This window comes from Engystomops pustulosus, chromosome 5 (genome assembly GCF_040894005.1).
Source record: "Engystomops pustulosus chromosome 5, aEngPut4.maternal, whole genome shotgun sequence".
In the NCBI taxonomy this organism is placed as follows: Eukaryota; Metazoa; Chordata; class Amphibia; order Anura; family Leptodactylidae; genus Engystomops; species Engystomops pustulosus.
The window spans coordinates 179504601-179792958 of NC_092415.1; the positions used below are offsets into that span (position 1 = coordinate 179504601).

Genomic DNA, 288358 nt, shown 5'->3' on the forward strand with positions numbered 1-288358 from the left:
CCATCCCTTTCCTCTCCCTATAGGACAGTGATGGCTAACCTATGGCACTGGTGCCAGAGGTGGCACTCAGAGACCTTTCTGTGGGCACTCAGGCCATCACCGGTATCTTCCTGCAGTCCCAGACAGCCCAGGACTTAATGTGCACAGAGGTATTTTAAAGTGACAGCTCTACCTGGGACTATTTTCTGCTTTATTGGTGTCCTCAGAGTGCTGGTATCAATGAAAACTGTGAGTATAAATCACAAATTAAATTTCTGTGATGGCACTTTGTGATAAATAAGCGGGTCTTGGTTGTAGTTTGGGCACTCGGTCTCTAAAAGGTTTGCCATCACTGCTATAGGACATCCTGTCCCTCCCTCCTCAGCTGGTATTTCCAGCTATAGTTTTAAATGCTTCCTAGTGTAACCTGAATATAGAATGAAGCTGGCGGGCTTTGTGGCGGAAATATAATTAAAGTGGGTGAGAGATGTAAACGATGAAGAATAAGAATGACATCAGGCCAATTTCACACTTGGCACTCCAATGGTTGGGACCAAGCAGGGCTCTTGCCATGCAAGGCAGATCAAAGTGCACTGCCACTCCTAGAAAGGCAGAGGGGGAATTAAGTATGCTAATCCCCAGGACAAATATATTTTAATCTTGTTAAAATACAAGTTAATGCTGCAGCTCAGTGGCTGAACTTTGTCAGACTGTAGAGATCCAGTTGCACTGTTAACTCTGCATAAGGTAAGACATTCTCATTCACAAGATACCCAGATACAGAATCCTCTCTGCCATCTTCTTGTATCCATGCCGCCTGATTTTCCATAGGGGACATTAGTCTTACATATTTTAGTTAAGCAGAAAAAAAAGTGACAAGATAATTTGAGGCCCAGGGGTAAGTATTGTGTTCTGGGGGCAGATTATTGGGGATTATTTCTATTTTTTCACCATATTTATAGATTGTACAAATATTGGAACAGCACAATATAAAAGTATTAACGATTATTTGTGAAAATACAATCTCTATGTTAAAGACGTTCAACATTTACAAAAATATCTAAACTTTATACGAAACATAGGGATTTATATTTTTCTAAACTTTCCCCTTATTTGGGCCTTGATGAAAACAAAGACTTCTCAGCTTGAGGTTAGACATAGTGTAAAGTATATACAGTATATAGTGTATAGTTTGTACAGTGTACAGGCTGAAAATTGTGATGACTTATCCTGAAGATAGCGCAGACTGGGGAGGGGGTCTATCTAGAACCGCCACAGATGAGCTGTTCGCATTAGTTGATACAGGAAGTAGACAGCTCCGTTTTCCATGAAGTGGCTGATCTGAGTAACTGCAGCCAAGATTCCATTCAAATTAATGGGACCTGATTTGTAGTAACCCAGTCTGACCACTACACAGAAAATGGAGCTGTGTACAGTGGAGAAAAGCAGATCTATGGAGGTTTTAGATGTTGAACCCACAGAAAACTAACATTGAGGACCTTTGATTAACATTCAACATAATGGGTGTATTAGGCAAGGCTTATACTGGCGTAAAAGCATGGATAAAGTTGTAATTCCTGGTGAACGGCTCGTATTTGCAACTATTTTCCCCTTTACACCATTTCCACGCCATTGGCATGGAGGAGCGTGCAGTGTGTCATACTGGGCAATGGAGTGGTGCAGGATATAGCAGAATCTGGCATACAATTCAATTGTCCGGGCTCACAGAAAGGTGCCGGATATATACGGCCAGGGGGGCAGGGTTAACATCAAGTACTGGCCCACAATGCACCATTGCTTGATAAATCCCCCCATCAATAAGGAATAAAATATTGGGGGAGATTTATAAGGTAAAATTGTTCTAGTTTTCCCTGGAAACCAATCAGAACTCAGTTTAAATTTTATAAACAGCTGTGGGAAAATGAAAGCTGAGCTCTGATTGGTTGCCATGAGCAACTATAACAGTTCGGCCCTAAGACAAGTCTTATATATCTGCTTCATAGTAACATATAAAGCCCAGGAGCTAATTATTCTCGTTATTATCATAGGACCTATTTGTTCTATGCTAAACCACCAAAACTCTATTGTAGTTGGGGCCTTTAGTGAGTCAGGGGCCCACAGAGGAGCCTATAGTATGAGTACGTCACGTCATGTATGTTAGTGCTCATAAGACTTATATCTATAAATGTCTATAAATATCTGTAGATAATGGCTCTTAGTGTCTGGTTACACTATAGAGGTATCCATGCATGAACAACCCTCCATAAATCCAATTATTTACAATGCAGAAATTCTCTCCTCTTCATTGAACATGTAGAGCCCCCCCACTGATGTGATTCTGTATCATTCATATGTCAAAAATGTCAGATTTGGGAATTACTTTTAAAATATTTCTCTTTATGAATTGTATAAATGACATGTAATTGGCAAAAGCAAAAACCACTAAGACAATAAAACTTGCCCCAGGCTTTTTTTATAGTCAACTAGGGTCCTTGGGTAACTTCTAGGTCCTGGGGCATATCTAGGAGATTTCAGAATGGGGCCCTCCTACCCCCTCAAAAATATACATATTTGTATTCTCACACATGTATACACTTATATGCACACATTAATGCATTGACATATACATAGGGCTCCCAGGGGCCCCCTAACAATACGGGCCCAATAGCAGCTGCTTTGGCTGCCACCGCTGTCCAGACCCACTTTGTTTCTCTCTAGTTCTTTTAGGGTAATTAAGAGTCCAGTGGGTGGGCCCATTCTAGGTGACTTTACATAGTGGTACAGAGATAGGACTCTGCTTTATGGTATTATAGATCTCGTACTAATAGGTCACCTACACTATAGTTTATAGTTGGAATGAGTTACAGGAGTTACAATATTCATATTATTTTTATCATGTCCCAGCATAGTAAAACCATTGGACATAGGTCTGAAGGAGAATTGTTTGATTGTTGCCATCACTTCTATGTGTATTTCTATTCAGTCCCATACACTAGGGATGAACAGACCCATTAGGGTTCAGGTTACCGAACCCAAACACTCCCCCCACTTGGGGCATTTAAATAGTGCTACTATGGGTGCTACTGGCGAAGTCCGAAGTCCGCTCATCAATACCAATCACTCCTATCAGAAGACTTATTGTGAGATTTTTAGAAAAGTTTGTAAAGTTGAAAAATTTGCTATATAAACAGTTCAAAACATATTAAAACAACAATGAAACCTGAATGATAGGTATAGACTGTTATTACTAGAAAACCAATGGGAGAAGAATAGAATAGTCATAAAAAGAACTTTAAAAAAAATGGCGCAGTCTTCATTTCCATTAATTACAATGGATAAATATCTGTGCCCTATTCCTGGGAATGCAGTCTATGGGAATTACAGAAAAGGTGAGATCTGCTCTTTCCCTGTATTAATTCAGGAGTGTCTGAGAGAAGAACTGTTTTAAGTTGCCCATGCCAACCATTCAGAGTTCAGTTTTTATTTTCCCACAGCTGTTTATAAAATGAAAGCTGAGCTCTGATTGGTTTCCATGGTTCCAACAGTTTTACTTATGACACTTCTGATAAAACTCCCCCTTAGTTTCCATCGTGATCTGTGATCTCACAATATGAGGTTATAGATATTGATAACCTGCCCTTAGTAAAGATGGTGGTCCCAGATACAAGGCTTAAAAGTATACTATTTATTTGATATTTCCTAAGGTGCAAGCAGAATGTGCTTTAAAACCGTACGGGACTGAAGATTGGCGCATTATTCATGTAAACACAGCTAAAACCTCTTTTACTATGAATGGCCACACACTGTAGCTCCTGCCTGATCTGTTATACTGCAGAACAGTAGACTGATGCAGCCCATTTGCAGTTATGATACATTAATTAGTATCTCTAATGTCAAGTGGGTTGACCACAGGGGCGTAACTACAGGGGTAGCAGCCATAGCAGCTGCTATGGGGCCCACAGTGTCAGGGGGGCCCGACATCTGGGGTATTTGGTGTGAATATGCTATATGTATGTATGTGTGATGTGTATATGCTCTAAATGTGTTTGCATATGTGATGTGTATATGTATATGATGCATGGGTATATATGGTAGTGTATGTATGTGTGTATATATGGAGTGTATATACTGTATGTATATTTTTAAGTGGTAAGTGGGGCCCCATTCAGAAATCAGCTTTCCTAGTTACATCCCACTGGTTGACCATATGGTCTAGCACCACCCACCTGGCAGGACACAACCTATTTTGCATAACAGAAGCTTAAACTAACAGCACTGATTGCTCAGGAATGGAGGGAGGGGGGGCTAGAAAAAAGATTCCAACTGTGCTGAGATCAGTGCGGCTAAACCTTTTAAAGGATACAAAGAGTTAAAGTTGTTTGAGGTGGTGAAAGGTCCTCTTTAAACTATGATGCTTAATTTCGATCAAAGTGATCATATTTACATATATTTTTGTAAACCGGATGTGATGTAAAATATCCTTATCCTTTTTTGGAAGGGAACAAAAGAACAGATCCTTAACCCCTTAATGGCCAAGCCATTAAAAAAGTTTTTGTGTTTCCATTTTTCACTCCTCACCTTTAAAAATCAATAATTTTTTAAAACTTTTTTTCATGTAACGAGTTGTGTGTTTGGCTAATTTTTTAATTTAATAATTGCGCTTTGCAGTACCTGTATTTAATATTCCATCCCGTGTACTGGGAAGTTTAAAAAGAAATAATTCCAAATGCAGTGAAATTGGTGAAAAAATGAATTTGCGCCATTTTATTGTGGGCTTGGTTTTTATGGCTTTCACTGTGCGGCCCAAATGACATGTTTCATTTATTTTTTGGGTCAGTGCGATCACAGGCATACTAAATTTATGTAGGTTTTATCGTGCTGTAATACATTTAAAAAATTTGAATTTTTTGTACAAAAAAATGTCTTCATGTCGCCATCTTGTGTGAGGTGTCATTTTTTGTGGGATGAGCTGACTTCTTTTTGCTACCATTTTGGGGACTGTACAGCCTGTCGATCTCTTTTTTATTACATTTTTTATATGTTTCAAAATGGCTAAAAAGTGGCATTTCGGACATTTGGATGCTATTTTCCGTTACAGGGTTCAATGCTGGGAATAACCGCTAACCGCGATTTTGATAGATCAGATACTTTTGGAAGCAGAGGTACCATGACATACCATATCATAACATGTTTATGACTTATTTTAATATCAGGTTATTTAAAAAAATATATATATTTTTCCGACCTCCTGGGCTACTGATGGATTCCTATACTCCCATGGGTATTTTACATATGATCTGTTATAATGTTCCACTGGCACTGGTATTAAGTTGCACCAGTGCCCAAACTACAACAAAGACCTGCTTATTTATCGCAACGTGCCAACACAGAAATGTAATTTGTGATTTATACTCCCTTCTCTGACACAGTTTTCATTGATAGCAGCACTCTGAAGACACCAATAAAGCAGAAAATAGTCCTGTCACTTTAAAATAGCTCAGTGCACAGCAAGTCCTGGGCTGTCTGGGACTGCAGGAAGATACCTGGAGTCATCTCTGGTGATGGCCTGAGTGCCCACAGAAAGGGCTCTGAGTGCCACCTCTGGCACCAGTGCCATAGGTTAGCCATCACTGATATAAGTGCTTTGGGCAGTTGACCTTCTAAGGGCCCATGGCCACCCAAGCCATCCACCTCATACATCTGTTCCTCCTCTCAATACACATGTACACAAGAACCATTTCAGGACCTTTGAAGATTCTCCAAAGGTCCTGAAACCACAGATTGAAAGCAGGTAGAAGGGACACATCCTCCATTCCCCAAGAAACTGATTCCAGTACCATTTGTAAGATGTGATCTCCAGACTTGTAGGGGCTATGATATTCATACAGCCCAGGGCTCATGGTGGTCTTAATCTGTCCCTAGCCACACCTGACCACGGGAGGAGCAAGGTATTGCACCTAAGTTCCATTCATCTCAATACAACTTAGGCTCATTTCCCGTTCCTTATCTCCATTAAAAAAAGTAAAGAATGGAGGTTTAACATTTTATTAAAAGTCCCATTGACATCAATGTAAATTTTATGTCATTCGTTATGTTCCATTTAGACAGGGATCTGTTATCCATGCGTTTTTGGACAGAAAAAAAAGGCAGGTTGCAGTACTTTTTCCTAATTTGAAAAAAACACACGGATAAGGGATTCCTGCCAAAACGGAACATAACGGATGACATAAAACTTACATTGTTGTCAGTGGGATTTTTAACTGATACATTAAACCTCCATTCTTCACTTTTTTAACGATAGGAAATATCAGCACAAATCATGGTCAGGTGTGGCGCTATTTACAGAAGAAAGCAGCCGTGTTTTTCAACTTCCAGACAACCCCTTTAACTGCACTTTAATCACTAGTGAGATTATTATGTTACTGCATTACATAAGATGAGCTGAATGAAGAGGAACCCAAATCATAAACTAACTCATACCATACTAATGGGAAGTTTTCTGGACTCTGCGGGCCGGATTTATCAGGATTTGTGTGTATAGACAGACATGAAAAGATGAATTTAGCTGAAGTGTAAAGTAAAAGGGATAAATATTACTGGGGATTCACTAGCTCAGATAACCATATTCTGCTCTACAGGATCACAGCTAAAAAGCAACTAACACTGAACAAAATCTAAAAAAGACCCATAGGTCCCTATGTAAGTACCGTATCTACAATCTCCTCTGCTCTATAATGGTAACTATGAGCCCCCCTGATAGGAAGGGACCAATAGCCAGAGGGGGAGCTGAGCTTAATACCTGCCTTTCAAGTTAACAGAACTTCAAATGAGCATTGAAACTCCTTTTAGCATCAGAGCTCTCCCACCAAGGGTCTCCTAATGAAGCACAGTGTGAGCACACATTGATCCCAGTGCCTAAATGGTTGTGCTATTCACATGACCAGCGGTGAAGTGGTAAGTAAGACCCTTATGCAAAATAGCCCCATTATTAGAGAAAACACTGGATTCTGTAAGGAAAACCCACACAATTAAGTAGCAGGTTAAAGACCCCATGCATTGTAATGTACAGGTGCAGGAATACACATTGCACATGGGGTAACCATACTCCAACCTTACCCAAAGCAGTAGAAGTTGGCAATGATGGGTATATTGAGACATTGGTTTGGATGATATGTGTTATTTTCAGTGGTTACCACTATTGCCTTATAACAGGATTTGATTGGTTTGCAAAAAAACCAAACAAAAAACAAAAACAATCAACCTAAACTGAATACAACCGGTTCTAGAATGTGTGAGAGAGGAAAATTAGGTGATAAGTCAGAACTGGTGTCATTTATAAAGCTCAATGTACAGAACTTTAGAATATGTTGCTGTTATATAAGCAATGAAGTATATCGAATAAAATATGTATCAATATGAGTATTGCGTATTCTTTTGGTCAATAACTGACTTGGTCATTATGACCACTGAATCTGATGAACGTATAATTACTATAGGACAGTAGTGGCGAACCTATGGCACGGGTGCCAGAGGCGGCACTCAAAGCCTTTTTTGTGGGCACCCGGGCCATCGCCCCAGCACACCAGACAGGACTTCCTGTAGTTCCAAGCAACTTAAAAGATGCTGCGTTCAGTCATATTTTGATACTTCCTTCGCTACTTGGGACTGTAGGAAGATTGAGAATTAGACAGGGCAGAATTATTTTTGGAGGACCTCCTGCTGGCCCAACGATTCTCTGTGTACAGAGGGAAACTGGAAAGAAGCTAAAATGATGAAAATTTTCCATCTTTCTACTGTGTTGCTGTCCTGAGGAGTCCAATCTGATTGAAAGTTGTTGAACAGGGTAAAATAAGTCACTGCTTTAATTTTTGGTTGGCACCTCACAATAAATAAGGGGGGTTTGGGGTTGCAGTTTGGTCACTCGGCCTCTAAAAGGTTCCCCATCACTGCTATGTGTGGTAGGGGAGGAGTTATCATTTTTGATTGTTTTTTGGGAAGAAATGATCATTTATAATAGCCAGGGCAGAAGATTATTTTATATAAAAGACAGGGGAGGAGATTATTATTTATTATGGGTAGGGGAGGAGTTTATTATTTATAACAGACAGAGTAGGATATTGTTGTATGTAACAGACAGGGGAGGAGATTATTTTATATAACAGGTAGGGGAGGAGTTTATTATCAATAATAAGCAGGGGAGGAGTTTATGATTGATAACAGACGGGAGGAGATTATTCTTTATAAATCAAGGGAGGAGATTTTTGTATATTAACAGGTAGAGGAAGAGATTATTATTTATAGCAGACAGAACAGGATATTTTTGTATATAACAGACAGGGGAAGAGATTACTTTATATAACAGACAGGGGGGAGTTTATTATGTATTACAGACAGTGGAGGAGATTATTACTTATAACAAACAGAGGAGGAGTTTATTAATTATAGCAGACAGATTAGGATATTTTTGTATATAACAGACAGGGGAGTAGATTATTATTTATAATAGAGGGGGGAGAAGATTATTATATATAACATGCAGAGGAGTATGTCAGGAAGAGATAGCAATGTCAAGGAAATAGATCAATATTTATTACTATAAGGGTTGGAGTTTATGTATGGATGACAGAGAAGATTTACATTATATTTGCTATTTTGGAGGTCAATACTGAACAATTGATTATCCATAATTTGTCAATGAAGAAAATTGAGCAACAACAAAAAAAAACATACTAAAAAGTGCATTTCAGGAACAATGGCCCAGATATATGAAAACTTCCTAAGCTAAGTTTGCCTCAATCATGTGCAGATGACAATAGTGTCGCAGGCTCTTAGTAAATCTGGTCTGTTTTTAGGATGTGACACAGTTGCACCTTTTTTCTTGATGCACTTTGCTTCACGCTGTTGCAACACAATTGTGGCGAAGCACAGCAAATAAATGTTGCGCAAACTCCGACTAAGCTCCATCACGCCCCTAGGTGCACAGTTTTCGACCAAGTGCAAAGTGTCGGACAAAGTGCAAAGTGCAACTATATCCCTGGGCCAATGGATTTCAGTTAAATAATAGATATAACTATTAAATAATAGATTTTGTATGGATGAAGACATAAAAACAGATCCGAAGTCTATCACAAAAAAATCCTAAATGAATAAAATTAGTCATGCATTATTTTTTTGCAAAACTGCTTTCTAAAGAAAGAAATTTAAATCCTAATATTTATTTATTATAGTTATTTTGAGCTTATTAAGATCCTGTTCCCGCTGTTCCCGCGGGATCTGATATCATTAATCAGGATCAACTGTTTTGCCCTTTTCTCCAGTAAATGCCTAGGTCTTTCAGGTTTCCATATTGGTAATAACAACGCAGCAAAAATATAAACCCCAAGGACCACCGCGTGAGATGGTACTAGCCGACACCTGCGACCGTAATCTAAGTTCACCAGAGCCCGCCGCAAAGCAGGATGGTCTTGCTGCATGTTGGCAGCCAAGGTTGAAGTACAGAGTCAGCAGGCAGTTTCGGAGTCAGGCACAAGCAGGCAGTCAGGGCAGGCAGCAGAGATGCAGAGGTCAGAGGTCAGGTCCGGGGTCAACAACAGGAGATCAAGCGGAGCAAGAAGGGAAACAGGAAGAAGCTTTCTCTCATTGCGGGGTTTGATGGGAGCAGCCAGTCTTTATGGGAAACCCGGAAGTGCCAGGGCCAATCAGAGGTGCGCTGGCCCTTTAGATCTACGAGTGCCGGCACGCGCATGTCCTAGGGAGCCGGGACGCACACGTGGCCTACCCAGGATGATAGCAGTAGCATGGAGAGGTGATTGCGGGCCAGGGACTTGGCAGTGCCACAGAGAGGGGCATGGTTGTGTCACACCCTTGACAAAAAAAGTTTTACCAGGTAATTGACTGTTTAGAACATAATTATACTTTTTGTTTTCATGGTCCAAGTGCTTAACTTTACATTTATCTACATATTAAAAAGAAGTGGCCGCAATACTGCCCCCTGTGGCACTCCACTGGTAACATAAACCCAATCTGAGAATATGCCAATTACTTACCCAAATACACAGATTTTCTCCTAGTCCATGCAGTTTAATTTTATGTACCAACCTTTATGCTGCACTGTGTCAAATGCCTTTGTAAAGTCCAGATATATAACATTCACAGCGTCCCCCAGATCCAGTCTGGAACTTATTTCCTCATAGAAGCCAATCAGATTAGTCTCACAGGACCGATTTCTCATAAACCCGATGCTAATGCTGGGTTATAAGGTTATGTACAGTGAGATACTCGAGGATAGCATCTTTAACAAACCCCTCAAATATTTTCCCCAGCAACATAAGTTAGGCTCACAGGTCTGTAGTTTCCAGGATCGCTTTTTGATCCTTTTTGTATATTGGTACCACATTTGCTATGCGCCAGTGCTGTGGAACATAACTCAGGGAATCTTCAAATATTAAAAAAATTAGTCTGTCTATCACGGTACATAGTTCATGCAGAACTATGTAAAACATTGCTCTCTGTCTTTTCCATACTACATTTTTTTTCAAGGTTAATGTAATATTATTGGAGAAAGTATCATTGGATTAATAACTACTTGGTACAACTCTGGTGACCATAACCTAAGGCCCTTTCTTAAGCAAAATGATGGTGTGTATTTGGTCATCTTAGCATATACTCCAGAAGCGCTCCTGGTGTTACGCTGAGTATATACATAGATATCTACTGGCAAGTGCTGCCTCCACTGAGCGTATGCTCAAGGAGGTCCATATAAGAAGCATATAGTTTCTAAAGAGGCCTTAGATATCATATTTTAAATAGATAAGTATAGATTATTTAGCAAGCTACAAAGTCTAAAAATATATATATATACATTCACAGATGGTCCCCTACCTACGGACACCTCACTTATAGACACCCCCTAGTTAAAGACGGACCCCTCTGCCAATTGTGACCTCTGGTGAAGCTCTCTGGATGCTTTACTGTTGTCCCAGGCTGCAATGATCAGCTGTAAGGTGTCAATCCAATTGTCACAGGGGTAAAAAAAATTTTTGTCAGCAGCTACAATTATAAAATATACAGTTCCGACTTACATAAAAATTCAACTTAAGAGTAAAACTTTATTATACATAACATATACTGCCTGTATATATATATATATATATATATATATATATATATGATATTTCAGTTCTGAGACATCTAGAAGTATCTTCTCTTACTGGGCCCTGTCTCACTGAAGCTGCCCCAAAACTCCCCATTACCAGCTTTCTTGCAATACCTAACACTACTGTGTGAGCACCTATCCCGTTTGTAACTAGGGGTCGTCTGTAAATCGGGTGTTCTTAAGTAGAGGGCCGCCTGTACAAGGTAAGTTCCCAATGGAATTTAAAGAATGTCTTTAATGGATCCTGTGATAATATTACCACTCTACAGTTTGTTTGTTTGTTTTATTTTTCTTTTTGTTGTTTCAATCATGTCTTGTCCTGAGGCTCCATTTCGCCAGAGCACATTGCTGAAGGGGCACATTGTTTGGTATGGGGCAATGGGAATAAGGTACCTGGTTGATTGAAAGCACAATTGTGCCATCTTCCAATCAAAAGTTATGGGGTTTTAATAAAACCCCAGACCCAGGAAGTACCTCACTGATGGGAGGGGGATAGAAAAACTCCCCTCACAATGACATCACAGCCAGGGCTGGGGTTCAAAATTCCCCTAGGTTTAAATTGGTAAAGCAGCCACATGGCTTTGGTTCAGTTTGGGGGACTCTATCACAATAGAGACTAGATCGCTGTCTATGCCCTGTCCATGGGCCAAATAATTTCTTCCTATTTAAATAGCAAGAGTTTTTTGTTTCCTTTTTCCTTTTTTTTTAACCGTTTGTAAGTATCGTATGTGTATTGTTTTTAACTTTTTCATTTTATCTGACAATTTTATTCTTTGAGTGTACTGCATTTTTTATGTAAATTAAATTGTTCCTTTAATAAGTCTCTGCTTGTAGCCTTAAAGAATCTGAGTCTCCGAAGGGAACTACGTTACCAGAGGTCATTTTTAGCATAGTCTATGTAGTAAGCAATTGCATACTGAGGGGAGACCTCATTACAATGTACAAATACCTGAACGGACAGTACAAGGATCTCTCCAAAGATCTTTTTATACCTAGGCCTGTGACCAGGACAAGGGGGCATCCTCTACGCCTAGAGGAGAGGCGATTCTACCATCACCATAGACAAAGGTTCTTTACTGTAAGAGCAGTGAGACTGTGGAACTCTCTGCCGCAGGAGGTTGTTATGGCCGACTCTATGTACATGTTCAAGAGAGGCCTGGATGACTTTCTGGAGAGAAAAAATATCACGTGTTATGGGGATAAAACATTTATTTAATTCTTAAAGGTTGGACTTGATGGACTTGCGTCTTTTTCCAGCCTTATATACTATGATACTGTGATACTATGTTCTGTGTGAATTTATCATTGTAATATCGTATAAGCAGTGAGTGCATGTGCTGTGTAAATCATCAGTGTGCATTGTCTATGTGGTTGAGGTGCCTATGGCCTTCTTTGCGTAAGTAACTCGTGGGTGGTGGAAGTGGATTGACTGGGTGCTGAGATTGCGTGGAGTAAATTTTGCATTAGGGCGCCTTTTTGTGGAATTCTGGGACTCCATAGCCCGTGACAGATTTCTGAATCCACGCAAAATGGTTTGTTGATTTTTTTTAAAGCATGTGCTGTATTTTTCTACAAAATCTAAAACTAACCTATTGTCTGAAATTGGGAGGCGAGGTAGTGATTTGTTTTGTGATTCACCTTTTCACTTTTTATAGGACAATAAAATTACAATTTAAAGTGCCAGTCAGCAATCATTAGACAAAGGGCAAAGGCCTGGTTACTACTGACAATTGAAAATTGTGCTTTCACACAGTGGGGGTCATTTACTAAGGGCCCGATTCGCGTTTTCCCGACTTGTTACCCGAATATTTCCGATTTGCACCGATTTTCCCCGGAATTTTGGCGCACGCGATCGGATTGTGGCGCATCGGCGCTGGCATGCCCGCGACGGAAATTGGGGGGCGTGGCCGAACGAAAACCCGACGGATTCGGAAAAACCGCCACATTTAAGACAAAAAATGTGTTGCGAAAATTACACTTACCTTCACCAGGTATAGGCCGGTGAATTTCAGGGCATTCCAGCGCGCCTCCGGGGAACTTCAGCGCAGCAGTGCCACCTGGTGGACGGCGGAGGAGCTACCTTAGTGAATCCCGGCCGGACCCGAATCCAGCGCAGAGAACGAGCCGCTGGATCGCGAATGGACCGGGTAAGTAAATCTGCCCCAATAAGTTAGGTCGAATTTGCATGAAGCTTTACCTGGAAATATATTAGGAGAAAAAGTATTTTGTTAAAATTGTGAAAGTATTTACACCCCCAAAGAATGGAGAGGTGTGTTATTTATATCAAAGTTACACTTCATGCAATGAAATGCAAATTAATTATTTTAAAATCACACTGTAATGGGTACACTGGATGGACAGGATGAAAGACAGGACAGTGAAGCCTAAAACTCCAGCCCCTCCAACAGCCCTGCCTGCTTGCCTCTGCGTATGGGACAACCACAAATACAGTCCTGCGCCAAAGTGTGGAAATATAACAAGACAGAAAAACAAATAACACAAAGGGGAGGTCAACAATCCAGGCCATAATTAAGATAACATATAAAGAACAGAAAGATATACACTGGAGAATAGTCAAGAACGTAAGCCAAATATTGAAAGTCAGAAGTACAAACGGATAATAAGCAAAGCACAGACGAGAAAGTTAGAAAGACAATCTTTTAACCAGCAATGGAAGATAGCACACAGAGAGGTTTTATTAGGGTATGACATATGCACCAGGTGGTAGGGGCTGAGCTCAGAAGGTTTTAGAATGGTAACCCTTGCTAGTTCAGTGTAAGGATTGCAGAGATCCAGAAATCCAGCCACTAGATTACTGTTCAGCCTGTCAACAGAAAAACACCACATAATTTCAACATCTTCTCATCCTGAAAGTCGAAACTGCAGAAGACCAAGGCACAGATGTTACACATACAATGTGATTAAACAGTTTAAAGGACATACATCTACCACCAGATTACTGGTTGTAGAGTGTCCTTAATAGGCTCCTCGTTACGTCTAGGGGATGGGGGGGGGGCATGTTTTATTTGTATTTTGGCATCTTTATGTCTGAATTAATAACTCTTTAAACATGTAGGAGGCGCTCAGGCGGACGGCGCCCGAGCACCTCTCGGCTTCCTTAGATCTTAATTTATGCACGCCTCCTGCTGGAAGCCTCCTCCTGCCGCTGGCCGGAAATCGAGGATCTGGCCGGTGATGTCAGAGCTGGGGCGTGCAGAGAGCAGGGGGTGTCCTCGTTGCCCGACTGGTGGCAGGAGACGGCTTGCAGTGGAGGGGCGTGCATAAATTAAGCTCCATAAAAGCCGAGAGGCATTCGGGTGGCGTCAGCCTGGAGTGCCTCCGGAACTTTTACAAAGTTATTATTTTGGACATAAAGATGCCAAAATACAAGTAAAACATGGTTCCGCCTAGATGTAACGAGCAGTCTATTAAGAAGAATCTACCACTAGTAATATGGTGGTAGATTTCCTTTAAGTGTAACCAAGATAAAAATTACAGACCTGTCCATTCTTTGTTGGTGGAAAACTTGCAAAATCATCCATGTATCGAATACAGGCAGTCCCCGGGTTACATACAAGATAGGGTCTGGAGGTTTGTTCTTAAGTTGAATTTGTATGTAAGTCGAAACTGTATATTTTATAATGGAAGTTCTAGACAATTTTTTTTCTTTTGCCCCAGTGACAATTGGAGTTTCAAAATTTTTGGTGTAATTGGACCAAGAATTATCAATAAAGCTTCATTACAGACACCTTACAGCTGATCATTGCAGTCTGGGACTATAGTAAAGCATCCAGAGAGCTTCACCAGAGGTCACATGGGGCAGAGGGGTCCGTCTGTAACTATGGGTTGTCTGTAAGTCGGGTGTCCTTAAGTAGGGGACCGCCTGTATTTATTTTCCCCACTGTATTCTGCAGTAAATTTTGTTGTCACTATTTTCTGAGCCCTTATGGAATATGGAATGTGTTTACATCTATAAAGCATGTGTTAAAAAAACCCTGTCAATAAGAAGTCCTTGGCAAACATGAAAATCATGCAAGGTCCAGCACACAGTTCAGCATACTGGGAATAAGTTAATTAAATGACACCACAGGACAGTAACCCATGACAAGCAATGAGCCATTTACTACAGAGAGCAATGGCATCATATAACAACTAATAAACACAAGATAGAACTGTCTCAGTAATTCTTGTGTATTGGTATTATGTATGTACTGTTTTATGCAGTGTCTAATCTTGATGCAGTTTAGTATTTTTAGAGTTCTGGTTTCAGTAACAGGCACATGTGTAACTATGGACATAGGGGTCAAGTGGAGATGAGATTTTCCATGTATAGTCCATACTATTGAAAAGTCCTCAAAGTGCAATCATCCCTTTCAAGGTCCATAAAACCCAAACCAAAGATTTCAAAGAACCATGGTATTTACTGTTCAAGCATAAGAAAAGGCAGGCGAGCAGCACTCCGTGGAAGAAGGTGTCTTTATTTCACAAGTGGATACAGCGACGTTTCGGCTGGCTCTATGCAGCCATTCTTGAGAATGGCTGCATAGAGCCAGCCGAAACGTCGCTGTATCCACTTGTGAAATAAAGACACCTTCTTCCACGGAGTGCTGCTCGCCTGCCTTTTCTTCTGATACCTCTAGGGTCGTGAATCGGACCCTTCGAGCCTGCACCCACCCTTGGATCTTAATCCGCTATCTCACTGTGCCGCCCCTCTCTGACGTGTGTTCTACTGTTCAAGCATAAGTGCCAGGACCCAGAGGGTTTCATTTCCCAAATGAAAAGGGCAAAAGCCCTAATCTTCTGTAGGTTTGAAAGTTCCTGAATAGGAGAGACAACCCATAGAATGTTGCAGGCTCAAGAGGAGTTCACTGACAGCGCTTTGGGGTTCATTAGGAATATAACTCCTATAACCAAACCTTACAGGGAAGATTAAATTACACAAACATGCATGGAACTACCACCTGCAGCATGGCCCCGCATGGTGTGAAGCTTTTTTGAACATAATATCAGCATTTATGAGAAATCTTTCCAAGACCAGTCTCCAGCTCGGCACAGAATAATAGTATCTATGGTCGTCAACTTCCCCATAGCAATAGGTGAAAAAAAACATTTAGGGTTTAGCCAAGTTATCAGGCATTATTTTGTATTGTTTTGGTCATGGTATGACAGGATCCTTGTGGGTCTCCACAACTCTAGTCCAGAGTTACAGCCCTGGCCCCACTTTAGACCTATTTCCTTCCCATATCTCCATAGAATTTTTGTTCCTGCCTTAACAAGGGAAGTCCCTATATATCTGGCCCTCTCACTTGTGAGCCCTACACAATGTATCACCCATCTTACCTCTTAGTAGACTGTGCTATTTAGGGGGAATATTCGAGACTTCCTGTTTTGTCTGTTTTGGCTGCTTACATTGAAAAAGGACTAACCTTACAACCTATTAATCTAGGTCTAGGGATCCTTGCTAGTTGTCGGCGTTCCACACTCTATATTTGGTCTCTCGTGTCAATAGTATGCTATAGACCAGTGGTGGCGAACCTATGGCACGGGTGCCAGACGTGGCACTCAGAGCCATTTCTGTGGGTACTCAGACCATCGCCCCAGGACAGAGTTCACCAAATAGGACCAATTCTTCCTGCAGTCCCAGGCGGACTCTCCATTCTTTCTTTACAAAGAGATCCTGGGGAGAAGCTAAAACGAGAGTCTGATTTGCCCCCCTTCTTTCAACAGTGTTGGTGGCCTCAGGCAGCCGATTCGATTGAAAGATGTGGAAGAAAAGGTAGCAATAAGTTACTGCTTATATTGTCATGTTGGCACTTCACAGTAAATAAGTGGATTTTGGTTGTAGTTTGGGCACTCGGTCTCCAAAGGGTTTGCCATCACTGCTATAGACATAAGGACAGAAGCAATACAGAATCAATACATTTACATGGAAACCCCTGGAAAATTATAGCCATGGCTAGTTGTAAAGGTCATCAAAGTTGCCAGATTGGCTATTTGTCCACCAATCCGGCAATATGTCCTGGTCGGGTAGCCAAACCCTGAACTGGAACTTCAGGTCCGCTCATCTCTATCCAGGAGTCAATCCGGCAATACATTGGGCAGCTGAAACCAATCTGGAACGTCGGCTCCACTCATCTCTACTCCTGGACTACAGTTCTGGAGACCCACAAGGATTCCCTCATACATGTCATGTAATAAAATCTAAGGTTTGGTCTATCCTTCCAGTAATTTTTATGTCTCAACTGGAAATGGCTGATGACATTTTTAGCTACACAACATATCAGATATTGGAACTGATTCCATAGAAAAACATGTTCAGATTTTGGTTTACCTGAACTGGTGAATATCCAAGACAGTTTCCTCTAGAACAGTGGTCCCCAACCTTTTTTTGCCCAGGGACCGGCAGCGAGCATATATTTTTTCCAGGGACCGGTGGGTATGGGTAGGTGATCTGCTGTCTAGCCAAAACTGTATGGCTTATATTGTGCGAAGAAGGGCCCCCCCCACTTGTGGCCCGGAGTCAGGTGCTCCACGGCCCGGTCTTCGGTAGCAGCCCGGTAGTTGAGGAACACTGCTCTAGAAGACATCATGGAGAACTACGGAATATCCTCTAATTTTTTCACTCTGGACACAGTTGCCACCCTGCTATTCACAATTATTTTTCATCAGGTTCCCCAAAATTTGGCTGCATTTGCTTTGCTTCCAATGTGAATGGGTCAATAAGTTTCTAGGCAAAATCATTGTTCTTTATCTCTACTTTTGAGGACAAGGTAATGTGACACACACTAATGACTCTGGGACATAGGGATTATGTAAGGAAAAATATTGCCCTACTACGCAGCCTTACAGTCTGTCAAGACAAAAGCATCATGACTTATATTTAGCTATAAATTGTCAATGAATTTCCTACTCACAGGACCAATTTGCAGTCCAGATTCAGTTTCCGTAAGACTACATCATTTAGCCTATTAAGTAGCCCCCATCGAGGAGTGGTTCTCCATCCTGCAAGCCTCTTACGCTCTCCTGTCAGTAGTTACAAATGATACGAGGCTTTGCACTGCATGAACATTGTTATAGGCAGTAATCCCAGATTACTCATGAAAGCTCAGTGCAGTGTTTTATTATGCATGTGCAGTACCCAGCGAAAATTACAGGTTTCTCTAAACCATAAAATATATTATAGGAAGGAATGCTGGGAGCTTGGTGAGTTTTATGGATATGTGTTATTCTCCGGTAAGCACAAATCAGTATCCACAATATACTCAAACCAGCAGTTCTCATATGTTACATCCTCATTATCTAGTAATTTGTCAGTACCGCATCAGAGCTGCCCAATCCCATTGCTGATCTACCTTCAAACTCAAGAAGCGAGACAGTCCAGAACTATTTGATGACAACAATGTCTAATATATGGACATCCGAGGCGAACAACAGAAAGCACGGAGTCTCTTGTGCATCCACATCAGATTTAAAGGCACGGTCCAAAAAAAATCAAAAAGATTGATTTAAGAGCTCTAGGCATCACAAGGACTGCGGGCACAAAGAAGCAAGTAAATATGCTATATGACTTTAGGTTTTAGGTAAGAAGTTGTTCAGACAAAGCCAGTGATTGAGGAAAATAAGGTTGTATCCACATGGCTGTGCTAAAACTTATCCATGTTTTTTGGGACCAGCTTGAGTGTGGTCCACTTGTTACTGATCTACTCAAATCAATGGGAGAATGCGCTTAAGCTCAGCTCTCTTTCCTGTAATAGTGCAATTTGCCCACTCTGTTGTTCTGGCAATGTTCTGGTGTTAGAGCCTGCTGGAGTCAGCTGATAAGTGTGGTTCCTAAATTATATACAAATTGTGGGCACTATAGAGGTTCAGTCTCAGACCTATTTGTAAAACAAACAAAAATACATAAAAATGACTCAAGGAACAATTCTTACTATGCAAGTGATGTTCAACAAAGATATACTGTAGCATATCATGGGAAGTTACTATTGTGGACAGTCTCTTTCATTGATAGTTTTCGATGTTCCTAAATGTCTGACCTCTATGGACGTCGATGACCTAGCCTGCGGACAGTTCACAGCCACTATCGTCTTCTATTGTGATGGGTTGCGTTGCAGTGAGGCACATCATATCTAGCTACATCAGGAACATGCTGGGTGCCGCACCACAAAATATAGAGCAGGTCCTATTCTTGCCCAGCCAGGTATTTGGACACTATTAATAGATGTCCACTGGCTGAAACGGGACCCCGTCAAGGCCTCTTTGTGGCCCCTTTAGCTCACACATTCACGTTCAAGAGCAATTTTCCAAAATTAACACAAGCAAATTTTTTATATGCTCCTGTAGTAGCGTGCTGCACTCTTCACTTTCAACCCTTAAGGAGCTTCACAACAGTCCAGGACCGATTCAGAAAGTCCCCACATTAAAAACACATAAAAATATAGATAAAATCTTATATCTGACTCCGGAGCTCATTGTTTTCCAATGTTTTGTTTTCTTTCAAAGATATTTTAATAGCCGTCTTTGTTCATAATTCCTTTTTTTTACTGGCACAAATCCACAAATCTTAAGATATCTATTAAATGTTGGGAAAAAAACCTACTTAAGAGATTCCCAACATTTAATAGATATCTTTAGAGAATTAGATGTAGGAAGTGACGGCGATATCATATTGTGTTCCCGCGACGGCGGTCGTGTGAGGCTGGTGTCCCATTTATATTATATGCGCATTTTTATCCAAAGTTTGTGAGTAGAGCTTATTTTTTATTAAACTTTAGATCTGCAAGACGTAGTACACGATTGATGTGCGTGTTTCTTCTAGTGGTCCACTGTGGTGAACGGTGGAAACGTTGGAGGAACAAAACCGCATTCTTGTTGGTCTGAATGGTGGGCTGTTCTTATTGGAGGTTCTGCGGATTTGTGCCAGTATGAAAAAGGAATTATGAATAAAGAAGGCTATTAAAATATCTTTGAAAGAAAACAAAACAGTGGAAAACAATCGGAGCTCTGGTCAGATATAAGATTTTATCTATATTTTTATGTGTTTTTAATGTGGGGACTTTCTGAATCGGTCCTGGACTGTTGTGAAGCTCCTTAAGGGTTGAAAGCGAAGAGTGCAGCACGCTACTACAAGAGCATATAATAAATTTGCTTGTGTTAATTTTGGAAAATTGCTCATGAACGTGAATGTGTGAGCTAAAGGGGCCACAAAAAGGCCTTGACGGGGTCCCGTTTCAGCCAGTGGACATCCATTAATTGTGTCAAATACCTGGCTATGCTGGTGAGTGGTACACCACCGGTGTAAACTAGACAAACTTTTAGATAATGAAAAGTTAAAATAGTCAGCCTTAAACTACAACTACTGCGCTATGAATCCGTCCCAGATTAGACAAGAGCAGCTCTAGAGAAAAACACCCAATCCAGCGACAGAAAAATCTCCCCAACTGTTTACCAAGAGAATGCTTCATGCTTTATTGTGGACCGTGATACTTACAACAGCATACGGGACTGTAACAGCTTAAAAATTTCCAACGCATTTTAAACGCCATGAAGAAGGATTGCGTTGGCAATTTTAAGCTGTTACAGTCCTTTATTCTCTTGCGTTATCACGGTGCACAATTTTTTTGGTCTTTGAAAAAAATTGGTGAGATTGTCCAGTCGCAGGAATTCCAGTGGACCTCACTAAAATCCAAGGTAACTTTTGAGCTCTGTTGCTGCCTACTATTAAAGCACCCAACACTTCAGATTTTAGGTTATTGTACTTTTAGATAAGACACAGAGGTGAACCTAGCCTTGGGTGTTTTTAAATTTTTCAGATATATCTTTAGTCCTCCGAGCCCAAATATCATATCATAGTAAAGAGTCTGCTCGAGTTCTCCTTACTATGATATGATAGATAAAGAAAAGAATAAACCCTGTGCACACGTCGCCAGAAACTTGTAGAATCAGAAAAGTAACCACAGAATAATCAAATAAGGAAATCTACCATTTGTTTTTATGCATTATGAACCAAACATGCTATGAGAAAGCTGTAGCTACACTGGTACAGAAACATATCTTGTTTAATCCCTGATCCGAGTGGTTTTGCTCAAAAAACAATTAGAAAATTCAGGACCTTGTGAAAGCTGGGTTGCATGCTGGCTGCCTACATAAACACATTACACGGAGCTTCCTGAACTGTCCAGACAGGACTAATCAACCGGAGCTGGATGATTATACACAGTAGCTGTGGGATGGTACAGTGATTGATTACTTCTGCCTGTCAGGGACAGCACAGTGATTATATCATTCTCTGGAGCAGTGCATAATTAGGGTAAGAGAAGAAGCTTCGAGCCAGCTACAGGAGCCTCATTATCATATTTTTATAATTGTTTTTTCAGCAAAACCCCTCTGTTCAGGGATTAAACAAGATATGTTTCTGCATCAGTGTAGTTACAGTATTCTCAAGGTATATTTGGTTCATAATGCATCAAATCAAATGGTAGGTTTCCTTTAACATTTAATTATTTATATTTAAAAATTGACTCATAAACCAAAATACAATATGATCCTCAAACCTGGCAATAGTCAAAACTGCTGGAGCAGAAATAAACATTAAAAAATTGGGTTATCTTACCTAAATGTTGGAGTCAGATTGCTTGAGGGAATGCCATATGTTTGGTTCACACATGATGGGTGTCAGGATTCAGGATGCGTGGATCCACTGGACCACTATCGGAGGTGGTACTAGCCGACACCTGGGACTGATTCGAAGTGGCACCTGGTCTTCACCAGAGCCCGCCGCAAAGCGGGTTGAACTTGCTGCCGCAGGGTACCACCAGTTCGTTCCACTGGTGCGACTAGCCCACGGTGGCAGCTTAGGTCGAGATATCTTAGCAGGAGACAGTCTCGTGGTCAGGTCCAGGCACAAGGGCAGGCGGCAGAGATGCAACGTCGAGTGCAATCCGGGGTCAGCAACAGGAGGTCCAGGCAGATGGGGATGGAAACACAAGCACATGGGACACAGGACACGGCAACTCAGGAGCAGGAACACACGGGAGCAGGAACGCAGGAGACACAGGAACACACAGGAAAGCTGGAGACACAGGAACGCAGGAGAAATGCTAGGGAGCTTTTTCTGTGAGGCACATAGATCCTGCAGGGAAGACAGGAAGGGGCTGGAACTTTATAAAGAAGGACATCTGCGCAGCCCCAATTATCTGCGCGCTGGCCCTTTAAATCTGACAGAGCCAGAGCGCGGTGGGGACACGCGCAGTGAGCTGCGGGAGACACCACTGGATCCCAGCAGGGTGAGTTGCGCGGCAAACGTAGCGGCCCACAGGGAGGTACACAGGTGCCTGCGACCTGAGACAAGGGTCGAAGTGGCACCCATGACAATGGGAGAGACTGTTTTACATAGATGGAAAACTTTGTGAACCCCCAAAGGGGAAATTCTTTTTGCTTCAGCAACACATCATAACATACAACAACAGTACATACACAAAAATATAATTAAAACACCAAACACAAAATCCCTACCGCTTGACCAGCAAGCTCTTTTTTATATGGTGCAATTGCAAGGGGACAAAGGAACTTCTATAACGTTCTACACATATTTTTAATCTATATATAGCGCTCAGTAAAGTGACTTTTCCTAGTGATGAGTAGTACTAACAACGGGCAAATCGGGTTACTTATAATTTCCTAAAATTTCGCCATAACCCTCCTTTTCACTAATCTGTATTAGCATTCAAGTTTTCCACCGACCACGTCACTAGCCCAAAAATGTAGACCTTGACTCTTAACACTTGACTCTTTACCCTACAATTGAACTCTGACCCTTACAAGGGCAGTACCAGCAAGTTGCCCTAATAGTGCTGAGACCTTCCCTACATGAAGTATAGTAATCCTGTCAATGTAAATGTTGGTCTTGCAATACCTCTATGTCCTGCAACTAGTAAATCAGGAAAGGACAGGGTTTAGGAGCCAGCTGACTAAGAGAGCAGTGGCCTATCTACAACTTCTGAAGGGGTACAGCTAATAATACCACAGTAATGTATGGTGAAGAACCATTTCCTTTCTAAATGTCTAAGCCTTCCTTCATCAGTCTGCAATGTATATCCCATGGCTTCTCATAAAGAAAAAATCATATGCAACATCCTTGTAATGGGATCACATTGTAAAATTGACAGTCTAACACGTTTAAATAAATTAATCTTCTCCATCACTTTCTTGTTCTGCTCCTCTCCTGCTGTGGTAGTAATGTTCCTACATCAACACATTACTGCTGCAGCCAAATACTGTACAACAGCTTGTAATGACTTTCGTAGCTCCCTCTAGTGGAGACTGCAGGCAGAAAGAATTTTATACATTTACATTACTTACCACCAGTGATAGCCTAAACAATTATTTCCTATCTCAAGAGCCACGAGGATACGGAGACCAGCCAGCAACAGACAGCTAGAAACCAGCAGCGGGATTCATGAGTGTGTATACTATTTTTTACTTCAGGCCCCCCCCCGCTTGTAAGCGGTTCAGAATTATTTTATTTGCTGAAAACATTGGGTGGTATTCATTATACTGGTGATTAGAACCAGTAGACCAGATTGAAACTGGCTAAGTTTGCAGACGGAGCTGTCGCGGACCTGCCGCGAACATCAAGATAAAAGAGGAGCTGCCCGGGCAATTGGAATATTGAGTACTGAGTTTATTTTTTTTATATACCCAAGTATAAGCCGAGTGGGGAATTTTTCTTTACTCCGCTTATACTCGAGTATATATGGTATATAAAACACAAAAAAATACATATTTGGTATCACCGCATCTGTATCTGAAAAGAGGGCTAAAAAAAGGGGTAAAAATCCAAAAGAAAATGTATGTTTTTTCTTTGTGCCTACCTTAAAATAGTTAATAAAATCTCATGAATGAGCTATAGAGCCCCAAAATGTATCATCCATACAGTGTATCACATCCTGCAAATAATAAGCCCACATATGTTCGCATTACCAAAAAAAAAAAATGCATAGCCTGTACAATGTGACAATACAAATCTGCTGTGAATGGCGCCTCCTTCCCTTCTATGCCAGGCCGTCTGCCCATACAGCAGTTTACCACCACATATGGGGTATCGGTACACTTGGGAAAAATTGGGCATCAAACTTTGCAGAGCATTTCATCATTTAATTCATTGTGAAAGTGTAATTTTAAATAAATGTATATACAGGCAGTCCCCGGGTTACATACAAGATAGTGTCTGTAGGTTTGTTCTTAAGTTGAATTTGTATGTAAGTCGGAACTGTATATTTTATCATTGTAATCCCAGCCAGAACTTTTTTGGTCTCTATGACAATTGGATTTTAAAAATGTTGGGTTGTCATAAGAATCAATATTAACACTAAAGCTTCATTACAGACACCTGTGATAACTGTTATAGCTGTTTATTGTAACCTAGGACTAAAGTACAATAAATTACCAATATCCAGAGGTCCGTTTGTAACTAGGGGTTGTATGTAAGTCGAGTGTTCTTAAGTAGGGGACCGCCTGTATATATATATATATATATATATATATATATATATATATATGTAATAGATGGATATGGTGACCAGCCTGGCGGCTTCTATCACATGAAGGAGCAGGGAACATTTAATAAAGTAATAAACCAGTAAAGTAAACCAGTTATATGCAGACTATAGCCTGTGCTGTGTGAGCACTAAGGGTTAATAGCTTATCTACACAGACCTGATACTGCCAGGGCTGCAGCATGAGGAGAGAGACAGAGAAAGTTCTGTAGAATTACAGACTGGGGTGAGGGACTGATAGGGAATAGGGAGGTGTTGTACCTTACTTTTCTGCGCAGGAGACATCTGCATTCACACATCCAGCCCTGCTTCATACACTGTCACATGACCTCCTCCTCTGTGTGCCCGGAGAAGCAGCTCCTCCCCTCCCATAAAACCAACTGATAAACATCAGATAAACAAATCTGCGTAATCCAGGGCTTATCAGCACATGGAGAGGAGGCAGCTCCTGCAGCTCTGAGGTAACCTGATGGGGAGAGCATAGAAACTGCTGCATATAGGTAATAAATATAATAGGCAAAGTTGTTTTACATCCCAAGAGCTATTGATTTGTGAAAAAAAACCTTTACAGTTACAGAATTTTTCAGATTTTTTTTTTACAAATGTTCACTTTTTTCAGAATGAAACACAAAACTTATCACTTAAATTTTTCAACTAACATGAAGACCAATGTGTCACGAGAAAACAATTTCAAAATCACCTGGATATGTGAAAGCATTGCGAAGTAATTACCAATTATCGTGATACATGTCAGATTCTAAAAATAGAGTCTGGTCATTAAGCTGAAAAAAAAGGGGTTAAAGACCTTCAATAAAATTATATGTTTATAGAATTACAGGTTCAAATGAGAATTACAGAAGATGAGGTTGTGTGTTACTTTAAAGTTCAGAAGCCTAATGAGCCTACAAAGGAAATTCCCCATCTTTAAAAATGAAGATATAGTCAGATAGAAATTGTAGCATGTAAATGTTTCCCATATCCCATAATGGAGGCCTGAAGTGCAGCTTCTAATTAACTGCAGACTGTTACTGGACTACAACTCCCATGAAATAGGGGAATGATAGTGCTAATGGTAACATGGAACCTATAGCATACATAATAGTGCAATGTTAGCTCTGCAGAGCCTGTGACAGGCTTCTATGAAGATTAATGTAGAGCAGTTTTCCTATATTGCAATTAACCCTGACACTGACAATATATGAAATCTTATGGAACAAAGTGAAATAACAGTAAACTAAAAAACATAGCATGTAATCCCGAGGCATAGCTAGGGTTTCAGTATAGGGGGGGGGGGGGGGGGCAAAACACAGCGGGTTGGCCCCCAACCCCCGATATACCAATATAACCACCATAAAGTGATCATATAGTGGTAGATACGGGATCTCCTCAGCGCTTAATGCATCCTATACATAACATAATATAGAGATTTGCATGTGACAAATATAGGGTTGCACTGGCCCTGCAAAGTACCGGAGGATGCTCCAGTGGGCCCCAACACCTGGCTCTGTGAAAGGGGTCTTTGTCCCCATAGGAGGCCGAGACTGAATGCAGGAAGAAGGACAATAGAGTGGATAGGAATAGTGGGTAACGACCAGAACATGTCCAAAAAACACTCTCTAGACAAAAAACACAAACAAAGGGGAACAGACAGGAAAGTGGTGAATGAATACAAGAGAAAATACAAACTTCACAGAATCTCTCACCATAGTCAAAGAAACAAGCTATTTAGTAAGTAAAGATATTCCTACGGAACAGAGCCAGTGATAAACTGCAGATACTATAATACCTAGCAAATACTGAGTGACAACACCAGTCTTAAATGGAGCCTGGATAATACAAATGAACACAGCTGAGACTAAAAAACACCAGCAGGTAATGCAGAAACACCAGCAACAAAAGGACAGGTAAAATAATCAGGCTACATAGCACAGTGGTACAGAACCGACTAGTAAGGCCACAGGACGCCGGTTCAAATCCTGACACATCCCTGACCACAGCCCAGCCACCAGCAGGAAGCGCACAAAACCAGGGGGAACTCTTATAACGTCCCCCAACATTAATGCCCTGACATATGGTCACGGCAGCCTCATTTTACAATCAGAGGGGTAGTAGTACTGTGCCCATAAATATATAGGATAGGACTACTTGTACTGTGCTGTGGCAGACACAGAGACACACATAAAACTCTGTACTTACTGTTAACTTAACTTGGAGGTAAAAAACTTACGTCACTCATTTGCTCCATCTCGCCATCTTTCTGCTGACCAAAATGGACATTCAGAGGAGGACTGTCTCAGGTACTGGAAGGTTCTGTATAGGAATACATGTGTGTTGGGAAAAGGCACACATGTAATACCCCAGAAACTAGATCAGGACTGCACTTTTTATACCACTCCATCTGTGGTCCGTGGGACACAGATTGAGTTGACAGCTCATCACTGGGCCACCGCCCCCTTTGCCCCCTGGTAGCTAAGCCTCTGATGTAATCAATATCCTACGATTCATCTGTATGACGGTCCCTGTGCGATCTCCGATCCGGAATGTCCGACGAGGATGAACTCTGCTGTGATTCATGAAGATCATGCACCCGAGATCCTGCATGTGTCGCTTCCCTGATCAGGTCCGCCGGAGTTCACCTTCTTCTTCCTGGTGCATGTAAGTGCTCGGCTTGCAACACATATTTTAATGTTAAATCCCGCACGTTGCCCGAATCCGTCGGATCATACGACGGCCCGCCCCTGCCCCCCCAATTTGTGTTGCATGAAAGCCGGCGCGGTTGCGACACAAAACAATGACGTGCGTCACAATCAACGGCAATCCCCGAAAAGTCAGGAAAAATGCGGCCGAAAATGCGGCCGCTGGAACCTTAGTAAATAAGCCACAATGTTCCAAGTAGCTAAATGGCACATGAGCCAGTTATACTCCAACTCTTGGGGGGAAGGGATCATACTGTATATGATGGAGTAAAAACATCATATACAAAAAGCAGAGTAAAGGCACTGCTTACTGTACTGGGTAATTTACATGTAAAACTGAGCGATGAGGAAGGGGCAATGTGGTTCTTTAGTAACCGTATTTAGTAGTGAATGCGCTACAGAATTTTCATTTTCCCTAGACAACCCCTTTAAAGAGGTTGTTTGGGATTTAAGAAAATGTTAAGTATGACTTATGGTTATAAGAACAATTAACCACTGATACTCACCTCCTCCGGCGCTCCCATTCACCCGTGTTCATTGCCGGTCACTGTTTGTTTAAAGAGGCTGGAGGTGTCGCCCTGACCACATCCACATCTGCTACAGCAGGAGTTTCATGCTATAGAAGGCATGCAGCAGTGGTTGCGACTCCACAATTTGCCTCAGTAAACAAACAGGTGACTATAAGTGATTTATAGATTTTATAGCCCTCTAGACATATATAATGGGCCACATTTATCACTTTTGTGCGCCTAAGTGTAGTAGTTGCGCCTAAATTCGGGCGCACTGTTTTGCTAGAATTATCACAAGCTACAACCATCTGTGATAAGTATATTTTCTGCCTCTTATTAATCACTTTACTTTAACACAGTTTAGGCGCAGTTTAGGCGCAGTTTAGGCGTAATGTTAGATTCAGGCACTTACATGTGATCCTGCTACAAGCTCCTCTCTGCTTCTCCCACATCCCAGAATGAAGATAACACTCTCAGCAGCACCCAGGTGTGTGACACCCTGCACCCAGTGACCTCCTCAGCAGTGGCTTCTCCTGGAGGGGATCCCCCAGTGCTGGTCTCCTGCTGCACCCCTGTAATTCTGCACAATACCCCCCTCAGACACTGTGCAGAATTACATGGGGGACACTTGTTTGTAGTATCTGCTAAATTCTGCAAGCTTCTGCAAACTTGTGCAAACTTCTCTTGCTCTTGCTGTGAGCTCAACGTTTGCAGAATATTTTGTAAATAGAAGGTGATGAACTGTAAATAGTCTGCAGCTCCTGTCTGTAATGTATCTAATTGTATCTATTATCTGTTCCAGTGTCTGGCTGAGCTCTGCTGCTAGAAATGAGCTCTTCTGCAAAGGGGCTCAGTGCTTTCCTCTCAGATAACGCCACCTTCGGGCTGGAGTGTTTTTGCGCCCGTTTTTGCGCCTAAATGCAAAAGTCGCACGTGATGAATATCATTAGGCGCAGCAAAACATCTGGAATTGAACGATAGATGAGGGAAAGGTGGTTATTTTAGCTGCGCGGCTAATTTGACGTTTAATCGCAAAAATGGCGCAAAAACGGTGCGCCTGAACGAAAAGGCGCAAAAACAACAGAAAAAACAAGTGATAAATGTGGCCCAATATTTTTTTAAATCTTGGAAACCTTTTAATTTTTTTCCTTTTTCCTTTCAGAAGGTTCCAAACAACAAGTGCAGAATCAGTGTAGGAACTATCTAGCACCAAGAGATAAGATCTCAGTAAAAGTGAGGCTCATAAATGAAGGGGGGGCTTTGCAGATTTTCCCTAGCTGCCTCTGACGCCCTAATTACATGATTTCTCAATTAAATATGTAAGAGAAAAGGCTTGTGCAATTACACAGCAGAAGGGAATGTTGTATAAAAGGACAATTAGCGTAATTTAAATTAATTTGAAAAAGAAATATATGCGATAGGAAGCTGGATGACTTAACAGAGTCCTTGTTAGAAGACACCCAGGACATTCCCTTTATATGAAGTAGTGTTACATGTAGCAAAAATGACAACTCCGGAAATGTAATTACATATACAGGCCAGTCTTATGTCACATAGGCAGCCTATAAACCGAGCTTAATTACCTACAATATTAGTGCGTCACCGTCTTTTCTATATCTGTACAAAATGGTTGATATTAAAGATTTTAGTGCTTTCAGTTAAATACAAGGGCAAAAAGAAAGTACAGTAAAGGTAAAAGAAAATAATAAAAGTAGTAAAACCACATGCAATATTGTAGCATACCTCCTGTAAATAATGAATATGTAATGATGGAGCCAACAGATTCTGGCATCAGTACTTAGCTCTTTGGCTGCAGGCTCTGCTCTTAGGCTGCACATACTCAAACTACTTTTTAAAGAGACTTGTTCCTAGTGACCTGCAATGCTATAGTTGGTCCATGTCCCCTGTTTGACTTGGATTTTGCAATTTCAGATACCTGACCAGGATGACTGTACATGATCCCTGCCTGTGCCAACCTCAGCTTTTCCTCCAATTATGCCTCTGACTATCCACTTGGTGCCCTGTGCTTATCTCAACCCAGCTGTTTAAAGGACATCTACTACCAGGATGAAGGATTGCAAACCAAGCACACTGACATACTGGTGTGTGCCCCCTCTGGCAGGGTCTGCTCTTCTTTCATCTTCCTATTCCCTGGTTAAAAAAAAAAAGACTCTTAAAATTAAGGCGATAATGGAGCCTGGAACCCCCAAAGGCTCATTTGCATAATTTTTTTCTTAAAAACCAGGACATAAGAACATGAAAGAAGAACATATCCTGCCATAGGGGGCACACACCAGTATGTCAGTGTGCTTGGTTTGCAATCCTTCATCCTGGTGGTAGATATCCTTTAAAGAGACTACTCCAAGAGGGAAAAACCTGGTAGTGTATTTCAGATTACTGAATGGTGGTTCAAGCATGGAAACCAGGGAGCCTCTTATACACTATCCTCAGGAGTAGCCTAAAGTTAAGTACATTTAGCATCTCAGTTCCTAGCACAACTGTTCCTTGTACTGACCAGACACATGTAATATGGAGGGAGCTAGAGGCTAAAAATGAGAATACACAGTGAAAAAACACAGTTCTTTTGTCAGCTCACCTCTTTGCTGTCCCAGTGTCTCAGTGCATGGAAGACCAGAGTCGGAGTCCGTAGTGAAAATTATACAAGAAAAAAATCCAGCACTTGATTTATATCCATCCGAAGAAATGGATGGATTTTTTTTGGATGCATATGAATCAAGTGCTGGATTTTGTTTTATTATGTGTTGATAGGTGGAGGTAGCACCCTTTAACAATGCAACTTTTGGAATGCGGTGATACTTAAATTTAATATTATGTTTATTTGTTTATTTCACGGGTGACCCCGCGATCCGTGTCTCGGATCGCGGGTGCACACGTGCGCTGCTCGCTCCCAGTCCTCACCTATGGCACGGGTGCCCCCGCGATCCATGTTGCGGATCATGGGTACACCGGTGCTCCGCTGTGTGCCTGCCTCTGCCCCCCAAGAGTCACTCCAACCTGCGGTTTCTCAAGAGTCGCTCCGGGCTGCAGCTTCCCAAGAGTCGCTCCAGCCTGCAGCTTCCCAAGAGTCGCTCCAGCCTGCGGCTTTCCAAGAGTACTCCAGCCTCCAGCCTGCAGCTTCCCAAGAGTCACTCCAGCCTGCAGCCAAAAGACATTCAAGACGTCCTCAAGATGCCCTTGGCTGGTTCCATGCCAGGTCCAAGCGCCACACGGTTGATCCTGTCTTCACTGTTCCTGCTCTCCTCCTGAGGTTTTAAGTCACCGAGAAGAATTGGAGGAGGCATAGGAAGAAGAAGAGGCTGAAGAAGAAGAAAAGAGGGGCCCTGAGGGGGGGGGTACTGTCACGGGTGACCCCGGATCCATGTCTTGGATCGCGGGTGCACCCGTGCGCTGCTCGGTCCCGGTCCGGCCCTGTAGCAGTGGTCTAGGGAGTCCACAGACTCTGCCCATAGACTCTCTGATGGTTTCTTTTCTAGGGAAAGGGAGATGATTTTGTAACTGTTTTCATCTTTTGTTTACTATATTTTTAGGCTTCCTAGGGTATATGAGATCGAGGGGGTCTGATCACTTTTACTATACAAACTAATACTACCAAACAAAATTATAATAATGCTTCTAAACAATATCCACATAATGCTACCATACTGCCGGGTTAACACTACCTATTATTTTCCACACATTACTGCTTGTAAAGTAAATATATCTAAAGCAAATATCCATTCTCTCAAATAACATTAGGACATAATGCCTAGTGAAGGAGTTAAGGGGATTTTAAGAGAAGTAAAATAAAATTAATAAAATGGCCACCTGTCAGCAGTGTTTACCATACAAATCTGCAGACAGTGTTGGGAAGCAACCCCAGAGAGTAATCTCTGAGTTGTGTATGGCAGGGCCGGTCCCGGGTTTTAGTATGCCCCTGGGCCACAGAGTTTTAGGGGGCCCTCCAGTAGCCCCACGGTCCTATCCCACGTAGCCACAATGTATACCCTCTCCCCCTGTAGCCACACTGCCACCTCCCCCTGTAGCCACACTGCCACCTCCCCCTGTAGCCACACTGCCCCCCATCCTGTAGCCGCACTGCCACACCCTGTAGCCACATTGCCCCCCGTAGCCACACTGTATCTCCCTCTGTAGCCACACTTCCCCCTCTCCCCCTGTAGACACACTGCTCCTCCTCCACCTGTAGCCATACTGCCCCCTCCCCCTGTAGCCATAATGCCCCCCCTGGGAAAGAAAAAAACCCTCACCTTTCCTCATTCCCCCTGAAGCAGCGCCTGTAGCCGCCTTCTTTCTTCGGCATGTGCCTGCCGTGCAAGCCGGCTCTGAAGTCGGCACACAATCTGATGACATCATGATGTGTGCCGGCTTCAGAGCTGTCGCGTACAGTGCGAAGCGCCGCTATGGGGGAACACGGAAAGGTGAGTTTTGGATTCTGCCTCTATGCTGTACTCCCGATGAGCCTAGCATAGAGGCAGAAAAGTGCACAAGCCGGACCATTTGTACCAGTGTCTTAAAAGGAATCTGGGTAAGTATTTCAGCTAAAAGAGCTTTCTGATCTCTGCACTTTTCTGCTCCGCAGCCCCTCCCCTCTGCTATGAGTAAGAGCTGTCTCAAGATTTTGGTTGGATTATTAGAGAACTCACTCAGCAGAGGGGAGGGGCTGTGGAACAGCTCATTGTAAAGTGCAGAAAGCACCTCAGGATGAACAATCACTCCAAAGCACAGAAAGCTCTTTAGGATGAACAATTCATTGCAAAGAGCAGAAAGCTCTTCAGGATGGACAGTTCATTGCAAAGCACAAAAAGCTCTTCAGGGTGAACAGTTCATTGCAAAGAGCAGAAAGCTCTTCAGGCTGAAATACCCACCGAGTGCACTTGTTAAAGTTTCAAAATTAGCTTCAAAGTTAGTTTTTTCTCAGATCATCTGTTAGTTACTACACAAATAAAAGTATGGCTACTCAGCCTTCCGTGTTCTATGCATAGCACTGCTTGCAGTTTATTATTTCCAGTCAAGGTATTTATTATTTTTCAAGTACAAAAGAGAAAACTAAAGAAACAAAGAAAACATATGGGTAAAAAGCCACATCACAAACAGGACTGGTTAATCAGGAGGTGAAGAGAATAGTAAGGCGTATGGAGACCATTGAGCCATACCTGTGTCTTATATTGAAATGCACATTATGAAACAGCAGACACATATAATGTACAAACAACAACAAGAAGGGAGAAAGGGAAAAAGAATAAAAGGTATTAGGAAAGAAAAAAGGGAAGAAGAGAGAGGAAAGCCAAGGAGGAATTTGGGAATGGAAATTCAATCCAGCCGCTGGGGAGAATACTGGCATAAAAGGAGAGCCAACATTGATGTCAATATGGAAAAACCATGTAGGCAGACAAGGACATGTACCGGTACTTCCTTTCTATGGGTGAGGGGTGGCTTCAAACTGCTGACCGATTCCCTTTAACTATTTTAACAAAATGTTTATTCCCCTGGACAACCCTTTCCAGAGAAATATAGGTTTACATGCTCCATTGGGGGGGGGGGGCAATAGGTAAAAAGCTGAGTTTTTCACCCCATAAACTAGTCCTAATTAGGGTGCCTTCAATACTAAATTCATAAGCAAAAACCTAAAAAAATGTATCTATGCAGGTCGTACATTTCGTAGTTCAACATATTACTGAATTCTGACAAACATATTCTTACTCAGTCTATTTAATTCAATGTGAGGAATGAGCTATAAGATATTCCGCCTCTCGCACCTTCCACTTGTTTGTTTGTTTCCGTTCCCCGTAACTTGCTCTAATTACGTTGTTCACAACACTTCAGTGAACATGATCAACTCTTCTTGTCAGCGGTAGGCTTTACGTTTGTACTTTTATGCGTTACAATTGTTTCCTAGAGGCAGATGCAATTTTTTTCCCCTTTAAGGTCCATGTTACCTAGTTTAGAGTAGCCAAATAACAGCATTCACGTTGCATCAACAAAAGAGTAACCACGCACCAGAATTTTGTGCAGGAGGAAAAAAAAAAAAAAGAAATAATAATAAAAAAAAAAAATCACAAAAAGGATCCAATTTCCTACGAGTGTATGGAATCACTGGGGTGGTAAATATAATGATGGAGCCTCATGTATTTTGGATTACTGGCCATCCAGCTGCCCTTCCCTAGATAATCTTATTCAGCACATTACATGTGGATCTGTAGGTACAGCAGACGAACAAATCTATAACAAAAAGTGTTTGACGTCGGGGAAAAATTCTAGAAGAAACTTGATTTAAATAAAGTAAAAAAAAAAATAACAACAACAAAAAAAAATCCTAATGCTAATGATTGCGGCTAACGTGACTTGTCTGCGCTTTTAGAAAATATGACAAAATCCTAAATCCTAAGTAAAAGTAATTGCTAATGCCACTGGCACGGTTTTCTCATTTGGGAATACACCTCAAATTTTAGCCCTTAAGGTTGCATTGGCACAGAAAACACAACACAAAAAAACTGTTTCAGCTGTATTGGGAAAAAAAAAAGTAGAGAATAAAAGACTAAGGCCTTTTGTTAGAAACGGAGGGTTCGGCTTAGTTTAGAACCTTATCCATATTTTATTTGGAGGGTGCATTCAGCTAGGGAAGGAGAATCGATTGTGCCTCCTCAGAGCTAAGCTTCAGCCCAGCTCGGCATTAAACTGGAGAAAATCAAACAATGCAACAAGCTGTTATAATTAAATGCATTAGCCTCAGTCTAGTCTAGTACTTTCAGCTCATTGCTAAACCATAATACCACTGTATTCAGGACAGATTTATGAAATGTGTTTGTCAGATTTCATAGTCACATCTTTTAAGGGCATGCAATGTTCCGAAAGAAAAAAAATTTTTCCAATTTTTTTTTTATTTTGTTAAAGCTCCGTTTTCCATAAAGAAAAAAAATTGTTAAGTCTATATAAAGTTACAATATGGAATTAAAAGTCATCAAATAGAGCCTACAATTATTCCAATGTCATTTTTTTTTCCCTGCTTTTTCTCCCTCCCTTTCTCCATTTTCGGAAAGAAATTGTGTTTGAATAGTAAATGATACCAATGGAAGAACTTCTTAAAAAAAAAAAGAAAAAGATTTGGGGAATTGAATACAATAGATTCTGGAATGCCTAGATCTGCATAAGAAGACTATGTTACATTGAACCATGACATAGAAATGAGACCTTTCCGATCATTTGCATACAACTACCCAGAATTCCCATCTGCGGTTGAAAGTGGTAAACCCACCTTGGACAAAAAAAAAAAATTTTAACAAGAAAAATGTAGAGATGGAATATTTGAATATAAGTAAGGACGGGGTATTCCGAAGGCAGTCAGATGCCGAGGAGGATTTGAGATACTTTGTGTTTCTAGTCATCTGGTTGTTTTTGACAGTCACAGGCGAATTATACGAGTGCCTCTTTTTTGTGATGGGCATGTGGTCTGCTATTGTCATTAGGCAAATGTATGTAAACATAACTGCCATGCTTAAACCGATGTTGCCCAACAACTTTACACTCTAATACTTCACAAGACAATGCCTACAAGTAAGACGAGGTCTGTTCTTGGACAAATTTTTGAATCTTTGTTGTTGAACTATGTCCTGCATTCTGTATAATAACATACAAGTGGGTCTCTCTCCCTTTAAAGCGAATCTGTCACCAGGAAAGTCATTTGTAGCAAGTGACAGGTTCTAATATTCTATTCAATGATTTTAAAAATGCCTTTGTCAGCATTCTGAATATTGCCACTACTTTATAAAACTTTATTTCCCATTATCTGGCTCCCTGCCAGCAGTGTAGAGTGATTCCTGGAGGGCAGCTGCAGTCTGTGTTTCAGTCTTAGTGCTCAATGCACCTGATAGGAAGAGGGGAGGGGAGGGAGATTCATGAATGAAGAGCAAAGGAGACTGAGACACAGGAGGCTATAGTTGACCCCAGTCACGGGACTCACCACATGGTGCTGGCAGGGAGCCAGGTAATGTGAAATTAAGTTTTATTAAGTACTGAAATGATTCAGAATGCTGACAAAGGCATTTTAAAATCAGCATAACACAGGCTCTTGGAACCTGTCACCAGCTAAAAATGTAATTCCTGGTGACAGGTTCGCTTTAAGACTAGACTAGACTGGTCTGTGCTGGAATATTAATAAACAGAGTATGAGCCACAGAAAAATAACTAGCATCCAAGAATTGCTTGCAAATCAAAATCAGTTTCTCTAATTCTTATTTCAATAAACAAAAATGAGCTCATAAATATGGATATGGGGACAGGCAAAAGTTTAATTATTTCTCCTGTGAGGGGTAAATGATGTCTGTGAGAAGTCTATTTGAAATACACTGAGCAAGGATTAAACTATGTCCAACCGAGGCAACATTGTTCCGCAGACTTCAGAGATGGATTAGAGGGAGATATCAAAGCAATTTAGTGATAAACCTCATTATTTTATCTTCAGTCTATGTGGTTTCCTTTAGTGATTAATTAGGAGTTATTCTAAATATTACACTGACGGCGCAGAGCAGTGTGACGATATCATAAATATAGAGGCTCCGCGACACTTTTATTGTAGCCTTGTAGGGGTTATCCCTTGAATACAAATCTAATTAACACATCAGTGGCTCTCAATACAGGGAGACATAAGATTTAGGTTAGAGAATCCACCAATTTGTTTTCGTGCATTGTGAACCAAACATACCTTGAGAATGCTGTAGCTACACTGATGCAGAAATATATCTTGTTCAATCCCTGAATTTAGTAGTTTTGCTGAAAACACAATTATAAAATTACTGCTCTTGTGGCTGGCTCAGCACTTCTCCTCCTACCCTAATTATTCACTGCTCCAGAGAATGATGCAATCACTGTGTTGTGCCTGACAGACAGAAGTAATCAATCGCTGCCCCATCCCTAAGCTGCTGTGTATGAGTCATCCAGCTCAAATTGATTAGTTCTGTCTGGACAGTTCAGGAAGTTCCATGTAATGTGTTTATGCATGGCAGCTAGCATGCAACCCAGCTTTCCCAAAGTCCTGAATTTTCTAAAACCACTTGGATCAGGGATTAAACAAGATATGTTTTTGCATCAGGGTCGCTACAGCATTCTCAAGATATGTTTGATTCACAATGCATGAAAACAAATGGTAGATTTCCTTCAATGGTAATTTTACAAATTTGGTTGTATTAGGTGCAAATCTCAATCCCGGAGTGTTCCAGTCCAGTGGTGCTTTTACTTTGGAAGATCATAGATAGGGATATCACCGACCAACAAGGAACACATTGGGGGTCATTTACTAAGGGTCTGAATCACGTTTTTACGTTGGGTTACCCGAATTTTACCGTTTTGCACCGATTTTCCCTGAATTGCCCCAGGATTTTGACGCACGCGATCGGATTGTGGCACATCGGCGCCAGCATGCACGCGGGGTAGGGGGGGGAATGGTAGCGTGGCTGTCGGAAAACCCGTCGGATTCGTATTTTTTAAAAAAAATGTGTTGCTTGACACTCGCTTACCTGCGCCCGGCCAGGCTTGGTGAACTTCAGTGCACTGCGCAGCAGCAACACCTGGTGGACATCGGGCGCACTACCTTAGTGAATCGCCGGAAGACCCAAATCCTCCACAGAGAATGCGCCGCTGGATCACGAATGGACTGGGTAAGTAAATCTGCCCCATTGAATTGCATAGCAGGGTCTGATATTTTCCCTACATTTTGAGCTGTGAGGAGGTTATCCCAAGTTATAACTATCTAGAAAAGTCAGGATATTCAGCAAATCTTCTTCATTCAAAAGAAGCTTCATGTTAAGGCCACTCTGAAATGGCCAAGAAGGACCGGTTGGCCATATTACATTTAGGAGACATTTATCATAGGTCACCACATGTTAGGATAAATCAGGTATTTTATTGCAAAATTGTTGTAAGTGGAACCATTTTGGGTAGGGGATGTTACAGGGGAAACATCTATTGCCCAAACAACAGAGATCATCCACTAGGATCTGTTGGTAGGTGGAACTAACTATTCATTAGGTGGACCTTATATAAGAATAGGAATGAGTGGACCTAATATGGTTCAAGTTCAGCCAAACCAAAATGCTCAAAACCACTGGGAACACCAGGAGTGGTGATACCGTTTTCTCGAGGATCAATGGTTCCCCGATGACGGCTGTAGGCAGTAATAAAAGAGTTTAGAAATGTCCTTCAAAGTCCGAAGAGGAGTCAAGTTTAGAGGCTGCAGGGGGAGTGTCACTTCAGATGCCCCTATCTTCTGTTCTATATTACCTAGAAAAACATATAGTTAGAAATAGGAGCTGTAGATAAGGATTCAGTCCTCACATATTTCTTTATCTGCCGGTATCTCTGGTTCTGTAGCTCCCAGAGCCACAAGACCGAAATAGGGGAGTTTGAAGTGACACTCCTCTGAAGACTCATTTAAACCAAAATATGACTCTTCTCTACTCATTTGCATATAACTTTTGAAGATATTTTTTTATAGGTAAATGGATAAGAATTCACATAAAAGGGGGGCATTCTAGACAGGAATTTCATATCCTTCCTGACGGGGCTAGTAGTAGTAGAAGTTACAATACCTTTATACATGAACTTACACTAATCATATTTATATAAGAAAATCAGAAATTACAGCAATATCCATTATTATTTCTAAACCCTATTAGTATAAGTGGGAAGCATTTCTTTTAAAGAGTCAGCAGAACTTTTGTCACTGCACCCCACCACTTTTGTCTATCACATTGTGTACTTGTTTATGTAATTCCCATTTCCTTACAGTGCAGTTTCATTTTGACATGCTGAATTTGAGATTTTGGCTATTTTCTCTTCTGCTTTCATCCCATGATGCCTCAGCACAGCATTCTTGAGCATTTAGAGTCAGAGTATGTGAACATTATCAAAATCAGTAACTGTGATACAAGTTTCTGCTCTCGGTGGAGAGTCTGTTTGGAACGATCAACAGGTAATCCAGCTAGTCGACCGGAAATAATTTTGGGTGCATGGAGAAGCCCCCAAGAGCTAAGGTCACATCAAGGTTGAAGAAAATTCCCCATCAGTTCCAGCTAGTGCCTTCAAACTTCTTCCTTACTATGGGTGTTTAAGGACGTGGAACATAATGAATCCACATGGACAGCTTTGAGGACCTACCCTCATCGGCACATGGCCTAAGTCATGGTTTTGTCTTTTGGTTCCCTACTAATTCCATTCTGCATTGTCTCAATCTCTGTGTGAATTGGCCCAGCTACATCATCCCGCTCCCCCTTTAGGAATGAGGGAGAAGGGAATGAGAGAGTTAAAAAGCAATCAGCTCCCTCATTGCTCCCTCCCTCAGGAATTCTCTTCAGCCGGTCACACACAGCCAACGCCTCTCACAACTCCCTCATCCCCCCTCCCTCTCATATATAAGTGAGACGAGCTGTATCACTCAGTGACTAAGTTGAAAACTAAAAATGCCTTTTGAGACTCGGTGAGTCTCTTGGCAAGGTGTCAACAACATTTTTAAAAGTCATTTTAGCTAGACCTGAGCTATGGATCAAAAAAGTATACAAAGTAAGAGAAAAGAAGGCTGAATGGGTGCGCTTGTAACCAAGTAGTATGTGGAATCCTTATCAATGACCAAGATGTTTAAGAATCAACAAATTTTAATGGCGATTTACTTTGCATACTTTGGTTTACGGTGCCTTTGGTTACCATTTTTTTGGAAAGTTTGGGAGCTGCTGCAGTAACCATCAAGATTCACACCCATCGGTCAAAAGGGAATTGTCCCCGGAGTGGATAACTATTAATATCGCTTACACAAGTGGCCACCAGATGAGCACCCTTTAACTCACCACATTCGGTACCCACTTGTCTTTACTCGCGAGGCGCTGTCCTCTTCTGTTGTCGTGCTTTCTTCTTTTCAATGGATCAAAAAAGACTTCTGTGACAACCTGTCATTAGGTTTAATGGGGAGAACCTGGTGTCAGCTTCCCTTTACATATTAGCAAGGTGGTACCCAAGAAGTAAAAGCTGATAAAACATGATGCAGAATACTATGAGACTCTTCATTCGAGCCATTGCTGGAGATACCACCTCATTGACCACCATTAGCAGAGGGTCTACAGAAATACAATAAGCTATAGTAGATGTAGTTGCAATAGAAATGTCGAAACTGATATACCATCTTGACTACTTAGTGCCAGGTTAATTATAGAATTACAGTTAGATTATGGCGATAAATCAACATGGGAGAACGCAGTGTCCCGGCACCATCCGACCATGAACGGTTCCTTCTCCGGTGACGTCCGGTACGGGTCTTGGCAGGTGCGGTTAACCCCGTGGCACGGATGAGGGTGGTGGTGCTCGGCTGGAGCAATACATGTACGTCAATCAGATAAAAAAAGGAAGCAGCGGCTGATCTAGCGCATCATCTAGCGCTTGATGATGCGCTAGATCAGCGCGAAACGGCCCGTCGCCAGGCCCCGCTCTGCCTCTGTACACACCGCAATAAAGATTCATCTGCACGTTACTGGTGAGTGCCGCTGCTTCCTTTTTTTATCTTATGGCGATAAACATCACTTTTTTTCTCCCCTACGTAATGTCCTGTAAGCGGTGACCCTTATTCTCCCGTCGAAGTTCCTTTTTTTCCCCACTTTGTTGAAGCTAAAAGGCACTTTGGGGCCTGTGCTTCATGGAGAGTTCAGTGCTCGTACTAGCAAGTGACAGTGACTTCGAGGGAAGAAGTCAGGTTGGAATTTTTATGCCAGACATACGGTACATGACTGTGGGCAAGGAATTTCTCTCTTGCCTTTGGGCACTGAAACATTGACATTAATTTGTAGCCTGTCACTGCAGGGACTGAGCCTAAAATATTCCATACATAACACAAAGCCTATAGACCTTTATACCATGAGTTACTTTCTACTGGAATGAAATGATGGGGACAATAATAAACTTGATTCTGTGTTTCTGCTTTGTATGTAAAGTACGGAGGGAGGGGGGGGGGTCGTGATTAATTATATTACAATGAGAATATAGCAAAAAAAAAAAAAAAACGGCTCAGGTAAAAGCTTCATAAATATCTGCTGCTTCATCATCTCTGTAGAATAGAAAGTGCAATCTGAGGAATAAATTAATTTTCCTGGCATATCATTCGCTATATTAATTAGGCATTTTGTTGCCTAAGATTTACTAGTTAGAAAAATATGCTAATCGCAAGTCAAATAAATAACCGTCAGAATCTATAGGTTGGAGAGTGTTTTAAGATTATTTCCAAAAATGGTTTGTCGCTGGGCGGATCTGAATGTATTTACTACTTGGTAAACAGACGACCCCAGGTACGCTGGAAGAGAAATCAGGTGCATATTTAAAGGGACCATGTCACCAAATTTTCCCCCATTAAACTACCACCCCCCTTCAGTAGGGTATGAAATGTCTTTTCTAGAACTCCCTCTTCTATGTTAAATCTCAACTGTTTACCTATAAAAAAAATGCTCCAAAGTCATGTGAAAATGAGCAGAGAAGAGTCACATTTCGCCCAGGGCTGCAGTGGGAGTGTCACTTCAGACACCCATAGCATCAGGCTATGTTATCTACGAAGCCAGAGATAAAGACAATTAAAGACACAGTTAGAAATGTGAGATGCAGATAAAGATCTAGTTCCCGCCCGTATGTCCAGTTCTGTAGATAGCGGAACAACAAGCCTGATGCAAGCTGAAAGATGAGATTTTGATCTTTAATATGGCATGTTTCTAGGTACTGTGGAGCCAAAGTTAGGGGCGTCTCCCTCTGCAGCCTATAAACTTGACTCCTCTTATGTAAAACATGACTCCTCTCTGCTTAATGTCACATGACTTTGGAAGAGATTTTTTTTTTAGAGGTAAATGGATGAGATTGCACACAAAAAAGAGAATTCTAAAAAAGAATAGGGGGGCTGCTCATTTAATGGGGTCAAATCTGGTGACAGGTTCTCTTTAAAGGGGATCTTTGGGCACTAGAGAGTAATAAATATTCTCTCATTTACAAAATTATACCAAAAGTGTAGAGATCTATTTACTGTATGCTCATTTAAGCAAATATTCATATTTCTATTGAAAACAAAATAATTTAAGAGTTTTTACCACATTTGACACATATCACTTATTCATAGTGTGAGATCCCCACAGGTTATGTGCAAAGAAGTCCTGTATAAATGGGGCATCAGTGGTAATTTACCAATATACATCTATTAATAGTTCTGCTCCGTTCTCTTGATATGTAAAGTTCCTGTCCATAAAATGGCAGTAAATGGAGGGTCATGTGGTCTCTATCTGTCTCTGAATAATCGCCCTGTCAGGACCTTGATCTTATATTCATGAATACTATCATAAGGTCCTGGCAGGGCGATTGCTCATGGACAGTTAGAGATCACATAACCCTCCATCTGCGGCCATTTTATGGACAGGAATGTCTGACTGATGAGGTAAAAGACAGGAGGCTTCACTTTACATATCAAGAAAGTCGAGCTAAACTTTTAATAGATTAATATTGGTAAATTACTTAATATCCTGCCCCCCACACTTAAACACACATTAGAAAAACATGAAGTATAGTGGCCAACCCCTTTTAAACTATGACACGCTCTTCTGAATGACAAAACCCCTACACCCTCCTCACATCCTTGTGGCTATCTTTCCTTTAAATTATACATACCTGTTTATTTTGGGTTCTTGCTGCCCTTACCAGGTAGATAGTGTTCACCAGTTACATACCTGTTGGAAATATATATATTGGACCAGATAACATATGGACTAGTCCTATTCTCTGCTCAGATTCTTTACTCCAAATCATTTTGTCAAAATAATTCTTAAACCTGTGTTCAAAATAGTTAGTTCTGGTCACCACCCACTCTGCACGCCCAATAAAGCTATAAGAAGAGCACAGTGCAGACTTTTGGTCAGTCCTAATGTCAAATACTTACAGTGACATGTTCATCTGGTCCTCGGTCCAGAAGTGCAAAGACTGGCATTGGAGGTGACACCAGTAAAAGAGCCAAAATTCGATTTCATATTGCGTCACGTGACCATGAAGAGATTTTTTTTTAACTCTATCCCAATTGCAATTAGATAAGTGGAAGAATTTGGTGCCCTTTCGGGCCTCAAAGTGCATTGGGGTAAATCCAATATAATGCCCCTGGACAGGGAAGTTAACGATTGGGTGATTAAAAATGGAGATCTGCTGTGTGTAGATAACTTGAAATATCCGGGGATCGTAGTCTGAAACAAAATCAGTGAATTTTATGAACAAAATTTGGACCCCTAATTAAAATTCTGAAGAGCAGGATACAATGCTGGAACGGACTACTCCTCTCTAGGGCTGAAAGGATAGGATTAACCCCTTAACGACTTGGCCTTTTTTAGTTTTTTCACTTCCATTTTTCACTCACCACCTTCAAAAATCTATAACTTTTTTATTTTTCCTTGTAAAGAGCTGTGGGAGGGCTTATTTTCTGCGTAACTAATTGAAATTCCTAGTGACGGTATTTAATATTCCATGGTGTGTACTGGGAAGCGGGAAAAAAATTCCAAATGCAGCGAAAATGGTGAAAGAACACATTTGCGATGTATTCTTGTGGGCTTGGATTTTACAGCTTTCACTGTGCCCCCCAAATGACATGTCTAATTTATTCTTTGGGTCGGTACGATCACGTGTATACCAAATTTGTATAGTTTTTTTTAATGTTTTCTTACATTTTAAAAAATTAAAACCTCCTGTACAAATTTTTTTTTTGGATTTTACCATCTTCTGGTGCCAATAACTTTTTCATACTTTGGTGTACGGAGCTGTGGGTAGTGTCATTTTTTGCGAATTTTGATGGCGTTTTCATTGCTATAATTTTTGGGACTGTGCAACCTTTTGATTACTTTTTAATTTTTTAATATTTTTCAAAATGACAAATAGACGCTATTTTCCGTTACTGGGTTAAATGCAGTGAAAAACCGTTATTATATTTTGATAGAACGGACATTTTCGGATGCGGCGATACCTGATGTGTTTATGATTTTTACTGTTTATTTATATTTATATCAGTTCCAGGGAAAGGGGGGTGATTTGAATTTTTAGGGTTTTTTATTATAATTTTTTTTTTAAAACTTTTTTTTATTTTTACTTTTACTATTTTTCAGACTCCCTAGGGTACTTTAACCCTAGGTTGTCTGATCGATCCTACCATATACTGCCATACTGCAGTATGGCAGTATATGTGGTTTTTACTGCCCATGCATTACAATGTGCAATTAGCACATTGTAATAAATTGGTTAAAACGAAGTAGCCTCGGGTATTCGGAACACCCGAGGCTAGCATGGCGATGGATTGCTGCTCCCTGTGACGTCATCGGGGAGCGACGATCCGCGGCTAGCTGCTAGCACCGATCGCGTGTGTAACCGGTATGCCTTTGCTGCAATATGCAGCAAAGACTTACCAGCTATGAAGAGGGCTCGTCCTCCGAGCCCTCTCTATGCACCGGGACCCGGCGCGCCATAGTACTACAGCGCGCGTCGGGAAGGGGTTAATAAAGATGGTCCTCCTCCCCCAGATCCTCTATGTTTTATCAGCAGAACCTATTTGGATTGATATTTCCTTCTTTAGACTAGTAGAATCACTTCTCAACAAGTTGATTTGGGGAAGGAAAAGAGTCAGAATTAAGATGGAATTTCTGTATAGGCCTATCGGGGAGGGAGGATTAGAACTACCCTTTTTTCAGGGTTATTATTTAGCTGCACAGATAGGACAATTACTGAACTGGAGGGATAATGAATTCTGTGTAAAGCTGATACAGTTAGCAGGAGGGAAAGTGGAGACAATCTTGGAGCTGTTGGAAAGCTCCCTGCTGGAAAAAATGAACTTTGGGAAGTGGGCCTTATGAAACACATTGGTGAAGGCCTGGAAGGGTCTTAAAAAATCTTACAGCTACAAGGATACCTGCAAGAAACCTCACCTTCTGACGTCCCCCCGGCAGGTCCTCTTCCATACATCGTGGCTTTGCCGGAGGAGGCGGAATGGATAGAAGAGGATCTGCTGGAGGGGGGGAGGGGCGTCGGAAGGTGAGTACACTTTTTGTTTTTTCCTACAGGCAGGGGCTGGCAGGCTATAAACTCGAGGGGGCTGGCAGGCTATATACTCCAGGGGGATGGCAGGCTATATACTCCAGGGGGCTGGCAGGCTATATACTCCAGGGGACTGGCAGGCTATATACTCCAGGGGACTGGCAGACTATATACTCCAGGGGACTGGCAGACTATACACACCAGGGTATTGGCAGGCTATGAACTACAGGGGGTGGCAGGCTATATACTCCAGGGGGCTAGCAGGCTATATACTTCAGGGGCTGGCAGGCTATACACTACAGAGGGCTAGCTGGCTATATACTACTGGAGACTGGCTGGCTATATACTCCTGGGGGCTGGCTATATACTACACGGGGGTGGCAGTCTATATACTCCAGAGGGCTGGCAGGATATTTACTCCAAGGGGCTAGCAGGCTATATACTACAGGGGGCTGGCAGGCTATATACTGGGGGGGCTGGCAAACTTTATACTACAGGGGGCTGGCAGGCTATATACTGGGGGGGGGCTGTGACCAATGCATTTCCCGCCCTTGGCTTATACTCGAGTCAATAGGTTTTTCTATTTTTTTGTGTTAAGATGAGGGGTCTCGGCTTATACTCGAGTATATACGGTAGCGTTGGCTTTTGTGAATTATGAGCCAAACATAGCCTGAGAATACTGTAGCTACATTAATGCAGAAACATATATTGTTTAACCCCTGAACTGAGTGGTTTTGCTGAAAAAAACTATTATAAAATTACAATAATGAGGCTCTGTCACTCCTGTGGCTGCTAGGTGCTTCTTCTCTTACCCTAATTATGCACTGCTCCAGCCTTGTTCTGCCCAGCATAAGCCGAGAATATGTCATCATTGTGTTGTCCCTGACAGGCAGTTGTAATCAATTGCTACACCATTCCCGAGCTGCTGTGTATAAGTCATCCCGCTCATGTTGATTAGTCCTGTCTGGACGGTTCAGGAAGCTCTGTGTAATGTGTGTAATGTACAGAAGCCAGCCTGCAACCAGCTTCCATGATTCCATGATTAAGACGGCCAGTCTGTTCGAAACACATAGGAATTATGGATTAAAGGAATGACACTGTGGATTAATGAAGATGACACAATAAAAGTTTGAAAGATCATCGATGTTGGCTGGACCATTGAATTTTTTCTTCTGCTTTGCACCCAGCTTTCCCAAGGTCCTGAATTCTTTAATTTGATATAATTTTCAGCAAAACCACGTGGATCAGGGATTAAACAAGATATGTTTTTGCATCAGCATAGCTACAGCAATCTCAAGGTATGGTTTTTTTTCAATGCATACAAACAAATGTTAGATTTTGTTTAACATGGGGCATGCAACACACTTCCGTCGGATACTGCATGATAAATGTGGCCCACAGTCGGACTGTGCGTCAGAACACGCCTTTTACGCAGAATTTTGTGTTGGGTCAGGTATAGTGCAACATGCGACCATTCTTAAATACATGTTCAAGCAGTGTACCCTGAAAAGAATGTGCGAAGTCCGAAAGAAAACTGGCACAGCGGCTTGAATACATCTGGGGGTACGTTTCTACTTCTTACCTTTATTTGTAATGCCAACCAAAAGTCTACTCTGTGGTCACTCACCGATGGACACAATAGCAGTCGTGTTCACAATGGTCCTTCTTGATCGTTTGGTTTTGCATTTTTGAAAACATTCAATAAAATGTAATACGAGACACAACAAAGACTTTGACACCTTACAGTGTTGCAGGAGCCACAAGGTACATGATTTCCTTCCATAGTCCTGGCTCTAGACGCAGATTGCCCTAGACATGAGAGATTCCGCCAGTAAATGAATATTTGAGAGTACAATTCCATAATGTATTCTGAACCAGAACATTCCGCAGAACATTTCAATTTGGAATGTTGAATTTTCTATGTAAATTCCACGTATAAGATGAAGGCAACCATTATTAGGATGGTGCCACTTATGTCTATTTACACGTGACACGAGAAGCCGGGCATACAGGACCTACTAGACGCGTACAATGTGGGGTGAATAGATCAAATACAATAAAGTCTTCCGGGGCTACAGCCTATAACCAAGATGCATGTTTCCAGTTTTTAATACATTTCTAATCAATCTCCAAGCTTCACATCTATCCCCAGAACATTAGCCCGGACCACATGTGCAAAATTTATGTTTAGAAAAACTATTACTCTAAACAGCATGATGTCAGGGAAAGGAAATTGCAATATTTTACCTGTCAATTCCTATTTCTTAGTTTATTGGTTATTATGTGAACCCTTAATTTGATGAAATTTGCTTATTTGCATACCAAATTAGCCCACTGCATGGGATTCCTAGCGTAATACACTTCTGCATTATCTCCCAAATTGACTATGATGTGTTACCAAGTGGGAGGGGGTTGCAATTTTTACTTTGAAATATATTTAAAGCCATACTGGACCATTTTTTGGCTTAGGTTGACCTCATTATTTATATTTCGCAATGATATTCTCGGAAAAGCCTTTGACTTTCATTAAACCTGTATTTGACTATGTGGTAAATGGAACGGAGCAGAGCTCATTGTTTCTGTCTTGGATAATTAAATTAAGACAATACTTCACTTGTGTAAATGATTTTTACCATTCGGAAGTTGAGGATGGAAGTGAGCGCGCCAAGAGTAACCGGCAGATAGTCAGGTAATTGTAAATTACCTTTATTCACAGACCCGATTTCTATTTAAACACTTTAATGAAAATAAACATAATGTTAAATTGTGTTTGCCTCTTCTCATGGTCCACGGACCCTCTACTCAAGTGTTTCTGACTAATTAAGAAAATTATTATTTTTCCTTATGGTGCTTTAAAGATAACTTGTATTCCCGCCTGGTACTTGTAATTCTCATTGCTGGAACACTCGAGACCTCAACTCCTTCATGTGAAAAGTCAACACTGGAGAATTTAACATAGACAACAACTGGCAAATCGAATGTAAATTCGCAGAAATACGAGTTGGACAAGAGAACAATGACTAAACAAAGGGAGACAATCCAAGGTTTTGTTCTTTTGGCTAAGGCTACACACAAGAGCTGAATGTCCATGGTAAAGACCCTCCAGGTATTGTTTTTATTTGCAGTTTTTTCATGGATTTCAAATCTGCTGCTATAAAAATTCAATATTTCTAGAAAATCTTTTGTCAAGAGACAAAGTAACACCAAGTTATTAGGCTTTTCGTGAATTTTGAAGAGAAATAAGAAAGGGACAACCCATTGCACATCTATAAGAAATGCTGCTACGGAAAGCAGATTGACTCAATAGAGTAGAAAAGATGTGTTTATTGTCAATACTGAAGATAACTCAATTCCAAAAGTGAAAGTTTGAAACAGACTGCAATGAACAGGGGTATCCCACTTCATACCACCACTATATCACACTTAGGCTTCATGAACAAAAACGGGTGCAGAAATGGGCCACATCTAGGGGGAAGTTTGATGCCCATTTAAGTCAAATGGAAATGGAAGGAGTGGCTGCTCCTCACCCCTCCCATCTTCATAAGTGCCAGGGGGCTGCAACAGACCTCAATAGCGGCCATATGCTACGGTCACCGTATACGGTTGTGTGTATGAGCCCTTACCGGTGTCAAAGGAAGTTGAAATTTTCAGCTGTGTTAGAATGGGAGAATAGAACTAAGCAATCTATACCGACTAATATTGTATAAATATGGTATATTTTGAAGACTAAGGATTGTGAGAAACTTAAGTAAACACCATACACACTAAAAAGCTGGCTTCAACGGTTGAAATCAGTGACTTTAGTTGACATGCAACCAATGCTACCTTTAAGAGGATTCTTGCTTATAGATATGAAAGACTATCCTTAGGATAGGTAATTACATGGAGAACAGAGCTGGGTTCTAGTTCCATTCTGTAGCATGATCACAGCTGATCGGGTAGGTCATCAATATTTACAGCCTAGAAATTCCCTAAGAATTAAAATCTCTAAATTACTCTGTACTGCATTTAGGCCTGTAACTAGAAACAGAATTAAATTTTTAATAAAATAACACAAATCAATAGTTCAGATGATAAAAGTAAACTTTGAAATATATTTTAGTAAATAAATAAGTTTCTGTGTCCCTATTTTTCCCTGCCTTTCTTCCTTATTTAAGCTGCTTAGGTAAATCTGTTTTCTGTTCTGTATACCGCTGACAGCTGAGAAATATAGGAGGAGGACAGTCTAACCTCCTGAATCATCAATGTAAATATTCTCTATGGGAAAAGGTTAATATTTAGCCTTCTTTCCGAAAACCAATGCTGTGCAGGGATATTTAGATATACAGCTCACCACAGGAGAAAGAAGAAGCAGAAATAAAACACAGAGAAGCTGCTTTACTTACTGAAGTATATACAGTTTACTATTACCTCCTTAAATAAATAATTTCCGAAATAAAATGACTTCAAAGCTTTAGTTCCAATATTAAAATGATCATAAAAGTACAATAACAAAAAAAACTATTTAGACGTATTAGTGCATTCAAAAGGACATGTTATTTATTCTGTTTTTTATTTAGATTGCCTCCTTGGAGAATCATAGTCCTATGTACTTCTCCTATTTGTATCACCTTTCCTAAAATTACACATTTTGGTATTTCTCGTAGCCATTTGCTATTACTCATGAATATACAGTGTTCCCAGCCTAACAAATCTGGGGAACTTTTCCCAAATAAATTACAATAATATTAAGACTATGATTTGCAATACAAATGCAGTGTAACAGAAGGAAATATATGGAGACAAGATTAGATCTCTTGCTGTATTCATTAAGAATTTTATATGCAGAGATGTCATTAAAAAATCATGTACTTTCCTTGTCTGTGTTTTGTCTGACATGATTTGCTGAATTTTCTCCTTAGTAAATATTACCAGTATCACCAATAAATTGATTTAACGGCCCTGAAAAATGTAGTAACAGGAAGATAGAACATCACTTGGGACAGTTTGAGCACTTTGTACAGATGACTGTCACAAATGCCGATTTCTGTAAGTATTATACCTGTTAAGACAGTTTTTGTAAATAAGTGTAAAATATGAAATCATAAATCTAGATTATTTTCAATATTGTAAACTAGAATCTGACTTGTCAAAGCATTATCATGTTTTCCTAAGCTAATTCTGGTTTAATTTGCACCTAAAACGGGAAAGGGGTGTGGTTTAAACAAGGGGGCAGGGCTTAGGATTTAGGAATGTGGATTAGACCTGTGCTGAAACTGTAGTGTAAGCTAAGCAACTAATTGACCAAAGCAGCTAAGAATAAATTTTCTAAAACTGCAACCAAATTTATCATTCAGCATCAGCCACCATGCTAAACCTAACAAATATTTGGGCTACTATAATTAGGAATACATATACTTAATACATTGAAATCAAAGGTCCTGGAACCTCTGGATATCGAACTATAAACAACAGATGAGATGTCTAAAGTGAAAAGTGGACATTTTGTGAGACATTTTGAAGACAAAACTGATGTAACTGCAATGATCTATCCACTCCAGTATCTGTATACTGGACCGCCTGTATATAAAAATACACAAATGCATGTTTTTCTCACTCTGACATAAAATCAAAATAAACCATCCTGGTTTGTTGGTCAATTATGATTACCAAAATTTTTATGACTTTCCGAAAAGTCAGCAAAGATTACTATGCATTTAATCTATTTTTGGAAAGCCCATATGATGATATCATGTCAACCTTCTTCTAGCCTCTAATCTGAATTAGAGACACAACGTAGATGTATTTTAAGGTACACCTGAGGCACACTGCTTCTATGTGTAACATCAAGGGAAAGTCTAGAGAAATCAGCTAAGATATCAAAAAGAAAATTGTGGACTTGCACAAGTCTGGTTCATGCTTGGGTGCAATTTTCAGAAAGCGGAAGGTATCACATTCATCTGTATGTAAGTACACACAACATGGGAATGTCCAGCCAGGAAGGAGAAGAGTTCTGTATCCCAGAGATAAAGAGATAAACAGACTTTGGTCCAAAATGTGCATATCAAACCGGAAATGACCTTACAGAGATGCTGGCTGAAGCTGGTATAAGCTGGAGTATTAACATGGGCTGAAAGGCCATTCTGCCATGAGGAAGCCATTATTCCAAAAGACATATTAATGTTTGAAAATGCACATAGGAACAATTATCACATTTTTTTCTTTTTGGAAAAAAAGGAGAAGCTTGCAAGCCTGAGAACATCCTCCCAACTGTAACACAGGGGGGGGGGGCAGTATCATGTTTTAGGGTTGTTTTGCTGCAGGAGGGACTGGCGCACATCATAAAATAGATGAGGAAAGAACATTATGTAGTGATACTGAAGCAACATCTCAAGACATCAAATAAAAAAAATTAAAAGAAAAGAAAAAACTTGGGCCTTCCAATGGACAATTTCGACAATCGACACATCCCGCCAGATCCCTCAAGAGACCGGAGCATCAGCGTCCGTCCTCCACTACAGGTGAGCCTATCTACTATCTCCCCAAGCAGGCTATTCTCCTCCAACCCAACGATCCAACACCTAATATATTTATGCACTCTCAAGTTTTCAACCAATTCTATCTTCTATTTTTTAGAACTAATTTAAGTATTAACCGATTAATGAATGAATTATTTATTTATTTATTTATTAATGAATTATTCATTTATTCATTTATGTATGTATGAATCATTTGCCTATTGATTTATGTATGTATTTTTGTACTTCGATTCATTTATGTATTCATTGATGTACTCCATCTAATGTACTTATGCACACTTGCTTTTACCCTTGATGCTCTGTTGTATATGTATATACCTATATACCCACATATATATATATATTCATTTCCGGACATTTTTTGAACATCTTCCAGTCACTTCCTATCTGATCTGGATATCGTGAACAATGTACTTACGTAACCTTTTTTTCAGAAACTACAAAAATTTAATGTGTTCTTTTATATATTTTTTATCACCCTCCGTTACTCATATCTTTGTATCATCATCTATCTTAGTCTTTGTCACTTGATAAAGGGGTTATTCCAATCCCGAAACGCGTTGTGCTTTTAGACTTATTAAATTCCAATTTTTAATCCTACCTTGAGTGCGCCACTTTACTGGATCACAATTCCAAAACCACTTCCAATGGACAATGACCTACAGCTACTGCCAGACTGGTTACAAAGTGACTTAAGGATAACAAAGTCAATGTTTTGGAGCGGCCATTACAAAGTCTTGATGTCAGTCCTATTGAAAATTGATGGGCAAATCTGAAAAGACAGGTACGAGCAAATTGTGAAAGGATATCCAAATGTTTGACCCAAATCATAGTGCTTAAGGGCAATGGTACCAAATACTAATGAAAGGAATGGTATGCAAACTTTTGATTTTGTACAAAGTAATAAAAATGCCTTGAAAAATTCTCTCTTTCTCATTATTCCGTATATATATATATATATATATATATATATATATATAAATATATATACACTCAACGGCCACTTTATTAGGTACACCTGTCCAACTGCTCGTTAACACTTAATTTCTAATCAGCCATTCACATGGCAGCAACTCAGTACATTTAGGCATGTAGACATGGTCAAGACAATCTCCTGCAGTTCAAACCAAGCATCAGTATGGGGAAGAAAGGTGATTTGAGTGCCTTTGAACGTGGCATGGTTGTTGGTGACAGAAGGGCTGGTCTGAGTATTTCAGAAACTGCTGTTCTACTGGGATTTTCACGCACAACCATCTCTAGGGTTTACAGAGAATGGTCCGAAAAAGAAAAAACATCCAGTGAGCGGCAGTTCTGTGGGCGGAAATGCCTTGTTGATGCCAGAGGTCAGAGGAGAATGGGCAGACTGGTTCGAGCTGAGAGAAAGGGAACAGTGACTCAAATCGCCACCTGTTACAACCAAGGTAGGCAGAAGAGCATCTCTGAATGCACAGTACATCGAACTTTGAGGCAGATGGGCTACAGCAGCAGAAGACCACACCGGGTGCCACTCCTTTCAGCTAAGAACAGGAAACTGAGGCTACAATTTGCACAAGCTCATTGGACAGTAGAAGATTGGAAAAAACGTTGCCTGGTCTGATGAGTCTCGATTTCTGCTGCGACATTCGGATGGTAGGGTCAGAATTTGGCGTCAACAACATGAAAGCATGGATCCATCCTGCCTTGTATCAACGGTTCAGGCTGGTGGTGGTGGTGTCATGGTGTGGGGAATATTTTCTTGGCACTCTTTGGGCCCCTTGGTACCAATTGAGCATTGTTGCAACACCACAGCCTACCTGAGTATTGTTGCTGACCATGTCCATCCCTTTATGACCACAATGTACCCAACATCTGATGGCTACTTTCAGCAGGATAATGCGCCATGTCATAAAGCTGGAATCTTCTCAGACTGGTTTCTTGAACATGACAATGAGTTCACTGTACTCAAATGGCCTCCACAGTTACCAGATCTCAATCCAATAGAGCATCTTTGGGATGTGGTGGAACGGGAGATTCGCATCATGGAGGTGCAGCCGACAAATCTGCGGCAACTGTGTGATGCCATCATGTCAATATGGACCAAAATCTCTGAGGAATGCTTCCAGCACCTTGTTGAATCTATGCCACGAAGAATTGAGGCAGTTCTGAAGGCAAAAGGGGGTCCAACCCGTTACTAGCATGGTGTACCTAATAAAGTGGCCGGTGAGTGTATATATATATGTATGTATGTATAGCGGTGGCCAGATGTGGTACTCAGATCCCTCTCTGTGAGCACAAGGCCATTGCCCCACACATAAGACTATACTCTTCCTTCTGCAGTACCAGGCAATGATGGGTTCAGCGCTATTTTGAAGGAACACATAGTCGGTCTGAGACTGCAGAATGACCAAGAAGGTGGGAACATGGTATGATTATTGTTGGAGCTCCTGCTATGGGGCCCTGGCATACTGCCTGGAAGGAAGCTGCAACAATAATTCAAGTTTCCCTTTCTACATTTAATGGCATTGGAGTCCTTGGGATGCCAATTCCAGTGAAAGCCGTTTGCACTTTGTGATAAACAAGTGGGTTTTGGGTTGCAACTTGGGCATTTGGTGGATAAAAGGTTCGCAAAGACATTAGCAGCAGGTTCCTTCTTGGGAAACAGGTGATTCTGGACACTAAGCCACCCACAGGTCCTAATGAACTGGTGGTTAAGTGTCCCAAAATGCTCTTGTAGCCATATATAAAAAAAAAAATAAGAAAAAAACCAAACTTATTTACTTACCTCAGTGAGGAGCTCTCAACATATTTTGATCTAATAATTAATAATTGATCTCATGTTTCTCCAGCATATCCTAAAGATGCTCAATTAGATTGAGATCCGGGGAATTTGAAGACCCAGTCAACACCTTGAATGGTTTGTTATGTTAAAGAAGTTCTAATGTTGGATCCTCCAGGGCAACGTGATGCTGTTCTTTATTATTTCATTTATGAACTTTGTCTTAAAAAGAACTTTTTACAAATTTGCAGATTAACTGTAAGTGCTACACATTTGCAATGTCCTCTGAAACTGCACATGTGCAGTAGCTCCCATAGTACCACCTGTTTCAGGTGAGCTCGGCACAGTAGCTCTTTTTGCGCCACAGTTCATGCTCAGGCCTGTGACGCTGGCCTCAGAAGAACTTGAAGTATTTGCATATTTTACAAGTCTTTTTTTAGGAAAAAAAAATGAATAAAGAATAGATTTAGGTTTATGGTGTCCTGGGGAATCTGACATCGGAGCTACTTGGGCAAGTAGATTCCAGATAGTAGATTTCTTTTCAATTAAACTACAGGCAGTCCTCTGGCTACGTACATGATAGGGTCCGGAGGTTTGTTCTTAAGTTGAATTTGTATGTAAGTCGAAACTGTATATTTTATAATTGTCGATCCATACAAAAAAAATTTTGGCCCCAATGATAATTGGAGTTTAAACATTTTTTGCTGTAATGGGACAAAGGATAATCAATAAAGCTTCATTACAGACACTTTACAGCTGATTATTGCAGTCTGGGACTATAGTAAAGCATTCAGAAAGCTTCACCAGAGATCAGAGGGGTCTGTCTGTAACTATGGGTTGTCTGTAAGTCGGGTGTCCTTAAGTAGGGGACCGCCTGTATTGAAAAGGAGCAAATTAAATAAAATGTTGACCACCATTTATGAAACCTTTTATAAACTACAAAAAACCCCATTCAATCAATAGTGTCAACTATTCATTACATTCACTAAACAGCTATAAACTAAAGCTAAATAATCCTTCTAGTAGGCTTAATTAATGCAATCAATTACACCTACCACCTACCTCCACTGGATTTTGCAAGGCGATCAGTTTTTTCATTTCTACAGATTACTTTTTTTTTTTCCAATGTCCATATGATAAGACTGTCCTGCCCAGCAATAAAAAGCAACGTTATCTATGTTATCATTATGTCCACGGAGAGCAATGCAACTACATAAGTGATATATTGTATAGAAAGGTCAAAAAGCCCTCTGCAAATACAGTAACTGTCATGGGGGACACTTGGTAAAACAATATACACACATGTAATATAATACCCAGGCCACTGCCCATCTGACCTTTATATAGCAGGTGTTGTAGTTATTACATTTTGTTCTTTGATAATAATTCTACTTCAGCTACAATGCCTGACAAATCCGAATAGTGTAGCAAGAAGAAAACGAAAGTACATATGTACACGACTAAACATTTAGAATACAATAGTGATAGACACTCAAAAACAGAAATAATAGAACTTGAAAAAGATATTAATTCTCTATTCCGTTTGCATCCACCCCGCTCAGGAGTTGAAAATTGTAGTACATAAAGTTTGGATTGGAGATCCCAGATTTTAGAAAATCCCTGCTGCATTTTAGCGGATACGGTGTCACACCTGTCCACTGGGGTACTACAACTCAACCTTTTCACTCTTGAATGGGTAAAAGAAACCAGTCAGAGTGATTTGGTACACTAAACCAATCTACGGTCTATATGGTTTAGTTTCCCAAATCGCACTTTCAATTTCCCTTTGTGCCGTAGGTGAAGGTGGTTTGTACTACTCCTCCATTGTCGCCACTTGATGATGTCACGACATTTAAAAGAGACAGCATCCACCAGTGTTGGACTGGGTTTCCTTATCAGCGCCCTGACAGGTTCTCTTTAAGCTGTAGTGCCCCAACAGACTGATGTGTGCTGGTTTCTGGCAGTCATGTTTTCTCTGACTCGGTATAATTTTGTTAAAAGGTTTGGCCACTTTACCTCATGTTTTTGTAATTTATTTGAGTGTAGGGGGCAAGATATTAGGTAATTTAGCAATATACTTCTATTAAAAGTTCTGCTCGGCTTTCTTCATATGTACAGTGGAGCCTCGTCTCGTCCTCATCAGCCATAAAATGAATGGAGGGTCATGTGATCTCTATATGTCCATGAACAATTGCCCTGCCAGGACATTGATCTTGTATTCATGAATACTATCATAGGGCCATGGCAAGGGGGATAAATTACCAGAATTGTATATTGGTAAATTACCTAATACCCTGCCCTCCACACATTACAAAAAACATGAGTTAAAGTGGCCAAACCCTTTAATGGAAACCTGTTAGTGAACGGGTAGTTCTATCTATGGTTATTATGGGAATACCATAAAATGGACTCAGAAGAAGGTGTCCTATCTATACCCAGCATGAGGAGCTAAGCAGATTGTACATGGTGTCCTATCTGTGGCCATTATGGTATAAAGAAAATATGGATGGAGAAGATTATGCTTTTGCATATAAAGTCAGCACATTATCGAGAAACAGAAGCTGAGTAGATTGTAAAGTAATCTGCTCAGCTCCTCCTGCTCTATACCAACATGCCCACAGATAGGACTGAAGGTACAATATAACAGATTCCCTATTTCACCCTTGAGTTCATCCCTGGTAAGATCAGCTGTCCTATCGCTCTGAAAAGGGCAACCTATTGCAGAAGAATTTTCCTTTTCTAATTATATCTTTAGCCTTTACAGGATACAATAGGATTTGGATCAGACCTCTCAGGGGAATAAAACACAGAGAAGTCAAAAGGTGTTCTCTTTTCAGAGTGATCCACTGGCTTATCTTCTATATATGAGGACATCCTGCACCATTTAGGGAAGAATATAGACTTTGTTGGACTTTTTGGCTGATATTGTGACACCAACTGAAAAACTATGCTATAAAACAGATATTGAGTGTGGAGGCTCTTGCCCCTGGTCTGTATGTTGCATGATGCATGTGGATTATTGTGTATCTTAGTTTTTTTTAAGCATACAGTACTGTTTTGCCAAGGGTTGTCCTTAAAGGGGTATTCTCGTCTGGACACTCACATTTAGTTTCATTAATTTGCCATATATAAACATTTCTTCAATTAAATGTTATTAAAAAAAATGTTCCTGTGTGAAGATAATTTCTCATAAATGTAGTCATGTTGTCCCTTAGAAACGAGATGGCTTCCTCGGATACGGCCACCTCTGCTGGAGAGATTGCACAAAGAAACAAAAAGTTTTTGTATATGAAATGTCCGGGAGTTACTGCATGTCTCACAGCTGTCCTGTGGTAATGATCGCTGAATCCTGGTGGTCCGGCAGGACTCTATAGCGCATGTCTGGCCACCGCTGCCAGAGTGTGACGTGGTCGTGGTCGTATCCGAGGAAGCTATCTGGTTTCTAAGGGACAACATGGTGACATTTATAGGAAATTATATTCACACAGGAACATTTTTTTTAATAAAAAACAATTGAAGAAATGTTTACATATGGCAAATGAATTTAATTAAATGTAAATGCCCAGATGGGAAAACCCCTTTAATTTATAGATAACGGTTATGGTGATCCATTTTTTACCTTTAGTTTTTATGTATTAAATACTGATATATATTGATCTTCAAAATATTGAAATCTGTGTAATTTAACAGATAGCCTTGTATATAAAAGCTAGAAAACCTATCTATTATATCAGTAAGTTATCTATGCTGTTGACTTATGGTATCAATGGAAACCAGTTGAAGAAAAACTCAACAGTATTAAAGAATCATATCTATTTGCAAGAATTTGTAGTCAAAGAGGTTGTCTGTCCCTATCCATTTTTTATACCATTGAGATATCCTTAGGATAGACCATGAATAGAGATGAGTGGACCGAGAGTTTCCGTTCAGGTTCAGGGTTCGGTTGCACCTCGCAGGACCAGGATATATTGCCGGATTGGCTGCCAAACAGCCAACCTGGGGAAATTACGCCCTTAGCTACTACACATTGCTGTGATTAGTTAAGAGGACACTCTAGCCAATAATTGCCATGGCTAGTTTCATTAATTTGCTGAATTAGCTGTCCGGCAGCCAATCCGGCCATTTGTCTTGGTGGCGTAGGGCGCACCCAGACCCTGAACCCACATGGAAACTTTGGGTCCGCTTATTTCTATACATAAGCTTTTTGGAGGTCCAAAAAGACCTTCAGCTTCTAGTTTCAATCCATTGTGTCCAACCGTGAATGCAGCCAGGAACAGATGATCCGATGGGTCGGGATGTTAGACACCCCCCAATCTAATATTGATAATAAAGTGGATAGGTCATTAGTATATTTTGGTCATGAAACTATATAATCCCTTTACTGACTACTGTCCACTGTTTTCCACAAAAACAAAGAAAAATGTGTAATTGACAATTCTGACACCTGGATGGAAAAGGCATGGATTCTAAACATCATTGGATGAAGCCTCAACCATGTCCTCAAATGTCTTTGAAGGGTTACTATTAGTGATGAGAGTACCCAGACTTCTAATGAAGTTCGAAGTTGGGAACTGGCCTACTCTACACTAGTTACAGTTCCAACATCTACATAGGCCAAACGTTTCTAGAAAAATAGCTCAAGAATTTGGAAAGTACAGACAGTCCCCGGGTTACGTACAAGATAGGGTCCATAGGTTTGTACTTAAGTTGAATTTAAGTCAGAACTATATATTTTATAATTGCAGTTCCTAACAAAATTCTTTTTTTTTCTCCAGTGAAAAATGAAGTTTCAACATTTTTTACTGTAACCGGACCAGGGATTATCCATAAAGCTTCATTACAGACTGCTGATCATTGCAGCCTGGGACTATAATAAAGCATCCAGAGAGATTCACCAAAGGTCACATTATGCAGGGAGGTCCCTCTCTAAATAGGGGTCATCTGAAAGTCCGGTGTCCTTAAGTAGTGGACCACCTGTACTGAAACACTTTCTATTGGACAAACGCTAAAGCACCATGTATGGAACCCACTCTCCAATACACAATGCACACAGCAGGTCAAATATGATTTACTATGCTCTCATTTTGGGGTAGAAACATTTTGGTCTGAACGTATGCTAAATAATTTTATCTTAAATTCATGAATTTAACAAATGTGAATACACTCCAAAAAGTTTTCAATTTGTTACCCAATTATCTAGTATTATAGTTGAGGAAAGATGGTGAAATATAGATTGGGTATTATGCAATAATATGAAATAGTCTTCCCTAGATGGTCCCCTTCAGTGTGTACTTATCAAACTTGCCCTTTTGCGTACAGTGATTGAATATGTCAACTCCCTGCCATGTAGATGGCCTGTCACAAACCGGTATGGAAGGAGTGCCATCACGCGACATCCGGCCCAAGGGGTAGCTTTGAAACAATTTACCGAAACTTTCTATGTTTCTCCTTTTGTTTAGGACAGAAGGGTATCAAGATAAGACATAATGAATACAGGGAATATCTTCTTACATAGAGATATAACATAACTGTAGAGTTGATGTAAGATAAAAAGGCCCCACTGGTTAATGAGAACAATTGTTATTTTTCTAGAACTTTGCAAACATGTTCCTGAGAACAAAAGAGTAATAAATGAATTACAGAATATTATATAAATAACAATAATTATATTTATTTATAAAATACAAAAAAAGTTATATGATTGTTTAATTCTACAATTTGCTAACGACTCAAGGATATAACCCGACTAAATAAAAATGGAGGTTGTATAATATCAAAATTTTCCGGTAACATCGGTTCTATACATTACATCAAGGTTAGTTGGTTACCTATTAAATTGTTACTTTAAGGTTGGAAATGGTCACTTCCGCATAAAGCCAGAAGAAGTAGTAAATGTTTAGGCATAAAGCATAAGCCAACTTTATGTCCTAAGCTTCTGTAGATCACAACTATATACCATATTTTAGGTTTAAAGGATCTAAAAGTAATTGGGAAAGTGTAGCGCTCTCATTGACATCACTATCCCCAAGTATTAAACCATGTAGGAGACGGGACCATTACGGCAGCAAAGTTTACTATAAAAGGAATGTTTACAAAAACATGATGGTTCCAACAGCAAAAGGTTGAAGCTTACCCCCATACTAGATTATTTTAGGAGTTACAATCTACAACTCATAGGACTTATTTGATATTTTTTGACTATGTCTTATAGTTTTAGTACCGATAGAGCTCCATCTAGACCACAGGATATTACTAGATTCATTCCCTGCTGTGTAAGAGGTGAGCAAGGCACGGCCACACGCTAAAATATATTAGTGGTTGAGTTAATTAATTAAATGCGGTTGTTTAAGGGCACGCTCAGATGCATTGCTAATTTGACTGCTGCAATGCTCTCCGCTATGTAAAAACATGTTTATATTGGGAAGGTACCATAGCCGGTTTTGTTTAACAGCTCTAAATCAGATACCGTCCACGCTACATATTTGTCTCCCATCATATTAAGTTTAACATTCGTCCTATGTCCAATCTAAAAATAAAAAAAACCATGACACGATAATACATGGAATACGTGCATCTAATATCTCTTGGTATTTTAATTGGGCGGTTAGGCATTGCCAAGCATATCGTATGGCACACTATAGGGTGTTTATTTACTTGGAAATTTATGCATTTTTGACCAATCGTGAAACTTAAGTATCATAGAGGCACAAATTTGACAATGACAAGGCCTTAATGGATTTCCGTGGATTAACTCACGTTGTAGCAATTACTGACCATTTCTACGGATATGTGCTGAAACCACTGTAACATAAGAGGTCATAGAAATGAGCAGGGCACGGTTAATTTCTGTGTGCTCTAGTTAAGGAGGATGGTGCTGGCAGCCAAGAGATAGGAAGATGTGCATCAAGGTCAAACAAGGTTGCAGCGATGCCACAGCACAATATCCCTACATTGGAGCGATGAATCTGCAAGTTTCCTAGGTGTAAATTAAAACTGCTATCATATAAAATGCACCCACAAAGTAATAATGCAATGTAGAGGTTAATTTTACTTGTGACAGTGTTTCTCCATGTTTGGAGGGGCAATGCCAATATCTGAATAACTCACGATAATACCCCCCCCCCCTCAATATTTGTCACCCCCACATATCACATTGTGTCTTGTATATGCAATTAACAATACAAGATTTCATAAAATATAGTTTATTGATAGACAATTACAAAAAAAAAATCCTAAATACAGTAGGTGAACATTACAAAGGTGGGACTGTATTGAATTCTTGGGTCTTAAATGTAATTATTCAAGATTGCAAAGTTCAAACCCATTGCGTTCTCGGTGTAGTATATGTTGATAACACGACCAAATACAGACTGTATCAGTCTGGCAGTAAGAAGATGCCCTAGTTTGTGCTGTAGGGTTAGAAAATCTATAAAACACAAGCAAGACTCTGTTTTTGGGTCTTCTTATAATTCAGTGTGTGGAATGTCCTTACAAAAACCTAAAATAAAAACAGAAAAGAGTCAAATAAAACAAAGCATACAAAACTTTATTACATCATTATGTCAGACACAAAGAACAACCGGTCATTGTTGCGTTCAACTTATATCCATAGCTTGGCGTTACGTTGCTATGGATAATCTTTTGTTAACAGGAAGCTGGTTGATTCTGTAAATGCTATGCTCCTAGAGACATTTACATGTTTGTGTTATATATATATATATATATGTCAAATATCGGGATATTAAATATAAAAATTAATGATCGTGAATGATGGAAACCATATTGGGAGTAGCTGCTTCCAGGACAAAGTCCTAGATCCATAAACCATATACTTTTTACAGAACAATGAAAGAGATATCCATTGATTGAGCTAATATAGGATCAAAGTAGATTACATGAGCAGCCTTCTTCAGGTCAAATAGAATTTCCAAGTGAAACTTTTCTCCAGTTTTAATGGAGAACGATGACAGTGAAAATGTGATTATAAATATTAAAATGCTACGTATCCTAAAAGAAAATGCCATCTAATTTCCCTCCCATGAGATCTGAGATTTTTATTTTAAGTCATTAGATTCAATGTGACATAAGTAAAGTTCCTGAGCACATAGCATAGGAGTGTTTGGATTTGGCCTAAGTATGTGTATAGAACTGTATTACAGGGAATCCCAGGCATTGTAATATACACACCTGACAATTCACCTACATACCGAAGCCAAGGATAACTGGGATTTTCCGAAATGTAAAACATTATTGGTATCTGTACATACAGATGCCCACACATCCTTTCTAAGTAATACTGAACTCTCGACATTCTCACAATAGAAGACGGACAAACATTTCCAACTATTCCGTCAGTAGATCTCACCTTCTTTTTTTTTTTTTTTAAGTCACATGGTGAAATATTTTCAATCAATGTTTGGAAATTCTAAATGTTTTTGCGTTGGGTGGAAATATATATGATATTTCTAAACCCGTTAAAAATACTTAAAATTAATTTTGTAAATAATAATTTTTACAGTTAAATATTCTATTTTACATTCTAAAAAGAAACATTTTTAATTACATCAAATATTAGGCAGGTGCTTTTACACTTGTTTTTTATTACGTAGAGTAGGTATATAAAAAAAAATTCAATTAAAAAAAAAAAACAATGCTCGCTTTTTGAAAATGTATCCTTTTAGCCTTTTGACCAAAGTGACAAAATTAAAAACATGTTCTATCCATGTTCTCAAATATAAAAACATTTAGGATTGTGCCCCAAATTTTACCGTCAGTGATTTTACAACACAAATTTAGGAGAAATTTACAGCGAATAGTACTGAAATTTTAACTTATGATAAAAAGTGTAAAATAAAACGACTTAATTGTGTCTAAACATAATGGAAAATGTACATATGAACGAAAGAACTACAAGTCCTACAATGCCTTATGAAAGACCGGTAGGTGTTCCAGCCTGATGAGTTGCGATGCAATCTAAAGTTCCTAACTAGTATTTTCTTCATACATTGTAACCAGGTAGAAGAGATATCTTCGTCATCATTTTCTACCTCATATTCACTGAGTTAAATTTTTTAAACTGGACAAAGCAAAAATGATTTAAACTAAATAAAAATTAAGTAAAATTTTGTAGCCCGTCCCGAAATGTGTGCATTATGTTACGTAAGCCTCAAATTAAAAAAAACCTGTAGAAAATCCTCCAGCATATAATCGTCTGCGTGACTGAATCACAAGCCACAGATCTTATTTCTCAATGTGTTAAACCATTTGTCATTTATTCCAAAAACAAAAATGTCTGACTTGCGGGTTTTGTGCAACTTGTTTGTAGCTTGCCAATTATTTCAATTTATTTGATTCTACAGCAATATTAAAGATGATCAATAGATTTGTTGGTTCTAGATCATAAAACCGGCGGCTAAACTATTCAAACATGTATTAGATAACTCAAATATGTGTTTCTGGATGATATTAACGCGTAGTAGATTGCGAATTCTTGGCGTTTTAAAGAGAAGTTTGACCGTACGTTGAATGTCCCTACTCTAATCTAGCTCAGGCTTTTGGGCCTACACCTTTTAGGGCAGGAAGATAATAAATAAAACATAACACTAATCTAAATGCTTTGCTACTTTAAATGGTCTTGGAAAGTGGATGCAGTCTGGATGTCATAATAATTGCCATATAGAAGATTAAAGGCGGCAAATGTGACTTCTTGTGGAAGATTTGACGTCTTATTAATATGCATGGCAAATACACTTTGTCTGAGTCGATCTGTACATCCGTATTGGGAAGTGTGCTCGTTTACCTGCAAGCTTCCATAGATGCAGCACTGTATAGAAAAATGTCAAAACTCCTATCAACTTCATTTACAACTCGAGCTGCGTGAGAGGAGATCTATAAGCACATACTGTTTGGATTAAATATTTATTTAAAACCTCAGGGTTTTTTCTTTTACATACCAAGATCTCAAGCCTTCATTTTAAGATGTCATTGGTTCTAAAATCAATATTTTATCTTGGATACATAATGCATTTTCCCCCCCTAAAACAGACCGGCACTACGTGGTGAAGCTAAAACTACACTGCCTGACTGCTGAACACTGGCAAAGTATCGCTTGTTATTCATTACAAAAAAGACCAAATTGTCTGGAGTGCATTGCGTTCTGTTATTCTTCTGGTCATTAATATTTCAGGCCATGCCACTTATTTAATACACAAATTATCCTGGGCAAAGAGAAGGAAAGATGCTATGGCGGGCATGGAGCAATCTAAAAATAAGCAATATGGTGGAATTTTTAAAATTTTTTATTTATTTTTTTTAAAGACAATGCAGTTTTACATTGAACGTGCATACGCCAGGATATCTTTACTATGATAATATATTATAACCAGAACTTAAGACTGCTGTAAAATATATATATATATATTTTCATAGATTAAAATTGCTATACGATTCATGAATGGAATGTAAATTTGCAGATTTTAATGGCAGAGGCCTACCGTGAATGATGCCACTACATTTTACCAAAAGCAATGAATTTAAAACAGAAAAAGAAATTTGCCAGCAGAACAAACCCTCCCCAATTTTACAAAATTTTCCTACAAATTTTACATTTTTTTTTATCTAGGAATGATAAGATTTGGCTTTCGGTAGGAAAATGGTAGCCCAGCTATAGTCCCAGGGTGCAGTGATAAACAATGGAAAGGTATAAGCCAAGTCATAAACTTACCTACTACTTCATTACACAACTTCTCAGCAAAATCTTTGGTATCTTTGGTAACAAGTGAAATTATTTCCTCATCATTTTCCTCCACCACACGCTCACACTACAAGAGATAAATAATCGGAATTCAGAATCCAACGTTCAACGCTGATCTTATAATTCAAAATATGTAAAAAATTTATATTTCTATACATACGCACACAAATTGTATAATACAAATTTATAATTAAAAAATGCACACTGTGCAGCAAGATTTTTTTTTTTTTACCCTAATTTTGGTACTCAAGGTCCCTTTAATATTTTACTATAAGCAAATATTACATTCACTCAACATAAAAATAAAAAAAATTACGTAAGCCATCATAACAAACGTATTAAAATATGTCAAAATAAATTATATAATCATTCTACCCCATAAAATTTTCTCAGTAACACAGACATTAAATAAATGATGCATATTAAAGTACTTTTTAACTATTACAAAACTAAACAAAGTACATGTATTGAAAATATTCATTAATTTTAAAAAAATGAACAAATATCATAAAAAGTGCCGAAACATGACAAAGTATAAACATGCTATATGTAAATGAATAGAAATATAAATACATGTTTTATTAAATGCTATTTTATTACACAATGTACTACATTGCAATGCAAAATCTAAAGTCTCACTGCTTTGGTCTTCAAAGTAGTCCAAACAAATGCAGGTATAGTAGTAAAAATGTCTTACCGCGTACTTTAGAGGATTGCTATCCGAAGGATTGAACTGGAAATTGTTAAAGTCGTCTGTAATAAACGGATCATTATCTCTGGGAGCAAATCTTTTGAAAGTCTTCTCCTTGGTATTAGGGTCTATGTAGAGGCTGTAGTCATCCATTTTCTCGCATATTCCTTCTAAAACCTCTGTCAGATACACCTCAGATTTGACTAATGGAACCTGTAAAGAAAAAAAAAATTAAAAAAAAAAAAGAAGATAAGCAGCTTAGGACAGATTATTACTACACCAGGCATAAAGTACTTCTATATTTTAGCGATAACGTCAAGAGATAGGGAAACACAAGCCATCTAGAAGTGAAGAAGTCAAAAGACACAGATCCATAGTTTCCATACTACTTGCATGTGTAAGAGTTGTGGAAAACCTGAGCTCAGATTAGTTGTTGTGCGCCATCTCCAATGCAGCTGTTATATTGCTTCCCAGGGGCTTTGTGTCGAAAATAATAGCTTACAAAATGTAACTTCTCCCAGGTTCTACTGTTTCAGCTTTATTTCATAACAGCTGGTCCATGTCTTTGTCTCATTCGCTTTCCTCCTGAATTAAGTAAGAGTTCAAGAAGCTTTTACAAACTACCTACATACTTAGCGAGTGTCTCCACAGCAAATACTCAAAGGGTCAAAGAGCACCCAGTACTCTTGGTAACTGGGACAAAAAAAAGCCCACTCCCCAGTCTAGACAGGTCAAGGTGCAAGATGGTCCTATCTCTGTTGCTTCTTCCGGAATGGGGGTGTGAAGTGAAGCCAAGTGCACAGTAAACAATACTGATGCATCTTTGGGCCTTTCCAAAGGCTTTCTCTCCACCCTCTGCTGATCAAAGTAGGAAGTTTTCATGACAACCACAGTCAAAGGGGTTGAATCACAAATGAACTAGATTTCTGCAATGTTGATATATCCAGTCTCTATTGTCTCCTTTCAGACACAGTATGAACCCTTCCGGTCTCAATGACTACATTATAGAGGCACTTTCACATGTGTGCTTCATTTACACAAAGGGTTTTCCTTGCTTCACCACCATCTGGACACAAATCAAATAAATACAGGCTGGAGAATTAAAATTTTGTGGCTAGCTTTTATTGTTTCATTCATGCTCCATTTAAAATTCAGCCTTCTGGATGTGACATTTGTTTCTCAGAGTGGAAAAAAAAACACAAAAGGAAAACAATATTTTTTTTTTCCTAGCATATTCCTTCGTATTGTAAGACAGGTTACAAAAAAAAGCCCCCAAAATATATTAAAAAACGAAAAGTTAAAATAAAGCAAACAAAGTTTATACATATTATAATAAATGTAACAATCTTTATTCATAATACACTTTTATGTCATCAGTATAACAGTGGATTCTTAGATTGTAACTAGTGTTGAACTTCTAATAAACGTTGATGAGGTTTCCAAAATAAAAATATTACACTATGTAATCACAAAATGTGACCTTATGGATGTTAACCTTTACATAAAACCAGTTTGAATTTTCAGTGTCATAAGATCGATGCATACATTTAAATCCATTTAAGGAAACTACTATTAAAATCAAACATGGATAAGTTAGGGACACTTACTCATAGATCCAGGCACCGTGACTGGTAATTTTCTTTTATTTGTTATCCATGGACTCTTTCCTTCTAAACGGTTAAATTATGCTAATTAGCTAAAAAAAAGGGCTTTGGGGGTGTGTCCAGAGCCCCTCCATGATGTAGCGTACATCATGTAGAGGGATGGAGAAAGTGCTGGGAGAGCAGGAGGGAGGTGGAGGCAGTGTAAAGATCTGTAAAAGACACAGCAAGAAGGGGGTCTGGTGACACCCCCAGAGCCCTTCTGGCTCATTAGCATAATTTTAAATGGTGATTTTAGAAGGAAGGAGGCTATGGATAACAAATATAAGAAGATTACCACAGCCACAGTCTCTGGATCTATGAGGAGCTGAAATCTTTATTGTAAGATTTCCTTTCAGGAGGATTGTGTGCCAGTCAGGATACTACCTTCCCTCCCCCAGTGCACAATGCACCCAATATACTAAGAGGCTCCAGCCTCTTGATATACCATGTGCAAGGGGTATGGGACTGAGTGCACAAGAATTCTGCTATACCTTGTGCCATGCCAGGGCACCTGGTCTACGCCCTAAAAATATTGCATGGATGTGAAGTTGGGGGGGGGGAGATTTTTTTCATGGCTTGTGCACCATATAAAAGCGTTCAAACCATGAAAAAGTTATAATTTACCTAGATGGAGTTGGAGTCGTCCAATTGATCCAATTTAGCAAAAATTAAGAAATATAATCACCATAGTCTACTTTCAGTTGGTTTCATTGTTCAAAAACTGCCTAAATAACAACTTAAAGGTTCTGTCCAAAAAAATTGCATCTTCTATCCACAGTATAAGCGATAAACTTCTGACCATTTGGTGGCCCATGCCTGAGCCCATTAGCATTGGCACTCAGTGATCAGTCACCCCATAGATTTATGCAGCAGGGCACATGTGAACCCAATGTTCCATTCAATTCCCCCTCTGCGGCCAGAAAGTGACGAGGGACAGGGTTCCAGATGCATGGTCTAGTTATGTGGCCCATAGATGATCAATGTACATTGGCTGACAACACTATTAAGTAAATTGGTTACATTATAAATTTAAATTAATAATTAGTAAATCTATTGTTATTTCTGACAAAAAAAAAGTTTCTGGTATTTTATCCTGAGCTGTTGATCAGGTGAATGCATAACGGCACCAGAAAGAAATGTGGCATAAAGAACCCCTTGGCACAACATAACTTAACATTTTGATGCTAAATGTAAGAATGTGTTTGCACAATTTTCCAATTCTCTAGAGGCCTTCTGTGTACATAATATTATAAATTCTTTCACTCAAACTATAGTTCAAAAAATATGATTCCAAGGGGACTACGGATTCAAATATTCCTATCATTTTGTCTGGAAGACCTCTAAATTCTATACAAAGTTTATATACAAGTACCTGGACATTGTCAAAGGAACAGGAACAACAAATGTAATTGTTCTATTGGTGTCATTTTAAGAATTGGTTTTGGTTTGGGGATTTTGATATCCTATCATATTTGATGAGAAAGATAGTACAACATCTTAAGGCTATTTTCAGAGTGACCAATCCTTGCCCCGGCCATAGCCCGGCCAAGCACAAAGCCGCGCGCCAGAGGGGCAGAAGGATGAGCGCTGATCACCTCCCCTCTACATAGCAGGATATGTTGCCCAGCTGTACCATGGGGAAAAATAGAGCTTGCTCTATCTTTTTCCCAAAGACGTTTCGGTGGCACACCTGTGTCTATGGGGACATATGTCCTGCCACAACACTTCCCCAGGTCGTTCCTGTTAAGGGGGCCTAAAATGTGATAAATGTTTATATCTTGTCTTAGTCCAGTTTCAGTCATGTCCTGTTGGCCATTCAAATGCTTGTTCCACCATGTGATTAACCAAGGTGCCAAGTCCTCCAGATTGGGAGAAGGCCTATGCCCTTGGCTTCAAGCTCTGGCTCAAAGATAATTGTTCTATAGTGGTTTTCATATGTTCTTATCGGCCACTTGGGCAAGGATAGATAAAAGGGGACTAATTTGACAGATCGTCAATAAATTTAGGTGGAAAAATGTCCAAACATTGAAGTGATGATAGAAGAAAGATGATATTATATAGCTGCATATAATGAATAATAGGGCAGCACAGTGGCTTAGTGGTTAGCAGCCTTGCAGTGCTGAGGACCTGTGTTCAAGTCCCAGGGTCAACATTTGTTTGTATGTTCTCTCCGTGTTTGCGTGGGTCTCCTCTGGGTCCTCTGGTTTCCTCCTATACTCCTTAACATACTGGTAGGTTGATTAGATTGTGAGCCCCAATGGGGACAGGGACCGATTTGGTGAGCTCTGTGTGTAATCTGTGTGCACTATATAAAAAATTATAATTATTATTTTTATAATAATAGAGTATAAAACTATTAAACTATCAAAGACTGACTAAGGAATAAACGTATAGACCAAACCTTAGTATTGTCCCCAAAACATTACCAATTCCATGTTTCCATTACCAATGTTAGATGAAAGGAATGCAATATATACTGGTACAATACCAAGCTTACACAACGCAAACATTTTGTTAGTCCTCCATTGATTTGGTCCGTCTGCTGTGTGTCCCTTGAGATGAGATATTGTGTACTTGTACAACACAGAGATATTTCACCTTGATATTTGGTGTACACTCAATCCCAAATCTTAGTCGGTATATAAAACATTAGACTATTCTTTCTAAGGCTCAAAAACAAACAAAAACGGACTGATTAATAATGATGAATCTTCCTTTGTTAGGCTTGGCGAAATGTTCTGAGGGGAACAATCTTTTTACCTTCTGACTATTATGCTGCCTTAGGCACTCAATGCAATGCAAATGATGACAGGAGGAGCCACAGGGAGGAAGGAGATACTTCCTGGATTCATGTACATGTAGATAAATGGTTGGCCAATTCCAAAGTGTTTAAGACCAGTTTGGACTGTTTTAGATTTTTAGAAAACCATAAATTCCAAAACACTTAAGCTCTAAAAAAATATACGGTAATAGAAAAATACCTGGACGACTCAATCGGAACAGGTGAAAAGAAAACCCTGCACGGGAGGGTTCAGGGTCTATGTCATTTATGAGATTCAACTTTGATTTGAACGTCCTATCCTAGATAAGAGCATTTAGCAATATTTTAGCACAAGAGTAAGCCAACTGAGAATAATGTACTAAATTTAAGGGTAGTGCCCCATAACACACCAGTATTTGATGTAAAAAAAACAAAAACAAAACCACTAACCCTAATAATCTATTCCCAATGCTGCTATTCTCTGGCATTCACAGGGACACATCACTACTGTGGCCAAGAATTAACTAAAACAGTGATCCACAACAATTCCATGTGTAGGGGCATCATCACCGTACCTGGAAGTGCTACAGCTTTTACTCATAGCTGAGGGGAGGAGCAAAGTGTATCTCTGATCTCATGTTTCTTATTGTTCATAAAACTTACCAATAAAATATAATTTCATTTTGAATATTTCAGATGGGCCTTTCACCCCATGTAAAAGTGTGCTCCCAGGAGTGGAGCTTCCCCTGCTCCAATGGCAAGGAGTGCAGTGGTCTTGCTTTCTCATCAGATTGTGAGCTTAAAGAGGTATTCTCTCATCTGGACATTCACATTTAATTTAATTAAATCTGCCATAACAGCCAAGGCTGGGCTAATAGCCGAAACGTTGCTGGAAGTGGAATAAACACTTTATTTGTTTGTTCACAACATTGGAGTGCTGCCGTATTTCATATATAATTATATATATATTCACCTACTTACCCCTATCTCCTTTGTATTCCATGTATGGGACAATTTTTGTACTGTGCAGTGTTCTGTAAACTCACACAGTGGGAGGGGGGATTGTTCCTGCACAGGGTAACAGCCTGTGAAGCTGCAGAATAAAGGAGCTCTGGTAACAGCACCCACTGCCCTTCAGGCTCATGAGTGAGTAAGTGTTCCTGATAGAACACCTACCGTCACGGATCTACCTACTAAGGTAATAAGGCAGCTGACGAAGAAGTTGGAGCAAAAAGTACCTCAAGGTGTGTTTTATGACCCCCTGTATCTATCATCAACCCTCTAATATGTCTATTGGTGAATACTTGCAGTTACTGAATGTGCATACCAACCGGAAGGTACCTCTGACGGGGAGCTATGTATACATAATATATAGACACAAACTTAACATTAATTTTATATTGAGGAGACCATTTGGTGTATACCATGCTATGGTAAGGGTTTTTGGATATTAGAGGCGGTTTGCGTATAGCCCATTTCTACTGTGGGCTCCTACGTCCCCAATATTAATTGTCGAACTATTAACGAGTTTTTTTGATGCATTGTATTGCAATATTGGATCTGTGTATTGAATAAAATTTGGTCATTTTTTTTTTTTATTAAGATAGACTCCCATGTTTGTCTTTTGGCATGTTACTCCATGCCCCAGTAGCCTGAGTTGATCCCTCCTCCCATCATGTCTTCAGTGCACTCCCTTCTTCAGCCGGCGATATGTGCATGTGCACTAGAAGAGAATGAATCTGGTGCATGCACATATCACCGTCTTCGGGACAAGGCCGCACAGTTGAATGAGGGAACACGCTGAAGACGTGCTGGTAGGTGGAATTGACTCGGGCTACTTGGGCGTGGAGTAGCCTTTACTCCTGCTCCACGGGAAGGCTACTCCACATGCAGTAGCCTCTGCCGTTTAATTTACATACTGTATATACTCGAGTATAAGCCGACCCAAGTGTAAGCCGAGGCCCCTAATTTTACCACAAAAACCTGGTAAAACCTATATTTTTTTTACTCAAGTATAAGCAGAGTTTGGGTTTTCAACACATTTTTTTGTGCTGAAAAATGAGGCTTATACATTAGGCTTTATATATGGGTATATGAAATATAAGCATTTTATGTAAAAATACTGATTATAATGGTTATACAAAAACACTATGGGGGGTGAGAATTATAGCAGGGACCTACCATCAGATCTTATTACCTTATAAGGTAGATCCGTGATGGTAGGTGTCCTTTAATCATGGATCATGCAGAGGATAAAAAGGGAGATCAGTATGTAAAATGTAACCTTATTCGCCCATCAACAAATTTGATGAAAATAAGTTTATAAGCAAAAACAAGAGTATATTTTAAGTCCTTATTTTGTTACATGAATAAAATAAAAAACCCAATCATTTCAGAGGTTAAATCTTAAGCACAAACAAGTATATATCATTTTGATTATTATTTTTAAGAGTTCACAATACAGCTGTCAGGAAGTGCGGTGTTATTGACCCACAAAATCCAAAAAGAAAAATGATACAAATTTATAATTGCTCTTTTTTGAAAAATAGTTATTATTGTTATCCGTTCTCCAAGGTAACAGACAGCACACTCATTATGTGGAGTGTAATCCTGCGGTTTCATACTTTTCCTTCCCTACTGGATCCCTTCCTGTGCTAACTTGCATTTTTTAGGTTGGTTGTAAGTAAAGGTCAGATACAAGAGAATATAACTGAGGGATTAGACTAAACACAATCTGTTTACTTAGTCTTTATGGTCTGTTACTATGGAGATCCATAATCTGCACAGGAGCTGTTACAGCCAAATGATGGCGAGTCTACCACCTCCCGACTCGCCCTCAAGAAAATCCAGCATTGTGTAGGACAATTTACAAGCTTTACAGACATACGTTTCCTGTTTGCCTGGAAACTTTGGAGAAAATTCAGTTTTTACCTTTATGCAGACCAGCTTCTCTGTGCACCAGGGTCAGGACCTTGCTTCTCTGTGCACCAGGGTCAGGACCTTGCCTCTCGTGCACCAGTTTTCTTCTTTCTATGGCTTATTTCTGCAAAGTATATTGGTCCTTGCTCAGTAGGGTTCTGCTGTTTATTTCTGGGTGGCATAAAATGAAGAAACGGGGCGCACCAGCAGTAGTGACCCCACTCTTGGTGCACCTAAAAGCTAATTTGCATAAAGATAAAAAAAAATGTATTTTCTTTAAAAAGGTAGATCAATAGGAAACTGAAAGTATCGGCCTTTAGAAATTGTACAGTGCTCTACACAATGCTATATTGACTCTTGGGTGAGTTAGAGGGGTGGAAGACTCCCTTTAAGTGTCCGGTCATCATGAAAATTCATATCAAACTGCAGCAGGTTGCTAAACAGCTTCATATATAGTTTAGTAAGAAATGTTTAGAATAATTAGTCATTTATATTTTTCTTTATACCTGGAAGCAGCTGTCCATTATTCGACTTGCTTTATACTTTCCAGTAGAGGCGAGCAGTGACCTCATGTGTCTCCTCCACTTCATTTCCATTCATTTTCCATGCTTATATTAAAACTCCTGAAATTTACAGAAAGTTCTAAGCTACTCCCTACTACTCTAGACTTGCTCTTCACCTTCAACTTTCCCTTCCTTTTCAAGGACAATGGTACCAAGTCTACAATGCCAGAAAACTTTCACTCCTCCTACCACTTGGCTCCAAGTTGTTGTCACAGGAGAACAGAGACGGGAAAATTGAAAAAATGTTACATGGAAAAATAATGGAGAAAATTATTCTTTATAATTTTCTTTTTAATTGATCATGACTTATCTACAAAGTCATGTCATAAAAGCACTTAGGAGGTTGCGTAAACCGGGGATAACTACAGTGGTAGCATCCATAGCAGCTGCTATGGGGCCTACATTGTTAGGGGGCCCCTGCATCTGAATCGACACACTAAAGAATGGTAAATGAGCACCTTTATATACATATTATGCTGCATATCATACATCATATCATATACATAACAGGGAAATCTTCTACAGTACACAGCTGAGTTGGGAGCTGTTGGGGGAGGGGATGGCATCTCCAGCTTCCTGCTGTCTATTTCCCATTGTGGTCTGCAGTTAGTGGAAAATATATGTGGCCTCAACCACCCAGGGAAAAGACGACTCCCTGGCAAGAAGTCTGTTATGGGGCCCAGCCTCTCCTAGTTATGCCTGTGGGTGTAAAGGGTGGTGGAGTGGGTAGGTAAGTTCCTATAGCTAGCAAACTTTCAAGCCTGAATGGTCACTGGATATAGATCAGTTATACAACACTCAGTCCCGGGCATATAATTATATGCCAGCACAGCTGGCTGCCAAAACCATCGGGAGGGCGGTGCCTCCTTATGTATATAGCGGTGTCGGAGGAGAGGGGTTTCATCATGATAAATCGCATTGAATCTAAGATTAAAATTATATTTTGAGGCAATGTCTTATAGGCTTCATTGAAAGGCAAAAAATTATATTTTTAGCAAATAACTATGTCGAAGAAGACTAAATTCATAAACATAACTTTTTAGAATTCATATGGTGTAAATTACCTTTCACAAAGTATTCAATTTTATTGTAGATATTAATAATAAGATTTTATGTTGTGAAAATTTCTGCAAATGTGAACAAACTCAAAAAGAATCACCTTGAGTCACTTTACTAGTTTCATTCTCCTGCACCGAAGGAATGAAGAGCCCATATATCTGACAGACACGGATCCACTATCTGTTACTTTAGTGACACGACAACGTCTATTTTGGTAAAGAGGAAACTAATAAGTTCTTTTTTGCTTCTAGAAGTGTGATGATTTTCAATGGCCCTTGTCAATGAACAATTTCCTTTTGTAATTATGCCGGAGACAAGGCTTTCCACCCGGCACAGGCTCGGAGAGATACCAGACTCATTAAAATATCAATGCAGAAGGCACCATCATTGTAGCGCTAGAAATCCCTTTGACCAAAGTCAAAACTATTATCTGTATTTAGAGGATAAGACACTGCACATTTCTCGCGGATACATTACACATTGCCTCTGTATATATTAAACATTACGCTTAATTGCTGTTATTCTTGGCTACTTGAGCAAGAAACAGGATAAAAGGTCAAGATTTTCATAACAGGTTTTTAGAGTTCACAGATATTTTAATAGTTAAACATATCTAGGAACCGATAGATAAAGTACCATATATAATAATATAAAGCCTTATATACCATAATACAGGGAAACACATTTGCATAAATCTTCTATGTCATTCTGAGGATACAGTAAATGCCCACCTGGATTGTCCATGGAATAACTATTCCGGAACTTCACTTCCTATAACTCTATTCCTGTTACTCTAACTAGAAATGTATAAATCAATTAACTACTAGGCCCCATTCCTCTTGTCAATGGGGCAAGTCTACTACTTTGCCTGGCAGTTTTTTGGACGGAATTACAATGAACTAGGAATTAATTAGGGGGGGGGGATTTTGTAATATATATTTTTTAAAGGAAAATAAAATAGTGAAAATATAACAGGAAAGATGAGCTGTGTAAGGGAGGCAAAAACAATTGAAAAATATATACAGACTGTCTCCTACTTAAGGACACCCGACTTACACAAGACCCCTAGTTACAAACGGTCCTATGGATTTTGGTAATTTTCTGTACTTTAGCCGTAGTCAATAATAATCAGCTGTAACAGTTATCAGAGGTGTCTGCAATTAAGCTTTAGTGTTTATCCTATTTCTTATGACAATCCAACATTTTAAAAATCCAATTTTCACAGAGACCAAAAAAATTCTGGCTTGGCTTACAATTATAAAATATACAGTTCCAACTTACATACAAACTCAACTTAAGAACAAACCTAGAGAACCTATCTTGTACGTAACGCGGGGGCTGCCTGTAATGGGGAAAAAAAATCCAAGCAAGTTTCTTATATAAGTTCTGTAATATGGACACATTGGGGGTCATTTACTAAGGGCCCGATTCCGACGTGTTACCCGAATATTTCCGATTTGCGCCGATTTCATCTGTATTGCCCCAGGATTTTGGCGCACGTGATCGGATTGTGGCGCATCGGCGCCGGCATGCACGCGACGGAAATCGGGGGGAGTGGCCGAGCGAAAACACGACGGATTCGGAAAAACCGCCGCATTTAAAAAAAGAAATGTGTCGCTTGGGACGCGCTTACCTTCACTCAGCCCGAGCCGGTGAACTCCAGCGCGTTCAGATGCTTTTCAGCGCAGCACCGCCACCTGGTGGACGGCGGAGGAACTGCCTTAATGAATCCTGGCAAGACCCGAATCCAACGCAGAGAAAGCGCAGCTGGATCGCGAACGGACCAGGTAAGTAAATCTGCCCCATTATAGTCATGCCAGACAATAAAAATAATCCCCAGTGTTGTGGTTGGGATCGCATAAATTCTTTTCCTACAATCTTTTTTTAAATTAATAAATTTATTTACATTTTTTTATCACAAGTCCTCCCGGCCCAGTATCTGAAGGAAGCAAGAGAACTTGAAATGTGACAAACCAACATTCCTCCTCGTGTAGATCGCAGATAATAAATATCCTGTTGGCCACTTAACACAAGTGGCAACAAGTGAGTTTGTTCTGAAAAAGTAGCTCAGTGTGCATGAAAGGTACAAACATAGAATCACTAAGCACAAAATGTTGAGTTCAGTACAGTGTTTCTAGGGTCAGTTCGATAAATCCGGCACATGCACAATGCTAGACTGTCAGATCAAACTTGCTGGTGGGTAACCAGCCTTAGAAGTGTTCTGCATACAAAGGATTACCGGGTAGACAAAGATTCTGTCCTCCCAGCATGCTCCTCTTCTTCCTGCTGGAAGCCTGTGACATCATTGAGCAGTCAAAGGTTTCCATGGCAACCACTAAAGGTGGTGTCCTGCAATCAGGTCGGATTGTTAAATGAAGAACTCCCCTTTTGGCGCTGTGTACACTGTCTTGTGTACCACCAAATATGGTGGTCAAAGTATAGCCAACTTTTTGGGTCTATAGCCCCTATACAGGCCAAAGCGTCGTCAAAGTTAGAAAAAAAAACCCTGTGTAGCCTAATACTTTAGTCACCCTGCCTATTTCTTGGTAACATACATATGGTACATATGGTAAGGCTTGATAAAGCCTTCATACAGAGGGTGAAACGTCGCTTTTTTTATCATGGTGGAATAAAGAAATACTCTTTTAAGGAGTGCTGCTACGCTACTGTATTTTTCTCGTAAGTCAGCTAGGTGTAAGGATCAGTTGGGAGACAGTAGCACAAGACTGCAGGATTAGGCAAAATATGGGCAGTTTGCGGTCTGTAACCATGGAAATACATAGGTCTACACAGCATAGATTGGAATAGTAAATAATGGGGTTGCAACAATGATCGCGGGTGTTACCTATGAATGGTGCTGGTGGCAGAGGGGTTGAGCCCAAATGCCAGATACAAAACTGGACTTCATGCTGCAGTTCCTTGACCCGAACCCGAAACCCTGGTTATGAATTTGGCCAACAACTATCTAACCCCTGACAAAGCCCAAATTGAAACATATTGGCTACTGCTAGCTGTTTGCCAGTATATTTTGATTTGCCTCTCCGTTGTTTTTTTTATGGCTGCATAGGCTTTTATAAATCGGGAAAATTGGATTTTAATTATGCTTTTATTTGATTTTTTTAATACTTAAAAAAATTATTTGAGTCAATCCCAGGGTCTTGTCCCTGCTTTCTGTGCTAAAAATGTTATAATGGGATATGTATTTGGTTGATTTTTAGCTGTGTTTTTTCCCCAATTTTTTAGTAAAATTTTTTAGAATGCTGGTCCTCTGTAGACACACATCCTGCGCAGATTCCCATAACTTGTTAAACAAAGACAAATAAAGAAAACCAAGTCCCCACCGTGGAGTAAACCCTCAATAGAGGGGGTGCAGAGCCTCCATAGATCCTGGCAAGATCCTTGAGTAGTAACGTTGAAAAAAGCATAAGCAGCACTCCAAACTTCCAAAACTCCAAAGGGTGAAGTTTATGTTAGACATAGAGATGAAGCGAATTCTAGAACTCCCCAATTCCTAGAACTTTCCAATTCTGCCATACCAATGTGCAAATGCACCACCATAGAGGTCCTTTAGGAAAGTGGCATTTAAACGGTGCCATAAGGAAAGTGGAAGTCATAAACACGTTAAAAGTTCACCAATAAACTCATCGAAAAGCTCTCATGCCCTTCTTGCATGACTTCACCTTAAAAAAAAACCCTTTCACTGATCCACTTTCCGATATAATTTCCTAGCTACAATGTTTTAATATGAAGTTATCAGAAGAAATTGTGCACTCAGCAACTTTCAATGAAAAATGGCAATTAACCGCCCGTTTTGGTTGCATAAAGATGTTCACTTCCTAATTAAACATAGTTAAAAGTCAATATTTAGGAGATGCAATTCAAACCTTAGTCGCTGTAGGCAAGAACAGGAGGAAGATGAATACACAGTAACACTAAAGGGATGATGAGTACCATAATTAGCTATTATGTTAATTGAATCCACAGCGATTTTGTTGGGTGAGATTTCTTCATATAATATGCAAATAGCTTTGAAAGGTTTGGTTTATTAGATAATATAATTAGAAATCGTCCAATGCCGTGAATTTTAATGAGGCATAATAAAAGGTTTGATGTGAGTAATAGAGAATGAGAAAAAACATCTGGGTTCAATCAATAAGTGGCTTTTTATACACTGCGTAGGTAGACTGTTTGATACATGTATAGATGTGTGAATATAGAGCAGGTGCTTCCTATCCAGAGTACAAACACCAAGCTTAAAAGCCTTGAAAATGCCCTCCGATTCCGACCGTTCAAGACGCTTATTGATCAGTTTGGGGGGGTGGGGGGAGGAACCGGCTGCGAGTCAAAACGATAAACTCTGCTCAGCTTTCCCGAACTACAAGATCCCCTGAGCATCCAGTTTGATCACCGCATCGCAAAAATTACTAAATTAATTAAAAACTAGCACCGGAGATCATTAAGAATGTGAATATTTGGGGAAAAGGGAGACAAATACGGTTACGGTTTAACCCCTATTCTGCCAGTCGACATCTATAAGTCTACTGGATTTTCCCGGTCTCCCATCGAGGCAGAGGAGGGCAATGGGGTTAATCAGGAAGCTCTCAGACCTATCTGCAGTACACTCTGTATTCTGAAGATCCCTCTGGCTGGAAAATGATTAAGAAAATGTTCAATTAAAAGAAGTAATATATTTATGTCTGCCAGATAAATGCTTGCATCGCTTCTTATTTTGTAATCGACTCACCCATGAACCCAGTAAGAGTCTTAACATTTTAATTTTAAAGTCACATCCAATTAGAGAATTACAGGCATACAACCTCTCCAGAATATTACAGATGAAATTCCGCAGGAATATTTGATTAAGTGCAAAGAAAACCAAAGTACGCTTATAATTTAGTTATCATGAAGTTGTCATGAAAAGCACTTTACTTATTTAATTAACGGGATTAAAATATCCTAAAAGTTCCGAACGTAAACGGTTTCTATAGCCGTCATCTCTCCAAGGTACCTTGTTACGAGAACTTTATTACTTACTAGTGATAGGCTGAAATGCAGGAAACCGATATGGATACAGGAACTTAAAGTGAGGCTATTTCAAAATCTAAAATGGACAAAACATAACACTTTTTGGGGTGACATTGTCAACCTTTTCTTTCTTGGGGCATTGATCCCATGGAGATTTGCTTGCCAAAATTTGAAAGCAATGCCAGTATTTTTCCGTCTGATCTTGTGTTTGGGAAAATAAAAGAAAAGGTGAAGTCTTCGGCTCTTATGGTCGAGAAAATCAGACATCCAGACACATAGAATATTAAGAAAAGGAGTCAGTACTAAAAGTCACACGGAGGAGCCAATAGGATTACTCTATAGTAATTACCAAATGTTTTTGCACTCGGAGAAGATTTTCCTAAACAATTTAATTTTAAAATTTAAGGGCGATGTCAAGAGCCGTATGAGATGAGGACCATTTCGAAATGCGTTTGGTGGATTTTAGGTTCATGACACATAACTATTTTTAGAAATCAAAGGAAAAATTTGTATTTATGCCAAGTATTATGGTTACATATTTTAAACCCTTAGAAAACATTTCTCAAAGTACAAAATGCTGAATCGCCACTGTGCCCTTGATAAATTTTGTGGGGGTATTTTTTTTTAAAATCCATCCATCGGTTTAAAGAAATGACCCCTGGAAGTTTATACATGAAATAGCTCATACTAGCCAAAGTATAAGCTTTTATTTTTCGATATAGTATACAAAGAAAAGTTACTGCCCCATTGACTAATATCAGGTAACTGGCATACAAACTGCCGGGGCCATAGCTGAGTTCACGAACCACACAATGATCTCTTTATATATTTTTCATATATTACGGTAACCAGCGATAAAATATCAGGAAAAAGAGAAGCTAAGAGTTAAAAAATATTTTTATTATTTGTTATTTGCTTTTTTGTCATTTTGTTTTTTATTATTTACCTTTTCAATCTAACTGTGTAATGTTGGGTGTGATAACAGAACTAATCCAGTAAATTTTTAACACTAAAGGACTCCAAACTTTTAATATTTTCTGTACATTAGTGCATCCAAAGAACATTTTTCTTAAGGCTGAAAGTGGGAAGTAGCTTTCAGGAGTTCCGTCATTAACATTTTTTTAAAAGTTTTAAGTCCAAACTAAAGGTTAGACATATGACACGAAACTATTTCTTATAAATAGAGATGAGTGAACCCGAACTTTGAGTTTTGGGTGGGTCTCGAGGGACCTGTACTTATTGCTGGATTAGCGGCCTTGCAGCCACTACCTACTAGCCACAGAGACCCCTGGCCAATCACAGCCCTGGCTAGTAGATAGGGGTGTTAGTTTTCTGGATTGGCAGCACCTGAACATACAAAGCAACACTGTTCTTATTTACTTATAAATCAAAGCTTGTTTAGCACTAATACTTACATTTGTTAGGCATTTTGAGCTAAAAAAAACTCCAACTGGGGTTCATTTAAAAAAATAGTTTAAGCCTTTTTTGTTCAACTTGAAAAGGAGAGAGCAGAGCTAGGGAACAAGCCATCAGACGGGGTTTGCTAATAAATGCTATTTTACATTATATGATAACTGCAGATAATGTCTAAAAGAGGTGAAAGTTGTCATGTTATAATTCTTCTCATAAAGCTAAACATTTTAACAGTTGTTTTCATCTCTACTGCACTGACGATGATTGCCGTGTACAGCACGTGGCTCTCTTCGTCAGAATGTGTGACTGGCTCCTTTGGTCATATTTAGTACAACAGGAGTACAACAGTCCACCGTTCTCGAGATCCATGGGGATCTCATCACTGAGACTCTCACCGATCAGCAAGTTAGGCCCTATCCTGTGGACCTGACTTGCTAAGACTGGAGAACCCCTTAAAAAGGCTGAGATGACCAAATACAGAAAGTATTAGCTCCACTGACTAGCTCCCCATGCTGTTACCTCTTAGGAGTCTTGACATATCCATGTAGTAAGGCTGATACAGGTTCAACATGTGGAGGAAAGCTCACTGTTCACCATATGTGTTGTGAGGCGGTCTCTTCATCTAGGATTTATTACTGCTCTGACAGATCATTAAAACCAAATACTGTATAAATATTGTGTATAAGCCGAGTTTTTCAGCACAAAAATGTGCTGAAAAACCTCACCTCGGCTTATAAATGAGTCAATAAAAAAATAAACTTAGATACTCACCCTCCAGCAGCCCGATGCTCAGCGCGGCTCCTCCTCTGTCTTCTCTATGCTGTATTGGCTGGCAGAGACGCATCCATGCGCCGGCCAGCAGATCGCGTAGCCAGGTCTCTGCCGGCTGTTACATCACAGAGAAGAAAAAACAGGTGCCGCGGGGACCGGGGCATCAGTACCATCCGAAGGTGAGTATGCAAGTTTGTGTTTTTATGTGCTTGGCAAACTGTGGACTGGCAGGCCGTATACTACTGGAGGCTGGCAGGCCGTATACTACTGGAGGCTGGCATGTCGTATACTACTGGAGGCTGGCATGTCATATACTACTGGAGGCTGGCAGGCTGTATACTACTGGGGGCTGGCAGGCTGTATACTACTGGGGGCTGGCAGGCTGTATACGACTGGGGGCTGGCAGCCTGTATACTACTGGGGGCTGGCAGCCTGTATACTACTGGGGGCTGGCAGCCTGTATACTACTGGGGGCTGGCAGGCTGTATACTACTGGAGGCTGGCAGGCTGTATACTACTGGAGGCTGCCAGGCTGTATACTATTGGGGGCTGCCAGGCTGTATACTATTGGGGGCTGGCAGGCTGTATACTACTGGGGTCTGGCAAGCTGTATACTACTGGGGGCTGGCTGGCTGTATACTACAGGGGGCAGGCTGTGCTGTATACTACTGGGGGCTGGCAGGCTGTATACTACTGGGGGCTGGCAGGCTGTATACTACTGGGAGCTGGCTGGCTGTATACTACTGGGGGCTGGCTGGCTGTATACTACTGGGGGCTGGCAGGCTGTATACTACTGGGGGCTGGCAGGCTGTATACTACTGGGGGCTGGCAGGCTGCATATTACTGGGGGCTGGCAGGCTGCATACTACTGGGGGCTGGCAGACTGTATACTACTGGGGGCTGGCTGTCTGTATACTACTGGGGGCTGGCTGGCTGTATACTACTGGGGGCTGGCTGGCTGTATACTACTGGGGGCTGGCTGGCTATATACTACAGGGGCTGGCAGGCTATATACTGGGAGGCTGTGACCAATGGATTTCCCCATTTTTTGGTGGTAAAATTAGAGAAAGCACCCCTTTTCACCCACACCGCTGATTACCGTGCATATAACAGTCTATGATTAAGAGTCAAATAACAATGGTTTAAAAATGTAGCTATGCTTTAATGGATTTAGATGTGATTGGGCTGTAGAAATGGTAAGCGGCTAAGTGACTGGTTCCAGCTCTGGCAGACTCAACCTACCTTTGTCTTGATCGGCTGATCATCACTGTAGCTACATTCTTACAGGGAACCTGTCATCAGGAGCCCTTTTTCTAGCTCCCCATTGTCCCCATAGAAAATAGTGTACACATTGCCAAAAAATTTTTTGTAGTAAAACTGACTTTTTACGAAAAAAATATAAGATAACTTAGATCAAATTTTACCTCTCTGTATACTGGGACAATCATGTATGACATCCTGAGGGGGGAAGTGATGGGGGGGGGGGGGGTCAGATGGGGGACATAGGAGTTTTTTTTTTTAATTTGAAAACGATGCCTGATGGAGCTGTTACCCAAGGGTGATGGTGGGTGAGAAACCACTCCTCAGTGGTCACTCCCATGGGACTAGAGACACAGCTCTGCATACAGAAAGGTAAACTTTGATCTAACTTATCTTTTTTTCTGAAAATCCAGTTTTATTGTAAATACTCTTTGGCAATTTATACACTATTCTCTATTGCGACATGGAGGAGCCAGAAAAAAAAAGTGCTCCTGATGACAGGTCCCCTTTAAAGGGGTTTTCATTTAAACATTGTAAGTAAACAAAATAAGCCACGTAAACAGAATTTAATCGGTAAAAACAGTTTGGTCCACCACAATCCCTAGTCTACTATGAATGTAAAGAAGAGTGCAGTTTCTTAAATGCAATATAATATCCTTCCTCTAAAATTAACTACTAAAAACTACTAAAAAAATTAGTGACAAATTCAACTGCAACTTTATCCTATACCAAATGACAATAATATAGTAAATTGAATTGTATTTCATCAGCATCTACCCATCTAAAACATTGACTTGGCATCTTGGTTTGGTAGTTAAGCACCTGCTGATTTTAGCTTGACATGAAATGCACATAGTGGGAAAATAAAAACATAAAAAATAATATTGTCTGTGATGATCAACTGAAAGGAAAAGAGCAGAAAGCTTTCTTTTTGTTTACAGTAAAATAAAATAGTATACTAATAGATACTTGCTGGCAGATGCCAGATACTAGTCATCCACTGGGCCTATAGAGATTTCGAGATACATTTAGCCTTTGACTGTGAACATTCCCTGGCGCATGTGCCAAATCCACTACCCTCTCTGAAATGTAATTCATTTAAGACTGATATCTTGATCAAAGTCTAGAATCTATCACTTCAAAATCATTTTGATAATTTTTCAATGGATGACGGAGAGGTAGTATCATACATCTATCCATGATTTTTCATTTTATTAAATTTCAAAAAAAAAAAAAATCTAAGACAGTACAAACGCTTCATGTACTTGGTAATTTTAATCAAAGAAAGATAATGTAAAGTGTTTGAAATATTTTGTTAAACTGCACCGAAATAATTTAGCCTCGAAGTGTACTGCACTTCCTAGTGGCACCGTTAATATTCTAAGCAATGTACTACTTAGTTTTTACAGTTTTCACTGTGCAATCCAAATGGCCCTTCCTTTATTCTTTAGGTCAGTACGAGATATAATTTTGTTAAGTCTTAAAAATACCTTAAAAAATTAAAACATTGCAAAAAAAAAAAAAGTCTTTGCTTCCCAATGTTATGACATCCATAACTTTTTTTATTAACAGGCTAACAGAGCTAGCTAAAGTGTCATTTTTAAGTACACCCAACTTACAGATGAACCCTAGTTACAAACAGACCTCTGTGGCTAATTTGACCTCTGCTGAAACTCTCTGGATGCTGGTAATTTACTGAACTTTGGCCCCGAACTGCAATCTTCAACATTACAGTTATCAAATGTGTCTGCAATTAAGTTTTATTGTTAATATTTGTTGCCATGAGAGCCCAAAATTCTGAACATATTATTGTTTCGGGATTGAAAAATATACTTTGTATGGTGGACCTGGTATATTTTGAAAGCGTAACTGCAGACAATTTCAATTTAAGCACAAACCTACAGAACCTATCTTTTACATAACCCTTGGACTACCCATTTCTAGTATAGGTATAATATAGACCAAAAGTCTGGACACACCTTCTTATTTAAATCGATTTCTGTATTTTCATGACTATAAAAATTGTAGATTCACACTCAAGTAATCAAAACTATGAATTAACACATGTGGAATTATATACTTAACAAAAAAGAAACAACTGAAAATATGTCTTGTGTTCTAGGTCCTTCAAAGTAGCCACCTTTTGCTTTGATTATTGCTTTTCACACTCTTGGCATTCTCTTGATGATCTTCAAGAGGTAGTCACCTGAAATGGTCTTCCAACAGTCTTGAAGGAGTTCCCAGAGATGATTAGCACTTGTTGGCCCTTTTGCCTCCAATCTGCAGTCTAGCTCACCCCAAACCATCTCTATTGGGTTCAGGTCTGGTGATTTTGGAGGCCAGGTCATCTGGCGTAGCACCCCATCACTCTCCTTCTTGGTCAAACAGCCCTTACATAGCCTGGAGGTGTGTTTGGGGTCATTGTCCTGTTGAAAAATAAATGATGGTCCAACTAAACGCACACCAGATGGAAAAGTATGCCGCTGCAAGATGCTGTGGTAACCATGCTGGTTCAGTATACCTTCTATTTTGAATAAATCCCCAACAGTGTCACCAGCAAAGCGCCACCACATCATTACATCTCCTCCTCCATGCTTCACGGTGGGAACGAGGCATGTAGAGTCCATTCTTTCAACTATTCTGCGTCACACAAAGACATGGTGGCTGGAACCAAAGATCTCAAGTTTGGACTCATCAGACCAAAGCACTGATTCCCACTGGTCTAATGTCCATTCCTTATGTTCTTTAGCCCAAACAAGTCTCCTGTGCTTGTTGCCTATCCTTAGCAGTGGTTTCCTAGCAGCTATTTTTCCATGAAGTCTGCTGCACACAGTCTCCTCTTACCAGTTGTTGTAGAGATATGTCTGCTGCTAGAACTCTGTGTGGCATTGACCTGGTCTCTAATCTGAGCTGCTGTTAACCTGTGATTTCTGAGGCTGTTGACTCGGATGAACTTATCGTCCACAGAAGAGGTGACTCTTGGTGTCCCTTTCCTGGGGTGGTCCTCATGTGAGCCAATTTCTTTGTAGCGCTTGGTGGTTTTTACAACTGCATTTGGGGGCACTTTCAAAGTTTTCCCAATTTTTTGGACAGACTGACCTTAATTTCTTAAAGTAATGATGGCCACACATTTTTCTTTACTAAGTTGCCTTTTTTTTAGCCATAATACAAATTCTAACAGTCTATTCAGTAGGACTATCAGCTGTGTATCCACCTGACTTCTGCACAACACAAGTGATGGTCCCAACCCCATTTATAAGGCAAGAAATCCCACTTATTAAACCTGACAAGGCACACCGATGTGAAAATCTTTTCAGGTGACTACCTCTTGAAGCTCATCAAAAGAATGAATGCCAAGAGTGTGCAAAGCAGTAATCAAAGCAAAAGGTGGCTACGTTAAAGAACATAGAATCTAAGATATATTTTCAATTTTTTTGTTAAGTATATAATTACACATGTGCTAATTCATAGTTTTGATGCCTTCAGTGTCTACAATTTTTATAGTCATGCAAATCCAGAAGGTGTGTCCAAAATGTACTGTACTATATACATACATGTATACAAACATATATATATGTGTGTGTATTAAAGGGGGGGGGGGTAACCCTAGGGGGTCTGATCGCTTACACAATATACTGCAATGTATTTCAATGTATTGTGAATATACTACTTTTCTATTACAGTCTGCCTCTGGCAAGCTAAAACAGAAAATGCCTTATGACAAGCATGTGCTGCTACTATTTAGTTGCTATGCTCAGGTTTTGCCACAACGCCTCAAAATAGTGGGCACCGATCATGGCAGTAATGGCTATAATATAACTAACAACTCGCCGGAATGAAAAGTCCCCAGTCCTTTACTTTGGCCGGTCGCCAAAATGTTAATTAATGCATATTTGTAATAAACCATGACAGCACATGTAACTTCTCATTTTAATATGCTATTATAAACAAAATGGCTTCTAATTTAACTAAAATTTCCTGAATTTTAAACAACATTGATTTGTTTGGCATTCAACTCCTTCAAAGAAGCGGTAGGCGTTAGTGTAGTGCTTTACAATGGAGTAATATAGTAGTAGCAATTATAGGTATAAAAACATTGTAGTTATACTCACTTATATGCAGCCAATCCGGCAAAATTGTACCTTTAGCAACTAGCCATCTCTATGATTGGCCAGAATGTAGGATGCCAGAATGTAAACTCTTGTGATCAGGGCCCTCACTCCTATTGTGCCATATGACTGTTTGTACTCTGTAATATAATATTATATTCGTATATGTCCCCTATGATTTGTTAAGAGCTATGAAATTTGATGGTGTTGTAGAAATTTTAATACAAGATTATTAAGATTATTATTATAGGGGTGTCAGCGCCATGTGTCCTTCTTGCCAATCATAGCCATGGTTAGTTGCTACGGGCATCAATTTGCAATATACCTTGGTTTGCGAAGCCGAACCCTAAACACGAACATTGGATCTGGTCAACTCTACTGTAATCATCATATAATAAAAATGAAAGCAACTTTTATACTTTTGAATATCTCTGCTTTCTGTCAACGTACAAAATATTCTCGCCTACTGTGAATAAAAAAGGCATACTATATAGCAGACCTGCTCACAGGTAAGAAGTAGATCTGGTTTGATACATTGTTGTCATATGAAAGTTACTAATAGGTTCTTGTAACCCAGTAATAAGCAAGGAGAGCACAGCTCAGCCTCCCTGACTGTATACTTATGGTATAGAGAATACAGATGGAAAGAGTGAGTGCAGAGGAGAGACTGCACTGCATGAAAAATATCTATAAAAAAGTGCACAATGTGATATACAGTCAGGTGTGGGTGTAGGGATCAAAAGTTGATCTTTAAACAAAATAGGAGGAGGCTCTTAATTGAAGTGCTCAAGTTGTTTTTGCGCAGAAAAGTGACAAATAATGATGCAAACTAATAGACAGAAAAGTGAGCAGAGTTAATTGTGAGACTGTAGAAAAATTACACCTGCTAAATTTAATTTGCAGTTTTTGTGACAATTTATAATGAGACCGAAGTCTTTTAATAAACTCCAAACAATATTCTTCAACAAACTTTTGCTTCAGACCAGTGTGTGCAATGCTAGTCTTAATAAACCAAAATATATTAGAACACTTGCATCATTTTCAATAATACAATAATTAAGCTGGATTTACAGAAACAGAGAGTCAATAACTGCTTTGTTATTTCACTGCTTACCCAACAGCTATTACTCACTATATCAGGTTTGGGCAATTCATTTTCCCATAAAGCCATATGAGTAATAGGAAATCGCTTTAGAGGGCCGGAGTAATATAGGTAACTCAGTGCTACCCAATACCAGTGCTACCCAACACCTACATACTGTATACACTATATAACCCATCCCTACATAATAAAAAACAATAAATAAAACATGACAATGATTCAATGAAAATATAGAGGACCTAATTTCATCATTATTTCTTGACGGAGAGGGAAGCTCAAATTTTTCAGCAATCTCATACGCACCAGTCAGAGATAATTGGTAGGCCAGATGCCTAGATCTGCACTATATACACTATATAAAGGGTGCATCCACATCAAGTTACAGATGTATGACAACAGCTATCATCTCTGGGAACCCTCATCTTTGCGGCACCCACATACGTAGCACATTACACCCATATTTTCCATGCAGAAAATCATGAGCGTAATACAGTAGTAATGTAGTGTTTGGGATTTCTCCAATTCCTATAGACACACAGGGGAAACCATGTTTGCCGCAAAATCCGTTTTCTGCTGTGCATTTACTGTATGATCCGCATTATGACATTAATCTGCTGCGGAACACGTTGTGAAATGTAAGCTTTGTAGAGAAAAAGTAGAGCTACGCCCCACTGTGGCAACAAAATGATGGCATTAAAACCGAGAAGTCGATTTTGGCTGGTTTCTGATGCTTGCAAAATGGCAAGCATTTCATGGGATAAATTCTACAGGCATTACGCTACTTGTGCAGATAACCTTTACGTCTCGTGTTAAAAGTCTTCTACATTTCTGTATATTACCTCTTACTATACTTTTTTCTTTTTTTTGGCAGGGGGGGGGGGGCAAGTTTCTTCTACAAGCTGCTTTGCTATCCTCCAAAACGATTTATCAGCCAAAGATCAGTTTCTAATATTATTAACATTATACACCGTACTAAAAGTATGAATTTTCAAAACCAGTTGCAAAAATGCGATCTAAATGCAAACCTTAGTACTGTCTCTCTAGGGGGATCCTGCCATTATAAATGAACATCAAGGATACCACTAACATGACTAATACTTTTTAGTTGCCATCTCTCTATAAGGCAGGGCAGAATGTTGTATACTACCATTAAAGGTTTAAAATCTAAGCTGGAATTTCCTACGCTCCTCTCGCTGACCCCATAAACGTGCTAAATAGCAGAATCAGAGCACTCGATCAATAGCGCTTCTCTTCTTGGATGAACTGTAAGCAGTGTATGTTGCCTCTGTATAGCGGCAGGGGAAAGTTGATGGATATTGGATGTCCCTAGAGGAAAATGCAAGCGCAGTAATTACATTTTAATCAAGAGTGTTCACTTCTCAACACCGAGTGCATTACTGCATAATATTGTTTATCTTCTCTGTGTCCATAGCTTTGTCATCACTCACCACCATATTTCTTAATCTTATATCTGCTTACAGAGGTCTATGGAATGCCCATACCAAAGAAATAATGCAACATATCAAATATCCCTAATACGGGATCGATAGAGATTAGTGCAGCAGAAAACGGACATTGCCTCCCTTGTCGAAATAGAGATCCCCACAAATATGACTTTTTATGTCTACTAATAGGATATGCACTGCATGAGACTAGTCCCGAGTAGCATTTTAATTTAATGTTATTTTTATTATTTTTATTTAATAGCCTATATTTTAGATTTCTACCACAGGCAGTTTATTTTTCTGAAACATTGCACCTTACTGTATATACCGTATACCAGTATGTTCCTGTGTTTTAGTTACTTTGGATTCCTCAGATTGGCCCACAGGTATTAGCACGACCTTTATGCTTTTCTTATTTTATTTTTTCTTATTCAACATTATTCTGTGTACATTGTGAAACACCCCCCCCCCCCCCAAAAAAAAAAAAAATAAATTCATAACATAATTATAGATAAGAATATTTGTTAGCAGGTAATAAAAATCGTGACATTCTCTACTCCACATACATTTCATGGGCTTTTTTTCTTCACCCTGTGAGAGATATTAACCATGGATTAGATGACAGCTGCCAGGTTGAAAAACTAGAAACATTATCTAACAGAAATGCTGAAAGCTTTATGATTTTGTGAAATATTGCAGCAACTTTCCATAGCATGTCATCCGAAAATCTGTGATCTTGAGATTGTCTCTCAACTATGGACTGAAGCTTATTGCAGCACCGGCTGAAGAGCAACCCAAATGTTCTTGAAGAAGAATGAAAACAAGGCTTAAATAGTAGACATAATTTTACAAGATGATGAAGTAAGCGTCCACTAATGGAGCTCGCCAGTAAACCGGTAAAAGAGCCTAAGCAGTGTTACATGCTACCAACCAGGTGGCGTAGATCACATTTGTTAAAATCATGGCGAACACTAGCCGATGTTGGGTTGACCTTAGCGTCGCTCACTAGCCAACATTACTGTGTTTAACCGTTCTCTCACTTAATGTTTTTCAACAATCCTCTCTTTCTTCTTCGTATGTGGCCTCTGCCTTTTTTTTTCATGGCTTGGTGAAGCTGAACAGGCTTAGCTAGAGAAACTTGCATTTAGTGCTAATGATTGTCCCACCTTGAGAGGCCACCTGGTCCAAGATTCTAGTTGTTTTTGAGATTTTAGCACACACAAAAAAAAACTGCTTTATAAACAAGACTGTAAGCGAATCCAGTGTGAAGTCGATTTTCTTGTAAATAAAACATTAAGGAAGAAAAAAAAAAAAGAGACCGGACTAATTTCAGCAGTCCGGGTAGGCAGAGTACAGTGGTTGTTATTGCCCTCTAGTGCCACAGTGAAGATTCACTTTTAACCCTCTGGCTTTTACAAAATTCAGATTGAAAATTTAGGCCAATTTAAAAAGATTTTCATAAACTTTGAATCTTAATTAAACAAATTAGCAGTTTTTAGCATTAGCAATTTAAAACCATAATTCATAGATTTTTAAATTATTTTATTTTTTTTTAACCTTTTCATTTAGAATATCAGTTTAAATTCAGTTGAAATCTGAATTTGGTAAGTAAATAATTTATCAATGTCAATCTTAATTAATAAAAATTAACAGTGGGCAGGGCTGTGGAATAATTAAATAAAACTATTCACTTCTATATTATTTTTATACACTCCCACTCATATATGGCTTATGTATGCTAATTAGTTTGCAATGTTTTTGATAAAAAAGGGTTAAAAAAACCCATGACATATATTTTTACTGTGAATATCTAACAAGCTACGCATTTCAAAAATTATATGATAATTCTATAAAAATGTAAATAATAATTTTAAAAAAACATCATACCGAAAGAAGCAGAGAATCGAAATATCTGAAGATTTAAGGAATTAGAAAGTTCAGGACTAAACCCAGAAATGGGCCTGTAGTGGTCGGAGCCCTTGGTACCATAAAAAAAAAATTAGAAAATAATATTTAGCTTCCAGGTCATCACAGTGCCCAAGAGGTACAGAAGATAACACTCATGGTAACTGCACACATCTTTAGAAAATTATTGGGCTAAGGTGCTGGTTCCCTGGTCAGGACCATATATAAACCACTGCCATAAAGCAGCGACTTTTAAGGATGGTTATAATACTTTTTTTTTTTTAATTTTGAGTTGCACTGAGTCAGTACTTTTCTATGGACCCTGACCTTAGAGCCCGCTAAGTGGATGTTAATATTTAATGTGTATGAAAGAAAACCCCTACAGAAAGAAAACTTTTCCTTCTCGCACACCACTTGCAGAATTTCTTGTTTAGATATTGCACTTAGCCTACACTGCAAAAAAAAAGATCTTTTATAGTCTGCTCTATAAAAAACACTCAATTTAGAGATCATAGCTTTAGCATTTTGTTCATTTTGGGATTGCTGTAAATCCCATGATGTTTCAGAACAACATGACATGATTGTTAACAGACAAAAATCTCTCTACAAGGTTTTGTCAAGGAATCGCAACTTTTACCCTTGCTCTCCTTACACCACCTCCAAGCCAAGTCGCTAGAGAGGGGCAGAAACTATTAGTATATAGGACACATCATGTCCCATTGAGGGGGTGGTGTACCGCATAATAGCTCTACCTCACTAAGTATGTAATTCTAGGTGAAACATTCTTTGCTTCTGAATTATTGCCTTATTTAAAGTGAACCGATCACCAGGAATATTATTTTTAGCTGGTGACAGGTTCCAATAGCCTATTTTATGCTGTTTTTAAAAATGCCTCTGTCAGCATTCTCAATCCCTTCAGTACTTTATAAAATTTTATTTCAGATTATTGGCTCCCTGTCAGCAGTATATGGAGAGCCCCAGAGGTGGGAAGAAGGGAAAGGGGGTAAATTGCGACACCCTGTATGCCTGTGTCTCAGTCTCCTCATACGTTCTTCCAATGCATCCCCACAACCTCACCTGCCTGCTCAATGCACATGACAAGTGGGGAGGGAGATGGAGGAGTATGGAGGAGAGGAGACACAGGCGCACACAGACTGTAGCTTCCCCTCTCCATCCCCCGGCTCTTACCACATGCTGCTGGCAAGGAGCCAGGTAATGTGAAATAAAGCTTTAAAAAAAGTATATAAATTATTCACAATTCTGGCAAAGTAATTTTTAACATCAGCATAGCATAGACTATTGGAACTGTTCACCAGCTATAAATGACAATCTCGGGGACAGGTTTGCTTTAGATGGAATTTTCATTGATCAAATTTAAGTTAAAAAATCAATGTTAAAAAATTAAATTGCGGTTGTTAAAAACTTAATTTGTGAAGTATTATCAGCCAATCATTTTGTTGTTGTTTATGGCCCAAACATATATTTTTTTTCTTAAAGAGGTTATCCATGATAGGAACTTTTTCCTTCTTATGAGCCCCAAGTGGTGTTAATACACAATTTATACTTACTTCTGTGCTTAACACTGGTCCAGCAGGGCATCTCCCTTCATGCTGGCCTCTACTAGTATACAGATGCTCAGTGGCGATGTCACATATACAACAGGCACTTACTACTACAACATCACAATGCATGTCAGCACTGCCCGGCAGACACTGGGGGCGCCATGCTGCACTACTTGGGGCCCAAAAAAATTCTCATCCCTTACAGCCCTTATATATACTTAACAGGTGGTAATATTTATACAGATAATAAAATACATAACCGATCAGCCACATCATGGCCAATCATTAGCTCATTTATATTGATCCACCTACGACAATTTCTAAATACATTTTGAAAAATATATGAACCTATTTTCTTATAGATGAATAAAAGACAAATACTTTATATGTACAAACACGTTTTTAAGCAGAATGTATTGTGCTATACTTTTTTTGTCTTTATGTTTTATGTGTGTGTAAACATAAACATTCTTGACTATGTAGCTCTGCAAGCGAGTCCGCTCAGAGGAAACCTCCTGTACCTATATTGTGAGGGTAACAACTCCGCGTGAGAACTGTCCTTGTATCTTCTTAATTGGAGGTAAACATGACAATATTCCTTGTAGAACAGCGCAGTTTCTTTTATCTGAGTGGGCAGAAGTCAATTAACGTCTGTTTACCCTAAAGAAGACGTCTCAGATTACAAGCACCAAATACAACCACTGGTGGGAGCGTGAAGATGGGGCACGATGACATCCAAATATGTCAGCAGAATTTTATCCAGTTTTTAAATTAAATATATACTGTATTTTTAGTGGTTAGTCACTCACTAAATTTAACCTTCAGGACAGTCAATTTCTGGTTTATTGAGATTCTGGTTTTTACTTTGAGCATTTATTCCAAAAAGAATAACTTGAAGGCTTGTTATCTGAGGTGCGGTAGGCGCATACTTGGGAGACTTTGTTTGACTACAGCGTCTAACAATCCAGACCTGATCATGGCTGTTAATGGTGGGGGTCTGCTTTATAATAAAGCAGACACCCTTCCTGTATGGACTCACCACGGGATAGGAGGATAACAAGTTGAGTGGTGGGTGGAATTACTTCTGGCTCCTCCCCCAACATAAGAACGAACCACTGCTCAACATGAAGTGTTGGAAATTGCCTAGCTGAATACTTAGCCATCTCTGACTCTTCTGTTCACGTCTATGAGAGTGCCAGAAAGGCCTAGCACCATGAATGGCAATTTCCCACATATATAGTATAGAATGGAGTGATAGGATTCATGCTTGACCTACCTCTTGATTCAGTTATTGAGAGAGGGGTATGGATATCATGAACGGTGACCATTAAAGATAACCTGTTGTATGGGAGGTCATTTGTACCTGAAGACAGGTTCCAATAGCCCGTGTTCATTTAAAAATGCTTTTGAACAAATCCTGCTTTTTAAAAGATTTTTTTTTACATTACCTGGAAGTATAGTGAGTCTCAGGGGCTGAAGGCAGAGAGAGAATGAGTGAGGGGCATAAGTGAGGAGGGATTGAGAAAAAGATGACTTGTGTCGTTTGAACTGCCCCTCCTCGGGACTCACCGCACTCTGCTGGCATGGAACCTGGTAATGTAAAATAATCTTTTAAAAAGCTCTGGATTCATTCATATTGCTGACAAAGGCATTTTAAAGCAACATGCCATAGGCTATCACAAACCCTCTTCAGATAAAAAGCTGAAGGTTCCCTTTAATGACAACATAAAGTACCTGTACTTCACAACCACAGAATAGGGGATAGTTAAGGTGATCAAAGTGGGACTGAAAGCACGGACCCCTAGCAATGACGGGAACGGGATCTCGCTCTCACTAATGGGTGGCGCATCAGCCCGAGCATGTGCACTCCCACTCCATTCGCCGACTCTGTGTGGCCTCCTGGATATAACTACTGTATGGTTGAAGTCACTTGTGAAGTATTTAATTTCCTCTTAACAGAAGTTTATAGTACAGATAAAAAGATATGAATTTCCAAAGCTTATGGACAAGGTGTGGGCATTTGGAAAATACAGATAAACATGGTATCTAAAAATCTGGAGCATGCTCATCTTACCAATGATTTCACTAAAATTCTGAGCCGCAGGGGTAATAAGGTATGTTTTTTCAGGCCGCTAAAAACAGATGTGTTTTGAGCAGTCGTCTATGTGTACGAACCCATAGAAACATAATTGTCCTTGTGCTGTCCATTGATTCAACAGATGGTACATAGACAAAGACAATGTAGTTGTGCAAGTAGCCTTAACCTGGCGGTTAAGGTCAAGTCATTAGGTAAGATATTGCATTGGGCGCTCTATCCATTGTATTGTGAATCGCTGTGCAGGAGTGGCCCAAATAAAATTAAAATGTTGCTGTATTATTCAGAAAGACAGAAAATACAAATTGCACAGATGAAAAAAAAAATGAAAATAGCATTTTCCTACCATACGTCATAATTCCTATTCACGGGGAATAGTGTGCGTCAATCATATTAATGGACCATGTAATTCCAATTTTCTTATGCAAACTTCCAAAATAACATTTGGAAAAACATAGGCAAGCTGCGAGGAAATTTACGACAGATCCCTGTCTCGTAATACATTAAACCCCCAGCAAACAACAATATACCCACCGAGTACGAGCGAAAGATCTGCGCTGGTAGATTGTGCCGTCTCGGTGAGTGAGGGTATAGCAGATCATACGCATAACATTAATAAAAAAAAAAATAAGAATTTGACTTCAGTGGCCTTGAAAGATTCCCTAAAGGAATCCTAAAGGGCCTTCATTTGCAGATTTCAATTAGCCATTATTTCTATGCAATTATACATAAAACTCGTGTATTGTGCCGACTATCAGGATATCCCTTAATATGCATGAAAATCAAACAATGCAAAAAACAATAGTATTCAATACAATTCTGAAGGCTTCAGAGAGGCAAAGAAAAGGCAGATCAAAATGGTTACCAGAAACAGAAGAGTTACATAAGATATTAGAAAGGAAAGTTTAAGGTTATGTCAGCTCTCGGAGGGAATAAATCCAATCATGAAGGCTGAAGGATTACACCAAACCCCCGGCCTGTTAATATTAGCATCATCTTCAATTCAGTCACTCTTTTTTTTTCCTTACCTTATTCTGTACCTGCGTCCCATCCGGATTTATCCTGAATGACCCTACGTCAATTGTCTTGCTCGGGCTGACTTTCCTAATTTCATAGAGCAGCTCATCTACCATTGCCCTGCAGGCTACAGAGGAAGAAAAAAAAAATCTAAGATATGTTTTTTTTTTAAAAGTTTTATGTCAAAAGAAAAATTGAGTTACATTTATTGTAAGAAATGTTCTTTATATCTGTGCTGAGATCTGTAGGAATACAGGCAGTTCCCGGGTTACGTACAAGATAGGTTCTGTAGGTTTGTTCTTAATTTGAATTTGTATGTAAGTCGGAACTGTTTATTTTATAATTGTAACCCCAGGCAATTTGGATTTAGAAATGCTGGATTGTCATAAGAACCAGGATTAAAAATAAATCTTAACTGCAGACATCTTTGATAACTGGTATAGCTGTTTATTGTAGCCAAGGCTAAAGTACAGTAAATTACCAACATCCAGAGATCTGTTTGTAACTAGGGGTCGTCTGTAAGTCAGGTGTTCTTAAGTAGGGCACCGCCTGTCCTTGTCTGACTACATAATACACACTAGCAATGCCTATACCAAAGCCACTATAGTGGCTTCCCATGGTCCAGAAAGATCACATATAGGTTAATTGGCATCTAACTATATTGACCCCAATGTCTCAGGTAGGAAATTCACGCTGTAAGCTCCACAGGGAAATGACATGATAACAACATATCTCCTGTCTCGCAGTGTGTAATGTATTGTGATATACAGTAATAATAGGACTAAATTCATACCTATAAAATAATAGTAAATAAAATTATATTTACAACCTCTTTATGTTTCATCATCAATTATTCAACTTAAATTCCAAAAAAAATTTATAGAGTGTTTGCAACCCTCCTAATTTACTAAATACTTGGGTCTTGGGTAAGTACTTCTCATATCTTTGAGTTGTACTGTTCATCTGTTCCTCCTTCCCAGGTGTTTATAAATAAACAACTAATTGTCAAAAGGGTGTGTCCTATACTCTACTATTGATTGGTGGGGGTCCGACTACTGAGACCCCCAGATCAGGAAGACAGAGCCCTGCAGTTTGTGGACACAGGGGTCCCATTTTCAATAACTGAATGAAGCAGAAGGAGAAGCATGTGTCTTAATGCTCCATTCAATACTATGGTGTTGCATATTCCAAGCACAGTGTGGGGCTCTCATAAACAGTGAATGGGAGTGGTGAAGACCAAGTGCTGTGTCTGGCATATCCAATGCACATAGTGAGGTCATGGGACCCAATCAGTAGCCGCCTAGGATCAAGGGCTGTAACTTAATACATTGTACGGTCTGAGGAGGCCGTTAATTGGCTGAAGCTGGTACAGTGACCCCGGCACTTTGAGCCAATAAGTCTGTAGGGGAGACCAGAAAGCCAACACAGAATCATAGCAGGCCAAGTACAATTAGTTATTTTACATCCCGTCCCCCTTCGATGCGCAAGAGTTTTTTTAAATGATATATTATTTATGCAATTCATATTAATATTTGCATTCAAGACAAGAGGGGAACTTAAAATGGGTTGTTCAATCTAAAAATTCTGATTATATATCCATGGAACAGGTCCTCAACGTAAGATTGGTGGGGGTCTTATACCAAGCATCCCCATAGAAAATAAGCATACAATAAAACAGCAAGAAGAAAACTCCACTTGGTGTAGAGTGGTAAAACCTGGACACTTAATAGGAGTTAAGCAGAAGTGATTCCAGTAGACTGAGAAGTTGGAGCTGTCTACTTCCAGTTTCATCACGTTTATAATCCAAGAACAGCTGATCTGTGGGGGTTCTAGGTGTTAGACCCCACTAATCTTACATTAAGAACCTACGCATATCACAGTGAATCAATATTCTCACTATATAGGTCAATAAAAACAGTACATTGAATAACTGATAATGAGGGATCCCAAGGGATCCCCTTTCCTTTGACTATGATATGTCCATTTGGAATGGGGTGTATCACTCATTATTTTGCAGGGCATTTTCATCCACAATTATTGATGGACTCTGCAAGGGATGGTCCTAAAAGAGCCTCCAACACAGATGTGAATGTAGCCTAAGATGTATTGTATTGTATACCATTCTATTAATGAGTCCAAATACTTCATAATTTGTGCCAGGTTTTTCCAGGAAGATTCTAAAAACCTCAGATTTGTGAAGACAGGATGTGCATCAATACAACTGGACTCGGTATATACTTTTCAAGAAGAGTAAAGCAATTTGGTTATTTTTTATATCACTAATTAGGCAAAGACTGACTCTACTTATTAATACTACATATTGTAAGGTACAGTGGTACAGAAGGTACAGTGATCTTAAGAAGTTAACAAACTTGCAATTTGCTAAAATCAATCTAGAAGGTGGTAGAAGATAGAATAGATTTTAGAATAGATTTTTTGAATGAGAAGCTTTATATTTGGAGAGGAAACACTGCATATAAAAACCTATAAAACACTTTACTGTGAAACATGGTAGTATCATGAATTGGGCCTATTTTGCTGCATCTTGGTCGGACAGGCTTGCCATCATTGATCAGACTATAACTTATTCCGGCAAAGTCTAAAAGAAAATATCAGGACATCTGTCCATGAGCTGAATCTCAAGAGAACATGGGGCATGTGGCAAAACAATGACCCTAAGTACACAAGTCATTCATTCAAAAAATTGTCTAAAAACAAAGGACCTTAAAAAAGCAGTTCTTAGGAGGAAACCCAGCAACATAATAGAAGTACAGTATAGGTATTTTGTACATTAGATTGGGGTAATATTCCTCAAAGCTGATATGCAGGAGTAATCTACAATCAACAGGAACACACAGAGGCACAAGGGTAATTTTTTGGGACAATTTTTCACTTCCAGAAATTCCAATATGTTGTCCAATTTTTTTCTTCAATTTTTCTTTAGCTACATTTGGGGTTCGTATGAAGGAACTCTCATCTAATGTCTAATATCTATGCTTAAATATTGAAAATTTGGAAGAGTTCCTAAACTTGCAAGAAACACTATACCTGAAAAGTTCCTGAAATTTTTTTTTAATAGGTTGATTTATTTACGATTTACAATGAGCAGCCTTGGTGCAGTTTTTCGCAATTTTTTAAAAAGAAAAAAAATGTAGATTTTGAGGAAATCGGGTTGCTATCCTCAAAAGATAAAAAAAAAACAAAACTACATTTCCAAAATGCACAAGACTCAATCCAAACAAGGCAAGTAAAATTTGTATAGTGGGAAGGTCACACCGGTCCTGATCTCACAAATTCCTTTGCCTTGCGTCTTGCTCCGAGTGTTACATTTACTCGGTATGATATCATTACACAAATATAGCCTTCATTTTAATTTCATTCAGCACTTAAAGGAAAGGAAGTTCTATTGTTTATCCTTCTTCTTGTTATTGACCCGACAAAAGGCCATTACAAAGTGGTGCCCAGTTCTCAGTTTAGAAACAAGGGTAAGCGTAACCCTGCAACGTTGCATCCCATTCATACTTGTGATTGAGGTCAGAGGAGAGAAGAGAGACCACGGAGAAATCCCAAGAGATTTGTACTGACCTTTCCGGCTGTCGATGAGAAAGGCCATCTCACGCTATACTATTTTCCAGTTCTGCTCCAGTAATCTCTATATAATAACTGTCATGTGGAGACACCTTTATGTAATGTGCATGTTCTTGTTACCAGTGGAAAAAAAACCCAAAAACCTATGTATCATAAGGCTTGCAGAATACTGAAGACATAATATTCGCAGGTGAGCATAAACATTTTGGGGTGCATTTTTAATTTTTTTTATATTGTCCTTGAAACCTCTTAAAACAATAAAATAAAGATCTTTTGGGAGCCTAGGTCACATCACTGCTCAGCCACTTATTGGCTACAACATTCACTTCCTATCCACCCTTTCAACAGAGATCAGGAGGCAAAGTAACCTCTAGTTTAATGTATTCCTTATATATAATTTTTGGGATGATAGCATCTTTATGCAAGTCAGTCTTTCAACTTTGTTCAGCCCTTGTTAAGTCCCAGGTATCTTCATTTTTTTTTGGAGAGCCTTAACAACCGTTTAGATGTCGTTTACACATCAGATTTATAATTTTAAAAATATGGAGAAATAAAAGCTTGACACAGCTCATCCACTACTCTCCTTTGATGGTTCCTCTCTGAACATTTGTAATCCACTATGGAATAGGACAGTGAGTTGCTTGGACCGCATCAACAAAAGATTATCCTGGCATTGTGGTAAAAATGTTTGATTCTTTATCAATCCATGTCAATAATTCTACGACTAAGTGCATCATATTGCCCGAAACGAATTCCTGTATTTTAACAATGATTTTTTTTTTAACATGGATTAATAAAGTGTCAGATTGGCTTAAACAGCTTGATGAACGTGGCGTATGAGGAGTAAATGTCTGGAGTGGATTTGTAACTTTTTTGACTAAAAAGTTGAAATTTTGGTGCAGCTAGTTTCCAAGCTAAATGACGACTTTTAGAAAAATCTCAATTTATAAATGTGTCGATCACATCTGGATTCTCATTATAAATCTGGAATAAAGTGGCTGAAGTTAACATTTCAGGCGTGTAGGAAAAATTAGTTGAAAATCTGGAAACACTCCTGCACAATTGTGTGTGTATATATATATATATATTATATATACACACACACATATTTTTAAGAACACAGCACCCTACTGTTTGGGAAGCTGAAAAATACCCAAATGCAGTGAAAATGATGAAGAAAGGGCAGGTGCGCCATTTTCTTATGGGTGTTGTGATATTTTCTTTACAACTTTGACAACTTTTGAGTCTGACTTGCTCCCAGATTTCTGGGAAGGGTGTCGTCTGGTGTACGCTCCCTGGGAACATCAGCTTTGGTTTTCTACCACTGAGGGGCACCTGATCCCCCAGCATAGTTCAGGGCTACAGGTGGGCAGCTACTTTTGGATAGCCTCCCGGTCTTGCCACATCTTCTGCCGTATCTGAGATAAAGGCCAAGCCAGAAAGGGCATAACGAGGTTGGTCACAGCTTTCATGATCTCACGGTCTCAGGACTTGTATGGTCAGGAAATTCTGATTGAATTCCGATTCCATTCTGTAAAGATTGATCATCTTCTTTAAAACAGTCAATGGTTACGAAGACCAAACTCACATCAGATGTTTTTTCTAGGCAGTGCCCAAAATAACAGAAAATAAATATGAAATATATTCCCTATCCCAAATATTGTATGATAATAAAATGGAAACAGTCATAGGTTATTTTTGCAAAAAGGATTCATCATTTTATGACTGAATAAACATATTACTTAAAATAAGCAGCAGATGAAAAAACCCATTGGAGCGTAATTTAATATACAGTGAATCAAAAGATAAAAAAAAAAACACTACATCAAGATAAAATACAAGAACTGACATGATAAAATCGATTCATTTTGAGAACATTGTATCAAAAGGTGAAGTGAGGAAATTAAGTTTGGGCAGCAATATGCTTCCAATAACCCCTAACATCAGGCGTGCGATGCTTAGATGATACCAACGGATATTTCCATTGGATCCTGAAGGCAGTATCAAAACTGAATAATGGGAAAATTGTTCCGAGCAACCTAAGAATGGCTGGCAATCATAGCTAGGACTCAACATGGATTCTAATTGCTGCTGGTGTCGGAGAATACTATTGTTATCCATGCTAATGGATAAATGACTGCATAGAATTAGAAGGTTATCGGCGAGAAGTGGCTTCAAATTCTTTACATAATTAGTCCGAAAATGAAAAATCCAACGACTTTGTAACGTATCCTTGTGACCTTTTTGGATGTTTTGTCTATTTTTTTAATGCAGTGTCTCTTCCCCAATGTGAGGAGGTACATTTTTATGGTTACACTAAATAAAGATCTACAATATATTAATGAAATCTTTCAGCTGTTTTTTTACAAAGCTGCAGATAGTAGGAGGTATCGTCCGACCTGAAGAGCGTTGTAAAATCATTGTGTGTGGTGTTAGTAGCAGCAGTACTGTAAAAAAATACAATGCTCCTCTCCCTGCTTCGAGTAACTTCTGTAGCAGGCTTCTGTTTGAATACTACAGTAATTTCACAAAGAGGAGGTTTGGTGGTGTATCCATTGCGCCGGCGTGCTCCAAGTCCAGCTACAGTCCTGGAATATTAATGCATTTGCCACATTCCTGCTGCTACTACCAACACAGACTGGTATGGTATGGTTACACATATCTTTAGGGCCAATAGCTACCAGTGTTTGCAGCTTTGTATATTCAAAACTTCTGGTAGGCTCGCTTTAAGACACCCATTATTACAATAGTATCTCACATCCTGAGACACAAGCATTTTTCTTATTACCTCTACCCTACTATGTACCTGATAACAAATACCTTTAAGGGGTTGTCCGGGTTGATCGATTTTGATACAGCCTATGACATTGTGTCGCCTACGGGTGTGGCCTGTACGTATATGGCCAGTGGTGATGGTCGGAGCTGCCCATGACCAAAGGTAAGGACTATGGTGAGTTTAAAGGGCTTGTTAAGTACCATCCCCTAAAGCATGCCAAGAACATCTACAAGGTCCTCCAGCCAGTGACATGGGAGCAGCAGAAGTGGAAAGGGAGAAGTACAATATGGTGGTGGCCGAAATAGGGGATATGCAATTAACCTGCTACACTTTCTTATTTCTGGCCAACCCCTTTAATGAATTTATTATTTTTTTCAAAACTTGGAGGGTCTTTATTAATAGTAGTGAACTCCATGACAAAATATTCTTACTCCTGTTCCATAGTTTCTTGCATGTACCCATTTTAATGGATTTAAATAAAGATGAATGGTTTTTCATGCGGGAATGTTTTTAAGCTAGAGCTCACTAATTTCAATAGACTTTGTACTCTAATAAGCTGGAGATCTGTGCTCACGTACCCCATGAATGTTTAAGGCTACATCCTAGTGGAGAGCTTACTATTCTGTTTTCCTTCTTCCAGTCACTTATCTTTAGTTTGGAAATTTGTGCCTCTTTTTTTTAGGGGGAGTATTTAGATTTATTCTAGATAATGATAAACCTGACATTTGAATCTAATTTCAATCTGCAACACAAAAGTCACAGATTTTTAAGCAGTCTTCCTTTTAATCATTTTCCTACACCAACAGGGGAGTGAAGGCCACAACTAAAAGGGAACCTGTCAGCAGAAATATACCTAATAAACCCCTACCAGTTTGTTGTCAAGCAGGTGAACACCTTCCAGATCATATTTCATTCATGGCCCAGGGTGGTGGAGTCATCCAGAAAATCAACATGAAGTGAGTGTAAAATCGTTGTATCAAGTCAAGAAGGTGGAGAGTTTAACACTGAATCCAGGCTTTCCCTGTCTCAGAAAGCCACCTTCACTGAAGTTGATGGTCCTACACCCAGAGACATCGCTAACCAGATCTCCTAAAGTCTAGTGCATGATGTAAGTCACGGGAGGTGTTCAGAGGCGGGGAGAGCTTGACTTCACTGTTAAACTCTCCACCTCTTGGACTTTCTACTACCAGTTTACATTTCACTTTAAAGTTGATTTTCTGGGTGATAGAACTATGCTGGACTATGAAAGAAACATGATCTGTAAGGTGTAAAGCTTCTAGACAACATACTGGTAGTAGTTTTTTAGGTCACTTTCCAGGTTCCCTTTAAGACTTCATGCAGCCTTGCGCAAAATGTGTGACTTTTTAAAATGTCTATATTTGGATTCCAAAGGCGAATGAAAAAGTTGCAGAACCTAATTACTCAAATTTTTATATGTGTCTGTAACTTCACACATTGGGGCACATTTACTTACCCGGTCCCGCAGAGATCACCCGAAGTTACCCGGTGTCGCATCTCACCAAGATCGTGCGCCCGATATCCTGCATGCGTTGCTTCCCTGCTCAGGTCCACCGGAGTTCACCTTCTTCTTCCTGGTGCATGTAAGTGCATTGTCTTGCGACACAATTTGAAAGTTAAATCCCGCACTTTGTCCGAATCAGTCGGTTCGTCCGATGGCCCGCCCCTCGATTTTTGTTACATGAAAGCCAGCGCAGCTGCGCCTCAATCCAATCGCGTGCGACACAATCCCCTTCTATATAACTGTCACAGCGGGGCAAATCTTGAAAACGCCAGAAAATCAGACGAAAGTGCGGCCGCAGACCCTATGTAAATAAGCCCCATTGTATTGTTTATTTGCACCTTTAACTTTATGTTTATATTGAGAACATACAAAGTGACTTGCGCAGTTGGGCTCCAATGTTGGCCGATCATTAACTATTTAAACTATCCTAAAGATGTCCGATACATGTATAGAAGTGAATGCAATGTCAGTAAACATGTAAGATGTTCTGTCTAAGATTGTCTTCTCTTTTGATGGAATACTAAATCAATGACAATTCTCAATCTACACAGAATTAAGGAAGAAAGCAACTTCCCAGCAAAGTACCTTAAGATACTAGAATGTATTGCAAATAAGATAATCTTTTATTTGCCTCAGGGCAGAGCCTCCAGCGAGTCTGACTCCGAAGAGCATAAATGATGCAAGCGGATCTCCGTTATACAGTGCTAGTGATTAGAGGGCTTCATGGTAAAGGCTACAGCTGCACGCAATGTACAGAGGGATAAGACTGGAAATCTTACAGTGTTAATGCACAGCTGCTAGATCGTCCTCCCCGAAAAAGCTTTAATAACAGGTCTGATCATACACTGCACACATAAAGCCTTCTTATCTGCAATGATATGGCCTCCAGATTCTAGACCGTAACAATGGGTCATCAGTCACCCCAGAAAATATATCATGTCATTTATGAATCCTCTTTTTCCTGCAGCTATTGGACAAATGTATTCATGCTAACAATCCACCTGCTGTTTTTTTTTGTTTTTTTTTTGCAGTGACATTTCTGATTCAGCGAACATAGATTGGCCATAACTGCAAAAAGAGAGGCATCCGCATAAATGTCTATCCGAGCCTGACTGTCACGCAGTCTCAGGACGAAGATGAAGCGGTAAGAGTAGGCGAGATCTTTTACCAACGTAAGAAGCATTACTTATACACTCCCGCATAAACAGACCTCAATTTTACAGCAGTAGGAAAATTTGTTATTTATGGAGGAGAAAGTGACTTGTCATTGTGCTAGATGAAGAGGTTGTCTCTTTGTTGGCAGTGTCCTAAGTGGTAGACAATTTCCATAATCTTTGAACTGTATGAGAAATCTTTTTATAAGACACATCTTTGATTCAGCCATCCAAAAAAAGGGAAAATGTATTTGACACATATTAAAAATTCCCTGTTGGTAACACACAAGCAAGACAAACAAGCCCTGCTACATCCATTCACTCACACACACAGCTCTGCTACATCCGTTCACTCACACATAGACAGCTCTGCTACATGCATTCACTCACACACAGCACTGCTACATCCATTCACTCACACACACAGCACTGCTACATCCATTCACTTTCACACACACAGGGGCCAGGGAATGATTGATTAAAACATTAGGAGTATGCGTTGAGCTTTTTTCTTAGGGACATGGCACTTTACATAGCTTTGTTTTGCCTTGTACTTTACATTTACTGCCAACATGTATTTTACCACTATGCTCGTATTTATTTGTACATTTTTGTGATTTTCGCATTCGTTGTATTGCATATGTTAATTGTATTATTATTATTGTCCCAACTATATTTATTATCATTCGACAGTCGTGATATTGTTGGATCCCTTCTCTTATAAGTTGTATTTGTTTTTAAAGGGCTTGGTAAGAACTACCCCTAAAGCATGCCATGAAAATCTACAAGCCCCTCCAGCCAGTGATGTGGGAACAGCCGGAAGTGGCATTTCAGACATTTAGATGCTATTTTCCATTTCGGGGTTCAACATCAGGAATAACTGTTCTATTTTGGTAGATCAGACATTTTGGTACACAGGGATACCTAACATATTTATCATTTTTACAATTTATTTATTTCATATCAGTTCTAGAGAAAAGGGGGCGATTTAAATATTTAGTTTTTTTTTAATTTAATTTCAAAAATTTTTTTTTAGACCCCAAGGGTACTTAAACCCTAGGTTGTCTGATTGTGCCAATGGCACATTGTAACAGATCTTCAGAAATCAGAACTGTTATAAGACTCAAGGCTGTCATGATGACAGATCGTCACTCCCCAACGACGTCATGGGGAGTGACGATCTAAGCCAGGAAAGGGGAGCCCACATGTCGCTGGTAGCAATCAAAGGGCGTTACTGCTGGGTGTTTGCTGCAGTATGCAGCAAACACCTACCTTGTATGGAGAGGGCTCAGCCTGTGAGCCGTCTCCATACACTTGCAGCTGACGTGAGACACATAGATATGTCACACGACGGTAGGGGGTAAAGGACCTTGCAGCGATACAGAAAGCATGTGACCAGTCACATTCCTCCGACACATACTAGTTACAATATTAATAAACTTTATTATATGCTGCAGAACCTCAACATACAACTATCACCAGCTGAAGAACCTCATCATACACATCTCAGCTGCTGGAAAACCTCGTCATATTCATGCACATGAAAGGAGTCAGAAGTAAGAAGGGTATCTCCAAATCTCCAAGTATTGACTATAGAATAAAAAGAAATAAATCCGTAATTATAATAACACAGTATACAAAAGTATATATTTCGCTAGCTTATATATGAAAATTCAACCTAGTTCTATTCATTCCCTGAACAGACAAAACGTGATGGAGTATTTTTATGTCCACATTTTCCAATGGCATTAGCGTGGTAACTACCTGGCCATAAGGTGGGAGGTTTGTGTCATTAAGATAAGAGACTATTATATCCCTTAGAACATTAGCAGTGGCATACATTAATTCTCTAATTAAGCTCAGTGTCTACTTTTCTCTTTAGATGCTTCTTATGGGAGTTTCATTTGGTTTCTAACAACCCTGGGATTTATGGGGTTGACATTGTGGGTATTGCCATTTCACACAGGACATCTGAGGTCTGTAATGTTTTAGTACAGTAAAATTTTTGCATCACAAATGTTCCTAATTTCATCCTAATGAATGGAAGCAGAATTTATAGCAAATCACAACGGGGTTCGAAACAAGCTCTGAGGAGGTGGCCTATGAGGACGTCTGGTTTCAGGCAATATGTCATGTCATGAGATGATCTATATTCCGAATAGTTAAATCTCGGCAGTGTTGAAAACCTTCTTTGTTAACTGTAAAGTGTTTCCATGTTTTGGTAAACTTTTTAATAACATGTTGGAAAAATGCTCATGGCCAGGACGATTTTCGGCCGTGATAAACTTATGTTAGTGTCTATCTATCTGTCCCTGTCGTTTTGTATCCATGCATCCGTTTTTAAGAGTTGCATCCATCTGGCGTTCTATTTTCACTTTTATTTGTGAACTTTTAGGGCTGATGAAAAAGCAACAATTCAGACAGTTCATATGGTCAGGGATAATTATTTTTATATTTTGATAGATTGGATATTTTGGGATGCAAGAATAGATAACATAGTACACATTCATCTTTCTTCACATCCTTTTGGAATGTAGCCTTATATAATCTTTTTGGAAAACAGCCTGTCAGGTGGAATCTCAATAATCATGTCAGACATTAGACCTTGATCATGTTTTACTTTCAAATCATCTTTCTACTGTCTTTGAAGGATTAGGAATATTCTATAATATGCCTTTGTTGGGCTCCAGGGGTAGTGGATCCTCTGTACCACCGTGGACGATGACGTAAGCAGACAACTGGGATCGGTGTCTAACTGGGACCCAGTTTTCACCAGAGCCTGCCACAAAGCGGGTAGGACTTGCTGCCGTGTGGTACCACCAGGTCGTTCCACAGGCGCGACTTTGTCTGCGGTGGCAGCAAAGGCGTAGTACAGAATCGTCAGACAAACCCGTGGTCGGGGACAGGCAGGAGGTCGAGACAGGCAGCATAGGGTCAACGTCAGGAACAAAGCAGGAGGTCAGGGCAGGCGGAACAGGATCAGAGACAAATGCAGAACCAGGGTCACAACAGGAAATCCAAACACGAGCGCAAGGCAGGTACAAAAGTTTTCTCAACGGCATGAGCATGAAGACCCGGCAGGGTGTGCAGGGAGAGGAAAGGTTAAATTAACAGCGCGCTGGCCCTTTAAATCTTCCGAAGCCGGTGCGTGAGCACCCTAGGAGACGTGGGACGCGTGCAGGGCCAAGGACCCGGAAGCAGGAGCGAGGACAGGTGAGTAGCTGTGACGCAGAGCGAGGGCACACTGAGGCACACAGGTGAGCCCGCAACCCGAGTTCGCGGGACCACCAGTGACAGCCATCTAATAAATACTACCATAGGTTGTAGCCCAGCAAATTGGAGAAACACTGATGCCAAGAATGGCTTTCTAGGGTGAAAGACACAAGGAAGCAAACCATGTGAGTTATTATCTCACTTGGTCTAGCTAGATACATTTCCAACAGTAAACAGAATACAGGGACCTCCATGCATTAAAGGGACGGCTGCTGGAGCCGGTTTGGTCTTTGGAAATCGGGTTAGGTAATTTTTTTCCCTTCCAAATCTCCATTCTTTTCCCTTTGGATGCTGGGGGTATCTGTGATGGGATAGGAGGGTCTTGGGGTTGTTCATATGGATTAAGTTTTACTGTAATTTTAAATTTGCAAACAAAAAAAAAAAAATACAGCAAAAAACTAAAAGCCACGTAATTAATATTCACTTAACGTTCCCTGGTCCATGGCTCATAGTGAAGTGGTAAAGCCATCCATTGAGCTGTCATAAACATAAAAAAAAAATAATCAAGGCCACTGAGATTGGAGCTCAGAAAAAAACTGCTTTTTGCAGACAATGACCAAACATACTTCCTACAAGCGAGCAGTCTGCACATTTCTTTATCCTCCCTGTCAGCCTAATCTTCTGGTACATCTAAGACTGGCTATGTCTGAGGTTTTGAAATTTGTCAATTTCTTGGTTTATTTTTTTTTAAAGACTTGCAAATCTTAAGGGACAATTTATTTCAAGATGTTGCTGAAAATATCTAGTGACTGACTGAGTGTCTCCGGTGGCTCATCTTGGTGCTATTGTGCACCGCCATCTGTTAAGAAATGTATCCTCTTGTCTTCTGGTTCGAGACCACAGATGGAAAGTTTCCTCTTGCCTGATAATGCTGACAATAACTGCCAGCAGCCGCTTATTCCTGGTCAATGGCGTTATAATCTCAAAGTACATATATTGAACCGTGAACTTTTCTAAAAAATGGAGAAAAAAAAAATATACACACACAAAAAAAAAGTCTCTAAACCAGAAAAGTCATTTGATGCCACAGGAAAATCTCTCTCGGAAAAAACCTTTGGAGTCAGGATTGTTACCTCCGCACTGTAACAAGAGCGGTCTACGGAGAGTTAATTAATGAAATCTCCAAAGGCAATCAAATATGTTGACTGCAAATAGATGGATTACTTTTACTCAAAATTAAAACTGACACATTTAGGTTTTTTTTTTTCTTCTTTTCTGCCTTGAATGACCCCGAAATCAACAGGAAGGAATTAGTTTAAGTTATTCTCATTTACGGAACATACTTATTTAACATTTAGGGTGCGTTTTAATTGTGCCCTATGATATTTGATAGGAACAATGTTTGGGCTTCGTATTATGTTCTTCTTGGTATTTGTGTTATGTAAACGTTTCAAAGAAAGTCAGTATTTAATGAAGCGCTGGTTCCAAAAAGAAACTTGTCCTATTTAAGACAAGGCAAACATTGCAAGAATTTACCATATTTTTTTTCTTCTTACATTTGCCATTAGCCTTTTATTTGCCTTCTTGTATCTTTCCAGCTGCTGTAAAACTACAACACCCAGCAGGCCCCGACAGCTATAGGGAGTTGCAGTGATATCAGGGCCGGCTCCAGGTTTCAGAAGGCCCTTGGGCGAGAGAGCCTCAGTGGGCCCATTAGATTAATTAATAAAAATTGCTCTATTTATACAGCGCCTACAGATTATGCAGCACTGCACAGAGCTTGCCAAATCAGTTCCTGTACCCATGGAGCTCACAGTCTAATCAACCTACCAGTATGTTTTGGAGTGTGGGAGGAAACCGGAGGACCCAACGGAAACCCACGCAAAAACAGAGAGAACATACGAACTCTTTGCAGATGTTGACCCTGGGACATGAACTCAGGTCCCCAGAGCTGCAAGGCTGTAATGCTAACCACTAAGCCTACTACTTTAGCAGCCCAAACAGCCCCACATAGTTATATTATATAGTGAGATTTGGCTATGCCCTCCCCCTCCCCTGCAGCTCTGGGCCCCTGCACTTTCCAGGTATGCCTGGTACTGGCGGCGGTCCGGGGTGATATAACAGCTGGAAAGGTACAGATTGGAAACTGCGGACTTGAAGGTTTTCTGTAGGGTCAAAGTAGAATTGTTGGATTCCATGAAGACTACAGATGTTTCCACATTAGATCACACAGTAAAAGGTTGTGGGGGTGAAATACAGCAAAGCAATTACCTGTCACTTTATGTAGATGAAATGGAAAGAGGTCAGCCTGCAATCTCTACCTACAGATGAAACATATTTCTCTACTATGTCTTTACGTAGTGATAATAGTCAAATATTTTTATGGAATTTTTTTTATTATGTTTTTTTCTTACACTTTAGTCATTGTTATGGGTTTCCATATTATACTAAATAGATTTAAGGCTTGACATTAGATACTGCCAGATGTTACTCCCTCCATACACACACACACACACAAATGAGTGTGCTATCTATAGGCAAGTGTAGTAAAAGCTACAGAACAAACTATCCAGTGTGAAATCAGCTTGTATCTAATGTGTATACTATACTAGCTAGCCATAGAGGTTACAGTAACATTAGCCAAATCCTTCCACTTAGGTGGGAATAGATGATCAACTAATGTTTGTGGGGGTTTCCTGAAATCCCCTAGGTAGTAAATGTTTAGGGAGAGTAAGATCAGGCAGCTAGATTTCAATATGCCCCATCTTTTTGTTCTCAAGGAAGATAAACCTCTGCCAGAAGCAAAACATCAGATTAGCACAAATATCCCTTTAAATTTGGTTTTATGGGATCAGGGGGTTTAAAATTTAGGACTGTGGGGGAATCAAACACCATATACTCACACCTCTCTGGTGCAGCTAGCCCAGGCTGTCAAAACCTCATCACTGTATACAGAGGGAGTGGTAAACAGACGCTGGAGAGAGGTGAGTATTTTATACCCCACCCTCCCCCAGGCTTTGTTTTTGAAAATCCTGATCCTGGAAACCCCTTTAAAGACGAAAGTATGCTTTTTTTGTTACTTGACTGCAAAATATGCTTAAATATTTAAAGCTTTTGAGGAGGATTATCCAAATCTTTTTGGGATTTCCGTTGTGTTACAGGACAGAGTTTGAGAAGAGGCACAACAAGACCCACCTGACAACAATAAGGGTTATGGGAGGGATAAATTCTGATTTCCATAGGATAGTTTGTTCTGTACTTTACTACACTCGCCCTATACTCATTTGTGTGTGTATTGAGGGAGTAACCGCTGGCAGCTACAGTCTCTAATGTCAAGCCTGAGATCTTTTTGGTATAATACTGAACCCTATGACTATAGTGACTAATGAGTATAGTGCAATATCCAACCTAGAACTGAAATCAGGCTTTGAGCAGCAATGATCTTTGCCTGCTTTGCACAGGTAAGAGCCTGGCCCATCTACAGTCAAAAAAAAATTTTTTTTCAAACTTTTGTATCCCAAAACAATTGATGTGTCAAGTATGCCGGCAAGGGTGCCCAGTAACATCACTAGTGTAGGTACAGGAAACAAAGAAGAGTGACAACGTTTCAACCTGTGACAGTCTGGTACCCACATGTTCAGATGTTCTCCCCAGAATTGTAAAAGTACAAAGACCCATCCAATAGCCTTTGGCGATGGACTGCGTCAGGACAGCTATTCCTTTGCGTAGATGAAGATGAATGAGAAGGTTCCCTGGTAGTAGATCGCTTGCATGACTTCCAGCTAGATAGAAAGACCAACATTAAAAACAATGGCCTCCCGGTGGAAATTGATTTAATCAAGAAAGTGACATGTTCGGGAAATTTCTTCTTATTCAGGGGGGAGGGGGCAAGGTGCAGAGCGAGCTGTCAAAATCTTCAATTATGTATTCCACCATTTCGAGATAGCAAATGTACGGTATTTAGTGACCAAAATTAAATAGTAAAAATGAAAACAAACAGAAACTTTGATAATAACGTCTGACACGGACATGTAACACCAGAGTCCTAAAAAAACCACAGGTACATGGTTTTACAGCCGGTTGAAATGCCTTGTGCCGGCTGCTGATTGTAAAGAGTCAGAGCTCATTCCCTCTCTGTTCTGATGCCAGGCACAAGGGAGGGGTGGCAAGCTTCCAAAATGACAGGTGGTGAGGGGGGGAGGGGAAAACAGTGCAGAAATCTTTTTATCCACCTGAAAACAGCAGAAATGTGCTACAAATGCCTCGGAATGGGCCTGTCTCCTTTACACTGCCTACAAGTGAGCACAAGGGTTCTGTAGAGGTAACATTTTACGTACTGCAATTATGGTAAAGTATTATTTACATCCGTTTCCCGTTCCGGAAAATGCATTTTCCATAAATGTAGATAAATTTCAGCTCAGTAGCAAAAACTTGCATATATAATAAGTACAACTACAGGAATGACTTTGGGTCTCTTAGTAAAATAAAAATAAATCACCATTGTGGATTTGTGAAAGAAATACATATAACTAGATAAATCTCTCCCTCTGAGCCGGGAAGGGATGGAAAAACTGACATGTCACATAAGCTGCACACGGCTTCTTATCCTGCAGGTGCCTGAATCGGAGATTATTTCAAGGCTTTTTCTAAGAGACAGATCTCGTAACACAATAAAAGAGGTGAAAAGAGTGTGCAGTGCCACGGAGTGACTGGGGGAAGGATGGAGTGGGAGACATCGGAGATTTCCAAACTGTTTTCTGACAGGAATATGTGTGAGGGGAACATTAAATGAACATGTCATGCCACCTAAATGAAGTATCTCCGGCACGGAAAAGTAAATAAAAACTAAGACGCTTCTTCATTTCTCGCACACACCTGTCTGCACCGCTCTCGCGCTCGGAGCACACGCCAGTCAAAATTAGAAGACGGAGTTAATCATTTTCTGAAGATGACAGAGTAATATCCCAGAGCTGAGACAACTGTGCCAGGGCTGCCACCCTCACTCCAGATGAATATAGTGATACATGTCAAGCACAGGGAAACAATATTGTCCTTTCAGACTAACTGGCACGGTATATCTAATCCAACAATTCTCCCGTCAGAGGGCACTTGACCTCTTTTAGGCCCATCTGCTAATACAAATCTGTAAGTGCGTTTTATGACTTACTTAGAGCCTGTCACGTGGAGGAAAATAATGACTAAATCTCTGGCGTTGGCTCATGTGACATCCATTGCTAACACGGTATGGCAAAATGTAGAGTATTTGTACAGATTGGCATTTTGGTTGGAGTCTCATGCCTAAGCGAAGGGTTTTTGTCACTTTTTTTGTGTGTTGTTTCTATTCTATCAGCAACTTTATGTCCTATTACTTTGTTTTTATGTCACTTACCTAGCGTTCATGAAGAGAAGGTACCCTATGGTCATGTGGACAAAAATCATTTGGGAGGTACCTTGTGACCATGTGACCTTACATCCCCCTTTTCACGTAATTTTAAAAATGTTGAATGTTGTAAAAGGTAGATCATGAATAAGATGCTACATGTCAAAACGCGTTGATCGTTTGAACATGTCTGTACCATGATTCTATGCAACTTTTTAATCAATAAAGGATGACTCTATCACCATACCCATGTAAGTGTCTATGTGCTGGACTCAAGTGGACTTTGGCTTAATGCGCATGTCTTGGCTTTGCAAGTGTTGTGAGCACCACTTACATTGGGAAGAGGAATTGGAGACGCAAGACACGTGAGTGAGCTGGTTTATGCATCTCAGAAGGGTTGGTATACAGAGTTCCTGCAGTTCCGTAATATGAAGCTGTAGACATGATTTGTGAAACTGTACGTATGGAAAAGGGTAACCATGCTATATTTCCCAGGAAGCAAAGCAGAATGGTGGCCCAGTGTCTTTTTTTAATCAATAAATAAAGAAATGTGTCCTTATGAGGACATATCTAGAGGTACATATGGTCCCAATTGTTAATAATGAAATATGGTGTCCCTTGTGTTGTATGGATTGGTGAATGATGGCTCAAAGAACACTACTATGGAAAACCAGCAGAGACTACAGTAGATTTCTTTCCGGAGGTACTCCCAAGTTCCATGCTAAGTGATTCAACTTGGGAATTGTGAGCAAGGCGAATTATACTTTATTTGATACAACCGTAAGTTGTTGTTCTATGTACGGTTCTTTTATTTTAAGCATAAACATTACCCAAGATACTGGAGAGGAATTTAATATCCAGCAGAGGAGTTTCCAGCCGTAACCTTCCTGAGACATAGCCTACCCTGCTTGCAGTATACATTGGGGCACATTTACTAAGGGTCCACACACCGCATTTCCTTCGGGTTTCGCGCAAACTTTCATGCAACACATATCAGTGGATGTGGGCAACCCAACTGATTCGGACTAAGCGCTGGATTTAAAATTCAATTTGTGTCGCAAGACATGCACTCATACCGGGAAGAAGATGGTGAACTCCGGCGGACCTGAGCGGGGAAGCAACACATGCAGGATATCGGTCGCACGATCTTGGTGAATCGCGCCGGACTTCATCCTCGTCAGACAGTCTGGATCAGGGATCGTGACTCCACCGGGTAAGTAAATGTGCCCCATTGTCTCTGAAGCTACATCAAGCAGGATATCTATCCAATGGAAGTTAAAGTATTACGGAAATGGATCGTTAATGGGAAACATAAATGGCTGAGATTCTGTTTTAGGGTTTACTAGCTCCTGGGACACAGAAGGCAATGAATGCATTTTCTGTTTATCATCTGCTGAGAAGAGTGGATCTGTGGGGGTGCTGAGTGTTGGCCATCACTTAGTGGATTAGTGAGCAATATTTTTAGACTGCAAAACCCTTAAAAAATACATAAAATTGGCTACCTTCTTTCATAAAGTGCCAGTTTTTATTTACATTCTGGGAAACCCCTTTTATCAAAGTGTTTGAAACCATGTTTAGAAGGATAACTATTTGGCAAGAACTCGATTGATAAGGTTTTGACGGCCAAGAAGTAGCGCACAATCTTGATATTACCATATGTCATCGCAGGTCTAGGGCAGTAGACAGCATGGAATGATAGAGTGGTGAATACTTGGATATGAACAACATAAGAAGAACCCCCGAGGGTGAAAAGTCCAGCTCACCCAAAAGGAAACAATCCCAGCTTCCCTTGTCTCGGCCTCGGTGCACGCAACCACATCCATGCCATAGGATCCACGCAATGCAAAAGGTAATCTCAGGAACATAACAGCTTTAGTGCCGCCAACAGCTAAGACGCGATGCGTTGAAACGCGTTAATCGTATGCACTAAAGCTGTTATGTTCCTGAGACTGGATTAAAAAGTGTAACTACATTTTATTTATCCTGGTGGCTTCTTCCGAGTGCCGAACCTTTTGCTTACCTTTTGCAATACTTGGATATGGGTTTTCAGAAAACGCCCTAAAAAATTATTTCTCAACTGAGAATATTTATGTGGGGAAGAAACAATAGAGTCTGCCGTGTATTGGGATGGACCCCTATGTTCGGGTAAATGACTATCTTGTAAGAGTCCAGGATTGGAAGAAAAAAAAAGACAAAGCTACACACAAAAAAATGTTATAACATTCACAGGATCGATCATAAATGTAAGAAAATGGATATCCAACTTCTGGGACTCTAATATGACTGATGGACCACTGCAAATGCTCTCAAAGTGTTGAAAATGTAAGTTCACTACTACTCTATTCAATCAAGAAAGTGTAATGCACCCTGCCTGATGGGAAACCCTGTGGTCTAATTTAGGGTAGGGGGAATGTCTACACCTGCGTTTGGCAGATTACGGGGCCCTTTCTTCATCCTGGGGATTTAAAAATGGGGAGAAACCATTTAAAACACAACTTTTCATTTATTCTAATAAAATTAGAGGAGGCCCCCCCCCCTCTAATGTAAAACGTATAAAGCCGGCAATAATGTAATGTCCATATATACCACTAATCACAAATTACAAACTGGCAAATCGCTTAGTGAATATAATCCAGGCTTAAACAGTAAGAAAATATGTCAGCTAAATGCAACAATATGGTAAAAAACTCATTAAAGTCTTCACATAATATCATCCTTTGATGTGCCCAGTCCAGGTAACCGAGAATTGTATCTTCCAAGAATTCTGGATATACCAAATGCAAAAATGCATAAGAAGTTAGAGGAAAAAAAATACAAAAATGGTAGAAAGAGACAGGTGAGGAAAACAAAAAGGGTTAGGGGAAAGGGATTGACAGATTGTGCTGTGATATGAACAGTCCTAATAAACTTATATACTGGGAAATGCCATAGTATCCCCTATAAGCCCCCCAACGGGAACCTGTTCATAAATAGGCACATTGAGGGAGATTTATGAGAAGTATCTGAGGTAAAACTGTTCTAGTTGCCCATAGAAACCAATCAGAGGTCAGCTTTCATTTTATAAACAGCTGGGGGAAAGTGAAATCTGAGCTCTGATTGGTTGCCATGGGCAACTAGAACACTTCTCCCAGACACCTCTTGTAAATCTCCCCCACTGTCCCTAATCATCTGTATCCTAATATCGTCTGGGATTGATGATGATGGATCAGCTCCTATCCCTCATAGAGAAAGATAAGTACAGAATAGTGCATTAGCCGATAGGTCCATATATCAGATTAGTTCATTAGCATATCCCAACATGGTATGTTTCGCCTTTGCAAGCAGGTTCATCAGGGGAAATAAATGACCAAATAGCTACTGCTTGGATAAAATAGACAATGGGCAGATATACGATAGTAATATAGTTGCTTGAAGGCAATAGCCAGATTTACAGAGTCAGTGGACATTTTATTTATCAACCAGCAGAAAAAATTGCAGAGTAAGGCTGCTTTCACACATACGTAAGGTCGCCCGGACTGCGCATATAGCCGCGTGCCGGACCAGCTGAGGGACCCCTTCACTTTATCATAGCAAGCCATGGTGCTCATACGTATGGGGAAAGATAAAACATGCTCTATCTTTTTGTTGGTGCCGGTACAGTAAGGTGGCACACGTCTATACCGGTGTCCATGTGGTCGTTAATCGTCTGTATATACGTCTCCAGGCATGTTGTCCCTTACAAGCAAGATTCCTTGGATACGACCACCTCATATTTTGGCAGTGGTGGCCAGACATACGCTATTGAGCCCTGCCTGACCATCTGGATTCAGCGTTTATTACCACAGGACGGCTCTAGGACATGCAGTAACTGCTGGAAATTTCATATACTAAAACCTTTGGTTTCTTTGTGCAATCCCTCCACCAGAGGTGGTCGTATCCAAGGACACAGTCTTCTAAGGGACCATATGACTACATTTATGGCAGATTAATGAAACTAAATGTGAATGCCCAGACGAGAATACCCCTTTAATAATGTAAAGGTAAAAGGAAGGTAACTGTCTGTACTTTGAAGTCAATGGGAAATGGAAGGTGAATGAAGGACCTCCCAATTTTTAATTTCCCTTACGCTCTCCTAATAAGAAGTGTGTGACACAAACCCAACGACCTGATCCTGGACTGCGCCTAAGCTGTAATATCAGCACAGTGATGACTGATGGAGATCTATAAGTTAGTATCATTATAAATGAAGCAAGCACATATAGATATCAGGGTTCACGTTCCTATATGTTGGGTTACTATAGAAGGTCCGCGTATTATGAGCACTGTTACAAAAGCGTTCTTAATACAAATGAACCAATTGCTTTTTTTTTTTAAAGAAAATACAATCCAGATTTTCGTTTCTTTACTTTTTACAATCTATAAAGTGCTGCCAATTCTGTGCCTCGAAAGCTCATGAAAAGTCAATTGTGACTATAGAAAGAAAAAATAAAAGTGAAACAAATATTTGTGCTCCAGTCTATTCCGGGGCCGCTGATTGCTCTGCGGAGACTCATTCTGGCTCTGAACGGTTTTGTTTCAGCAATTTCTCATGCTTCTCTTCATCCTATGCAGTGTACATTGCTGGCGGGGCACGCCAATGACCCCGGCTGCTGCATTTCTTTAGCATCAGAGTGACAGCTGTAACCGTGCCTATTTTGGGGGTCTCGGTCTGGAAAATGTGGTTTTTAAAGGTCTTACCCCCTTCATATATGTTTTGTTACAACTTCACCTTGAGTGAATTTCTATGCTAAACGTGACAGATATTCTTTCAAGATATGAAGATGTGAGATAAATATCTAATTTGTTCCACTTTAAATAATATTAGTTGGCAATGCGAAAAACAAAAGGCTTCTGACAAGTAGCAACTTACATCTTTTTTGAATTATTACTCGAAATTACATGCAGTCCCCGGGTTACATACAAGGTACTGTAGGTTTGTTCTTAAGTTGAATTTGTATGTAAGTCGGAACTGTATATGTTTATAATTGTAACCCCGGCCAAAATTTTTTGGTCTCTGTGAGTATTGGATTACAAAACTTTTGGATTGTCATATGAACCAGGATTAACAATAAATCTTAATTGCAGACTCCTCTGAGAATTGTTACACCTGATCAATGTAGCCTGGGACTAAAGTACAGTAAATTATCAAAATCCAGAGTGCCGTTTGTAACTAGGGGTCGTATGTAAGTCAAGTGCTCTTAAGTCGGATTTATTTTACTGGTCTGATGCTGGATAATAAATTTGGTGTACCTTAGGAATGTTAATTCTTACTTAAAGGGGTAGTCCAGAGGTTGAAAAACATGGCTGCTTTGTCACGACCATGGGTAGTGCGCTGTAAGGAAACCAAGTTCCATTTATTTCTATACAACTGAACCAATGTCAGGTGTGGCACTGCTTTTGGAAAAAAGCAGGCAGGTTTTTCACCCAGGTCGCTCCGGTACTTTCCGCTTCAGGTCAACAGGAAGTTCTGGGGACCACAGGACCCTGTTTATTCAAGGAGTGGCCTCATCAGACCATGAGATAACACAGGAAGTGAAGAAGAAAACGGAGGTAACTTCCTTTGATTAAGCAGAAATTCTGGTTGAGCCTAGGGCTAGAAGCATCAGAGAGTCTGGGGAACTTCTTTTGGCATTTCATCCCCCATCTGCCCACTGGCGAAATAAAAACACTGAATTTTCAACAGAGTGCTGCTTCCTTGTCACGTATTTTCTGCAACATATGGGATTTGGATCCGGATCCTTGTGAAGCCTGCACCCACCCCGAATTTTAAATTCGCTTTTCATTGTGCCGCTCCCCCCACTTTTTCTTTTGAAGTCCCCATGTGGTTGTTCATGCAAACCCACGTTAAGCTGGAAAAATGCCTCAACATTTTTAGTTTATTTGCATAATTTTTACAAAATGTATTTGCCCCTTTTCAGCGATGCCACAGCCTCTTTTGCTGTACACGTTAGAAAGAAAGTCCAGCCAGGGAGGATTGGGGTCTTATATCACTGACACAAGATACTCTTTTTTGTACAATGTATATTTTCCTTCATCACGCCTTAAACTGTAAGAACATGTTCCATACAGTATATACAAAAAATGTGCTGAAAAACTCAAACTCGGCTTATACTCAAGAAAAGACTATAGTCAAAACTAACCTTTCCAACGCCCCCACAGGTCTTCTTTTCTCTCGTTGGCCAGCATTATAGCGTGTGCCAGCCAGGAAGTGTGCACGGAGCTGAAGCAAGTAGAGGACCTCCCCGAGGCATCGGAAAGGTAATGGGTACTGCGTTTATTTTTTTTTTGTACTGGGCAAACTGGAGCCTGGCTAGCTATATACTACACGGGAGTTGGCTAGCTATATACTAAAGGGTACTGGCTGTATACCACAGGGGGCTGGCTATACACTACAGGGGGCTGGGTGGCTATATACTAAAGGGGACTGAATGGCTATATACTAAATGGGTTTAGCTATACAATAAAGGGGGCTGACTGGCTATATACTAAAGGGGGCTGGCTAGTTATGTACTAGAGGGGGATGACAATATACTAAAGGGGGGTGGGCTGGCTATATACTACAGGGGTCTGACAGGCTATACACTACAGGGGGCTGGCTGGCTATATACTACAATAGAATGGTTAGCTATACAGTTTTGGTGGTAAAATTAGGTGCCTCGGCTTATACTCGAGTATTTAGTATGTATTTTTATGAACCCCCCTTGGCAAATAAATAAAAAAGTCCAAAAACATTTGATATATGCGGTGCAATAAATGCACAACAATAGCAAATCTCAGTGGAGGGAAGGGTTATACATGTAGAATTTTACCTGCCTGATCCTTGTTCTGGGGAGATACATGTCCACCAAGGAGTATGGAAAAGGGACAAAACCAATGTTAAACTCCTCTAGCAGGGGCTTATATTCCCAAGAATAAAATTATCAGGCAGATGAAAGCCAACATGTTTGATCTTTCACTCCTCCTGATATCTGGTGTTTCGGGTATAATGAATGAGGCATTGAATTTCAAGAACCCAATAATGTTGTTCTCAGGTGTGAGATGCTACGAACAGAGGAGTCTGGCTGTTACTTTCTCCCCATTAGGAACATCTGCATATTTTTTAGATTTGTGCATCCAGGACAAAAAGCTGATGGGCAAGTGAGTATTCGGCTAGTGCTACCAAACATGTATCTGTGAAGGCAGCTGTTCCCTTGGCATTTGGTTTAAGCAGTAGAGATACCCATGCTGTAATTTGCCGGAGCTGTGGTCAGACAGCACTCATCCTGGGCAGTAAGGCTGCCGGAGAAGAATTTTATGCTTATTTATGCTTGACCACAGGGATCGGTCAGTAGGGATCTATGCACATATCAACTCCAAATAGACAAGATTTATGTAAACCAATAATCCCAGCCTGCTGTCTTGAGGCGTTATTATAAAAGAGAGTATAATAGAAAGTTAGAGGAAGACTAGTCCTCTCTTATTTGATATTTATATATTCCTGGAGAAACTATTTAATTTTTTATAAAGGCTGTAGACACATCTATGCATCACTTTAGGAGCATAAACCTGACTACGCAAGATGCTAAACGACAGGCTCAGCATTAGCGCACATTTTGTTTTGGCTGTATGGTTCTATACTCTGTTCTACGGTGTCGTGTACAATTTGATATCTTTGTATAACAACAATCGCTATGTTGGTGGGATGCAGAATAAAATTAAAAGTACATCAAAAATGTATGGGTTCTCTGCACTGATCTGCTCTCTCAGGTGTATGAAGATAAGCCCGTACGAGGAACCCCATTATCGGAGTGATGGTGGTATGATTTTTTTTTTTAAACAGAGCTATACGAGTTATATTAAAGAAGATGGCCCAAGAATAGTGATGACCAGAGAGAACCCGAACATCCACCCGTGATCTGTGCTGGCAGGTTAACTTGGCAAAGCCAATCAGCAGCATTTTAATCCTAGCGGTGCCGGGTGCCACCATTTTTGAGGGGACCGTTGTTCCCCGTGATGTCATATGGAAGGATTCTGCCCAAAATGGCGGCACACACATGGCACCGTCATATAAGTGGCGTCATGCATGCTCCACATTGATTTAAATGTCACGGTGTTGGATTCATCCATTACCTTTTAAAAAAAATAGATGGTTGCAGTAAAAAAAAATAAATTGTAAACTATTGCCAAATATTTCAAAAATATGTACCACATAAAGAACATGGGGGAGATTTATCAGCAGTTTTATGCTAGTTTCTGGTGTAGAGGAAGTGAAATAATCGCAATCTCTTGCACATTGCCAGGCATTGTGGATATATTTAATAATAATAACAACGCAGCACTGTACAAAGCTTACCAAATCAGTCCCTGTCCCCAATGGGGGTCACAATCTAATCAACCTACTAGTATGTTTTGGAGTGTGGGAGGAAACCAGAGCGGCTTTGCCACTTCCACGTTATGTGAGCATGTAGTGGTCGCGCTGGCGGAGTGGGTGGCCACATGGCGTTCTTGTTCCGTGCCTGTATACTTTCTAAAAACCTGTGAACTTTCAGACCTGGTGTAGTTTTGCCCGGCAGCGCGGCCGCCCATCAGATACTTCACAAGGCTTTAGCCTCTTGATGTATCCGGTAGGGGACGGGGAGGGGCATGGCCTTGTTCAATATTTCTCCCCTGTGGTTAGAAAAAAAAAAAACGGTTATTTTCTGGGGACTCTAAATCTCTGGAGTGACAAATCCCATCCATGGTGACTCAGTGCTTCTATAGATATCGTTGTCATGGACTTTAGCCCGGGTGCAAAGACAAGTGTGGAGGTGCATGGTGTTGTTGAAGGTTGTTGCAAACCACCATGTGCTTAAATCTACATTCAGTAGATGTGTTACCTATACAGGCGGTCCCCGACTTAAAGACACCAGGCTTCAAGGCGACCCCTAGTTACAGACCGGCCCCTCTGACCACTGTGACCTCTGGTGAAGCTCTCGGGATGTTACTATAGTCCCAGGCTGCAATGATCAGCTGTAAGGTGTCTGTAATGAAGCTTTATTGATAATCCTTGTTCTCATTAGAGAAACATTTTTTAAAAATCCAACTGTCACTGGGACAAAAAAAAAAATTTGTCTGGAGCTACAATTATAAAATATACAGTTTTGACTTACATACAAATGCAACCTAAGAACAAACCTACAGAACCTATCTTGTACGTAACCTGGGGACTGCCTGTAGTACAACCATCCGTGCGGTAGATGTAGGCTTACGATTATCACAAGAACTGATACTAACCTCCACAATACGTGATTGGATCTCTCTTCCCTTCCACACTGCAGTATAAAACAGCTGTAAAGAATATTCCAATTTGAAACGAAAGCAGCGTCATACTGAATACCTAAACAAAGATAGAAATATAAGAGCTCCGCAAATACAAAATTTACAATTTACATTAAAAGATTATTTAATTGTAAACCTACCAAAATACACTGGACAGCAAAATTAGAGAACAATACACAATTTCCTAAATGTCAAGGTCATTGTGTAGTCATATATATGAATATATCCTTACATGAGAAATATAGCAGTATTTTACGCTTATTTCATAAATTGTTTATATTCCAAAATACAGAATAAATATGTAAATGAGATAATGAGAGAACACTTACCTGCAAGTTATTGGTGGTAATCAGGCACCTGGTGCCAATTTTTTTCATTAACTGATAAACCCTTTTTAACTGGCAGCCTAAGGGTGAAGACACACTTGGCGTTTTTAGGCCGTTTTTGGGCCGTTTTTAGTTAATGCGTTTTCAGATCGTTAAAAACGCATGCGTTTTTGACAGGTTTGACCAATTATCTTAATCCAAACTGGTCAAAAACGCATGCGTTTTTCAAAAACACATGCGTTTTTTAACTAAAAACGGCCCAAAAACGGCCTAAAAACGCCAAGTGTGTCTTCACCCTAAAGGTGTGTTCACATGTTGCAGTTTAAAAAGGCACCATAATCAATTTTATGATGGTTTTTGGTGCAGATTCGTATTTTGATAGGCGAAAGACATTTGTTGAATAGGTTTCCCCTTCAATATCAAATTCACCCGTTCAATTCATGTCTTTCACCTGTTTAACAAAACCCCTTAACCCTTTTCTGACTGCCCGTTGACCTCCAAAGTGTGGAATTTGCAGCGACGTCAGCTTTCCTCTGCTCCGACGCTAGTCGCGGAAACAGGACCGGGTCACTGCTTCTGCTTTCTCCGTTCCTCACTGCCTAGCGCTGAAGTAGCGTGATGCATAGAAGTACAGAAGAGGCAGTGCCAGCTGTATAGACCCCGGGATCACGTGACTGCCAGGTCTAAAGGGGGTAATCAGATCTGCTGGGTTCACGGCACAGTTACTCAACACCCCGGTAGCCTCTTTGATCCTCCTACCAGATGTCTTTGGCGCGCAGCTCCGCGTAGCTGCGGCCCCTTGTCCGCAAAGCTACCAGGAGCTATGCGCCGGAGACATCTGGTAGGAGGATCAAAGAGGCTACCGGGGTGTATCCTCTTTACAAAATTTACATATTAGGCAAATAAAAGTTATTTAAAGATTGCGGGGACGTAAGGATTAGCCCTTAAAAGGGCTATCCTCACATCCTATAGATGCACCTACCACCCGGTCTACCTTTAAAGGTAGATCTGTGGTGGTAGGTTCCCTTTAATCAATGTAAAAACGCATTGGACTTGCATGTGTCTCAGAGTGCAATGTGTTTTTGATGCATCGCCATAGACTTGTATGCTGTGTTTTTCACGCACTTGACTTGCAAAAGTAGAGCATGCTGAGAGTTCAGCAGAGAGCAATGCAAGTTCTGTGTGTCAAAAGCACGCGCAGAACACGCACGTAAAAAACGTAAATGTGAAAGGGGCCTTATAATCGGGATGCTGTGTCGGATCCAAAGCATCCACTGCCAAGACTGAAAGTAAAGGAAATTGACTCGAATTTCATGGGTGCCACAAATTTTATAATGAGGCTATAGTTGACTTGTCTCCATAAAGCCTCAAAGCTAAAATGAGTTTACATATCAAACATATAGAGTTTAATCCCAGTTCTACCAATGTCCAAGCTGGAACAGTCATTTATGTTTCAGAGTTACCCGACTACGTTACACGAGTCCTGATAATGTATCCATTTGTTCATTTAAGACACAGAACTGACATCAGAATTCAGATATGAAAGGTCATTTATCAAACCACATCCAAAAACATCACAAGGGCTGTCAATTTTGATCTTTAATGATGGAAGATTTCCTTGAGTTCATGTTATTTCCATATTGGTGTAAAATGGTGACCTTTATGGAAAAGATGGTGGTGCCTGCGCCAATGCTAAAACATTTGGTTCTCGGAAATTAGGTACTGGAATAATATGAGGATTTAACCTGTCCCCATTTAACTACTACCCCCCTTAGGTTGGGTAAGAAATATCCTCGAATTCCCTCTTGAAATCTCAGCTTTAAAAAATTTGTCACGGTTTTGCGCACTCCAGCCTTCATATCCTTTGCCTTCTCGTTTGTACATGTTTTATCAAGAAGAGAAATAAAGCTGGATTTGTATTTTTATGATCCCATTTCCGAACTGGGGTTCTTTTTTCATTCCTCTATCATGACCTCCTGCAGCCCAGGTCCGCTCGTGCTAGTGAATCCATTAGGTGAGCTGACCTTAAACGTGTCTTGTGTTTTTTAAAAATCTCCTCCCAAGAGGAAATGAGCAGAGAAGAGTCCTATTTTGCTTGAGATCAGTCAAGTTTAGAGGCTGCAGTGGGAGTGTCCCCCTGTCTTCAGTTCTATAGGACCTAAAAACAATTAGTAGAGTTTCTAATATTTAAAGTGACACCAGTAGCGGGTTACCTGATGCTATAGAACGAAATATAGGGGGATCTAAAGTAACATTCCCCCTGTGGCCTCTAAACTAGATTCAACTCATGCAAAATATGACTCTTCTCTGCTCACTTGAACAAGACTTTGAATGAGATTTTTCATGGGGACCTGTGGTGCTGCAAGAACCAACGTGAATGTGTCTTGGCTTCATACATATGACCATAAATGACGGCTGTGAGCTGGCCACAAATAGGGCAGCTAGCTCATGGCCGCCATTGAGGTCTACTGTGCTCGATCATGATGCGGTGAGTACAATGTTTCTCACTCCCCCTTGACCGAGCCAGGTGGCTGTACCATAAAAGATAGAGCAAATCCTATTCCTGTCCTGATTTTCTTCCTATGGTGTTGGGAGGGGTGAGGAGCACTCCCTCCCCCCCATCTCCACCCGCCCGAAATGGGCCACAGTCTTCAGCCCGTTTGCAATTTGTTTGTGCATATGTGCTATATTGTACATCATTTTGTAGTGATGTCTTCCCCTCGTCATTACCACTTTGTACAACCAAGACTTCATACATGTGACTCTGTACACTATGGGGCTCATTTACTAAGGGTCGCGCTGCTCACTTTTGTCGGACTGTTCGCCTTTTTCGGGGATTGCACGGCAGTCTGCGCTGAGATTTTGGCGCACGCGACTGTTTTTTGGCGCAGCTGCACTGGCTTCCATGCGATATAAGTTGAAGGATGTGGCATTGGACGATTCGGACTGAGCGCAGGATTTAACATTCAAATTGTGTCGCAAGACAAAGCACTTACATGCACCACTAAAAAGATGGTGAACTCCGGTGGCGGGGAAGCGACACATGCAGGATATCGGGCGCACAATCTTAGTGAATCACGGCACAATGCAATCGGACAATGCACTTTCTGTGAACTCCAGCGGCCGGGTAAGTAAATGTGCCCCTCTGTGTATAACAATACGGACAATTGGGAAATGTGACTACAACAATGCCCCAATTATCTGACTACAAAATAGAATTCCCTGCAACAAATGAAATGTGCGACATAGGTCTGGACTTTTTCCTTTTAGTGCATTACAAATCCATTACTTTTGCAGAAATTGGCTCAATTCAACTATACAGCAGCAAAAACACTACAAAAATCCTCTAGACTTCAACCTCTGAACTTTAGTATCTGTTGTGTACACAGTGTACTCAGAACTTCCCACTTACCTGTGTCAGCAGCCGGAGAGTCACAATTAAAGGTAACCTTCAGGAAAGCTCTATCCGCTTGGATGTGCCTTTATAGCTTTCTGGCAGAGTAATACAGGAATAACAGGTGTTTCTGGAGTCTATTCATTATTCACGTGGTGTCTCCTACTGCTGCCACGATACATGTAGGAACCTGCTGGTTCAGATGATTGACAGGGGAGGAGGCCAATCAGATGGAACACAGGGAATCTAGTAGCAAATCATTCACTACGTCTCCTGTGTGAATGGCCCATCTGGAATTCCGGAGAGGAACCTTGAAATTCAATCATTCAGAGAAGAACAAACACATCCCTTGGCTTTAAATGAAGTCTCTTTGTGGCATTAATAAGGACACATTTTCGTAGGTTGTTCCAAAACTGAACAGTATTTTGATTGGAATAATTTTAAAGGGTTATTTCTGGGATTTGGTTATTGATTATCTATCCTCAGGATAGGGCATCATTATCAAGTATAGGTGGGTGGTCAGATAGTGGAACCTTCAAGGATCAGCTGTTCACAGACTGGGTGGAAATGGCGTTTTGTACGCCACTCTTAAAATCTACCCTCCCCCTTTGACGGTCTGGCGCCTATATCTACTAAGAGGCTTCAACCCTCTTAGTAAATATGGCTGCAACCTAAGACCAGGTCTGAACTGGCTGGGTTTTTTTGCTATCGTATTCGCTGGTGTGTAGTCTCTGCTACGCCCGACACAACTACATTGGGGTGCGGGTCAGAGAAGTCAGGAAAATGGTAGAGAAGGCATAATGGATCTCCCCCACTGTGTAGTAGCCATGACAAAGTACTGTAGCTCAGCTCCCAATCACATTTACTCCTGGCAGCCATCACTTTGAACAGCTGATCAGTGGGGTCATAGTATCCTGAACATAGGTCTACATCATCCCAGACAACCCCTTGTAATACCCTCCCATCCAGGGCTGCTATATGGTCATGGATGACAGGGAACAAATAAGATATGAATTATTATTATGGGTATCATCTCAAACTTGAGAGCAGCGCAGATAATTGTGCAGATCCCAGAGGAGATAATAACAATACTGGAGACCACATAGCAGGCTTAAAATACTGGAGACACCCCCCCCCTCCCACCTTCGAGTATAAAACTACTAATACTTGTAGACTAACAATACTGGAGACTACCCATATAAGACTGACAATAATGAAGACTCCCTATATCAGAGTAACAATACTAGAGACTCCCTATATCAGAGTAACAATACTGGAGACTCCCTATATAAGACTAACAATACTGGAGACTCCCTATATAAGACTAACAATAATGGAGACTCCCTATATCAGAGTAACAATACTAGAGACTCCCCATATAAGATGAACAATACTGGAGATCCCCAGAGCAGACAAATACTGGAGACCCCACAATAATACTGGAGACCCCCAGTGTAGACTAACAATACCGGAGATCCCATAGTACAATAGTAATACTGTAGACCCCCCAGGGTAGATTAACAATACTGGAGACCCCATAGTACACTAATAATACTGTAGACCCCCAGAGTAGACTAACAATACTGGAGACCCCACAGTACACTCATAATACTGTAGACCCTCAGGGTAGACTAACAATACTGGAGACCCCAAGAGCAGACAAATACTGATACTGAAGACCCCCAGAGTATAAAACTAATAATACTGGAGACCCCAGAGGAAACAAAAAAAAACAATAATCTCCTTCCCTGGCTCCTCTTCTCTATATTCCACTCTGCTCGGTGTCCTGTGCTGGATATATGGGGCAGCATCAGGACCTGCAGCAGAATCGGGAGCAATACAGTACAGCTGACAAGTGGTTACCACTCATGGGTCCTGACCTCAACGCATACAACAAGTGTCAGCACACAGAGTGGAACGGCAGGAGAGGACCCGGGAGCCGTGAGAAAATCTGAGTTGCAGTCACTGCTACCTGGCCTCCTGCAATACTGAATGCTCCTATCAGTTTTTGGGAGTATAATAAAGACGTTTAACATTTCTGGTGAAAAAACTTTATTACACTATTGTGGTTATTCTATTTATGGAGGAGGGAGTGATCTGTCGGTAGTAGGACTGATCAGAACCCGGTACCAGTTGTGTATTTAACTTTCTGTTGTTTCCTCTAGCGCAGTTGCTTTATTTAGTGTATGTTTAGCGTTGTGTGTGACTGATATTCCACAATTATTCCTGAGTCTATATTTGTAATGGAAAAAGTGGCCTACAAGGCATGATACATGCCCTAGATAGCTTTGTGCACCTTTAGATCAGAAATTCTGTATTATATGCCAGTGTTTATAATGTAAAACATAGAAAAATAATTGGATCAGCCCCAAGCCTGATCTAATTGGTAAGATAAGATCCTTAACTTTAATAGGATACCAAAAGGATGTGTCTAGGTGCTATAGAGATAGGGTAGTCTTAAGTCATGCTCCCGATTGTTCTCGGATCATTTGCATTGTCTTTGGAGCCAATTTTTTATATAGGTAAACATTACCTATATATTTACCTATATATTTCACAAAATATTTCACATAAAAGAGGAAATTCTAGAAATGTCTTAGTAGTTCAGTGGTATAAAAGCTGGCGACCAAGTAGGACACATCTTCTTTGTCACCCAGGGCTGGCGCTAACACTGGGCATAATTGTACCTAATGAATCCATAGGGGTGAGGGGGGCTGTTTATAAAATACCCATTAGGGGACTGTTTTCGTTTCTTAATTTTTAATGCTGCCACATGAGTTCACTGCAAAGAGGCCCACTGAGGCTCTGTCACCCAGGGGCCTACTGAAAGCTGCAGCTGACCCTGTTGTTACCCCACACCTTTAATTGTTGACCAAGACCAGTGTCTTGGTAAAATGCTTCTATGGAGTGCTGTGCACATGCTTTGCCAATGTGAAGTCTTTTTTCTTACCTTCCTAATCTCTTTTCATCACAACCAAACTTGTTGGTTTGTACTGCATCTTATTAAACTTATCACAAAAAGGAATATGGGAACTGACTTCCGGAACATATAAGTTAGGCCTCATGCACACCAAGCAGACTTTGCCCATTTATGCTGAACGGCCGTGCCGCAATACAGCTAATAATAAGACTTGCTCTCTAGTGCTGCACTTCTTTAAAGGGGTTGTTCACTTTTAGTACATTACAGCAAATAATTAATATTGTTTCTGTAATCAAAAAATATTACATTTTCAATTTACTTTTTGTATCAATTCCTCACAGTTTACAAGAACTCCGCTTGCTGTGATACTATGGGAAACATCTAAGTTTACTTCCTGTAGATAATCACCGCAGGTGTATGGCTCGTTAGCAGCACACAGCTTTGACTACACAGTGTTATAACGAGCCGTGCACCCGTGTGTCATCATATGACCGTGGATCGGTGTTTATCTACAGGACGTAAACATAAAGATTACCTGTTGCATGACAGCAAGCAGAGATCTTGAAAACCACGAAGAATTGATGCAGAAAGTGTATTGGAACACTTTTCATTACACAAAACAATATAAATTATCTGCTGGAATGTGCTTATGGTGGACAACCCCTTTAACTCTATCAATAATAATTGGTGCAACATATGAGGCTTCTTTTCACTAGCGCTACACACAATAGGTGGATGTTATGAAAGGGAATCAAAGGAACATCAGGGGGTGACATAACAAGTAACAACAATATCTAGACGCAGGGTGTACAGTCTTATAGGCAGTCTGTGGACCGAAATACTGCAGTATGTTACATGAGAGATCAGAGGATCGCTGCTTCAGGTCTCCTACTGAGACAAAATCAAAAAGTGATAAATAATTGGTACTGTTACATCCATAATGGACTGTAAGATAAATCCATTACAATATTTATCCAGGCAGTCAATATCTTAGAAAAATATAACTAAAAAAAACAAAAAAAATAGCAAAATAGCTTTTTCTTTACATCTAAACAAATGGATTTAAAATGTAGTCCCCCAAAAATGTGCCAACGAAAACCATATCAGGACACGTGGGGTTACGTAGTGAGGAAACAGCTGAAAAGCCACTAGTTGGAAATCATTGCTTATGTCTCATAAGGGGGGTGTTCCAGGAATTACTATTGATGGCTTTTCTAAAAGGGGGTTTTCCCATGAAAGAAAGTTCTCAAATTATAACCCCCTAGTGATGTTTACACAATAAAGATCATTTTAACCCCTTACTATATAATTTTAGTCAGTTTTATTGCTCTTTTTGGTCCTATCACTCCCTAGACAGGTCAGTGTAATATTCCAGTGTGTGTGGGCGGGAACTCTCTAAGCAGATACTTCATGATCCCCCTGTGCTGTGGGATGCTTAGATTGTCAGGGTACAGGGTTGTTTACATTTTATTTGGATTCTGGGGTGGGGCATTAACCAATATATAAAGCCTGGGGTGTCATTTCCGGCTTCCTCTTGGGATCACCTGCACAAATGAAGATGCTCCGCTGCCCTTGGGTTAAGGTGAAGACTTTGTCACGCAGCCTCTGAGGGGGATTTTATGGGAATATAATGGAATAGTTTACACTGAGTGCATAACCTACAGGGGGATGGTAGTTGATGGTGTGGTGTAGCCGGCCCACCAGGCAGTGGGTAGGACAAGGCTACCTGTGACATAAGCCGGCAGGTGCGGCAGGGGTAAGCAGCAGCCAATACCAAGTACCACCCCTCTTATGCCTTGTCAGTTTGGTCTGTTAATTATTTTATATTGTTAACGTTGATAATATTTTATTGTTAATATGTTATTTAATAAAACAGGTTGCTGTGGACTATTTATTCCAATGGGCACTCAGTTTCTGTGTCCAGTTTTTGGGGTGAGGGGTATTTTGGGGAGTAGGTGTTAAGAAAGTAGAGGTACTATGCACAGCCTGTCTGTCTTTATCCAATAGGTCAGTGACAAGGACTCAGCCAAACAAAACAATAGGATCAGGCATGACGAAAGACAAACCAGACAAGGCAAAGGTTCCTGAAATCACACGTTGAGGTAACATTGCTTATCCACCGCGTTTACTTAAGGCAATGTTGCAAAAACAGGTAATCGTGGGAGGAGACAGAAATCGGAAGAAAAAAACACATTTACTTACCCGGTCCAGCCGCGATCCCGTTGTCCGACGCTGATTGGGGTCTACCGGGATTCACTAAGGTTGTGCGCTCCATATCCAGCAGGTGTTGTTGCTGCGCCGAGGTCCGCTGCAGTTCACCTTCTTCTACCTGGTGCATGCAAATGCTTGTTCTTGTGACACATTTTGTTTTTTAAATTCCGTGGGTTTTCCGAAGGCCCCGTCCCCGATTTCTGTCACGTGAAACCCGGCACGATTGCGCCAAAATCCGTATGCGTGCGCCAAAATCCCGGTGGAATTTGGCGCGAAATGGGAAAATTCGGGAAACCCGACGAAAGCATGGCCGCGGAGCCCTTAGTAAATGAGCCCCAATTTTCACAAGTTGCTTTTTAGAAGGAAGGAGGACATGGATAACAAATATAAGAAGATTACCACAGTCATGGTGCCTATAAATGTTAATTTTTCTGTAAAAACAAAAATTTCAAAGACCTTTGAAATCCAGCTGCCGGATTCCGCAATTCCAGAGCACATTAGATGGATAGCTGTTTAAAACGAAATCATCAGATTTGGCCAACATCAGTGTATGTCCAGTTTCGGGTAACAATGCGCACCCACACTTGCCGATAAAATTAACAATAATAAAATAATCCCTGATTAAATTATGAGAGGAGTGCGATTTAATCAACAGGAGCGTTACGTGGCATGCGAAAAAAAAGTTCTGGTTGTACGCCGACACGTCTCTAAAATAAAACTTCACCTAAGGCTTTCTTCAGACTCCTTTGACCTCGGTTGTGTTCCCTCTATGAGGTCGGATCACCTTTATTCTTCCAGCTTTCATGCAGACTCCTTCCAGGCACAGCGCGGGGAGCGTGAATAGTCTGAGCGCATGCCGTGATCATAGCCGCGCTTCTCTCGCTGTCTGCACGGGAGCTGCGCTTGGCAGACGAACTTGCTGACAGAGAGGACTGTCAGAAGGATGTACTTGGCATCACATAAAGGCCACATATGTGCCCACAAATTGGGAACTAGTGTAAGAAGAAAGAAAAACTTCAAAATTAACACATTTATCTACCGAGAAAAAAACGGAAGAGGCGTCTGGAAACTAATTTTGATTCTTGTCTTAGGGAGAAATATCCGATATCTAAACCTTTACATTCACAGTTATCGAAGTAACTTATCTTTATAAAAGTTCAGATTTTACTGTTGATTCTGAATGAAAAAAAAAGTATCAGATCTGAGTGTAAATCATCCCAAAAAAAAGGGGAATTTTTGGTAGACTATTCCAAAGCAAAGCCGGAAACATAAATGAGTGGAGTTAAAGGGAATCAGGAAAAGCTTGTTGTGAATACATAGGTACTAGAGCTGCAGATCTGTTTGTGTGTGTGTGTTGTTAGTAGCAGCAGGACTGTGAAAAATGCATTTATAGTCCAGAAGTTTAGCTCCTGTGTGAGATCAATGCACCCAACACATTACATTACAGTGCTCTGAGTCACTGCTGTTGTAGGCTTTTGGTTTGATGTGACAGCAGGGGCTTAGGATCAGTATAATGCATATAATGTGTAATAAAAGAACAGAGCATTGTGAGGAAACTCCCCCAATACATTAAAGGGATTGGCCACTCTTTTACATGTGTTCCTCATGTGCCTTACTAATAATCCCTGAATGTTCCTCAAGTGATTCAGCACTTCTGCTACTTTAGTACTGTGTGCAGACTCTCCACAAATGTATAAATGTTAAATGTATAATAGGGAGCCTCAGTCCAGTCAGGCACCCCTCTCCAAATCACCTTTAATCGGATTTTATCAGGTTACTTGATTAGGGGCAGTGTTAAGTGAGACATCGTCTCTCTGCAGGGAGCCGACTCCCGTCGTTCACGTAAAAGAGCTGGGTCGTTCACATACGACACATCACTACGGTATGTACGCAGAGGGCAGCATGGTGAGAAGAGGGAAAGGCTGAAGCTCTCAAAGGAGGCAAAATCACAGGTACATGCAGAGACATGTCTAATGGAACATATTTATTGAAAAGTAGCCGACCACTTTAAATGCAGCTACAATCCTGAAATGTAAGTGTATTTTACACAGTCCTGCTGCTACTAACATCTGCACCCCTGCCCATTGCATTATATTGTATTACACACACTGGTATGGGTATACAGAACACCAGGACCAGTAACTTACACTGTCTACAGCTTTATACAGTAGCTGTATAAAGTACCTGTCACCCCCCCCCAAAAGATCCCCACCAAATATGCCCCCATAATCATTCCCCAGCTCATTTCTAATTATGCCATCTAAAAAAAAAAAAAATATGTTTGGGAAGTTAGTTATAATGGATCCTCGTATCCTGTGCGCCGAAGTCGGCCTTATTCGTGAGGGGCCGGCCGACACTCCCCCACCATGCCCCTGTCGCGGGGACCTGTAAGAATCGCCGACTGCAGCTCATATATTGCATATTATTGCATAATCATAGATCCTGGCACTGTGACTGTGTTAATCTTCTTCTATATGCTATTCATGGTCTCCTTCTAAAATCAATTTTTAAAATTAGGCTAATTATCCTGAAGAAGAGCTCCTGTGGGGTGTTACCAGAGCCCCTCAGTGCTGAAGCTTCGTAGGCTGTTGCAATGAGGCAAACATGTCTCACACATGCTCTCTCTTCCTATGCCTGTGTAATCTAGCAACAGGAAGTGCTGGGGGAGGGAGACCTTCTCTTTCCACTGTAACAGCCTATGAAGCTACAGCAATGAGGGGAACTCCCACCAAAGCCCTTCAGGCTCATTAGCATAATTATAAAAGTTGAGTTTAGAAGGAAGGAGGCCATGGATAACAAATATAAGAAGAGTAAGTCTACCTGGTTTATCATGCTGAATTTTGATTGTAGATTTCCTTTGAATAAAGCCGGGTGGAAATCTGAGAGGGACACTGAGGGTTAAAACACAAGAAATCCATTACAAAGGTTAGGCTCTCACATGTATCTGCTTTTGCTTTAATACTCTCCCAGTCCTTCCCCGAGAAAATAATCTTTTATGTTTTTATCAGCTGCCAAACAGTAAGACGGGGGATGAAGATTGACGCTTTTTCTAATCGGATTGTCTGCATTGCTTTATTTATATGAAACTGTCAGGGAGATTGACACCTACAGAAACAGTCAAGTGTCTCATTACCGGCATATAATAGTCATTATCGATTGCCCCGGACTTCTGTATGGTGTTCAACAATGTGCTATGGCTTTTGTACATCGGCTGCGGATCAATAAAACTGCAGCAACGTCAAACGTTACATCAATATTCATGACGGGCAGGGAAATGATCAGCTCTGACGCTGTTCACATTGTATGAAATGCAAACAAGGTTCTACTCAATCATACGACACGTTAGTGATGGTAAAGATATGTTCACATGTAGCCGATTTGTTTGCATTTTTGGCCGCCAGATATCACATTAGATCGCGGCGTGACCGGTTATTCGGCATTAAATAAATCAAATCAAAATGGTTTGCAATTCTAAATATCAAATCTATGTGATCTTCATTTATTTTAAGTTTGCATGTTATCCCCTATACACAACACTGGGGAGAACAAGCTGAGTGGAAAGGGTCCAACTGCTGGGACCCGAGCAATCCAAAGAACAGGGCTCCCATTATCACCAATGGGTGGAGAATGTATATTAAGGGAGTGTCGGAAATGCCAAGCACTGTGTCAATGTCAGACATTCCTATAGTAATGAATGGAGCAGCAGGACGCACCCATTGCTGGGGTTCCCGCTCTCATGATCGCTGAGGGTCCCAGTAGTTGCACCCTCAGCAATCACTTACTTATCCACAATCCTGAGAATATAGAAGAAGAGCATACGTCACTCCCACAATAGCTCGGGTGCGTCGAATTGGGTACAATCCCATATAGAATCAATTGTAGAAAAGTTGGCGCTCCGTTTTTGAAAAGTAAAATCTTTTATTTATGATAAACGTGTGACGTTACGATCCAACAATGGTTCTTCTTCAGACACGGATTGCAGGAGGAAGAGTGGAAAAATGAAGCAATAAGCGGATATACCGCATACCATAAATAAAAGATTTTCTTCAACTTTGCAAAAAACGGAGTGCCGAATATTTCGACAATTGTTGATAGAGAATAACTAACTGGTTGCTTTTTGTTCGGGGCGCCAACATGCTCACGGATACGGTGGAAAAAAACTTCTTTATTATGTAAAGTTGCAAAGCCATATACATTGGTGTCTAACAATCATTAGATGTGTATACGGTTTTGCAACTTTTATATAAAAAAGAAGATTTTTTCACCGTATCCGTGAGAGTGTTGGCGTCCCGAACAAAAAGCAACTGGTTTCGATAGGATATCCGAGAACTTACTTTCTACTTTTTTGTTTCTGAACTTGCTAACTAGGATTTTAGGCAAGGCTCTGCGAAAGGGGTTAAATATATATATATTTGTATGGCATCCCGTTGATCAACCGCCGTTACTATTCTGATGTGGCATAGGGCATCCACCAATCTCTGGTTCTTGCTCCACAAACAGAAAATAATCAATGGTAACAGGAGCTCATCAGTACCAAAAAACCTGACAGCACCTTTTTTTTTTTTTTAAGGGGTTTTATAGGTGCTATGGCCATCCCTGGATAAGCCATCAATGTGTTATGATTAATAGCCATTGTTATGTCTGCAGCTGCTTCAGTGTTTCTGATGACATCAGGACCCAGGACCCCGACGACACCCTTAACCATTACTTGCCAGTTACTATTTCAGGAGAAAGACAACTGTGAAATTCAATGGGAGTTTCCCAAAACCTATGAATATATCAGGAAAGTGATTTACATAACTGCAGCAGAAAGCAGACCCATTGTTTATGACATATGACAAATTCCCACTAATAATATTAGAAAAGTGGCATAAAGTGCACATGGCTTGAGGGGTTCGTCTACTTAGGCGTCCTCCCTATGTCCTAAACATAGAGGACACTCACAGAAGTTACACATAGGAATAGCGTTAACCACTGCACACACAGTGTAGTAGGTGCTATATACTAAACTTCATTTAAAGGGATATTCCCACAAAGACAAGATTCTTAGATATACTCAGGATAACAAAATATCACATTCTCTAATTCACTGTTTTTAACTAAAATACAGCATTTCACAGATATATTTCCAACCTGTCTCCATCATTTGCATCTCTTTGGTTTACTTTTTGGTTTCCCTTGGATACGACCATTAAGGGAAACCTACCACCATACATCTGCCATATATCGGGTGGTAGGTGCCTCTATTGTCTTAAAATGGCTATCCTCACGTCCCCTGTATCTTTTTATAACTTTTATTTCCCTAATATGCTAATTTTCTAAAAGGTCTACTGGGGCGTGGAGTAGCCGGGGTTAGGCTACACAGCATGGCTACTCCACACCTAAGCAGCCGCTTTGATCCCCCTACCTCCATATCTTCGGCGTGCAGCTGCACAGTCACTGCTCCAAAGCCGGAGCTACTGCGCATGTGCAGAACTCCGGCTTCGCAGACGAGGGCGTGCAGCTCCTCGTAGCTGCACTCCGAAGATATGAAGGTAGATATCTGGGGCATGCAGTAGCCACAACGTTTAGCCTCAGCTCCGGCTACTCCACGCCCCAGTAGCCTCTTTAGAAAATTAGAATATAAGGGGAATAAAAGTTATAAAAAGATACAGGGGACATGAGATTAGCCCTTAAAAGGGCTATCCTCACATATAATAGAGGCACCTACCACCCGATCTACATTAATAGGTTGATCCGTGGTGGTAGGTTCCTTTAACTCGTGACTATGATTGGGCATAGATGATGAGGCAGAGAGAAGTACAGACAGAGGCATCTCCTGTCCAGCGTGCAGAGGAGATAAGATAAGCTCTGGGTCCGAGGGGAGAGGGGCATAGCAGTGCTGACTGTGTGTTTTATAGGTTTTGGTAGCAGAGCGTGTCATTGGGTCTTATATCCATCTCATCACTCTGATCTGTCCCACCCCTCTTTTTCTGTGTGTCAGATACTAGTAGACTGTTCAAAAGCTAAATGAAAGTGTAGATAAGTGTGATAGGACCGAAAAAAGAAATGTGATGTAACTGTCATTATATGGATAGTTACATTACTGGGGATCTCCCAAACCATATAATAAGCAGAGGCTGGGGATGGATGCAATACTCTCTGTACAATGACCTCTATATAGATAACACTGACCCATCATTACATCACTACTGACAATAGATGATGTCACAGCTTATCTCTTCCTCCTCCCTGTACAATGACCTCTATATAGATAACACTGACCCATCATTACATCACTACTGACAATAGATGATGTCACAGCTTATCTCCTCCCCCTCCCTGTACAATGCCCTCTATATAGAGAACAATGACCCATCATTACATCACTACTGACAATAGATGATGTCACAGCTTATCTCCTCCCCTCCCTGTACAATGCCCTCTATATAGATAACAATGACCCATCATTACATCACTACTGACAATAGATGATGTCACAGCTTATCTCCTCCCCCTCCCTGTACAATGACCTCTATATAGATAACACTGACCCATCATTACATCACTACTGACAATAGATGATGTCACAGCTCTCCTATAAATCTCAATACTTATTGTCTAGACTGCTTAGGGCCATGAGGCTGCATTTCACGTAATGACAGAACAAGTAGAAAAAATTTGCTTTGACCTGCCATCTTTATGAGAAAAAAGACTAATGATACATACTGTAATCACAGTTCATATTGTGGTATAGACCTCTCTATAGGACAGTGGGGGTCCGGATCATGGCAAACCCACTGATCATATGACTGAATGGCTTGTGCGGCGTCTCCTTTACTATACACGAGGAACTTCTATATACCGTATGTTTATGTACGATGTACCAGGTATTGCAGCTTTATCCTATTCTTTCAATGGTAATGAGCTGCCATTTCTACTACAACATGCGCGGCACCATGCTGATAATCAATTAAGATGATGCTAAATCCAATCAGCTGATGACAGGGGGAAGGGTGTTGGGACCTGGACCCCCACCGATCTGATACGGATGTCCTATCCTGAACCAATAACAATATCCTAATACACAAACAATAGAAACGTCTTATCAGAACCGCTGCCGTGTCCTTGAGATGGAAGGGATTGGAGAAACTGATACAATGAAATAGAACAGTGAAGAATAATCTCTAATTCAATGTATACGGATACGAGCCGTGTATAAAAGACTCTTCCCATGTCTCTTTATATCCCTCCAAAGGCTTCTTTACTGTAAGGTTTCGGCTTGAACACAACAGATACAAATTATCCCATCACAGCCGAGCTCCGGCATTTGACACAGTCTCTTTGTAGAACATTTTCTAAGGGTCAACCTCAAATCAGTCTTTGAGTGATTAAGAATCCCCCACGGGGGTCGGTGTTTTCCTATCTTGTCAGTGTTTATATACTGTGTTGGTAGGAGATGACACTATATTATGGGATTTATATTAACGCTCCTGAGGCTCTTATCGCAAATTAAAATGCCTTATTGGACAGCAAAATCCAGCTGAGTTTTCTATGGAGTCAGAGGCAGCTCTACCTGTCATGCATTACAGCCCAAAAATAGGATCCCAGCAGGACAGAGACCTTTCTAAACAGGGTTTTATAATGCGGTGTCATAGCCTGCCTGCTGCTCCCTGTATACTCATCCCAAAGTTTACTTTATTAAAGGCAGTGACTTGTTGTCAGGCTTCAAGGAGCCAAGGAGAGCATTATCATGTTTCGTTTTCTCCACACTGTACTTGTCAGGATAGGATGTCCTCATAGACACTGCTACCAAAAACCTGCCAAAAATCTGTGGAAGAAAATAAACCAGTCCCATTCCCTTTGCATACATATTATACTATTCTATACAAAGAGAGAAATGTAACAAAAGCTAAAGGTGCTACTTTGTGTCACATTCATCAGACACATAAACATCGAAATGTATCAACATTGTTTTACTGTATAAAAAAACCATAAAATTATAACATCAACAAAAAAAGGATAAAAACACTTAAAGGAAACTTAACATCTCTGACCTACCTATTAAGGTATATCCGATGGTAGGTTCAACTATTGAATAACCTGGGAGCCATTTTTAGGGCTAATCCTTGAGTGGTCTGTAACATTATAAATCTTTTATCACCTAATATGCAAATATCTGAAAGAGGCTACTGGGGCGTGGAGTAGCCGGAGCTGCAGCTACACAGCATGACTACTCCACACCCAAGTAGCCTCTTTGGATCCTCCTAACCACGTGTTCTTCAGCGTGCATGAAGCCAGAGCTAATGCGCATGCTTAAAGGGGTATTCTCGCCTGGGCATTCACATTCAGTTTTGTTAATCTGCCATATATAAACATTTGTTCAATTAGATGGTATTAATTTTTTTTTTACCTTTGTGAAGATAACTTCTCATAAATGTAGTGATTTGGTCCCTTAGAAACAAGACTGTGTCCCTGGATACGACCACCTCTGCTGAGTGATTGCACAAAGAAACAAAAGGTTTTTGTATATGAAATGTCTGGGAGTTACTGTATATCCCACAGCCGTCCTGTGGTAATGATCGCTGAAGCCAGGCGGTCAGGCAGGACTCAACAGCCCATGTCTGGCCACTGCTGCCAAAATGTGAGGTGGTCGTAACCAAGGTTTCTAAGTAACAGCATGGCTACATTTATGAGAAATTATCTTCACACAGGAACTTTTTTTTAATAACATCAAATTGAAGAGATGTTTATGTGTGGCAAATGAATTAAATTAAATGTAATTGCCCAGATGGGAATACCCCTTTAATAGCTCCGCCTTCGGAGCCGAGTTCGCGTGAATTCTCAAGGATTAGCCTTAAAGAGGGTTCCCAGGTCATTCAATAGTTGAACCTGCCACCAGATCTACCCTAATATGTAGATCCCAGATGGTAGGTTTCCTTTAAAGGGAACCTGTCACCAGGAGACCCATTTTTAGCACTCCCCCAATCTCCACAGAGCATAGTACATACACTGCCAAAGTGTTATTGTATGAAAAAAATTGGTTTTACAAAAAAAAGATGTTATATTGTACCTTTCATTAGCATCTGCTGTGTGACTAGGCAGTTGCCTTTTGGGAGGAGCTGGAAATGAGCAGTTTCCCCCCCACCCTTGGGAAACATGTGACCTTTTCAAATATATGAATAACTCCCCACACTCGGGATTGGCTGTAGAGGAGCAGGGGGCGTCGTTAAGCCCAGTGATGGGTGTTTTCATATATTTGAAAAGGTCACATGGAGGAGCTGTTCCCCAAGGGTGGGGGGGGGGGGAACTGCTCCTTTCCAGCTCCTCCCAAAAGGCAACTGCCTAGTCACACAGCAGATGCTAATGAAAGGTACAATATAACATATCATTTTTTCTGTAAAACCAATTTTTAATAAAAAAACACTTTGGCAGTATATGTACTATGCTCTGTGGGGACTGGGGGAGTGCTAAAAATGGGTCTCCTGGTGACAGGTTCACTTTAAAGGGAACCTGTCACCAGGTTTTACCCCCACTAAACTATCCCTCAGGTTGGAAATGTCCTTTCTAGAATTTCCTCTTTTATGTGAGATATATATATATACATATAAAAAAAAAGTCTCCCCCAAAGTCAGGCGGATATGAATCTTCTAATCCCATTTTCACATGAGAGGAGTCAAGTCTCGTGGTTGCAGTGATAGAGTCCCTTCAGGTTCTCTTAAAAGGAAATCTAGCATCAAAATCCAGCATGATAAAACATGGACACTTGCTTCTAGATCCAGGCACCGCGACTGTGGCAATTTTCTAAATAAAATAAATCTTTTAACACGTTAGGTTCCAGGATGATTAAATTACAGATTAGGGCAGAGGCAGCAGGAGGAATCTACCATAAGATCTACTTCTCATGGTAGGTTTTCTTTAACCCTTTAACCCAGTGTTTTTTTGTTAATTTTTTGCTGCCCACCTTTCCATTTATTCTTGTACAGAGCTGTGTGAGGGCTTATTTTTTTGCATAACTAATTTGACTTCTCAGTGACATTATTTATTATTCCATGCCGTGTAGTGGGAAGCTGGAAAAAAAATCTAAATGTGGCGTAAGTGGCAAAAAAAAAATCACATTCTTGTGGGAAGCTAGCGCAGCTGCGCCACAAAAGGGTCCCATGCTCCACAATAGCGGCGCTATAGTTTTGCCATCTTCAGACCCTAATAACTTTTTCATACTTCGGTGTGATTTTTTGCAAGATGAGCTGACGTTTTCATTGCTACCATTTTGAGGACTGTACTCTTTATTACATTTTTTATGTTATTGTATATAGTTGAGTATAAGCCGACACGATTACAAGCCGAGGTACCAAATTTTACCACGAAAAACTGGGAAAACCTATTGACTCGAGTATAAACCGAGGGTGGAAAATGCAGCCGCTACTCTCTGATAAAATGTCTCCCCTTATAAATAACAATGTCCACAGCAGCCTCGCCAATTAATGTAACGTCCAGCATAATGCCCCCATTAATGTAACGTCCAGCATAATGCCCCCATTAATGTAACGTCCACCATAATACCCCCATTAATGTAACGTCCAGCATAATGCCCCCATTAATGTAACGTCCAGCATAATGCCCCCATTAATGTAACGTCCAGCATAATACCCCCATTAATGTAACGTCCAGCATAATTCCCCCATTAATGTAACGTCCAGCATAATTCCCCCATTAATGATACGTCCAGCATAATACCCCCATTAATGTAACGTCCAGCATAATACCCCCATTAATGTAACGTCCAGCATAATGCCCCCATTAATGATACGTCCAGCATAATGCCCCCATTAATGTAACGTCCAGCATAATGCCCCCATTAATGTAACGTCCAGCATAATGCCCCCATTAATGTAACGTCCAGCATAATACCCCCATTAATGATACGTCCAGCATAATACCCCCATTAATGATACGTCCAGCATAATACCCCCATTAATGTAACGTCCAGCATAATGCCCCCATTAATGTAACGTCCAGCATAATACCCCCATTAATGATACGTCCAGCATAATGCCCCCATTAAATGTAACGTGCAGCAGAGTGCCCCCATTAAATGTAACGTACAGCAGAGTGCCCCCATTAAATGTAACGTCCATGCACGTCTATGCAATCTGCCGGCACAAAACTTCAATCAAAACCCACTTATTTATTGTAAAGTTCCGACATGAAAATTTAAGCAGCAGCTTATATCTAACTTCTGTGCGTCAAAGGTTGGCAGCAGAAGGAAAACTTTGTATCATCCTTGACTGGAATAATAGTGTTACCAAATAAAACTAGCATAAGGCTGTATTGAGAAGAACGTATGCCAACACGGCTACAGCCCGGGCATACGGCCGCCGCAATGGAGTAGAGTAGTACCGTGCCGTACATGTGGGGGACATATGTACATCTACAAGCTTGCATACGTTTCCCATACGGTCGTGTGAATGTAGTATAAGGCCAACATAACAAACAATCGATCTACAAATTCCAAATGATCCCTCCAAACGGCGACCTACAGCATTACCTCAACCGAAAGAAAATACAGACATAAAGATAATGAAGACAAGACTAGTATTACCAATAATTTCACAAATATAAACTCCATTTATTGATGCTCTTTACCGCCATATTGTTATTAAATAAACTTCACCGTGCAAAGAACAACATCACTAATTATACCTCTGTATGAGGCCAAAATAATATCATTACATCATGACCACTACATAATGACTAAGTAATTATTTACTCTGGGTCCCCCTTCGTATAACATTAGGCAGGGTCCCACTTAGTAATCCATTTAGACACGCCTTCCCATAGAAATTCATCAGGCACCCTCTCCCCCCTTAGTAATTCATCAGGCAGGGCCCTCTTAGTGATCCCCCCCTTTAGTAATACATTAGGCAGGATCACCTAATACTTTATTAGGCAGCCCCTCTCCATCCACACCTTATTAATTCATCATTCAGGGCCCCCCTAAGTGATTTCCCACTCTCCCCCTTCAGTAATGCATTAGGAAGGTCCCCGCCCTAATACTTCATGAGGCATCCCCCCCATAATTCATCAGACACGATCCCCCTTAGTGATTTTTTAGAGGTCACAGAGGTGGCAAGGCAGATGTAAGTATGTATAATACCCCACTTCCATAGCTGGACACATAATCACTTACATGTGCAAGATGCGCCTCTAAGTCACTACAGGGCAGGAGCATCATTGGAGGGGGGGAGGGAGGGGGAGCTTTCCCAATATCCTGAACGGCAATGATGACATAACTGTTGGCTCTCAGCTTCCTGAAGGGATATGACACCCAATGGTTGTCACCCGGCTTTCCAACTTATCCTGAATGGCAATGACAGCATAACAGTTGCCTCTCAGCTTTCTGAATAGTAAAAAGCCATGATGGCTGCCACCGAGCTTTCCCAGAGACCTGAAAGGCAATTACACATAAGGATTGTCACCCAGCTTTTCCATTACGTTCAGTTGTACATTAAATGAGAACCAGACGACATCACAGAGCAGGACAACCACTGCTAGACCTACAATTGCTACCATAATAACTGTCACCCAACTTTCCAGATACAGATACACCATGATAAAGGCTACCTAGGGTGCCTATAGTTAATGGACATGTCCTATAACCGCTCAGAGAGGGGATAACACAAGATAAGAGGCCTGTGGCCTCATGTACCACTACATATATCACGATATGTCAGGACCGGACGCGCGCCTCCTCCCTCACTACTCACTTGTCGCTTCCTCCGGCTGTGCGCGCCCCCGGGCTCAGTAGCGGCCGCGAGCAATGCGCGCGCGTCTGTCCGCTGGCCCCGCCCCCTGCAGCCTGCGTGTGTTGACACCTTCCTCATTGTACCCACAATGCCCCGCGAGACCGGAGAGCGGCGGAGGACGGCGGCCATGTTGTGATGCGCTGCGCTCGCCGCTGGTTGCCCCGCTGTGCCCCGTCTACCGCCCAGAACGTGGAGAGCCGAGTCTATGTGAGAGGAGACGCTCCGCAGCAGCATGGCGGCTCTGCTGGAAGGTATCTGCCCGTACAATGCGCCTCAACCTCCCGCTCAGGCCGCGCATTGTAGTAACGTCCAGGCCTGGACATGACGCATCGGCCTAGCCCTCTGGTGTGGATGTGCGGGGACGTCCTCTCATCCGTCACCATGCGGAGGGATATTGTGCACTATTATAAAGGAAATCTACCATAAAAATCAATCCTGATAAACCAGGGACACTTACTCATAGCTCCAGGCACCGGGACTGTGGTAATCTCCTTATATTTATTATCCATGTCCTCCTTCCTTCTAAAATCACCTTTTACAATCATGCTAATGAGTCTGATGGGTGTTTCTCCAGCCCCTCCGTGCTGCAGCTTCACAGGCTGTTACAGTGAGCAGAGTACTTGCTCTTGTTTCTAGATTACACTCGGAGAGGTGAAACACGTTCTGCTCATAACAACAGCCTGTGAAGCTACAGCATGGAGGGGCTCTGGTAATGCCCCCACAGTGCCTCCTAGCTCATTAGAATAATTGAAAAGGTTGATTTTAGAAGGAAGGAGGCCATGGGTAACAAATACAAGAAGATACCACAGTCACGATGCCTGGATCTATGAGTAAGTGTCCCTGGTTTATCATAATGGATTTTAATGGTAGATTTCCTTTAATGGGGGGGGTTTCCGGATGTGAATAGTGTTTTGGTGGAAACAATTAAAAATGAATGAGTTGACCCAAAATCAGCTTTTGGATTAGGGCTGCTTTGTCTGATCACCATATGATGTGGCCTACAACGCGTCATCAATGGCCACAGCTGCCACATGCTGATTTTGGTCCCCATGGTTGTCATAGAACATGAAGTGCAGTCACTTGCGAGCCAGATCTGCGCCCGTACGCACCTCCCCGGCCAGTCCCTGGGGGCATTGATCATCTTTTAGTATAAATTTGAATTGCTGTGTAGAGTAGAAATATAACGTTGTAAGATATACAAATGAGCAAGTGTGCTCTGCAGACCACCTCTGTGATCCGATCAGTTGCTACATACAAGTGGTCCCTTGCTTAAGGACACCCAACTTACAGACTCACTGCCCACTGTGACCTCTGGTGAAGTCTCTGGATGTTACTTTAGTCCCAGGCTGGAATGATCAGCTGTAAGGTGTCTGTAATGAAGCTTTATCGATAATCCTTGTTCACATGACAGCACAAAATTTTAAAATTCAATTGTTGCTGGGGCAAAAAACATGTTTTGTCTGGGGTCACCGCCTACACAGTGACATCACCGGCTCTCGCTCTGCAATTCCGGTGCGTTTGTGTCGGGCAGCGCAGGCAACGTTGTTCTCGCATGCATGAGATTTGCAGCGAGACCAGCAATTTCCCAATGTTGTTTCATTATGCAAACAATAAGATTTCTTGTGTGGCATTGATCACGACACCAACCATAGAGCTTGATATCTGACAGCCTCATATTGTCTACTCTTGTATTATTGGAAAGAAAAAATACTTGAAGATCCCCTTTAAAGGGGTTGTCTAGGTTTAAACAAAAATATATAACCTGCCAAAAAAGAAGTTATACTGAGTTGCTGCTCCCGTTGTCTTGCACTCTTCTAATGTTTATATGTTTTCAATATATAATCTTTAAGGGGTTGTCAAAGGATTCCAAGGATACCCAGCTGAAGGTGACTGCTGGTACCTCCACTGATCACGAGAACCAGAGTCCTGCGCTCTCCAATTGATTTGGCTGCTCCATTCAACTGTATTGGAGTGCTAGAAATAGCCGGGCACAGCGCTCCATTATCTCCCACGTTCCCATAGACAGTGAATTGGAGATAGCTGAGCGTTGTGCTAGGCAATTTATGATATTCTCATAGTATTTAACCCTTACACGACCATCCAATGTAAATAATTGTCCGCCGGTTGTGGACGGTTATATGCAGAGGGCAAAAGGACCGAACCCTCTCTGTACTTGGTGGCAGCTGACACCTGGTCTGTGGTTTGTGCTGGTGCTGATAACGCCAGTTAACCTGTGAAGTGCCACGGTGTAACCCGACATTGGTAGCCGCTCTCCATGATATTGGAGGGTACTGATCGGGGTTCTGGGAGCCTGTTTAAGGCTCCCATAGCTGTCATTAGGATTTGTACATTAGTCTGTCTGAGACTATAATATAGAAATAGTATTTCTACATTATACTGCAGTACGCTTGTTCAAGTACCTCAGAGGGACTGAAATAAAAGTAAAAAAAAGTAATACAAGTTTTAAATATAAAAAAAAAAAAATTCAAAACATTCCCCCAGAAAACAGATAAATACCGTAAATAAAATCAGAAACATAATGGGTGTCCCCATGTTCCTTTTTTCATCTTTGCGTTTCCATTTTTTACTCCCGCTTTTAAAAATCTCTAACCTTTTTTATTTTTCCATGTACAGATCTGTATGAGAGCTTGTTTTCTGCATAACAAATTGCACTTCATAGTAATGTTATTTATTCTTCCATGCCGTGTACTGGGATGCGGGGAAAAAATTCCAAGTGCAGTAAAATTGGTGGGAAAAATGCATTTGCACCATTTTCTTGTGGGCTTGGATTTTACAACTTTTACTGTGCACCCCAAACGACGTGTCTGTTATTTTTTTGTGACGGTGCGATCACAGGGATACCACATTTGTATAGGTTTTATGTTTTTATACATTTACAAAAATTAAAACCTCCTGTACAAATAACTTTAACTTTTTTATACATCCGGTGTACGGAGCTTTGTGTGGTGTTATTTTTTTGATGTTTTTAATGTTATTCGAGTTTAAGATTCAACTTAGGGTTGGGGCGGGCTATTTAAAAAAAATAAATGTGTACTTGCCACCTCCGGTGCTGCGGATGTCCTGCGCCTTGGTCCGTCTTATCCCTGCCCCTGTTTGTTTACAGGGACACAGAAGTCGCGCACAGGGAGCTTCCGCCTGGCCACGCCCCCATCTCTCAGCATTGTAGGGCGATAGTGTCGGATGGGAGCTTACGACTGGAAGCTCCCTGTGCGCCCCTGTGAACAAAGCAGGGCACAGACCGTGCCGGAGGAGGTAAGTACACATTTATTTTTTTTAAATAGCCCGTCCCAGCCCGGCCCTTAATTATTTCTTAAACTCGAATAACCTTTTTAAGGACTATAGAGTTTTTTTTTTTAAATCACTTTTATCACCATATTTTTCAAAATGGCAGAGTGGCATTTTCTACTTTGGACGCTATTTTCCATTGTGGTAGTTAAACGACCGAAGTGACAGTTGTTATATTTTGATAGATTGGGCATTTTGTGACGCGGTGATACCTAACATGTTTGATTTTTTTTTTTGGATTCTTTTATACTATTTTTCAGACCCTCTACATTGTAATGAATGAGTTAAAACGAGACAGCTTTGGGTCTTCGTACGATAATTATGCTTTGTGATTTTCTTGTTGAAGCGCTGGCTGCCCTGGCCGCAACTTAGAGCAGCGCTGCCCGCAACTTAGAGCAGCGCTGCCCGCAACTTAGAGCAGCGCTGGCCGCAACTTAGAGCAGCGCTGGCCGCAACTTAGAGCAGCGCTGCCCGCACACAGCCATCAACAGGATCCAGCTGTCTATGTGACACCCTGATCCTGTACTGTGACAGGGGGCTGATATTATCCTATAGTCCTATCACAGCAGCCCCTGTATACAGTGAGAGGCTGCTGGGAGGATGCTATGTGCTGCAATGGGATGTTAAATTACTGTGACCATTAGATCACGGTTACCTATAATCTTTATATGAGATCAGCAGGGAACACGTTTGGTCCTATAAAAAAAAATGTAAGAATGTAATTAAAGAAACAAATAAAATGAAATTAAAAAATAAAAAGTTAAAAATACAAAAATTAGTATTGCACCCTCATTCCCCCTAAAATAAATGAAATTAAATTAGCGGTGTCAGCCCACTATATGGAGGTGTCTGGTGCTGACGTCAGCCACAGCCCACTATATGGGGGGGGGGGGGGGTCTGGTGCTGACGTCAGCCACAGCCCACTATATGGGGGGGGGGGGGGGGTCTGGTGCTGACTTCAGCCACAGCCCTCTATATATATGGGGGGGGGGGGTCTGGTGCTGACGTCAGCCACAGCCCACTATATGGAGGTGTCTGGTGCTGCCGTCAGCCACAGCCCACTATATGGAGGTGTCTGGTGCTGCCGTCAGCCACAGCCCACTATATGGAGGTGTCTGGTGCTGATGTCAGCCACAGCCCACTATATGGAGGTGTCTGGTGCTGCCGTCAGCCACAGCCCACTATATGGAGGTGTCTGGTGCTGCCGTCAGCCACAGCCCACTATATGGAGGTGTCTGGTGCTGACGTCAGCCACAGCCCACTATATGGAGGTGTCTGGTGCTGACGTCAGCCACAGCCCACTATATGGAGGTGTCTGGTGCTGACGTCAGCCACAGCCCACTATGTGGGGGGGGGGGGTCTGGTGCTGACGTCAGCCACAGCCCACTATATGGAGGTGTCTGGTGCTGACGTCAGCCACAGCCCACTATATGGAGGTGTCTGGTGCTGACGTCAGCCACAGCCCACTATATGGAGGTGTCTGGTGCTGACGTCAGCCACAGCCCACTATATGGGGGGGGGGGGGGGGGTCTGGTGCTGACTTCAGCCACAGCCCACTATATATATGGGGGGGGGGGGGGGTCTGGTGCTGACGTCAGCCACAGCCCACTATATGGAGGTGTCTGGTGCTGATGTCAGCCACAGCCCACTATATGGAGGTGTCTGGTGCTGCCGTCAGCCACAGCCCACTATATGGAGGTGTCTGGTGCTGACGTCAGCCACAGCCCACTATATGGAGGTGTCTGGTGCTGACGTCAGCCACAGCCCACTATATGGAGGTGTCTGGTGCTGACGTCAGCCACAGCCCACTATATGGAGGTGTCTGGTGCTGACGTCAGCCACAGCCCACTATATGGGGGAGGGGGGGTCTGGTGCTGACGTCAGCCACAGCCCACTATATGGGGGAGGGGGGGTCTGGTGCTGACGTCAGCCACAGCCCACTATGTGGGGGAGGGGGGGTCTGGTGCTGCCGTCAGCCACAGCCCACTATATGGGGGAGGGGGGGTCTGGTGCTGCCGTCAGCCACAGCCCGCTCTATGGGGGAGGGGGGGTCTGGTGCTGCCGTCACCCACAACCTGCTCTATGGGGGAGGGGGGGTCTGGTGCTGACGTCACCCACAACCTGCTCTATGGGGGAGGGGGGGTCTGGTGCTGACGTCACCCACAACCTGCTCTATGGGGGAGGGGGGGTCTGGTGCTGACGTCACCCACAACCTGCTCTATGGGGGAGGGGGGGTCTGGTGCTGACGTCACCCACAACCTGCTCTATGGGGGAGGGGGGGCTGGCGTCAGCCACGGCCATCCCTGTCGGTTCTGAGGAGAAAAGTACATGGTTGTGCAACGCTTGTTAAATACATGATGTAATATTACAAAAATTGTCTCAAGTGGCTAATTAAACACAAAAAAGCAGGAGCTATAATGATTTTCTTGTATAAATAGATGTCTATTAACACTATATAGGACGAGGAGTTATATATTTGTATTAATGAAAATTTCATACTCCTCCTCGGCTGCAAATACTCCTCAAAAACGGTGAGGGGAGTATTATTACCCTTCTGGAAAATGTACCTAATAAGGGAGCCCATATGGCTGACCTCAGGTGCTCAGTACCAGAACTTGTAACCTTTCAGGTATCAAAGTTTTGTGACGTGGTGTAACTCCAGTCCAGACAATTAATCAGGGGCTGCTCTGAAAGCCTTTCCAAACTTCTGGGGATTAGAAGTAGACATGTGTGTGACGTCGGGGAGGTATAAATACCTTTACTTGTAAATATCATGGTTTTCTCTCTGATTTGGAGATGTAAATATATTTTGTTCTGTGCCTTGTGGATAAGCTGAGAGTTTCCGCCATGAAAGATTGTGTCTGGAGCCGTTCACACTGACTCGTTTGTTTTTCCTGATGTCTCCGCTCTCTCACCCTGAGTTTGAAGTCAACCTTGCAGGGACGTTCTCTACAACTCAATCGAAAGTCTATTGTTTCATCTGCAATAGCTGCGACTTGATCAGCTCTTGTCAGGGTTCTGACTGCCTGCTGCCGTATCCCTATGGATTCGCTGTGAAAGGTCTACTTAAATGAGTATAAATCTCATTCCCCATCAGAAGAAATCTCCAAGGCATAAGATATAGGAAGTGTCATTGTACCACAAGTCAATCCACATGGAAATCCATGGGTTATTTGGTTGAGAGATTGATCTTCCATGATTCCCAACATAATCCAAATATTCACACTAAATTCAACACTATAGTTATTCACTGTGTAGTCATGAATGGAGAGTATGTGCTGGATGTAATTTCCCTATACATGTTGGATACGTGTGTGTATGTATAGATATATATGTCTCTTATGTATGCCTAAAATATCCAAAGGTCTTAAAGTGAACTTTTCATCAGCAATTGCCTTAATAAACTACTAGCAGTATATTATAGAGCAGTGTAACCCTTTATTTCATGGCCCAGCTTGGTGGCATCACCCAGAAAAACAGCTTTGAAGTGAGATGTAAATTGGTTGTATAAAGTCAGGCGGAGAGTTTAAAGGTTTATTCCTATCTCCCCTACTAAAGGTAGTTCAATCCCTAACCTCCCCAAAAAACATTTCTTGAATGGATTAAAAATTAGCTATATTTCCATAACATAATGTAAATGAGCTTACATCTCCCTAGTAACAGCCAGCCAGCCAGTGACTTTAGATACAGCCACCACTGCTCGTCAGTAGTGGCGCTTAGACTGAAGCTTCTCTGAACCTGCCGGGAATATGTGAATGCGCATAGCTAGCGCATGCACAGTTCACATATACCTCGCTCGCTAGATCAGGACGGCTGCCGGGCATGCGCAGTAGCTTCACTCCTGATCGATCAAACCTTACCACGGGACATCTGTGTACTGCAGCAAGCCAGCACTACTAGATGAAGAGAACTTACTAGTGCCGGCTTGCTACAGTAGCTGTCCCGCGGTAAGGCTCAAACAAACAAAACAGCTGTAAAGCTGTTGCACATGCCCTACTGCCATCCTGATCTAGCAAACGAGGAAGCAAGGAATACGTAAACTGCGCATGCGCTGGCACGTTTTCTCAGGGCAGTTAGAGCAGCCTCATTCTAAACGCCTGCATGGCCACCACTGCTGACGAGTGGCGGTGGCCGCATCTAGTGTCAGCAGAGGGCCGTTACTAGGGGGGAGGTATGTTATGGGAATATAAGCACATTTTTTTTAAATGACAATGCATTGAAGAAATGTTTTTTGAGGATTATGGATTAAATTAACTGTAGTAAGTGAGGTGGGAATAACCCTTTAACATTGAGAGAACTCTAAATGACTCCTCCTGTGTGATTGACATTGTGCATCGGACTTCAGGAGATCTGGTTAGTGGTGTCTCTGGATGGAAAATCATCAATTACAGTGATGGGGACTTCAGTGTTAAACTCCACCTCCTTGACTTTATACAACAAATTTACATCTTACTTCAAAGTTTATTTTCTGGATGATGCCACCGCACTGGGTCATGAAAAAAAACAAATACTAAAAGGTGTTCAGCTGTTTGGTAACCTACTGGTAGTGGTTTATTGGGTCAATTTATGATGACAGGTTCCCTTAAATGTACTTGGCTGAGGTATATAGATTTTTGGGAAAGAAAAGCAGTGTAATTATTCGAACTCCGTTGGACTATCCTTCATTTGAATACCAATGCGAAAACACAGTGTCTGCATACTCTAACGTCTGCCCCTCTGAACCGCTCCAAGTGGTAAGAATTTGGATTGATATTTGACATTGACTTGTTCCTATTGAAGAACTTGTCCCAATTATTTAAATAATCGGGGGAGGGAATAACTAGCTTGGAGAGATCCCAGTCTTAAAGAGAACCTACCACCACGATTCTACCTATAAAATTGAGGCTGGAGCTACTGCCCATGTGCAGTAGCCGGCTTGTCGGACGAGGGCCGCACGCAACAGGGTAAGAGGAGTAATGTGGCTACTGGGGCGTGGAGTAGCCGCGCTGTGTAGCCTTGTGAACGGCTACTCCACACCCCAGTAGCTGCATAACGAAATTTACATATTAGTTCAATAAAGTGTACCAAAAGTTAGCGGGGACGTGAGGATTAGCTCTAAAAAGAGCTCTCCTCACGTCCCTTACATCCACCTACCACCCGATCTACCTTTATAGGTAGAATCGTGGTGGTAGGTTCCCTTTAAGACCCTCACTGATGTGCTAGTTACCACCTACCTACCTACTGGTGGGCCCATGGTCTCTGATGCTTCCAGGCACATTTGACTTGAAGGCCTGGCATGATTCTCTACACATGACCACTGACCCAAGCTCCGCCATCAATTGGTTCATGCAGACTTCATGTTGAGGCAAGAAAAAACGAGGACATGAGCTAAATGAGCAGATCCTGTGGAGGGGACACACATTAGTATGTCCGGCGTGCTTGGTGTGAAGAGGCTGCTCTGTGCCCTTTATATGCTCCTCCTTTCTCCTGTAGTGAGCAGTGTATCTGATGTACACGGCATAGAGATAAGGAGGCTAAAGATTAGCTCTTCCTACCTAGATCATATTATCCCTTGATGATTTAGCACTATGCGGTGAAGATCTGTAAAGAGTTGATTTATTAGATACTTTATCGGGTTCCTTTATCTCTCAGCTGTCAGTGGACACAGGACACAAAACGGTTTTGCCCAAAAAACTATAAGGAAGAAAGGCAGAGGGAAAAGGACGACACAGGAACAGATTTCTATATTAAACTTCCTGACAATGTGCGGTATTGTTATACATTATATGTCCGCTATGTGTTTAGGATGAGTGTATCAGTACTAGACTGCTCATACCTCCTCCCCCTTTATGTTAAGACTTTTCCCATTACGCCGGTCTTGATAGAAATGCCGATGTGTCGGTGATTATATGCTAGGAGACGCCTGGGACCGTCTTAAGGCAGGGTGAATTTGTTCACAAATGCTTTTATATCAGTACAATCCTTTTACAAGATGCTCCCCGAGCCCCTCGTGACTCATATCAACAACCTATACCCTTCTGTGATCAATACATAAATGTATATGGGATGAATAATAATAGAGCGGTGGAGGTATGACTATTCATGATGGAGCTGTGCGTATACCTCAGATGCTATCATGATGCTCTGTCATTGATTATGCTAATGGCCGCCAGTGATTGACTGATCACATCCTGATTCCTCGCTTTGGATAATCCTCTGGGTTTTTGCTTTCATTTTTTCCCCCTTCCATTTTGCTGTTATCTTCTTTTACACCGAAACGGATGGTCTGGGAACATGGATCCCCCGGATTCACAGATGAAGGTCATGCGATAGGGGAAGAGCCATCTGCATAAAACTTATACAATTTGTATTGGCTCAGATCTGTATAATCGCGGCAACAGCTGATGCTTTGCTCTGTATCTTTCCTTACAGATACAACTCCTGTGTAATGTATGTGCTGCATTCGGCGTCTTGTGGTGTGCAGATGAGGGTTTGGCTGCATTCATCATTATTCACGTAAAAGGGAAACCTTGTACTGGTGTTTGGGAAACACAATTGCCAGCTGGTTATGTACAGACTCCCAAATCTGCCTATATTGCCAAACATGAGACCCATGAGAACATCTCTCCTGCATTGATGAGATGGACTCAAAGGAGTTGTAGGAGATCACTAAGGGACCCATAGGGTATAAAATTAACCCTTTTATACTTTCCTTTCTCTGCTACTCCAGTATACAGAGGCTTAGTAGTGGATTTCAGAACCATGTCATAGGAAGCCAATCATAGGGAAAAAAAAAAAAACCCTTACAAGGGTGTAGAGCAGTGATGGCAAACCTTTTCGAGACCAAGTGCCCAAATTACAACTAAACCCCTTTTATTTATTGCAAAGTGCCAACACAGCGATTTAAGCAGTAATCTATTGCTCTCTGTTCTACCATAAATTCAACAGAAGAAGGACCTCCATCGATAAACTGCCCGTCTGTACCTTCTCAGATGAATTCTTTAAGTTGTATCTGGTGAACTGGTTGGGGCAATGTGGCCTGGGTGCCCAAAGAGGGCTCTGAGTGCCACCTCTGGCACCCGTGCCATAGGTTCGCTACCACTGGTGTAGGGGTTTCTCACAAACCACAAGGAGTCAGTGTACCAGTCTCTAGATTCACAGGGTCTCCCTCCAAACACACACGCACAGGAGGGAATTTATTAATGCACTTGCGCAACTGGTGACAAAAAAAAACTTGTGAGAAAGGATTGTGGTATTCTGGGGGGGGGGAAAGGCCAGTGCGCCCAAAATTCTGGTGAGCAGTTTAGACCAACTTTAACTAGGCCTTACTTACCTTGGTCTGGAGCAGAGATTACAATGAAGCCATTGTAGTACACAGAGAATGTGATGAAGCTTAACCCTTTACCGCCGTGCGCCGTAATAGTATGGCACGTGTCGGGTGCGGGTACTTGGAGAGGGTTTGAGGGCTGAGCCCTCTCCATAACCGGTAAGTCTTTTGCTGCATAATGCAGCTAAGACTTAGCGGTAACACCCGAGATCACTGTTATCCTTCCGATCGCCACCAGCAAAGCTGCCGGCGTCTACAAAAAGATGGAGTGATGTCATAGAGGAGCGGTGATTGGTCACCATGATAGCCTCGGGTCTTCCTTTAATACTTGCCGTTTTTTAACCCATCAACGACACACTCCTTAACTTTTTGGCGCAGTCATTTAGGGTGTCCGGTGGGGGCAGAGTAGCTGAGCTCTCTCCTTGCATTGTGGGTGTCTGCTGTATTATACCATTTTATGCTGGCTCTTACATAGCAGGGCTGCATGGGTTCTGCCACATTGACATTGTTTGCCACTAATGTGTTTCTTGTCGTGTCAAGTACCTATGTGGATATTAGTGGAGATAAAAGAATCACAGCCGAATATCTTTGTGTGTTCAGCTTGCCAGCTACGTTGCTGTCTTATTACAGTATATAGCCGTCAGCAGAACGCATTCCCTTAATATTTCATGTGTGTCTGTGTAGAGTTTTTCTAAGTGTTACCAAATGATATATTTAATAGTTGACTTTCTCTTTGCAGACGACGACTTTGATCAGTTTGATAAGCCTGGCGCAGAAAGGTCTCGCAGACGGAGAACCAAGGATGATTGGGACAGGTAGTTACGTTCCCCGCTCTGATAAACCATTATACAGCTGCAGCGTTTTGTTTGTCAGTATAAATATAACTTTTGTAATGAAGATGTTGCCTGCACCGTCCCTGTCAGCTGGTAAAGCAGAAATGCATAGTCAAAATGCTTGTAGACAGAGTTTAAGAAGCTGCTCCGCGAACTAATTTTGTTCCTCAGGGAACATTTCCTCATAGTAAAACACTAAAGAAAAAATGATACCCTGGAAGGGTGTAGGAAATGGGGGCTCCTAATGGGTTAAGCCCTTTAAGGGTGATGCCACACATGGCTTTTTTTTGGTCCGTTTTTAGTTTGTTTTTCCCAATTATCTTAATAGATAAACAGGTTGTAAGCAGCTAAATGCATGGTACACTGAAAATGGACTGAAAAAGGATGTTTAAAAACGGACCAAAAACGACATGTGTGACATCACCCTAAGAGGTTATACGACTGATACAGAATGTATAAAGAGGTGAAACGCCTCTATGATCTGGAGTATGAATACTCCTGTAAAGGAAGCTCTGCAGTATTATAGTGCAATTGTATATTAAATACAAACTATACCTGGTTTTCTTTGGCTTTCAAGAAGTGGTGGATTACGTTCCCTCCCCTAGAAATTAAGGAGAAATGAGGGCTGTACATAGGTGTGCCTTCAGCAGGGCACCCTGTCTTATCTGTAGGCAGTATGAGCTGAGCAGAGTGTACTATATCCTATCTGCAGGCTGCATATTATAGAGCAGATGGGGACGAGCAGATTGTACAGTGTTCTGTCTGCAGGCAGCATGCTATAAGGAAGGAGGAGCTGAGCAGATGGGGCATAGTACAATTTGCAGGAAGAATGTTATAGAGCAGGAGAGGCTCAGCAGAGTATACACAATGTCCTTTCTGCAGGCACTATCTGATCAGCTCCTTCTGCTCTATAACATGCAGCTTGCAGATGGGACACTGTAAAATCTGTCCAGCTTCTCCTTTATGGTGTACATGCTGTTCAGGCAGAATGTTATAGAGCAGGAGCAGCTCAGCAGATTGTACATGGTCTCCTCTATCTTCAGGTGCAATGGTATATAGCACTATTGGCTAGATAATGATATATTTGTGTTGAAAAGATAGTTTATTTCTTTTCTTTGAAGACCCGCCCCATTAACGAGGTGGCAGCTTCTATGACTGTCTCCCTGTGTATGTTCACAGGGGGAGGCATTTTGGTCCCTGATAGAACTGTTTTGTGACTAAGGTTCATAAAATTGTTGTAAAATGATCAGGTATAGAGAAACATAAGCTTTATAACCTGCTTGAACTCCCTTTTGTCTCTGTCCCATTCTTCTACATACATCTGGTAGGGGAGCAACAATGATGATCACGTGCGTCAGTAAATTTTCCCTTTGGTGCGATGCTTTCTTACATATGCCAGTTTTTATATTTTTTACATATTGTCTAGTAGTAGAACTGGTCATGTGTTTTTCTTTTCCTTTCCTAAATTGCATTGTTTCCTCAGTGAGCTGGAAGACGATCTACTTGAGGAGGACGTCTTACCTGGGAAGAAGGTAAATGTCTTGGAAGTGTATTGTAGAATCAGTAATCCTAGATCTATGACATTAACATGACTGACTTGCTTTATTTGTTTGGTCTCCAGACTTCTCTAGATCTGTCAGATGAAGAACTTAATGATGATCTCCTCCAAAGTGATGAAGAGGAGCTGGACCTCAATAATTACAGGTATGGATTCCATCCTTTATCTCTTAAAATATGTAATACTGATATAATCTTTATACTGGTGGTTTCTTACCCTAAGGCCGGCTGTACATGTGTGCGCCTCTGTGTCTGTGGAATGTACTGAGAACCACTATACTGAACTCAGCATTTCTACGTTCAGGCCAGCAAATTCGTCCGACAATGGGTGCGAGTTTGTTAGAAACAGTCGTTCTTAAAAGACATCTATCACCAGATTTCTGATGATGGTGTCCTAATTAGACTGCTCGTTTGGTCTAGTGGATAGGGGGACAGTTTTTTTTGCATTTGTTAACGAAATATTAACCTTGTAAAAGTGCTGTAGGCGCCCAGGCTGATGGTGCCCGAGCATCTCTTAACTTCCTCGGCTTTTAATTTATGCATGCACCATCTGCAAGCCGCCTCCTGTTTCCATCTGTAAAAATTATGCAGGAGGCTTGCAGCGGGGGTGTGCATAAATTAAAAGCCGTCGAAGACGAGAGGCGCTCAGGTGCCATTGGCCTGAGCGCCTCTGCTACTTTTACAAAGTTAATGTTTCGTTAATAAAGATGCAAGAAAACGTCTTTAAAAAACTATTCATCCCGCCCCCATTCCCTAGACGGAACAAGCAGTCTAATTAGGACACCATTACGAGTAATCTGGACCACTTACACTGACATGTGTAACTGGAACGGTCCTAATTATAGCCTTGGATCCCCCTGTTCCAAAAAAAAAAAAAAAGCTTTTAAAAATATTCAAATGAGCCTGAAGGGGTCTGGGGGCAGGCGTGGAGCAGGAGTTTTTAGAAACCTCTTTTTACAGAAAAATGCGAATACAAGACTATAAGAAGGACCATTCCGCAGAAGGGCTAAAGAGATACACGTCAGTTTACATTGTCGTCATTGTGAAACTGATGGTAGATATCCCTTAAGAAACCCTTATCGCTTATCCAAAGTAGAGGTTATAAAGTCTTTGCTCTGACTCTAGTCATAAACATGGAGTACCTGTCCCCAGTTGAATGGCATGGCAGGGATGTGTACAAAGGGCTGCCCCATTCAGAATCTAAGAGACTGGGGGAGATTTGCTGTACGCCCTTACTACCCCCACCTATTTTATAGATACTAAATTGTTTGCCCACCGTTCTCGCCTAAGCTGCTTAAAAAGTCCTGTCAAATGGGGTAGCGCTAGGAGCTGCTTACTTTAGTGCTGTTTAATGCATAGGGGAGTGTTGGAAATTTCAGTGTACAGCGCTCAGGAATGGAATATTGGGTATTAAATGGAGCTGCAGGGAACATCATACAGCTGAACCCCTTTTTGAGAAAGGGACCCTGTTCTAGGGATTGGGGGGGTCAGACTGCTGGGACCACCTAACTTGTTGATTTGCTACCACCCTTCTATACAACTATAGCTGTAATTTTCCCTGTCATTGCAGTTCTCAAGGAGTAACAGTCAGTCTTAATGCTACCGCTGGTGGGATGTCATCTTTTGACCTTTCAAAAAGTGTTCATGAGGAAGGTTTGGCTGAAGAAGCAGAATTTGAAGAACAAGAAGCTGAAGAAATTTACGAGGAAACTGAGGAATTGGAACCCGGCGCTGAAGACCTGGTCTATGAGGAAAACTATGCTCAGTTAGCGGACGAACAGGTAGAATACGAGGAAGAAGAAACCACGGATGAAGTGCTGGACCTTGAGATCACTGAACCTCTAGATGAATTTCAAGTAAGTCGTCTTGTATCTCTGTCCGTCAAGGGTTTTCATGTGACTTGGGTTTGAGGACAATTTGAAATCTATTCCCTTTCATTTTGGGGGGGGGGGGGGAGAAAATTAGACCTATTATCAGCGTCTGCCAGTCTCTTTATCTAGATGGTGACAAACTTTGCGTTGACAGCTTGTTTGTCGTCAGGTAGCGGCTCCTTTGTCATGCTGGATGGCAGGAGAGAATCATGACCTTGAGGGTTGTATCCTCGCGGATGAAAACGGCTTTGTGTTCGGAGGTCCACTCACAATTGTTCACACTGTTTAATGCAAAAGCTATTATCCAGGCTTTTGAACAAGATCTGATAAAGTCATCTAAAGCTAAAAGATTATTGACTTCCTAAAGACATCTTTAAGGTGCTTACTCTCCGGAAATGATTGATTGCTTTCGCCAGTCATTTTTGTAACTAATAGCTGTCCGAGGCTGAATGAAGAGATTGAAGATCCATGTTTTACCCAAACAGATAATAGATTTATAAAAAGATTCTTTCTTTGTGCTTTGGCCACTTCTAATAAGAGTTCATCTTGTGTAATGTATGAATAAGGGCCTGTTCACATCACGGTTGGCACTAAGCTTGGTGTGTGCATCCCAAAATGTATCATTTATCTGCTTTATGTCACAGCGTGTCCTTGTGTCCTACAGTAGGCTTGTAAATTTTTTTTGGCTTTTTGTGATGTAGAATGACAGAATTTTTCCTACACAACTATGTATCTCCTTGCTAAGCTTTTCCTGCTCTATAACATGCTGCCTGCATGTACAAATGAACAGCTACTTTGAGCTTTCCTTGTTGGGCTACCAATGTTTTCGATCTGTTTTGGTCTTTTTAAACTGGAGTCTTATCCCTCTTTAGTCTTTGAGTTTTCTTTTATAGTCTGGTTTTCTCTCCAATGTTTTTCTAAAATTTACAGACCAATACCAAAATTCCAGAAAAAATGTTTGTGTTTACTGTATGTATGTTCTGAATTATAATACCGTATATACTTGAGTATAAGCCGACCCAAGTATAAGCCGAGGCCCCTAATTTTACCACAAAAACTTTATAAAACATAAAAAATTATTTTACCCAAGTATAAGCCGAGTTTGGGTTTTCAGCACATTTTTTTTGTGCGGAAAAACTAGGCTTATGCTCGAGTGTATATATGGTATATTCTATACATCTTGGATGTGGATTAGATCTCTTTAGTAGATATTTCTGTTGCTCAAGCCTCTTTAGGTCATAATTTACTCTTCAAGGACAGTCACAGCATTATTATTTTAAATAGGTCCATTTTTCCTCTACCACTCCCCAAATACTACACTTTAAAGGCTCATCAGATTCTACCCTATTTAACCAAAAGCGACCTCAGGCAGGTTATGAATTCCCTCTTTTATGTGAAATCTTGACCAGTTTACTTGTAAAAACAATAATCATAGTCATGTGAGAAAGAGCAGAGGATAAAGAGTCACTGCAGATGTCCCTATCTTTTGGTTTGTTAAACGCACAAACATGCTTTTGGTGAAATAAGAATCTCACTTTTCAGATCAGGCCTGTTGAGATGCATCCAGGTAAACACATGGGAAGGAACTTTTTATATGTAGTTTGCATTTTATCTATGTTTTGAATTGCCAGTTTCTCAAGTTCTGTAGCTCACAGAACCACAAGCCTGATGTGATTTGAAAGATGATATTATTATCTTTAATATGAGACCAGAATCATGGTTACTATAGAGCTAAAGATGGGGCAACTCTTTTCCTCTCAATTAAAGCTTTAAGAAATATTTTGGGTAAGCTCAGCAGCTCCCTCTGGTGGAGTCGGCAGACAGTCATGTGTTTTATAATATAATCTAAGAATATTATTATATACACTCACCAGCCACTTTATTAGGTACACCATGCTAGTAACGGGTTGGACCCCCTTTTGCCTTCAGAACTGCCTCAATTCTTCGTGGCATAGATTCAACAAGGTGCTGGAAGCATTCCTCAGAGATTTTGGTCCATATTGACATGATGGCATCACACAGTTGCCGCAGATTTGTCGGCTGCACATCCATGATGCGACTCTCCCGTTCCACCACATCCCAAAGATGCTCTATTGGATTGAGATCTGGTGACTGTGGAGGCCATTTGAGTACAGTGACCTCATTGTCATGTTCAAGAAACCAGTCTGAGATGATTCCAGCTTTATGACATGGCGCATAATCCTGCTGAAAGTAGCCATCAGATGTTGGGTACATTGTGGTCATAAAGGGATGGACATGGTCAGCAACAATACTCAGGTAGGCTGTGGCGTTGCAACGATGTTCAATTGGTACCAAGGGGCCCAAAGTGCCAAGTAAATATTCCCCACACCATGACACCACCACCACCAGCCTGAACCGTTGATACAAGGCAGGAGGGATCCATGCTTTCATGTTGTTGACGCCAAATTCTGACCCTACCATCTGAATGTCGCAGCAGAAATCGAGACTCGTCAGACCAGGCAACGTTTTTCCAATCTTCTACTGTCCAATTTCGATGAGCTTGTGCAAATTGTAGCCTCAGTTTCCTGTTCTTAGCTGAAAGGAGTGGCACCCGGTGTGGTCTTCTGCTGCTGTAGCCCATCTGCCTCAAAGTTCGACGTACTGTGCGTTCAGAGATGCTCTTCTGCCTACCTTGGTTGTAACGGGTGGCGATTTGAGTCACTGTTGCCTTTCTATCAACTCGAACCAGTCTGCCCATTCTCCTCTGGCATCAACAAGGCATTTCTGCCCACAGAACTGCCGCTCACTGGATGTTTTTTCTTTTTCGGACCATTCTCTGTAAACCCTAGAGATGGTTGTGCGTGAAAATCCCAGTAGATCAGCAGTTTCTGAAATACTCAGACCAGCCCTTCTGGCACCAACAACCATGCCACGTTCAAAGGCACTCAAATCCCCTTTCTTCCCCATACTGATGCTCGGTTTGAACTGCAGGAGATTGTCTTGACCATGTCTACATGCCTAAATGCACTGAGTTACCGCCATGTTATTGGCTGATTAGAAATTAAGTGTTAACGAGCAATTGGACAGGTGTACCTAATAAAGTGGCCGGTGAGTGTATAGCGCACACATGATTTGTATGTGAATGCTTTATAGTCCCTAGCTGCATCTTTAGCGAACGTTAGCAGAAAAGTGACTGGAAATTTTCTCCCACAAATCCAGATGGAAAATCCACAGGATATCTATTTCGTGGGGACAACCTTTACCGTTCAGCAGCAGAAGTGAAGACTTCTATGGATGACCATGAAAGTTTTCATCTGGCTTAGCTGAATTCTTACCCCATTGACTGAGACCCATCAGCTGTACTTGGGCAGAGACTTGTTCTAGCTCTTACAGACTTGTGTGACACCTCTGCAGAGTTGTGACCTTTTAAAGGGGTTGTCCATTCATAATAAGTTGGCTACTATTCACAGAATAGATAGGGGCTTACTTTCTGATTAGTGGAGGTCCCTGATTGGACCTCTGCAGATCACAAGAACGGGGGTACCTCACTCTCCAAAGAACAGAGCACCTGATCGCACACACGCGCTGCCTCTACATTTGCTATCTCTGGAACTAATAGGCAAGTACAATGCTTGGTAAATGGACCCTGTTCTTGTGATCAATTGAGGTCCCATCCATGAGACCCCCAGCAATCAGTAAGTTGGCTATTAGCTGACTGTGGATAGTAGCTTACTTGCTCTGACTGCACAACTCTTTAAAGGAAATGGGACCTTTTACTATATTGGTCAATTTGTCCACACCTGCTCTATACGTATACATCTCTGGGTCCAACCTGCCCTCCTGGCTGCTGGCTCCTGTGCACATATGTTACTGGCCCTTGTAGTCAATGTGAGCGGCTCCCAGGTGTACAGAAGGCCATGAGTTAGTATTCACAGGTCATGTCCGCTGCTGCTCGGACAACAAAACTGCCTTTTTGAAAACGTCCTTTTTTAATGTTTTACTGTTGTTACCTTTTAAGGATGAAGAATTCCCACAGAACTACAAGAGACAGAAAGTCGTTCAACAACAACAACAACACCGCCACCAACAATATGTAGAAGAAGCACTGGAAGATGTCCAGGAGGAACAAGAAGCACAGGAGCTTGTGGCTGAGCCTGAAGAGGTACTTGCCTCACCGGGGCATCTGTGACAGTCATGCTGCAGGATGTTGCATATCACATGTAATATCTTATGGCTTTAGACTTAGTGATATGTTTCATTTATCTATGTGCAGGTGCTCAATGAATCACAAGAACTCCCCTCACACACTAAAGAAGCTTTCGATGACGATGAAGACGAAGAGGAGGAAGACAGCGGGCGAATACGCTTTAAATCGGAACGTAAAGAAGGGACCATTATCCGTCTTTCTGACGCTCACCGAGAAAGGAGAAACATTCCAGAAACTTTAGGTAACTTTTCCAAAACGAGGGCTGCTTATGTTCTTCTTAGAGCGTTGGTTAAATAGTTTTTATCGTTTTAATCCATCTGCTGTGACTTCACACATGTCTGGCAATCAGCAGTCAGCCCCAATGGCAGCGCTGGGTGCAGTCCATCCAAGGTCTCTTTTGGTGCTCTATAGACTCACATGGGCATGGCGTCCACTCTACTTCACTCTAGTCCTCCACTTTCATGTGACCAGCAATAAGGCAACTCTGCAACTAAACCAGTGCCCTATGTGCACCGCAGCCAGTTGCAGTATGTTTACGGCTCCAAGAGTTATAGTTTTTGCCAGTAGTGACCATTTAGTTGGTGAAATCTTCCTATTTTCCTGCTGTTTATTGACGCTTGAGTTCTGATCTGGTCTCCTGTTCAGTACACGATTCAGTATCTTTTATAACTACAGGACCTGACCCATATTTCAGCAATTTATTTGCTCAGATAAATGCTATTTTTAGTGTTGTGTTTTTTTATTTAATGTGGTTTAGCAGTAACAAACATTGTCCCTAGATGCAGTTCCTTTCCTAACACATGAATAAGTGGGTTGGTCCTCCACTGATCATAGTGAAAGAATGCCATATTTTTTGAGCTATAAGGCCCCTTTCACACTTGCGTTTTTCACGCGCAGAACTTGCATTGCACTCTGACCCATTGTAACCAATGGGTCTTTTCAGACTTGCATTTTTTTTCACGCACACACGCGCGTTTTTTTTAACGCGCGTTTAAATCTCGACATGCTCTACTTTTGCAAGTCACGCGCGTGAAAAACGTACCATACAAGTCTATGGAGATGCATCAAAAACGCATTGCACTCTGAGACACTTGCAAGTGCAATGCAAGTGCAATGCGTTTTTCACGCATCAATTGCCATAGAAAAGATAGAGCTCAGTCCTGAATCCATTTCACGCGCATTTTCTTGAAATTGCATTGCAATTGCATCAAAAACGCGCGTGAAAAACTGAGACACTGAACAAACTCTGACTGAAAACTGATTGCACTCTGATGCAAAATGCGCGTTTTTCACTGACCAAACCCTGATCGCACCCTGATCAAACTCTGACGTGAAATGCAACGCGAGTGTGGAAGGGGCCTGAGACAAACCACAGTTTTATTCACATTCACTCACACACACGCTCGCAATGCTCTGCTACATTCACTCAAGTTCACACTGCTCTGCTACATTCACTCACTCGCACGCTTGCACTGCTCTGCTACATTCACTCACTTACTCGCACGCTTGCACTGCTCTGCTGCATTCACTCACTCACTCGCACGCTTGCACTGCTCTGCTACATTCACTCACTCACACGCACGCTTGCACTGCTCTGCTACATTCACTCACTCACACGCACGCTTGCACTGCTCTGCTACATTCACTCACTCACACGCACGCTTGCACTGCTCTGCTACATTCACTCACTCACACGCACACTTGCACTGCTCTGCTACATTCACTCACTCACACGCACACTTGCAGTGCTCTGCTACATTCACTCACTCACACGCACGCTTGCAGTGCTCTGCTACATTCACTCACTCACACGCACGCTTGCACTGCTCTGCTACATTCACTCACTCACACGCACGCTTGCACTGCTCTGCTACATTCACTCACTCACACGCACGCTTGCACTGCTCTGCTACATTCACTCACTCACACGCACGCTTGCACTGCTCTGCTACATTCACTCACTCACACGCACGCTCGCACTGCTCTGCTACATTCACTCACTCACTCACACGCACGCTCGCTCGCACTGCTCTGCTACATTCACTCACACGCACGCTCGCTCGCACTGCTCTGCTACATTCACTCACACGCACGCTCGCTCGCACTGCTCTGCTACATTCACTCACTTACATGCACAGCCCAGCTATGTACCTTTCCCTCCCCACATTGTGGCAAAATTTGGAAAACGGATAAAATAAGATGTTCAGGATATGGCATAAAGTTAGACAAGGTGGTAACAAGGTGGGTAATAGATACATCCTATAACATAGTTGTCTTCAAGTACAGGACAGTATAGTGACGACATCATGGTCTTTGCTCCTGTTATTTTATATATTTTTTTCCCTGTGTTAAATATGTTCATTACCCCTGTGCATCTTTTATAATATTCTATATGTGGTGACTTAGTTCTAGAAGTCTGAACTTTCCCATGTGGAATAATCTAAGGAAACACTTAAAGGATGAATTAACATTTCAGCTGAAGTAACAAACATAATTTCCATCCTGTCACATATTGGTGACCTTTTGTGACAGCTTGTCTCTATTGGAGGGAAGGATTTTTATGTGCTGATTAAAGATGTCATCTGAAAGCATTTTATTACTAGGGATGGTGAAATTAATCTTGACACTTGGAGCCAGATGAAAAATAATTGCTGATTCACGGCATTAACTGTGAATGGTGGTCCGGAGCGGGCAGGAGCACCAGGGATAGAAGGGGGTGGGTAATGGGGGTGAGGAGCGTGTCTCTCACGTTATGTGTGGGATTTCTCATTAACACTTTCCTGCAAAGCACGACTCGCGTAGGTGAAATCTCCAGAAATGTCCATGACCTTCCTTACTGCATGGAAAATCGGGCAACACTGCACTTTACTTGTTCTGTCTACAGCGATGGTGTCATCTTTACAACTATAGGGCGGCAGATTATCATAGTATATAAGTCCAAGTATAAAAATACGCAAGTCCAACCTTTAAGAATTCATTGCGGACGTTTCTAAATCTTTGTGATATTTTGCCAGGAAAAAAAAACAATATTCTAGAAATACAGAACAAATATTCAGTTACAGAAAATTTTCTTAACCCTTTCCCATCTCTAATCTGTAGATCTCCATCTTAATTGACTATGATCCTGGAAGCCAGAATGAAAATATACATTCCTCCTGTAAATAAAAATCCATTATGATAAACTTGTGGACACTTGCTCACAGACCCGGGCACGGTGACCGTGGTGATCTTATATTTGCTGTTCATGGCCTCCTTCTAAAATCAACTTTTTAACTTGTGCTAACAGAGTCCCTCTGATCTTCTGCTTCACAGCCTGTTATACTATCTCCCCCTTTTCCGTGCCTCACAGTTTACAGCCTGTGAAGCTACAACTACGGCTCTTGTATCACCCCCCAGAGCCTTTCTGGCTCATAAGTATAATTTTAAAAGTTGATATTGGAAGGAAGGAGGCCATGGATAGCAAATCACACAAAGTCACACCAAAAGGTGAAATTTAGCTCTCGTCATTCATGTATTAGACCTTGGTCCTGAAAGGGTTAAAGTCTGAAGCTTAACACTGGGCAATTTCTGATTCTGCCATAGTATTGAATGGTGGGGCATGACACACATGCTTGAGGTGCTTACAGGACCCCGCTCTCCAGATTGCAGGGGTCCGTTCTCTTTATTGGTGGAAGTCCCAGGAGATCCCTAACCGATCAGCTTACCTGTGCACAGGGAATAACCCCTTTAACATCAGTTTGAGTAGTTTGTAGGAAGCAGGCACAACCTCTGTGTGATGTACAGTGCTGTATGGAGAGCTGCCTGGTGACCAGTGTGTGGCTTGTCCTGCAGTGAGCTGTTACCTGATAAAGTCCATGAGTAGAGAAATCCCTTTTTGCAGTACAGGTTACTAGCTCACAGGTTTTTTTTAAAGCATCCCATTGTTCTTCTTGCACTAGATCCTACACAGCCATGTGATATCTGCAGTGTGAGGCCAGGGCCTTGTCCTCCATCGGTTGCTTTGTTCTTAGAAAGTTACAAGCACTTGGTAACCTGTTACTGCTTTTACATCGCAGAGCTCTCTGACGAAGCCAAGGCTTCCCTAATGGAGTTTGAGGCGATGTCACGTCACCGGAAACGACGCTTTGTGGGGGACAGAAGAGGTGGCAGGCGGGGTGGCAATCATGGCATGTCCCATGGAATGGGAGACCACAGACATGACACTGACAGACGCAACCTGAGAGATCATCATAACCAGGGGGTAAGTGTAGGTGTTATAGATTCTTGACATTGGTATCACAAAATCCTGACCAGTGTTGCAACAAAGCTGCAATACCAAGTTGCAATACCGGCACAAACCATGGGCAGGTGTGGTGCTGTTTTTGTAAGAAAACTGTTGTGTTTTTCCACTTTGTACAACCCCTTTAACATAATCCTGTGTCATGCTATTTTAGTATTGTGTGGATGGGAAACTGCATGGCAGCTCCTATTCAATAGGTTTGTCTGTAATTAAACAAACCCTATTTATTACCGTGTGTCCTTGTATAGGTATTTTATCTTTACCTTTTTATTGCTTTTCCTAGCAGCCTATTCGCAGCCTGTTCCAACAGCAGCAGCACATACAACCTCTGCTGCCACTGCCACGACCCAGGAATCCATCGTCATCCGATGGGCTGCGCTCACCACAACGTGAGAAGTCACGGATGGGGAACAACTCTCTTTTGGCAACACCTCCACAACCTAAAAATATTCATATTAATCCACATTTTAAGGGAAATGTGACACCAGCCCAAGGTATGTATGGTTTTTAATTGTATTTTCATCTCGCTATTAATGTATACACATAATGGATAGTGCATTGTTACTGATGTATTAGAGTTTTTTGATACAAGCGACATAAAAGCAGGTAAATATAGTCAAAATTTCCCCCTAAAGAATTGTACACAGTGTCCTATCTGCAGGCAGGGAATTTGGGAAAGGGGAACGCAGAGGCTAATGCGAATGATGGCTATTCTTGATCCGTATGCTGGATACATGTAATGTATTATAAAATGGGAATACGTTGCTTGTAGATGCTTCTGGCAGTGGCTTCTCTCCAAGAACATATTGATCATTCCACTCCAACAGCCTGATCTTTACTTTATTTTGAGGTAAAGTCTGTAGGAACCCATACACAAGACTGACCAGCAAATGTGCTTTGTGCAAAGCCATAATGAACAAATCTAATGGGTTGTGTAGAGATGGGTAAACCCATAAGATTACTGCATCAAGGGAACGGAACATAAACTTACATTAATGCAATCTCCAAAAATTGTAGTTGATGCTTTTCAGAAGGCATAAACCGCTAAGACAGATAGGGCTGATGAAGGGATAGAGGGTGATGGATTTTAGTAGGACCCATCTTTATTATGTGCAGTAAATGTGTTTGACACCTAAATTAGGATTTGCGTTTTTAGAAATGTATTTCTTTCCTCTTATATGAAAAAAAAAGAACAAAATGGATTTGGTTTTAATGAAACTGACCAATTAATTTATCTTGAGCCTCGGAGCCGGTTTAATTAGGCCATAGAGAATGGGGAACATTGAGTGACCATTATATTAAAGATGAAACTTCTGTGTCATTTATTTTTCATCCCTCTTACTGCAGTTCCTCTCCTGCCTGTTCCAAACCAGCCCCGTCCACCGATGGGACCGCCAAGATTTCCAGTGAGTATTTCGCTTATTAGTTGACTGGCATATATTTATTCTCTTCAAAATTTAGAAAAATGACAGGAGTTATATAGATTTATTGTGGATTTGCATCAGAATTGACCTTGTGGATTGCTAAGGTCAGAGGCCATGGTGCTAATCAACATAATATGAACTCAGCACTACAGATTAAGATTACATTCACACCACATGTTGTGGATTCGCTAAGCGTATGCGCCGTGAAAACTCCCAGTATATGCAATGTGTATTCATAGGTATATACTGATACACAGCCATCCACTTCACAGTATTCAATGGATCCTGCAGGAAGCACAGGATGACCAGATGTGGCAAGCTCCGTCTTTCCATTCTGCTCCTTCCCCCTGAATGACTTGTACGCACAGCGCCTGTAGGGGACAGATGCAAAGTATTGCATCCGCAGCCGACCTCTGTGGGAAATCCCCAGTGATGTCACTGCACGTAACACATTGAACACTAGTAGCCGCTAATCACTGACTGCTGCCAAAGTTTACTCCTGCTTTTAGGTGGAGGAGTGGAAGAAAACATATCCGACTGTACGAGCAAGTGGGGGGGATAGGTCCTAGCCCCTTGGCATTTTGCTCTACGTATTCCTACAACAGAGGGCTAAAATGTGGTGTGAATGTAGGCCCAGTTCACACTTATATCTGAACCTGCCGCTACACACTGTGAAAGGAGAGCATAATGGAAGCTGAAAGCAGAAACTGGATGGAAACACTTTGTTGGATCTTCTGTTATCTTCCTTTATGCATATATTAATAGTAGAAAAAAGACAGGCTGCTGCACTATTTTGTCTGCTATTAAAGGACCTCTACCACTAGTATGAAGGATTGTACACCCTCACAGGATCTGCTCTTCTTTTAGCTTCTTATCCCCCTGGTTTTTACAAAAAAAGCTTTTATAATTATGCAAATGAACCTGAGGGCTCTGGACTTCATAGATGTTAATGGAGCCTTAAGCTCCCTCAGTTGCATAATTTTTATAAAAAATTATTATTCTTAAAAACAAATACCCAGAAAGTTTAAGGAGCAGATGCTGCCAGAGGAGGCACACACCAGTATGTCAGTTTACTTGGTTTACAATCCTTCATCCTGGTGTTAGATGTCTTTTAATAACGGAATATGTAACTGAACCCGCTTGGCCTAATTATGCTCCTGAATTTTACTTGAAATGCCCATTACAGGTCACTTTCTGCCCATTTGTGGTAGATGTGTCTACCTGTTGGCAGCGTCTAGTGACTTTATGAAGTGTGAAATGTGGCATATCCTTATGCAGCCTGTGCTGAATAATCCCATGCCCTTCAGTGGCCTAGGCTCGTCTATTGAGAATTTACAGGTTTAACTTGCATATATTTCTGTGTAATTTATCTAATCCGCAACACCTTAATTTTCTGTTAACTGCATGCAAAATACGAAAAAAAAAACATTTTCCCCCTTTTTTTTTTATCTCATATATATATATAATTTTTTTTTTTTTTTTTTTTGGTTTGTGGCTTTTTAAGTGTGAATGCTGGCTAAGGCATAAAGTAGAGTTTTTCATCAATAAAACCTCTGTCCATATGTCCCATCCTGCCCCACTCGGCTCCAGATGCTGCAGGGTGAATGTATAGCTAAAGGCAGTTTTCCCTGTTACCATTTGCTGAACTTTTGGCAGCTTCTGCTTTCAGTGTTTTGTGTTCCTTTCTTTCCTGGCTGTGATCTAGATGAGGTGACTGCTGCAAAGAAAACTCCATTAGAATTGTCAGGCATCGGCCTATTATTTCATACGAGCGTGTTCAGGACGTGAGAGACTTGTAGAATGGTGGCCGCCCATGGATTAGCCAGACCGTACTGTAATGTTTCAGTATGGGCCATATATATATTGTTAATATATTACCCTGCTATAGCCTCCGCAGACCACATGATCTCACTTGTCCTGTTTTGGTTAGATTGGTGGGAGCAGCCTATTTTAAGGAAACCTACCACCACAGATCTACCTATAAAGGTAGATTGGGCGGTAGGGGCATCTATAGGACGTGAGGATAGCCCTTTTAAGGTATAATCCTCATGTTCCTGCAATCTTTTAATAACTTTTAATTCCCTAATATGTCGACTTTCGCAAGGGGCTACTTTGGTTTTGGAGCAGCGATCGCGCAGCCATGGGCCTACTGTTGTGCGCATGTGCAGGCGGCAGGCTTCGTGGACGCGCAGCTCCTTGTAGCTGCGCGCCGAAGATTTGTGGTAGGATGATCAAAGAGGCTACTGGGGTGTGGAGTAGCCGCACCAAGTAGCCTCAGCTCCGGCTTCTCCACGCCCCAGTAGCCGCTTTAGAAAATCAGCATATAAAGGAATTAAAAGCTATCTACCTTTTTATAGCTAGATCCGTGGTGGTAGGTTTCCTTTAACACCCAGCATGATTTTCGAGAAGCAAAGTCTCTGTATGGAGAACTCTTAGTTCCTGCCTGTATCTTCTTATACATGTTATCCATGGCCGCCTTCCTTCTAAAACATTTAAATTTATGCTAATGAGCTGTGCTGTTTGAGGGAGAGACAGTGTAATAGCCTTGCTACTGCACAGTGTAACAGCTATTCATGGAGGGGCTCTGGTAACACCCCCTGGAGCCCTACTTGCTCATGGATTTTTAGAAGGAGGCCATGGATATGATGATACTACAGTCACGGTGCCTGGATTTATGAGAAAGCGTCCCTGGTTTATCATGATGGATTTTGATGATAGATTTCCTATTCACAAAATGCGTGAGATAACTGATCAATGAAGGTGCCACTGTTGGGACCTCCTCCCTAGAAGTTCAGAGAATGGAGATGTTGTTCTCACTAGTGGGTGGAGTGGTAGTGGAGTTATGCTGAGCCCCACGCTCCCCTATTTCTGACCATTCTGATAGATGGTGAATGGGAATGGCCGGGTACATGCTCATGATTGGCAGTCCGAGCGGTTGAAACCTCACGATCAGCCAGTTGTCCATTTTCCCAAATTATTTGCACTTACGGTCAAGTTTTATAGTAACTTACTGTAAAGTTTTTTTTTTTTTGTTAATATTTTTTCTTTATCTTTTTCACATTTGCTATAATAACACTGTTCAGGGAGCTCTTTAGATGGCACTGAGCACGCCCACAACAAATTCACTTAGTCACAGATTTGGTGCAAAACGGCAGATGAAACAATTGTGAGACATTTTGATCCTCCCATCTGCCCAAATTTCCAGAATTCTGACCACTCTTTAAAGTCATTTGAGTGATGTAGATAAATCATCTCCTCAACCACATCCTTCTATCTATAATACACTTTTCCTTGGAATTATTTGTGTAAAAATGTAATTACTGCCATGTAGAAATGTGATACTGCACCAGAGGCACCCGAATCGCCTCTGGAGTCTAAGCTGGTATAGTTTTAGTGTTGGCATTGAGCAGGGGCCCTGGTATCAGGTGGCAGGGACTGACATTTCATGGTGTTTCATGGAAATTACGCTTGAACAGAGGTCGCATTAACGCCTCACCACGCGTCATAGACGCGTGATGAGGCGCCATTACCCCCCAAAATAATCGCCATGCGTAAAGTTACGCATGGCAATTATTCCATGTAGCGCGCAGGCTGAGCGGCCCGGCGCGCGCTGCAGAAGAGGGAAATGTCACTAGCCCGAACACAGCGCGCGCCGGGCCGCTCAGCGGGGCACGTGACTAAGGGGCGTGCCGGAGAGACCCGGAGTGAGAGCACCAGCCCTGGGGGAGACATGTGGACAGCGGGGCTGCTGCTCCCCGTCCTGCTCCATCTCTGCCTGCCCGCAGCTGCCTGCGTGTTAATGTTATGCCGACGGGACTTAAGAGCAGTGCCGTGTGAGTGTAGTGTTGTGAGTGTAGTGTTGTGCGTGCTGTGTGAGTGTAGTGTTGTGCGTGCTGTGTGAGTGGAGTGGAGTGTTGTGCGTGCTGTGTGAGTGGAGTGGAGTGTTGTGCGTGCTGTGTGAGTGGAGTGTTGTGCGTGCTGTGTGAGTGGAGTGTTGTGCGTGCTGTGTGAGTGGAGTGTTGTGCGTGCTGTGTGAGTGGAGTGTTGTGCGTGCTGTGTGAGTGGAGTGTTGTGCGTGCTGTGTGAGTGGAGTGGAGAATGTTGTGCGTGCTGTGGGAGTGGAGTGGAGAATGTTGTGCGTGCTGTGGGAGTGGAGTGGAGTGTTGTGCGTGCTGTGGGAGTGGAGTGGAGTGTAGTGCGTGCTGTGTGAGTGTAGTGTAGTGCGTGCTGTGTGAGTGTAGTGTAGTGTTGTGCGTGCTGTGTGAGTGTAGTGTAGTGTTGTGCGTGCTGTGTGAGTGTAGTGTTGTGCGTGCTGTGTGAGTGTAGTGTTGTGCGTGCTGTGTGAGTGTAGTGTTGTGTAGTGTTGTGCGTGCTGTGTGAGTGGAGTGTTGTGCGTGCTGTGTGAGTGGAGTGTTGTGCGTGCTGTGTGAGTGGAGTGTTGTGCGTGCTGTGTGAGTGTAGTGTTGTGCGTGCTGTGTGAGTGGAGTGTTGTGCGTGCTGTGTGAGTGGAGTGTTGTGCGTGCTGTGTGAGTGGAGTGTTGTGCGTGCTGTGTGAGTGTAGTGTTGTGCGTGCTGTGTGAGTGTAGTGTTGTGCGTGCTGTGTGAGTGTAGTGTTGTGCGTGCTGTGTGAGTGTAGTGTAGTGTTGTGCGTGCTGTGTGAGTGGAGTGCGTGCTGTGTGAGTGTAGTGTTGTGCGTGCTGTGTGAGTGGAGTGTAGTGTTGTGCGTGCTGTTTAGTGTAGTGTTGTGCGTGCTGTTTAGTGTAGTGTTGTGCGTGCTGTGTGAGTGTAGTGTTGTGCGTGCTGTGTGAGTGTAGTGTTGTGCGTGCTGTGTGAGTGTAGTGTTGTGCGTGCTGTGTGAGTGTAGTGTTGTGCGTGCTGTGTGAGTGTAGTGTTGTGCGTGCTGTGTGAGTGTAGTGTAGTGCGTGCTGTGGGAGTGGAGTGGAGTGTTGTGCGTGCTGTGGGAGTGGAGTGGAGTGTTGTGCGTGCTGTGGGAGTGGAGTGTTGTGCGTGCTGTGGGAGTGGAGTGTTGTGCGTGCTGTGGGAGTGGAGTGTTGTGCGTGCTGTGGGAGTGGAGTGTTGTGCGTGCTGTGGGAGTGGAGTGTTGTGCGTGCTGTGGGAGTGGAGTGTTGTGCGTGCTGTGTGAGTGGAGTGTTGTGCGTGCTGTGTGAGTGGAGTGTTGTGCGTGCTGTGTGAATGGAGTGGAGTGTTGTGCGTGCTATGGGAGTGGAGTGGAGTGTTGTGCGTGCTGTGGGAGTGGAGTGGAGTATTGTGCGTGCTGTGGGAGTGGAGTGTTGTGCGTGCTGTGGGAGTGGAGTGTTGTGCTGTGTGAGTGTAGTGTAGTGCGTGCTGTGGAGTGGAGTGTTGTGCGTGCTGTGGAGTGTTGTGCGTGCTGTGGAGTGTTGTGCGTGCTGTGGGAGTGGAGTGTTGTGCGTTCTGTGGGAGTGGAGTGGAGTGCTGGCCCCTAGACTAGGCGGTGGTGGACGTCACAGGCCTCAGACCAGGCAGTGGTGGACACCGCAGGCCCCTAGACCAGGCAGTGGTGGACGCCACAGGCCCCTAGACCAGGCAGTGGTGGAAACGCCGCAGACCCCCAGACCAGGCAGTGGTAGCAACAATGCAGGGGAGTGGAGTGTTGTGCGTGCTGTGTGAGTGTAGTGTTGTGCGTGCTGTGTGAGTGTAGTATAGTGTAGTGTTGTGCGTGCTGTGTGAGTGTAGTGTTGTGCGTGCTGTGTGAGTGTAGTGTTGTGCGTGCTGTGTGAGTGTAGTGTAGTGTAGTGTTGTGCGTGCTGTGTGAGTGTAGTGTTGTGCGTGCTGTGTGAGTGTAGTGTTGTGCGTGCTGTGTGAGTGTAGTGTTGTGCGTGCTGTGTGAGTGTAGTGTTGTGCGTGCTGTGTGAGTGTAGTGTTGTGCGTGCTGTGTGAGTGTAGTGTTGTGCGTGCTGTGTGAGTGTAGTGTAGTGTAGTGTTGTGCGTGCTGTGTAGTGTAGTGTTGTGCGTGCTGTGTAGTGTAGTGTTGTGCGTGCTGTGTGAGTGTAGTGTTGTGCGTGCTGTGTGAGTGTAGTGTAGTGTTGTGCGTGCTGTGTGAGTGGAGTGCGTGCTGTGTGAGTGTAGTGTTGTGCGTGCTGTGTGAGTGGAGTGGAGTGTTGTGCGTGCTGTGGGAGTGGAGTGGAGTATTGTGCGTGCTGTGTGAGTGTAGTGGAGTATTGTGCGTGCTGTGTGAGTGTAGTGGAGTATTGTGCGTGCTGTGTGAGTGGAGTGTTGTGCGTGCTGTGTGAGTGTAGTGGAGTGTTGTGCGTGCTGTGTGAGTGTAGTGGAGTATTGTGCGTGCTGTGTGAGTGTAGTGGAGTGTTGTGCGTGCTGTGGGAGTGGAGTGGAGTATTGTGCGTGCTGTGGGAGTGGAGTATTGTGCGTGCTGTGGGAGTGGAGTGTTGTGCGTGCTGTGGGAGTGGAGTGGAGTATTGTGCGTGCTGTGGGAGTGGAGTGGAGTATTGTGCGTGCTGTGGGAGTGGAGTGTTGTGCGTGCTGTGGGAGTGGAGTGGAGTATTGTGCGTGCTGTGGGAGTGGAGTGTTGTGCTGTGTGAGTGTAGTGTAGTGCGTGCTGTGGAGTGTTGTGCGTGCTGTGGGAGTGGAGTGGAGTGCTGGCCCCTAGACTAGGCGGTGGTGGACGTCACAGGCCTCAGACCAGGCAGTGGTGGACACAGCAGGCCCCTAGACCAGGCAGTGGTGGACGCCACAGGCCCCTAGACCAGGCAGTGGTGGAAACGCCGCAGACCCCCAGACCAGGCAGTGGTAGCAACAATGCAGGGGAGTGGAGTGTTGTGCGTGCTGTGGGAGTGGAGTGGAGTGTTGTGCGTGCGCTATGTGTGCGGTGTTTTACCGAAATTTTCATACTCCTCCTTGGGTAAAAATACTCCTCAAAAATGGTGAGAGGAGTATTTTTACCCTTCTGGACAAATGTTAGTGCGACCTCTGCGCTTGAATGAAGGCGCTGCCCCAGCTCGGGCTATGTGCAGAGCGATAAAGGACATCAGACACAAAGCCTTATTGGATTCAACATGAAGTCTTGACTTTGGACACCTACTGTCTTCACACGCACTGTAAGGCTTAATAATGACGCCACTTAGAGAAGTAACGCCGTAGTCATCTCTGATGTAGAAGCGCCGGAGAGCAGATGCAACGCCAGAACCCTCCAGCTGTCACATCTTGTCAGCCTCGTGCAGAAGAGATGCAGCTTACATAACATTGCTCATCCTCCATTTGCTGATTAATTACAATTACCATACATTATCATACCATCACATCTAATCATATCAATGAATTCCCTTCAGCTGTGGGCTCCTCGAGATGAGCCGGCTATGAAATCTTAGCTATACCTCCATTAAGCAACTCCTTCACCTAGGTATTTATTCTCCATGACGCGGTCTGAGAGCTACACGCAGGCGCCTGCAGATAAGATGGAAATGCTTTGTCAGTGACCTATACAAGCTTGTCCTGACTAGGCATATTATGGCTTATATAGGCTACATTGGCATGAAAGGAACACTGGCCATCATTATGACAGTCTGAGTTTGCCAATAGTTTTCCATCTTAAATATAATTATCAGGAGTAACATGGTGCCATGAAACAATATTAGGGCCCCGCTCATAAGAGCTTACAGGCTAAATATTAAGCAGATAAATGTGACCTTCATTTATTTCAAAAGGGATTAGGGATAGGGATTAAAGGGAAACTGTCCCCAGCGGGTTCCATGGTTCCCTGGAGTTAGAGCCACCGTTCTTTTTCTAAACAAAGCAACAAACAAATTAAAACTTTTATTGATGCTCTCTGTTACTAATCTTCCGTTCATGGTACAGGGGGAACTCCAGCATGCAGTCAAACTTCCCTGCCTCCTAACTGACACTTTTATCCTGGCCCCTCTTGGGGAATTAGGGAGTCAAGAGAAACATTAGCTGTGTGTGACTTGCTGAAGAGAATTCTGAGGGAGGGGGGTTCATAGAGACATTAGATGTGCGTGACTTGCAGAAGAGAATTCTTGAGGGAGGGGGGCTTGATAGAGGCATTGGCTGTGTGACTTGCTGCAGAGAATTCTGAGGTAGGGGGAATTTGTAGACATTGGCTATGTGTGGCTTGCTGAAGAGAATTCCTGAGGGAGGGGGTCTTGAAAGAGGCATTGGCTGTGTGTGACTTGCTAAAGAGAATTCTGAGAGACATTGGCTGTGTGTGACTTGCTGAAGAGAATTCCTGTTGGTGGGGTGAATGAGGGGACTCTAGTAATTTGCTGAAACAAATTCTGCTCCAATATCGCCCCTTCCATCAGGAATTCCCTACAGCGAGTCACTTTCCTGAGGGAACCCATGGTCCGTTGTTTACAGTTTGTGTGTCATCAGTGTATAAAGTCCACTCACACACCAATGATAGGAGAATAGGACCTGCTGTGAGTTTTGTGCAGGAGGTAATATATGTAGGACTGTGGAAACCACAGCTGTGTGTATGAGCCCATAGAAATACTTGGGGATGTGTCCTATACATTAAAACAACGCTTGTGTGCAGGGAGCCTTATACCCTCCGCTGCTAGCGTATGTCTCAACACTAGAACCCCGAAAAAGTATCATCTAGCCAATCGCCTCAAAATCTGTGGAATTGGTAAATTTCAGATGTGTATGTTGACTCCCAAAGATATATTCAGCTAAAAAAATATTTGATCAACTATCGGAAAGGATCTCTAAAAAATTGGCACAGTTTTGGTTTTTCTACGGAAAGGAACATTCCCATTATCTCATCTGTTTTCCCCGCTAATAGATCCCATAAGGGCTCCAGCCCCTTCGTTCACACAAAGTTAAAGAGCAAATACTTTTTTTTTTTTTTTTTTACCAAAGCGTTTTTAATTCTCGGAAGCGCAGAACTGGATGTGCGCGGCGGCGGCCTATATTGGTCATTAATCTCCAGGCGCCGCTCTCTCAATTGTCTACCTGACCCTGTTTAACCATCATTAGAATTCTAATGGAACGGCAAAAAAAAATTAATAAATGAAAACATGTTGTAGACGTTGGAAGTCATTTATTGAAAGATTCATTAAGTTACAAAGACTTTAACACATTTAATTAGTCCTATGAAAGTAGAAGTGACCCTTCCCGCACAAGCTGATAAGTCTCATAATAGCTGTTCAGATTTGCCTTCTTTTCTTTCTGCTTTTCTCTATAAGATTAGCCGTGTGCTAAGCAATTTATGCTAAGTTTCCATTCTTTTCAGCGCTAGGCCAAGTTATCTGCCGGCCCTGAATAGATCCGGGCTGATAGCATCATGTAATTAACAAGAGATGTGGAAATGTAAAGTCTAATTTGTGTCGTGATTGTGTGCGAGAGAATGTTAATTTCTTAACTAGATGGATATTTAAGGGGATAAAAGAGCCCGAAAAATAGAATATCATTCACTAAAGGGATTAGGGCTACCTTATCTCCTGTTATTAAGGTGGTGGGATGGTTGGGATATTATGGTGCCTAAAGCCACGCTTAATGAGGAATTTGTCGGTTTCTTAAGACTTGAATTTTTTTTTTTCTCATTTAAAGTAAATTATCCGGTTGTTGACGACTTTGAATGAAGTTGCGGGTTTTTGTCGTTTTTCAGAATTTTGCCATTTCGTCTACTTGTCCTCTGACCCTCATGTAATGTTGCTGCTTGTTTTAAAAGGGCATGCCGGAATTTCCACCCACTTCAAGCCCCGTGCCAGGGAACTTCAATCAGCCGCCAAGATTGCAGGAACCGTGGAGAAGTACTCCACCTCCCATGCCTCCACCGCAGCCTGAGCGCGAGCCGTTCTTCATGGGAGGTAAACAACTCAAAGACCGGGTTTTAGGAAACACTAGTATAAGGATGCAATAATGTTGACCCTTCTTGTTGACCAGTTTGTGATGACATCTATAGAACACTGGTACTTACGAGGGGAAAGTGTCTACTGCTCTGTTCCATCTTAGATTAGAGACCAAGTTTAGCCAAGTGGGCAAGATCAACACTCTCTTCACCCTGTTGAAGACTTTGCAAAAGTGAAAGCTAGTTGTCTTTTAGGATAAGTGAGGAGGGGAACAAGTCTGAGCTGAGAAGGGTACATTGACGCCAAGGTGCTCGTATGGACCTGGCAAACACATGGCCGGGGGGAGGAGGTGGTATGGGATGAGCGCCCTTCACCCTTCCCCTTTCCATAGGCAGACCAGTGGCCACTGACTTGGCCGCAAATCATACAATCAGATCACTGACTGCCCCCATACTGGCCGAGTGAACGAGCCTGAAGATTGTGTTTCTACTAGTTTTCTATGTAATATGAGACAACATTGGGCAAAGGAAATGAAAGAAGGAAGTGCTGGGATATTGATTTAATTTTTTGTTTGTCACAAGCCATGCACAGCCGCCTGAGACACATCAGCACGATGATGTAAATCACAGTACACCTTACAGTGGTTACATAGGATGTACCATATATAGGGATAGTTTCACATTTGGTACCTATCCACAATAATCACATTTGCACTACTAAGCTTCTTGCCAGTCTTGTTGTGCACAGTAGGGGTTACAGAAATATCACATTTTTACCTATCCTGTTGATGGGTCATGATTGTCAATTGGGGCAGTGTTCCTTTTTGTTAAGCTATAAACTGAAGAAAAAGTTACATTTTGGATTTATCAGTTTTGTTTTCTTTCTCCACGCAGATCCACGTTTTCCCAACCACCATATGTTTGATCAAAGAAATCCTCCTCCTGTGCCCCCTCCACCCCTCATGAATAACAACCACCCTCTTCCTAACCAAAATGTTCCTCCCTTCAATCCGCCTGGACAGGGATTTAACCAACCACCCCGCTTCAATCAGCCCCAGTCCACCTTCAATTCACCCGGTTCACAGCCAGGATTTACCCCTCCTGGGCCACAAGGAGGCTTTAACCAGCCAGGCTTTAACCAGCCTGGTCCCCCATCTGGCTTTAACCAACCAGGCCCTCAGTCTGGTTTTAACCCGCCTGGTCCTCAGCCCGTCTTTACTCCTTCAGGGAACCAACCAGGCTTTAGCCAGCCTAATTTTAACCAACCAGGACCTCAGTCGGGGTTTAATCAATCTGGACCTCAGCCTCCATTCAACCCACCAGGACTTAACCAGCCTGGCTTTAACCAGTTAAACCCTGGACCACAGCCTGGGTTTAACCAGCCAGGAACTGGTCATCAACCAAACTTCCCCCAGCCTGGCCATGGACCTCAGCCAGGATTCAACACCCCAGGATTTTCTCGTGAGCGCCCTGTTCGCATGAACTTGCCATCTCCAACTCCATTGGGAATGCCTCCTTTCAACCAACCTTCAGGCAACATAAGACCTTTTCCGCCACCAAGGCAGCAGTTTCCATCAGGCCCAGGACAACCATTTATGCCACATTCCCAGGCCAATATGCAGGTTTGTACAGATTTCCATGAACCCAAAATTCTTGAATTGGATATGTCTAATAGTTTTCTTTTCATAACAATGAGAGATATTGAGATTTATATGTACAATTTGTTTTCAGGGCCATATGCAACCTCCAATGCAGCAATTACATCAACCTCACCACCACGGGGGGCCACCAAAGCCTCCATCCTCAACCCAACAGCCACCTCCATTTAGAGGCCAAACTCCTCAGACACCTCTACATAGAATGCCAGGACAGCAAAGACACGGTCCTATAAAGCCAAGACAGGTGCGTGTTGTCCCCATTTATATGTTGTGTAATGTCTGAATGTTGAAAACCCTTCATCCTTATACTCTTAGTACATTTAAAAAGCATTAAATTGGGTGTATTTTTTTATTTTACAGAATGCTCCAGGTCAAAACATGACAAGGCCTCATAATCCACAGACACCGCATCAAAGAAATAGCAACTTGAGGGAGTTGCCTATTGCAACCACAAACTCTGCTGGAGAAGCGAACAGGAGGAGATCTGCTCAGGTTAAGCCTCTGGGAACCACAACACAGCAGATAAAGCTAGAAGCTCCGAGCAATACACAAGCAAACAAACCTCCGAGTGATGTGGGCCCAGTGAAGCAGGAGCCTAAGGCTGAAGAGCAGGTAACAATGGACTGTACAGAAACTCTGATCAGTATATAATAATTATTTAGGTTATAACTAAGCAGCCTCCCTGACTATGTATGGAGAATATAGATGCACTTCCAGCTAGCAGATTGGTGCTGTCTGCTAATGGTCATGTGAGGCTTCAGAGAAAGCATATCATGATAAACCAGGGGCACTTACTCATCCACTGCCTTGCAAAAGTATTCGGGTCCCCTTAAACTTTTCTCTCTTTTGCCACATTTCAGGCTTCAAACATAAATATATAAAATTGTAATTTTTGGGTTAAGATTTATCAAGTGGGGCACAATTGTGAAGTAAATTTATTGGATGTTTTAAACTTTTGTAAAAAATGATAAACTGATAAGTGGGTCCTGCAATATTATTTGTCCCCTTAAGTTAATACTTTGTAGCGTCACCTTTTGCTGTGATTTGGGGTGTCAGGTCTCTATCAGTTTTGCACATGGAGAGACTGAAATTCTCGCCCATTCTTCCTTTGTAAGCAACCGGAGCTCAGTGAGGTTGGATGAAGCGTTTGTGAACAGGAGTTTTCGGGTGCTTTCACATGTTCAGTTTTTCAGATACAGTTTTTGATGCCCAAACCTGAAGTGGAGTAAAAGTGGGAGGAGGAGGAGCACCATTTAATTATTTGTGTCACCCGTTATGATCCACACCTACTTTTGGCTTCAAAAACTGCATCTGAGAAACTGAACTTGTGACCCGCACCCTTCAGCTCTTTCCACAGATTCTCCATTGGATTCAGGTCTGGACTGTGACTTGGCCGTTCTAACACCTAGATATGGTTATTTGTGAACCTTCCATTTTAGATTTTGCTTTATGTTTGGGATCATTGTGTTGTTGGAAGATAAATCTCCATCCCAGTGTCAGGTCTTTTGCAGACTCCCACAGGTTTGCTTCCAGAATGGTCCTGTATTTGGCTCCATCCATCTTCCCATCAATTCCCTGTCCCTGCTCAAGAAAAGCCCAAACCCTGATGCTGCCCCCACCATGTGTAACAGTGGGGATGGGGTGTTCAGGGGGATGAGCTGTGTTGTTTTTATGCCAAACATATTGTTTGTTATTGTGGCCAAAAAGTTTGATTTTGGTTTGACCAGAGCACCTTCTTCCACATGTTTGGTGTCTCCCTGGTAGCTTGTGGCAAACTTTAAACAAGACTTTTTATGGATATTTTGGAGAAATGGCTTTCTTCTTACCACTCTTCTATAAAGGGCAGATTTGTGCAGTGTACGACTGATTGTTGTCCTATGGACAGACTCTTCCCCCCTCAGCTGTAGATCTCTGCAGATCATCCAGAGGGATCATGGGTCTCTTGGCTGCATCTTTGACCAGTCTTCTCCTTGTATGAGATGAAAGATTAGCGGGATGGCCAGGTCTTGGTAGATTTGCAGGATCTGATGCTCCTTCCATTACTACATGACACTTGCACACGGCTCCTTTACAGTTTGTGAAATCTTTTTGTATCCAAATCCGGCTTTAAACTTTTACACAAAAGTATTGCAGATCTTCCTGGTGTGTTCCTTGGTCTTCATGATGCAGAACCCTCAAGGTGTGATCACACGTGCCATTTTGGATGCATCAGAACGCATACGTTTTTAAATGTGACAATCCGTTTGGCTGCTCTGGAAGCGTTTTTCTTCATTGATGTAAGTGTAAGCAGCTATGTAAACATTTACACATCTGCCCACACTTACAGCAATGAAGAAAAGCGCTTCCAGAGTAGCAAAACATTTGAAAACGCATGCTTTCTGCCGCATGTGATTCGGAGCACACGTTTTGCCGCTTCCAAAATGCCACGTGTGAACGCACCCAGACACTCTGACAGAGCTGGTGGATTTATACAGGGACCTGATTACACACAGGTGGATTAGATTTATCATCATCAGTCATTTAGGACAACATTGGGACACATTTACCAAGGGTCCGAATCGCGGTTTTCCGCGGGGTTTTCTGATTTTTACCGTTTTCCGCCGGATTGCCCTGGATCGCGCACGTGATTGTATTGTGACGCATTGGCACCAGCTTGCATGCGATGAAAAACTGGGGGGCGTGGTGGTCGGAAAACCCAATGGATAAGGAAAAATCGTGCTATTTGAAAAAAAAGTGTCGCTTGACACACACTTGCATGCGCCCAGAATAGGATGGTGAACTCCGGCGGACCTCGGCGCAGCAGCGACACCTGGTGGACTTCGGGCGCACAACCTTAGTGAATCGCCAGAGAATGCGCCGCCGGATCGCGACAGGACCAGGTAAGTAAATGTGCTCCATTGGATTATTCAGAGATCCTCACTGAACTTCTGGAGGGAGTTTGCTGCACTGAAAGTAAAGGGGCCGAATAATATTGCACAACCCACTTTTCAAATTATTATTATTATTTTTTTTTTTTCTTTACAATACTTTAAAATAGCCAATGATATTAATATGTTTTTATATCTTGTATTTGAAGCTTGAAATGTGACAAAGGGTAGAAAAGTTCAAAGGGGCCAAATACTTCCGCAAGCCACTGTAGTTCCAGGAACTGTGACTGTGGTAATAATCTTATATTAATAAGATAAGATGATAATGACCCCGAAGAGCTATGAGGGCGTTACCTCTGTGCTGCTGTTTCACAGGCTCTTAGTGTGTAGAAGCATCCACACACACTCACTGTTGAAACTTCCTCTGGGGGAATGAGAATACATCAGGCAGAGGAAGGGGGAGGTGCTGAGGAAGCCGACGGGGAGACTTTTAAAAGTTGATTTTAGAAGGAAGGAGTCCATGTATAACAAATATAAGACTGTTACCACAGGCTCTGTGCCCAGATCTATGAGTAACTGTCCCTGGTTTATAATTTTTTTTTTTTTATTTTAATTATCGATTTCCTTTAGCTGGTGGATCTCGTCTACTGACTCTGCACTAGTCTGCTGATTCACAGGGCAACTTTTAATTCAGCTCTTTGATATTTGGATTGATCTTTAGAATAGCTCTGCATCAACCAATCGGGGGCCTTCTGGATTGGTTATCAGATTTGGACCCTGCTTCCACCTCTCAAGACAATGATGTCATGCGCACGGGTTACGTGACACATTTTAGCAGATTTTAATTAATAGGACTGAGTTGCAGTATAAAAGAAAACCGCTTTGCGTTGTACAACACTGTACTTAGTATGCAGAGATGCCAAGAACGGCCCGTCACTATCGTAGTCCCCCACAAGCCACTTTAAATGACTGCGGTGTCCAGTGATGTGTCCATTGCTTTGTCCTCTTATTCCTTAGAGACTATCAGAAGGGGCCTTGTGTCCTTTGCCGATTTCCGAGTAGGAGACCCCGTCCGCTTGTCCTCTAATAAACTCTCAGTGCATTCGGTTTCTTATTAGAGAGCACAGAGCGAGCAAAGGTTATTTACTGCTGATTATTTCCCTCCACAGGAGACATGGACACAGAATAATAAGTCTTTGCCGTATACCATTTAATATTCCAGCTTTGCAATCGACACGATTTTGCTTCTTGAGAAGGTTGCCCGAGTTCAAGGTCAACCTCTCGACTTGTGCTGTTCATTATAAGCAATTATTGTGTGACAAATGACTTGGAGATCATGCTGTAAAATTCTGTAAGGAAAAAATCAATAGTTCTAATGAAACCTTTTCAGGTCATTTACCTCACTACCTTTGTTAGTTTGTCAGGAGGGAAGGAGATAAAGCGATGTGACAGCAGGGCGCTCCGGTATCTCCATACTTGTTTCATCCCGTATTTCTAGACCATTTCTGTGCGTGTGTGAACTGACAAATGAGACTGATGATGGCGGCATATCTGAGGATGGGTGGCCATGTCCGTAATTATTATGTGTGTTTTATTTCCATAGTTCCCAGAAGAAGATGAAGAGACTAGGAAATACCGCTTAAAGATCGAAGAACAGAAGCGCTTAAGAGAAGAGATTTTAAGGCAAAAGGAGCTGCGGCGGCAACAGCAGGCTGGTGCCAGGAAGAAAGAACTGCTTGAGCGGCTTTCACAGCAGCAGCAACCACAAAGCACAGCACCACCACCACTGCAGCAGCAACAGGCCCCTGCGGAGGTTGAGAAACCTACAGTAAAAGTGGAAAATAACAGCAGTCCCATAATGACTCACGTGAGCGACCCCAACCGGCCGAACATTAAAAACAGACTGGTAGCAAAGAAGCCTGAATCGTTGGCAATTTTGACGCCGCAGAAAATCCCCCTTCTACAGAGTGCGGGACCCAGCGGATCGTCACAGGCGATGCAGAAGAAAGCAATAAAGCAGCAGAATCGGGCCGCAATGGAGAATCAGTTGGTTACAGTGCAAACGGTACACCCCGCCGGGTCTGCTCCCCCCTTTGGGCAACAACAGACTATGAAAGTAGCTCCGATTCAGGGGAGGCCACAGGAACAAAGAACCTTGGGTGCAAAGAGGACGGTCATGCAGAGGTCAAATAGCAGCGGTAGCGACCAAGGGCATCTGGCCCCAAAAGTTCGTGTAATTAAGTTAACTGGAGGGGTGAGTCCAAAAAGTTTATTTTATTTTTCTAAATAACTAGTATCGCATGCAAAATTCACAACTGGTTACAATTGGGTTTAGTATAAAGTAGGAGTTGTAAGTGGAAGGTAAGGTCTCTCTAAGGCCACATGCACACAAATAGAACCACGCCACTTCATCCCACATGTGCAGTCAGCTCAAACTAATGACCGAAATAAAGACCCAAGCCGCAAACACAGGCAGAAATGGGATCTGTTGTGACTCGGTCAGCTCACACACAGATTGCCATAGGTGAATGTGTCCGGCTGCTATCTGTTGAATTACCAGATAACTATGTTCTTGTGCATTAGGCCTAATGTTGTATACATGGTAAAGGAAATTAATATTACTAATGAGGATCAACTGTATTATCGATCTGCCAGGCTCTGATGAAGAACTTAAATTTAAATGTGACTTTTCATCTAACCTCTGCTGTGGTTCCTGTGATGCTTTATTTTTAGGTTTAGGCTGAAAAGGATGGACCTAAATGCTTAAAGGGCTTGTCCACTTTCAACTAATAATTGATGTTAATGTAAATTTGTACAATTTCCCTTCATGCATCAATCGCTTGCGGTTTCTAGATCTCTGCTTGCTGTCATTTTATAGGAAGCTTCGTTGTTTACTTCCTGTGGACAAAGATCAACCCCTATTACATCCCTGGTCATGTGATGTCACACTTTATATCACATGCCCCCCCCCTGCATCACATGACCCGCAATATAACTAGCCTTGCCCCTGTGTGACATCACATGACCCGCAATATAGCGACCCGTGCCACCGTGACACATGACCAGGGATATAATGAGCCGTGCATCTGTGTGATGTCACATGACCTGGGACTGGGTTTTATCTGCAAGGAAGTAAACAATTAAGCTTTCTATAGAATGACAGAAAGCATAGATCTAAATAACATTGGGGAATCAATGCATAAAGGAAAATTGTCTTTTCATTTCACAAATATCTGTTGAAAGTGGACAATCCCTTTAAGGATGTAGCATCCTTACTCTGCATCCTAGACTATATGGGCACTGCAGTGTACTATAGGACTATAGGATAAGATTAGTACGTGTGTGTGTGTGTGTGTGTAGGTACAAATTATATACCGTATTTTCCGGACTATAAGGCGCACTTAAAAGCCTTGGATTTCCTTGGAAATCCAAAGTGCGCCTTATAGTCCGGTGCGCCCTATATGAGGGCAGCGGACCCTACTTACATAGGTCCCCGCTACCGGAGACAGCAGATCTCCAGCGGGAACTGCAGACCACGCGGCACGAACAACTTCTGCCGCGTGGTCTGCAGTTCCTGCTGGAGATCTGCTGTCTCCGGTAGCGGGGACCTATGTAAGTATGCTATTCTCCCCCTCACCTTCCCCGCTCACCTTCCCCGCGTTCCGCGTCTCTTCTCGGCGTCGCGTCCCGTCGGGTCTCCGCTCCGCCCCCGACCCTGCGCCTTATAGTCCGATGCGCCTTATATATGGAATTATTACATAATATTACATATTACATCGGACTGTTGCGCCTTATATTCCGGTGCGCCTAATGGCCCGGAAAATACGGTATATTTATTATCCTTTTCTATAGCATTTTCAAAAATCTCCACTTTGTAGGACATTAATGAGACTAGACGCTCAGTATGAAGCTTCACATTGACTCCTCTTCTGGATATTCGTAGATACGTCTCTGTTTTCTACCATTTTAAGGGTTATCGGAAAATACAATCAATCTGCTTGTTACCGATACGGGAAACTCTTCCCCTTCTTTTTTTAGCGCTTTTCTGTAGACTTATCAGTAAAATATAAGCGCACAGATGCCCCCACACTTTGTGCATATCAGTGATGCTCCAAAAGCTCATCAGCCAATTGAATGTGAGGGAGAGTGACAGACGACAGCGGGGAGCGAGTAGGAAAGCCTTTTTGGCAGACGGATGGCGATTTAATTGTGCCCACCTCTCGAGGATGTCACCGCACTCCTTACACTAAAGATTGATCACCCGTATGTTTTCTAAGATATTTAACCCCATAGGACAAGTTCCAGAATTGGGAGATGGCAGCAGTGGTGAGAATCTCCATGTAGATACTTAGAATCCGATTTCTTAGAGCGACTATTAATCAATCACTTCCTGGAGTCACATTTCTGATTATTATTATTGCCGAAAATTTGGGCTGCAGACAAAAGGAAACCCCCACAGAGATTCTTCCTTAAGGCCACTGGGCATAAATCTGTCCCTGAGATTAATACATTACCCTTGCATGAATAAGCTCATTCTCCGAATGGAAAGGCCATTTGCCGCATTATGTCGGCTGCTCGGTTTTAGGAAGCATTTTTTTTTCTGTTTAATATTAATTTTGCTATTTAATCAAGTCTCTCCCCCTTTACCATCTGCTTACAGTGGTATATACTCTGCTACTGCCCGCTATGTACCAGATTTAGCTTTCATCCACTGACTCCTCCATGATCCTGGTAAAAAAAAAAAAAAAAATTATTCCTTTTAAATTTTATGGCGTCTTTGTAGTTTTGTGCTCTTTCTGTTGTATTACTCCTGGACCCCTGTCAGTAGGTTATTATACAAGTATCAAGGCATTGGATAATACATGTGACAATTAAAGGTTTTCTTTTTAAGGGGGTTTCCAGTTTTAACACCTCGATGACCGGTCCACTCATGGGCAGAGGTGACCACCATCACTGCTGGAACCTAATCAGCACCCTATGTAGATGGCGCCATCTTGGCTGATGATTGGCACTGCGAATGATGTAGTAAAGGAGGGGGGGCGCCGATCACTTGTCATGACAGCTATGAGCCCATAGGCGGCTTCAGCATTCTCCATTACAGTCTGCCAGAGGTTATATTGTAGTATATTGTATAAACTATCAGACCCAGTAGGGCAGTGGTGGCGAACCTATGGCACTGGTGCCAGAGATGGCACTCGGAGGCCTCTCTGTGGGCACACGGCTGTCTCCCAGGCACAGAGTTTGCCAGACATGGCATCTTCCTGCAGTTTCAGGCAGTCCAAGTAGTGCCCTGCTGTTTTAAAGTGACCCATATTGTGCTGCTTGGTCCTGTCTGAAGAGTGAAAAGGTGTGGGCAGGGTCATATTTGAGCTCAAAAATTGTAGTAACATTAAGTTTGTTACTGCCTAAATTGCCGTGTGGGCACTTTGGTAAAAGCTAGTGTGTTTTGGGTCCCATTTTGGGCACTCTTTCTCTAAAAGGTTTGCCATCATTGCGCTAGGGTTTAAGTATCCTGGGGAGGATAGGGCTCCTGAAAAAAAAAAAAAACCCAATTATAATATATATATATATATATGGAATTTGTCACCAGGGACCTCATTTTCACTAAAGACAGATTGTAAAAGCCCTGTAGTGGAAAAATGCCTCTCTGCCTTTTGTAAGCAATTGCATTACAATATAATTGTGTGTTATAACTTACTCTTGCATCCTGACAAAATCCTGGGGTAGTCACAGGGGCAAGGGCTTTGGTTTGGATGCATTTCAAAAACATATGACTTGTCTGAGCTGCAGGCTGCATCTTTGGGTTCCTGTACAGCTTGTCTCTCCGCCACTGATGTCAGGCTGCCAGGGTGTGACCTCTGAGAAGGAGCAGGAGAGCAGGAGGTGGAGCTGTACAGGACCTCAAAGGCGGGGGCTAAGCTCTGAGGAGTGAGTAACACAGACAAGGCACATGTTTTTTTGAAATGCATCCAAACCAAAGTCCATCCCCTGGGACTACCCCAGGATTTTGTCAGGGTGCAAGGTGATTATAACACACAATTATACTGTAATGCAAATGCTTAGGAAAGGCAGGTGTAATAAGCTTCTGCATCCCGTCTTCAGGTGGTGACAGGTTCCATTTAAGTGGTTGTTGCCAGCTAAGGAGGTTTGCCCCCTCACCCCTACTGATGAGTTTCTGAACAGGAACAACCCTCCCACCCATTTAAGGGGAAAATGAAAGTCTGATACCAAAAACCCACAATGATATAAATAAATGAAAAAACTAAAACTTGATATCATTAGTCACAAAGTGGAACTTAAATAGTTTGATTTTATGATTCACAGAATGTTATGGGCGTTCTAAAATAGGTGGAGCGATCGCCAAGATGGCCGCCACTGGAATCAAAATCTCCCATGACTCCATAGTTCTCAGTAGCTCCTCCTCCCTCTTATGCTCGGCTCCCAGTGCTGATGTAGCGGACTGTCCTGCTGCGTTACCATAGTAATGATGTGTAACTGCCATCACTGCACATTACCCCACTCAGATGATGTCTCACCTCAACACCGGCCATACTGGATGCACTGCAACCAACCGACTACAGCCAAACATGGTGGTGATCACATGACCTTCCCAGGCAGCTGCAGGACATGTGATGTGGACATGTGACCAGCGGCCATTTCTGTCCTGTGTCTCCCCCACTCAGAGAAAATAAATGGACCGATTAAAGGGCCAGTAGCATTTTAATTCTTCATTGTGTACGGCAACAGCATTTTTCTGCCAAGGAGAGCAACATTTTTAATTAAATATTAGCTTACAATGTAAGGACCCATTTGTAGATGTATTATGCTTATTCCTGGAATAGCCCTTTAAGCCATAATTTCCTAATAGAGTATTTTGTGTCTGATGTTGTAGTTCTCTTTGGCTGTCGCTTGTCACATGCTGTCCATTTATTACATCCTTTTCTACTTAAATGACTTTCCTATCACTACAGCATCTTAAAAATTTTTACACCCCCCCCCCCACCTTCAGACTCCCCTCACGTTCTGCTTCCTGAAAGGTGCGCTTGACGGCGCTGCGAAGTGTCGAGCAATTCTATAATATATTGTTCAGAGACCGCATGCTGGCAACCGTTTCCCATCTTCTATTTCATCTCGCTGACTGGTTGGGGAACGTGTTTATTGCAGGGCCGCAGCATTGTCAGACCCGGTAGAAGTCTGTGTCGTTCAGATTTGCAAGATCCAAGATCAGTAACGGCGCCAATGACAGCGAGGTATTGGCCTTATCACAGCACAATTCAGACGCCGCTGCCCTGGGACAACGCTCCAGTGTCCTGCTGTGTATCCTGACAATGTTATCTGTCCTCTCAATATGCACTCACCAGCACCGAAATTAATTTAATGTCACCTGAAGACATGCAATTAATCTTTTTTTTTTTTTTTTTTTCCGTGAGGTTTTTATAATACCTTTATAGAAAGAGGAGACTGTTTGGAGGATTTGGATTTTGGGGCTTAGAAGAAGATAAGGGAAATTAATTTTTCATCGGGGTTAATGCCGGCGACAATGGGCTGAGCGACGCGGTTTGGGAATTTGTCAAGTGTTGTCACTTCAGAATAATGGCGCTTAACGTCTCCTACTTGTAATCAAGAGATGTGATTTCTGTTGAGGGGGATTAATCAATTTGCTCGGCTCTGGATGTATGTCGGCAGTATCTCTTCTCCGGGAAAATAAGATTTGATCTGTCAAATTGCAGGAAGCTGACAGCAGCAGCACTTTGTATCCAAACACTTAGCACAGCGGCTGAAGGCTCGGCCGCGCTCTTCATCTTCATCGTAGACGCGCTCTGCTATGAGCTATTGAAAACATCTTTATTTTTTCCCATCACACGGAGGACGGCTCTTTATTCCTCCCGCCGCTTTTGTGTGCCAGCCGCCGCTCTTTTCACTGCTGATCGCTTCATGGTTTGGGGGTGTACAGATTTGGCTTTCATATTTTCCATTTAAAAAAAAACGTTCTGCCCTAAAAAAAAAATCAAAAAAAAAATCATAGCAAGTCCTTAAGGTTATTCCCCAAAAGTTGTTAGTTTTGTGTTGCGTTGGGGTTTTTGGATTGTTTTGTGGTTGGGATGGTTTTCACAAATGTAGATTGGAAAATCGAGATTGACGCTGCAGCTAATATATAGGCAGTCCCCGGGTTTGTACTCAAGTTGAATTTGTATGCAAGTCTGAACTGTATATTACATAATTGTAGATCCACACAAAAAACATTTTTTGCCCCAGTGACAATTGGATTTTTCAATTTTTTTTTTTTTTTTGCTGTAATTGGACCAAGGATTATCAATAAAGCTTCATTACAGACACTTTACATCATTGCCGCTATACAGCTTGGATAATAGTGAAGCATCCAGAGAGCTTTACCAGAGGTCGCAGAGGGGGTCCGTCTGTAACTAGGCGTCATCTGTAAGTCGGGTGTCCTTAAGTAGGGGACCGCCTGTAATGGCCTATGAGCCCTGAATAGATAATCTACCTATGGCATCCGGTCGTTGGCAGAAAGGGCACTTCCTGTATATTGATACTGGACCAGCAAATGGGAGTGTCTGATTGGAATCTGCATGTGATTGGTTAGAAAAGAATTGTCCTTTCTAAACTCATGTTTTTTTTAATACTCTTGGGGGGAAAAAGACCTTTAATTGTTGCTCTGGTTATCTTTTTTTTTTATCAATAGCTCTTGTGATGTAGGTCAACTTTGCCTATTGCGTTACTTATGTCTTTGCTAACCTCCGTTTGGCCTGGCACAGCAGTAGCTGTCTTCCCTTCCTGTATGCATGTCTACATTTAGCTCAATACTTATTTTTTAAGTGGAGCGGAGGGGCTTCTGCTCAATCTACTGTGTGAGGTTATTTGATGCTACTCTATGTAGTTAGCAGGAGAGCTTTGTGTCTGTGCAGTTCTGTGGATTCAGAAGGCTTCTGCAAAGAGTAGTTTGGTAAAAGCGCTCCCCTGTTTCCGGACAATCCCTCAATCCTAGTCTGTAATTCTGTATTTCTGTAATTTTTCTGTGTCTCGCTCTCTGCACCTCAAGCTGCAGCCTCTCTCTCCAGGAGTAAAGAGATTTCCTTACAGAGAGTTTGCCAATTAAGGCCACATCATGGCCTTAGGCTTCCTGAAAGTCATGCTTGATGGTATATGGGAGCTGTGTTACAAGCTAGCAAAAGAGGCGCGTTTTTACTTGTCGGATGTACGAAAACCTATTTGTATATTTCCCAGCCTCGCTTCTCTACAGCCACCCCCTCCCCACACACACAGGATACTGGTGCAGGTTATGGCTGAAATCTGTGCAAGGCAGGTAAATATTTAAATGAAGTACTGGCTGGTCCTGCATCACTGCAGGCAGTATTAATACAGTCGCCCCACTTTCTTCACATGTTACCCCTTAGTGCTCACACAGCTGGGGCTACACTTTGTGTAAATCTATTACTGCCGGCTTCTGCTACTTATTCCATACTCCTACATGCAATGAGAAATTGTAGGCTAGTCACAATCTTCCTGTAGGAGCACACAATGATGAGCTCAGTGGATTTAGTTCTTGGAGTCTCATTGGATTTGCTGCAAAGTTACCTCATGGGATCTATAGGCAGGATATAGTCGATTCAGCTTCAAGGCTGATGCAGGAAGACGCTAGACTCCGCCCATTACATAGCTGCTGAGGAATATTTTTGACGAGCAGCTTTGGAATAGAAAATGCCATAAGAGAGAGAGGCTTACAATCTGATTGGTGGGGGTCTGAGTGCTGGACCTCCGCCGACCACAAGTACAGTACGAGATCTTGCCAATTAGAAGTGGCATGCTATGAGAAGGTTGGAAATTGCTGAGCACAGTGCCCTATCTCTGGTGCACTGGGAATGAGAGTGCCGGAAATCTGAGTGATTTGACTCCAAACAATCTGATTGTTGGAAAACCAACAAACTTTGTTAAATCCCTTCACAACTTACACATTCATTTTATTATTGGACATTCCCTTTGATGTTTTAGTGTAACGCCTTGTCCATTTAGTCCTGCAAAAGCCTCCTTATGTTCTTGGTTTATTTCTGCTTTATGAAATATATTAATCTCTCTATATTTTATTTAATACTAGGGTGACAACATATCGGTGCAGGCTTCAGAAGGCAGCCCACAAGTGCAGCTATCGCAGCCCAGGGTGCACCCGCAGCAGAGGCTGCAGTACCCGCAGCGGGTTCCTCAGAGAACGGGACCTGTGAGGAAAGTGACACTGGGCAAGGGAAGTGTCCAGCAGCTACAGAACCAGCAATTTCAGCAGCCATATCAAGTCCAAGCACGGCCACTGTCTGCACGATTAGAACCTACGTCCCCTCATGTGCTAAACAGCATGCATGGACAGCACCCCCCTAATAAGGTATAGAGCGGCTGAGAATGTAATGTTCTGTGCGTCTTCATTTTAAGGATTGTGAGAAGACTAACTCTATCCCTTGTGGCGTTGGCAGGTCATTATGCGAGGCAGAGGCAGAGGTGTAGGTGGACAGATGGGCCGAGGACGCCTGATGCCAAATAAACAGAACCTTCGTGTAGTGGAGTGCAAGCCTCAGCCCTGTGTCGTGTCAGTTGAAGGGCTTTCTTCATCAACCTCCGATCAACAATTAAGAAATTTGCTGATGTCGGTAGGACCGATTCAGGTAGGTCACCCTCGGAGCTAGCCTTTGTCTGCTAGAAACATCTGACTCTGCAGCATTTAAGCTTTTGGTTCTTATTAGTTGATGCTTAAGATCACAATGTGCAGGCACTTAAGCTACAGTCCACATCACTTGTTGTGTCTGGATTATTTAACGAGTGGTCATTTTGTATGAAACAATTTAAGGCCAATTCACATTTCCACTAGGTCTTGTTTTGGTTCAGCACACAGAACAGGTATAAGTGTTTTCCAGCATTTATACAGAAGTAAAGTATAATGGAAAGACTTGCACTGGTTCTGTGTGTTCGACCTCACTTGATTTTGACTCACAATAAGGCTCCTTTCAGACAAACGTATGCTGCGCCAAGGTGGACACCCAGGCGTAGCATGCTGTCAGGCCATGCTAGGGGGCCATGCAGCCAGGCTGTTTGTACTGCGGAGGATAGAGCATGCTCTTTTTTTTTTTTTTTTTCCGCCCATGGTACAGTGCGGTGGGCAACATAGTCATTCAAGTGGATGGTCTTATTGCCCATTAAAGTGAATATAGCTTTGTGCTGCTCCGTACTGTAACGTTACAGTATGGGTAGCGCAAGGCCGTATTAAAACATTCATCTGAATGGAAATAACGGAAGATCTACAGCTTCGTTAACACGAACGCAACTTGTGAATGCAGCCTTACTGAGGTGTAAACAAGGCCTTACTTGATCTTTTGTTAGGGCAGGTTTCATGATTTAATCTTGTAGCGACATGTAGGTCAAAAATGTAGGTCACACAAAGGCGGCATTTACATTTCTTTATTGTTGTGTTTACATTGACTTTACAGCACGCTATCTGGATGAAACGTGTAATGAGGCTAAACGCAACACTGTTGGCTTTGCAATGCAAGTCACGCAAACAGAACTTATCTAGAATTAGAAATTAAACTTCCATTTGTCTAATTTAAAAAATAAACCAAATGAAAGATAAAACCTCATAGGAGAACTAATTCCTCTACCAATAATTATTATAGTACTTGTGAAATGCAGTGATTCATCTGTACAGCATTTTAATGCTGAAAAGTTGGAGGCAGGGAATACAGATACAATCTCCTAAAGACAAACCGTTCACATCATCCTTACCTGCGGGCTGACTATTCTCCACTATGGACATCATTTACCTTCAAGGTGTCAAGCTAGAACTTTAGGTCTGCTAGGATCAGGGCTGTAATACTGTCGCCATATTTGGGAAATGGTGTTTGGAATAAAAATCCAAATTTCCAGTTAACAAAAGTATAGAATGTGGAATACAGGGTCCCTATAGAGATGCATGCACTAAGATCACTAAACTTCACATAGGGAATAGTGGTATAGAATATCTTGTTAGTCCTCTATGGTCTGTGACCACTGAATTTTGGCTTTTAAAGAGAACCTGTCATCAGAAATTCACCTAATTAACCACTACCAGTATTGTGTTAAGCAGATTAACACCTTCCAGAGATTGTTTCTTTCATGCTCCAGTGCTGTGGCATCATTCAGTAAATCAACTTTGATGTGAGATGTAAATTGGTTGTATAAAGTCATGGAGTAATAGATTTCATCATTGAAGTCAAGTTCTCTTCACCGCAGAATGAAGGAGATCTGGTTAGTGATGGGTCTGGATGTTGGACCATCAATTACAGTGAAGGGGGCATTCTGAAGTGAGGAGAGCTTGATTTCAGTGTTTAACTTCCCTCCTCCTTGATTTTATACAACTAAATTACATTACATCACTTCACAAGTTGATTTTCTGGACGATGCCACCGCACTGGGCCATGAAATAGACATGGTCTGGAGGGTGTTCAGATGCTTGATGACATACTGGTAGTGGTTTATTGGGTCAATTTATGCTGACCGGTTCCCTTTAACGTTCCAAACAGTTGTTCCATTGGCACACAAGTCCATTAAAACACACATGCAATGCTCGCTGTAGTCGGAAGGAATAGTTGCTTTGTGGATTTAGTTTTTGAAAGGACACTTCTCTGAAAATCTATATATGCATAGCATGATTTCATCTTGTTATGTTGGTTGATTGCTTTGCTGGCCATACGTATTGAATGGCAGTCAGACAAACCTTGTTCTTTGGTCTGCTGACGCGTATCCAGACACCCCGTGTACAGGGCCCAAGGAGTAGAAGGGATCAAAGGGGTTGGGTATTTTTACAAAACTTTACCAGGATAAGACCCTAATAGTCACCCATATTATACTTACCTAGGTAAATCTCTTCCTGTGATGTCCTGCTGTCCTCTGATGGATGTAGGGAGCCTTTTTAGTCATTACTGTATACAGTAATCTCTGCACCCCTCCCTACACCTGCGTGAAGGGTGCTGTGAACAGGACGTCACAAGGATTCTAAAGCTGGGCGGCCCTGGGATTCATAAGACCCATAACTACTCCGAAAAATTGAGACATGTACAATATTTGTGCCCCTTTTATACTTACTCTGGTCAAACCCTTTGAGCCTCTGAAAGTCTCTCTTAGCAGCTCCTTCCCAGGAATATAAGCATTGGTTGAAACCGGACTGATCCTTATTTCCCTGACATCAAGGAATAGTTAAGGATGAAAAATCTCATTCGATCTACATCCAATGAATGTGACCAGTGAAACTTTCCAAATTTGGTGCCTTCATAAATCAAATCATGCCTCTTATCTTTTCTCCAATGTCTCAGTCTGTATGAGAAAGATAAGTTTAAGGACTTGATTCTCAATGTTTCTATCATTAGAAGTTTCATAAATCATTATGAAGCCAAAGGAAATCATAAAGGCCCTTCAATATGTACCTGAGATGTTACTGTGGTCATTGAGCCTTTGTTATACTATGTACATCTTGTCACTTATGTTGTATACCTTCCTGTGGAGCTATAGCACAACCCAGTGGCTATGTTTAGATGTCAGCGGTCTCTGGTTATACCATATGGGCACAGTTTATGATCCGGCAGTAGTTTTCTCAATTGAGCTGATTTGGTGAACTACAATTAAAGCAGTGTCCTGACTTTATACTTAAACACTGAATTGCGGATTGTGTGTTTTAAAAGGGAGACTTGGGATCTTGTGCTGCTCCCTTTCCTGCATTTCCCAGCTCCCATATGAATTCTGGTGACTTCATAATGTTTGTTGGCCAATGATAAATGGCGCACAACTCGCCTTTCGAAGTCAGTGAATGAGTGATCGTTACCTGTGTGCTGTAGGGACCCCCATCATTGAGTAGTTGTGTAGGGTGTGTCTCCCTCCCCCCCCCCCCTTCCCCCTTCTCTGTATGTTTGTGTTCTGGATATGGCCTGTAATTACATCTATGTACTTCCTCAGCACGTGTTTTTGGAACCACAAAGACAAATTATACTACAGTAAGTTTTATACATTGCGGCTAAATCAATTATTGTATATCTATATATCATATATATTGCACTGCAAAGTCTAGACCCCTGGTGACTTATTTGTAGGCAGTCTATGACTCCTCTAAAGTTTACATGTAAAGTTAAATCATGTTTCAGCTCTACTGAAAAATATTATTATTGTAAAATAATGAATAAAATACTGCAATTTTTTTTTTTTACATATACGTGACTAGGATGGCAGTGGCCTGTAAAGGTCTAGTGTCATAAGAAAGTGGCTACACAAAGGTGACCAAGGGTCTAGACTCCGGCGTTGGCTCTCATATTAAAGTGACACTAAAATATGTAACTAGCTAAATAGAATGACTTACACTATAATTTCACTCACCTGTCTGATATCTCTTTATTATCCTTTAGTCCTAGTTCAGTAGCGATGATGGATGTGCTGGGCCTGTACTGCTCAAACAATCTCACTTGTACCATGGTTTCTGGATTTAGTGTCCCTTTAATATATAATGCTGAATTTCATTTAAAGTAAATCTACCACCAGGATGAAGGATGGTAAACCAATAACACTGACATACTGGTGTGTGCCCCCTCTGTCTGGATCCACTTTTCTTTTAAACTTGCCTTGGTTTTTAAGAATATAAGGCTTTAATTATTATGCAAATGAGCCTTAGGGGCTCCATTAAAGCATAAGGCTCATTTGCATGATTTTAATATAATTATAAGGAGCAAATGGAACAGCAGATGCTGCCAGAGGGAGCGCGTACAAGTATGTCAGTGTGCTTGGTTTACAATCCTTCATCCTCATGGTAGATGTCCTTTTAAAGACGTTTTCAAGAAATCCCTTGGGATGGGAAAATGTACCAGTACTTAATCTGCTCTGGTTCCTGTGTCGCAGAGTCATTTCCAGTCTTCAGCACCTGTCCTGGGGGGGTCCTAAGACCTGCTTCATCCGATACATGGCCTCATCCAATCACAGCATGTCACAAGGAGACCATGGATTGGCCACAGCTGGTCCCGTGAACTCCCCCCAGTGTATCCAGAGCACTAGCCCTTTACTTGAGTGCTGTGCCTACAAAATACTGTTTGCTCTTGGGATATTGACCTCATATCTTGGGCTTTTAATTCCACTCCATTATTACACTGACATCACAGAGCCTGTGAAAGGACGGACATGAAAGTTCACTTGCATCTAGAAATGAAGCACAATTCCCTTCAATAATTTAAATTTGGTTTTCTAGCCCAAAACCAAATTATTATTTTTAAATTGATAATATTATATTATTTTTTTACTCCAATGTGCACTTTTTTGTACACTTTTTTGAGCTTAATTGCAGTAATATTTCCTTATTTAAAAATAATGCATACTAGATCAGTGTTAGCCCCTCACAGTCTCATGCAGTGACCTGACATACGGATGGATTATAAAAATATTCTAGTTTGGAAAGCCCCATTCAAAGAAATCACACACATACTTCATTGAACTCTCATGTCTGGGCCTATTGGTGTAAGGTTATTAATTGAATATTTCCCAAACCTTCCACATTTGTCACACTGTAGGGTTCCCTGCACTTGAACATGGAATTTGCCTGTGTTCTCTATGATACAAGGTATAACACATGTATTTCTATAAGCTCAGACATACAGTTGTTGTTTCCATGTGTATGAGCCCTTTGCCCCAGCTGGAAAGCTCAGAGCAGGTCTCATTTCTGCCACTCGGCCCAGTCTCTTCTATTGTCGGGACTGGACAAAACCAGCGATGGGTATTCTCGCCCGAGAATTCTCTGTTTACACCCGTATGAGAAGCTCTGGCTAGAAAACTTTGCAGCTGCAGCCTGTGTGTGCCTGTATCTCCTCATGTATTCTTCCTCTCCTCCCCACCATCCCCCTCAATGCACATGACGGGAGCTGCATGAGTGTGGAGGAGAGGAGACTGAGACACAGGCTGCGGGCAGAGTACCAGGTAATGTGAACTACTAAAATGATTCAGAATGCTGACAAAGGCATTTTTAAAATCGTCATAGACTACTGGAACCTGTTGCCAGCTAAAAATCACATTCCTGCTGACAGGTTCCCTTCAAGCTTTTTAGTCTAACGCAGATGGGTGTTGAATCAAGGGTGTGATAGTTGGGAACTATGCAAATTTTCTGTGGGGGGAAAAAAGTTCTTAAAGCATATAAACTCCCTTCAATACTCTTCACCATAACTGATACCAGGCTACAGTCTTTATTTTCTGTGAGGTGTCTGAAGCAACATCTTTTCTGACAATGGAATTTTTGTTATTCATCTTTTTCCTTTTATTTCTGTCACCTTGGGGCACTATGAAACAACTGTTTTTTTTTTTTTGTTGTTTCTTTTTTGAGATGAGTTGATCCAAACTTTAGGTTTGGCGGTTTCCATTCAGCAGCTTGGTGTAACCTGGACATGTTGCTTGATGTTCAGTTTTACCCCAACCCCCGCAATGCTGAGATTGGTCAGTTGTGTCCACCTGGAAGGGGCATGAAGCCGCCTGATTGTCTCTCCTGCGTCAAGCAACATGTACGAGTTCTGCGCAGCTACCAAACGGAAGATGCCGAACCTAATGTTTGTGTCCGCTCGTCTCTAGTTAATTTGGTTCTTTTGAAAGGGGTATTCCCATTTTTCCAGTGATAACATATCGCTAGGCTCACTTGTTGCCATAAAGGATAAAACAAAATACTTGACCGAAAGGACCCTCTGTCTGGTGAACACGAGCCAAAACCACCTCAGTCGAAATCGCATCCAAGAATAGGGCCTGTTGGCGTTTTGTGGCGCGCAGAAACCACTGCTGTGTGTATGAGCCCATAAAAATACATGGGGTCATGTATTAACTTTTGAACCAATGGCTAGAAGGGAGCATGGTGATATACCAGTGCCACAACCCCTGTATTTTCTGCCAAAAATGAGACCCCACCAATTCTAAAACAATGCTATATCCTAGCGATATGTTCTCATTTTACAAGACTGGAATACCCATACAGCGCTGTGTTCTGTGTTACTTTTTGCAGGGTTTTTTTTTTGTCTTCACATTTGCCATTGACTGTTTGCAGCTTAACTCCACTCATAGTCTAAAAGTCCTCCCATAAGTCCTCCATCAGTGCTTGCTGTGACCTCACATCATGATTGTACTGTCTGCTTTACCCAGATTCTCAGATCTTCATCTCCGCTCCTTGTTGACGTGGCCCTTGTCTTCCAGTGTCTGAAATCCTTGTTATGGTATAGATGTAGCATTTGCTAGACCAAAATCCCTTTTTTCTGATATTTTGAGATAATGAGCTACATTTAAGAAACAAATATCTGAAGGGTCTCCTTATATAATAGTTGTGCTAACCTGTACCCCAAATGCTATGCGCTTCTTCTCCTCATGGCAATGTGTCACTTACACTGTGACAATAACACATCTCCCCCCGATTCTATTTACTGATACTTGACATCTGACAATTTCAGGGAATTAGCGGCTGAAAGAATTTACAAACCTTACTTGCTATTACTCTGCAATACAAATACCATTCAGTTAACGGGAATTAGCAGGAATGAGTGTGAGAATCCCTAGGGGCATAGTAACCCTGCTCCGACTCCCAGTTGCTGTGTTCCTCTGATAGATCAGGTATTCAAGCCTGGATCCATCTGGAAGGGGTAATGGCACCTGCTTCAGCCAATGAGTAGAGCCTTCTCGGACCAATGGGCCGAACTCATTGGCTGAAGCTTGTCCGCTGACTTTCAAAACTGGTTGCTCACCGACCCTAAAAACGTTGGCACTGGAAGAACCGCGCAGCCAGATGGAGGGGGTTCTGTATATTATATCCATTACAGAGGTCCCCCACTATCGTCCTGACCAGCCCAACACTGGTATTCCACATGTAAGGGCACATTCACATGGCCGTCTGCGGGGACGTACATGCGGCCGCAAATTTGCGGCCGCATGTACGTCCCCATAGACGGCAATAGCGGCGCGGCGCCGATGTGGCACCGATCCGGCCCGCACACCGCAAAAAGATAGAGCATGCTCTATCTTTTGGCGTGTGTGCGGCCGTGCGCCGCTATTCTCTATGGAGAGAGGAGGGGCTGCCTCCTCCTCCTCTCCAGCACACGGCGGTATGCCCGCACGGCGGGCATACCGCTGTGTGAATGTATACAACGACTGTACTCTGCAGTTGGCATTGCTAGTATTCCCCATGGCATCTCAAGCGCCCCCTTCTCCCATAACCTTGGGCCCCGTCTTACTATAACACGGGAGCCGATCCGCATACTATGCTCTGGCACCTGTATTTTCTGTATTTTCTGTGTTTTTTAGTGGAGTTAAGTTGTAAACAGTTATATATTCAGTCTCCGCTATTAAGGGATCACGGACATGTTCTGCTCACTACATTTCCTTCCGCTTTACCTAACGCGATGGCTGCAACATTGTGTTTTTGTAACAGGCGTGATGAATTTCCTACGTATCGAGACTGCAGTGACTTAGTTCAGACGCGCAACTGTAAGGCCAATGTTATTGTGAGGATAAGTTACTAGTAAAACGTTACCAAGGAGAAGTACTATGGCTATGCCACCGTGCCCGTATTCTCGTTATTCTGCCTCGTATGTTCTGTTCTCAATGTTGTGAACTCATTAGTTGCTTCTCAGTTCTGTATAATTCATTGTTCAATGCCATCAGCCATTCACTATTGGCAAGGGCAATATTAGTATTCTGCCCCGTAATATGCAGAGACCATATCACTGAGTCCAGGCCTGAATAATACATTGGTGTATGACGTCCCTAACTACTCTTTACAGAAAAGTCATTAAAAAAATTACCTAAATTGTGCACTACTTACACTTATTCCTCTAGGCAGGTACATGACTGTTATAGCCATGGCCATGAAAAGTTTTATTTTTACCACTTTAAAGGAGTTTTCTGAAAGTAAGGAAAATTAGGGCTGTGTAAAAAAATAAATAAACTTGTACTTTCCTCGTCCGGCGTTCTCGATGTCCCCTACCTGTCCCTCTGTGCCCTTGCGCCTGCTTGTTTACAGGGGCATGGAAGCTCACAGAAGCACTGGGACGGCAGCCGGGAGCTTATGTGCCCGTGTAAACAAACACAGGGAGTGGTGGACGAGCGAAGTACAATTTTTTTTTTTTTTTAATATATACAGCCCTTCCCCAGCCTCCTCATTTTTTTTCTTACTCTTGGACAACCCCTTAAAAGTTGTGTCGTTAGATATTCAGGACAAATCAAAGAAGCCATAGACCTTTGAGGTGTTAGAGAGGTGGGGGATATTTTCCCAGCACGCACTTCTGCTCGCTGACCCCCGCAAAACAACCAGGACGCATATCTTAAAGGAATCTGCTCTGGCTTCATTCTAGTGGGAATATGGACTTTTTGTTGCGGCCATGTACAGAGTCTGTAAATATCTGTGAGTGGCTTAGTTCCCTTTTAATTCCCTCCTGTAAATGTCCTTGAGGTGGAGTCTACCACCTCCCTAACTATATAATCTGCTGGCAGCATGTTGTAGAGACGCACATTATGATTTCCAACATACCTTTATTATTTCCGTGCATGCTGCCATTTCTGAGAAATTCCCATTTTAATCCGTATGCTAATGAGGAAGTTTTTATCTACCCAGGATGTGTCCTCTGCACCCGGAGCACTGTCATTCCTACCTAGTCAAATTTTTCTTCCAGGGTGACCCTGGAAGAGGATGGAATTGATTTTGGTGCACTGGGTGCGCAAACTGCCTCATTAGCATATGGATTAAAATGGGTAAATCTTGGAAATTGAAAGGATGAAAATATGTTGAAAATCACATTTTCTAACACATTAGCAAATTGTAACACTTGGTAGAGCTGGTAGACTCCCTTTAAGTTCAGTAGAATTGCTGTATGATTCCCGGGCCCCAGGCTTCCTGGATTGCCATCCTCTAAAATTCAGAAATGTAACAAATTTGAGTAAATAAAGTTTCTTGCTTCTCTTAGGATCTTATTACTTATATCAACTGCTATCCGTTGTGCTGCAGCAAGTAGACACAATACAAGAATAGCAGAGGGCAGTATATACAGTATATACATTGTTATATTCTGACCAGTGCACTCAGGAATCCAAAATATGGACCAGTAGGTGTCCAAATATTTAAGTTTTCAAACTAGGTAAACTACCTGCAAGTCTTGTTTTGTTTTTCTATTGTCTATGATAACTTTTGTTTGTCTTAAGACTAGTTTGTTACCATTTCTTTTTTTGTTGTTAAGAGCCGGCTTTTTATGTTGTATTGTAAACTTTACCTGTAATATAAACTTGAGGAATTTATTTTCACCTTACAGATTTGTAAAGTTTAAGATTTTGTAATAAATGAGAGTTAAGAGTAAACCTATGGTGTACGTCATTACTAGTAGTATATTATTGTGTCCTCTTATCGCTGGGATGTTTTGAAATCTTACACAATGCTGCTTTAATTTGCAATAATTTGGGAATTTTAGTGATTATAAGCCCATTTATGTCTTTGCTGAACAGGTGCAGGTATATGAGAGTGTAGGGAGGAATAGCTTACAGCTCTATGCCCTCCTTTTATATCAAACCAATCTCTAATCATATCTGTAGAAGTTCTTACTGCTGAGCCCCAAATGAGTTAGACATCCCCCCCCCCTTCCCCAGCCCCAACTCTTTACATCCTTTACTGTCATCTGCCCATCTGTCATTAGAGAGACTAAGGGTGCGTCCACACATGGAGTTTTGAACCCGTTTTGCTCTGTTTTTAAGCAGTCCGTCAAAAAGCCGTTTTTGACCAGTTTAGACCAGTACTGTCAAAAACGGATGCGTTTCAAAAAATGCATGTATTTTTGGACGGACTGCTTAAAAACGGACCAAAAACGGGTTCAAAACGGCATGTGTGGCATCACCCTTAGGATTTCAGATGCAGTTTTTGAATCCAAAAGCAGGTGTGAATCATAATGGGTTGAGACAAATAATTGAAAGGTGGTCCTCTTCCTCCTCCTACTTTTACCCCACTCCTGGTTTGGGCATCAAAACCTGCATCTGAAAAACTGAACGTGTGGTTGCACCCTTTAGGCCTTTTAACCACAAGCAAATTTTAATATTCAACTACACATCATGAGCTTCCTAGAAATGTCCGCACTCAGCATTTCAGTACAGCAAATACATGTGGGTTGGACGCATCAAACTCGCTCTTGGATAATGGGTCTAAGTGTCAGAGAAGTTTCGTTACCTATATTTATACTAAAAGAAAATCTACCACCAGGATGAAGGATTGTAAACAAAGTACACTGCAGGATCCACATTTAGTTTAGCTTCCTAAGCCCTCGTTTAAAAAGAAACAAAATATGCAAATCAGCCTGACTGTATCAGTCATTTGTTAATTCACAAAGGTTTTTCATAATTTTCAGACTGATCACCTCATGCACACTTGCATCCTTTTATAAGGTTTATAGGAACACTCCCGTCAAAGCTAATTCTTTGAACAATGCCTGGTGCAGGGCCTGAGGGGAGGAGCAGGCCCTACAAGATTTATCAAAATCAGAAATTTTTTTTTCCTGGCAGTAAAAACTGTAAAAATAGCATGCAAGTGTCTAAAACGCCACTTTATTGCCATTTTGCAATGTGCAAGTTCTTTAATTCAAAGTGATCAAAAGACTGTACAGTCCCCAAAATGGTAGCAATGAAAACCTCATCAAGCCCCTCGAAAAAAGACTCCTCACACAAGTCTGTACTCTGAAGTATAAAAAAAGTTATTGGCGCCCTAATATGGCATGGAATTTTTTTTTTTTACAAAAGGTTTTAATTTAAAAAATGTAGAAGGCATAATGAAACCTATACAAAGAATAAAGAGGAGGTGTCATTTGAAGAGCAGAGTGAAAGCTGGAAAAACAGCCCACAAGAAAATGGCGCAAAGGCAGGGAGCAAAAAAATGGAAACTCAAAAAATAAAAAAGATTGTGTCCTTAAGGGAGTTACAATTAATTCCAAGGCGGCAATATACCATATATACTCGAGTATAAGCCGAGGTAACTAATTTTCTCCACAAAAAACTGGGAGAACTTCATGACTCGAGTATAAGCCTAGGTTAAAGAATGCAGCAACTACTCACACTGCCGGTGCTTACCCTCGATCTCTGCTCAGCTCATGCAGTGCTGACGGAGGCACATCTATATTCGCCCGCCCGCATACACTGACGCAACGTGTTGCCACCTGACATCACGCCGTGTGTGCGCGCGCATGCTTTCTCATCTCCTTGACTTGGTTGTTGTCAGACCTGAGGGGGAATAAAGTCATTTTTTTTGAGGAAAGGTGCAACACACCAGTAGTAGAATAATTGAGATACATTTGCAGTCTTCTATAAGGTACTCTATAGGGTTTCCATTCACATGGCTCACCAGAGCCCAGCATAGCTCACAGCCGGGTGCAGAAGTGATAGGTGGTGGGGCCCCTATCCATACAAAGCTGAGTCAGATTGCAAGAAATCCGTCCAAATATAGGAGTCGTCTAGCTTGGTGCTGATGGGCACTTGCCACATTGTGACCTCGGTAAAGTCATGTGCATGTGGCCCAATCCCCCGACAGCCTACACAATATTACTTCAGCCGAATGCCTTCCTGATGAGACTTTCATATAGGTGTCCTGCATAATTTTTTTACAAACCCAGTTTGGTTCTGGAACTTGCATTTAATCCTGCAAATGGACAGCTAGTAGATTATTTTCTATAATTATTTTGTATGAAAATACTTTTCGGCTCTGTCAAGTCACCAGGTGTATGACCACATCACGTGACCATATTTAGAATTAAACCGGTTTAACTAGTACGTCTTAACCACAGACCCTCCAGCGGGCCTAGTTACAGTCAGCCTCACATCCTGGATATTATAATGTAATATGACAGATGAAGTTTTGGCCTGGGATACCAGTGATACTTCCCTACCAGGCTCCGTGCCTTGTATTATGACTGCAGTGCCCACCACCGCCATGTGTGCCAGATACAGGACAGAGGTGGCATGTACAACTATACAGCCACCAACCATAATGAGAAAAAGGGTCTGATGGAACCCGAATAGTTCAGGTATGTGCCATAGGGTTAGGGGCTTGTTTGATTTAAAATTTTATTTGTTTCCTTGGTTCTATCTTACAGCAAACTGAAATGTGATCTGGTTTCTCTTCTACAGAGAATCTGATGTCGATTCCCATACAGGCGTCTCCTCATGGTCTTCTACCTTCTGTCTTTCAGAATCTGCAGATGTTACCCCATCAAAGAAAAGCCATAGCGACGTTTGAGCATCCTCACCACGCTTCTCAGTTTCAGCAGAGGTTCCACAGGTAGATTATATTCCATTATAAATCAAGTTTTTCCTCTTCTTTTTCACCATCGGTGATTGTGACTTTTACAGAACGATCATTAAAGAGAAACTCTGGTAACCAGATTTTAAGTATTCTTTTTAGAGCCCTCTTCTAAAATGGTTTTATGAAAATTAAGACAAATTATCCCTTTTAATTCCTTTCCACTTCAGCCCTGGGGACCAGTGGCCATCTCCTCTGGATAAATCCTGGACAAGTTCTAATGGTATGTCATCCATAAGCACCACTAGTAATGTGGTAGACTGGAAGGCGACTGTAAAAGTCTGTGTAGGAAATCACCAGAGTTTCCCTTTAAATAATATTTAGAAGATGTATGTAGAGCATTCAGATTAAAGGACCATCAGTTTTTTTCCTAAACCATGCTCACCAAGACTTATTATAACACTATATGCCACAATTGTAGAAATATAGAGTTATAAAAGTTATGCTAATTACCCTCAGGCTACGTCATCCGAGCGCCTCAGGGAGCCTAGTATTTTTTATCCTCTCCGGCCTGGACATTTAGCGCAACAGAGGTGAGTGCATAATTTAAAATACAAGGCTCGCCAGAGGCACTCGGGTGACGTAGTCTGAGCACCCCAGGGTAAGTGGTTTAACTTAATCCATCATGATAAACCAGGGATACTTACTCATATATACAGACACTGTGACTTAAGTAATCTTCTCATATTTGTTATCTATGGCCCCCTTCCTTATAAGATCAACTTTTCTCATTAGCATAATTATAAAAGTTGAATTTCGAAAGAGGCCATAAATAACAAATGTAAGATGACCACAGTCACGGTGCCTGGATCTATGAGTAGCCGTCCCTGTATTATCATGATGGATTGCGATTGTAGATTTCCTTTAACTGGATCTCAGAAAATCCAGAGAGATGGGGAATAAAATTCTCTTTTTGGGAGGGTGAAGCACTAACACAAATCTACCCCTACAGTTCAATAAAATTAGGCTAAGCATACTCCCCTACGCTCCTCTTCATCTCGATCCCAGTGCTTATCTTTGCTAGTCTTGACACGCCGAGATTCCCTTAAAAAAATACTTGTTAAAAGCAGTCCTGAGCCCAGGGATGTGTTGTCCGGTGCTCTGAGCTGCTAATTATTCACACGTCCTGCATGACTTTTCCTCCCTCCCCAACATAGGAGAGGGAGGTGGCAAGAGGTGTCAATAATAAGCAGCCCGCAGCGCCGGACAATGCTTCCCCGCACTCCTGCCTGCTTTTTAGAAGTCTCTTTTGCAGTCGATACCGGATTGTTAAAGGAAACCTACCACTTTATAATAGTAGTTCTAACCCTCAAATACCTTGCACCAGCTCAGGGTGAGCTGGTGCCGGAGCATATCTTCATTAATTCCAGAAATCGCCGATTCCTTTATTAAACTGTTTTATATTTTATATTGCAAGCGTGCTCCGGCGCACCATTTGCGTGACCATTTGTGCGCCTGATTAGGAAGTGGCGGAGAGCCGGTGACATCACCAAGCACTCAGGCTCACTCGCGCCTGTGCAACTTTGCACGGCCGGCTTCGCTCGCGAAATTGCTCAGTGATGTCACCGGCTCTCCGCCACTTCCTAATCAGGCGCACGAACGGTCGCACGCATGGTGCGCCAAGCCATATCATGGTGCGCCAAAGCACGCTTGCAATATAAAGTATATAACATGTTAAGAAAGGAATCTGTGGTTTCTGGAATTAATGAAGATATGCTCCGGCATTAGCTCACCCTGAGCTGCCGCAAGGTATTTGAGGGTTAGAACTGCCATTATAAAATTAAAGAAGACCAGCGCTGGGATCAGGATTAAGAGGAGTGTAGGTGAGTATGTTAAGCTTAATTTTACTGTACTGTGGAGGTAGATTTCCTCTTAAATAAACTTGCATTTCTTTTATTTGTTGTGTGTTCACTGGTTTTTGCTGTTCAATAAAATGTTTGATTTGCATGCAACACTGATTATTTATTTATACAAAGTTTGTAAAAAAAAAAAAAAAAATAATCGGCCAAGCATATACAGAAGAATTTTTATCTAGTGGCCCATCTATAGGAAGACACAGGCTGCAGCACATTCCTGTATTTCTGTGTGTCCTTATTTATGACTCTCTGGTTAGGTTTGTTATGTGTGTAGTACGCCTTCCAGGTGTATACACCGAATGGAATGTGAACAGAGCCCAAGCCTGCTTTCACACCAGCGAGCCTAGTAATGATTGGTGTGGCTCTGATATGTGCATGTAGTAAGTTGCTGATTTTGACATGAAAAGAGTAAATGACTTTAAACTTGTGAATAATCGTGACCTGTCCATAACCGTGACCTACTAACCACCTCTAAACCATTTCAGGCACATGGTAGACCTGTCCCACATCAACGTATCGCTGGTTACTGAATGAACTAAGTAGTTTACAACCAACACGAACTGCAAGTCGGATGGAAAGAGACTCCCGGGAAGGCAATGTCTCCGATACTGCCTTGGATGTATTGACTCAAGAATAAGACTGGAAGGAGGCTTGTTAGAGGGAAACCATAAGACTGAGTAGACTCGTGCTACATGTTGTGCTCTGTGACCCTTGCATGTAAGGCTGTCTGTGTGTGTGAATCCATTCAGACTTGGCGTGTGAGAAAGAAACGCCATCACAAGAGACGTTATTTGTAGAGATGAAGGCATGATAATGGTTACTCTTCTCCTCAGGGCAGCAGTTACCCCATTTACATCCGCACCACACTCACTACACTGTAATAAACTCCTAGATAAAAGTCAGTACTGTATATATATATGTAGCCTTTATCATATCACATGCACTTGAGTCTCGAGTGTAGCCCTAAAAATGTGAAATCTTACGTTGTCACAGCATAGTGTATATAATTTTCTTTATTTTGAAGGTTTTACTTTTCTTTTTATATCGGCTGTCTGGATAAGGTCTACTCTCGCTTGGGCTATAACGTAGATTGGTTGAAATATAGTTTTCGTCACTTGGTATTGCATGGTTTCCCCAGTCTGCAGTAATAGTGGCCTCTCTATATTTCTACTATTTTATTCTCACCAATTTAGGAGAATAATGTAACCACCCAAGGTACCGGATGTCATCTTGCCACTTCTCTGCCCATGTAGATACATGTATTCCATTGTCTTAAGGTCTTCTCTGTCTAACAATGGCTCCATCCTTAGCACCATTGATGAAGGGTATCCAATTTATCTTTTAATTTAGAGATGTTCCCTATAGCAGGAACCTTTCCTTCTCCTGACATTTAGCAAAAAGTTAATCATTCAGTGTAAATTACCATTTGCTGCATCAAAGATGGGTGTCCCTTACACGATCTTCTGCTGTCGGCCAGCGTTTGGACAATGTCAGGCGGTGTAGGGATACACAACCCCCTACATGGTAACATCCAGTTGATCATTGATCTGTGCAATCTAAAGATTCATTATTTTATTAGTATTTGCTAAAATATGTGCATCAGGGGGGCGGAGAGGTCATATTTACTGTACAGTTGGTAGAACCTATACTCCAAAATTATTTTCCATGTCATTTATGGGTAAAAATGTCTAAATACAAACTAGTTCCCAATCTCCTACATTGGGTATGACGTGTGTATGTGTATATATATATATATATATATATATATATATATATATATATATATATATATATATATATATATATATATATATATATATATATAATATATATCTCTCTCTCGAAGACCCTAGTATCATCTTAACCCATAACATAAAGTACATAGGTATAAGCCTTGAGGTGGGTTGACTACACCACTAATGCCAACCAAAATATTGAGCCTCGTGAAAAGTAGAAACCCAAATGTGAGTTATATTGCTCCCTCTCACCCTGATGAGGTTAGTGTTCTCATCTAGAAGTCAATTTAGGCTGAAACTTACATTTTCCAGATTATTTGGCTTCTACATCATCCATTATCCTTCATATATAACATGCAAGTGCATATCGTATACCGATCTTCACAGCACAAAGAGATGCATGTCCCCCCCCGTGTTTACCCCCCAAGTCACTGAATTGCCTGCTCAGATAAGGAGGACGGGTTTTCATCATTCTATCTGCTTTAAGAATACAATAGCTGTTATTTTAATATGTCGCTATAAAATTTGGATTGGTTAGTTGTCTTCTTAGATGTTTGGTTTAGAGATCTTGCCGTAGCCTTGGCTCCATCATGCACACAATACAGGCTTTATTAATATCTTAGTTTTTATAGCAGGATGTTTTGTTCTTGCCTTCTGGGTTTGTGGACGTTCAGTGGGTCCACCTGTAATCACACAGAAATGTTGGAAGACAATGAGCAGAAGCCATAAGGTCATAACGTGTGGGGGTCAAAGAGTATGCTCTGGCCTGTTCTAGGGGGGTAAGATCTGTTCATTTACTTCATTATAGGTTTTTATTTGTATAACAAATCTAATGACACATCTTGTTGATGAAGCTCCAGATCTGCTGCACAGAAGTGCTGAATTCTCTCTGCTCGCAGCTACCACTATTAGGATCTCTGCACCGGTGTAGGAAGTTGTTCATAGTGGTGACCGCAAGCAGCTAAAGGATTGTCCTTCGGGGAGATTTCTACCTAGGAATTGGATCTCTGTATAAAAAATAGTAGTTAAGCAGCACAGAATAACAGCTCAAAATTGTGTAATCTTATACACCCCTACGTCAGGGATTTCAGGTGAATGGAAAGGTCTTTCGTGTCCGGTACACTCAAAGGACCATCCGTTTCACATCCAGCATTAATAGTGGGGGAAAAAAGGCGTCTTCTGTTCTATCCAGAACCCAGGTGTGAACTTAATGCGGACATCACCTTGCAGCACCTATTGGCATATTGAACATATAAATGGCCGATATAGAAGAGTTTCTGTAAATTTTAGTTAAAGTTGCTTTCCAGGTTCTTTGGTCATGCCCCTATTTTAACAACTTTGGATTCTATCGCTAAGGATTGGATTATAGTCAAATTTTACAAAAAAATCTAGAGCCAGGCAGCCGTAAGGAATCACATATTCGGTATATCCTTAAGGTCACAAATGTCATGATAGCGGTGATGAAGGAAGTCCTACCCAAATCCAGCAACGTGACCACATTCATTATGGAAGGGGGCAATGTGTGACGCAGATCTTATACCCCAATACTCCAGTGTGACAGTATATTCCCCAGGGTGATGGGGGGGGGGGGTACACCACACATTACATCACGAAGGGTTGTGCCCAGCAGTCTAGGTGATATTTTGGCACCTTCCATATTCTCCTTCTTATCGTTGATGATTTAGTCTTTTTCTACTTCTAGGCCCAAAATGCTGTTACTGTAAATGCCCCGCGAGGATGTAGAGCAACCATTATCTGCGTTATCTTACTGTGCACTCAGCCCAAATGTAAACCACAAGTTTTTGTACATACTGAGGAGGACTTTTACCATGTTACCCGCTTGGACTTCCGTTCCGGAGACGCCCTTCCCCCTTCTCTTCAATTCTCTTTTGTTTTCTTGTATATTTCTTCAATTTTATAAAAAGATAATTAGTAAGTCACTCGTTTTACCCAGACTAGTGTATTTGTTCATGACGCAGATGACGGTGTTAAAAGTAAAAGCCTTCAAGGATTCATTTTCTGTTTTTTAATAGTTTTTTGATGATGTTCTATTGTTTCTTTTTGCTCATTCGCCCATTTATACCTCCATCTCCTGTTCGTTTCTTTTGTCAGATTTTCTTTTCCCATTTTGTACATCTGTTGCAATGTAATCTCTATCTGCATCATCCAGTAAGGACATGACTGTGACGGCACCGGCCCGTATGGTACTGATCCCTATAGTCGCACTGTTATAGTCACAAGAACCTATTTCTCAGAAATAAATGCTGAACCTTTGTCAGGAAGTTTTGTCTACAGAACAGAGAACCTGTGATCATAAATCCAAAGAACAATCTGATTTATATTCTGTCTGGATAATGAGCTATTGGATGTTCCCAAAATTAACATTTTTTTTTTAAATTTTTTAGTTTGTGCTTGTTTTTGGGATTACTTTTGTATTTCTCAGCGTTGTTGCTTTTGCTTCCTTTCATCCTCCCATTCCCATTGTCTTTTTTTTTTTTTGGCTCCTTCTCCGTGCAGGGAATGGTCTCATCAAAAGTTGGATTAGTTCCTTCAAGTGTTATTCCCGATTTTAATAAATACCATCGTTTTGTATGAGATTTTTAATTTTTTTATTTTTTAGAATTTTTACCCATTTTCAGTATAGCTAAGCTCTGCTGTTGACTATATCTTTTTGATGAGCGTTTTTTAGGTTTTGTGTGGCAGGAAAAAAATATGGGATTGTTTAGTCCAGGCTGTCCAAAATCTCTAACATTACTTTACTCGTTCGAAGTATAGATATTTTATTAATAACTTTATAGAAAACCACTCTTACTGCACTTTTCAGCGTTTTTTTTTTTTAAAGAAAATTGGGACAGGTAATTTTTGTGATGATGTGTTACAGTTTAAAACTCCTCCCCTTTTAGGAATGTAATAGTTAGTTTCTCATGGTAAGGGGTTTTTTTTTCTGTGTTTTTTAAAAAATGTATTTACAGCCATATTTCTTGTTCTTGCATTACGGGCTTAGCTGTATAAATAAATATTACTACATGGATGAGGGCACCCAGGACAGAGCACATAGTAGGGGTATTATTACTATGCAGTTATCGGTATAACCATAGCCACACTTGCCAATTGTTACAGTTAAGACCCAGTTCACATGTCAGTTTTAAAAATTTTGGCAGACTTGTGGTGTGGCCGCTCATCTTCCTATGGAGGGGTGAAGAGCTCCCATCTCCTCCTCCTGGCCCTGTACTCGTCCAGTCCAGGCGAGGACACAGCTGTCTGAAGGCACCCTGAGATGGTGAAGTGAACCTCTGTAATGTGTATGGACATCTTTGGTCCAGTTCACACCTCCGTGCCAGATTTAGTTGTAATTTTGAGCAAAACCAGGAGTGGAGAAACACACAGGACAGATACAAGTCTTTCCATTAGACCTCATCTCTGTACAATCACTGGGAAGATTTGAACCTGTCCTGTCTGCTACTCCACTCCTGGTTTTAGTTCAAAATAACTGAAGACCTGAAATCAGAGGTGTGAACTGGTCCAAAGATCACCATAAGTCAGAGGTTTACTTTACCTTCTAATAAGTGTTTTATGTTGATTTTCAGCATGTCCAATCCTTCCTTTTTATATAGAAGATGAGGTGTCTGGTAGCAGCTCCCTACTCTCTATTTAGGGCACATGCACACTTGGCCGAGCTACACTTGCTTGTGTACCGGGGAGGGGGGAGTGTATGATGCCATCTTTAGGTAAGGAAATGGATAGAAATTAGACTTGTGTCTCCTCATATGCACTGAAAAGTTTGCACTTGTATTTTTAACCTCTCAACGTACTTGATTTAATTGCTATTTTCATCAATATTCGTAATATAACTACTTTTTATACTGTTGGTGTTTTGAAATGCATTTTTAAGCTATTTCGAGGTATACTATTTCAATCCCATGGATTGTCAGATTTGTAAGAAAATACTGCATATATCAGATGCGTCTGCAGGTTTGGATTATATTAGACTCTGTACTCAGGTTATTACGGTTGGGAAGGATCATTGGGATAAGTCGTCTGTATTAATACTGTGAAATGTGTTTATGAGCACTTGAGCGTTTCCATAGAGGTCGTCCTCACAGGTGAATATTTGTCCAGGTTTGTAGACTTCTGCATTGGGATACCGCTAACTTTTTTTTTCCCCCTGACTTTTTTTTTTTTTTCCTAATGTTGTTTTTCCTCCACAGTAGGATTTTAAAGGGATTTGTACTTCTCTCTTGTATGGGCTCTGGGTGGTGTAAAAATAACAAACACTTATACTTGCCTAGATTCATGAAGGAGGAGGTCATTTTTATCTGAGGACAGGTTCCAATAGCCTACGGCTTTTTGATTTTAAAAATGCCTTAATTAGAATTGTGAACTATTGCACTGCTTTATAAAACTTTATTTGACATTACCTGGCTCCCTACCAGCAGCATGTGGCGAGTCCCAGGGGTGGGAGTTGGTATAGCCCATCTCTCGGTCTCTTTGACACCTCCTCCCCGCTCTCATCTCTTGCTAGTGTCAGTGGGAGAGTGAACAGCGGAGAGGCGGAGGCATTGATGAGGCCGAGACTCCCCCCAACTCCCCTGGGACTCACCAGACACTGCTGGCAGTGAGACAGGTAATATGAAATAAACTTTTATGAAGCAGTGCGATTGTTCAGAATGCAGATAAAAGCTTTTGCCAAATTAATATATATTTTTTTATAGAGGCTATTGGAACCTGTTGTCATGTAAAAATGAGCAACCTAAAAAGTTTCCCTTACTTTGATCCAGTGTGGTGCCTCCTGACGCCCCTATCCTTTGTTGGAATATAGTGGCTCTGTGGTCAATGTCCCTGTCCACAGTGTGCACCCGTTATAGGCTCATCACCACTTAGCCTCTGTATGCTAACAAAGATTTTCAGTGACAGATGCGCTGCACTGGATCGAAGGTAAGGATCTGTGACCAGTTTTTGTTACCACTCTCCGTTTTGGGAGTGCATTATGGAAACGGGCATTCACCTTCCATTCCTTCACTACCTTTTCCCTTCTGTTATTAGTAGTGGAAAAGAGACGTGGAATGCAAGTGCCTTATTTTTACACCACCAGGAGCCCATAATTGAAGTCCGATCAGTGGACAAATCCTTTAAGAAAGCATCCAGACTAAATCTTCTGTTTCTTTAACAGGTTTCCTTCCTTTTGGTGGTTAAGCTCTAGGTGTGGTCGGGGGTGTTGGGAGACTCTGAAGAGATGGGCACTGGTGGAGGGGATGGACGTGGATACAAGTGCATATGGTGATGGCTGCGGTCAGGAGACCTGGTGTATTGCTTGTACTTCCCTTGGTACTAGATGCTAGTAATGACCCCATCATTTTTTCCCATCTAACTTTTATATTTTACAGATCGTGACTAGGAAGACATTAATGACTTTTTTTTTTTTTTTCCTTTGTATTGTTTTTTTGTTCATGCAGCTGATTTTAGGTTCTGGTCATTCATGTTTTTTATGGTTTCTTTGATGTTATTATAGGTATTTATTACTGTTATTTTCTGTTGATTTTAATTTGTGCACTTTTTTTTTTTTTATCTGCATTGATTTCCGTTTCTTTACCAATGAACCTGAATGTGATCCTTCCTAACCTAAAATGTTTGCCGAACCTTATGGTTATGATTCCCAAGATCAGGCCAGTGTATGACTGAACCCAGGGAGGGTTATGTTTCCTTCTCAAGTTCTCTTGAGACTTTTGCACTACAATATTTTTACTTGACTTTCAATGCTGCTATGTGGGAATGTACTTCAGAAGTTGTACAAATTTTTTTTTTTTTTTTAAAGCCCTTGGTTTTATACTTTTACAATAAAATATAACATTTTGCACCAAATGTCTTCATTGTTTATTGCTGAATAAAATTGTATATTTTTGTATCTATTTATGTATTTTATCATTGTTTCCATGGATTTTATATGAATAAAATGAGATCATATTTTCTATGTGGATGTGTATTGTTATTTTATTGTTCTGTAGTATTATTATTATTCCTCTTTTATGCCTGATGCAGGTTTCTTAAACTAAACCAATCCAACTATAGTATCTTTTATTACAGAAATGAATAGCACAGGTGAAATTTCCTTTAAATGGGTTTTCCCATGAATAAAGGTCTCAAATTTTAATCCCCTAGTCATGTTTACACAAAAAAGATAATTTATATAACCCCTTACTTAGCAATTTGTCAGCTTTATTGCGGTTTTTGGCCTTATCACTCGACAGGTCATGTAAGAATCCAGTGTGTGTCCAAGACTAGCAGAGCAAGACACTTCAAGACTCCTCTGTGTTGACAATGTGCTTATATTATCAGGGTACAAGGTTTATCTACACTAATATTTATTTAGAAAAAGAGGGACGAGATGCATAAAAAGACACACAGGTCTTCTGCCTCATCTAATCAATAAGACAGTCCATACTGCTATGCCTCACCCCGTCTGTGGATATAGAGCTTATCTTATTTGTAGCGCTTCTAATGTGTCCTCTCCACATTGCTGAGAAAAGTGTACACGCACCTTCTGATGAATTAGGAAGTGCCTCTGTTTTGTGCTGCCTGCCTCCTACCCCTCCCCTGCTCCTGCAATGCAAGAGAAGATAAAAGAATCTGCCGACAATATTGTAACCAAATTGTAAACACCAGAACTAATAGAAACGGGTTTGAATTATATCTTTGAAATTGGGTGGTTTTTTTTGTTAACATTGAATTATGTATAATTTTATTATCCTGGTTATATTTAAGAATCTTATCTTCATGGGAATATCCCTTTAATGAAGTATATTACTAAAGTTTACTACCCTCAGAATCGAACATGGATAAAACACAGACCTGAAGGTCTACTAGAACCTTGCCAGAGCACCTCCATGCTGCAGCTTCACTTGCTGTTACAGTCTTAGACAAATGTCTACAAATGCACCAACTCTATCCCCAGACATGTATTACTAATAGAAATGTAGTGGATTTAGTAAATCTACCGATCAGATCACAGACCACACCTGATATCTGTCCATGGAAATAGTGTTCCAATGTGTTGGGTCTTCAGAACAGAGACCAGTACCGGGAGCCTTATCAATCTAGAAACTCATGTGAAACAGTGAAGTGTTATTTTTTTGTATTTCCTTATTGAAAAGGAAAACAATTGAAGATCTTCACAGTTTAACTCCTCTCTGGTGTGGAGTCCGACGCTTCTGCTCCCCTGCTAGCAGGACCCAGTCTCCGGGTGTCAGACACCCAGAGACCCTAGGGAGATGCCTTTTATTTATTAACCCTTTTCCACCCCTCACAGCATTGCACTACAGAGAGCTCTATAGACTCAGCATTCATGTGACTGCTGGGTCTAAAGGGATTAATCAGAGATGCTGGGTCTGATCAGTACTAGTCCAGGTCTAATCAACATCGGCAGTCACAGGGAGTCGTTTCCCCCTGTAACTAGGGCTCTTATAGATGCCCCAGTCACAGGGAAAAACATGTAAAATTTAAAAAAAAAAACCTGGCAATGTCACCCAGGGGTCTTTTATGACCTCATGGGAGACATTTTAAAGTAAAAACACACACAAAACACAAAATATTAATACATATCTTAAATGTATTTACATTTCCCAATACAGGCAGTCCCTGGGTTACATACAAGATGGGTTCTGTAGGTTTGTTCTTAAGTTGAATTTGTATGTAAGTCGGAACTGTGTAATTGTAAACCATGACAGAATTTTTTTGGGCTTTTTGACAATTGGATTTTAAAAATGTTGGATTGTCGTAAGAACCAGGATAAACAAAGCTTCATTACTGACACATGTGATAACAGTTACAGCTGATTATTGTAGCCTAAGGCTAAAGTACAATAAATTACCAATATCCAGTGGTCCGTTTGTAACTAGGGGTCGTATGTAAGTCGGGTGTTCTTAAGTAAAGAAAAAAATACCCCTGCTACTAAAAAAAACCCCGCACATCGCCATAGTCTCCCCGTTTGCCCGAGACTATACATATTATATATGAAAATGACTGAAACAAAATAGGAAATTGATTAATAATGTTCATTTTGAGTTCATTTGAAAAAATTTTGAAAAAATGTACTATAAATTACAAAAAAAAACCTTTTTTCACTTTTAACCCCAAATAAAACTAAAAAAGAAACTTTTATTACATTTTAACTAGCTCTGTGTCCCAGACACGCCAACGTCCCCCCCCCCCCAAAGTTATGGTTCTCTAACTGCCAAGTAGGAAAATTCCCCGCTCACTAGGGCCATTTGTGACCGCGTCTAAGGGGTTAAAGGCGATGTGTCACACAAGGTGAACAATGATTTTGGTTCCAGCCTATTGATGTCTGTGGCCATGAAGCTGCAGTAAAGCGTGTCACTGAATGCTGTTATCAGAAATCAAAATTGTTCTCCCCCATGAACCAAAAATAGAATGAAAAATGTAGGAAATGAAAGAGACAATGTCCATATTCACAATTTTTTGTCTAATGCAAAAGTAACTTTAGTTTTTATGGTTTTAACTTCTGCCCTTAGTTTTCAATTATTACCACTATAAAAAACCGGACAAAAATGATTTGTGATCCGAGCTCTTCCGTTACGCTTAGGTTTAAACAGCAGTGTGGACTTAATGTAGTAGTATCAGATAGGGCCACCAGGTGGCAGTGCTGTACACTTTCTGTATATTACACAAGTACACCTGCATAGCTTGCAGAACAGTCTATACAAAATTGGAAAAAGTGAATGAAGTCAGACATTGGGACACCTGCATAGGAATTATTTATGAAAAAATGTAACCAGATTAGATATCAGATATGGGCCACTTTTGCCTCTAGAAAAAAAGAAATTGTCATGGTAGGAAAAGAACTAACTCTAAAGCAGAAGTCTGATGTCATAATGATTTCCCTTACCAAATTGTCATATGTGATTTCCCCCTTTACATACAAACAGAATGATGCCCATATTGTGCCGCTCCCTATTTTCTTTCCAGAGTTATGGCATTTTCTGTTCTGAAGCAGCTTGTCTGAAATCTTCCTGAGCAGCAGGGAATCGGGCAAAGACTAACAGTTCCCATGATGCCTTGTGTTTTAGCTGTAGTGTGATTTCTACAAGTAAATCCACGGAACACTTCATATTGTACATACATACATACATACATGATCTATATAGTGACTAGCCTGGCAACTTTCATTACATGGGGGAGCAGGGAGAATGTAATAAGTAGTAGAAACCAGTAGTGAAACCTTTCTATTAAGTTTACAGCTTGTTCTGCATGGGCACTAAGGGTTAACAGCTTCTCTGCTGTGTAGTAAGTTCCAAGAATTGAATGGAGGGACTGAAAGGGAACGTGGGAGACATTCCTCACTATTCTGTGTACAATACTGCTGTACTCATACAGCAGCAGACACTTGGCTACACACAGAGAGCACTGTCACATGGGAATGGAAGCCCCTCTCCACTATGGACTGACAAGAGAGCACAGCCAGGAGACACAGCTACTGCAGGAATAGGCTAAACTGAGGAGGATAGCAAAGACACTGCTGGATATAATAGGAAAATGGGAAAAGTTGTTCTACTTGTCCAGTCTATCCAGAACGTGCAAAGACTGGTTCGACCACCGGGATCTCTGTCTCTGACCTACCTGATTCTATACCTAGGTGTGGGCACGTTCAAAACACGGTTTCAGAAGTGAAAGAATAAGGTTTTCAATTTCTGACGGAGCGTTAGCTCTCTTTTAAAATATAACAAACATTAAATACACAATTACAACAAACAATGTAGACACATCCACATACGAATATTGTGTGAACCCCAGTGTGGGTACAGGGACTTGGTCCGTCCTTTTCTGTATGTGCAGTGTCTTACTGACAATTAGTATGCTCACGAACAATATGGCAGTATATGTCTTAGTATTCTTAATTATAAAATACGAGGATTTAGTTTGTCCTGTTCTGTGTATAAAATGTCTTTCTTTATGGAACCATATACTGTACACAATAAAAAATCTTATATGTTTGTAGTGTCCCAATTTAAATTTTTAGACAGAAGGATGCTGGATTGATCCTTATTGTTTGATTCCTCTAAAAAATACGGATCCAAAAATGAAAAAGATAAAAAGAAAAAAGTAAAAAGTAAAAAATTGCATGCATAAGAATGAAAAAGATAAGAAGGTAAAATTTTTTTTTCTGAGGGTAAATTGGTATCCAGGAGGTTTTGATATTACACAAGGTGTAGGGCCCTACACCTGTGTGGACTCTTACAGATTGTTTTTAATAATACTTGAAGTTAAAACACTCACAGTTGGTTGATCGCATATGGCTGTTTGAACACTCACGGTTAGTTGGTCACATATGGCTGTCTCTATATTCGTGTTGCTGCTTTTAGTACGCAGAGATGTCCAGAAACGCCAAATATTATAGAGATTCCTTGTTGGCCGTTTTCAACGCGCGATGGCGTCTCCCACGTGTAACGGCGTCCGTGTGTGTCCTCCGGGAACGCTACCAAGAGAAGTAAGTTTACACGTTCCCCACTTTTCTTCCTCAAACCTTTCAGTTGTTGTGCAGTTCCTCCTCAGGCGTCTGTATTGGCCAAAGGGTACATTTTCTAGCCATCTGGGAAGATGGCAACTGTGTTTAGATATATAACTATTTTTGGATGTTGGTTTTGTGTATGTGCTGCATTCCAGCTTATTTTCTATTATATCTATTTGTAGATCCAAGAATTCTACCCTTGTTTTACTTATGTTCGGTGAAAATTGTAGGTTGAATGTGTTATTGTTTATTGATGAGATGAAGTTATTTTGTTCCAACTCACTTTTATCCCAAATTAAGATGACGTCCAGGTCAGGTTTTTTATAGCCCGATCCAGTCCACACAAGATCCAGATCAGGCAATTCTTAGCCCAAAAGGGATATTTAACTAAATACAACAACGAGGAGGTTCTTACAACTGCAAAGCTACTGAGGAAGAAGCATTGCGCTTCGAAACGCGTCTAGCCATAGCCATTAGACTCTTACAGAATCTGAATATTCCTAAAATTGGATTCACTAACACCACCTTCTATACAACTATAGGAAGACTTTCACTTGCGGGACGCCAGTGAGCCGGAGTCCATCATCCAGAACTCTGCACACCAACGAGCCCAACATCATCCGCGACATGCGGTAACTGCAGAGTCCGCGTTGTGAAAGGAGGAGACCGTGTAGAAAAGTGGGGAACATGTAAACTTACTTCTCTTGGTAGCGTTCCCGGAGGACACACACGGACGCCGTTACACGTGGGAGACGCCATCGCGCGTTGAAAACGGCCAACAAGGAATCTCTATAATATTTGGCGTTTCTGGACATCTCTGCGTACTAAAAGCAGCAACACGAATATAGAGACAGCCATATGTGACCAACTAACCGTGAGTGTTCAAACAGCCATATGCGATCAACCAACTGTGAGTGTTTTAACTTCAAGTATTATTAAAAACAATCTGTAAGAGTCCACACAGGTGTAGGGCCCTACACCTTGTGTAATATCAAAACCTCCTGGATACCAATTTACCCTCAGAAAAAATTTTTTTACCTTCTTATCTTTTTCATTCTTATGCATGCAATTTTTTACTTTTTACTTTTTTCTTTTTATCTTTTTCATTTTTGGATCCGTATTTTTTAGAGGAGTCAAACAATAAGGATCAATCCAGCATCCTTCTGTCTAAAAATTTAAATTGGGACACTACAAACATATAAGATTTTTTATTGTGTACAGTATATGGTTCCATAAAGAAAGACACAGAACAGGACAAACTAAATCCTCGTATTTTATAATTAAGAATACTAAGACATATACTGCCATATTGTTCGTGAGCATACTAATTGTCAGTAAGACACTGCACATACAGAAAAGGACGGACCAAGTCCCTGTACCCACACTGGGGTTCACACAATATTCGTATGTGGATGTGTCTACATTGTTTGTTGTAATTGTGTATTTAATGTTTGTTATATTTTAAAAGAGAGCTAACGCTCCGTCAGAAATTAATGTTTGTTATATTTTAATGTTTGTTATATTTTAAAAGAGAGCTAACGCTCCGTCAGAAATTAAAAACCTTATTCTTTCACTTCTGAAACCGTGTTTTGAACGTGCCCACACCTATATACAAAATCGCTACCTTTGGTCTTTCTCGGTGTTGGGACCTATTGTGGTTGCACTCAAACTCGGTCTAACAGAAATTGATAAGTGCCACTATAACTTCAACTGATTCTATACCTGATTCTATAATTTTGTGGATTAGACTTAGGGGCACATTTACTAAGGCCTTGGCATGTTCTTCTAGGCTAGGTATTTAAGAAGTGTGTGCAATGCTATTGTGTCACACTCAACTCTTATGTGGCGTAGTTGCACTGGCTTCCATGAGGCACAAATGAGGGGTCGTTTCGTCGGACGGTCCGACTAATTCATGCAAATTGTGTCGCACGTCTACAAAAAAGATGGTGCGGGGAAATATAAAGTCTAGGATTATAGAGGTGCATATGTTTTAATTTTTTCATATTTTCAATATTTTTGTGAAGTTGGGGTATTCCTAGTATTAAAGGGAAGCAAATGATAAGTTACACTTGGCTGATCACAAGGACCCCCACACGTCATAAGAACAGGGGTCCTATGTCTACTATGTATAGTATTTGACTATTTACAACCATTACACAGTTAAATTTACACAGATGAATTCGGGAACCCTCTTTCTCTATTAAAATAGAAGTGTAAGATGGCCAAACACAGTCACCAGCTGTCAGATACATGAAAAGCTTCTGGTGCCGAGAGCCTTTTCTCTTGACCCGAATGTAAACCTGAAAGTTCAAGCTGAGGCATCTCAATACTAAAACTTGATACTTTGGGCTAAGTGAAAAGTTCATACCCTGTAACACTAGATGGCGCCATTTACAAAAGTAAACAAATGAGGTATAAGTGATGGATCCTGGATATACTTCTCTGTTGGGGAGAAAGTAGTGTAAATTATGTCCAAAATAAGCAGATTGGCTTAGGCTCAGTTCGCACCACCGTTCTGTTCCTAACCTCTGTTAAAAGAGTGAAGAACGGAGGCTTAACGAATCAATTAGCTGAAAAAATGACAGCAGCTGCAGCACTTTTTTCTGTTTGAAAACACATGCATAATAAATGTTGTAAATTTTTCCATTGAAGTCAATAGGAAACGGATTGTTAGAAAAAAAAAAAACTTTTTCTATCCGTTATTGCATCAGTTTTTTTTTAGATAGACACAGATAGTTAATCTATATATATACAGTGGGTACGGAAAGTATTTAGACCCCTTTAAATTTTTCACTCTTTGTTTCATTGCAGCTATTTTGGTAAGATCAAAAAAGTTTTTTTGCTCATTAATGTACAGTCTGCCCCCATCCTGACAGAACAAATCTAGAAATGTAGATATTTTTGCTAATTTATTATTATTTATTCAGCCCCTTTGCTCAGTATTGAGTAGAAGCAGCTTTGGAGCTGGTGCAGCCAGGAGTCTTCTTGGGAAGATGCAACAAGTTTCTCACCCCTGGATTTGGGGATCCTCTGCCTCTTACGTGCAGATCCTCTCCAGTTCCTTCAGATTGGATGGTGAACATTGGTGGAAGCCATTTTCAAGTCTCTCCAGAGATGATCCATTGGGTTTTTGTCAGGGCTCTGGCTGGGCCCGTCAGGAATGGTCACAGAGATGTTCTGAAGCCTCTGCTGTGTTATTTTAGCTGTGTGCTTAGGGTCATTGTCTTGTTGGAAGGTGAACCTTCGGCCCAGTCTGAGGTCCAGAGCATCTGGAAGAGGTTTCCATCCAGGATATCTCTGTACTTGGCCGCATTCATCTTTCCTTCAATTACAACCAGACGTCCTGTCCCTGCCCCCAGAGCATGATGCTGCCACCACCATGTGTCACTATTGGGATTGTGTTTGGCAGGTGATGATATTTCATCCATGTGATATTTCAGTTTTTCTTGTTTAAAAAATTAGCAAACATATCTACATTTCTTTTTTTTCAGTCAACATGGGGGAAGAGTGTGCATTATTGAGCAAAAAAAAAGAACATTTTTGATCTTACCAATTGGCTGCAATGAAACAAAGAGTGGACATTTCATGTATTTATTTCTATTTGCTTTTTTTCTTTCTTTTTTGCGAATTTTTTATTTTTTTACATTTTTTTTTTCTCAAGTCCACTTTTGTCTGCACCTTATGCTGTGCCATGGCGCGTGCAGAGAAGGATTGTGTGCACTGCTGTAGTACAGCTGCTGAGCCATTTGCCACACCAGGGCCTTATACTATATTATACATATTATATATGTTTTTTTCATGGACGATGTTTTAACATGTAAATTGAAATTAGTTCACATAATTTCAGTGTTTAAAAATTTTGCACATAAACCTGCTGGGCTCTGAAAGTTGGGGCAGTTTTTTTTTTAAATTCATAAATCTTCGGATTCACGTTTTATTGAAATTTATGGCTTACATCTAAGGGTGAGGTCACATGTGGCGTTTGAGATGCGTTTTTTAACTGATTGAAGAAATGCATGCGTTTTATATTTTACAATGTAAATTTTGGATTTGAGGCAATGGCCTGCCTTTTTGAGCACTCTATTCACACCCCAAGGAGATGACTACATATAAGGGTGCGGTCACACATGGCGTTTGTGATGCATTTTTTGTTTTGAATCAATGCATGCGTTTTACATACTATGAATTCCACGGATTAGAAAGCGTTTTTTATTCATTGCTGGAAGTGTAAGCAGCTGCTAAACCTTTATCACAGCTGCTTACACTTACAACAATGAAGAGAAACACTTTCAAACCAACCAAACGCATGGTAACATGTAAAACGCCAGCCCTATAGCAGCTGCTATGGCTGCTACCGCTGTAGTTACGGCCCTGTCCCTTACCATATAACAGTGATGGCTAACATATGGCACTGGTGCCAGAGGTGGCACTCAGAGCCCTTTCTGTGGGCACTCAGGCCATCACCAGAGATGACTCCAGATTAGAGATGAGCGAGCACTAAAATGCTCGGGTACTCGTTATTCGAGACAAACTTTTCCCGATGCTCGTCTCAAATAACGAGCCCCATTGAAGTCAATGGGAGACTCGAGCATTTTTCAAGGGGACCAAGGCTCTGCACAGGGAAGGTTGGCCAAGCACCTGGGAACCTCAGAAAAGGATGGAAACACCACGGAAATGGACAGGAAACAGCAGGGGCAGCATGCATGGATGCCTCTGAGGCTGCTTAATCGCACCATTATGCCAAAATTATGGGCAACAGCATGGCCATGACAGAGTGACAGAATGAAGCTAGATAGCATCTAAAACATCCAATAATTGACCCTGACACTATAGGGGACGGCATGCAGAGGCAGCGGCAGCAGCGGCAGGCTAGACAGTGGCATGGCGACATACCCTAAATGGACTCAGGCTTCAAACCAATGGGTGGCAGAGAGGAACCAAAGGAGGTGAGCAAGAAGCGCTCAAATAATATCGGTACATGATAAAAGTTTGCCAGTATATTTTGTGGATTACACAGCAGGGTGGCGACAAAGTTAACATGGAAGCCATGAAAACAACCCAAAATTCTGCCTGACACAGCTCGTTTGATAAGGGGACCATGTATGGAGGCAGTGAACTAGTAGTAGATTAAAGGTGCTGCAGTTAAAACTATGTTAGTTGGATCTTGGCATGGAGCTGGCGCTCCGCTGCCAGGCGAGCTTTCGCCAATCCAAGCCCCTGTCTCTAGGCTACTCCCCAAACAGCACTTCTAAGAACCTTTTGTATAAGATCAAGTGTAGTAGCGTTCTTATAAGTTTGGGATATGGCGGGTGAGGGGAATGTAAACAGATGCACAAGAAGCGCTGAAATAATATCGGTAAATGATAAAAGTTTGCCAGTATATTTTGGGGATTACACAGCAGGGTGGCGACAAAGTTAACAAGTTTGATGTGGAATGCCCTGTAATAGCTCTTGGGCGGTGTGCCTTTTATCGCCTAGGCTCAGCAGTTTGAGCACCGCCTGCTGTCGCTTAGCGACGGCACTGCTGCTGTGCCTAGAGCTACCGACTGATGGCGCCATGGCCACGGATGGTAATTCGGAGGAGGAGGAGGTGGAGGAGGGGTGGGAGGAGGAGGAGGTATAGTAGGCCTTTGAGACCTGGACCGAGGTAGGCCCCGCAATCCTCGGCGTCGGCAGTATATGACCAGCCCCAGGGTCAGACTCGGTCCCAGCCTGCACCAAGTTAACCCAATGTGCCGTCAGCGATATATAGTGGCCCTGCCCGGCAGCACTCGTCCACGTGTCCGTGGTCAGGTGGACCTTGTCAGAAACGGCGTTGGTCAGGGCACGGATGATGTTGTCTGACACGTGCTGGTGCAGGGCTGGGACGGCACATCGGGAAAAGTAGTGGCGGCTGGGGACCGAATACCGAGGGGCGGCCGCCGCCATGAGGTTGCGAAAGGCCTCGGTCTCTACTAGCCTATAGGGCAGCATCTCCAGGCTAAGCAATCTGGAGATGTGGACATTAAGGGCTTGGGCGTGTGGGTGGGTTGCACTATATTTTCTTTTCCGCTCCAGCGTCTGGGGTATGGAGAGCTGAACGCTGGTGGATGCTGTGGAGGATCGTGGAGGCGACGATGGGGTTTTTGTGCCAGGGTCCTGGGCAGGGGGCTGACTATCAGCTGACACAGGGGAAGGAGCAGTGGTGTGCACGGCCGGAGGTGAACGGGCTTGGTGCCACTGATTCGGGTGTTTAGCATTCATATGCCTGCGCATACTGGTGGTAGTTAAGCTAGTAGTGGTGGAACCCCTGCTGATCTTGGTTTGGCAAAGGTTGCACACCACAGTCCGTCGGTCATCCGGTGTTTCCTTAAAGAACCTCCAGACTTCTGAAAATCTAGCCCTCACCGCGGGAGCCCTCGCCACGGGAGCTTCACTACGTGACACATTTGGCGCTGATGCACCTGCTCTGGCCCTGCCTCTCTGTCTGGCCCCACCACTGCCTCTTCCAACCTGTTCTGCTATAGGACTCTCCTCCGTCTCAGAAGCACTGTGTTCACCCGGCCTCTCAACCCAGCTTGGGTCTGTCACCTCATCATCCTCCGATCCCTCAGTCTGCTCCCCCCTCGGACTTCCTGCCCTGACAACAACTTCACCACTGTCTGACAACCGTGTCTCCTCATCGTCGGACACCTCTTTACACACTTCTTCCACTACGTCAAGAAGGTCATCATCACCCACAGACTGCGACTGGTGGAAAACCTGGGCATCAGAAAATTGCTCAGCAGCAACCGGACAAGTGGTTTGTGACTGTGGGAAGGGTCCAGAAAACAGTTCCTCAGAGTATGCCGGTTCAAATGCCAAATTTTCCTGGGAGGGGGCAGACTGGGGGGGAGGAGGCTGAGGTGCAGGAGCTGGAGGAGTGCCGATTTCGGTGACATGGGTGGACTGCGTGGAAGACTGACTGGTGGACAAATTGCTCGAAGCATTGTCGGCAATCCACGACATCACCTGTTCGCACTGTTCTGGCCTCAACAGTGCTCTACCACGAGTCCCAGTAACTTGAGACATGATGAACCTAGGGAGTGTAGCTCTGCGGCGTTCCCCTGCTCCCTCATCAGCAGGTGGTGTCTCACCCCACCCAGGACCACGGCCTCTGACCCCTGCAGTAGATGGACGCCCACGTCCCCGCCCTCGTCCTCGTCCTCTACCCCTAGCCCTCGGGTTAAACATTTTGAAAATGAAAGTTATATAACTTAAATTTTTTTTTTAACTTTTTTTTTTGTTTTTTTGTGTTTTTTAGTTTTTTTTTTGTGTTTTTTAGTTTTTAAAACCAAACAATGCTATCCTATTGCTATGGCTATTTTCTAGCCAAGTATGAAAGCACACTGCTATGCCAGATGAGATGACGCTGAGTTATGAAAAAATAAACGTAAAATAAAAAGGAAATGGCAGACTGTGCCTAATTGAAATCCAACCCCTAATAAATTATCCCACTTCGGTCTTTGCGATGGATATGTGCGTCACTAAGCGCTAAACACAGCGGTCGCAAGTCTCACTCCAAATTCCTCACAATTGGCTAGTATATGCACTGCAGCAAGGACAGCCACCAGCAGATCAACCAGAAATAAAATATATATAACGCTATTGTAGGCGTAAGTAAGCCGTTTGGATTCTCCTTTGGCTGTTTTCTAACCAAGTATGAAAGAACACTGATGAGATGACGCTGAGTTATGAAAAAATAAACGTAAAATAAAAAGAAACTGCCAGACTGTGCCTAATTGAAATCCAACCCCTAATAAATTATCCCACTTCGGTCTTTGTGATGGATATGTGCGTCACTAAGCGCTAAACACAGCGGTCGCAAGTCTCACTCCAAATTCCTCACAATTGGCTAGTATATGCACTGCAGCAAGGACAGCCACCAGCAGATCAACCAGAAATAAAATATATATAACGCTATTGTAGGCGTAAGTAAGCCGTTTGGATTCTCCTTTGCCTATTTTCTAGCCAAGTATGAAAGCACACTGATGAGATGACGCTGAGTTATGAAAAAATAAACGTAAAATAAAAAGGAAATGGCAGACTGTGCCTAATTGAAATCCAACCCCTAATAAATTTTCCCACTTCGGTCTTTGCGATGGATATGTGCGTCACTAAGCGCTAAACACAGCTGTCGCAAGTCTCACTCCAAATTCCTCACAATTGGCTAGTATATGCACTGCAGCAAGGACAGCCACCAGCAGATCAACCAGAAATAAAATATATATAACGCTATTGTATGCGTAAGTAAGCCGTTTGGATTCTCCTTTGGCTATTTTCTAACCAAGTATGAAAGCACACTGATGAGATGACGCTGAGTTATGAAAAAATAAACGTAAAATAAAAAGGAAATGGCAGACTGTGCCTAATTGAAATCCAACCCCTAATAAATTTTCCCACTTCGGTCTTTGCGATGGATATGTGCGTCACTAAGCGCTAAACACAGCGGTCGCAAGTCTCACTCCAAATTCCTCACAATTGGCTAGTATATGCACTGCAGCAAGGACAGCCACCAGCAGATCAACCAGAAATAAAATATATATAACGCTATTGTAGGCGTAAGTAAGCCGTTTGGATTCTCCTTTGGCTATTTTCTAACCAAGTATGAAAGCACACTGATGAGATGACGCTGAGTTATGAAAAAATAAACGTAAAATAAAAAGAAACTGCCAGACTGTGCCTAATTGAAATCCAACCCCTAATAAATTATCCCACTTCGGTCTTTGCGATGGATATGTGCGTCACTAAGCGCTAAACACAGCGGTCGCAAGTCTCACTCCAAATTCCTCACAATTGGCTAGTATATGCACTGCAGCAAGGACAGCCACCAGCAGATCAACCAGAAATAAAATATATATAACGCTATTGTAGGCGTAAGTAAGCCGTTTGGATTCTCCTTTGCCTATTTTCTAGCCAAGTATGAAAGCACACTGATGAGATGACGCTGAGTTATGAAAAAATAAACGTAAAATAAAAAGGAAATGGCAGACTGTGCCTAATTGAAATCCAACCCCTAATAAATTTTCCCACTTCGGTCTTTGCAATGGATATGTGCGTCACTAAGCGCTAAACACAGCGGTCGCAAGTCTCACTCCAAATTCCTCACAATTGGCTAGTATATGCACTGCAGCAAGGACAGCCACCAGCAGATCAACCAGAAATAAAATATATATAACGCTATTGTAGGCGTAAGTAAGCCGTTTGGATTCTCCTTTGGCTATTTTCTAGCCAAGTATGAAAGCACACTGATGAGATGACGCTGAGTTATGAAAAAATAAACGTAAAATAAAAAGAAACTGCCAGACTGTGCCTAATTGAAATCCAACCCCTAATAAATTTTCCCACTTCGGTCTTTGCGATGGATATGTGCGTCACTAAGCGCTAAACACAGCGGTCGCAAGTCTCACTCCAAATTCCTCACAATTGGCTAGTATATGCACTGCAGCAAGGACAGCCACCAGCAGATCAACCAGAAATAAAATATATATAACGCTATTGTAGGCGTAAGTAAGCCGTTTGGATTCTCCTTTGGCTATTTTCTAGCCAAGTATGAAAGCACACTGATGAGATGACGCTGAGTTATGAAAAAATAAACGTAAAATAAAAAGAAACTGGCAGACTGTGCCTAATTGAAATCAAACCCCTAATAAATTTTCCCACTTTGGTGTTTGAGGTGGATATGTGTGTCACTAAGAGCTAAACACAACGGTAGCAAGTCCCCCTGCAAATTCCTCACAATATGGTACTAGCTGCACTACTAGTGCCAGCAAGCCCAGCCACAAGCAAACAAACAAAAAAAAAGTATAACGTTATTGTAGCCCTAAGAAGGGCTGTTGGGTTCTTGTTGAATCACTCCTGCCTAACACTATTCTAATAGAACACCCTAACGCTTTCCCTGACCAGCAGCAGCTCTCTCCCTAGCGGCATCCAGACACAGAATGATCCGAGCAGCGCGGGCAGCGGCTAGTCTATCCCAGGGTCACCTGATCTGGCCAGCCAACCACTGCTATCGACGTGTAAGGGTACCACGTCATGCTGGGTGGAGTGCAGAGTCTCCTGGCTTGTGATTGGCTCTGTTTCTGGCCGCCAAAAAGCAAAACGGCGGGAGCTGCCATTTTCTCGAGCGGATGAAGTATTCGTCCGAGCAACGAGCAGTTTCGAGTACGCTAATGCTCGAACGAGCATCAAGCTCGGACGAGTATGTTCGCTCATCTCTACTCCAGATATCTTCCTGCAGTCCCAGACAGCCCAGGACTTGCTGTGCACAGAGCTATATTAAAGTGACAGCACTACCTGGGACTATTTTCTGCTTTATTGGTGTCCTCTGGGCGCTGGTATCAACGAAAACTGTGACAGAGAAGAGAGTGTAAATCACAAATTAAATTTCTGTGTTGGCACTTTGGTATAAATAAGCGGGTCTTTGTTGTAGTCTCTAAAAGGTTTGCCATCACTGCCATATAATGTCCCTCATAGTGACCTTATACAATTATTGTGGATAACTTAGAACTGGGTCCATATATACTAGGTCCAGATCATAGTGAACTCAACACAATATAATGCCCCCTTCTTGTTACACCTCACTCTGTATCAGGACCACTTCCCCTGGTCAACCACACTTTATAAAATCCCCTTCTTGTGGACCCACAACTATATAATTGCCCCCCCAATAATGCTTTCTAATGTGACCCAACTAATAACCTCTTACTTAAAACCCCACTTTAATTGCCCCTTTTATTTGACGTCTGCATCCGCCACTCCCTGTATAATATTATCCCTTCTATTCAGGAGCTGAGCAGATACATGGGGGTCATTTATCTTAGAATTTTCCTTTTTTGTCACATTTGAAATATTTGCGTCTAAATTTGCAACTTTTCCACTCGCATAGCAAAGTCATCTGTGCAAAAATTGTTTAGTGTTGTGCCTGATATATCTTGTGTGGATATGAAAAAGACACAATTTTGGTACAAATCGTGGTCAAACAGTTGCAAATTAACTCCATTTCAGAAGTTGCAGAAGAGTTTGTGTTTTTTGTTTGACTTTTTACTGAAAGTTGCACAAACCCCACAGACTAATCTGTCTGATATATCAACCTGTAAGATAAATCAAACAAGTCCAAAACCCAGAAAAACCAAGAAAAGACACGCTCAAATGTAATAACTAATATGTTCCGATCTGCAGGCAGCATATTATAGAGCAGGAGGAGCTGAGCAGATACTTGATTATCTATCTGCAGGCAGCATGTTATAGAGCAGGAGGAGCTGAGCAGATACATGGTGATCTATCTGTAGGCAGCATGTTATAGAGCAGGAGGAGCTGAGCAGATACATGGTGATCTATCTGCATGCAGCATGTTATAGAACAGGAGGAGCTGAGCAGATACATGGTGATCTATCTGCAGGCAGCATGTTATAAAACAGGAGGAGCTGAGCAGATACATGGTGATCTATCTGCAGGCAGCATGGTATAGAGCAGGAGGAGTTGAACATATTGTACATAATGTCCTATTTGCAGGAGAATCATATATATACACTCACCGGCCACTTTATTAGGTACACCATGCTAGTAACGGGTTGGACCCCCTTTTGCCTTCAGAACTGCCTCAATTCTTCGTGGCATAGATTCAACAAGGTGCTGGAAGCATTCCTCAGAGATTTTGGTCCATATTGACATGATGGCATCACACAGTTGCCGCAGATTTGTCGGCTGCACATCCATGATGCGAATCTCCCGTTCCACCACATCCCAAAGATGCTCTATTGGATTGAGATCTGGTGACTGTGGAGGCCATTTGAGTACAGTGAACTCATTGTCATGTTCAGGAAACCAGTCTGAGATGATTCCAGCTTCATGACATGGCGCATTATCCTGCTGAAAGTAGCCATCAGATGTTGGGTACATTGTGGTCATAAAGGGATGGACATGGTCAGAAACAATACTCAGGTAGGCTGTGGCGTTGCAACGATGCTCAATTGGTACCAAGGGGCTCAAAGAGTGCCAAGAAAATATTCCCCACACCATGACACCACCACCACCAGCCTGAATCGTTGATACGAGGCAGGATGGATCCATGCTTTCATGTTGTTGACACCAAATTCTGACCCTACCATACGAATGTCGCAGCAGAAATCGAGACTCATCAGACCAGGCAACGTTTTTCCAATCTTCTACTGTCCAATTTCGATGAGCTCGTGCAAATTGTAGCCTCAGTTTCCTGTTCTTAGCTGAAAGGAGTGGCACCCGGTGTGGTCTTCTGCTGCTGTAGCCCATCTGCCTCACAGTTCGACGTGCTGTGTGTTCAGAGATGCTCTTCTGCCTACCTTGGTTGTAACGGGTGGCGATTTGAGTCACTGTTGCCTTTCTATCAGCTCGAACCAGTCTGCCCATTCTCCTCTGACCTCTGGCATCAACAAGGCATTTCCGCCCACAGAACTGCCGCTCACTGGATGTTTATTCTTTTTCGGACCATTCTCTGTAAACCCTAGAGATGGTTGTGCGTGAAAATCCCAGTAGATCAGCAGTTTCTGAAATACTCAGACCAGCCCTTCTGGCACCAACAACCATGCCACGTTCAAAGGCACTCAAATCACCTTTCTTCCCCATACTGATGCTCGGTTTGAACTGCAGGAGATTGTCTTGACCATGTCTACATGCCTAAATGCACTGAGTTACCGCCATGTGATTGGCTGATTAGAAATTAAGTGTTAACGAGCAGTTGGACAGGTGTACCTAATAAAGTGGGCGGTGAGTGTATATATATATATATATATATATATATATATACATATATATATATATATGTATATATATATATATATATATATATATATATATATATATATATATATATATATATATATATATACTTATTCTGAGTTTAGAATCTTCTCTGTATAAATGTACATACAGCTATAACTGCACCCAGAATGAGTACTATATGAATGCATGAAGGTTATGCAGAGACTTTCCTCAGTCCTACATGTATAAAATGGGCACCGCACAGGGCATCACAGCCCCTGGTACTGGTCTTGATATATCAGAATATTTTTTTCATAAAAAAAAAAATAACACAGCAACTATAAACACCATTATTGGACCTATCTTCCCAGATCTGTCATGATGAATCTGTAACTTACATGGTGGCCACTAGATGGCAGTGTTTGAAAGCACATAACAGAATGCAGCAGTGTGAGAAATCCTCCTGATACAAGATGACTCTTGGTTGGACAAGGACTATCTTTTTATGGAATTCTGTACATGACTTTGGGTAAGTATGTTGGTTGTTACATAATAGAAACCTTTTCAATTCTATAAAATACATTACTATCATGTAAATGATGAACTGCTGAAAAGAATAGCATGTGGTCCATTCAGGATCACTGGGGTCCCATCTTTAAACTTTCCCCATACTTTTGTGCTGTGCTATATCATCATAGTCAATTCTTAGACAATCCCTTAAAGAGGACCTATAACTGTCCTCCACCACCACTAGTTCTTTGCATCCTATAATAGGGGCTGCGCTATTCCAGAATCCAGTGCAGGATTCATAGTGGGATTAATGTTGTGGGGCACCTGTGACCCCCAGTATGATTAGGGTAAGACACTGTGGCAGGTTCCCTTTAAGTGCGACTCATTTCCATCAGCTGACTTCTGTAGTCATAGATCCAACCTGTAGATAAGACGATGAATGGAGTGCCTGGGATGTCTGACAAATAATAGTTTTATGAAACAGAAACTATTTGATTTATTTGACTTTCAGTAAGAAGATTTAGAGTGGAGAGAACAGGACATCATCTCATTCCATTCCGATAGTGTTAAAAGGAAACACAAACAGCCTTTCTTAAAGGGATATTCCAGAATTTATTTCTGATTTCCCGAATGGAGCCTCAAGTCCCATGTTTGATTGATGCTCCACTCAGATTGTCCCACAGTCATGTAGCTGGGAGGAAATGAAGGTCCGGGATCTCCCACCCTGGATATCAATGGACAGCCCAGAAGTCATACAAGCATTAAAACTAGAATATCTTTTAAAAAGAAGGAGAAGGATTTTTTTTTATCCCAAGACTTTCTAGCTTTCACCATGACCTTATAAGGTCCATTACCAGTGAGTAATGTGCCCTGACGGTGATATTATGTATATAATGACATCATTGTCCTATAAGAGGCTACTAGTGGGTTGGTTGGCTGAAGCCTCCTGACCATTTGCCCCAACTTCACTCTACGTTATAGGGGATAATTTCCTAATTGAGGAAGGTCTTAAAGCTGGGACCCCCATCGATCATGAGAATGGGACCCCCCAGGAATAAGGCAATGGAGATCTCATTCTCACTAATGGGTGGATTGGCAGGCCCAGAATGCATTGTGTTTCCCGATTGTATGAGAACCACTGGAGATTGCTGAGCGCTGTGCTTGGGTATGAGTTGGACCCTCACCGATAAAGAAGTTTTCCTGTGGATTGGAGATCTCTTCCTACACCAAACTCTGTATAGCCCTGGTTTTATAATACTAAGCCATCGCATTGCCTACATAAGGAATAATGGCTCTGCATTATGAGGTTCTATGTGTCAGGTGTCTAGGTCAGTCGTTACTATGGATGAAAATGAACGATTTGAATGGTTTTAGGAGGTTTTATTTCTTTTCATCGCTCTTTTCGGTCCATGTGTCAGACACATTCCGCAGCCACGGCTCATCTGTCTTAGCTTCCAGTTGTTACCCTACACTGGTCTTTGCTTTGCTTCGGTACGGTTTTGGGCTCCACGTATGGAAAAAAGTTTCATGGGGTCACTAGATCCACTTCAGCCAATAAGTGGCCTCCTTGGATTTGGGGACAGCAAAGCAAGTGACCTCCTATAGGCAATAAAAGATATCCAAGGAGACTATTAATTTACCAAGGAGGGTCATCTGACCCACCAGAAATTTGACTTGAAAACCAGAATAATGTGGGAACTGGGAGCCATAGCGGGGTAAGTACCCACCCCTCCCCCCACCAGGTATTTCCTCAAAGGTCCCTTTAAAGGAACCCTCCAGTCAGTGCCGATTCACTGTGTTATACCTTGTGCAGGGCCTATAGCAGTGGTGGTGAACCTATGGCACGGATGCCAGAGGTGGCACTCAGCACCCTCTATATGGGCACCCTTGCCATCACCCCAGGGCAGGGTTCGCCAGACAGGACTCAAGGCCTCTTGCAGTCCCAGGCAGCCTAGGACCCTAGAAGGACGCTACAATGATAATCCAAACTTATTCTCCTTCTTTCTACTGTATTGGTGTCCTCAGGCGCCTAGACAATTTAAACCTCTGGAAGTTTAGGGAGTAATAAGTTACTGCTTAAATTGATGCATTGGCACTTAGCGAAAAATATGTGGGTTTTGGTTGTAGTTTGGGCACTCTGTGACTAAAAGGATTGCCATCACTGACCTATAGGGAGGAGCAGGACTCCAGGTTGTAGGAATACAATGAAAAGGAGTCCTGCCCCTCCCTCTAGACCCCGCACCTTGTATTATTCCATGAATTAGCTTTGACTGGAGTGTTCCTTTAAGTGAATATATTATGGAAGTAGGTGGTGGTTTGTTCACTTTAATCTTCTTCACCCTAACTTTAACACCGGAAACACAATAGCAATGAAGTCACGTACAGTTATGAATGACATGAAATCTCTGTCACTACAGAAGTGAGAGGAACTTTATGCTGGATGAATTCCTTTATGTAGTAATGGAGACCTTGAGTTATTCTAGATGGGTTTTATCTCCCATTGATTCAATCTCCTCACGCGGCGGTTCAAGGGTTGAACATGTTGAGGCCATCGAGCTTTATATCCAGAGTCTTTGTAATTTGATTGAAAATGTGACACAGCCGGCAAGGAAAGATCTTCTCCCTCATCCCTCGCTGTTTACGATGTCTGAGGGTATTGCACATAGCAGCATCATTTGTGTTACTTTTAATTAAATGTTGGATACAGGGGAAACTTTTTTTATGTTGAGGAACTTAACTACCCAATTGGGAAAGGGTTAATCAATGGGAAATAACGTTAAAATATTAGTCATTATAACTAATACTCCAGATCAATACTTATTGCTTATTGCTGATTTATTATTGTAAGATGTTATTGGTTGGGTTGTTGGGGTTGTCAATTTGGGACTATATGATTTTATATTTGCAAAGATATCAGTGCACTTAAAACTTTTAGATCGAATCTAAGATTCTCCTGGATTGAAACTTCTGTGAATATTCTTGCACTATTTGCGCGGTTGTAATTATGTTTTTCCAATAGCTAGAAAATGTCTATGGTTATTAATAGTAATGGCTCCTATCTGCAACATCTGCAATTCAGTTTATATAAAGGAGGGAGTCATAATCTGCGCCATAATATTGTATAACCTGATATCCAATCCTTGCATGGAGGAAGCCCAGTTCCACACTGACCCTACTTTATGAGCCCATTATTATTGGGATATGTTTGTAATGGTGGTGGGCTGTACACATGCTGCATCTCGCAAATTTTGCACCAAACATTATTTAACCAATCTTCCCCAACTGGGAAGGTGCCTGAGCAAAATGTTCCTCAGTCACTTGTGTCCTGGAGAGGTGTCTATATTGTGTGCAACCTTAATCATTTGTGACTTTTGCCTTTTTAGCCTCTGATTACCATATTGATCCCCATCATTTTGATGCATTGACATCTCTTGATCCATCTATGTCAGTTATAATAATTCTTTTATTTATATAGCACACACAGATTCCGCAGCGCTGCTTGCCATAGCAGTCCCTGTCCCCAATGGGGCTCACAATCTCATCAACCTACTAGTATGTTTTGGAGTGTGGGAGGAAACCTGAGGACCCGGAGGAAACCCATGCAAACGCGGAGAGAAAATACAAACTCTTTGCAGATGTTGACCCTGGGACTTGAACCCAGGTCCCCAGCGCTGCAAGGCTGTAGTTCTAACCACTGAGCCATCAGTTGCCACTGATTGAACACTACTCCTAAGGGTAGCATCCGGGTGGTGCTCTGCAGTAATGTCCAAATCCCCACATAGAGGTAAAAGGGGACCCTTACATATCATCCTCAGGAATAGCCCTATGCTAAATCTGTTCAGTAAGACAGTGGGGGACATTCATAATTTTTGGCACTAGTCGTTCTTTTTCGGTGCCTGATTTTAGCGGGTTTTTGCACTTGGGGGTTGATGTTATATTGTAGCAACAGCTACAAGTCCAGCACGACGTGGTTTGGAGATAAAATCGTTACTTTATTGTCATCATTAAAATGCTTCCATAGAGGACATCACAGGTGGCGTCACAGACCTTGAGAAAGACACTGCTGTGTCGAAACGCGTCGGTCTGTGGCGTCACCTGTGATGTCCTCTATGGAAGCATTTTAATGATGACAATAAAGTAACGATTTTATCTCCAAACCACGTCGTGCTGGACTTGTAGCTGTTGCTCGTGTATCCTGTCCTTACGGTCGTGCTCCTGACCGGTCCGTGCACATGAGGAAAGGAGAGATTGTCCACCTTCTGTGGTGAGAGCCGGGATTGGAGGTATTTGAGTCCAAATACTTTCCTTCTTTTCTCTGGATGTTATATTGTGGTACAAGGCCCTAATGTATTTGGTGCATCATAAGAAGATGAAATGGGCATCAGAAATGTCTAATCACATTCATGAAGAGATTTAGAAGTTGGTAGACTTGCCTTTTATTGGTAGAGCTGCACCCATATTGAGAGACCAAATAAAAAACACGTGAGTGTTGGGAAAGAAGCTAAATTGTGGCTCCGATATATAATAAATGTGGTTCATCTGTCACAAATTATAAAAAAAAAACCACGACCGACAAAACAATGGCATGAAGTCGATAATGATTACCCCCCAGGAAGCGCACTCCTTACAGTGTATAAAGGATGGGATAGATTTGTAATGCATAAAACCAATGATAATGTTACCAATAACTGTGACCCTATACAGGCAGAACCCGGGTTACCACAGGATAGGTTCTTTGTAGCTCCAGAACAATTTTTTTCTGTCTCTGTGACAATTGGATTTTCAAATTTTTCATATATTTGCGCTTTTCCTTATTATATTGTCGGAGGTAACTGGATTGTAGAGCAGGACATTCAACAGATATAAAGACTATTGTCTCCCTCTATGTTTTTGAGTTTGGAACTTTTTTTGAATCAATGTATGAAAACTTTTACCTTAGTGTGAAGTCTTGTTGGAGAGTAAATCTCCTATCTTACTATAGGATGGTGCTGTATACTGAACCTCCGAGCATCCTCACGGGTCTGGGCTCTCGTCAGAGTGACAGGGGGGTCAGTGGCTTCCTCTGTAGTGGTGCTCAGCCCCGCTCTGACGTCTTACACCCTGGCACAGCATTTCACATGTAAACATTAAGAAGGCCATGGAGCTATCATTCCTGGATATGAACATTCCTCACTGGGCACAAGGTGACATTTCAAATTCTTGTCATATCTTTGCATGAATCATTGGCCCTACTGTATAAGGGTTACCACATGGATAGTTCACAAGAATTCATTGCTCAATATTCCAAAACCAAATATTACACTTTCTAATTTTACTATTACAGGCGGTCCCCTACTTAAGGACACCTGACTTACAGACAACCTGTAGTTAAAGATGGACTCCTCTGCCCACTGTGACCTCTGGTGAAGCTCTCGGGATGTTACTATAGTCTTAGGCTGCTATAATCAGCTGTATGTTGTCTGTAATGAAGCTTTATTGATAATCCTTAGTATACTTAAAGCAAAAAGTTTGGAAACTACAATTGTCATTGGGGCAAAATAAAATTTTATCTGGATCTACAATTATAAAATATACAGTTTCAACTTACATACAAATTCAACGTAAGAACACACCTATGGAACCTATCTTGTATGTAACTCGGGGACTGCCTGTATCTCCAAAATATATTAACTTAGTCACAGTCACGGTGCCTAGGTCTATGCACAAGTGTCCCTGGTTTATCATGTTTGATTTTGATGGTGGATTTCCCTAAAAGAGGACTTTGTTAAATACCAAATGCAACCCACGGAGAAGGCAGGTGCTGTCCATGGAAGATAGTAGCCATGTTTTTTTTATCTTATACAACGGCTCCTTCATGGTTCTCCTCCTGTGTTACAGCTGTTGTAAGATTTTAGGCTACAGACAACTAGCGAACTAGTGAAGTGAATTGTCTGATTTGACACTGGTTCCACATGTATTTTGCACCAAAATGTGCATCAAGTACAATCCTAATCGCAAGAATCCCTCCCATTAAAGTTAATAGGGGTTGCTCCAACAACCCTTCTCATGGGGCTTATTCTCATGGGTCCTCCAAGGAATAGCCGAATGTAGGAGACCTGGGAAAATGACAGTACAACTCCCTATTCGTTATTCTAGCTCTCGAGGAATACATCTGGCCACATGTACATGCAACTTAATGAGACATTCATGTTGTAGGATAAAGACCTAGGCAGAGATTTATCAGAAGTGTCTGAGAGCAGAACTGTTCCTTTTCTGTTTAACTGTATTTTTATTGAAAAGAAAAGGTTTTATAAATTTTTCCACATATATTATCAAATTTGGGTTCATAGGTTAAAGAAACAGAAGGCCTATGAATATGCCCTAGCTCAGCAGAACTGTTCTACTTGGTCATGGCAACCAATCAGAACTCAGTTTTCATTTTATAAACTACTGTAGGAAAATGGAAGCTGAGCTCTGATTGGTTCCCATGGGCAACTAGATCATTTCTGCTCTCAGACACTTCTGATAACTCTGATTATTGCACTAACATGACTTATGTTCAGTTTAATATGACAATGTTGTGCAATATGGTTTCAATAAAGTACCATTTAATATTACACTATTTTGAAATTTTACAAAGATTGGGATTTGTTTACTTCATGGTATCCGTTTGCGGTTTAGGTTAAAATGTAAAAAATGAGTAACAGCTGACATCAAAATCATTAGTTAAAGCAATATTTTAGTTGCATTGAAATTTGGCATTATATGAGTGGTCTATGCAAAGGAGATGGTCACTGTACAAAATGTATGGGAAGCTACTGGTCTTCTGAAAGATGTGGTTTTCAGTTGTTATCTCTGCCCCCATAAGCATTACTGTACATGATCTATAGGGGTAAATATGCAAGAAACAATGACCCTTTAATACCTAAAATAAGCTCCTGTTCACATTTTTAGCATATAGTTCACCAGAATATAATATAGGAAGTAAGACACATCAATATCAATTTTAAAGGGGTTGACAAGAAGTAAAATAAATGGCAACTTTCTTCCACACATTGCACCCCACCTGTCCACAGGTTGTGTCTGGTATTGCAGATCAGCCCAATTTACTTAAATTGACCTATGGACAAGAGATACGCTACCATGTGTTCCCTATACTGGACATCTACCGTATTTTTCGGACCATAAGGCGCACCGGATTATAAAGGGCACCATCAATAAATGCCTGCTAAAACGTCTAGGTTCATATATAAGGCGCACAGGATTATAAGGCGCACCTGATTATAAGGGTGAATGAACAGCAGGTGGCAGACCTGTGCACAGCTCAAGGCAGCTGCTGTCTGTAAGTACGGTTCATATATAAGGCGCACTGGATTATAAGGCGCACCTGATTATATGGATGAATGACCAGCAGGTGGCAGACCTGTGCACAGCTCAAGGCAGCTATTGTCTGGAAGTACGTTTCATATATAAGGCGCACTGGACTATAAGGCGCACCTTTGATTTCAAAGGATTTATAGTCTGAAAAATACATTATTTAGGCAAGCAAAGCCTTATGGGTAGGGGAAGGGATTGCAGACCCACAGTATCTCCCCTCCTCTCCTAGGATGTATCACACTTCCCATAGGCGGCCATTATAATCTATACATCAATATGCTGTTTGCAAATGATTGTTGTGTTATTCATGGGGCATAGAATGAAATGTTACATCATTATTAGGGCAGGTGTATCTATCGTCATGTATGGGATGCTCCATATCAGTCCAGGTCAGACACTTGACAGATTTATATAATGGTAAAGCAACTTGTTAATATTTATAGTCATTTAAAACAAAATCATAGAAAAAGACTAAAATGTTATAAAATCAGATAATAGATATGTATTGGTATGTGATGTAAGTAGGTTTACTGTTCGCTGGGCTGATACTATAGATCTGTCTATTTGACTACCTGCTTTTCATGATCCCTAAACAGTGGATCTTGTGGTCCGTTTTTGTTATCAGTGTGTAATTGGAGTTGTGTGTCCGCAAAACGGTCCATGTGTTATTCGCGTGACATCTATTTTTATAGATCCACAAAAAAACCCCCAGAAAACTGGAAAATCATTGTCAGTAGCTTGTCCCAAACCCTTGAATAGTGACACGACTATCTTAAATAGAAACTAATCTGCAAATACGGACCATGTGAGGGTGACACCCTGTTTCGCAGAGGTGTAACTTGAGGGGGTGCAGAGGTTGCGGTTGCACCCAGGCCCAAGAGGTTTAGGGGGCCCTTATGGTGGCACTTTCCCATATGAGAAGACTATTACTATAAACCATACATTATAGTCAGGGGGCCTGGCACAGACTTTGCACTGGGGCCCATCAGCTTCAAGTTACCCTGCAGAGTATCATAGGATCCTCCATTGGGCCCAAGCTCCTGGCCAATACTGGATTAGTAGAAGACAACCCAATTTTGAGGCTATTCGGGTCTATTTCCAAGAGAGTGGGGGGCCCCCAGGATAATTTTATCTGGTGGTCACAAGGACACATGACACTTGTGTTGCATTTGTATTTGTATTCTATTAGAAAGCACAGGCACCAAACATAGGAAGGAATAGGACAGCCTTAAGACAACCTCCATGCAGATCAGTGAAGGGTCCATTGAAATGAATAGGTCAGTGTGCCCTTGACAAAAAGGATAGCATCCACCTCAAAATAACGGCCAATGGCCTGCTGAAGATAACATAATACTTAATATATATTAATAAAAACCAACATGAAATTTTTTAAAAACCACGGCATTTGATATAGCCAAGAGCTCAATCCTGTCTACTAAATGAACAGAGAGGGGACTTGTCAGTAGAAAATACCAAGCAGGATGTGCATAGCACACTTTATTTCTATAAAACTATTAAAGCCGTTACAAAGTATTCCAAAAAATACATTTTAGTAAATTTACAGCGGTTATTCAATTTTATTAACGCAAATCATCAACAGTCTTCATCCACTGGAGGTCCTAATTCATGTGCACTTTGTATCTTCTTCAAAAAAATATTATTACTTTCTAATAAACTCTTTGAGGTTAAAATGGCAAGATTCCTACTGCTTAGAAGGAAAGAACAGAAAACAATAATAATAATAATTTCGTGTAACAGTCTTGTCAAGTTCTATGAAGTCGAGCAGATGCGAGTTGATACAAAAACGAAAAAAAAAAAACATTAAAAAAAAACAACATAGATAATAAGCCATAACGTTACCTTGTGAAACTATTTAAATTAAAATAATATATTCTCATATTGTACACTATTTCAAATAACGAAATGCAATTCAGTCAGTATTGATCTCTGAAAACAAAAAACAAAAGAAAAAACCAAAAAAAAAACAAACAAATCTAATTTACATTTTCTGTGTAGAAAAATATAATTTACTAGCCCCCTTGTTTGAGACAAGTCTTACAATTATTTAACACTTTTAGTGACAGCCGGACCTAGCTTAGATCCTTAGGGACACCTACCATAGAGGTCTGTCGGGAGAAGGTAGACAAGGACAAGGGTGATGGGTGATGGGTGGACAGTACCAAAAAAGTTAGGACTGACTTGACATGTAGAAAAATAGAATCTGCTGTGTCAACCCAGTCGTTGAAGGTTCACGTGACAATAAATTATCAAAGAAACTAGTTAAGGCTTCTCAGTGTCCAGTTCATATTCAACATCTATTCCAAGAACAAACAAATAAATAAAATATTCAGTAGGAAAAAAAAAACAAAAAAGAAAAGTAAAGAACAAGATGACGCCAAATAATAATACAAAAATAATAATAACAGCAAGGACAGAGAGACTGGGGGCGAGTCTTGTGTCTACTTTGAAGTGTCCTACATTAAAAATCAATGTCTGGTGATCTTTCAGCTGGACCTCGCTGACATGCCCAGTGGGTGAAGAGAGTCATGATCCAAGATCCAAGTTCCTATCCGGTACAGAACCTGGGAGTACCAGTGGATCCCTTCAACATGAAGGTGGCTGGGGGATGGGGTATAGTCTTGAGGAGAAAGGAAGGAGAAAAGTTTAAAGGCAAATCTTAGAGGGGCAAATGCCATATGTGCCCAGCTGTGTTCTTCAATGACTGCATAACAGGAGGCCAGTACCCCATTGATGACCACCGTTCCATGAGAGGTGACTGGGGCATAGGCTCCAATGTCTTCTTCAAGGTGGACTCTCTCTACAGTCACCTCCTTCAGGCTCATGGAGCTATGGTCAGCTACAAACACCTGATCTCCAGGTCTTATATCACTGGCAAAAATAGACTTGAAAGACTTTCTTGTGCCATTGCTTGGGCTTTCTGCCCTGAAGAGAAGATGGGCAGCCGTCAGACGGATGATCTCTGTGGGGTGAGATGTCTCTATGGCATAAAACAACTTCCTGACGCTGTCTTCCCTGTCTATAAAGAGGAGGAAGTCACTATAGACCAATCTCCCATCCGCATCCGCTGCCAGCACCCGATCTCCTGGCACCAGATCCCGCACTGCCTTGGCACCGCCCCCCTCCGTCCACACGGTTGCATTGCCCGGAAAGCAGCCGCCCGTTTTTGCAGCCACTGAATTCTCTGCAAGAGAAAAATGAAATGTAAGAAACACGTCAGTACATGTCACGGATACAACTACTACCCTGTTTCCCCTAAAATGAGACATCCCCTGAAAATAAGACCTAGGACAATTTTGTTCAGGCTTAGAAATGTAAGGCCTCCCCTGAAAATAAGACCCAGCGGCCGTCACTGCAGCAGCTCCCCCCGCGCCATACATTAGTATTAGGAAATCTTTTAGATGCTGCAGAAGGTTGTGACATGAGGAAGAATTCATGGAAGTAAATCACTGACTGTTGTGCTGCAAATGTGATCCCAGCAGCCACCAGGATAAGAAGGGTCATCTATGGAAAGTGCTTTTACTAAACACCAGAGATTGGGGCCAATGATTCTAATAGAAATGGAGTCACAAGAAATATAGCAGGAAATTCAGAGTTTGGAGAGTCATAAGGATGTTAGAGAAGTTGATTTTTTTGCTCAATGATAAATGTAAATTCTTGTTCATGGAAAAATCCCCTGAAAATAAGACTTAGTGCCTCTTAAGGAGCAAAAATTAATATAAGACACTGTCTTATTTTCGGGAAAACAGGGTACTTTCATCTAATATACAGAAATACCCTGCACAGATGTGTAATAATGTATATCCAGAGAATTTATGATTAGCAGAAAAATATCCTAATGATATACATAATATTATAACTATAGTAGGATTGGCAAATATGGACAGGCGACAATTGCATTCTTCTATGAAAAGAAAGTGTTGAGAAACTTAGCGAGATTTTATAGCCTAAATCTTATCTAGTATCAATCTACCCATCTATCTTGACTTATTGTGAAGTGAAACATAACAAAGGAATCATTCTTTCTTTTATAATATTTATCTTGTTTCAATCTGGTATCTAAATAGCAATCATCTTTTGCTCTATTGCCTTGGAGAGAGAGGGTTTGCTGCTGCAGTGGAACGAGACTACCACTGCTTTTCAATCAGCTATATTCCTCCTCCAACTAGATCACGAATATTTAAGAACCTGACCAAGGGAGTGGTCCGCCCCCCGAAACGCGTTGTTCATTAATTTACACTTTGTTGAATAAAATGAATTTGTGATCAAACATTGGTTGAACCTGAAATCAATGTAGCAGCGCACTGAGGAAGCTCCATTTTTTTCCCTTTAATCCACTGCCATCTTTTGCTCTATTTACAGATATCAATCAATATATGTTTCTCTGCCTTTTCCACTTATCCTTATGCTTTTCTTATCCACTAACTACCCATCCCTCCATTATTCTCATTTATTTCTATATTATCTATCTATCTATCTATCTATCTATCTATCTATCTATCTATCCCATTCTATAATCTATTATCTATCCCATTCTGTAATCTATTATCTATCCCATTCTGTAATCTATTATCTATGTATCCCATTCTATAATCTATTATCTATCCCATTCTATAATCTATTATCTATCTATCTATCTATCTATCTATCTATCTATCTATCTATCTATCTATCTATCTATCTATCTATCTATCTATCTATCCATTCTATAATCTATTATCTATCACATTCTATAATCTATTATCTATCACATTCTATAATCTATTATCTATCACATTCTATAATCTATTATCTATCCCATTCTATAATCTATTATCTATCCATCTCTCTCTCCTATCTATCTATCTATCTATCTATCTACCTCATATCTATCTATCTATCTATCTATCTATCTATCTATCTATCTATGTATTAAATAAACATCACATGTATCGATCTGGTATATATGCAACTATCACATATTTATAGAATCTATCAATCGTTCTTTCTCTTAATAATAATAATCAGTCCCTGTCCCCAATGGGGGACATATTATCTATGTATCCCGTTCTATAATCTATTATCTATCTATCTATCTATCTATCTATCTATCTATGTATCCCATTCTATAATCTATTATCTATGTATCCCGTTCTATAATCTATTATATATCCCGTTCTATAATCTATTATCTATCTATCTATCTATCTATCTATCTATCTATCCCGTTCTATAATCTATTATCTATCTATCTATCTATCTATCTATCCCATTCTATAATCTATTATCTATCCCATTCTATAATCTATTATCCATCCCATTCTATAATCTATTATTTATCCCATAATCTATCCATCCGTCTACTCCTATCTCTCTATTTTTAGATGCCCCTGTGCCCCCTCATATACACATGTAGTAATAATGGATTGCTCCTATCTCTCCCCAATCCTTGTTATACTCGGTGATAAACTCCTCAGTAAACACTAAGCTGCTCCTTTATGTCCGATCCTTAAAGCTTCTCCCAGGAAGAACCAAAAGAGGTGAAAATGAGTTTTTTTTTCTGTATCTTTTAAAGTCTTTATCACTACTAGTTAACAAATTAAACAATTTACAAAGAAGAAGCGGGAGAAGTCTGTGAAAGTTTCTTGTAGCAAACAACTTGTGCATGTGTTGTAGTGTCTGCTGTGCTACTGTGCTGCCCCCAGCAGAGAGCAGCTTTGTTTGTGTGTTTTGGGGGCTGTTGAATAGATCTCCCCCCATACATCCCCTCTACAAACACATCAGTGAATTGGCTGAGGTGTGAAGATTTGGAGGCTTTGAGTAGCTCTTGTTTGGGTTCCCTAATTAAAATCCAATTGTCATTCGGATTCCCTATAACATAATGGGGGCACTCTTGGAGGAGAGGATGCTTCAATTTCTTCCCAGCTTTCCCCCCTATTTGCTCAGGTGCAGGGACACTGAGTGCCAATTCACACACATACACTCCAGACTCCAAGAGGGACTGTTTGCTCAGGACAGACACTTTCCAAGACCCTGAAATGTAATGGGTTTTCTCTCAATCCTGCCCCTGTGTCATGGTAATAATAACTCTCATCTCAGGCCCCATTGTCCAGGATCATACTTTCAGTCAACAAGATATCGTCCTCCTAGGAACTATGAGGCCTTAATCTCCTCATCACATTCTCCTGCATGAAATGGAGTCAGGACAATGGGAGCCAAGATTTAGCTGTAGGCATCTAAGATTTACTCTTGGATTGAAGATGGCCCAGTCACACGACCTTCTGGGCCACAGCAATACATCACAGTCACCCTACAATGTATGATGTGTGCACAGGCGGATTGTAATATTCTGCCATGTCTCAGTGTCATCCCTCAGATAATACCCCGGCAATGGGCCTGAGAAACAACATCATCTGGGAGTTGTGCTTTATAGAGGCCGACACGGAGTTGTATCCCTATATCCTCAACACTAGAGGGATATGAGAACAACAAACTTTGCTTTATTTCTCAAGTATTCAAATGTAACCATCTATCAATTGTCTATCTATCTCATATCTATCTATCTATCTATCTATCTATCTATCTATCTATCTCATATTTATCTATCTATCTATCTATCTATCTATCTATCCATCTATCCATCTATCTATCTATCTATCCATCCATCCATCCATCCATCCATCTATCTATCTATCTATCTATCTATCTATCTATCTATCTATCTATTTATCTATCTATGCAGATTACTTTTTATTCTTTATGTACAGGTATGACATTTTGGACATTTTTGGACCGTTAAGTCTTTTATCTTGTCTATTCATCTTTATTATCTATATCTCTATCCAGCTATCTAACTATCCTGCAATCTAAATATTGATCATCAGTCTATATATCTATTTTTTATTATCCATACATCCACAGTATCTATCTATCTAAGAATAGAAAGCGTCAACTTGGGAATAAATAGCACTTGATTTTGGGTCACTATTTTCTATTATTATTTAATATAAGACCCGGCCTGGTCCTGTGTGCCGGCACCCATATGAGATATTTAAAGCAGTGCAGCTGATAAATTTTTGTCTAGATTTATCTTTTCGTTAAGATTTATCTATCTGTCTATATTTGTGTCCTACCTTATGCAATGTATCTGCCTATTCATTATTATCTATCTTATTGTCTCTGTGTACTTAATTTATCTTAACTTATTTATTTTAAATATCTGTTGAATATCTACTTATTATGTATATATCATCTTTCTTATCTCTACCATTTCTATGTATCTCATATCTGTATCCTATCTATGTGTCTTATCCATGTACTTTATCAAACTATCCTTCATTCCATATTATCTGTCTGTCTATCTCTATTTATATCTTATGCCATGTATCTGTCTATACATCTTTATTTTGCGATGGAAAAGCAGCACTCCAAGTGATCCAAATGTGATCAAAGGGGAAATTTATTTTGAGAAGCCAGAGGAAGAAGTTTAGCCAGAACCTGTGGACATTGCAGCCGCCATTACTAGGTAATTCTACACAGTGCTGCCTTGTATCTTTTTGTTTAATGCATCTTTATTATCTATCTATCTATCTAAGTATCAGAAGATCCACATATAGCAGAAATAATTGGTGCAAAATCCAAACGACCATTGGCAGAGGTCCTCAATCAATAATCCAAGGTATAGGCAGCACTCCAAAGATAAAATGAACTCAGGGTATCTTTATTCCACAGCGTTTTGGTGGCAGCACTTTTTCCTTGGATTATCTATCTATCTATCTATCTATCTATCTATCTATCTGTCTATCTATCTATCTATCTATTATCTATCTATCTATCTATTATCTATCTATCTATCATTATCTATCTATCTATCTATCTATCTATCTATCTATCTATTATCTATCTATCTATCATTATCTATCTATCTATCTATCTATCTATCTATCTATCTATCTATCTATCTATCTATCTATCAATCTATATCTAATTGACTCCCTGTCTGCTTAATTTAGCTTAATTTATAGCTTATATATTTTAAATATGTTTGAATATCTGTCTATTATCTATACATCATCTTTAATATCATATCTATCTCATATCTATATCCTATCTATCATATGTATATATCCGGAAATCTCTCTAACGTTATTTTAGACACATGCATAGACATTTATTTATCAGAAGTGTCTGCGGGCAGAACTGTTCTAGCTGCCCATGGGAGCCAATCGGAGCTTAGCTCTCATTTTCCCACTTCTTTTTTATAAAATTAAAGCTGAGCTCTGATTGGTTTTCATGGGCAAGTGGAACTATTTTATCTTAGACAATTCTGATAAATCTCTATTTATGTTGTATGTACCTTGTATCCGTGTCTTTTATCTATTATCTATCTCATATCTATCTACCCATGCATCTTATTTCTTTCTGTATCATGTATATGATATTTTATAAACATTTATGCCCTATATAAAAGCATCATCTACTGCACTTTAAACTATTCCATTTATGTCTCCTTTTCCTATGATGTACAGAAGATGTATAGAACACGAGTTATGCCCTGAGAACATCCTGAGTACATCGGTCCATATACTATAGGTGTATAAGGTGGTGAGTGTTGTCCATAGCAGACAGATGGTCAGTGCACAATGTAGGTCAGCCTCAGAGCATGGTATGCTTGGTATGCTTTAGTGGAAGGCTGAGCTCTTGCTATACAAACTCTTCTTTCTACATCAGGATTGCCATCAGGATAGGCTTTCTATGTGTTTATATAGGAAAACAGGCAGGTGCCGACTACAGCTTTGCTAAAATTTGGGAGTATTCCAAGTAGGTCAAGTCTGTTTATTAAAACATTGTATCATTCTGGTTTGCTACATTGTAAAGACCTGAATGTATCATAGAGAAATAATAATAAGACAAGAAGCAGAGGAGAACAGACCTGTGATATCAAACAATAAAATTAGAAAGCTATTGCTGTCTACCTCTGTGTAACATAAGGACCTGGCTTCATATTTACTTAGCAGGTAGAAGGTCCAGTGCATTTGCAAGTCAAGGAAGTCTTTAAATTTATTAGTTACTGTTTATCTTAAAAAACTACTGAACTTCTGTGAAGAATATAGCAGAAAAGTTAATGAACTGTTATATCAGTGCTAAATGCCCATAGCGAGGGGATACCCTAAATTAAAACCATATTCCCTTTATGGGCTATTGGAGACTTGTTAAGGCTCTGTTATGTATCATGAAAAGCCTCAATCTTTGATGGTTTATTACCATCTTATTGCTAAGAACAACAACATTATCTGGAAACCATTAAAAAAATCATGCAAAGGGATCATAATACTGAAAGCAGATATGAAAAGTCATAAAATTAGCATCAGCTTATGAGTCTCTCATAGTAAACTGAACCTTAAAGTCACAAGTAGAGATGAGCGAATCATCTAAGATTCGTAGAAGCTTTGTCAAAATTTTCTATTTGGGTCCGTATCAAATTGGTGTAAACTAATGATGGTCTGATTGTCCTGGAATTTGGTATATACCCCCTCGAGTCCTCTAAAACATGGATTTTTCATGAAAAGCTGCTGTCTAGTTTTGGTCTTTTTTTCTACCCATCCCCGCTCCTTAAGCTCTAGAATAAATGACAGCATTATCTAGCCACCACTTTGAAAGATTCGCCTGAATCGAATCAGAAAAGCTTTGTAGTCGATTCGGTGCCTGAAAAATGCCAGATTCTTACCGAATCTACGAACCAACATTCTCTTCTCTCTAGTCAGAAGATTGTTCACTTGTATCTAATATATTTACTAATACATTCACATGAGGGAACAAAATAATAAACAAACAAATATAAAATGTAAACAAATAGATTTTGTTTATCTTCGGGTCAATAGGTAAAATATTCGGTGCCCAAAAGTTTACATAGTTGTAATACCCCATTTGGCTGATTAAGGGGTGTATAGATTTTCTCAAACATGAATAGGAAGATTCTATATTGTCTCATACAATGGTCTTACCTGCTTTCACAGAGCAATGAATGTGAGCTTTGGACTCATAGTAGACCCAGTCAAATCCAGCCTCTACGGCAAGTCTTGCCAGCAGCCCATATTTACTACGTTCCCTATCGGAGGTGGTGATGTCCACTGCTCGACCTTCATAATGCAATGAGTCTTCTGAATGGTGTCCATCTTCATCCCAACCTTCTGTGACCCGCAATTTTACCCCCGGCCACTGGTTCATCACTGAGATAGCCAAGGCATTGAGTTTGTCTTTACATCTCTACAAGGCAACAGCAAACAAGAAGAAGGTAGTAAAAGGGTGTTATTTGCAGGATACAAAAAAGTTCCCTCCAAACTATGGCAAGAACCTGCAGGACAGGTTTGTGACATGGAAGTTACTTATTTATGATAAGAAAACTTTTGCACTGATAAAGCCAAGGATCAATTACAACTTTCTTGAAGTATAAGACATTTATTGCCCTGTCCACTTGCCAGAACTTTACTACTTGTGTTAGTGCATGTTGTTCTGCACTAGATATATAGACAAAAGCCAGAATTAATGCACCAATCCAAAAAAAGGATATAATTCCCCTCATTGTGTGTTTATTTGGTAAGAAGGTCATAAACTCTTACACTTAACCTTGTCTTATATGTCCAAAAGCTTTCTATGATATCTACTAGAAAGTAGGTATCTCAAGCATACAAGGGGTTACTATAGGGTGCCCTCTCTATGGCTTTATCATGAATGGACCTCATTAGTTGATGTCTTCGTATAGGATCTACCCTTATAAAGTTATAGCATCGCTGCATTAGATCCTACCACACAAATCTACCCAGGATTTAGGATTCGCTTTGCTGAAGTTTTGCCGGATTTTTCGTAAGATTCGATTTGGATCCAGACCGATGTTGCTTTAATTATCATGGAAATTAGTAAATTAGTAGGCCTTTTATACACATGAGGTCCTCGATTTAGTAACTTTTTCACAAATTTTGAACATTTTCAGTTGTCACTTAAACGCTAATAGTGGTGCAAATGGATAATAATGTAAATTATTAAAAGTCTGTTTATATTATATATACAAGACTTGTCCGAAGCAAATCCAAAAATACTCTGATTCCATATGGTGCCTGTAAATCACTAAATTCGTACCGAATCTACAAACTGACTCATAGATTCGCTCTTCTCAAGTCATTCTATTTTTACTACCTGATCAGCAAACACAACTAAGAATCCCAAGGGCCTGGGAACGTGAAAGGAACGGAGGAAAGTGTTTGGGGATGTGAGGATGTCACTCACTCACCATGCCACCTTACACTAATGCAATGATGGACTTCACCCCATGCAACAAGTGCTGTCAGGTGTTTAAATGGGACCCCAGGATTTATACACCGGAAAAGTCCATGGATCCTTTTCACATTAATTCCTTGTTGAAAAGTTTCTCAATACCTTGACACACCATTATCTAGTGGACAAGACCTCGCCTTGCAGATCACTCACTAGGCTTCTTAGTGCAGGAGGTATTTCTAGCTTGTAAAGTGCCTCACACACACATCTATAGAGATCACTACTTAGAAAACCTCCATTGCTTCTGCCAGGGAAGAAAACATGCTGGGAATTGTAAACCAGATAGGGCAGGGGCTGAGGAGATAACAATGTTAAAATAACAGGTGACTTGTACTTTAAGACAGGGAGTGAACAAACATTATTTATCTTGAATGTCACTATTCTCCTTCACTTGTATGACATCAATACATTTGTTTTCCCTATTCCCCTCCATCTCCTTTCTACAGGTCACACAAGTCTTTTTTTTTTTTTTTAAAGGATTTATGCCAAAAGAAAGGGGCAGCAATGACAAGGGCAGGACTGCAAATAGACGTTGCATGATTCATGATAGCTTATTGACCAATGTAGAGGATAGCCAGGGATAATTCATGTCCATAATGATCCCTTAATAGAGCAAGACCAACAACTTGTTGCTGTAAATGATTTACTGTCCCCTTCTTATAGTTGATCCTAGCTAAAGGTGAGCAAATCTATTTGGTCGATTTGTAGATCCGGTACAAACCTGACGATTTTAAGGCTTCGATTCCCATTGTCTCAGCCCATCTTCCTCATAGATTGTAAGCTCCTGGGAGCAGAGTCCTCATTCCTATCGGTCCAACTGACCATGTTATCACTTTAATTAATGTCTTATTTTAACTTATTTTATATGGGGTCTATGTACCCCATGATCTGTAAAGCATCTTGGAATATTATAGAAATTAATATTAAGATTTATGATTATTTCGGATTCTCTTCTGAACATCTTGTATGTATAAGATAACTGATGTCTAACGGATAAATATAAAATATCCATTGATTTCAAAAGACTTTTCAGGGTTTCCGTTATTGTCTCTTTGCTCCATTTCCATTATTATAGATTAAGTTAACATTAAAAAGCTTCGAAAAAATTTACGAAAAGAGAAAACAGTTTCTATTAAAAAACTATGTTTTAGAGAAATAGAGGAGTTATATAACAAATTCCGGTTCTGACCCAAATAGAATCTTACAAAAAATTGGCAAAGCTTCAGTCTAGTGAATCTTGAATGATTGGCTCCTCTCTAATCCTTGCCTTATACATATCTGCTGCTGATCCTGTAGAATATGGGGGTAAGAGAGTTCCAGTCCCTCTATCCATTACCATAAACTCTTGAGATGTATAAAGCACATGATTCTTATTCTTGCTTATATGCATTTTGTGATTTTAGAATAAGAGCTGAGATGTAAATATTTATATAATCAAACTTCTAATGTACAAACCTACAACTTAAAGATCATTGGAAACTTGGGGTAATTTCCTAATATCTAGCAGGTCCTGCAGTGGGATGTATTACATTAGGTGATTCTAACTTCAACTTTACCATAAACTTTTGCATTATTCTTTAGTCCACTGAGACTGATATGAACAATCTACAATCTCTACATCCCAACATTTACTAAAGAGCTAAAACTTGGACACTAACTTCAGATCAACAACTTAAGTCAGACCAACAACCTAAGTAACCAGACCTACAACTTAACTAAAACTTTAGATGTTTACTTTTAAGTCTATGGGGTTTTGTAATCTCTTACAAATCTCTTTAAAAATAATTTCTTATTTGACTTTTGTTTTTAGTTTTACCTCCTTCCCTGCACACAATGAAGAAGGGACACAATATACTACAATATTACATGATATTTGTAATGGTTCTTTATGAGTTAATCCAGTCTTTCAATTAACACAATGTACCTGAGAATATTGTCTGAATAAATGACATATCAATTAGTTCAATGTGTCATTTCAGTGCATATGATGTGTAATGGTTCTTTAAGAGTTAATCTAGTCTTCCTGTTCAGTTTTCATAATATGCCTGCAATGTAGTGAGAATATTGTCTAAATACATATCAGGCATATCATATACTTGTCAGACTTATATCAGTATGTATGTGCTGAGTTATGGGTTAATCTAGTCTAGCATATACCTACAATATACTTAGACTATTGGCTGAATATTTGACTAAATATTAATTATGTATGTTGGTTCTTTATGAGCTGATCTAGTATTTCTGCTCAGTTTACAGCATATACATATAATGTACTTAGATAATGGTCTGAATACTTTACTTTTATCATTTGTGTATATTGGTTCTATATGAATAAATCTGGTGTATCTGCTTAGTTTACATCATACACCTACACTACTAAGACTATTGGCTTAATACATGACTTATATCAATTGTGTATATTGTGAGTTATGATTTAGTCTAGTCTTTTTGCTCAGTTTACATCATATACCTACAATATACTCATATTATTGGCTTATCTATTGTGTATATTGTGAGTTATGATTTAATTAGTATTTATACTCAGACTATTGGCTGAATATTTAACTTTTATCATTATATCAATTGTGTATATTGTTTCTTTATGAGGCAATCTAGCATTTATGCCCAGTTTACAGCATATACATTGTGCATACATTATATACTTTTGGCTTAATACATGGCTTATATGAATCGTGTATATTGTGAGTTATGAGTTATTCTAGTCTGTCTGCCAAGTTTACTACATTCACCTACAATCTATAAGAATACTGACTGTATCTATGAGAAGACTGACTGTATACATAGCAAGTTCTTCATTGATCGTTTACTGAACTCTACCTTCACTGCACATGGAGGAGGCCAAGTTATCCGATGTTCCTCTGATAGACCTGTATAAATGGGTAAGGCAGAGCCTGGTCCCTTTGTGCCAGCTCCAGTTGTATTGTCAAAATCCTGACCGTGAAGATTAGACTATTCATGAATTCACTGGGTCGTGTGCCACAAATCAACCCCAATTCTGCTGAGCCACAGTGAAGCTCAGCAGGGGTAGCCAGACCTAAGGCTTTGTGTTGTCCAACAAGATCTCCCTGGCAGCTCCTAATCTCTTCACAAATGGAAACACTTAGCAGTTACCTGTGAGGGTAAACAACCTGGTGGGCTTCCAGAATCCCACATTCCTCATAGGCTCTGTGCACCTAGGTGTCTGCTTGGCACCTGGTTGTCACTTCACTCATAGCAATGCATTGCCCCCCTCTCCCTGCAGAGTCATACTAATAGTATATAGACAGGACTCAAGCTGTATACAACTTCCCTGCAGTCTGTCATCCTGCTCACATCTGTCTCTCCCACTTCAGTTAATATTAACTAGTAACTAAAGTATTAAACAAACATTTTGAAAGTTTAACAGAGTCATTGAGAGAAAATCTTTACATACTAGATAGACTGGTGAGGCGGGTCCGGGCACCTGCCAAGAATCTACCTGAACAAGAAGTGATTGGCCTCTGTACATGGATATAAGAAGGTCCTGGTGCCAGTGCATCTAATGCCACCTGGTGCCATCACCCCCGGGCCAGGAAGAAGTCACTTCTGCATCTTAGTAAAGTTTACAGGAGGTCAGGAGTTCACGCACTGGCAGCTTATATGGAGAGAGTGGCACAATGGTATATGGGTGCCACAATGATATATGGGTGCCACAATGCCACAATGATATATGGGTGCCACAATGATATATGGGTGCAAAATCTGAGCCATGCACTGGGTTTATCATTCCACATGTTCTTGCTTTATCTTTTCAGTATGAAGCATCTATCTATCTATCTATCTATCTATCTATCTATCTATGTTCTGTCCATCCATCTATCTACTTATAGATGTCATTTCTATCTTGTATCTATGTATCCTTCAGGTCTATATGCCTTTTACTGTATTTATCTATCTGCATATCTATGTAATTTCTAATCATGTCATAGCTATCGATCTTGTATCAATGTAGCCTTCACATATCGTTGTCGTCCTCATCTCTTATGTATCTTGATTCTCTGCATCTCATTTATTTCTATATCATATCGAAATATCATTATTTAACTCATATCTTTGTAGGTTACATCAATATGTCTATTTATATCTGTGTATATGTAATTCTAGATCATATATCTATCTATCTATCTATCTATCTATCTATCTATCTATCTATCTATCTATCTATCTATCATCTATCTATCTATCTATCTATCTATCTCCTATCTATCTCTTTCTATCTATCAATCTATCTTAATATCTTTTTTGATTTCTATGCATCTAATTATCCATCATCTATCCATCTGTTTATCTATCTCAAAATACTTTTTGCTTTCTATGCATTGAATTATCTATCATCTATGTATCTTATTATCTATCTTCATCCTTCTCTTTCCATGTATCTAGATATCAATCATCTATCTATATCTCTCTCTCCCTCCCTCTATCTCCTATGTCTTCCCCTGTCCTCCCTGGCAGGGGGCATGAAGTCTGCCATCCCCTGGGCTCCACTCATTGTCCATCTTCGTGCAGTACAGAGTCACAAACTGAAACACAAGCCGTTGCGATCGATACAAGTGATGAGTAAGTGGAGCTGAAGATGTGTCTGTCTGAGCAGCCTCAGTGCTGACACCAGGCTCCTTACACTCCTTCTATAGTAGAAGAGCACAAGCTTCATGTCTATATACAAGTCAGTACATTATATCCTCTATCCCCACCTATATAATGTGACAGTGCTCACCAGCAGATGTGCTACATATAGAGCCCAGAAAACTGCTTAGCCCTGTGGCAGGACTGGGGTTAAGAAGGGTGACCCCCAAGCCCGGCTGTCTGATCTGTGCTCATTCAATTGATCTGGCATTCAGTTCCTTAAGGGACAGGGAAATTTAAGGTGGCAGCTCAGATATTCCAAGGGGAGCTGAAGAAATCCTCGAGAGACACAATGCAAATACACGATCTGATCTATGTAATAATATTGTCATTATAATCATTTTATGTCTATATCTCTGTCTGAATGTCTAATAATTATATCTACGTCTGCCTACCCATCCATGTAATGTCTGTCTATATGTCTAATAATCTGACAATTAATTGTATGATCTAGGATACCTGTCCATGCATTATCTATAGTCCTGTCCATCCATCCATTACCTATATCTAATTTTATTATGATTTCAATAATCAGTATGTCTATCTCTGTATCTATATATCTAATCATTATATGTATGTATGTATGTCCATCCATGTAATAATTGTCTATTTATCTGTTGAATATATTTATTTTCTGCTATCTATCGATCTCTGATATATATATATATATATATATATATATATATATATATATATATATATATATATATATCCTATAAATACCATGGGAAGCATCCTGACCTCTGTATACCCCCTACTGCTAATAAGCCCTGGTGCTGATGGAGTTAACTCTCCAACTACTCCTTTCTGGGAACCTATTAATTTACAATATCTCATTGGAGAAGGGATGATGTCATGTAAGCCAAGTGACAAGGGGAAGGTATCAGAGGATGGCACCGGGCATCCTTAAATACATATAAATATATTCACGCTCTGATGGGCAATGCTGTATATAATGCTACGGTCAGATTTAAAGGAGCAGGCGGTCGATTGAGATTGGACTGGCTATTGTGGAAGGATCACTGGGCAATGTCTGTCAGCTTAATTCAAGATAGAAGGTTATAGCATTAGATGGGTATAGAATATCAGAAATATGTGATTAGATTGTGGGTTATAGAATGAAAGATAGTACGGATCAGGTAAGGAATAGGTTAAATAATTGACATGATATGTAACAATGTAGACTAGAACAAAGTCCATTCACTGAGCAGGTATATATATATATATATATATATATATATATATATATTCTATATATATATATATATATATATATATATATATATATATATATCTAACAAGGAGCCTAGTCTGGATACAGTGTTTCAGATATATATCTATATATGTGATTGAGCCAGGTCAGGATAGAATGTATAATGATATATATATATATATATATATATATATATATATATATATATATATATATATATTGATCACATTGATCCTGTTATACAATACGGGGAACATGTTGCATTCAATGGCATCTAAGTTTCCCCAAGTCCCTGGATATAGGAGTAAGGAGTATACAGGAGGATATCATGCATGTACCTGGGTCATGAGCCTGTCTGCTGCTGTGTTCTCCTCGTCCTTAAATATGATGTCAGAGTTATAATTTGGGGTTAGCTCCTTAAACCTCTCCGAGTTCCTGGTAATCTTTCCTTCATATCTTCCACTGGCCCCCAGGGTCCTCTCTCCCACATTGGGAACAAACTGCTTATAGGTTAATGGGGGCAGTTTTTTAGGGTGTCTTCTCTTGCCAATCCCCCTGCCTGGTCCACAGGCTGAAGCAGGGGGGAGCAGCAGGGAGCTGATGAAGACCCCCAGTAGGAGAGCTCTGAGCACCAGCAGCATCTCGTCCATGTGAATCCAGCAGCAGCAGTGGTAGTAATAGTTGTATAATGCTCTAGTATCAGAAGGATAGTCCTGCTGTCATAGGATCCAGCGCTTCCCTCCTGGACAGGTGCTCAGACAAGAATGAGCTGCACATGGGAGATCACACTCAGGGCACAGAGGCTGCACACAGGGGGCCCCAAAAGTTTTCCACAAAAAAAAAAAAAAAAAAAAAAAAGGAAAAAAAAAAGACTGACAGTAAGTGCAGGAGCAATGAGGAGTCAGGAGCTGTGAGAGCAGGGAAGCTACAGCCTGGATATTATACAGAGCAGGGCCCCAGCTGATTGGCTGCACCAGAGCTGCTTCTCCTTCTAATAGAAGCCAAAGGAGAGATGAGGAGCCTGAGCTCTGTGTATAGGGAGGGGGCGGGGCCTGACACTGAGGTGTGTGCTCTGCCGGAGCCTCTGCCTGTCCTCACTGTTACACATGTATCCTCTGCCTGTCCTCACTGTTACACATGTACCCTATGCCTGTCCTCACTATTACACATGTATCCTCTGCCTGTCCTCACTATTACACATGTATCCTCTGCCTGTCCTCACTGTTACACATGTATCCTCTGCCTGTCCTCACTGTTACACATGTATCCTCTGCCTGTCCTCACTATTACACATGTATCCTCTGCCTGTCCTCACTGTTACACATGTATCCTCTGCCTGTCCTCACTGTTACACATGTATGCTCTGCCTGTCCTCACTATTACACATGTATCCTCTGCCTGTCCTCACTGTTACACATGTATCCTCTGCCTGTCCTCACTGTTACACATGTATCCTCTGCCTGTCCTCACTATTACACATGTATCCTCTGCCTGTCCTCACTATTACACATGTTTCCTCTGCCTGTCATCACTATTACACATATATCCTCTGCCTGTCCTCACTATTACACATGTATCCTCTGCCTGTCCTCACTATTACACATGTATCCTCTGCCTGTCCTCACTATTACACATGTATCTTCTGCCTGTCCTCACTATTACACATGTATCCTCTGCCTGTCCTCACTGTTACACATGTATCCTCTGCCTGTCCTCACTATTACACATGTATCCTCTGCCTGTCATCACTATTACACATGTATCCTCTGCCTGTCCTCACTATTACACATGTATCCTCTGCCTGTCCTCACTGTTACACATGTATCCTCTGCCTGTCCTCACTATTACACATGTATCTTCTGCCTGTCCTCACTATTACACATGTATCCTCTGCCTGTCCTCACTATTACACATGTATCCTCTGCCTGTCCTCACTGTTACACATGTATCCTCTGCCTGTCCTCACTATTACACATGTATCCTCTGCCTGTCCTCACTATTACACATGTATCCTCTGCCTGTCCTCACTATTACACATGTATCCTCTGCCTGTCCTCACTATTACACATGTATCCTCTGCCTGTCCTCACTATTAGACATGTATCCTCTGCCTGTACTCAATATTACACATGTATCCTCGGCCTGTCCTCACTATTACACATGTATCCTCTGCCTGTCCTCACTATTACACATGTATCCTCTGCCTGTCCTCACTATTACACATGTATCTTCTGCCTGTACTCAATATTACACATGTATCCTCTGCCTGTCCTCACTATTACACATGTATCCTCTGGCTGTCCTCACTATTACACATGTATCCTCTGCCTGTCCTCACTATTACACATGTATCCTCTGCCTGCCCGCACTATTACACATGTATCCTCTGCCTGCCTGCACTATTACACATGTATCCTCTGCCTTTTCTGACTATTACACATGTATCCTCTGCCTGTCCTCACTATTACACATGTATCCTCTGCCTGTCCTCACTATTACACATGTATCCTCTGCCTGTCCTCACTGTTACACATGTATCCTCTGCCTGTCCTCACTATAACACATGTATCCTCTGCCTGTCCTCACTATTACACATGTATCCTCTGCCTGTCCTCACTGTTACACATGTATCCTCTGCCTGTCCTCACTATTACACATGTATCCTCTGCCTGTCCTCACTATTACACATGTATCCTCTGCCTGTCCTCACTATTACACATGTATCCTCTACCTGTCCTCACTGTTACACATGTATCCTCTGCCTGTCCTCACTATTACACATGTATCCTCTGCCTGTCCTCACTATTACACATGTATCCTCTGACTATGTGACTATTACACATGTATCCTCTGCCTGTCCTCACTATTACACATGTATCCTCTGCCTTTTCTGACTATTACACATGTATCCTCTGACTATGTGACTATTACACATGTATCCTCTGCCTGTCCTCACTATTACACATGTATCCTCTGACTATGTGACTATTACACATGTATCCTCTGACTATGTGACTATTACACATGTATCCTCTGCCTGTCCTCACTATTACACATGTATCCTCTGCCTGTCCTCACTATTACACATGTATCCTCTGCCTGTCCTCACTATTACACATGTATCATCTGCCTGTCCTCACTATTACACATGTATCCTCTGCCTGTCCTCACTATTACACATGTATCCTCTGCCTGTCCTCACTATTACACATGTATCCTCTGCCTGTCCTCACTATTACACATGTATCCTCTGCCTGTCCTCACTATAACACATGTATCCTCTGACTATGGCTCTAATATACATGTATCCTCTGCCTTTTCTGACTATTACAAATGTATCCTCTGACTATGTGACTATTACACATGTATCCTCTGCCTGTCCTCACTATTACACATGTATCCTCTGCCTGTCCTCACTATTACACATGTATCCTCTGCCTGTCCTCACTATTACACATGTATCCTCTGCCTGTCCTCACTATTACACATGTATCCTCTGCCTGTCCTCACTATTACACATGTATCCTCTGCCTGTCCTCACTATTACACATGTATCCTCTGCCTGTCCTCACTATTACACATGTATCCTCTGACTATGTGACTATTACACATGTATCCTCTGCCTGTCCTCACTATTACACATGTATCCTCTGCCTGTCCTCACTATTACACATGTATCCTCTGCCTGTCCTCACTGTTACACATGTATCCTCTGCCTGTCCTCACTGTTACACATGTATCCTCTGCCTGTCCTCACTATTACACATGTATCCTCTGCCTGTCCTCACTATTACACATGTATCCTCTGCCTGTCCTCACTATTACACATGTATCCTCTGCCTGTCCTCACTATTGCACATGTATCCTCTGCCTGTCCTCACTGTTACACATGTATCCTCTGCCTGTTCTCACTGTTACACATGTATCCTCTGCCTGTCCTCACTGTTACACATGTATCCTCTGCCTGTCCTCACTATTACACATGTATCCTCTGCCTGTCCTCACTATTACACATGTATCCTCTGCCTTTTCTGACTATTACACATGTATCCTCTGCCTGTCCTCACTGTTACACATGTATCCTCTGCCTGTCCTCACTATTACACATGTATCCTCTACCTGTCCTCACTATTACACATGTATCCTCTGCCTGTCCTCACTATTACACATGTATCCTCTGACTATGTGACTATTACACATGTATCCTCTGCCTGTCCTCACTATTACACATGTATCCTCTGACTATGTGACTATTACACATGTATCCTCTCACTGAGGCTCTAACATACATGTATCCTCTATTATGGCTTTATTATACATGCATCATCTGCCTGTCTTGTACAGTATACTTGTATCTTCTGAATATATATCTAATATACATTTCTCCTCTGCCTATGTGTCTATTCTACATGTTCATTATGTATGCATCCACTTACTATCTGATCCTCTGACTATGGCTCAAATATACATTTATCCTCTGACTATAAATCTATTATACTAGTATCATCTACAACATCTAATATACATGTATCCACTGACTATAAATCTAATATACATGTATACACTGACTATGGCTCTATTATACATGTAACCTCTTTTCAAATATATAATCTACTTATATCCTGTGCCCAAATATCTAATATATGTGTGTGTATTGTACATGTATCCTATGACTATGTGTATGTATGTACCTACCCTATGTGTATTTGTTTATGTCTATAGATAAATAAACATATATATCCAAAATGTACGATATGTGTCTATTGAATATGTATATGGGTGTGCTGTGTATGTATGTGTGTGTATAATATACTTCAGTTCATGTATGTGTGTAATATACTGCTTATGGGTATATGAATCCACCGTATGGGTATATGTGCATGCAATATATTCATATCTGTATTGACTGTGGCACACTAATTTTCCTATTAATTATATTTTTTATATGTGCATTATGTACACATGTCTGTGTGAGCACATGTTACATGCATGTATATGTATCTATTATATATATACATGTATTATGTAAATGATTTTATTTACCTTTAAGTATATATGTATTATATGGCTATACTCATGCTATGCATGTGTAGCATTAGGATATGTATGATTAATGTCATTTGTATATATATAAATATAGATGTATGATTTGTTTGTAGATTATGTGTATATGTGTATATTGTTTGTAATTATGTGTATATATTTAGGGTATGTTCATTCACACACACACATATATATATATAATATTTGAAGGTGCATTTATAAATGCTATAGATTTTATGTGCATATGAACATTGGTATTACATCCCTTTGTAGAATATGTATTCTTTGGATATGATAAAGGTGTTATGGTAGGTATATATAGTTGTGTGTATTACTTGTATATGTACAGATCTATTATATGTATCACATTATTACACTTTATATATTATGTGAAGGTGCATTATGAAGTATTACAATTTAAAGATTGAGTGTTTACTGTGTGCAAGTATCAATGAATATTATATTTAGGGGTATTTATGAAATGTTTATGTATGATACATATGTGTGTGCCTGTACCTACATTCATTAATTCTGGGGGCACTTTAATCAAATGGGCAAACATAAGTGAAGAACAAGGATAGGATAATGTAACTTAGCACTATCTATCTGATATCTACCTACATCTGTCACACTCAGCCAGTGCTCACCCTGCACTCTTCCTCTCCCTCATTCTCTCTCCTTTTGTAAATGGGTCGTCCTGGACCCCCTATTGGGAGTCATTAAAGTTTAAGACTAAACCTTGTTTAAAACATCTGCAAACATGAGCTAAAGCCCCTGATCCTGGAGGAAGAACTGAGGAAGCAGAGACAGTGTAACCACAAATGAATTGTTATCTCATTGGTCCAGGTGAAGAGCTATTTGTCCTGACCTCTAATAACCTATTACTAGCCGCACACAAGTTTTTACACCCCCCCCCCCATTCCTCCTCGCTCAGGTAAAGCAGGAGAATGTGCACCGATAAGACTGGATGCAAATCTGTACATTGTGCTTCATAGTTTCTCTGCAAAAGTCAAAATGTAGTAAGAAATTATCATGCAATATCTTATCTTTATATGTTTAATATGTTATAACAATGATAATAAGGAAATGAAATGTGTATTGCTATACAATATACTAAAGGTGACTGTTGTTGAATTCCAAGTCTAGGCATGGCTAAGATAGAGCTACACATGGGGGAGCTAGTAGCCCAAGCATTGCTGAAGGGAAACTACTAGTCCTAGCATGGGTAAGGTAGAGCTACCCATTGGGGAACTAGTAGCCCAAGCATTGCTGAAGGGAAACTACTAGTCCTAGCATGGGTAAGGTAGAGCTACCCATTGGGGAACTAGTAGCCCAAGCATTGCTGAAGGGAAACTACTAGTCCTAGCATGGGTAAGGTGGGGCTACAAGTGGTGGAACTACAAGTCTCACCATGACTATGGTGGAACTACGAGTCCTAGCATGCGTAAGGTGGAGCTATTAGTGGTTAAAACTACTAGTTTGCGTATGGAGCTACATATGTGGAACTACAAGTCTAAGCATTGTCTAGTTGGAGCTACAACTTGTGGAACTACTCATCATAGAATGGGTAAGGTGTAGGTACAAGTGATGGAAATACAACTCTCAGCATGGCTAAGGTGGAGCTACAAGTGTTGGAACTAGTAGTCCTAACATTGGGTAAGGTGGGGATACAAGTGGTAAAACTACTAGTTTTAGTATGGAGCTACATATGTGGAACTACTAGTCTAAGCATTGCTTAGGTGGAGCTACAAGTTGTGGAACTGCTAGTCCTAGCATGGGCATGGTGGAGCTACAAGTGATGGAAATATTAGTCTGAACATGACTAAGGCGGTACAAAGTTATATGCTGCTATTAGTCTAAGCAAGGCTAGGTTAGAACTGCATGTCTTGTGGGACTATAAATGTAATGATGGCTAGGGGGAGCTACAAGTCTTGGAGAACTTCTGCTATTAACATAGCTAATTACATGTCTTGTGGGAATACTAGTGTAAGCATGGATAGGTATTGTGTAACTAATGGTATGAGCATGGCTAGGGTGGAGAAAGATGTCTTGAAGAACTACCTGCGTTATCATGGCTAGAGTGGATTTCCATGTCTTGTAGAACTATTAGGTTAAACTTGGCTTTGGTGGAGCAGTCTTGTGGAACAATCCATGTTAGCATGGCTATTGAGGAGCTACAATGTGGACCAGCTAGTCTAGTTGTCTTGGGGAACTACAAGATAAAGACTGTCATGGTTGTGGTGGTCCTACAAGTTTGGTGAGACAACTAGTTTAAGCATGGTTAGGGTTGTGTTATAAGTCATGAGCATGTCTAACCCATGGAACTACAAATCTTGTGAAACTGCAAGTGTTATTTTGGCTAGGCTGGAGTTGTTGGTTTTGTGGAAGCGTGGCTTTGGTGTAATAACTAGTGTTTGGGTAGGGAGGATCTACAATGAGTCTTTTGGAACCAATAGTCTAGGCATAGCTGTGGTGAAACTACAGGTCTTTTCAAACAACCAGTCTTAACAAAACTAAGGTGGAGCTACAAGCCTTGTGCAACTACTAGTGAGAGCATTGCTAGAATGGACATACAATACAAGCATAGCCAGGGTGGGTCTACAGGCATGGCCGGTGTGATTCTGATCATGGCCACTGGGGTACTACAAGTCTGTGCACTTTTAGCAGAACCTCTAAGCCCCATGTGACTGCCTTGACACGGATTCTTTCCCATTCTTTGCACTGATTGCGTGATCCGTCGTCTTGCACTCTCCAGAATTTGTGGAAGTTACCAGGCAGCTTCTTGTCTGCTATCGGCTGTTTGTTCAAACAGATAAAAGCAAAATAAAACCTGGGAGGAGGGGGAGTCTGAGGCTGTTTGATGTGGTCTCCAGTGCTGATGTAACAGATGATTGAATTGTGCCAAAGTATAAAACCTGCTTGCAATGTTTAGGGATAGTCCTTAATTCCCAGCTGCCTGCTCTGAACACTCCTTGTATGTGGCATAGATCAATATACCAGGCAACGCAGGATTACACCAGCTCCAGGAGCCTCCAGATTGTGTCTAATATAAGAAACCCAGGGCCCTGGACTGCTTCTGTCTATATGTAGTATCACTACATGCACATACAAGATATGTATAAGAAGTTGTACATTTACCATATGAATATGGAAGCCATAGATTGGAGCCTCTTAGTATATCAAGCATGACCTGGGAGTGAACATCAAGAGCTGGAACTCAGTATGGAACTCATGTTTAAGAGCAGAAGGGACTGACAAGATTGTGCATAGTGTCCTACCTGCAGGAAGCATGTTATAGAGCAGAAGGAGCTGAGTACATTGTAAATAGAGGCAGATGTAGCAGTGACTGGCTCTCCTTGCACCAGCGCTTGATATTGGCCCTGCCCCTTGGGATGAGCTCAAGAGGCCCCGGCCAGGTTCAGCCTATTATAGCCTGCGCCTGAACCTAGTGCACAGATGCAGGGTGTGCCCACTCCACAGTGGTCCTCCGTGACCACCCCCTCCCCAAACAAGTGGTGGCTTTGTGACGGGAATTGCGCCTAAATCCTGACTTGTATTCTGGTATTCAGGTATACAGGCTATGAGCTCTCCCAAGAAGGAGAATTTATTAATTTCTGCCACCGTGATATATTTTTAGTGGGATGTATGTTTGTGGTGCAAGGGATTAATGAATTCACTCCCTAGACTTGCTTCAAAAGCGGCGCTAAAATTTTGCACCCACAAATAGAAGTCCAGAGTGTCGGAAAACACCAATATTGTGATGCCAACACTTCATAAGTCAAGGTGCGAGTGACAAAAAGAGGAAAAGAAACCCGCCTGTTTTACGTTTGATAGGCGATAAAAAATGACTCCCAGTGTCCATCCTACTTTAAGTATGTTACAGAAAAGAAGGAGCTGAGCAGATTCCATATGGTAATCCGTACACGGAGCTTGCGTGATCCGTACATGGAGCTTGCCTGATCCATACTTGGAGCTTGCATGATCCATACATGTAGCTTGTGTGATCAGTACATGGAGCTTGCATGATCAGTACATGGATCTAACGTGATCTATACATGGAGCTTGCGTGATCTGTACAAGGAGCTTGCGCTATTAGTACACGCAGCTTTTGTGATCCATACACAGAGCTTGCGTGATTCCTACATGGAGCTTGCGTGATCCATACTTGGAGCTTGTGTGATCAGTACATGGAGCTTGCGTGATCAGTACATGGAGCTAGTGTGATCCATACTTGGAGCTTGTGTGATCAGTACATGGATCTAACGTGATCTATACATGGAGCTTGCGTGATCTGTACAAGGAGCTTGCGCTATTAGTACACGCAGCTTTTGTGATCCATACATGGAGCTTGCGTGATTCCTACATGGAGCTTGCGTGATCCATACTTGGAGCTTGCATGATCTGTACATGGAGCTTGCGTGATCAGTACATGGAGCTAGTGTGATCCATTAATGGATCTTGCATGTTCCCTACATGGAACTTTCATGATACGTGCAAGGAGCTTGCGTAATCCGTACATGGAGCTTACATGATCCGTACATAGAGCTTACGTGATCCATACATGGAGCTTGCGTGATCTATGCTTTTGCTGGTGAAGGTGCAGCATAGCGATTTCCTGCGTATCTCCAGTCCGACAGGTGGATGACACTGGTATCAGCCCGGTGGTGAGAGCGGCGCAGTGATGTAAGAGGATCAGAGGACAAGTATTATTGCACATTACATGAGAGCCTCCGTGGGTGTGTAATTGTGTCTGCTGGTTTGTGGTTACAAGTTTCAGGATTGGTGTTTAGAAGTGGTTAGCAATACCGGAGTCACATGCACAAACAGCTCCCAGGAACTAGAGTCACCATCACATTTCACCTGGGTTGACTGTATTTTGAGGATTATTATAGCGTAAACCCGGACAGGCACGCCTTCTTTAAAGGGATTATTCTCAGTCTTGGATTAAAAAAATCCATTTCAGACCCATTGTCTGCATAAACATGAAGCTGTACAAACTGCAGCAGTCTGGCCCCATCCGTTCTGTGGACAGACTGGAAGTCATGTCATGTCAGTGCATATCGTGCAAATACTTATCATCCACAACTACAGCCCCTATTACTGTGCAGTAGTTCAGGTACCAGACCTCCGTGGGTTAATAGGATCATGTACTTTAGCACTAAAGCAAAATCATTTACTATTTTACCGTTTTGCAATAGTATTGAAGTGGACCGGTCACCATTAAAAACGGCACAAGGAGCTGCTAGTGCTACAACAGATGCAGCAGTGTTACACTGCTGGCGTTATCATAAACCTCCGGCCTATGGAATGGGAAGAGGCAATTTCCGGCGTTTCTAGTGTACATCGCGGCAGTGTCTGTTAGAGTTATCGGAGGTAGGGCATATCCTATATTTTGCCAACTTTACGGCATAGCCACCCGGTTTCCTATGAAGAGGGGAGTGGTGAGGAGTGCCTTACGCTTCCTCCTGCCAGCACACGATGCTACTCTCATGTACAGCCTGGGCGAGAATATGGCCATGTGCATGGGGCTTTAGGTGCACAAACTCGCTCATTCAGGGGCGTAACTATAGGGTCGCACCCGGGCCCAAGAGGTTTAGGGGGCTCTTATGGTGTCACTTTCCCATATGAGAAGACTATTACTATAAACCATACATTATATTCAAGGTCCTGGCACAGACTTTGCACTGGGGCCCATCAGCTTCTAGTTACTCCACTGCGCTCATTAGCATACTGATTAAAATGGGAATTTCTCAGAAATGGCATAAAACACAGAAAATAACGTACATGCGTTTTTTTTAAAAAGAACAATTCTCTACAATGTGCTGTCAGCAGATTATAATGTTTATGGAGGTGGGCAACTCATGGCAGGTTTTGGGATTGCAGGGGTTTGCGCATGTGAGGCTTATAGACCTAAGGGCTCATGCACACTATTACAGTTCCGGCACGGCTTGTTTGGCCGGCAGATGGAACGTCCTTGTATTATATTTCTATATAATGCAGGCACTCTGTTCCATTGCATTGGGCCGCCATACGTACCAGACACGTTTGTGTGCATGAGCCCTAAGAAAAATCATGCTTTGTGGTTGATCTATGGTCAGGACACAAATATACAGGAAAAATGCTGATTCATCAAGTTTGTTTTGTTTTTAGTAAGATATATATATATATATATATATATATATATATATATATACCCCTCTGTGAACACACCTGAACTTCATAAATGGAATTCAAGAAATGGATTTACTATCTGCTAATACTCTTTGGTGCTGATAGCAGCTCTATGATAACTCTATGCAGATAAGTAATCCAGAAAAGCTCAAAAAACGTACACTTTTGATGTCCGAAGGGCGACATTTATCGCCAGTTCAGGTTTTACCTAGAAAGTTGAGTTGAGATACTACAAAGACCTGAGCTGTGTTGTTCTTGATGCATGATCATCTGTTAAAGAATAATTATATTATATATTCGGATATTAATACCAATGGTTGGTATGGTGACTAAGGGATAACAAGCGTTAAAAGGGTTTTTCAGGAATTTATATTAATTTATATTAGTGGTTTTCCTGATTGGGACGGGCAGACGCCAGGCCTCTAACAATCAGATATTTCCGCAGACAGGAAATTTATCAGAAGAGTCTGAGGTAAAACTGTTCTAGTTGCCCAACCAATCAGAGCTCAGCTTTCATTTTCCCACAGCTGTTTATAAAATTAAAACTGTGCTCTGATTGGAACAGTTTTACCTCAGAAGTTCCTGATAAATCTCTCCTAATTGTAATAAATATGCAGTGGACAGAAGTTATAGTTGCTCCATGTTTATAGTACTAAAACAGTTTAATGGTATGGGGCCTGAATGATGACCTATCCTCATCAAAACAAATTCCTAGAAAATCCCTTTAATGAAAGGTTCACAATTGACAATAGCCACTGAAATGACAAGTAAAATGAATTTGACATATTGGTCAGTACAACCAGCGATCAGTTGAATCCCATCCCTTCTTCGTCACACTATCTTGGCGTGCCTTAGGTTAGCACTTTTTGGAGTACAAAATTATCTGGAACCCATCTATGTTTCCATCTTTGGGCATGACATAAATCAAACCCGGGCGTGCAAAAGCTGAGGAGGATGACAATAATTTCCTTCTATGTTCTTGAAAATTCAACATTAAACTAAAACATGTCCCATAGGTCAGAGATATCACCAACAGCTGGGAGTGGATCGGTGGTTTTAAGGAGTAGTGGATTATTAAAGGGGCGGTCCAAGTCTTTTAGAGGGTCAATTTCTACCCAAAATCCCCCATTAAGTTTGCTATTACCCTGTAAAGATATTAAAGAGAGTGACCTCCGGCCCTGACATCTGTACCAGCTTTTGACAGACATGTATACACCAGAAAGTCCTGCAGAGGTCCTTAAAGGAAATCTACCATCAATATCAAGCCTGATAAACCAGGGACACTTACTCCTAGACTTAGGCTCCCTGACCGTGGTAATCCTCTTATATTTGTTATTCATGACCTTCCCTCCAGAATCAACTTTTAATATTGTGTTAATGAGACAGAAGAACTATCTGGGTGTTACCAGAGCCCCTCCGTGCATTAGTTTCACAGGCTATTACATTGTCTCTCCTTTTTCCCTTGGCACTTCCCCCTACCTCTGCCTGATGTAATCTCACACAGTGAAAATGGAGAAGTGCTCCTGGTCAGTGTAGCAGAAGGTATAGCACGGAGGGGCACTGGTAATGCCCTTCTAGATGATTAGCATAATTTTAAAAGTTGATTTTAAGAGAAAGGATAACAAATATTTAAAAAATTACCATAGTCACATGTTGAGTAAGTGGTTTATCATGCTTGATTTTGATGGTAGATTTCCATTTAAACTGTAGAATTGAAAGTCGTCAGAATTGTCACTCCCCCCTTTCCCAGATTGGTTCTGGTACTGTAGGCAGTAGAGACCAGGGCCCATGGCAGTCTTAATGGGCACCTTCTTAGAAGTTTCATTGGCGTAAGTGTAGCCTCAGCCTGGCAAGTCATTTATGGGCAGCCTAAGAATAATCCATTCTATTGAGTAATGGACTCCGAAACAGCTCCAAGCTAAACTTGACTTCTGCTGAACCTCATGTCAAGACCAAGGTGGATCTTGTAATACTTTGCTGGCCCAGTCCATCTCTCATTATCTAAATTGACGCATCTCTCCCTAAAAAATATAAAATTAAGATGATAAATTATGTTCTGTTTACAATATAAAAAAACCCCCAACAAATAGACATGCAGCGATTTTAATGGTTATTAATTCCCGTCTAACGTTCTATATTATCGCCAAGAATTGTCTGTAAATTTTAGGAAATATTCATCTCTGACTTGTCTTTCTCTGCATCCAGCGATGGTGAATGCTCTCACTTGTCTCATGAAATAACATTTTGTATCTATGGACCGGTGAGTAGACGTGACAGTTCACTAAATATAGGCTCTTCACAAGCCATTCTCATCTTCTTTGTGAAATTGTCCAAGCTTCTGGTTATAGCATAAAAAGCAACATCATTGTTGGAAGAATTTTTAATTCCCAATGTCTGCAGATAGTTATTAGTGATATAAGTAAATAGTTTTATACATTTAAGTGGACTATAATGTATATATATATATATATATATATATATATATACAAAATCCATCCTTTATAAAAAAAACTTTAAACATTATGGGGGGGGGGGCTGCAACTTCACAGGCTGCTACACTGTCCTCCCCTCCACACTGCTCCCATAGCATTTCACCCCTCCCTCTGGCTGATGTAATATCACAGCAGCAGAGAATGCTGCCTGGATCTATGAGTAAGTTCCCTGGTTTATCATGCTTGATTTTGATGGTAGATTTCCTTTAAACTGATGCTGTGAATATATAATTTATAGTACTTGTGTCTAGAGATGAGCTGATGTCGTAGCCATGGCTAGTTTCTAGGGGTGTCATATTTGCCAATATGGCCATATGTCTGGGGAGTGCAGCTAAACTTGAACCCTGAGCCCAAACGTGAATGTTGGGTTTGCTCATCTCACCATATGGGAAAAATATACTTTGTGGACCATTAAAAGTTCTTTGGTCCTGATACGAAGACTCCCTCTGAACATCTTTAAGTTACTCCACTGTCTGTCAGTAGGATTAAAAACTTGTTGGGTCAAAGCTACTTACTTGGGTTTTCGGCCCTGTGCTCAGACTGAAATTCTGGGAGTCTTAGGAACCACTTTGGCCAATGAGTGGCCTCCTCGATCCACAGGAAGTCACTTCCATTTACCAGGGAATGACATTCCTTTCTTCCAGCTAGACACAGTGTTGTATCCAAAAAGTCAATACATGGCACTCAGGACAGTTGACGCAGGACCTGAGTGCCAACTTTTTACTTTTTGGATATAACAGGGGTGGTTTCTCCACTTGAGAACCAACTAATCGCATACAGACCCAGGAGTCTAACCATAGGCAAAGTGAAACCAAAATTTCCAGGACAACACAGGATGCGGGTGCTAGAGCAAAGTTTGTCATAGATCTCTGTATTGTGTTACTTTGGTTCCAATAGCCTATGCTATGCTGATTTTAAAAATACATTTGTCAGCATTCTGAATCATTTAAGTACTTCATATAAGCTTAATTCACATCACCTGGCTCACTGCCAGCAGCTTACCCTTCAGTCTTCTCTCATCCACAGTCATGCAGGGTGTTGGTGTGGGGCAGAGGAAGAATGAGAAGACACAGGTACACACAGCCCCGTCATCACACCCTGCTCACAGGGAGCCAGGTAATGTGAATTAAACTTATATAAAGTACTGAAATGATTTAGAATGCTGACAAAGGCCTAACATAGGCTATTGGAACCTGTCAATAGCTAAAAATGACATTCCTGGAGACAGGTCCGCTTCAAGGTTTCACTAAGGCTTGATGACCCGAGTTCTTTTGTATCTTCTACACCCACTCAGGTTACGCCCCTGCCCCTAAGTGATAACACCCAGCTGTCAATTTATTCTAAGTTTCAAGGTCAAATAACATAAGTCTGAACCAACATAAAGTAAGAAGGAAAAATGCTTTTTTACCAAAACAGACATGTCGGGAGTGACACATCCCCTCTGAATCACCTTTAAAAACTATCACAGATGAAATGGACATTATTTTTGTCTATTTACCCAGCTAATTGCCCTTGTTTGGTTTCCAGTAAACCTTGGTGACCAGTCCCTTTAAGAACACTAGAAGTCAAGTAGAATGAAAATGCCAAATTGGCGCCATAAACTAAATCATTTTAAAGCCCTTCCATTATATTGATCACATTCGAAATGTTCTGGAGGATAACAGCCAACCCATTTGCAAATCTTGTCTCTTCATCAATTTTGAGAAGTAAAAAAGATGCAGTTGACATCATTCTGCAGGGCACTACCTCGAAAAAATGTTTCCAATTTCATTACTTCATCGAAATGTTTTGCCAACAGGACCGATGTTCAACCAACCATATAGAGAAGATTTATTTCCCGGGTGTAAGGAGCTATATTATGCATCATAACATTATAGGCAGAGACAGCAGTGAGATACTTCTATTACTTTTGATTCCTATACGGAACGTGTTGTTCTTCCCAATTTTGCGATGTTCCTTCTTTTCTCCATTAATCACATTGAGCTGTTTTATCGTGCAGCCGCTTCAATACAAAACCCAAGTAATACTTCTTGTCTGATATTTATGTTGGGTGCTTAATTACTCATCATATGCATTAGAGTTTGGAATATGCTATTTAATATGCTAATATCACTTTTATCCAGAGCCGGTACAATAAGATTGATGGGAAACCACAAATAAAGTCTTTTCTGTATAATGTATGCAGACAAAAGTTTTATCACTGTCTGTAGGGATAGAATACATTTCTTTAGATATTAGGGACCCTAAATAGGTTTTCACAGCTTAAATATTGATGGGCCTTTCATTAGGATTAGCCATCAATGTGAGATGGGGGGGGGGGTTGGGCTGACACCCTGAACCCGCACTGTCCAGATAATTTTCAATTTGCTTCCCATTCAATTTGCTTCCAGGTCTGTGACATCACTTTCATTGTCCCATTTTCATTGTGTAAAACCAACCACAAACGCTATACAATATGGCACTGTGAATGGTAACCAATGAAGAGTCTTGGTTCTGTATCATAGTATAAAAGTTTGGAAAAAGACGCAGGTCCATCAAGTTCAACCTTTAAGAATAAGATATTTTTTCCTCATAAACTGTGATACTTTTGATCTCCCGAAACACATTCAGGTCTCTTGAACATGTACAAAGTGGCAGCCATAGTGGATGTCCTTTGTCGATGGTAGAACCACCTCTCCTCTATGCATAGAGGATGCCCATTGTCCATGGTGATGGTAGAACCGCCTCTCCTCTAGGTGTAGAAGATGCCTCCTTTCTATGGAGATGGTAGAACCACCTCTCCTCTAGGTGTAGAGGATGCCACCTGTCTATAGTGATGGTAGAATGGCCTTTCCGCTAGGTGTAGAGGATGCCCCCTGTCTATGGCGATGGTAGAACCACCTCTACTCTAGGTGGAGAGGATGCCCCCTGTCTATGGTGATGGTAGAATCGCCTCTCCTCTAGGTGTAGAAGATGCCTTCTGTCTATGGCGATGGTAGAACCTCCTCTCTTCTAGGCGTAGAGGATGCCCCCTGTTTATGGAGATGGTAGAACCTCCTCTCCTCTAGGTGTAGAAGATGCCCCCTGTCTATGGTGATGGTAGAATCACCTCTACTCTAGGTGTAGAGGATGCCCCCTGTCTATGGAGATGATAGAACCACCTCTCCTTTAGGTGTAGAGGATGCCCCCTGTCTATGGTAGAACAGTCTCTCCTTTAGGTGTAGAGGATGCCCCCTGTCTGTGGTGATGGTAGAACCGCCTCTCCTCTAGGTGTAGAGGATGCACCCTGTCTATGGCAATGGTAGAACTGCCTCTCCTCTAGGCGTAGAGGATGCCCCCTGTCTATGGTGATGGTAGAACCTCCTCTCCTCTAGGTGTAGAGGATGCCCCCTGTCTATGGTGATGGTAGAATCGCCTCTCCTCTAGGAGTAGAGGATGCCCCCTGTCTATGGTGTTGGTAGAACCTCCTCTAGGTGTAGAGGATGTCTATGGTGTTGGTAGAATCTCCTCTCCTCTAGGTGTAGAGGATGCCCCCTGTCAATGGCAATGGTAGAACCACCTCTCCTCTAGGTGTAGGGGATGCCCCCTGTCTATGGTGATGTTAGAACCTCCTCTCCTCTAGGTGTAGAGGATGCCCCCTGTCTTTGGCGATGGTAGAACCGCCTCTCCTCTAGGTGTAGAGGATGCCCCCTGTCTATGGTGATGATAGGACCACCCCTCCTCTAGGTGGAGAGGATGCCCCCTGTCTATGGTGATGGTAGAAAGCCTCTCCTCTAGGTGTAGAGGATGCCCCCTGTCTATAGCGATGGTAGAACTGCCTCTCCTCTCGGTATAGAGGATGCCCCCTGTCTATAGCGATGGTAGAACTGCCTCTCCTCTAGGTGTAGAGGATGCCCCCTGTCTATGGTGATGATAGGACCACCCCTCCTCTAGGTGGAGAGGATGCCCCCTGTCTATGGTGATGGTAGAAAGCCTCTCCTCTAGGTGTAGAGGATGCCCCCTGTCTATAGCGATGGTAGAACTGCCTCTCCTCTGGGTATAGAGGATGCCCCCTGTCTATAGCGATGGTTGAACTGCCTCTCCTCTGGGTATAGAGGATGGCTCCTGATCTAAAATCCAATGATCAGATCCTTACCTTAGAGAGATCTATAGTTGGTAGGACACATTAGATGGACATTGGGTGTCTATCCAGAAGAAGACTTTATATATCTATGGGGTCACTAAATGTACATTTTATCAAGTATGTAATATTAAAAGCAGAGTAAAATGAAAGGATCTACCATATATACCATTAAAATTATGATAAACCAGGGACACTTACTCATATGTCCAGGCAGTGTGACTGTGGTAATCTTCTTATATTTGTTATCCATGGCCTCCTTACTTCTAAAATTTTTAAAATTGTATTAATTATCCAGAAGGGCTCTGGGGGTATTACTAGAGCCTCTCCAGGCTGTTACATTGTGTCCCCTCCCCCTCTACCCCTTGAAACCCTCCCTTTCTGCCTGCTACAATCTCATGGCAAGAGGGAAAGTGCAGCTGCGCCGTGTAACAACCTGTGAAGCTGTAGCAACATGGAGGGACTTTGGTAATGCCCCCAGAGCCCCCAGATGGCTCATTGACATAAATTTCAAAGTTTATTTTAAAAGGAATGAGTCTGGTTTATCTTGCTTGATTTTGATGGTATATAGATATAGATACATATTACATACCATTAAATGTTTTTTATGTTCTACTCCATGGTCATACACACATTGCTCACACATTGCTCACAGTCTTGTAAAAATCTACTAAATAGAATGTGCCTTTACGGCTTGGGTTGGAGACAGAAAGAATAAGTATTATTGACTCCATAATTAGTGGACTTGAATTGGATTCCTGCTGAGTTAAATAATGAAACGCTTTGGATGTATTCATTATTTTTACTTATGACTGTCATTAACTGGTTGTGAATTAATGAAGACACTTCCATCGCATTGTGTTTTATGTTATCACTTTATTACTTTATACTTAAATTTATCTGTAATTTTGGTGTAATCTTATGATTATACTTAAATAACCCCAAATAATGGATCATGGTTAAAGGGAAACTAACATTTAACATACAGTGAACAATGTCTACAGTAAGTTTTAGGGCAAGAGGAGCAGATTATACATTGGCCCACGTTTATTAAAGTATTTGCGCCAGTTTTTTCTCTGACTTTGTACTGAAAAGAACGTAAACTGATTGTACATGTATTTTTAGAGTGCCTGCGCCAGTTTTGTGTCGCGGCTGCGCTGTGTCCGACAAGACTGATAAAATGTGCAATAGTTGGAGTTTGCGCCACATTTATTGTCTGCGCCACAATTCTGCAGCATGAACAAAGTGCACAAAAAAATTGTGCACACTTCCCGAGCAGTGCAGGGGGCGCTAGATTAATAAAGACCAAGTTTTGATGAATCTCACGCACACTGAACATGCCACATGAAAACTACACATTGATCAGACTGCACTACTTGTGTAGTAAATGTGGGACATAGGGGCTCATTTACTTACCCGGTCCTGTCGCGATCCAGCGGCGCGTTCTCCGAAGAGGATTCGAGTCTTCCGGCGATTCACTAAGGTCGTGTGCCGGATGTCCACCAGGTGTCGCTGCTGCGCCAAGGTCCGCTGAGGTCCGCCGGAGTTCACCATCCTATTGCTGGTGCATGTAAGCGTGTGTCAAGTGACACATTTTTTTTTTGTAAATTCTGCGGTTTTTCCAAATCCGTCGGGTTTTCAGACGGCCACACCCCCTGATTTCCGTCGCATGCAACCCGGCAGCAATGCGCCACAATCCGATCGCGTGCGCCAAAAACCCAGGGCAATTCGGCGCAAACCGGTAATTTTCGGGAAACCTGACGAAAAAGAGCGATTCGGGCCCTTAGGAAATGTGCCCCATAGTGTCCTATCTGCAGGCAGATTGTGTATTGTGTCCTATCTGCTGTCAGCATGTTATAGAGCAGAAAGAGCTGTGTAGATTGTGCATAGTGTCATATCTGCTGTCAGCATGTTATAGAACAAGAGCAGAATAACTTTGTCAGTGCTGTGGTATCTTCAGGTAGTATTTTTTACAGCAGGAGGAGCTAAGCAGATGTTACACAGTGTCCAATCTGTAGGCAGCATGTTATAGAGCGTATATGTGCACGTATATATTACATAAATTATTATAACTTGCTCTCACATTCCCTAATAGCTCAGCGCTTTTTTAGGCTCATCCCCAAGCAAAAGATCATTGGTTTGAATCAAGGAGCAGCCAAGAAGAAGATTGCACAAGTAAAGGGAAACAGATCATCCAGCTCATGGTTAGTGGCTCCAGGCCAAAAAAACTTCCAAACTACATCATGTGAATGAATGACATGACAAATTGAAGAATTTGAAATGAAGTCTGTCCATCCATTCTAGAGCCAAAAGGTGGACGCCCACCTTATATCGGAGTCAACAAGTGGGATCATCACAATGGGAATCAGTTCTGGCAACAAACATGGTAGTGGAGGAGGCTCGTCAGAGTGGAGGAGATCACAGACATCCATGTAAGCAATGTGTGACGCACTTTACACAAGTCTGCACCAGTATTGGGAATTTGTGGTAGAGACCTGGGATGATAGAGAGGATGCCCAGAACTATTCCATCAGTGTTGGAAGCAAAAGGTGAATTCACATACTACTAGTAAAAACTACAAGACTTTTTGGAAGAAAACAGAAACAATGCAGTTACATGACAAGAATCTGCATAGCTAAGTATATGCTAAATAGCTGCTCGTCTAATTTATGTATGAGATGCCAAGTGGTTTGTCTATGAAATGCTGGTAGCCTGAAAGCCAAAAGCCTGAAAAACAAAAGTTCAAAACTTTATTAGGCTAAATTCACACTACCGTTCCTTCGCTCCATTAAAAAAGTGAAAGAGGTTTAATGTATCAGTTCAAAATCCCGTTGACATCAATATAAATGTAATGTCATCCGTTACGGTCGGTGTTATCATGGATCCGTTATCCATGCGTGTTTTTCAAATGGAGGAAAAGTACTGCAGCCTCCGTCATTTTTTTTTTTATCCAAAAAACCACATAGATCACAGATCCACGAACAGAAAATTTACATTGAGATTTTTAAGTGGTTCATTGACCCTCCGTTAAACCTCCATTTTTTACTTTTTCAATGAATTTAAGGAACTGTAGTGTGACCTGAGCCGTGCCCTTTTGCTCCTCATTGTATAAAGAAGAAAACTTTTGATAGTTTTTACCTATTCCTAGTAGCAAATGCTGTACATCTAGTAATTTACAACTTTTAGAATTTGGAACTGGAAAACTAGAGAGACGTTTAATGATAGGTTTTGTACAATGTGATGGGTGCAGAGCCTGTAAAGTGGACATTTACTCGCATGTTGTATAGCGGGTAGTTCAGAAGTTGGATGATAAGAACGGTATTCCGATTAGTTTTACAATTCCAACTTAACATAACATTTTGTTTTACAATCAGCGAATACTTTGTGGAATGACCTTAGATGTATATAACATTTGTGTCCCATTGATCTCCACCTGAGAGTGGAGCAGGCCATGCGATATTAGCTGTATTTTAACTTTTATGACCGGTTGTAAAAATTCCATGGCTATTTATTAAATAGGTTATTACAACGTAAGAGGGAGTCTCAGGAGAGATAAGTGTCAAAAGGGGATTTGTTGTCTTCGTACTGTAGAGGCTGATATTAAGGTGATATAAAGCACAAAACTGTAAAGCATTGAACACATGGATTACAACAGACTGGCCATACAGAATAGACTCAGGGCTAATCTCATCTTCCACCGGATGGAGAGTGCATGCTCTGCCACATCCTAGATTTGCTTCATTGAAGCTTTCAATATATTTGATGTACATCCGAATCTTTTGGGTCCAAATTGATGTTGCTCAAGGTGTCTTGGAAATTACTACAGACAGTCCCTGGGTTACATACACAATACTTTCTGTAGGTTTGTTCTTAGGGGAAGCTGTCACTAGGTTTTACCCCACTAAACCACTGGCCCCCTCAGGTAGGGTATGAAATATCCTTTATAGAATTCCCTCTTTTATGAAATCCCACAAAGGTCAGACGAATATGACTCTTCTCACCTCATGAGTCCAGTTTAATGGGTGCAGGGTCATATCACAAGTACCTATCTTTGGTTTTACTGTACCTAGAAACATGCTTTTTGGGTCTTATAACAGATAAGGGTCTAATTTTTCCGGTTTCCTTGTGAGCTACAGAACCAGAGATACAGGTAGCTGAAAACAGCTGGAAATAGAAACTGCAGATAAAGATCTAGTTCCCACCTATTATTGAACTTCCTGTATGTTGAGCTCTGTAAAATACAAAACCATAAGCTTGGGACCTGAAATATAAGATTCTTATCTTTAATATGACACAAACCGCATATTTCTAGGTACTGTAGAACCAAAGATAGGGGTTTCTGATATAACACTACCCTTCAACCACTACACTGGACTTATCTCTTGTGAAAATGAGGTGAGGAGGGTCAAATTTTGCCTGTCTTTGGGGGTAAAGAGGGGTGCCGTGCCCCTGTTTGTTTACATGGGCATGGAAGCCCCGCTCCCACATCTCCTAGGCAACCTGGCACTCAGTGGCGTAACTAGAAGCTGATGGACCTCACTGCAAAGTCTGTGCCAGGCCCCCGACTATAATGTATGGTTTATAGTAATAGTCTTCTCATATGAGAAAGTGACACTATAAGGGCCCCCTAAGCCTCTTGGGCCCAGGTGCGATCGCAACCTCAGCACCCCCTAAAGTTACGCCCCTGCTGGCACTCCTACCTGTCCCCTGTACCAGGCCTTTATCAGGAGCTGGGACAGGAGACAAACAGGGACACGGACCGTGGCATGGGACACCGGGGGCGACAGAAAGTGAGTAAAGCTTAATTTTTGTAAAAAGCCTTCCCCAGCCCAGCTGCTAAATTTTCATAACAGTCAGACAACCCCTTTAACATGGTAGAAAATTTTGCACAATCTCTCATCAATGCAGTTGCACTAAATTCACCCCCCAGGCTGTATGACCTTTACAAGAACATCAAGTATTATAAACCTGGGACACTTAATCATTGATCCATGCAGCCTGTGAAACTGCATCACAGAGGGGCTCTTGTAACACCCGCAGAGCCCTGCAGGCTAATTGGCATAATATTCCTTGGATATTCCTGGATAACACATATAAGAAGATTACCACAGTCACAGTGCCTGGATCTTTGAGTAGGTGTCCCTGGTTTATTGCGCGTGATTTTGATATTAGATTTCCTTTAAATCGTTAAGCACTTTCCTCATGAATACAATGGACCTATAAGCTGTATGTTTGTTATGCTCTTACAGAGTGGACCTTCATAATTTGATAATAGATATACTTTAACAAATCACGGTAGTACCAGGATCCGTCGGGATCCGTCCTTCCTCTGCACCTATAGGGTATGTGAAGCATCGGTCATATGTGTTGGCTTCTTGTCCATCTAGATTCTGTGTGACTTAGGCAAAGAACCAAACCCATCCCTGGGGTTTTCTGTTTTTTATTCTATAACTTTGTTAACTTTGAAGAATAGTTAACAAAGTTGAAAAAAATAAAAAAAGAATAATCTAACATATTTTTTTTTCATATTACCTGCAAATTATTACACTACATTCTAAACACCTACATACATCCTAATACAACGCTACAGGAGCAGAGGCCTCCATATTGGGTATATCAGATATATATACCTCTCTCTCTATATTTACTGTACAATCAACAATCTGACATCCCCTACATATAATGATCCAGCCCCCTTACAGTAATACAGGAGCTATGTCTATGAGTCTTGTTGTATTATAATTTCCTTTGATGCTCTCAGGACCAAGGACAGGGCTCATGCGAGGAGACGTCTCTACTGTTATGAGTGTAATTCAGGGATTTTATAGATGAAGTGGTGCTGGGTTTGCAAGTCTCAATTTTAGCATTTTTAAAATTAGATTTAGTCCATATATTATCGAGTCCAATACAGTAACTTGTAACAGCTTTATGATAGCAGACAATAACAGAGGTAGAGGGAATGTCCATCTCAGAGTGTATATCAAGAAATAGTCATAGTAAAATCTTCATTAACTTCTATTATCGGTATTATACTCCAGAGCTGCACTCATTGTAGTGAAGACATCGCACCTGAAATCTCCCAGGATTAACTTTAGATTTTGCTGTAAGCCCAGTTCTAGTAGGGACTATGATGACTGTGTTTAATTTTAAGAAGCTATAATAAAAAAATATATGTTTTTAAAGAGCTACTTATCTTGTCCGGTGCTGGAGTTTTGTAATATAATAATTTTTTTATTTATATAGCGCACACCGATTATGCAGTGCTTTACAGAACTTGCCGAATCAGTCCCTGTCCCCATGGGGCTCCCAATCTAATCAACCTACCAATATGTTTTGGAGTGTGGGAGGAAACCGGAGGACCCGGAGGAAACCCACGCAAACACAGAGAAAACATACAAACTCTTTGCAGATGTTGACCTGGATGTGACTCAAACCCAGGACCCCAGCTCTGCAAAGCTGTAGTGCTAACCACTGAGCCACTGTGCCACCATTTTGATTGTATGCACTGTGACCACGCCACGGACGAGAGGTAGCGAGTGGACAGGGTGTGCTGTATCACTTCTATTAATTTTTTTTCTAGTAAGCTCCTAATGCTTGCTCATGGCACCCATAGAGGTCCAGCACTGTGTCTCACCGCATCGTGACTGAACCAGCTAGCCAAGCTGCAGATTATAGAGCATGTTGAATTCCTGCTGAAATTTCCAGCTCAGCGGCTCAGCTCATATGGAGATGAGATGGATGAGCTGCACTCACTGCCTCCATCAGACCAAATCCAGCGGCAAACATTACCCTGTTTGCAGGCCCGTTTTAACAGGCCCATGGAAACACATAAGTCACCATATAAACTTAGGAAAAAAAACAATTACTTTTGCAACATGTACAACTAAATAACTGTCTTATATTTTGGCTTTGACTTTAAATTTACAGATATGTTTTATTCATCCTCATCTCATTTTATAGTTTTATATCAGAGATGATCTGCATAACAGGGAAAGAGCTGACTGGACACCATCACTAGCTTTTGTACATACTTACGTTCAGTAAGTCCCTATTAATGAAAAAAAGTAAAAAACTATTCATCTCACACATGTAATTTAGATGGAAAAGGGGGGGGGGGGTGGAGTCCGCAGAGAATCTTGATTGTTGGTCTGGTCCCAGGAGAGTATGGAAAAAGAAAAAGAAAGTTCCAGGAGTAAAGTTTTAACTTACACTTTGATAATCTATGCTAACAATGGGATGATCACAACATATAGAGAAAGGGGGGCTGGGGTGACCTATTTTGCACTTTATTCATCAGTCCTTATTTATACCTCAACTGGCGAATACAGTCCGAAATGTGTCGCCCCACTACCCCCTTTCTGTTTTTATGGTATGATCACCCTGTGTTCAACATGGATCATTAAAGTATAAGTTTTTCTTTTTCTGCTCTCTAGTGTGTTGAACCTTCTCTTTTCATTTTTGTAGCCGTTTTACGGCCATGTTTGGATTTATGTTGGAGGATATGCCCGCCCGTTCCCTGTCCCAATGTCTGATACATTGCTGGGACAGGAGATGGGTGGGCATGCCCGGCCACCCCGGAAGTTGTCCAAGAGGAACTTCTGTGCCCCTGTAAAATAACAGGGCACGGCACTGAGGGACTGCACCGTAGGACAGGGACACCGGGAGCACTGGATGAGGTAAGTACAAGTTTATTTTTTATGCAGCCCCTCCCCGACCACCTCGCTATTTTTTTCCTCGCCTTTAAGGGTTTTATTACTTCTGCTTGTTGTAAATGATAGAAATTAAAATTCAAAAGTGTCTAGAATTCACACATTTCAGAATTTAGAACGTTTAGACTTTTTGAGATCTAATGTGCGATCTGATTCATAACTAATATTGTACGGGTTTCAGGTTTTGCACATTTTAGCTTACATCCAATGTGACAGCCTGGTGTTAGAGGCGCTAAAAGGAGAGACTTTGCATGGAATAAAAAAAACTTTCAGAAAACATCTTGGCGACTGTTGAAATGTGTGGTTGTCCTGCTCAAAGTACACAAAGCGTCAGACTGGATCATGGTTTTCTATTTGGGTAGAGATCAGAAACAAAGACTGCCCTCTGAAGTCCACCCAATTGTAAGGTCCATCCATGGTAACCGCTGTATTCACTGGGCCATGGTAGCAGGAAAGGTATGTGCGTGATTATCCACATTTCACGTCCTGCCTTACATTTGGGACTGGTTCAGTGTTATATACTGACACTTTTATGCCCTGGTTTTCTCTGGATACTATGTTATCTTAGAGCTACAGAATGGAGATGTGGGCTCAAAGGCTAAATAAACCGACCAAATATCTCAAGTTCATTTAATCTTATTTTTAATGACGCATGGGCAAAAAAAAAGGTCAAATATAGTTCATGAAATTTACCTTACGAGGAGTGATTATAGATTATAGGTCTGATATCAGAAGCCTCGATCATTTCTATGGAATACATTATTTACAACGTACTGTCTATAAGAAATAGATATCAAATGTAAGACGATAAGGAAGAAAATAAGGGGGGGCATTAATCATAGTGTATCTAGTGTTCGCCTATTTTTGCGCCTAGTTTGTTCATAAGGTTTTGGCTAATCCCATTGAGGCAGATTTATCAGAGCATGTAGACCAGCTTTCTGGCATACAAGCCCTGAAATATTTGCAATTCCTGTCGTAGGACCAGGAATTGGGACTATTTACGCTTTATTTGCTCTTTATGGCAAGTGGTTGTGGATGGGTTTTGAGAAGGTCATGTCGAGCGGCGGAATAGGCGGCATGACTCTAGATGCCCCGCACCTGTGCACTACTGTGCGGGTTATAGAGAATATGGCAGGCAGGAGGACCTGAACTGCCCAGAAGTGTAGGTGGCTGCCGGATTTATCAGGAGACCAAAACCTTATCCAGAGTGGCAGAAGGGCAAAGCTTAATCATGTGATGGCACATAATGATAAATTCCCCCCAATGAATGTCTTAAGCCATGAGAAAAACAGTTATATAGAACACTGCGGGGGAGATTCATTATGGCTTCTCCGCCAGTTTTCTGGCTGAAAATCTACATGAATGTTCCCCATCCACGCCTGGGGGGAAGAGCGGTGCAGGCAGCCGGGTTGTGAATGGAGAACCAATGGAGACTATAGAAGAACACTCTGTCAGTTCCGATCTGGTCGTAAATGGCAGAGTTTGCACCCATATTCATTAACAGGTCGTAACCTAAGATTGATGTTCTAAATGCCAGTCTTAATGAATTCCCCCCCAATTATTTAGAGGATTGTAGATGATCGTTATATAGATCACTAAGTTGAGTAACTACACCGATGAAAGAAAGCTAAATAGATAAGTGGAACGATTAGAACAGTGATAGATAAATAGAAAGATGAACAGATACATTGATATACAGGCAGTCCCTGGGTTACGTACAAGATAGGTTCTGTAGGTTTGTTCTTAAGTTGAATTTGTATGTTAGTCGGAACTGTATACTTTAAAAAAAAATTGGGTCTGTATGACTATTGGATTTTAAAAATATTGGATTGTCATAAGAACCAGGATTAACAATAAATCATAATTGCAGACACATTTGGTAACTGTTACAGCTGATTATTGTAGCCTGGGGCTAAAGTACAGTAAGTTACCAATATCTAGAGGTCCGTTTGTAACTAAGGGTTGGCTGTAAGTCGGGTGTTCTAAAGTAGGGGACCACCTGTATACAACAATCTGTATATAAAATCATAGAAGCATGGATAGATAGATAGATAGATAGAAGATAGATTGATAGATGGATAGATAGACGGATAGGAGATAGATAGATAGATAGATAGATAGATAGATAGATAGATAGATAGATAGATACTGCAGATAGATAGATAGATCGATAGATAGATAGATAGATAGATAGATAGATAGATAGATAGATAGATAAATATGATAGATTGATAGATAGATAGATAGATAGATAGATAGATAGATAGATAGATAGATAGATAGATAGATACTGCAGATGGATAGATAGATAGATAGATAGATAGATAGATAGATAGATAGATAGATAGATATGATAGATAGATAGATAGATAGATAGATAGATAGATAGATAGATAGATAGATAGATAGATACTGCAGATGGATAGATAGATATATAGATAGATACTGTAGATGGATAGATAGATAGATAGATAGATAGATACTGCAGATGGATAGATAGATGATAGATAAATAAATAAATATTATAGATAGATAGATAGATAGATAGATAGATAGATAGATAGATATGAGATAGATAGATAGATAGATAGATAGATAGATAGATAGATAGCTAGATAGATAGATATGAGATAGATAGATAGATATGATTTGTAAAGTGCTACGGAATTTGATGGCGCTATATAAATAAAGATTATTATTATTATTATAGATAGATAGATAGATAGATAGATAGATAGATAGATAGAAGATAGATAGGAGATAGATAGATAGATAGATAGATAGATAGATAGATAGATAGCAGTAGGACATTTGTGGATGTTTCATTTACTTGTTACAGGATTGGTAGAAACAAAAATATTATATCGTAAAGAAGTAAAAACTGTTAAAAGAATCAAAACTTTTCACAATCATTTCTAAGAATACAGAAGTCACATGTTCACCCAGTCACAAGTTGCACGGACTTTACTGTATAATTAGAATAACATGTAATATATTCTGAGCCTCCACTTACTAAAAGATGATTAAAATATGTTAAGCACAGAAATAGTTTTTATAGGAATGATTCCGTAACATAGAATGCATAAGATGGAAACAAAGTAACAAAGTAAATCAGTTCATCTGATTTCAGTTCTGTCTTCCCCAAGAAGTGGTTTATCTTGAGAACTGCTCTGTTTACTCGCCCCTTCAAAAATGTGGAGAGCAAACAGTGGTGTGAGTTTTCCCCAGGGCTTGCATTTTCCCTTGGTACAATGGAGGTTTTGCCTCCACGCTAAGAGACTCAGACAGCAATGTCCCGGCCGCACATCTGCTTTGGATAATTACTTTTCCTCTATTCTATTTTTTAAAGCTGATGTTTGCATCCAGGAAGATCCTGTACACAAACTTAGGAAGCAAATATAGGTCCTTTTTAGGTCTCGTTTACATACCAATCCCCACAATCCTTTGTGTCTTCTTCTCTTTGTGGATGGGATGATGAGGACTAGGACCAGAATATGTCGGCACAATCCTCCTCTGAGTTCACATCACTTGCTTTCAACATATTTTTCACTTATTTG

At 41.2% G+C, this 288358-nt stretch overlaps 3 protein-coding genes across 7 annotated transcripts; 1 reads left to right on the top strand and 2 right to left on the bottom strand.

The window, feature by feature from the left end:
• Window positions 1-61433: 61433 nt before the first annotated feature.
• On the bottom strand, window positions 61434-145071 carry CNPY1 (canopy FGF signaling regulator 1). 3 transcript variants are annotated; one of them, XM_072153951.1, is made up of 7 exons: window positions 144889-144904; window positions 134963-135033; window positions 123247-123349; window positions 96355-96470; window positions 65701-65907; window positions 64974-65070; window positions 61434-61748 (listed from the first exon to the last, which is right to left on the bottom strand). In XM_072153951.1, coding segments are annotated over exons 1-7 (630 nt in total). In that variant the 5' UTR covers window positions 144890-144904; the 3' UTR covers window positions 61434-61713. The 3 variants fall into 3 exon arrangements, with proteins under 3 accessions (XP_072010052.1, XP_072010051.1, XP_072010053.1); XM_072153950.1 differs by lacking the exon at window positions 134963-135033 and having other exon boundaries at window positions 144889-145071; XM_072153952.1 differs by lacking the exons at window positions 134963-135033; window positions 144889-144904 and adding an exon at window positions 127030-127205.
• On the top strand, window positions 144973-210965 carry RBM33 (RNA binding motif protein 33). 3 transcript variants are annotated; one of them, XM_072153948.1, is made up of 19 exons: window positions 144973-145178; window positions 156279-156354; window positions 157856-157904; window positions 157994-158076; window positions 159500-159785; window positions 163780-163923; window positions 164035-164209; window positions 168024-168208; window positions 168534-168741; window positions 169595-169653; window positions 179357-179495; window positions 180371-181098; window positions 181208-181378; window positions 181495-181746; window positions 185605-186255; window positions 194113-194391; window positions 194480-194668; window positions 207239-207327; window positions 209690-210965. In XM_072153948.1, exons 1-19 carry the CDS (start codon window positions 145160-145162, stop codon window positions 209736-209738), a joined length of 3831 nt encoding a protein of 1276 aa, XP_072010049.1. In that variant the 5' UTR covers window positions 144973-145159; the 3' UTR covers window positions 209739-210965. The 3 variants fall into 3 exon arrangements, with proteins under 3 accessions (XP_072010049.1, XP_072010050.1, XP_072010048.1); XM_072153949.1 differs by lacking the exons at window positions 207239-207327; window positions 209690-210965 and adding exons at window positions 197985-198022; window positions 202456-204354 and having other exon boundaries at window positions 144974-145178; window positions 168531-168741; XM_072153947.1 differs by having other exon boundaries at window positions 144975-145178; window positions 168531-168741.
• A 32572-nt stretch (window positions 210966-243537) lies between these two features.
• SHH (sonic hedgehog signaling molecule) lies at window positions 243538-260246 on the bottom strand. Its single transcript, XM_072153954.1, has 3 exons — window positions 259626-260246; window positions 252083-252344; window positions 243538-245283 (listed from the first exon to the last, which is right to left on the bottom strand). Exons 1-3 carry the CDS (start codon window positions 259935-259937, stop codon window positions 244586-244588), a joined length of 1272 nt encoding a protein of 423 aa, XP_072010055.1. The 5' UTR covers window positions 259938-260246; the 3' UTR covers window positions 243538-244585.
• Window positions 260247-288358: the final 28112 nt, after the last annotated feature.

Bases quoted from the DNA above. Each gene is read 5' to 3' on its own strand.
- CNPY1 (XM_072153950.1), bottom strand. From the start codon at position 145,056: ATGGCCGCCGTCCTCCGCCGCTCTCCGGTCTCGCGGGGCATTGTGGGT. The intron at 123,350-144,888 runs GTGAGTAGTGAG...ATCTTTGTTTAG, and splicing joins ACAGCCGGAGGAAGCGACAA to GTATTCAGTATGACGCTGCT. The intron at 65,071-65,700 runs GTAAGACATTTT...TATCTCTTGTAG, and splicing joins GCAATCCTCTAAAGTACGCG to TGTGAGCGTGTGGTGGAGGA.
- RBM33 (XM_072153947.1), top strand. The intron at 169,654-179,356 runs GTGAGTATTTCG...TTGTTTTAAAAG, and splicing joins TGGGACCGCCAAGATTTCCA to GGCATGCCGGAATTTCCACC. The intron at 186,256-194,112 runs GTGAGTCCAAAA...ATTTAATACTAG, and splicing joins TAATTAAGTTAACTGGAGGG to GGTGACAACATATCGGTGCA.
- SHH (XM_072153954.1), bottom strand. From the start codon at position 259,937: ATGGACGAGATGCTGCTGGTGCTCAGAGCTCTCCTACTGGGGGTCTTC. The intron at 252,345-259,625 runs GTACATGCATGA...GTTGCCTTGTAG, and splicing joins CAGACAGGCTCATGACCCAG to AGATGTAAAGACAAACTCAA. The intron at 245,284-252,082 runs GTAAGACCATTG...TTTCTCTTGCAG, and splicing joins TCATTGCTCTGTGAAAGCAG to AGAATTCAGTGGCTGCAAAA.